Source organism: Rhinoderma darwinii, chromosome 11 (assembly GCF_050947455.1).
Source record: "Rhinoderma darwinii isolate aRhiDar2 chromosome 11, aRhiDar2.hap1, whole genome shotgun sequence".
NCBI lineage: Eukaryota > Metazoa > Chordata > Amphibia > Anura > Rhinodermatidae > Rhinoderma > Rhinoderma darwinii.
In genome coordinates this window covers 59,433,365-59,674,545 of record NC_134697.1, presented here as the reverse complement: position 1 = coordinate 59,674,545, position 241,181 = coordinate 59,433,365, and the positions used below count along the sequence as shown (strand labels likewise).

Here is a 241,181-nt window from a genome sequence, read left to right as displayed (position 1 = left end):
AAGTGAATGCACAGCTTCCGTTTCAGTCACCATTGATCTCAATGGTGATGGAAACATCGCTAATGGTTTCCGTTCGTCACCATTCCGGCAGGATTCCGCTTTTCCGACAGAATCAATAGCACATTCGACTCCGCTATTGATTCCGTCGGAAAACCGGAAACCTGACGGAATGGTGACGAACGGAAACCATTAGCGATGTTTCCGTCACCATTGCTATCAATGGTGACTGAAGCGGAAGCTGTGGTTTCAGTTTCACCTTCCGTTGCGGGGTTCACCCGACGGAAACCTCAGACGGAACCCCGGAACGGAAAGCGAACGGTGATGTGAACAGGCCCTCATTTTCATCCAATTCCAGTCCGTCTGTCCGTTTTTAATGGCTGTTTGTCACCCGTTTGCCATCCGTTATTCATGGCCGTTAAAACAAAGGATGGATTTCATTTGTCAGGGTTTTTTTTTTGTCTCAACCCCCTGAAATCACCACAGTGCCCATGTAGATATTGCTGCAATGTCCCTGTAGATAGTGCCACAGTGCCCACTGTAGATAATGCATGCCCAGATAGAGCCACAGTGCCCACTGTAGATAATGTCACACTGCCTACATATAAAGTGCCAGTGCCCACATAGTGCCACAGTGCCCATTGTAGATAGTGCCACAGAGCCCGCATAGGGCCACAGTGCCCATGTAGATAACACCACGGTGTCCCCTGTAGATAGTGCCACCCCCCCCCCATATAGCACCCCCTGTAGATAGCACCCCCCCCCCCGGTAGACAGCCCATCCCCCTGTAAATAGCACCCCCTCTTGTAGATACCACCCCCTCCCCTTTAGATAACGCCACTGTAGCTCACTCTAGGAGCGGAATCCCTCTGGCTGTGGATTCCTCATAGATGGAGCCCCTGACGTCTCTGTCTATATATGGACAGTGACGTCAGGAGAGTGGAATCCCCTGCCAGAGGGGGTCGGGGATTTTGCTCGTAGACGGAGCCCCTGATTTCTTTGCCCATATATGGACAGTGACGTTAGGAGAGTGGAATCCCCTGCCAGAGCGGACCGGGGATTCCACTTATAGACGGAGCCCCTGATGTCTCTGTCCATATATGGACAGTGACGTCAGGAGAGTGGAATCCCCTGCCAGAGCGGACCGGGGATTCCGCTGTAGGAGTGATTCTTTGACGTCACTGTCCATATATGGATAGTGACGCCGGGGGCATCTCCCGGAGCAGAATCCCCTGCCAGATCGGGGTCTGGCCACTGGGGATTCCGCTCCTACAGGGAGCTACGGTGGCGTGCTATCTACTGGGGATGGGCGGGGGGCTTGCTATCTTTAGGCAGGGAGTTGCTATCTACATGGAGGGGTGCTAGCTACAAGACTGAAGTCCCCGGCCAGAGATCTTGCGATGCTCTGGCTAGGGATTCAATTGTTGAAAGCCCGACATCACTGTCCTTCTATGGACAGTAATGTAAAGGGCTTCCCCAGGCTCAGCACTCAAAGTAGAGCCGTGTGTGGGGAGTCCTCGGCCAGGATCAGTTTTTACCGTCCGTTACAAGGATTGTTTCCTAAAAAATGGCCGGTAAAAACTGATCCATTGACTTCTATGGGAGCCATCTGGCCGTGAAAACGGCAAAAAATAGGGCATGTCCTATTTTTTGATGGCCAATATTCACGGGCCGTTAAAAAAACGGCCATGTGAATACACCCATAGAACTTCATAGTTCTTAAAACGGCCGTGGTTCTGAAAATGGCTGAAAAAGGCTACATTCACACGACAGTGAAAAAAAATGGCCATTAAAAACTGATCAACTGTCGGTTTTGCATGGCCGTTTTGCATCAGTGTGTCTCTAAATTTTCATCCATTTCCAGTCGGTCTGTCCATTTTTTTAGGGCCTGTTCACATCAGCGTTGGCTTCCCGTTGAGGGTTTCCGTCTGAGGTTTTTGTTGTGGAACCCTGAAACGGAAAGTCAAACGGAAACCTTAGCTTCCGTTTGCATCACCATTGATATCAATGGTGACGGAAACATTGCTAATGTTTTCCGCTTTTCACCGTTCTGGCAGCTTTCCGTTTTCCCGACTGAATCAATAGCGTAGTCGACTGCGCTATTGATTCCGTCGAAAAAGCGTAAACCTGCCGGAACGGTGACAAACGGAAACCATTAGCAATGTTTTCAAATGAAAGCTGTGGTTTCCATTTGACTTTCCGTTGCTGGGTTCCACTATGGAAACCTCCGACGGAACCCCTGAACGGAAAGCCAACGCTGGTGTGAACCGGCCCTAATGGCCGTTTGACATCCGTTTTGCATCTATTTTTCATGGCTGTTAAAAAAAAAAGATGAATTTCATTTGTCAGGCTTTTTTTGTCCCAACCTCCTGAAAACACCAAAGGAAGGTCACATGTTCACCTACACACTATTTACAGCCCCGATGTAGATGATGCCACACAGCCCCACTGTATATGATGCCACACAGCCTCCCTGTATATGATGCCACACAGCCTCCCTGTATATGATACCACACAGCCTTCCTGTATATGATGCCACACAGCCTTCCTGTATATGATGCCACAGAGCCCCCTGTATATGATGCCACACAGCTTCCCTGTATATGATGCCACACAGCCTCCCTGTACATGATACCACACAGTCTCCCTGTAGATGATGCCACACAGCCCCGATGTAGATGATGCCACACAGCCCCCCTGTATATGATGCCACACAGCCTCCCTGTATATGATACCACACAGCCTCCCTGTATATGATGCCAAACAGCCTTCCTGTATATGATGCCACAGAGCCCCCCTGTGTAAAGGATCTGCCAGACACAGCTTCTGTGTCGACGCCCGTGGTTAGTCCGTCTTCACCTGCTACTAAGTCTGATAGAGTGACTCCTTCGTCTACCACTCAGGCTGGGAGGCTGAGGAGTGGGAGAGCCTATCACAGCCTGGCCAGACGGAGCTAGCTCCCGCCCTCTGTCTATTTATACCTTCATTTCCTGCTTCTCCTTTGCCTGTTATTCTGCTTGTTTCCTGGTTCTGCTACTGCTACTTGTACTATTTGTCCTCTGATTCATATTGACCCTGGCTTTACTGACTACTCTCTTGCTCTGCGTTTGGTACCTCGTACACTCCTGGTTTGACTCGGCTCGTTCACTACTCTTGTTGCTCACGGTGTTGCCGTGGGCATCTGCCCCTTTTGCCTTAGCTTCTTTGTACCCTTGTCTGTCTGTCTGTCATGCACATAGTGAGAGTAGGGACCGTCGCCCAGTTGTACGCCGTCGCCTAGGATGGGCCATTGCAAGTAGGCAGGGACTGAGTGGCGGGTAGATTAGGGCTCACCTGTCTATCTCCCTACCCCGTCATTACACCCTGTATATGATGCCACACAGCCTCCCTGTATATGATGCCACACAGCCTCCCTGTATATGATGCCACACAGCCTCCCTATAGATGATGCTACACAGCCTCCCTGTAGATGATGCCACACAGCCTCCCTATAGATGATGCTACACAGCTTCCCTGTAGATGATGCCACACAGCCCCGATGTAGATGATGCTACACAGCCCCCTGTATTTGATGCCACACAGCCTCCCCATAAATGATGCCACACAGCCTCCCTGTATCTGATGCCACACAGCCTCCCTGTATATGATGCCACACAGCCCCGATGTAGATGATGCTACACAGCCTCCCTGTATATGATACCACACAGCCTCCCTATATATGATGCCACACAGCCTCCCTGTATATGATGCCACACAGCCTCTCTGCATATGATGCCATATAGCCTCCCTGTATAGGATGCCACAAAGCCTCCCTGTAGATGACGCCACACACACACCTCTCCGAAGAAACCGCGTTGCAAAACTCGTCAAAAATGGCCTGAAAATGCCTCCCATTGATTTCAATGGGAGGCGTCGGCGTCTTTTTCCCGCGAGCAGTAAAAGGGGGGCCCAGAAAATGTAGCTGTATGGGGCCCTGAAATTCCTGCTGGCAGCCCTGTCTTCCGGGCTAGAGAAGTGAATGATCTAATTTAAAGAATCCCTGAGGGCAGTGAAGGGGTTAATATTTGACACCTGTGGTCCAGTACTTTACTCCATCCAGGCTCCAGCGTTGTCCAGGCTGTAGCAGCAAGCTGAACACTGATCTTTTAGTTACCTGCTCTCTCCATGCACTGAACATAGAGAGGTTTCCAGGTATAAAGAGGAGAGAACAGCTGTAAGTGTACAGCTGCTCAGTCCTCTCTATGATCGGGCAAAGCGTTTTAGACTTTGCCTGACGGGGATAGCTTTTTAGCTGCACAGTCGCACTGCTGCGCAGCTTAAAGGGAACAGTGCTGCACAGCACTTTAAGGCAGGCCACCAGTTGGGCATCACTGTATTAGACCATTATTCACCCTACCATTAAAATAGCTCAAGCTATTTTTAGGCCTCATTCAGATGGACGTAATACAAGACACTGCATTCCGCCACTCCCACTGCGCAGTCCAACCAAACTTAAATCACCTCAGGATTGGATGCCAGTGGTCATCATTTTCTTTTACATTATAGTGTTAAGCATAAGTGATGCATAAGATTTAATAACTATTTATTAACACAAAAACAAGTTGAAATACTTTAGAAAAGTGAATGCATCTTTGGACTGTAAAGGTATGTTCACACGCAGTTGTTTCAGATGTAATTCGGGCGTTTTACACCTCGAATTACGCCTGAAAAAAACACCTCTAATACGCCTACAAACATCTGCCCATTGCTTTCAATGGGAATTACGATGTTCTGTTCCCACGAGCCTTTATTTTACGCGTCGCTGTCAAAATATGACGTGTAAAATGACGGCTCGTCAAAAGAAGTGCAGGACACTTCTTGGTGACGTTTTTGGAGGAGTTTTTCATTGACTTTATTGAAAACAGCTCCAAAAACGGCCTCAAAAAACGCTGCGAAAATCGCGAGTGGCTTAAAAAACGTCTGAAAATCAGGAGCTGTTTTCCCTTGAAAACAGCTCTGTATTTTCAGACGTTTTTGGTCACTGCGTGTGAACATACCCTAATACAGGCTTGAACAGTCTGCAGACTTTTGGCATTGTAGGGGGCGCTGGTGAAATGATCAGCCAAGTATTGAACTGACAGCAGCAAAACCGGTTTATCCTCTAGGTACAACGTGCTTCTGTGCCTGATGCACCCACGATAAGACAATCCATTCCTGAGTCTGCCAAGCTATGCCCGAAGTGTAACAAAGGGGGTACAGAGGCTGAAGTCACACCCGGGCACTGATGCCTGAGGGGGTGCAAATTGCATGACTCCACTTTCACATAAAAAGACATTAGTACTGTAGGTGGATAGCCCAGTTACTGATTTTTCATGGGGGCCCAGGAGCTTCAAGTTACGCTTTTGGCGCCCATTACTAAACTTTTTATATAGGTTACATCTATATATAAACTGTAAAATGGTGTTCACAGGTCGCCACACATTGGAACAAACATTCTTCTACCATTTCTTCTAGTCAACCACAGTACTGGTTTGCCACTGAACATAACTGATATTGTAATAGTGGTCCAGTACTATTCGTTTATCTATTTGGATCTGAAAAGTGATCTTTTGAACACATAAAGTAATAATGTAAAACTCAACCAAAGTGTTACTTTGCTCTCTTTAAGGTTTTGTGTATGGGACATTTAAATTAATCTTATTTGCTACAGACTGTGTAGTATGTTACTAGGAAGCAACGGAATTGATACCAGTATAGGAAGTCTGTGAAAAATGATATCAAATGTTGAATTTCAATTAACTAAATAATGTACACAATATGTAATACAATACATGAATTGAAAGACAGGAATGTTGTCACTTGTCAGAATTGCACAAATGACTGCAAATAACATTTATTTGCTATTTTTCCTATTTATTTATTTATTTATTTGAAATGTATCCATTCCTGTAAGGGTTTACAGATAACAGATACAATTTACATTGAAATAAAAAAGGAAACTATAATTGCTACACCCAAATACAATATTTGACATTTTTATTTGCTTTCACCAAGAAATAATTTTCTTTTTCACTGATTAGGCTTAACACAGAGGTTCTATCTCTTGGTATTGCATCTATATCAGTAGAAAGCTCTTAGCTACAAGTTCCAAAATATTTGTATTAAAAGTACAAACACAAACAAATAGGTAGAAACACGCCAGTAAACGTTGTGGTTTATTTAAAGCATCCTGGAATATTTAAGAAAATGTGTTCTATTTTTTTCTCAGAAAATTGAAATTGTGGTTTTGGTTAAAGGATACATACATTTGTTGTTTTTTATGTTCAGTATTATATAGATGCAGAGCCATGAGGAACCCGACAGAAATACAAAGTTTTACAATACAAGTTTTCCTGTAGCATTCTCTATCTGTACACACATTCACAATTTATAATATAATGCGGCTCCCTGAATATGCCTGCCCGAGCACTATTCTCCCTGAAGAAACACTCTGTCAAAGTCAATTGCTTTGCAGACTTCTTCCTGTGGCACAGCAGAAGGAAGTAACTTCATACTAAAGTAGGATAGAGAGGCATGGGAGCATATAGGAGGGAAGTATCAACTTATTTAGGCTGGATTCACACACAGCATTTTTTTTAATGTGTTGTTTAGTGTGGCCAAATGTTACATTAAAGTTTATAGTAAAATATCAAATGCTCTACACACAACTGTAATTTGGCTTGTGGCGTTTTTGAGGCAATTTTGTGGTCATTGGCGTTTTTTTCAAATGCAGCACGCTCTGGGTATGGCTTTTTCTCAGGCGTTTTCCCCATAGGCTTCTCTATAGGACTTCAGAAACGCCAGAAAAAAAAAGGCACGCACAAGATGACACCAAATGAAAATTGCCACAAAAGAAGAATTTTTTTCATGCATTTTAAAAAGCCTGAAAATTTCTGTATGTAACTATGTAACTATTTGTTGGAGGCCTTAAAGGGGTTAACGGTGCCAGACACATTTTAAAATAATTCAGCCATTTTTTAAAAAAAATGTTCAGCTCCATAAGGGATAACATAATGAAAAACCACCAATGCTCACCTTTTAAATCCCCTGCCACTCCGGCGCTGCTGGTCCATGGTCAACTGCTAATCTGTATTTTAATTTACCAACACGTAACCTCTCCAGTCAATCCCTAGTCGAAGTGGTCACATAATGACATCACCAATGAGAGCAGTGATTGGCTGGAGCAGTCATGTGTCAGTACTGCATGTCACAGTTCCAGTAATATAAACACAGACCAAAGGGGAACATTGGACCTGTGGTGCTGTAATGGCTGGGGTTATAAAAGGTGTATTTGGCCTTTTTTCATTATGTTATCCCATATGCAGCTGAAAGTTGTTTATTTGTTTTTATGTAAAGCCTGAAAAACTCCATTAACTGTGTCTGACACTGTTATTAGAGTGGCTAGCAATGTTATAGGGGCACTGTGGCTGGCTCTTATAAGTGACTGCGGCTGTCACTGTTATGGGGCCTTTGTGGCTGTCATTTTATGGGGACACTGTGCTCTGGCTTTGTAATGGGAGCATTGTGGCTAGCATTATCATAAAAGCACAATGGTCTGGTCTAGACAATGCTTTAACACACATATAGAACAATAAGCACAGCCATATTTACAATTAATGTTACCATTATACGTAATTTTTACCTTCACAACATTTTCCATGTCCCGCCATTAGTCCTATATTTACTTGCCTGTATTGACATTGCATTTTTTGTGATGTCACATGATTGCAGCCACCATTCACATCCCAATATAACATTAATCCCTCTAGTGACACTCTAAGTCTCATGAACACAGATGCCAGTCTTGGCATGCTGCGCTAATGCGCATAAGTGTCCCCCATGCAAGGGTGAAAAAAGGCATAGTTACTGAAGATGTATTGGCATTTTTTGGGGGTTGTTACTGTGGCCAGCATACGTGGATCAACATCTATAAATTTGTACATAAAGTAATGCATTTTGGGAATTACTGTTGAAATATGTATTTCATCGTGACTTTGTGATTTTTGTATTAAAGAGGCTCTGTCACCAGATTGTGCAACCCCTATCTGCTATTGCAGCAGATCGGCGCTGCAATGTAGATTACAGTAACGTTTTTATTTTTAAAAAACGAGCATTTTTGGCCAAGTTATGACCATTTTCGTATATTTATGCAAATGAGGCTTGCAAAAGTACAACTGGGCGTGTTGAAAAGTAAAAGTACAACTGGGCGTGTATTATGTGCGTACATCGGGGCGTGTTTACTACTTTTACTAGCTGGGCTTTCTGAAGAGAAGTATCATCCACTTCTCTTCAGAACGCCCAGCTTCTGGCAGTGCAGATCTGTGACGTCACTCACAGGTCCTGCATCGTGTCGGCACCAGAGGCTACAGATGATTCTGCAGCAGCATCGGCGTTTGCAGGTAAGTCGATGTAGCTACTTACCTGCAAACGCTGATGCTGCTGCAGAATCAACTGTAGCCTCTGGTGCCGACACGATGCAGGACCTGTGAGTGACGTCACAGATCTGCACTGCCAGAAGCTGGGCGTTCTGAAGAGAAGTGGATGATACTTCTCTTCAGAAAGCCCAGCTAGTAAAAGTAGTAAAAACGCCCGATGTACGCACATAATACACGCCCAGTTGTACTTTTACTTTTCAACACGCCCAGTTGTACTTTTGCAAGCCTCATTTGCATAAATACGAAAATTGTCATAACTTGGCCAAAAATGCTCGTTTTTTAAAAATAAAAACGTTACTGTAATCTACATTGCAGCGCCTATCTGCTGCAATAGCAGATAGGGGTTGCACAATCTGGTGACAGAGCCTCTTTAACTTTCCTTTTATTTGAGAATACATTTATTCTACTATATAATATATTGTGATGCTTACCTATCATTTATTAGTGAATAGTTATCATAATATATTATGATCATTTGATACCAAGCACTGATCTCTCAGACAATGACAAAGGGAGGGGGTAGTGAATATTTATATACACACTTCTGTATAGGCTTCATCATGGACAATTTCTATATAGCAGCTTATGACTGTAACGTATTTGTATGGATGGATTTGTGAATGTACATGTTAGGTTAGGCCGCGGACCCAGCTGGCCAACAGGACACGGGTCACAGTCTATAGTTCGTATAGTGTACCTGTCATAGCTCGGACAGTAGTAAGACAGGCTCGACTGGGACTAGTCAGTAGGCAGGCACCAGGCGTGGTATACAGCATAGCTTCAGCTCAACACGGCACTTGACCAGGATAGCACGGGGATACAGGTTACAGGTAGCAGGAACGGGAAACACTGGGAACTGGGAAACACTAGGAGGCCATTTGCTTAAGGTAAGACAACAAGGCTCAGGCAAGGCAGGAAGGGGCTGGGCCCCTCTTATAGTCCAGGGTGCTCATGGGCTAATTTTGACTTTAACTCAGGTGCGCGCTGGCCCTTTAAGAGAAGGCACGAGCGTGTGCGCGCGCAACCTACGGGAGCCAGCCGAGGTAAGCTCTCGCAGATCCATGGTTCCAGCCGTCAGGAGGTAAGTGAGCCTGACGGCCCGCGGCCATGGGCATGACAGTACATAAACACTGCTTCCCCTGTAGCTGTGGTTCTAAAGATCGGCGTTCATGGACAGAATTGTAACAACACTTTTAATGTAGATGATAGACCGGTGGTGCAAGTCTGAATTATCCATAAAAAATAATACATGAAGTATCTTTAAGGGGTTTTCCCATGAGAGACATTTGTCAGATAGATGCTGGTCCTGCCTCTGGGACCCGCACCTATCTCCAGAACAGGACCCCCTAAACCCTGTTTAGCCTCTCTGTTTTGCAGCTGAATCAGGTGAATTCCGACCATAAAAAGGTTATACGGTCATGAGTTAAGAAAACAGCGTAGCTCGCTGAGCTACGCTGTTTCCGTAACTGGCATTCACTACTATGGGAGATACGGAAACAGAGTAGCGCAGCGAGTTATGCTGTTTTTGTAACCCCCAACCATATAACCAGGAAGTGGCCGAGGAGTCAGCGAGATCAGACAAAGCTAGAACAGGGTTTAGGGGGCCCCGTTCTGGAGATCAGTGTGGGTCCCAAAGGTGGGGACATCCTGTGGATATGTCATAAATGTCCCTCATGGGAAAACCCCTTTAAACTCTCTTTTCTATTCAGCAGCATCCATCCTGACCATAGAAATCAATATACACGCTGTGGTACACATTCTAGAACTGTTTTTTCATGTCAAAACGTGCACGTCAGACGTAGAGCAAAAACTAGATGTGAAATTAGCCTAAGGTGTTATGCAAAATGGGGCTACATAGGCTTTGTTGAAGACCGGCGTCATATGCGTTCAAGGATAAAATATGCTGCCTTATTTCGCCTAGTATAAAACTGCCCCTAATCTCTCAGTAATAACAAACTTGCTGGCTCCTCCTGTCTCTGTATTGTTAGGAGGAAAGGTTAAAGGGTAATCCAAAAAGACAACACAGAATGGCATTTTGCCTATCCAGCCTTGAAAACATCTTTCAGATGCCCAATTCTTTCCACAACGTTGCTAATTTCTTAATTTTGACTGATACTTTGATTATTATTTGGATTTGACAATAGAGCCACATTTTTGCATTAACACTTTGTTTTGTCCGAGGAATACATTTCTATTGTCAGAAATAGCATCTTTGCCAAATAGTGAAGATAGAACTGAGGAGGGAGGGGGAGATGGGTGGAAAGGGAATATGAGAAAGAAGCTTACTAACGGTGGGGGGAGGGGGGGCTGGGTCCACAATCAATTCTCTATATAGGGTCACGTAAAAGTTACAGGGCCTGTGATGTAGCTGAGATGAATGTCCCTAAATAATGTGTGAACGTATTTCCCCTTCCAGAAATCCCCTATTATAACATGAATGGTTTATGATATTTAAATAAAATGTAATATTAGCCAAAGGGAACATGTGAAATCACATAACACAGATTTAGAATTGATATGGTATTTATGTAAGAAACAAAGTTATCTAACACCCATATTACTCATATGAAAAAGTGACAGTTCCCTTTAATTTTAAGGTCCTAGTATGATTTCAATTCGCTGTTGAATCTCAACTCCACTATATACTGTCAGGGGCCACTGCTATCTAAGGCCCTGCTCACACAGAGTTTTTTCGCAGGCAGAAAAATCTGGCTCAAAATTCCTTCAGGATTTCGACCTGCCTGCAATTTATAGCTGCGATTTTTGTGGTGTTTTTCGGCCACGGCCATTGAGCGCAAATCGGGCAAAAAAACGCTATGAAAAACGCTTTGTCTGCCTCCCACTGATTTTAATGGGAGGTTAGAGGCGGAACCGCGGCATGCCGCTTTTTTTTAGCGTGAGCGGCTAAAAGCCACCGCGGAAAAAACGCCTCCACCTCCCATTGAAGTCAATTGGTTTCCGTGTCAAAATCAGCGTAAAAAAACTCTGTTTGAACTGGGCCCAAGAGTAACATCAATACCTGACTCACATTTGAAAAACAAATGAAAACCCCCCAAAAAAACAGTGTTCTGACTGGGGTCGTTGCCAGCCTGGGAGTGGATCAGTCCGGTCAGGTGACTCAGGTCAGGTGACTGGACTGGTCCACTCCTGGGTCGGCACTGAACGCAGTCAGAGCGCCGCCGCAAGACCTCCTGGTTCCTTCTAACGGTGGGTCACGACAGGCAGAGCAGAGAGTGGTAGCGTTAGGCTACCGCTACCGGTCTCCACTCTGGCGGCAGTTTGGCACTAAATACAAGGGGGACGGGGGTTGTGTGTCACTAAGTACAAAGGGGAGGGGGATTGTGTGCCACTAAGTACAAGGGGGGCAGTGTGGCACTAAGTACAAAGGGGGTGGCACTTAGTACAGGGGGGCAGGGTGGCACTTTGTACAAGTGGGGTGTGGCACGAAGTACAAGAGAGAGCTGTGCACAATATCTACAAGGGGGCTGTGTGTGGCGCTATCTACAAGGGGGGGCTGCGTGTCGCTATCTACAAGAGAGTGTCTGTCTGTGGCGCTATCTACAACATGGGGCCTGTGTGGCGTTAACTACAAGAGAGGGACTGTGTGTGGCACTATCTACAAGGGGGGCTGTGTGTGGCGCTATATATAGGGGGCTCCACGGTTTTACTATCTTCAAGAGGGGGCTGTGTGTGTCGCTATCTACAGGGGGCTGTGTGTGGAGCTATCTACAAGGGGGGCTGTGTGTGAAGCTATCTACAGGGGGCTGTGTGGCGTTATATACAGGAGAGGGGCTGTGTGTGGTGCTATCTACAAGAGGGCTGTGTGTGGTGCTATCTACAAGAGGGCTGTGTGTGGTGCTATCTACAAGAGGGCTGTGTGTGGTGCTATCTACAAGAGGGCTGTGTGTGGCGCTATCTACAAGGGGGCTGTGTGTGGCGCTATCTACAAGAGGGCTGTGTGTGGCGCTATCTACAAGAGGGCTGTGTGTGGCACTATCTGCAAGGGAGCGATGTGTGGCATCTTTAATTAATTTTCTTACCTTATATTAACTACCTTATAGAACTATATCGCTTGTAAAAAGTAGAAATGGTTTTAAAGAGGCTCTGTCACCAGATTTTGCAACCCCTATCTCCTATTGCAGCAGATCGGCGCTGCACTGTAGATAAGAGTAACGTTTTGTTTTTTTTCAAAAACGAGCATTTTTGACCAATTTATGACCATTTTTATATTTATGCAAATGAGGCTTTCTTAAAGGACCAGTGTCACGAAAAAAAACATTTTTACATCAATTTTACTTTAGTGTGTTATTAAACATTTTTTAATTTATTTGTGTGTTTGTGTTTTACTTTTTTTTATTTTTTTACCTTTTTCTTCCCTATGGGGGCTGCCATTTTTTTTCCATTTCTGTATGTGTCGATTAACGACACATACAGACATGGAATACGGCAGCTACAGTCCCATAGTGAATGCGAACGGGGCCCGTTCCATCCACTATGCTGTACGCCGTCTGTGTTGGAACGGCGCATTCGTCGCTCCCACACAGTCCAAGTTGAACTGTGCGACGTCCGGTGCCATTTTCCTGTGGACCGGAAGTCGCGGCCGGACAGTAAGATTACTACTTCCAGTCGCGGCTTCCGGACTTGTGCACTTGGAGCGGCGGTAGCAGACGGAGCGGACGGAGCGGAGGGAGCGGCGGCGACTGGAGCAGGTAAGTTATTTCTATGTATGTTCGTGTTTTAGTGTGTGTTTACTACTGTATGTTAACCTACTACACTGTGTGTTAGCTCAAAAAATGGCGACACACAGTGTAGGAGGTTTGACCGTTCAATCCCCTCGTTTCTCCCGGCACTAGCCAGGATAAAGGAGGGGGGATTCTGAGAGCTCACTAGAGCGAGTGAGTTTTCTCAAATTTTGCAGCATAAAGCAATGTGGTTGCTTTACCACATGCAATGCTGCAATTTTGGGAATTGCTCCATCTAGTGACCAGCGCTGGGAAATGTTATAAAATAGAATCTAATTTATAATATTTCCTGACTCGTGAAAAAAATAAAAAAGTTAGAACAATGTCTAATCACCTATACACTAACTGTTTAACTAAAAAAAAAAAAAAATTTTTCTAGCGACACATTACCTTTAAGTACAACTGGGCGTGTTTAAAGTTATGTACAAGTGGGCGTGTATTGTGTATGTACATCTGGGCGTTTTTACTTGTTTTACTAGCTGGGCGTTGTGAATAGAAGTGTATGATGCTGACGAATCAGCATCATCCACTTCTCTTCGTTACCACCCAGCTTCTGGCAGTGCACAGACACAGCGTGTTCTCGAGAGATCACGCTGTGACGTCACTTCCTGCCCCAGGTCCTGCATCGTGTCGGACGAGCGAGGACACATCGGCACCAGGCGACAGAGGCTACAGTTGATTCTGCAGCAGCATCGGCGTTTGCAGGTAAGTCGATGTAGCCTCTGTCACCTGGTGCCGATGTGTCCTCGCTCGTCCGACACGATGCAGGGCCTGGGGCAGGAAGTGACGTCACAGCGTGATCTCTCGAGAACACGCTGTGTGTCTGTGCACTGCCAGAAGCTGGGTGTTAACGAAGTGGATGATGAGTGGCGGATTATCATATGGGCGATTCGGGCGGCCGCCCGGGGCCCGAGGCTCCCAGGGGGCCCATGGCAGCCCGAACCGCACATCATTTTACAAACCTATTCAGCGCGCTAGCGCTGCTACAAGCCGAAGATGAGGAGGGGAGGAGCAGGGAATTGGCCGGGAAAGGGGTAGGACACGCCTCCCTAACAAGTGCGGGCCGCCGCCATTGAGTAACAGAACAGCGACGGACGGCTGTTCTGTTACTCCAAAGCTGCAATAAGAGCCGGGCGGGCGGTCACCGGCGCTGAGGTTAGTTGGCTTATCCTCCTGCCCAACTGGTTCCCGACCGCTGGCTGTATTTTTACGGCTCGGGTTTTAACTTGCTGCCCGCGAGATCGGGCAGCTGAATGTCGGGTCTCCGGCTGTCAGTGACTGCCGGGGACCCTGAGGAGAAGACAGAAGCAGCTATTCTGCTTCTGTCTTCTCCGATGTCTTCTTACACAGCGCTCAATGCGCGCTGTGTACAGGAATAGACCCAGCACAGCCCTATTAGTGACAATCGTCACTATGAGAGGGCTGATTTCCCCTGTAACTGGGGCTGCTGTGCAGCTCCAGTTACAGTGGAAAAACATGGTGTAAAAGAAAGAAAAAATATATATAAAGTTCCCCAAAGGTCTTTTTTGACCTTTGAGGAACAGACCATAGTAATAAAAAAATAATAAAGTAAAGTGCAAAATAAAATTAAATAATAAATACACATAAAATACCCACCCCCAAAAAAACGTTCCCCCCCGCCAATCATTGTTGTAACGCTAGCGCTGACCCAATTACCCTAATATAGACATGTAATATATAAAAATTTCCGGTAGACAATGACGATCACAAATAAAAGGTCTATTTTAGGGTAAAACTATGTTATTACCAAAAAAAATAGCTGAAACGTAAAAAAGCTTATTTTTTTACTATTATTTTCAAACTTTATGAATAAAAATTCTAAAATAGCAAAAAAGGTGTGCATAAAAACGATAAAAAACGAAACCTGCATTGTCTACGGAAAAAACGTCGCAAAAATCACGTCGTTTTTATTTATTTTTTATAAAAATGTGTGTTTGGTGCAACTTTGTAATTACGTTTTATTAAAAAATATTTTCACTTTTTGAGATACAGCTGCTTTGTATCCTGTATCCGTCAGGTCAGCAGGACTGACGGGATCAGTGAAACGGGCCCTGTGCTAAATTATAATCTTAGATGTGATAGATTTGAGGTGGATCCTGCGTGTCACTGATCCTGTCAGTCCTGCTGACCTGACGGATACAGGATACAAAGCAGCTGTATCTCAAAAAGTGAAAATATTTAATAAAATCAATCAATCACACACATACTAATATATATACATATATATATATATATATATATATATATATAGCAAATTCCAATATACAGGTCAGCACTCCAAGTTCAGTGAAAAAAATTGATCTTTTTAATCAATACATGCAACGTTTCAGTCCTGCTCAATGGGACCTTTCTCAAGCAGGGACCTTGCTTGAGAAAGGTCCCATTGAGCAGGACTGAAACGTTGCATGTATTGATTAAAAAGATCCATTTTTTCACTGAACTTGGAGTGCTGACCTGTATATTGGAATTTGCTGTGTATTGGACGCTGGTCGTGTGTCTGAACAGGTACTTGCGCACCCTAAACTGGAAGAACGGTGCTGTTTTTATTTTTTGTTTTTTATATATATATATATATATATATATATATATATGTATATATATATATATATATATATATATATATAAAATTATGATATAAAGTTTTTAAATGTGTACATAACCTTGTGGCACTATATACAAGGGGGGGCGCTGTGTGCCACTATATACAAGGGGGAGCGCTGTGTGCCACTATATACAAGGGGGAGCGCTGTGTGCCACTATATACAAGGGGGAGCGCTGTGTGCCACTATATACAAGGGGAGTGCTGTGTGGCACTATATACAAGGGGGAGCGCTGTGTGGCACTATATACAAGGGGAGTGCTGTGTGGCACTATATACAAGGGGGGGCTGTGTAGTGCTATCCACAGTGGTATGTGTGTGGCGCTCTTTATAGGGGGGGCTTTTTGGTGCTATTTACAAGAGGGGGATAGCTGTGTGGCGCTCTCTACAGGGGGCTGTATGGCACTATCTATATGGGGCTGTGTGTAACGCTCTCTACGGGGGGGGGATGTGTGATATATAGAGGGGGCTGTGTATGGCGATATCTATGGGGGTGTGTAATATCTACAGGGGCTGTGTGTGGCACTATGTACAGGGGGCTGTGTGTATGTGGTGTTTTACAGTGTGTGGTATTATTATATTCAGGCACGCAGTGTTTGGTGCTATTATATTTAGGGGTACAGTATTTGGCACCATGATAACTTTATTTTCGTTTATAGGTGTGGAAATGTTGGAAAAGTGAGGAGACGTCTGAGTGGCAAATTCTGCAGAAATGAGTCATGGCCGGGAGAAGTCGTCATGAGCGCTGGACCAGATGGAGAAGAAAAGAGGAAAAAAACTACTAGAATCTGAGACGTCGTCACCTGTGAGTCACTAGATTTATAGAGAATCTGTCACCTCTCCTGACATGTTTATTATAGGAATCCTTGTATTTCACAAAAAGTCTTTCTGCAGTCCAGGACTGATAGACAATTCCCCTTGTCAGGAGGTTGTGTCCCTGCACAGTGTGATACCCTCAGTATGTATGGACACAGCCCTGTGACAAGGAAAATCGTAACACTGTTAATGCTTGCCCAAAAAAGTAGTGTTAAAAATAGTTACGGCAGGGCGGCGGTGAGGAAGGGGGGCCCAAGTTTGGGTAACAGCCCAGGGCCCATGGTCTACTTAATCCGCCACTGTGGATGATGCTGATTCGTCAGCATCATACACTTCTATTCACAACGCCCAGCTAGTAAAAGAAGTAAAAACACCAAGATGTACGCACATAATACACGCCCACTTGTACATAACTTTAAACACGCCCAGTTGTACTTAAGAAAGCCTCATTTGCATAAATATAAAAATGGTCATAACTTGGCCAAAAATGCTCGTTTTTGAAAAAAACAAAAACATTACTGTAATCTACATTGCAGCGCCGATCTGCTGCAATACGAGATAGGGGTTGCAAAATCTGGTGACAGAGCCTCTTTAAATGGAAAGAAGGGGAGGGGCAACATGAATCTTTGCCCCGGGTGCAGGAGAACTTAGCTACGTCTCTGCCTATATATATATAAAACTTTACTTATTTGTCTGGACTTAAAAACTGCAGAATTTAGAAAAACAAAAGCAGGACTTCTTGCCATTATTGGAGGAACCATAAATCCTACACTGTAACCTTGATCGTTTATGTAAAAGAATGAATCCACATAAAAAGAGCAGCATTTATAATGCTGCAGGCTTTAGAACTAAAATCGCCCAGCCTTCTCTGTCCTGTGCTGGGTTTGGTCATTTGCTCTCTGGGAAGAGAGCTCTGAACCATAATACAGATGCATAATACAATGTATTTTCCAAGTTATTTAACCTTTTTATGCTAATTAGTGCTGAAATGTAACAGAGTTATATATCGAGACAACGATCCAAAACAGAAATAACAAGTTTGTTTTGAATTTGGCTACTCCTGACTCAAATACAAAAGATTCTGTGGCAAGAACTGAATCAGCACCATAAAACTTCCAATGTATATAAATTAAAGAAGTTTTCTGCGACTTTGAATGGGACTAAACAGCAGTGAGCTGCAATACCAGGCACAGCCACTACCAAATGTATGGAGCTGTGCCTGGAAACGGACTGTGGCCCCTTCAATCAGCTGACCAGTGAGGGTGTCGCGAGTGGGAACCCCACTATTTTGATATTGATTTCCTATCCTAAAGATAGACCATTATTATCAAAGTCCCGAAGACCTCATTTAAAGCAGTTGCAAAGAAGAGTGGGCTACCTCAACGGCAATGTGAAAGACTGCAAAAAAAATAAAAGAGGTGTTTGGTTGCAACCAGTTATTAATGTTTAAAGACTGCAAGGACCCATTATCCACTTTACCTGCCCAGGACCTTAACCATCCTTCTTTGAATTAACACACCAACACCTTCTTTATGGAAATGTGGAAGTGGCCACAGCTTTATTCTTATTTACAAACATCGGCATGAAGACATAAATATATTTATTTTTCTCTCTCTCCTCCTGAAATGCCGATGCTCCCTGTCTCCATCAGGCATGTAGGGTGCTACCTCCGTCTTCATCTGCCGTCCTTTCCGCCAGCTGTGACATCTACGAAAAACCAGAAAAAACGCCAGAACAAGAATATAACCGTAGAAAAATCTTTTCAAAAACAAAAACCAAAACCACCAGGGGAGGGAGGGCGGGTGTTTCTTCCACTGCAGCTTGAAGGTAAGAGGGCTTCCCGCTCCAAACCCCTGCCTTATATCTTCTTAACCACGCCCCTCTTACCCCTTGTTGACCAATCCTGGTCCTGGGCATTATTTTAAACCGTTCCATCCTTTCTTAACCCCTTGCAGTCCCTGACACTCTCCCTAGGCGCTTCAGTGTCTACAAGGAGTGTTGTTACTTTTTTTTATCTTGGCAATATAGATTTTGGATAATTTTGTTTCTTAAAGGGCTATTCCAATGAAAGCTGACATCCTCACCAAAACTATTGACTGTTTCCATATTTCTTATAAACTACAATCAAGAGTACAGTTCACATTGGCTGCAGACTCTCCAAACCTCTTCTCCACTCCGCTGCCTATGAAAATGACATAAATAATTTGTGTAATCTGTTATTTCCTGATTGTATATATATTTTTTCATTATATTTTCTTTACAGGATTATGGGGGCAACCATCTTGTCTGAGCAGTAAACAGCAGAGATTTGCCTTACAGCAGGCACATAAGAAACGTTTAGAAAAGACATATTACCTTCTCTGAGAAAGTGTTGTGGGGATACTCTGTGACATGCTGGAAGGGGAATGAGGAGCTGAGGTGTCCCCATACCTATTAGCAAAGGTGTGATCTTGCGCTTTCTGACTCAACCATATTGAGAACAATATTTGACTGATGTAAGTGGATAAGTCGATTCAAAGATTATACTAAGATTTAGCTGTTCTATTCAAGGGTTGGCCTGATAGCTAATTTAAAGAGGCTCTGTCACCAGATTATAAGTGCCCTATCTCATATATAAGGAGATGGGCGCTATAATGTAGGTCACAGTAATGCTTTTTATTTAATAAAACGATCTGTTTTCACCACTTTATTAGTGATTTTAGATTTATGCTAATGAGTTGCTTAATGCCCAAGTGGGCGTACTTTTACTTTAGACCAAGTGGGCGTTGTACAGAGGAGTGTATGACGCTGACCAATCAGCATCATGCACTCCTCTCCATTCATTTACTCAGCGCATATGGATCCTGTTAGATCCTTATGTGCTGTCTTATACTAACACATTAACAATACTGAAGTGTTTAGACAGTGAATAGACATTCCACGGAATGTCTATTCACAATCTCTGCACTTCGTTACTGTTTTTGTGGTAGTTACAGCAGAGCAAAGCGTAATCTCGCTGTAACCTGTCATTTACCGTGTAATCTCGCGAGATTACGCTTGCTATGCTGTAACTACCACAGACAGAGTAACGAAGTGCACAGATTGTGAATAAACATCCCGTGGAATGTCTATTCACTGTCTAAACACTTCAGTATCGTTAATGTGTTAGTATAAGACAGCACATAGTGATCTAAAAGGATCCCTATGCGCTGACTGAATGGAGAGGAGTGCATGATGCTGATAGGTCAGCGTCATACACTCCTCTGTACAACGCCCACTTGGTCTAAAGTAAAAGTACGCCCACTTGGGCATTAAGCAACTCATTAGCATAAATCTAAAATCGCTAATAAAGTGGTGAAAACAGATCGTTTTATTAAATAAAAAGCATTACTGTCACCTACATTACAGCGCCGATCTCCTTATGTAGGAGATACGGCACTTATAATGTGGTGACAGCGCCTCTTTAAAAAGAAAAAAGTTAGACATAAAAAAAGGAAAAACAAATTAATAGCAATGTTTGGGTCCACAAGGGGATATGTCTGCCATATTCTCAATGATGCTGGTATGGCAGAGGTTGCCATTACATCCAGGGTCATGATGCCTAAGCTAACCCTATTAGGGATAATTATATATTATCAGGATCGGACTGGCCCACCAGAGTACCAGAGGATCCTCCGGTGGGCCCAGACTCTGCCCCTATAATGAGACCTAAAAGGTCCAGCAAAAGACAACCCCATTTGGAGATGACTTGGGAGCCAAGCACTTGCCACTAGGGTCTATTTCTTATGGCTGATTCACAAATAAGATTTATTAGATCTTTATTAGATCTTATTGACGATATGTTCTATGTGTATAATTATTACAACATAATTACAAGTGGATGTGCACATATTCTTCAGAGATGGTGGGTGGGCCCCTAGAATCATTCTCTCTGGTGAGCCCAAGGGACCCTAGTCCGACGCTGTCTATTATCTACAAGGATAGTCCACCAGGGATCTGATAGGCTGGATATTTTACTTGTTTGATATTCTTTTTCCCCAGACATAAGCAGCACCAAATGAGTCTGGCAGCTGCTTATCTCCCTCCCTCCATAGAAATAACATGACTGACCAAGGTGAATAGGCATGTTAATGGGTGAGTTGGTGAAGTTACCTGTGGGCTGATCAATCATTTGGCTTACAGCTATCTTTTGTCTATGGACAGCAACAGGCAGTAGTTAGAAAGAATACCAACATAATAAGAAAAGTAAGAGTATGAATCTAGGAAACTTTCATTGGAAAGTTGAAGTCTACCCATTGTAGACGACCTTCTAGACTACAATGACACTCTAAGCCTAGAGTTGTAGATATGTGTGGAGAGAGGACACATGAATACCATGTGACGGGTTTTTAACAGACTTCAATTAGATAAAATCTCAAGGTCCTAAGCGACTAAGACAACATTTCTAAGTAACTTGTTTGTAGACATCAGCAGTATTCATTGCTTGATCTTTGGTAGGCGGCATCTGACAGGACAGGTACAGTGTGATATTCATTGTATTAGATGTCTCAGGCTTCGTTCACATCTGCGTCAGGGCTCCGTTCTGACGTTCTGTCTGAGCTTTCCGTCGGAACGGAACCCTGACAGACACAAACGGAAACCACAGGTTTACGTTTGCATCACCTTTGATTTCAATGGTGACGGATCCGGTGCCAATGGTTTCCGTTTGTCTCCGTTGTGCAATGGCTCATTGTTTTGACGGACTGAATAGAGCAGTCAACTATGGTATTGATTCCATCAAAACGACGGAACCCTTGCACAACTGAGACAAATGGAAACCATTGGCACTGGATCCGTCACCATTGAAATCAATGGTGATGCAAACAAAAACCTATGGTTTCCGTTTGTGTCTGTCAGGGCTCCGTTCCGACGGAACATCTGAACGGAGCCCAGATGTGAATGAAGCCTTAGTCGCTTAGTGTTTTTATTTCCTGTATCTTTTTAGTTCACACAGATAGCACATTGGTAAATAGGGCCCTAAACTATGGAAGTTGTGTTGGATCAGTATTGCGCACGTGCGAGCACTAGGATGTACTGTCAGGTCCGTATATCAGGGAAGCTCCTTTCTCCCTGTCATTTCACACCGAATAACCACCTCTGTAAATTGAAAGCTGAAAGCATGCCTGGAAAGAAGTGAACGAGTCAGAAATGTTCGCTACACAACTTTCCCTTTATCAGAAAAGAGGAGAACTGAACTTTATTCAGAACAAAGAAACAGACAGAGGAGACACATGCCCCTCCCTCGAGATGTGGGACTTGCTTAAGTCCCATTGGCTCCTCTGCTGTAAGTTTTCCTGTACATTCTTCTGCACACTCCTCTTTGCATTCCAGGGGGCGGTGTCTTCCATAGGCGTGTTATGCAGGCTCTTTGTGCTCCATTAATCCAATCTCTTTGTGTAATATACTGAATATATATATATATATGTAAGGATAATATTTTTCAAACAATATACATGGTAATGATCCCTGACAGTCCCCCCTAAAAATATTATTCTATCCCTGAGTCTTGCCTATCGACCTACCACTGACCACTCGAACCAGGCGGGTAGGGGTTTTGGATTTCTTCACCAGCTTAAGACGAGCTACTCCTGATGAGTAACCCCCCCTTGTACCTGGACTTCCAAGGTGTCGGAGTGGTCCTAACTTTCCCTATTCTCCTCTGGATACAGGATGGTTGTCTTGATATAATCTACAAACCGCTGCTGGTTGTAATATATATATATATAATTAATCCGGTCTACATTTTATTAACAGTAATAATTGTCGCACTGTCACTTACTGTCCTAATGGGACTTTACCCCTGCAGATATGACAGGTCATGGGCAGCACAGTGACCTTCACCTCACACCTCCACATAAAACTCCTCAGATTGTAATTTGCAGCACCGTGGCATATTCACACACATTATAATTATAAACCTCAGACATTATAAACAATAGGGCCTCAACTAATAATCATAATCCTATCACCCTCAGGTTTCGGGTCCCATCAGTACAAGTACATTTGCATTCACCTCCCTGCGATCTAGCGGCGCTCCTCAGTTCGCTGCTGTCAGTGCACTGTTGCTGCTTCTTGGCTGTGTTACCATGGCAACTGGTGCAGCCATTCACCTCCTCATCGGCTATGTGCCAGGTTCTTGTGATGATGTTGCATCACTATGGCAAACTTCACGGCCCGAAGAGATCCCCAAGGGTGGACTATTTAAACCTCATCTAGGCCCCCAGATGTTGCCCGAAGCAAGGGGTAATTCATTGCTTCCAGTCTTGTTTTCTATATTGTCTTAAGTCCCGTTTTTTTTTTGTTATTGTGCGCTTTGTCCTGACCTCATTCCTGTCTCATCCCTTGGATTTGCGCCTGGTATCCCTCTCATCTAAATTCATGGTCCAGTCTTGACTTGTCTCCTGATTATGTCTCCGGATTCTTCTTTGTACTTGTGCTCAGCTCTGATTGTCTATCTGGTATTAATAATAATACCTTGAGCCATCCTGTAACCGCACTTCTGTATCACTTGCTCCTTCTTCAATGACATCTGCAGCAGACGCTACCACCGCCAGTCAGTGACTACTCTAGGGGCTGTGGCTTGGGGATAATACCTCTGTGAGCGGCCACTAGAGGTTACCTGTCTCCGATGAATTTTGGAATGTAATATCCAAATGTGGAAACTACCTCCTGTTTCAGGGTATGTGCACACGTAGTGACCAAAAACGTCTGAAAATCCAGAGCTGTATTCAAGGGAAAACAGACCCTGCTTTTCAGACGTTTTTTGACCAAGGGTATGTTCACACGAGGGCGTCCGTTACGGCTGAAATTACGGGGATGTTTCAGCCTGAAAACATCCCCGTAATTTCAGCCGTACCGGCATGTGCAGGCGCTTGAACGCCGCGTCAATTACGGCCGTAATTAGCGCTGCTATTCATTGGAGTCAATGAATAACGGCTCCAATTACGGCCAAAGAAGTGACAGGTCACTTCTTTGACGCGGGCGTCTATTTACGCGCCGTCATTTGACAGCGGCGCGTAAATTTACGCCTCGTGTGAACAGACAAACGTCTGCCCATTGCTTTCAATGGGCAGATGTTTGTCAGCGCTATTGAGGCGCTATTTTCAGACGTAATTCGTGGCAAAAACGCCCGAATTACGTCCGTAAATAGGCCGTGTGAACATACCCCAACTCGCATTTTTCGCGCCGTTTTTCGCGCCGTTTTCGCGGCGTTTTTTACGTCCGTTTTTGGAGCTGTTTTCATTGGAGTCTATGAGAAAACAGCTCCAAAAACGTCCAAAGAAGTGTCCTGCACTTCTTTTGACGAGGCTGTATTTTTACGCGTCGTCGTTTGACAGCTGTCAAACGACGACGCGTAAATAACAGGTCGTCTGCACAGTACGTCGGCAAACCCATTCAAATGAATGGGCAGATGTTTGCCGACGTATTGTAGCCCTATTTTCAGACGTAAAACGAAGCATAATACGCCTTGTTTACGTCTGAAAATAGGTCGTGTGAACCCAGCCTTAGGGTATGTTCACACGAGGGCGTCCGTTACGGCTGAAATTATGGGGATGTTTCAGCCTGAAAACATCCCCGTAATTTCAGCCGTACCGGCATGTGCAGGCGTTTGAACGCCGCGTCCATTACGGCCGTAATTAGCGCTGCTATTCATTGGAGTCAATGAATAACGGCTCCAATTACGGCCAAAGAAGTGACAGGTCACTTCTTTGACGCGGGCGTCTATTTACGCGCCGTCATTTGACAGCGGCGCGTAAATATACGCCTTGTGTGAACAGACAAACGTCTGCCCATTGCTTTCAATGGGCAGATGTTTGTCAGCGCTATTGAGGCGCTATTTTCAGACGTATTTCGGGGCAAAAACGCCCGAATTACGTCCGTAAATAGGCCGTGTGAACATACCCTTAGACTTACATGTATGTGCAAACAGGTTATGATGATTTTACAGTTTTACTAAATAAAACTTTTTTTAACTGAACACTAAAAGTGCAGCTGCAAGAGAAGGATGTGTTTAAATGACTTCCAAACAATAGTAGACTATGTGTATATGACACGTACATTCACCTCTGTATATCCACAGCAATATATACGTACGCATGTGAGTAGACAAATACAATCACCTCTGCAGCCACAAACCTACAGGTCTAGACTAGAGGACAAAATATCAAAATGACATGGGTCACAAATTGAAGGCACATTTAATGTTAAATGATATTAGTGTTATTTGTAAAAACGATATAACCCTCTTATATAACTATTGCAAAGTTGTTCATGTGTACCTATGTACTTGGAAAGACCATACTTATATTGAAAGCGGTATAAATAAAATATCAGATAAGTCTGAAATTAACTTTCATGACAGGGCTCACCTAAATCTTAATATTGCACATAATTTTACATAAACTTTAGAATGCAATCTAAGTAAGTCTGATGAACTTTACCTGCGCTACCTATTTCAACAAAGCATCACTTAGGCGCAAGGAAGCAATTTTTCTTGATAATGAGAGTCAGTCAATTAGAACATTTAATATAAAGGGGCAGACGCCGGCTTTGCATGTTTTGCAAATTACAAGTTCGGTGTTTGACTGATGTGCAATAACCGGACCCAATTAGTAATCTTGCACCTTCCTTCTTTCATTCAAGTAAACTGTGCTGTGAGATCTCAATAAACTAAGAATAATAAGCCTCTGTATACCTAACCCTTACTTATAATTAAAGGGGTTATGTGGCGACCGAAAAGTATTAGCTGGGTACTCACTGCAGTATATGAGAACACTCGCTAATATACATTCCGGTCCCCCGTTGCGCTGATTATGAGATTTTAATAGATTTTGAAGCGCTGGTGGGGGACCGGAAGTCTAGTGGCACAGACTAACATAACTTGTCGTCATGTGACTTCCCCCGTTTTACGCTATGTAATCGCTGTACTACTGCTACAGCGATTACATAACGTACAGCGGGGCCAGTCACATGATGATGAGTCGTGTCGTCATGAAGTTAGACTGTGACACTAGACTTCCGGTACCCCCGGCAGCGCTGTAAAAATCTATTAAAATCTCATATTCACATACTGCAGTGAGTACACTGCTAATAATTTACGGTCCCCACATAAGCCCTTTAAGGCATTGTCTACTGATAGAGCTATATTCTATATTTGCAAGGACCTCCACGCTACTAGTAATAAAACAAAATATAAATATGAACATTTACAGATCTATTTGTAATCAATAATTGGATCATTTTCATAAAATAAAGTCTATCTGTACAAGCCAAGTAGCAGGTCCTTCTAGATTTATCCCTTTCCCCCCACAGTCATTTTCGCTTTTTCCTCCTCATCTTACAAAAGCCATTACTTTTTTTATTTTTCCGTCGATAAAGCCGTATGAGAGCTTGTTTTTTGTGGGACGAGTTGTAGTTTTTCACGGCACCATTTATTGTACCATATAATGTATTGGGGAACTGGAAAACTGGAAAAAAAAAATCTGTGAGGGGTAGAATAGGAAAAAAACAGCGATTTCTCAATCTTTTTGGGGGCTTAGTTTTTTTACAACGTTTGACGTACGGTAAAAACGGCTTTACTTTATTCTGCGGGTTAATATGATTACGGTGATACCAAATTTATGGTTTTTATGTTTTACTACTTTTACAGAGAAGAAACTAATTAGTGTTTTGTCGCCATATTCTGAGAGCCATAACTTTTTTTTCCGTCAATTGAGCGTTATGAGGGCTTTTTTTTTTTTGAGGGGCGAGCTGTAGTTTATATTGCTACCATGAGGTACATAAGACTTTTTGATTACTTTTGATTTCATTTTTCTGTGAGAGATGGTGACAAAAAACAGAGATTCTGGCGGTATGGCGGTATTATTTTTTACGCCATTCACCGTACAGGTTAAATAATGCTATATTGTAATAATTCTGACTTTTACGGAAGTGGCTATACCAATTTTGTTTATTTTTTACATTACTTTAGAGAAAAAAATGGGTAAACGTTTTTTTCAAAACTTTTAATATATATATATATATATATATATATATTAAAAGTTTTGAAAAAAACGTTTTCAATTTTTTTTTACACATTTTATTAGTCTCCCTAGGGGCAGGGCTTAACAGAGGCAGAGTGAAGGCAGAGCTGGGGCCACCTCATGACAACCATCGACACCCTGCGATCGCAACGAGGGGGGGGGGCGATGAGCTGTCAGAGGGGGCTGTCCCCTCTTTCTAACGCCTTAGATGCCACGGTCGTGATTGACCATGACATTTAAGGGGTAAAACGACCAGAAACAGCGCGATCACTGTTCCTGGCCGTTAGACCCAGGAGTCAGCGCGTGAGCCAGCTTCATACATTACACCCCGCACCACGACGTGCTATTATGTCATGGTACAGGAAGGGGTTAAAGAGTAAGATATTTAACCTTTCAGTTTAAAAGTATACATTGGGGAGATTTATTAACACAAGTTTTATGCAAATATATTACGGTTTCAGAAATAGCTTTCCTGATATTACAAGATGGGATCTGATCACGTCTATGGCTCTATACATACGGCTCCTTAGCGGAGATGTAACACATTCACCACACCCCGAAAAAGAGGCTGTATTATGGCCACGAGAAGCTAGCCCTAAGCATAACTGTAAGCCAGCCCACCCCACTTGCCAAAAATATCAAAACATGTAAAGTAAAAACACCCCCCCCCCCTCAACTAACACACAAAGAAGCAAACGTGAATATTTCCTGGAACTTTTATTATTTTATTCCCAACAAAAATGGCAACATTTTCCTAAACTTTCCAGTATGTATTCCTATTTTAGTGATAAACTCTGAAGAAGAATATATTTATAAATGCAAGTTTGCAAAGAGACAATGTGTTCTTATTTGCATCTCCTGATAGTGACAAATGCGCTGCGGACTGAACTGGAAGCTTGTATCATAGGAAATTGTTTGTGTAGAAAACACAGGTGTAGGTCATGTGTCAAATGGACAGGTATTCACCCCTTCATTTAACTCTGAGGTCTATCACCTAGCTACAGTCCTAACTATGTATACAGTATAGGGAAATAGTGTAGAGTGAACGAAAAAAAATATCTTTAGTACTAAAGCACGGACAGTTTTGGGTACCCATGACCATCCTCCTTATAGAAATCTTGAGGCTGGAAGGGCAGGTGGAGCAGGACTTCTGAAGAGTGGCAGGTGACATGGGTGAGAGGAAGTAAATGAGGAACAAATAGAAAGGCATTCTATTAAAAGAAACTAGTTTGGTTGAATTAAATACATACAGTATTGTGCAATAGTCGGAGACCATACTTTTGTGTATTTCATTTCCAGTCTAAACGGCCATTAAGTGCAAATTATTTGCCCTCAACGTCAGAGAACAAACCCAAAAAACAAATATTTAACAGAAAACTACACAGAAGCTTCAAACTATAATATTTAATGTATTAGTATTTAATTTTGCCACTCTTTATTTATGTGCACCCTACTGATACTTTAATACTTCCATTATTTCAGGCTTAAAACCAAAGAGTGTCTTTTGTTGTCCATGACATTATGTTACCCTTTAAAGAGTAACTATTATTTCAGCATAGTGACGGCAGAAATTTTGATCGGTGGGGAACCAGGTGCTGTTATCCCCGCCAATCACTTGAAACGAAGGGGCAGAATTGCTCAGCCAAGTGCAGTACTCCTTCAGCTGTTGTAATGTCAGGGTAGGGAGACAGACAAGTGAGCCCTAATCTACCCGCCACTCAGTCCCTGCCTACTTCCAACGACCCGCCCTAGGCGACGGGGTACAACTGGGCGACGGTCCCTACACTCAATAGGTGCACTACAGACAAACAGACAAGGGTATAAGAAGACAGGGAAATGTTAAAGTTTCCCACGGGGACACCGTGAGCAACAAGCGAAGTGAACGAGCCGAGTCAAAACAGGAGATGAGCGAGGTACAAAAACGCAGAGCAGAAGAGTGGTCAGTAAAGCCAAGGTCAAACACAAGCAGAGGATCAGTAGTTCAAGAAGCTGCAGCAGGGCCAGGAAACCAAGAGAGAAGAATCACAAGCAAAGGAGGAACAGGAAAGGCAGGTATAAATAGACAGAGGGCGGGAGCTAGCTCCGTCTGGCCAGGCTGTGATAGGCTCTCCCACTCCTAAGCCTGCCATCCTGAGTGGTGGAAGATGGAGTCAGTCTCACAGACATAGAAGCAGGTGCAGACTGATTACCTATGGGCGTCAACACAGAAGTTGTGTCTGGCAGATCCTTTACAGTACCCCCCCTTTTATGAGGGGCCACCGGACCCTTTCTAGGTGGACCTGGTTTATTGGAGAAACGCAGGTGGAACCTCCTGAGCAATACCCCAGCGTGAACATCCCGGGCGGGTACCCAAGTCCTCTCCTCAGGCCCGTATCCCCTCCAATGGACCAGGTACTGGAGGGAGCCTTGGACCATCCTGCTGTCCACAATCTTGGCCACCTCGAATTCTACCCCCTCAGGGGTGAGAACAGGGACTGGAGGTTTCCTCGAGGGAGCCAAGGACGGGGAGCAGCGTTTAAGGAGGGAGGCATGAAACACGTTGTGTACTCGAAAAGACGGGGGCAACTCCAGTCGGAAGGAGACAGGGTTAAGGACTTCAATGACCTTGTATGGCCCTATAAACCGGGGAGCAAACTTCTTGGACGGGACTTTAAGGCGCAAATATTTTGACGATAGCCACACCAGATCCCCGACCACAAACAAGGGGTTAGCAGAACGTCTTCTATCTGCCTGAGTCTTTTGTATGCTCTGGGACGCCTCTAGGTTCTTCTGAACCTGGGCCCAGACTGTGCACAGTTCCCGATGAACGACATCTACCTCGGGATTGTTGGAACTACCAGGTGAAACGGAGGAGAACCGTGGATTAAACCCAAAATTACAGAAAAAGGGGGAGACCCCTGATGAGTTACTGACCCGGTTATTAAGGGAAAATTCGGCGAGGGGAATGAATGAGACCCAATCATATTGACAGTCAGAGATAAAACACCTTAAATATTGTTCTAGAGATTGATTAGTCCTCTCAGTTTGGCCATTAGTTTCAGGATGGAAGGCAGAGGAGAAGGACAGAACAATCTCCAACTTTTTACAGAAGGCTCTCCAAAACAATGAAACAAATTGTACCCCTCTGTCAGAAACAATATTGACAGGAACCCCATGGAGACGCAGGATGTGTTTGACAAACAAGGTAGCTAACGTCTTAGCATTGGGTAGTTTCTTGAGGGGCACAAAGTGGCACATCTTACTGAAGTGGTCTACTACAACCCACACCACTGACTTGCCATGGAGATATGGGTCCAAGGTCTCTGGGGAATGGGCAAAGAACATAGTAAGCCCGCTGGTCGGGACCTGGGAGTCTTGGACCTAGCACAAATTTCACAAGCGGTGACGTAGGCCATAACGTCTTTAGGCAACCCAGGCCACCGATAGTTTCTGGCAATGAGGTGCTTGGTACCCAGGATGCCTGGATGGCCAGATAGTGCAGAGTCATGATTTTCCCTAAGTACCCTTAGCCGGAATTGCAGGGGAACAAACAGCTTGTTCTCAGGAAGGTTCCCGGGAGCTGAACCTTGATCAGCTGCAATTTCAGAGACTAAATCAGAATCAATAGAGGAAATGATTATACCTGGAGGCAAAATACAAGCAGGATCTTCCTCCGAAGGAGGGCTGGCCATGAAGCTACGCGACAGTGCATCAGCCTTAATATTTTTAGACCCAGCCCTATAGGTGACCAAAAAGTTGAATCTGGTAAAAAATAACGCCCATCGAGCTTGTCTCGGGTTTAGCCTCCGGGCAGATTCTAGGAAAACCAGATTCTTGTGGTCGGTAAGGACCGTTACCTGGTGCCTAGCCCCCTCCAGGAAGTGGCGCCACTCTTCAAATGCCCATTTAATAGCTAAAAGTTCGCGGTTGCCAATATCATAGTTACTCTCAGTGGGCGAAAACTTCCTGGAGAAGTAGGCACAGGGGCGGAGATGGGTGAGGGACCTGGTACCCTGGGACAAGACAGCCCCCACTCCCACCTCGGACGCGTCAACCTCCACGATAAATGGCTCCATTTGGTTGGGCTGAACTAGTACTGGGGCTGAGATAAAGATAAAGATAAAGTGAGATAAAGATAAAGTGATATCCGTAAGAGGCTTAGCGATGACCGAGAAGTTAGCAATAAATCTCCTGTAATAATTAGCGAACCCCAGGAAGCACTGTAACGCCTTCAGGGAGGCAGGTTGGACCCATTCCGCCACAGCCTGGACCTTGGCGGGGTCCATGCGGAATTCATGAGGAGTGAGGATTTGACCCAAAAACGGTATCTCCTGCACCCCAAACACACTTTTTTCGGTCTTAGCAAACAGTTTGTTTTCCCGAAGGGCCTGGAGCACATTCCTGACATGCTCAATGTGGGAGGACCAAGCCTTGGAAAACACAAGTATGTCATCAAGGTACACTACAAGAAATACCCCTAGGTAGTCTCTTAAAGAGGCTCTGTCACCAGATTTTGCAACCCCTATCTGCTATTGCAGCAGATAGGCGCTGCAATGTAGATTACAGTAACGTTTTTATTTTTAAAAAACGAGCATTTTTGGCCAAGTTATGACCATTTTTGTAATTATGCAAATGAGGCTCGTTTTTTAAAAATAAAAACGTTACTGTAATCTACATTGCAGCGCCTATCTGCTGCAATAGCAGATAGGGGTTGCAAAATCTGGTGACAGAGCCTCTTTAAAACCTCATCTATGAAATTCTGGAAAACCGCGGGAGCATTACACAACCCAAATGACCTTCGGGCGTGTTAAACGCAGTCCTCCACTCATCCCCCTCTTTGATGCGGATAAGGTTATACGCCCCCCGTAGATCAAACTTAGAGAACCATTGGGCCCCCTGAACCTGATTGAAGAGATCAGGAGTCAAAGGAAGGGGATACTGGTTCCTTACAGTGACCTTATTCAAGTTTCGGTAGTCAATGCATGGCCTAAGACCACCATCCTTCTTCCCTACGAAGAAGAAGCCAGCACCTACCGGAGAAGTAGAGGGGCGAATGTAACCCTTGGCCAGGCATTCCTGGATATACTCTCTCATGGCTTCACGTTCGGGACAAGAGAGATTAAATATCCTACCCTTAGGGAGCTTAGCTCCTGGTACCAAATCGATAGCGCAATCGTATTCTCTATGAGGAGGTAACACTTCGGAGGCCTCCTTAGAGAAAACAAGTCCTAAACAAACTCAGGTAGAGTGTTCACCTCCTCAGGGAGAGAAATAGAATTAACAGAAAAACATGACGTCAAGCATTCATTACCCCATTTGGTAAGATCCCCAGTAATCCAGTCAAACGTGGGATTATGCAACTGCAACCAGGGAAGGCCTAAAACCAAATCGGACGATAATCCCTGCATCACCAGTACAGAGCACTGCTCCAAATGCATGGAGCCAACAAGGAGTTCAAAAACAGGGGTATGCAGTGTAAAATAACCATTAGCAAGAGGAGTGGAGTTGATACCCACTACCGGGACAGGTTTAGGCAAATCAATCAAAGGCATAGCTAGAGACATAGCAAATTCCACAGACATAATATTAGCAGAAGACCCTGAATCCACGAAGGCACTGCCGGTAGCAGACCTACCACCAAAAGAGACCTGAAAGGGAAGCAAGATTTTATTACGTTTCATATTTACGGGAAATACCTGTGCGCCCAAGCGACCTCCCCGATGGTCACTTAGGCGCGGAAGTTCTTCCGGCTGCTTATTCTTACGCCTAGGACAGTTGTTCACTTGATGCTTGTCATCCCCACAGTAGAAGCAGAGACCATTCTTCCTGCGGAACTCTCTACATTGTTGGGGGGACACGGAGGCCCCGAGTTGCATAGGTACCTTCGAGTTTTCCGTGGAAGAATGAAGCAACGGAACCTCGGGAGGCATCATGGGGGAGTCAGAGGAGAAAACACACATAAAAGTATAATAAGCACTAGTTCATCATGTAGTATCTGTTATAATCTATACATTAAGGACATAGTAATCAGAAGAACTGAGGTTAAAGAGGCTCTGTCACCAGATTTTGCAACCCCTATCTGCTATTGCAGCAGATCGGCGCTGCAATGTAGATAACAGTAACGTTTTTATTTTTAAAAAACGAGCATTTTTGGCCAAGTTATAAGCATTTTTGTAGTTATGCAAATGAGGCTTGCAAAAGTCCAAGTGGGTGTGTTTAAAAGTAAAAGTCCAAGTGGGCGTGTATTAGGTGCGTACATCGGGGCGTTTTTAATACTTTTACTAGCTGGGCGCTCTGATGAGAAGTATCATCCACTTCTCTTCAGAACGCCCAGCTTCTGCCAGTGCACAGACACAGCGTGTTCTCGAGAGATCACGCTGTGACGTCACTCACAGGTCCTGCATCGTGTCAGACGAGCGAGGACACCGGCACCAGAGGCTACAGATGATTCTGCAGCAGCATCAGCGTTTGCAGGTAAGTAGCTACATCGACTTACCTGCTAACGCCGATGCTGCTGCAGAATCAACTGAAGCCTCTGGTGCCGACACGATGCAGGACCTGTGAGTGACGACACAGCGTGATCTCTCGAGAACACGCTGTGTGTCTGCACTGTCAGAAGCTGGGCGTTCTGAAGAGAAGTGGATGATACTTCTCATCAGAGCGCCCAGCTAGTAAAAGTATTAAAAACGCCCCGATGTACGCATATAATACACGCCCACTTGGACTTTTACTTTTAAACACACCCACTTGGACTTTTGCAAGCCTCATTTGCATAACTACAAAAATGGTCATAACTTGGCCAAAAATGCTCGTTTTTTAAAAATAAAAACGTTACTGTAATCTACATTGCAGCGCCTATCTGCTGCAATAGCAGATAGGGGCTGCAAAATCTGGTGACAGAGCCTCTTTAAGTTTAAAACAAGTAACAATCGGTCAAAGACAGATAAATCCACCCTTCCCCCTTCCTTCAAAAAACCTTACCCATATTGATGTTAACGGAGAGTCTGGCAAACAAGCGAAGAACCCCTAGGATTAAGTACTTAACCTCAGTTCTTCTGATTACTATGTCCTTAATGTATAGATTATAACAGATACTACATGATGAACTAGTGCTTATTATACTGTTTACCACCTATCCCACACACTCATTTCCGAGAATCTATCATACATTCCCCTATATGCTGTAGGGAGTCTGCCCTTCATGTTTACACTGGAACACTATAGAGTCTCCTTGTCCTTTTTTGCAACCTTTTTAAATAATGTTGTGTCTGTAATTATGTGATTAATAAAGTTGTTTATTTTTACTAAATGGCTTCTATGCTCCATAATTTTGCATTGTTTTCCATATGAACAGGCAGCGCATTCAGTTTTATAAGGGGTCTATCAGGGAAGTCCATTGGAAATGGTCTGGTATTTCTGAAGTGTCAGCAGATTTAGATGGATTTTCTCTTTAAAGTGACTCTTCGGTCACAGGACAAAATTATAAATATGATGGGGTATGTAAAGTAATATTATCAGGTTCTCTCCAGTAGCCCCCCTCTGCTGTGGATCTGCTGTTTTAGGGTCCCCTCTGTGTTATCTCAAAATGGCCACAGTGCTTCTCAGATTCAGACACTCCCTCTGTTCACGGATTGAACAGAACTAGTCACGTGAGCAGCTCTGACCAATCCCAGAGCAGTGGGAGCGTCTCAGACTCGTGGTCTAAAAAGTGCTGCAGCCATTTTGGGACAGCACAGAGGGGACCCTAAAACGGCAAATCCATGACAAAGGGGCACAGCTGTAGGGCACCAGGTAATATTATGCCATATACACCATCATATTTAAAATGTTGTTCCGGGACCGGAGGGTCACTTTAAGGCAACCAATATTAATTAGCAAGTATGCCTCCTAGGTAAAAAAAACACTATTGCACACCGAAATACCTCAATAATAGTAATAAATGAAAATCAAATATAATAAACTGGGAATGATCTCTGTATGAGTTATGTATACATCACACCTATACATATACTCGTATACATAACTCATATACTTGGTTGTTCGCATGATAGGAGCATTGGTTTTAATATTTGATCTGATACTGAGATCATTCCCAGTTTATTATATTTGGTTTTTATTTCATATTTATTATTATTGAGAGGTACACTACCGTTCAAAAGTTTGGGGTCACCCAGACAATTTTGTGTTTTCCATGAAAACTCACACTTCTATTTATCAAATGAGTTGCAAAATGACTAGAAAATATAGTCAAGACATTGACAAGGTTAGAAATAATGATTTTTATTTGAAATAATAATTTTCTCCTTCAAACTTTGCTTTCGTCAAAGAATGCTCCATTTGCAGCAATTACAGCATTGCAGACCTTTGGCATTTTAGCTGTTACTTTGCTGAGGTAATCGGGAGAAATTTCACCCCATGCTTCCAGAAGGCCCTCCCACAAGTTGGATTGGCTTGATGGGCACTTCTTGCGTACCATACGGTCAAGCTGCTCCCCAAACAGCTCTATGGGGTTGAGATCTGGTGACTGCGCTGGCCACTTCATTACAGATAGAATACCAGCTGCCTGCTTCTTCCCTAAATAGTTCTTGCATAATTTGGAGGTGTGCTTTGGGTCATTGTCCTGTTGTAGGATGAAATTGGCTCCAATCAAGCGCTGTCCACAGGGTATGGCATGGCGTTGCAAAATGGAGTGATAGCCTTCCTTATTCAAAATCCCTTTTACCTTGTACAAATCTCGCACTTTACCAGCACCAAAGCAACCCCAGACCATCACATTACCTCCCCCATGCTTGACAGATGGCGTCAGGCACGCTTCCAGCATCTTTTCAGTTGTTCTGCGTCTCCCAAATGTTCTTCTGTGTGATCCAAACACCTCAAACTTCGATTCGTCTGTCCATAACACTTTTTTCCAATCTTCCCCTGTCCAATGTCTGTGTGCTTCTGCCCATATTAATCTTTTCCTTTTATTAGCCAGTCTCAGATATGGCTTTTTCTTTGCCACTCTGCCCTGAAGGCCAGCATCCCGGAGTCGCCTCTTCACTGTAGACATTGACACTGGCGTTTTGCGGGTACTATTTAATGAAGCTGCCATTTGAGGACCTGTGAGGCGTCTATTTCTCAAACTAGAGACTCTAATGTACTTGTCTTGTTGCTCAGTTGTGCAGCGGGGCCTTCCACTTCTCTTTCTACTCTGGTTAGAGCCTGTTTGTGCTGTCCTATGAAGGGAGTAGTACACACCGTTGTAGGAAATCTTCAGTTTCTTGGCAATTTCTCGCATGGAATAGCCTTCATTTCTAAGAACAAGAATAGACTGTCGAGTTTCACATGAAAGCTCTCTTTTTCTAGCCATTTTGAGAGTTTAATCGAACCCACAAATGTAATGCTCCAGATTCTCAACTAGCTCAAAGGAAGGTCAGTTTTATAGCTCCTCTAAACAGCAAAACTGTTTACAGCGGTGCTAACATAATTGCACAAGGGTTTTCAAGTGTTTTCTAATCATCCATTAGCCTTCTAACACAGTTAGCAAACACAATGTACCATTAGAACACTGGAGTGATGGTTGCTGGAAATGGGCCTCTATACACCTATGTAAATATTGCATTAAAAACCAGACGTTTGCAGCTAGAATAGTCATTTAGCACATTAACAATGTATAGAGTGTATTTCTGATTAATTTAATGTTATCTAAATACATATACTGTTTATTATGTAGGTACATTGGTGTTATGTTCACGTAAAAACAGAGAATGAATCTTTGGCTGTACCTACTCCTGTATAACTCCATAGGCGCAGGTGACCCTATCTTTTAAAATATTTTGAAGTATGCCTTTTAATTTATACATGAAAACTATAATAAGTCTTGGCAAACACGGAATAATTTCTGGACTTTAGACGCAAATTGCTTTCTGTGTGATGCCACGCCCATAAAACCACACCCCAATTTTACCCATGTAAACATGGCCTGTATTTTTGGGTGAAAAAGGTGGCAACCCTGGTCCTTGAGGTACCTCAGCGATGGTATTGCCAAACATGCTGGCTGCATCTCCCGCCGTCTCTTCAACCACTGAAATTAAAGATGGCAGATAAATGGCAGGCGATGTAACATCTATTTTAGGATTCTGTTTTTTGTAAAACATAATTACATAACACAGAATTTTATTTTGTGTCACAGATTATTTTTTTTGTGACACAAAATACTTTATTTTCGTACACAAATTACTGTGCCAGTGATTTTTTTTTTATTATAAAAACGTAACGTCTGTTCACACAGCATTTTTATTACATAGACTGTTTACAGACGGCATCTCATCGCAATTGCAAGTCAACCAAACCTTAGTATCAAACTTGTACTATACATTATACGTCCTCCAAGTCCTGACCTTTGACATCACTTCATATGCTAATCATCGATTAACTTAAACACTGATTGGTGGTTCTTCAATAAAGTCACGCCCCGATACACCCGCCGTCCCAATACTGCCAGCGTCGCTACAGCAAACACTTGTTCCGCCTTTCCGAGATATCCATTACCTGATTGGACAAAGCGTCTGCTTGTTATCTGTTAGTCGCCAGGGATTGGTGGAGAGCTGTGGTTTCCAGGTGTCGCGGTAGGCTGCGTTACCACGTCAGTGAAGTTTACAGGGAAGACTAGCCGGCTTCTCGCCCGGCCTGTGCTTTAGACGTGCCCCTTGTCACTTTCTTGTATGTGTTTATACCCTGTACCTGGTGCCAACTTACTGTCCTGGGGAGCACATGGTGATTTATTCATGTAGTCTGGGCTTTAGCGCTGAATGTGAAGCCAACGTCACCGCCGCTGCCTAGACCGCCATTTTGGATCCAGGGTCAATCCCACTGACAGGTAAGAAGCTGTTTGCAGTCATCATATGGGATGTAAATGTTGTGAATTGAGGACGGAGCGTCCAGTGTATTCTTTGTAATAATCGCTATTAGTAGTGCTGTGTACCTTCACTTACGGCAGCTGTAAATGACAACATGTCCAGAGAAGGTCTATCAATATACTAAGTATAGAGGTGTAAAGCCTTGTATTGTATGTTTCTCTAATACATTTCCTGTCAGGCATCTTACCAGTCTCTCTATATTCCAATTTTCTACTTCCATTGGGTCCCTGGCGATGATGAGTTTACGCTGTGCGCCCAATTGTAAGTTGCGTCCATTTTATTAAAGGGAACCCGTCACTAGATTTGAAGAGACTGAACCGCCAGCATGTTTATGCTGCTGGGGTTTAGCATCCTAAATCTTCCCCCTCCCCCTATCAAAAGTGTACGTTTCAGCGTTTTGTCTATAAAGAAGTTATAAATGAGCGGAGACGAGTCCGGCGGCATCCTGCGCAGTTGGAGCAGAGGTTGGTGCACCTTACCTTGCGAAGCTGCTGGACTTCTCTCCGGACTCTTCTCCGCTCATTTATAACTTCTTTATAGAAAAAAACGGCCAGTTTTGAGAGGGGCTTGTTTAGGAGGCTAAACCCCAGCAGTATAACAACATGCTGGCACTTCAGTGCCCTAAAATCTAGTGACCGCTTCCCTATAAAGGAAACTTCCATCTTTTTCCATTGACTCTTCAGAAGATAACACCTGTAGGGGTCCCAAGGAACGAGCGGCTGTGAACGCGCCTGATCCCATTGTTACTGACTGGAGGTTTTCATTACTCAGATTCTCTGACATGATGGGGATTTATCAATAGTGCAGTAAGGCTATGTTCACACGCTTAACCCCTAGGCGCACCACCACGCAACTCTACGTCCGGGTGACCAGTGTCTTAGCGCACAGGGACGTACAGTTACTGCGCAGTTCCTGGTGCACACTGTCAGCTACAGTGTGCACCGGGAGGCCAGCTGTCCCTGACAGCAGACACTCCACTGTATGCGGATCAGCGGCTTATTTCCGCTGATTTCGGCAATTAACCCCTTAAATGCGGTGATCGATTGCAATCGCCGCATTTTAGGGGTTTCTAGCACATCAGCAGACCTCACAATGAAATCGTGGGGCTTGCAGATGGCTAGCATGGTGACCGGAGGCCAAGTAATGGCCTCCGTGTCTGCCATGTGCGGAAGCCTATCAGGATCAGCCTCCTGATAGACTTCCTGTCAGTGACAGGACGTCACTGCTGTTTGCGATGCACACTGTCGATGACAGTGTCTGTGACAGTGTGCATCAGGAATCATGAAGTAAGCTGTCCCTGACAGCTGACATTCCACTGTTGCCGATCAGCGGCTCATCGCCGCTGATTTTGGCAATTAACCCTTTACATGCGGGGCTCGATTGCGATCTCCGCATGTAGGGGGTTTGTAGCACATCAGCAGCTCCCATGCAATTATGGGGGCTGCTGATGCTTGTGATGGCACCTGGGTGCCAGACAACGGCCCCCGGGTCTGCCATGTATGTCAGCCTATGAGGATCAGCCTCTGGCTGGTCCTCGTAGACCAACTGTCAGTGACTGTGACGTCACACTGACAGTTGGAATACATTACACTCCCTAGGTAGTGTAATGTATTCTAGCAGCGATCAAAGCTGCAGGTCAAAAAAAGAAAGTGTAAAAAAAAAAGTTAATAAAAATGTTTTACAAAAGTGTCAAAATAAAAGATTTTTTTTTTCCTATAATAAGTCTCGTATTATAGGAAAAAAATGAAACCGTTAAACAGTACACATATTTGGTATCACCGCGTTCGTAACGACTCAATCTATAAAACTATAATGTTATTTTTACTGCACGGTGAACGCCGCAAAAAACAAAAAACAAAAACAACGCCAGAATCACAGTTTTTTGGTCACCACCCCTCCCAAAATATAGAATAAAAAGTGATCAAAAAGTCGCATGTACCCGAAAATAGTACCAATAAAAACTACAACCCGTCCCGCAAAAAACAAGCCATAATACAGCTTTTTTGACTGAAAAATAAAAAAGTTACGGCTCTCAGAATATGGTGACACAGAAAATACATTATTTTATAAAGAAGTGATTTTATTGTGCAAACGCTGCAAAACATAAAAAAACCTATATACATAGTATATATATATATATATGGTATCGCCGTAATCGTACCGACCCACAGAATAAAGTACAATTGTCATTTATAGCGCATTCTGAACGCCGTAAGAAATAAAGAATTTAAAACGCCAAAATCACTGTTTTTGGTCACCAAAGCTCTAAATAAAAAGTGATCAAAAAGTTGTATGTACCAAAAAATGCTACCAATATAAACTACAGCTCGTCCTGCCAAAAATAAGCCCTTACACCGCTCAATCGACCAAAAAATAAAAAGTTATGCCTCTCAGAATGTGCTGATACAAAACAATTTTTTTTTTAACATCGTTTTTTCGTTGTATAAGTAGTAATATATTTAAAAAATATATATACATTTGGTATCACTGTAATTGTAGTGATCCGCAGCATAAAGTTAAGTTGTCGTTTTTACCGCACGGTGAAAGTGGTAAGAACGAAACCCAAAAAGCAATGGAGGAATCGTTTTTTTCCAATTTCACACCGCAAAGAATTTTATTTTCGCTTTCCCAGTACATTATATGGTACTTTAAATCTGTCAATCGAAACTACAAGTCTTCCCGCAAAAAAATAAGCCCTCACACCGCTCTATTAATGGAAAAATAGAAAAGTTATGGCGTTTGGAAGGCGGGGAGTGAAAAACTAAAATGGAAAATCAAAAAAGGATCAGTCCTGCAAAGGTTAATTTCTATTAAAAAAAAAAATTTATTACCACATGTGGGGTGTTGTCGTACTCGGGAGAGATTGCGTTACAAATTTAGGGCGACTTTTTCTCCTTTTATCCCTTGTGAAAATGAGAAATTCAACATTTTAGTGGACAAAAATGTTGATATTCATTTTCACAACCTAATTCTACTAAATTCTGCAAAAACCTGTGTGGTGTAAATGCTGACTATACCCCTAGAAAATTCCTTGAGGGGTGTAGTTTGCCACGGGGTCACTTTTGGGGGGTTTCCACTATTTTGTTCCCTCCAGGGCGTTGCAATTGCGACATGGCACTGAAAACCAATCCATCAAAATCTGTGCTCCAAAATCCAAATGGCGCTCCTTCCCTTCTGAGCCCTGCCGTGGGTCCAAACATCAGTTTATTACCACACATGGGGTATTTCCGTAATCGGGAGAAGATGCTTTACAAATGTTGGGGTGCATTTTCTTCTTTATTCCTTGTAAATATTACAAATTTCTATGTTTTCTCGGAAAAAAAGTAGATTTTCATTTTCACAGACTCAAATAAATATAGCAAAATACCTGTGCGGTCAAAGTGCTAACTATACCCTTAGATAAATTCCTTGAGGGGTCTAGTTTCCAAAATGGGGTCACTTTTGGGGAGTTTCCACTATTTTGGTACCACAAGACCTCTTCAAACCTGACAAGGTGCCTAAAAATAAGCAGGCCCCAAAATCCTGTAGGTGCTCTTTTGCTTCTGAGGCCGGTGTTTCGGTCCATTAGCACGCTAGGGTCACATGTGGGATATTTCTAAAAACTGCAGGACCTGGGCAATAAATATTTGAGTTGCGTTTCTCTGGTAAAACCTTCACTGTAAGGGTATGTTCACACGCACTGTTTTCAGATGTAATTCGGGCGTTTTACGCCTCGAATTACGCCTGAAAAAACGGCTCCATTACACCTACAAACATCTGCCCATTGCTTTCAATGGGTTTTACGACGTTCTGCTCCCACGAGGTGTAATTTTACGCGTCGCTGTCAAAAGACGGCGCGTAAAAAGACGCCCGTGTCAAAGAAGTGCAGGACACTTCTTGGGCCGTTTTTGGAGCCGTTTTTCATTGACTCCATTGAAAAACAGCTCCAATAACGTCCGTAAAATACGCCGCGAAAAACGCGAGTTGTTAAAAAAAGTCTTACAATCAGGAGCTGTTTTCGCCTGTATTTTCAGACGTATTTTGCTAAGCCGTGTGAACATACCCTTACAGAATTTTTTTTATTACAAATGAATTTCTGCAAAAAAAAAGAAATTTGTAAATTTCCCCTCTACATTGCTTTATTTCCTGTGAAACACCTAAAGGGTTAAGACACTTTCTGAATGCTATTTTGAATACTTTGAGGGGTGCAGTTTTTAAAATGGGGTGATTTATTGGGGGATTCTAATATATAAGGCCCTCAAAACCACTTCAGGCTGGGTTCACACGAGCATGTTCGGTCCGTAAAGGACGGAACGTATTTCGGCCGCAAGTCCCGGAGCGAACACAGTGCAGGGAGCCGGGCTCCTAGCATCATAGTTATGTACGACGCTAGGAGTCCCTGCCTCGCTGCAGGACAACTGTCCTGTACTGTAATCATGTTTTCAGTACGGGACAGTAGTTCCACGGAGAGGCAAGGACTCCTAGCGTCGTACATAACTATGATGCTAGCAGACCGGCTCCCTGCACTGTGTTCGGTCCGGGATTAGCGGCCGAAATACGTTCTGTCCTTTACGGACGTAACATGCTCGTGTGAACCCAGCCTCAGAACTGAACTGGCCCCTGTAAAAATGGCCTTTTGACATTTTCTTGAAAATGTGAGAAATTGCTGCTAAAGTTCTAAGCCTTGTAACGTCCTAGAAAAATAAAAGGACGTTCAAGAAATGATGCAAACTTAAAGTAGTCCTATGGCAAATGGTAACTAGTGACTATTTTGTGTGGTATTACTATCTGTTTTGCAAGCAGATACATTTAAATTTAGAAAAATGCTAATTTTTTGCTAATTTTCTCTAAATTTTGGTGTTTTTAACAAATAAATATTGAATTTATCGACCCAAATTTTTCCACTATCATAAAGTACAATATGTAACGAGAAAACAGTCTCAGAATCGCTTGGATAGGCAAAAGCATTCCAGAGTTATTACCACATAAAGTGACACATGTCAGATTTGAAAAAATCGGCTGAACCACAAGGCCAAAATAGGCTGTGTCCTAAAGGGGTTAATAAAAAACAACTGTAAATACAAGGGAAAACAGCCCTCGATTTTTCAGCCGTTTTTTCAGCAGCTAGTGTTTTTTGCGGCCGTTTTTGGAGCTGTTTTTTCTATTGAGTCAATGAAAAACGATTCTAGGAGGTGTTTCTACGCGGCTGTTTTTTAAAAAAACGGCCGTGATAAAAACTCCCCGTGGGAACAGCACAGTTTTTCCCATTGAGATTGATGGACAGATGTTTGGAGGCGTTCAGCCCCCGCATTTTTAATGGCTGAAAATAGGTAGTGTGAACATACCCCAAGAATCATGTTGTTCAAAGTGATGTTTGTGGCATAATAAATTTGACTCGATACACTTCGCACGGCACATTAGGGATTATGCCTAGATGTGGCAACAAAGGGGTTGGGTACACCTGTTCTCAAGAAAGGTGCATGTCCCACACCGATCAGACATCATGTGGATATGCCATAAATGTCTAAGATGAGAATACTACTTTAAAAACCAAGTGAGAGATATATATATTTATTTATTTATTTTTCCCATTGTCGTATTCCAAGAGTCATAACTTTTTTTTTTTTTTTTTCGTCGAGTTTTTCCAGGATATTATTAGGATATTTGTATTTAGTCTTTTTTTTTTAGTTGGTGGCACGGTTTTGGGGTACATATAAGTTCTTGATTTAGCTTTTATAAATGTGTTTCTTTTTGTTTTTTTTAAAAATAAAAACCGCAGTTTATTCTATTGCCCCCCCCAGCTACTTATCGTGCAGTAAAAACACGGTGATGCCAAATATGTATAGTCTATGCTTCAGTATGTGCATCATAAATCATGTTTTATTCGAAAGTCATTTTTTTATACCATTTTGGGGTACCAATAAAAACTGACTTTTTCATAATATATTTTGGGGGATGGAAAGAAACCATAAAAATCCACTATCCCCCCCCCCCCCTTATCACACCAAGCACCATGCGGTATAAACATACATTTATCATTATTCTATGGATTGTTACGATTGCGGACGTATATGTTTCCTTTTTTTTTTTTTATGGTGAACTTTTTGGAAAAACATGAGTGAATTATTTTTTGGGAAGACTTTCTTTTGTTAAAATGTAATTAAACTTAATTTTTATGTCTCTCTATGGGACTTGAAGCAGCGATCGCTTTTATGTTTTGGAATACATAGTAAAACTGACAAGCAAACTATTAGGCCATGCCATAGGCACTTTGCTGGGCCTTCGGCTGCCCTAACCCATCACTGGGGTGCCGATGGGCTGGCAGAGAGAGCCCCCTCCCTCTGTCAATCACCTTAGATGCCATGGTTGCTATTTCCCGCGAGATCTAAGAGGTTAAACGGTGTGAGATCGGAGGTTCCTCTGATCTCTGCTGTCAGACCTGGGCTTTGGCTCTGTATTACAGCTTTTACCCCGCTCCTGATTGCGCTGGCAAAGCAAGTGTGCCCGTGCAATCAGCAGGATGCTGATGTGGTCACTGCCTGCCATGTGGGATGAGCATAGTCGTCCTGCGTTGCCAAAAGGTTAATGGTTCTTCTTAGACTCTGTTCACATCTGCATCAGATGAGGCTCCATTAGGAGCCTTAGTTGCAGGTCTGGTGAGAAATGCTGAACAAAATATCGCAGCATGCTCCGCCGTCTTCTGACCTGTGAAAATGTCAGGAGAGAACTAGAAGTTGTTACCGGGACCCTTCGTGGGAGTCTCTAATTATTACTGGCTGTTCCTCAAACTTTCAGAAAATACCTTTGATCGTGTATGTAATGAAGTCATTGAGAGATGGACCCAAATTTATGGCATACCTTTTGGTTGGTAACATTTTGGATCCATTTGGGGAGAATAAAAGACAATTTTATTACAAAGTATATGTGCATAAATACGTAGACTCTGTGTCTATGATCCGATGTAGTGTATTTGCGGTGCGGATTCCGAACCACAAATCTGCGGAAATGTGTAGTACAATAAATGTGGATGTGGTTTTCAAGACGCCATCTACATGTAGCGGAAAAGTTCTACACAGAAATACGAGCATGCTGCGGATTTTCAACTGATTTTCATTATGTTGCGGAAAATCTGCAAATTTCACTCTTTTACAATTCATGTCAAAATCAGCATTTAGATTTGCAGCAGATTTCTTCTGCCACATTTGGATGTAGTCTATGGTTTTGTTCACATCTGTGTTCTGGTTTCCGTGTATAATGACAGACCCTGTTGTCTAATAATGTTTCCATCCTGGTGTCCGTTGAGCACAGCATTCAGCACTCTTCTTCCTGTCAAATCTGACGAAATCTGTAACTGAGGCTTCTGAACAGGAGACGCAGCAGATAGGCCTAACATGGCTAATATCTACATGGAATATACAAAGTCTACACACCCCTGTTAAAACGTCAGGTTTTAGTGATGTCGATAAAATCAGTCCAAGATGAATAATTTCAGAACTTTTCCCACCTTTTAGGGCTGATTCAGACGAACGTTGCGTTTTTGCGCGCGCAAAAAACGCGGCGTTTTGCGCGCGCAAAAACCACTTGACAGCTGCGTGTGTCATCCGTATATGATGCGCGGCTGCGTGATTTTCGCGCAGCCGCCATCATAGAGATGAGTCTAGTCGACGTCAGTCACTGTCCAGGGTGCTGAAAGAGTTAACTGATCGGCAGTAACTCTTTCAGCACCCTCGACAGTGAATGCCGATCACAATATCGAGAAACCTGTTAAAAAAAAAAAAAAGAAAAAGTTCGTACTTATCGAGAACTTCCCGGCCGTTGCCTTGGTGACGCGTCCTTGGTGACGCGCCTCTCTTGACATCTGGCCCCACCTCCCTGGATGACGCGGCAGTCCATGTGACCGCTGCAGCCTGTGATTGGCTGCAGCCTGTGCTTGGCCTGTGATTGGCTGCAGCTGTCACTTGGACTGAATTGTCATCCCGGGAGGTCAGACTGGAGGAAGAAGCCGGGAGTTATCGGTAAGTCAGAACTTCTTTTTTTTTTTTTTTTTTTTTTTTTTTTTTTTTACACGTTCATGTATATTGGGATCGGAAGTCACTGTCCAGGGTGCTGAAAGAGTTTAACTCTTTCAGCACCCTGGACAGTGACTATCTCCTGACGTCGCGTACCGGAAATTTTTTTGCCGGGTTCGGCCAAAACGAGTTCGGCCGAACCCGGTGAAGTTCGGTTCGGTTGTCCGGGTTCGCTCATCTCAAAGACACTCCGTTTGGATGTTTGGAAACAGAAAAGCACATGGTGCTTTTCTGTTTACATTCATCCTTTTGCCAGCTGGTGCGCTGTTTCAGTCGGTTCGCACGGAAGTGCTTCCGTGCGACCTGCGTGGTTTTCACGCACCCATTGACTTCTATGGGTGCGTGATGCGCGAAATACGCGGAGATATTGAGCATGTCGCTCTTTTTGCGCAGCGGACAAACGCTGCACAAAAAGCACGGAGTGTCTGTACTGCCCCATAGACTTGTATTGGTCTGTGCGTGGCGCGTGAAAACCACGCGGCCCGCACGGACCCAATACACGTTCGTGTGAATCCCCCCTTAGTGTCACCTATATAATCTGTACAATTGTATTAAAAAAACAAATTGAAATCTTTTAGGGTGGAAAAATAAAGAACAAAAATAATGTGGTTGCGTAAATCTGCACCCCCTTAAACTAATACTTTGTGGAATTCCCCTTTGACTTTATGACAGCATTCAGTCTTTTTGGCTAGAAGTCTATCAGCATGGCACATCTTGACTTGGCAATTGTTGCCCACTCTTCCTTGCAAAAGTGCTCCAAATCTGTCTGATTGCGAGGGCATCTCCTGTGTACAGCCCTCTTCAGGTCACCCCACAGATTTTCAATGGGATTCAGGTCTGGGCTTTGGCTGGGCCATTCCAAAACTTTGATCATCTTCTGGTGAAGCCATTCTTTTGTTTTGTTTGGAGGTTTTGCTTTGGTACGTTGTCGCGCTGAAAGGTGAAATTCCTCTTCATCTTCAGCTTTTTAGCAGAGGCCTGCAGGTTTTGTGGCAATATTGCCTGATATTTGGAACTGTTCATAATTCCCTTCACCTTGACTAAAGTTCCAGCTGCAGAAAAACAGCCCCAAAGCATAATGCTGCCTCCACCATGCTTCACTGTGGGTATGGTGTTCTTTTGGTGATGTGCAGTGTGGTCTTTGCAGCAAACATACCTTTTGGAATTAAGGCCAAAAGGTTCAACCTTGGTCTCATCAGACCATAACACGTTTTCCCACATGCTTTTGGCAGACTTGATGTAGGTCTTTGCAAAACATAGCCGGGCTTGGATGTTTTTCTTTGTTAGAAAAGGCTTTTGTCTTGCCACCCTACCCCACAACCCAGACATATGAAGAATACTGGAGATTGTTGTCACATGCACTACACAACCAGTACCTGCCAGAAAGTCCTGCAGCTCCTTTAATCTTGCTTCAGGCCTCTTGGTAGCCTCCCGGACCAATTTTCGTTGTGTCCTTTCATCAAGTTTTGAAGGACGTCCAGTTCTTGGTAATGTCACTGTTGTGCCAAATGTAATCCACTTCTTGATGACCGTCTTCACGGTGTTCCATGGCATATCTAATGCCTTGGAAATTCTTTGGTACCCTTCTCCTGACTGATGGCTTTCAACAGCCAGATCCTTTTGATGTGTTGTAAGCTCTTTACGGACCATGGCTTTTGCTGTCACATACAACAACAAAAAATGTAAGGAAAATTCTAATAGAACAGCTGAACTTTATATGGGGTTACCCAGAATCACTTTAAATAATGGAAGCTGTGTACTGACTACTATTTAACATGAGTTTGAATGTGATTGGTTAAGGGTATGTTCACATGGGCTATTTGCAGCCGCTTTTGGGGCTGTAAACGTCCCGAAAAATGGCTGAAAAATCGGAAGCAGAACGCCTACAAACATCTGCCCATTGATTTCAATGGGACATACGGAGTTCTGTTCCGACGGAGCGTTTTTTTACACCTCATTTTCAAAGAAACGGCGTGCAAGAAAACGCCCATGAAAAATAAGTGCATGTCTCTTCTTGAGGCGTTTTTGGAGCCGTTTTTCATTGACTATAGAAAGACGGCTGTAAAAAAATGCAGCAAAAAACGTCTGAAAATCAGGAGCTGTTTTCCTTTGAAAGCAGCTCTCTATTTTCAGACGTTCTTTGCTAAGCGTGTGAACATTCCCTAATTCTGAACACAACCATATCCCCAATTATAAGAGGGTGTTCTCACTTATGCAACCACATTATTGTAGTTTTGTTGTTTTTTATTTTTCCCGTTTAAATGATTGTTGTTTTTCAATGGAATTGTACAGATTATGGGTCACATTAAGGGCTCATTTACACGAGCGTGTTATACGTCCGTGCAACGCGCGTGATTTTCACGCGTGTCGCAGGGACCTATATTAGTCTATGGGGCCGTGCAGAAAGGTGCGCGATTTTTACGCAGCGTGAGTCCGCTGCGAAAAGCTCACGACATGTCCTATATTTGTGCGTTGTTCGCGCATCACAAAGTCAATGGGTGCGTGAAAACCACGCGCACCACACGGAAGCACTTCCGTGGGAAGCGCGTGATTCGCGCAACAGCAGTGAAAAGGATGAATGAAAATAGAAAAGCACCACGTGCTTTTCTGTTGACAGACATCCAAACGGAGTGTCCTAATGATGGCGGCTGCGCAAAAATCACGCAGCCACTCATCATACGGGGATGACACACGGAGCTGTTAAGTGCCTTTTGCGCACACGCAAAAGGCGCGTTTTTTGCGTGCGCAAAACGCACACGCTCATGTAAATCTGGCCTCAAGGTGGAAAAAGTTCTGAAATGATTCACCTTGTACTGATTTTTTGACATAACAAAAACCTGGCATTTTAACAGGGGTGTGTAGACTTTTTGTTTATATCCACTGTATGTTAAAAATAAAACTTATGTAACTGTGGGCCAAATGTAATGTGAATAACAAGATTATGAAAATATTTTCTGGTTCGTGTGGTAGGAAACCATTATTAACTTTACAAATACCGTGATTTACCTTATACTGACCCTGAGCACTTGCGCATATGAAAATACGTTACATTTCAGGGCTGTATGGTTGCGTACAACTTCAGATTTTAGTTTTGCTCTGTATAGCTTTCACAGGACTTCCAACAGAATTTTTTTTTTTTGTTGCTAGCTGCCTGCACTTGAAAATATGACCCTCACATAAATTTCGTAGGTGATGTCTTATACAGATCCAATTGTTCAGGTCTCTATTGACCTATATGGGGATAACATGTCTTGCTTTTATTTATCGCTTCACGTCCTTTTTTTTTTTTCTTTTTAAATACGTTAAAGGTATTGTCCGGTGAAATAAATTTGGTGGGCTATCCTCCGGACAGGCCATCAATATCTGATGGGTAGAAGTCTGACTCTTGGCACCCCCGCCAATCAGCTGTTTACAGGTGCCTGTTTCGTCTTATTTTTTTACACCGCTCCATACTGTACAGCGCCAAGACATTTGTAGCGGCAGTATAATAACTTTCTCCAATTTAATTTTTCCGTACAACCTCTTTAATGACACCTATAGAGGCATCATTGTGATTTCTACTGTGGAGATTTGCATAATGGGAAGGGTCATCTTTAGGCTTCATGTAGATAATGGTATTTTTGCTCCATGCAATATGACACCTGTAGGCTTCTATGTGGCCCTACTGCACCTCCCTGTGCCTCTGATTTTCATACAGAGACCTACAGAGGATTTTATCTGTCTGCCTTTTTTGCTAAGATCTATTGTAGTGTCTGTTCTTTGGCCGAAAGGCCATTGTGCAGAATTTATCTACGTATGGTTGTAGGTCAGAAGTCCACAGTATGGAGACGCAGGGGACTCCTTATCACAATGTACAGCGTCCTGCACATGGATTTGCCCAATCATACATGCTGTTACTCCGTACCAATACAAAATAGGTAAACTAATGCATTTACAAAGATGAATACAATGAAACAACCTATAACGTGATATTTAAAGCAACAGTCCTGACATTTTCTTTTCTATAAGATGGCATTGTAACCGATACATGAACTAGCAAATATATTAACACATATTGATACACCAGTACACATATATACATAAAAAAAATAACAAATGTAGAAAGATACACACATACATAAACCATAAACCTAAAACAAGCACATACTTTTACACAGATGTACAAGAATACATGTATACTCCATCAAAATCACGTTACCCTCTCCCTCCTCCCCATAATATCAGTTCATCACTACCTCCACTTATACCTAAATGAAAGTTAGATGAAGTTTCAGCTGACAGACTGCACGGGTTCAGTCAGTCAGTCAGTCAGTCAGTGCTGTGCTCGACTCCTTCCATTCCTACACAGTTAATAGACTGCAATTCAGAACCCATAAAAACTTCCCTGTTTAGGGAATGTGCTGATTGGTAGAGCAACAGCAGATCAGTGACTGACAGGCTACTCTACCAGTTAACACTTTCCCTTCACAAACAAGGAAAATCTGATAAGTAATCAGGGAGAGTATGGGTGCTCCTAGCCCACGGGCCCCACAGTAGTGGGGTCATCTACCTCTATTGGTAGTACGCCACTGGTGGTTGGAGATTGAGCCGAACTCTAAGCATAAAAAATGCACAAAAACATAAAAAAAATATCATAGCAATTCCTCACTTAAATTTCTCTTCTCCCTTGATCCTATTTTGTGTTGTATTTCAATTAAAACAAAGAAATTTATATATATATATATATATATATATATATATATATAAAAATATGCGCTTCAGGAGATAAGCCATTTTCCCCTCCTCATAATCCTGTGTCTGGCTGTAAGACTACTGGCTGTAGTAGGGTCCTTCTATATCTGCCCTGTCTGCAGTAGGACATACAGTAAAGCCCCGTCCACTTTGCCGCTCACCAGTCGGAAGTAGAAGAGCTCAGGAGGGAATTAACTCCTGTATTCTCTAAAGGATTTCTACAAGACTGCTCTGAAGTGGCCATACAGAGGCTGGTGACATCACTCACTAGCGTCAGCCCCCTCCAGAGCAGCGATGGCCAGAAAGGAGAGCCGTAAGCATAATAAATGGGGTTCCAGAAGAGCCCCCGACTGAAGAGTCGTTTTAAATGTAATCATTCATTTTCAACAAAAAATATCTCCAGTAATGAAATGTCAAACCAATGTGGAATTGTGTGTTTGTGTTTCTTTATCAATAAACGTCTTCATTATTTTCTCCGTTCTTAGAGAGTGTGCTTTAAATATATGAAACATTTATGACAAATTTAGTTTTAGTTCTCTTCTCTAAATGTCTGAAATAATTCTGTGATTTCTCTTGTGTTTAAATCGGTTGTGTTTGTCCTGCTATGAAAGTAAGTTTGGGCAGATGGTTTCCCCATGTGGGTGCCACCTGCGTTTTATAACGGAAATCCTTATCTTATTGCCTCTTGTTTGTTCTTTTTTTTGCCACAATTTTAATGGTTTTCTGTGTTTTCTCATGGCTAGGTAAATATTTGCATGGAATTATTGAGCATCAGGTGTAGCGCTATGCTGGCGATGGGTTTGATTACTCTAGCATCTGCTCTAGTGTGAATTCATGTTCTCAGGTTGTTGACGTTATGTTGCTTTCTTTTATCTCATTTTTTAGGACCGTTAAAATGGTGGATAAGAATATCTACATCGTTCAAGGGGAAATCGGTATCATTGTCGGAGCTATAAAGCGTAACGCACGATGGAGCATTCATACTCCTTTGGTAAGGTCTTAAGGATTGTTGCTACTGATCAAATTTTTCTACTGTAACCTGTAGTTGTGGTGCAAAGAATAAGTCTTAGGCGGAGTTCCTACATCGTGGATTTGATGTGGATCTTATTCTAATACAAAGGGTATAATTCACTTTTATAGTCTGCCACAAGTCTGTAACTTTTTTTTTTTTTGTTTAACATTTAATATTTTTATTTATTGTGTGGTAACAAACTTTATTTCTATAAGCACTCAAGCACTCGGGTGAATTTTTTTTTTTTTTTTTTTTTTTTTACATCTTCTCATTCCATAGGAGGTGTAATGTTATGTATCAACTTACCTGGTGCTGTACTTCATGGGTAGCCGTATCGGGCAGCAGCTGGGTCACGGGAGTGTCTGCTGTAGAACCCGAACAGGCTCTCCATGCATATCTATGAGACTCTCACATTGAGGCTTTCATGAACTTGCATTGAGACGCTGACTTGTGGTCCCAACAGCAGATGCTGTAGGATTCAGAGAGCCAGTGAAGATCACGTGTCCCCAAGGCGGCCTGTTACGGAGCAGCTACCCGTGAAATACAGCACCCGGTAAGTTAATACATAACGTTACACTACGTGTGACCATATATTCAAACGGGGAGTGGAGATACACCGGAGGGCTTCTTTTATTGTTTTATACAATTTATAAATTTTTATTTTAGTTCCCCTAAGGGACTTTAACAAGTGATTGTTTGATTGCGGATACCTATGTATTGCAGTGTATTGTAACTTTTACCAACTCCTATTAAGCCAGGCCTCAGGGCTTAATAGGAGTATAAAGAGGGCAGACCTGGGAGCTTTCATTGTGCACTCAGGCTGGCATGACAACCATCGTCATTCTGCGATTGCGACATGTGGGGCCAATGTTGACAGAGGGGCCCCCTATTGCTAATGGCTTAGATGCCACGGTCGCTATTGTCTATCATTTAAACGGTTCAATAACCCAGATCGCCGTTATCACACAGACAAGAAACACTCGTGTTAATTAGGGAATGTTCACATGGCTTATTTTCAGGCGTATTTTGGAGTGTAAAACTCTCGTATTACTCTCCAAAATACATGAGAAATACGCCTGCAAACAGTTTCCCAATGATATCAATGGGAAATACACTTTGTAGTTTATATGAGGCACATTTTTATGCTGCTGAATTAAAAAAATGGCTCTTAAAAATACACCTCGTAAAAAGAAGTGGCATGTCTGTTCTTGAGGCGTTTTTGGAGTTGATTTTCCATTGACCACAAATAACGCCTGAAAATATGCTGGCAAACACCAAAAATGGTGACACTTGTGAACACCAATACTTGTAAACGTACCCGTAGGCCTAAGGGTATGTTCACACGCTTAACAAAAAACGTCTGAAAATACGTAGCTGTTTTCAAGGGAAAACAGCCCCTGAATTTCAGATGTTTTTTGAGCAACTCGCGTTTTTCACGGCCGTTTTTGGAGCTGTTTTCAATAGTCTATGAGAAAACCGTTCCAAAAACGTCCCAAGAAGTGTCCTGCACTTCTTTTGATGAGCCGTCATTTTACGCGCCGTATTTTGACAGCGACGCGTAAAATGACAGGTCGTCGGCACAGAACATCGTAAGACCCATTGCTAGTAATGGGCAGATGTTTGCCGATGTATTGGAGCCGTCTTTTCAGGCGTAATTCGAGGCGTAAAACGCCTCCATTACGTCTGAAAAGAGGTCGTGTTCAGATACCCTAACGGTTTTGCTGAGCTCTTATAATGTAGGAGATCATTAGTTTTCTCTTTATTACCTTATGGTACAGTTTATATTAATAGGACTGTGTTCCAGAATATAAATCACAAGTTTTATACACTCACGTAGCCAGAAAGGAATACTGGGAGACTTCAGCTGTGAAGCTTGCAGAAGTGTGAATGCAGCTCTGCTATAATACAGGTTGTAATTCGCTATCATTACTAGATATGTAAAGTTAAGCACTGCTGTATTTGCAGTCTTTGTGAGGTCTGTCTATTTTGGAAAATCTGGTTTGGTTCCCATTATAGAGAAGCATGGAAACCTTTCCCAGAGGAAAAAACTTTTCATGTATGTGAATTAGAGCTGGGCGATTAATCAAATTAATTCCTCCTCAAGGGCTCTCACAATTCTGTTTTTTAATAGAATCGTAGCATCGAGTCTTTAGTGGCGCCGTCGCGTCGTGCTGCAGGAGGAAGCTCCGCCCCCGCCGTCTCGTCACTTCCTGGTCTGCCCCGTTCTGCCTCCCATACGGAACTGCTGTTCTGTACTGAACAAAATGATACAGCACGCAACAGCAGTTCCACGGGGAAGCAGGGACTTCTAGTATATAACCACACCGCCCTGTAGATGCCGCCCCGCTGTAGATAGCAGCCCCTTGCAGATCGCGCCACCCCCCCTTGTACCTTCTAGATCGCACCACAACTCCCCCTTATAGATCGGGCTGCTGTGGACAGAACCCCCTCTTTGCAGATAGCTCCCCCCCCCTTGTTCCTTGTAGATCGCATCAAAACCCCCCTTATAGATCGCGCCACAACCCCCCTTAAAGATCGTGCCGCTGTAGCTCCCCGGCCAAAGCATTGGCAACATCTGGCTGGGGTAACCGCTACGGTGGCATGATCTACAAGGAAGGTGGGTGCAATCTACAAGGGAGGGGGTGGTGGTGCTGCGGTTTACAAGGGGGTGGGGTGCGCTCTACAAAGGTGGGAGTGGTGCTGTGATCTACAAGGGGGTGCTATCTGCAAGGGGGGGTTTGGCACTGTCTACATGGGCACTGTGGCACTATATTGGGGGTTGGCACTATGGGCACTGTCACTACATGTGGGCACTGTCACTACATGTGGGCGCTGTGGCACTCACTACATGTGGGCGCTGTGGCACTCACTATATGTGGGCGCTGTGGCACTCACTATATGTGGGCGCTGTGGCACTATCTACCCTGACATAGAAATCCATCCTTTTTTATGGCCATGAAAGACAGGCTGGAAATGGATGAGAATTTGGGGACACTGATGCAAAATGGATGTGAAAAACTGATAATTTTTAAATGTACATTTTTCTTTCACTGTAGTGTGAGGCTGGGTTCACACGAGCATATTACGTCTGTAAAGGACGGAGCGTATTTCGGCCGCAAGTCCCGGACCGAACGCACTGCAGGGAGCCGGGCTCCTAGCATCATAGTTATGTACAATGCTAGGAGTCCCTGCCTCTCCGTGGAACTACTGTCCTGTATTGTGATCATGTTTTCAGTACGGGACAGTTGTCCGGCAGCGAGGCTGGGACTCCTAGCATCGTACATAACTATGATGCTAGGAGCCCGGCTCCCTGCACTGTGTTCGGTCCGGGACTTGCGGCCGAAATACGTTCCGTCCATTACGGACCGAACATGCTCGTGTGAATCCAGTGTGACTGTAGCCTAAATGACTGATGCCAGGAGTCCGGTTCACATGTACTGTGATTGGGATGCGAAATACGTCTGACACACGGATCATTTTTCACGGTACAATCACGGTCGTGTGAATCCGGAAATGTCGCAGATCTGCTGAGGTGGTGATAGGCAGAGGGGGATGTTAGTGCACTCAGTGCATCATTGATTATAGATTCTGTTAACATGTTCCGAGCCGGGGAACACAGAGGTTATAATCCATTACATATAAATTTTTCAAATTGTATTTACGATAAAATAAAGTATTTGCAAAGGTTAAAAGTTGTGAAGTTACGTACAATAATTATAGCAATATATGTTAAAAAGTTATTTATATAAAGAAAATGTATTAAATTATCTCTTGGTATTCCTGTTAAATAGAAAAAAAAAAAAGAAAATCGAGATTCAAATCGAAAATCGCCCAAAGTGTTGTTATTTTTGGGTAAAATCGTCCAGCCCTAATGTGAATTATATATTTCAATTGTAAGATAATGTTTGAAGGATAACATATGCTGTAAGTATTGAAGTTTTAAAATCTTTCCCAAATTTTAGACTTTTGCTATGGTCCTAGCTTTACTTTGACCAGGCTAATTTTCATTTGTTAAAGGGGTTGTCCCAAGTTGACTCAAATTTTTTTTTTTATACATTCTAAGCAGGAAATGAATTTTAAAACATTTGGTGTTAAAAAAAAATTAAAATTCATTTCCTAAGTGCCTTTTTTTTACACTTGATAACTCAGCAAGTGCTGGTTATCTTTTCTAAAAAGGGGCGTGAGCGGCTCGATGTCAATCAAGCCGCTCCGCTCTGCAGTGTGCGCGCTCCCGATGTTGCTAGATACTGTAGTTCTAGCAACATCGGGAGAATGTTCGTCTCAAGCGGGCATGGTAAGCCCGATTGAGACGAACTTACCGTGAATGTACTGTACACTACACTACACTACATTCACCCCGTTTCGGCAAGCCACTTTTCCCTCCCCCACCCTGTCACTACATTTTTGTACCCGCTGCATCGGTGCTGCATCAGCACCCGGCGAACAACTAAAAATATATAAAATAAAATAATAATCACCTAAGACGTTCTAACGGCGCTCTGAACGGTCCCGTCACTTGCCATCTTCCTTCTTCTTGGCGCCGCTCGCATTCATAGTAACAATGCGTTGTGGCGCAGATGACGTAATCATATCAGGCCCACGTGATTACTTCATCTGCGCCCACCGCTCTGTTATTGTGAATGGGAGAAGAAAAGTGACGGGACCGTTCAGCTCTTCGTGGGAACGTCTTAGGTGAGTTTATTTTTGTATGTATGTTGTTATGTATGTTGGTATGTATGTATGTATGTGTGTATGTATGTATATGTTTTCTTGTATGTATGTTGTCATGTTTGTATGTGTATATGTGCATGTATGTGTATATGTGCATGTATGTTTGCATGTATGTATGTTTTCATGTATGTATGTTTGCATGTATGTATGTTTGCTTGTATGTATGTTTGCTTGTATGTATGTTTGCATATTTGTATGTGTATATGTGCATGTATGTGTATATGTGCATGTATTTTTGCTTGTATGTATGTTTGCTTGTATGTATGTGTGTATGCTTGCTTGCATGTATGTATGTTTGCTTGTATGTTTGCATGTATGTATGTTTGCTTGTATGTATGTTTGCTTGTATGTATGTTTGCTTGTATGTATGTTTGCTTGTATGTATGTTTGCTTGTAGGTATGTTTGCTTGTAGGTATGTTTGCTTGTAGGTATGTTTGCTTGTAGGTATGTTTGCTTGTAGGTATGTTTGCTTGTAGGTATGTATGTTCGCTTGTAGGTATGTATGTTTGCATATATGTATGTTTGCTTGTATGTATGTTTGCTTGTATGTATGTTTGCTTGTATGTATGTTTGCTTGTATGTATGTTTGCTTGTATGTATGTTTGCTTGTATGTATGTTTGCTTGTATGTATGTTTGCATATACGTATGTTTGCTTGTATGTATGTTTGCATGTATGTATGTATGTTTGCATGTTTGTATGTGTATATGTGCATGTATGTGTATATGTGCTTGTATGTATGTTTGCTTGTATGTATGCTTGCTTGCTTGCATGTATGTTTGCTTGTATGTATGTTTGCTTGTATGTATGTTTGCTTGTATGTATGTTTGCTTGTATGTATGTTTGCTTGTATGTATGTTTGCTTGTATGTATGTTTGCTTGTATGTATGTTTGCTTGTATGTATGTTTGCTTGTATGTATGTTTGCTTGTATGTATGTTTATGTGCATGTATGTGTATATGTGCATGTATGTTTTCATGTATGTATGTTTTCATGTATGTATGTTTGCATGTATGTATGTTTTCTTGTATGTGTTTTCATGTTTGTATGTGTATATGTGCATGTATGTTTGCATGTATGTATGTTTTCATGTATGTTTGCATGTATGTATGTATGTTGTCATGTTTGTATGTGTGAGTTTTCATGTAGGTATGTTTGCATGTATGTATGTTTGTATGTATGTTTTCATGTATGTATGTTGTCATGTTTGTATGTGTATGTTTGCATGTATGTATGTATGTTTGTTTGTATAAATGTCTGTATGGCCATGTATGATACTGTCTGCTGGCACCCTGTATCTAAGCCAACTTTGCCGCAGGCTTCTATACATGGTATAATAGTCAGTATCACACATTAATCTGAATCTAAGCCTACGACATGTTTTATTTCATTTTTTTTTTTATATTTTTGATTTTTTACAGGTTTGGTGTTTGGACTACGTCGGTTTCGAGGACTACTTAGATGACGCTTTTTTTTTCATCAATAAAATGGTTAATGAGGGTTGTGTTGGGGGTGCTTTATTTCAATAAAATATTTTATCTATATCTTTGTCTTTTCTTTTCAAGTTTTATTACTATCACTTTAGTAATGGCCGCTGTCTGAGTGACAAGGTCCATTACTAAGGGGAGGCTTAGTGTTAGCCGGTACAGAGGCTAACACTAAACACCATTATTACCCCGGTACCCACCACCACCAGGGGTGCCGGGAAGAGCTGGGTACGATCCAGTACCCGACCATCTGTTGTGATGGTCGGGTACTGGGGCGGCCGCAGGCTGGTATTATGAGGCTGGGAAGGGCCAAAAACAGTGGACCTTCCCACCCTTGTAATGCTAGGCTGCTGCTGCTGTGTTGTATCTGGCTGGTTATAAAAATGGGGGGGACCCCACGTCATTTTTTTTTATTATTTATTATTTTTATTAAAAAGACATGGGGTTCCACCCAATTTATCATAACCAGCCACATGCAACACAGTGTTATTAGCCTGGGAATGGACAAAACCAGTGGCCCTTCCCACCCATGTAATGCCAGGCTGCTGCGGCCTTGTATATGGCTGGTTATTAAAAATGTGGGGGACCCAACGTCTATTGTTAAATTTTACAAAAAAACGACGTGGGGGTCCCCCCCATTTTTATAACCAGCCCGATACAACACAGCAGCAGCAGCCTAGCATTACAAGGGTGGGAAGGTCCACTGTTTTTGGCCCTTCCCAGCCTCATAATACCAGCCTACGGCCGCCCCAGTACCCGACCATCACAACAGATGGTCGGGTACTGGATCGTACCAAGCTCTTCCCGGCACCCCTGGTGGTGGTGGGTACCGGGGTAATAATGGGTGGTTAGTGCTAGCCTCTGCACCGGCTAACACTAAGTACCGCCTTAATAATGGACGCTGTCAATCAGCCAACTGCCATTATCTAGGCACTAATAAAGTTTGAAAAAAAAACACAAAGACAATTTTTTTTTATTGAAATAAGAAATCCCCAACAAAACCCTCGTTAACCATTTTATTAAAATGTGAAAAAACGTAGATCTACGCAGTAGTCCAACGAATCGAAGATGTAGTCCAATCGGTACATCAAAATCTGCAACAACATAAAAAAAAGTTAGCAATGTGAACAATACCGATACTTATACTCACCTACACACACACAAACAACCACACACAAACATATACACAAACACATATAAACACACACCCATATATTACACAAACACACACATAAACACATATACACACACACATATACACACACACATATACACACACACATGTACACAAACACACCCATATATACACAAACATATATACACACACACACATATACACAAACACACACGTATACAAAAACACACACAAACATATACACACAAACCTATACACATATGCACAAACACACCCATATATACACAAACACACACACACATATACACACACACATATGCATACATATACACATATGCACAAACACACCCATATATACACAAACACACACATATACACACACATATACATATACAAAAACACACAAACATATACACACAAACATATGCACAAACACACCCACATACACAAACACACACACATAAACACACACACATATACACAAACACACATATACACACAAACACATGTACACAAACAAACCCATATATACACAAACACACCCATATATACACACACACACATATACACAAACACACCCATATATACACAAACACACACACATAAACACACCAAAAAAGCACACACACATATACACACAAACATATGTACACAAACACACCCATATATACACAAACACATACACAAACCCACACATATACAAAAACACACACACACACAAACATATACACAAACACACCCATATATACACACACACAAATATACACAAACACAAAAATATACACAAACATATACACACAAATACACCCATATATACACTCACACATAAACACACACACATATTCACAAACACACCCATATATACACAGACACACACACACACACTTACCTTTAGCGGAGCGCAGACTTCTCGCGACGGGTGCCTTCCACTTCATCTCCTTGCATCTCCTGCGCATGCGCCGAGATGCGCGTTCATGAGTAAATGACATCCTCTGCTCCGGACGCAGAGGATGTCATTACGCATGCGCGGCCACCGCTAAAGGTAAATAGCGGTGGCCGGGAACCTAGGCAACGAGCAGGATACAAAGAGGGACCGACCGCAACTTCAATCAACGATATCAAGAAAACGACATCGCTGGACGACGGACAGGTAATTAGAATTCTTCTTATTTTTACATGGGGGAGCTAACTAGCACCATTTATCAACTTGGGACAACCCCTTTAATAGCTGGTAGTTAAAGGTGTTGTGCAGGCATTCTATATTGACAGCTTAACCTTAGGATAGGCCATCAATATCCGATCAGTAATTATCCAACTCCCGGAACCCCCGCCGACCAGCTGACTGAAGGTGCTACGGTGTTCCCCTTAAAGGGGTTGTCCACTATCGGACAACTGATGATCTATCCACTGGATAGGTCATCGGTGCAGGTCCAACACGAACCCCGCAACGATCAGCTGCTCCGGTGGCCTGTGGGCACCGGATATTATGGCACATTATTCAGTGTACGGAAGTGGCTGGCTCCGTACATTGCACAGCGTCTGTGCTGCCGAACTGCAGCTCTGCTCCTATTCACTTGAATAGGAGCAGAGCAGCAGCTCGGCTGCTATTCCATGACCGGAGCTATCTGCTTCCAGCATTGACGTCCGGTGCCCAGAGGCAGCCGGTGCGGCTTAACGGTGTGGGGGCCGGGTGTCACACCACCACAGATCATATACTGATGACCTATCCGGCGGATGGGTCATGAGTTGTCCGGTAGTGGACAACCCCTTTAAGTGTTTACCAAGCACAGCGCCGTGCACATCCGTAGCAGCTGTGCCTGGGATTGCGGCTCTGTCCCATTCACTTGAATGGGACCGGAACTGGAATCCCAGGCACAGCTGCTACGGGAGTGTACGGCGCTACCGGAATGTACCGGAGCAGCTGATCGTTGCAGGGTTCGAGTGTTGGACCCGCACCGATGATATACTGATGACCTATCCAGTGGATAGGTAGTCAGTTGTCTGATAGTGGACAACCCCCTTAAGAGGCCACGGCGGTGAATGCCGTGGCACCTTTAGTCATCTGATCGGCGGGGGTTCTGGGAGATGGACTATTACTGATCTGATATTGAAAAGGGAAAAGGCTGCGAAGATTAATGCTGCGTCCCCATCAATCCGCTGATCGGTTCAGGTGCCGGTAGTCAGACCCCATCGATCTTATGTTGATGTCTTATGCTAAAGATAGGCAATCAATATAAAATGCCTGCACAACACCTTTAATGCACCAGAAAATGTGATTTTATACTATGGATTTATTTAGGAGGAAAATACTACTAACATGCACACAAGATTGCCTCTGATATTAAAGAAAGGTGTGCAGCTGTAGGAAGGAAGTCAATGGCAGCAGAAGCCAACTGTCTACACCTCCTTGAGCCGCAGGCTCCTCTTCATTTTGATTTAAAAATTCATACAAGAGAACAGATCTCCCATACATTATGTGAATGAAGACTTGATAGAAGTAAATGAGAGAGCTCCTGTATTTTTCCACTGTCCGACTCCTTCATAAATGATCATTTATAATAATTAGTAATAATAAAATGTATTGTAGTAAAATATTACCATCAGGCTCTTCATCACCATTCTGTAAATAATCGCGCTACTAAGATAGGACAAAAAATATATTTATTGGAACACATTTTCTGAACAAATCTTATCTGAATTGCTGTGAGTAAATATGCAACACGCTATGAATTTAATAAATGAATACAATTAATAATATACAATCTTTAATTTTATTTTGAAGCTGGAGTCAGTACATTTCTACCAACTACGACTCCACAGCCCTGTGTATAACTTCTCTCTATTTACTTCTATAGCCGGAAATCGGAAATAGTTTGTGATGTCCTCCCATAGGTTCTATTAAAATTGCATGCCTTATTGTACAACCTTGCATGCCATGGTGCTCAGCCCAAGTCCAGGGGATAGCGAACACCTGAGCTGATCAATGTTTGGGTGATTGAGTGCTGCTAATGTAGGTGCAGGTTTTGGGCAAAAACAATTCAACAAAATTGGCATGACTAAATACACCCTAGTGGTGGTATTTATACATTACGATGACTTGTTTGTTGTAGCTTTGTCTTCATTAAAGGGACACTCCTGCCAAAACTAATCTTTCCCATGTGTACCATTATGGTATTCCATGTGTCCGTTTCTCACCTGTTCTTTTTCTTTCTGCTTGTAGCTATATATCAGACTGGGATGGTTGCTTTCCAGCAGTGTAAATCCGGCTCCGTGACACGCTTTCTCTACTTGTGTCTATGGCGATCTATGTGTCGCCTATCACAGGCTTCAGCAGTTCCTGTACCAAACTAGTTATACACAGGGGGGACAGAAACGTCTATCATCAGCTACCACTGATACTTACACAGGTTCCTGTCACACAGTTATAATGTAGAAGAATATAGTGCAGCCTCCCGGTCTGTATACTTATGGTTTCTCAGTTTATTTAGGAGAATATAGAGAGAATAAGAATCATAATGTCCCCCATAATCAGAAATGGTATGTTCTTTAGCTGGTCATGTGATGCTGTGCTGAAGCATCATGGAATTGGTAGCAAAGCAGAGAGGAAGAGAAAGCTGGAGAAATCGAAGAATCACGGTGGAGGATTTTTTTTTAAACCACAGACAAGGCGGCAGTTCATAAAGTATACATAAGAAGTGTAGCGTGTGGTATAGTCAGGTGGGGGGTGCAGACATGGAAAGTTGTGTTCCCACTGGAGGTCTTCTTTAACCTGTTCAGACCTGCACAGACTGCACACTATTGTGGCTGCGCTGACTCTCTCTGTTTTATAGGGTGATGGTTGTTTTTAAATTAATTTTGCTTCACTCTTTTAAATCTCTTTAACTTTAGGATGAAGAGCAGGACCCCTTGCTGCACAGTTTCAGCCAGCTTAAAGACATACTGAATAATCTAAAACGTGAGTATTACAGCAGTTTGAGGAGCAGAACATATAAAGTATTTCTAACTACTGCAACATCTCATCGTGTCTGAGGAGCAGCTCTTATATTCTTCCCCCAGTCTCCTCGTTGTGGTGGTTTCTTTCTTTTTTAAGTAAACTTTATTACCAACAGATCCCCTAGAGACAGGCAGCCATGTTATACAAGTAAATACAGGCACCATGAAGTAGTTGTTCATCATTATTTCACCATTCGACCTTTCACTTTGCTCACAGATGTGTCCTCTGAGTTGCCTAAACCCTGTTCGTAACTGAATGTTAGGGATCATGTGGGGGGGGTAACATGTGTAGTTCTTTTTAGTTAGCTCATGGATGCATTACATAGGACTAATCTGTGGGTTATACAATTCTACTGTGAAGAGACGGAGGCTACTACACTGATACAAGAAAGGTATGTGAGCAGAATTTCTAATACGTGTATATTAGTGAACTGTAAGATCTCTTAATCTATAATAAAATTAAAAACCGTAATAACTTTAATTACTTGTTATATATGTGTGGTGTAGAAACCTATACTGTCATATTAGAGCATGTGTTATGTGATCATAATCACAGTGCTAGTCTTTTTCTGTTTCTTCTTCATGTCCTAAGAGGATAATACATATTTCCAGTAGCAGGTGGGCTTAGAAAGGTCAGCGTATTCCTTGTGGCATTTGCACCTGCCATACTGCCGTGTGGAAGCATGACCTGATCTGGCAATGGGCTCTGGTGACGTTGCTGCAAATTTAGTTGAGTTTTATTATGTGCTTTGCAAACAAGGCCGCACATGGCGTCAGGATATACAAACACCACGTTCACTAGGTTCTTCATCGCACTGAAAAACTTCCTTTGTCATTTAAAGGGGATGTTCAGGCTGGGGGCTGTTTTTTATTTTATTTTTTTATACCGGCTACCTATTTACAGGATAGGTCGACAGTATATGATCGATGGGGGTCTGACACACAGACCCTGCACCAATCAGCTGGGGTCGGTGCTGGAAGCAGATGGCTCCAACCGCTGTATAGTGGCTGTACTGCAACTCTGCTCTTATTCAACTGAATAGGAGCTGAGCATGGTCGCTATGAAGTCGTCAGAGCCATCTGCTTTTTGCACGGACCCTGCATAGCTTCCGGCTGATCGTTGCCGGGTCCAGGTGTCGCACCCCCACCGATCACATACTTACGACCTGTCCTGTGGAAAGGTCATCCATATAAAAAAAACAGCCCCCAGCCTGGACAACTCCTTTTAACGTACAATCCGTATCTAGTGTATTTGTCAGAAGTATGTTTGGGAATACTTTAAACAATACTTTTGAAAATGGCATAAATAGCAATTTTGTAATCTAGTATTTTAGTTTTAGGATGCTTAGCCATTCACGCATAGGTCTTTCAGACCCATTAACAGGCTATAAGTTGTCTGGTAAAGCAGTCCATCTGCTGACAGGTCTGCAGGACAAATGTAGAGAATTATAATGTCCTGCATACTGCTATCAGAACTGCCTTTCCTAAATGTTAGAACATAGACTACTGGAGCAGAATTTCTTTGCGCTGAATCATTTCTGCTATAACCTATGGTGTGTCAATTTGATCTGAAGCTGTAAGGGAACATCCCAAAGTTAATATCTGATCAGCACCCTCGTTGATAAGCTGTTTTGAAGGGGAAGCAGTGCTCACACGAGCACACGGCCCCTTCAAAAGAGCTGATCGGGCGGAGTGCTGAGAGTCTGGCCCTCGGACCCTCACTATTCTGGGGATAGGCCATCAATTGTCTTTCTCCAGGAAAACCCCTTTTAAGTTCACATTTCATCATTTCAAAATCCTGTTCACAAAATGAGGCCATAAACTGTTCGTTTTTAGGGACTACTTACCTACTATTCTGCTGTTTTGCTGTTCTTTCCCTTTTAGCTTCAACAGATATAACATTGAAAACCATCAGGTGGAAACCGTAGACTGTTTTCCATAGTAGCTGCCACGTGTCAGATGAGCAGTCATTCATGGATGTATTTTTCCTCCAGGCTTTTCTCTAGTATTACTAGTGGTTATTAATGCAAGATTTCATCAATTATAATCAGGGTTTTCCTATTTTTTTTTTCTAGTGGTCCGCTCCCTAAAGGTTCCATTATATTCTATATGGATGAAATTTACGAGGCTCTGATTGCCTCTGCTCAGTAGGAGCTTCTCCCACCCCTAGCGTGGTGCATATTTGATCAGGTGTAACAAGAATAGCCACAGTCAAACTGTGCCCTTTAGAATTGTCAATATTATCCTTCTTTCTGTTTTCTCTCCTTTGGGCTTTTCGGGTTGTTTTATAATTTTGGGATTCTCTTCAGCGTCTGTAATACATTTTGTTCATTGTTTAACCAAAAGCCTGCATAATGAGTACAGAGAAGCAATGTAAATGTTAGGTGTTGTTCCAGTGGATTACAGCCCTGTTCTATTACTACTCCCTATTGTGTTAACTCGTACTGTGCTCCTTGTTTTGCCAATCGAATTTATAAAAATAAATTAATGTAACTTCTTTAGTTCTGGTGACATCATGCGTTTTTTATGCCGTGAGCTCTGTGATTGGTTAAGATTTTCTGTTTACATATATTAATAAATGACACAATAATAAGAGTCCTCCAGTATGTTTCATTGTAAGCAGAAGTTTTACTTAAGTGGCTGTTTCAGCAAGTGTTAGGCTGCTCAGAGGCATAAACCAGCTGCCAACCAGATATCACCTCTGAAGCCCCACATTAAAAGGCACGTTCATTTGTATAGAGCAGAGGGTGATGAATTGGTGCCAAACACTTTTGGTGTTCTTCTCTCAAGGGACAAAACAAATAAAACTGTAAAAAATCTCTCAGCCTATTATTATTTAATATTATTATTTTTAATTGTACCCTGATAGCGGAGCCCAAATCAGTCTGGTATATGCTATACACATTAAAGGCTATGTACTCCTTTTTAAGTTGTTTTTTTTTTTTTTTAAATAAAAATCTATCTGTGTGTTTGCATTTTTCTAAATACTTTTTATTAAAAATAATTTTAACTTTTTGAGATACAGCGGCTTTGTATCTTGTATATAGAGCAGCTGTATCTAGCACTAAAACCTGTATCAGTCAGGTCAGTGGCACTGACGGGTTCAGTGTCAGCGGGTCCGCGCAGGATGGAGCTGTTACCGATCACATCTAAGTTCACAACTTAGATGTGATCGATAACGACTCAAACCTGCAGTGCTGCTGACCTGACGAATTCAGGTCTCCACGCAGGATACAGCTGCTCTATATACAAGATACAAAGCCGCTGTATCTCAAAAAGTAAAGTATTTAGAAAGTTGCACCAAACACCCTGGTCTCCATTATTTTTACGGACATAATAGCGCAGTATATACTCCTGTTTAACATGCTGCCTGCCGATAGAATAGCATGCCACATTTGTCAAGTTCCCTATTAAAATGAGTTTTCTGACACCTGAACTAAATGTAATTGTAAACAGAATGATACATACTTCTCCTCTTCCTCTGAATTTTTCCTTATCGTGGGTGTATAGGAGCTAGCATGACTACTATTCTCCTGAACAGGCTACAATTTCCAGCACTCATTGTGTGACACTGCGTGCTACAGGTGCTTCTTGGTCTTTTTGTAGCACAGGCTGTAGTAGAAAGGGCAAAGACACTGAGCGTACGCATAATATTAGCCCCGTGTACCCCTGAGGACGCTACTCTGTAGCGAAACATGTCGGGGGGGCTCTTAATTGCATTTTAAATCCTATCTGTGTCCGGACTTACTATCTACCTAGTTGATACATTATAATCAAATTGTTGAACCTATTCATATATGCCTGTTCGGCATCTACCTACTGCCTGTACACACAGGCAAACCATTGCTGTCCGGATTTATGATAGTGGGAATTTTAAAATTATCTGTGTGGTTGTCTTGCTACAAGTAGCGAATAAAGATTTATTATTTTATATTAAAGAAGTATTTGGGTAGTTGGGAAATTTGGCTGTCGCCTGAGGGCGTTCCTCTTTCTCCTGTCAATTAATAGTGTGCCTGCCAACTACCTGGGGTCTCCTCATTCCTTTTTGTGTACGCATAATATTATGCCCCACCGCATTGGGGGTAAGGATGCATAATCGTTCAATATGCATGTGTCCACTGTAAATATTGAAGGGAGCATGGCATATTTACATGGTGCTTTTGTGACCAGGGCAGCATGTGTGGTGTATTATAGGCCAGCAGCCCTGCTCATTCCCTATGGAAAAAAGCACTCTGTCTAAATAATATTTTTATATAATATTACCTATTTTAGCTCCACTTGGTATCCCTGGAATATACCCCTTTAAAGATGACCTGTCTCCTCCCCTGACATGTCTGGTTTTAGTAAATAATTGTATTCCCCATGAAATAACAAGTCTGGAACATCTTTTTGTTTCTAGGACTTTGTTGTGCTGTTCCTTCTAGAAATATATGAATAAATTGACAACTGGGTGTTACTAGTTGTGGGTGTCCTTACACAGTCTTAGAATGTCCAATCTGCGCTGACCGTGAGACTGTGTAGGGACGCGCCCCTTTGACGAGGGATGGTAAAACCCATTTGTCAATTTATTCATACATTTCTAGGAGGAATAACAGAGGAATGACACAACACAAAGTTCTAAGAAAAGATGCTCCAGAATTGTTATTTAATGGGGAATACACGTATTTACTAAAATAGACTTGTCATCAGAGGTGACGGGTCCTCTTTAAGCTGAAGTCCTCAGTAATCTGAGACGGCCTGGTTGCTAGGGATGTTCTATCAGACATGACAAAGCTGTATTGACATGGTTAAAGGCGCAGTGAAGGAGAAAGGCATCTTGACACCAGTCATATCAAGTCCTTGTGTATTTCAGGCTACGGTTTTAATGTCCTTTTACGTTTAGGTAGAGAACCTAATGTCTGTAGGCTTCTTTATTAACCCCTTCCCTCTTTAGCCACTTTTGACCTTCCTTACGGTCTCCTTTTTAAAATCTGAAAGGTTTCACTTTATGTGGTAATAACGTCGGAATGCTTTCACCTATCCAAGCGATTCTGAGATTTTTTTTCTTGTGACACATTGGACTTTATGCTACTGGCAAAATTTGCTCGATACGTTCAGTATTTAATTGTGAAAAACACCAAATTTTAGTGAAAAATTGCAAAAATTAGTATCTTTCTCAATTTAAATTCATCTGCTTGGAAGACAGGCCGTTATGCCACACAAAATTGTTGCAAATGAACATCCCCCATATGTCTACATTTAGATTGACATAGTTTTTTGAACATCCTTTTATTTTTCTAGGACGTTACAAGGCTATTTTTGCAGGGGCGAGTCCAGTTGTGAAGCGGCCTTTATATATTAAAAACCCCCAAAGTATTCAAAACCGCATTTCGAAAGTTTCTTAACCCTTTAGACGTTTCACAGGAATTAAGCCAAAGTAGAGGTGAAATTTACAAATTAAATTTTTTGTTGTTGCAGAAATTCATTTTTAATCAATTTTTTTTTGTAACACAAAGTTTTACCAGAGAAATGCAACTCTATATTTATTGCCAAGGTTCTACAGTTTTAGGAAACATCCCACATGTGGCCCTAGTGTGCTACTGGACTGAAGCACCGGCCTCAGAAGCAAAGAAGCACCTAGTGGATTTTGGGCCTCCTTTTTGTTAGAATATATTTTAGGCCCCATGTCGGGTTTGAAGGGCTCTTGCGGTGCCAAAACAGTAGAAATCCCCCAAAAGTGACCCCATTTGGGAAACTACACCCTTAAGGAAATTATCTAGGTGTATAGTGAGCATTTTGACCTCACAGCTTTATTGCGGAAATTATTGGAAGTAGGCCGTGAAAATGGAAATCTACATTCTTTCAAAGAAAATGTAGGTTTATCTAATTTTTTTTCTCATTTCCACAAGGACTAAAGGAGAAAAAGCACCACAAAATTTTGTAAAGCAATTTCTACCGAGTAAAATACCCCATATGTGGTAATAAGCGGCTGTTTGGACACACAGCAGGGCTCAGAAGAGATGGAGCGCCATTTGGCTTTTGGAGCTTAAATTTAGCAGGAATGGTTTTCAGGTGCCATGTCACATTTGCAAAGCCCCTGAGGGGACGACAAAATGAAAACGCCCAAAAAGTGACTCCATTTAGGAAACTACACCCCTTGAGGAATTCATCTAGGGGTGTAGTGAGCATTTTGACCCCACAGGTGTTTCATAGAATTTATTAGAATTGTGCAGTAAAAATAAAAACGATCCTTTTTCTTCAATAAGACGTAGCTTTAGCAGAAAATTTTTAATTTTCCCAACAAATAAAGGAAAAAAAGAACCCAACATTTGTAAAGCAATTTCTCCGGAGTACGGCAATACCCCATATGTGGTCATAAACTGCTGTTTGAGCGCACGGCAGGGCTCAGAAGGGAAGGAGTGCCATTTGGAGTGCAGATTTTGCTGGATTGGTTTCTGCGCGCCTGTGGGACCAAAACGGTGGAAACCCCCCAGAAGTGACCACATTATGGAAACTACACCCCTCAATGCATTCACCTAGGGGTGTCCTGAGCACGTTAACCCTGCAGGTGTTTTGTAGAAATTCGTGTTAACTCGATGTTGCAGAGAGAAAATGGGATTTTTTTCCATAGATATGCCAATATGTGGTGCCCAGCTTGTGCCACCATAACAAGACTGCTCTCTAATTATTAAGCAGTGTTTCCCGGTTTTAGAAACACCCTACATGTGACCCTAATCTTTTGCCTGGACATTCGACCAGGCTCAGGAGTGAAAGAGTACCATGCGAAATTAAGGCCTAATTTGGCGATTTACTAAGTATTTGTTCACAATTGCAGGGGCTCAGATGTGAAATAATAAAAAGAAAGTGACCCCATTTTAGAAACTACACCCCTCAAGGCATTTATTAAGGGGTGTAGTGAGCATTTTCACCCCACAGGTCTTTTCCATAAATTAATGCGCTGCAGATGGTGCAAATTAAAAAATTATATTTTTCCCTAGATATGCCATTTCAGTGGCAAATATGTTGTGCCCAGCTTATGCCACTGCAGACACACACCCCAAAAATTGTTAAAAGGGTTCTCCCGGGTATGGCGATGCCATATATGTGGAAGGAAACTGCTGTTTGGGCACGCTGTGGGGTTCAGAGGGGAGTGAGCGCGATTTGGCTTTTGGAGAGCGGATTTTGCTTGGTAGTAGATTTGTTTGGAGTATTGCTGGCGTTTCTGTTTATAATGTGGGGGTACATGTAAGCTGGGCAGAGTACATCAGGGGCATAGTCAGGTGGTCTAATAATGGGGTAAAAAAAACAATAAAATCTATACGCTGTGAAGCAATCCTTTCTGCACAGGCCGGTGTCGCACTGATATATGGCGTCCTTCCTTATCCCCCTTTTGGTCCACACTCCGCACTTTTGCAGTTTGGGGAATTTTGCTGGGAAGTGTTGTGCTGGTATAATACGGGCACCGTCGCTTCCAGCAGATATGTTTGGGCCCTCCCCTTCCTGGTTCCCTAATTTTAGGGCCTTGATAATTCGCCTATTGAAACAGAAGAAATGTTCCCCTCGGGCACAACTGCATATTTTTATTTCCTGACTTATTGGAGCCTTAACTAATTTTATTTTTTCATAGACGTAGTGGTATGAGGGCTGTTTTTTTTGCGGGACGATCTGTAGTTCTCTTTGGTACCATTTTGGGGTACATGTGACTTTTTGATCACCTTTTATCCTATTTTTTTTTTTTTTAGAGGCAAGGTAACAAAAAAAACGCATTTCTGGCTTTGTTTTTTTTTTTTAATACAGCGTTCACCATGCGTTATAAATTACATGTTAACTTTATTCTGCGGGTCAGTATGATTCCGGCGATACCAAATTTATAGAACTTTTTTATGTTTTACGACGTTTTGCACAATAAAATTACTTTTGTAAAAGGAATGTATATTTTCTGTCGTCAAGTTGTGAGAACCATAACTTATTAACTTTTTTTGTCGACGGAGCTGTATGAGGGCTTGTACCATTTTTGGATACGTGCGACCTTTTGATCACATTTTATTCCAATATTTGTAGGGCAAAGTAACCGTAAAAAACTATACCAGAGTTTGTTTTTTTTTGCGCTGTTCACCGCGTGCAATAAATAATATAATATTTTTATACCTCAGGTCGTTAAGGTCGTGGCGATGGTAAATTATTATTTTTCAATAATAAAGGACTTGATAAGGGAACAGGGCGATTCTGTTTTATTTTATTACTTTTAAACGTTTGTTTTCAAACTTTTTATTTTCTTTCACTTTTTATTTTTTTTTTATTTTTTTTTATACTTTTTTTTTTTCAAGTCCCACTAGGGGACTTGAAGGTCCAACTGTCTGATTTTTTTTTTCTAATACATTGTGCTACCTACGTAGTGCAATGTATTCGATCTGTCAGTTATTCACTGACAGCAAGCCGATTAGGTTTCGCCTCCCGGCGGGGCTTAATCGGCTTCCGTAATGGCAGAGCATGAGGCCATTGCAACTCCTGTTGCCATAGCAGCAGTCGTCAGTCCGGATTGCCTGTCAGGGCTGGCGATCTGCTATCAACCGCTAAGATACAGCGATCGCTTTCGATCACTGCATCGGAGAGGTTAATGGCAGGGATCGTAGCTAGCTCCGGTTCCTGCCGTTACAGGTGGATGTCCGCTGTAACATACAGCTGACTTCCACTGCTGATGACGCCGTATCAGCTCCTCATTGCTGGGGTTCCGATCCGCTACAAACACCTTAAATGCAGCGATCGCGTTTGAGCGCTGCATTTAAGGGGTTAATGGTGGGGATCGAAGCTAATTTCGGTCCCTGCCATTACAGCCGGATGTCAGCTGTAAGATACCGCTGACATCCGGCGATGATGGCACCAGCTCAGCCTCTGAGCAGATGCCAAGCATTTGGCGTATGGATACGGCAAAAAGGTGGGAAGCACTAACTTTCCATGACATACCCATACGGCAAATGTCGGGAAGGGGTTAAATGTAGCCCTGTTTGGAACAGCTGGCTGACAGTAGAAAAACTATTTGCGGATCTCCTGCACCTTTTAGCCACAGTTGAAGATTTTTTTCCAATTTGAAAAATGCAGTTTTATTTCTTAACACAAATAATAAAATATATACATTAGTTTATGTGTTTGTAACCTCTTTGTTATTCTAAGAAATACACAATCGAGAAGGAAAAATATTTTTGAATAATTGCCTGCAGTGGGACAGCAACTCTTGCACACTGCTTGTGAGCGGCTGCTGCGCTAGTCATCGTAAGCCGCTTGCTAGGCTTGTTTTCGCCTTTTGGCTGCTTCTTGCCACGTAATGGTGAGGATTTCTGCAAGAAAGATGATGGCAGCTACTGGATTTGAATTATAAAAAAAAAAAAATTAATCAAATTTAGACAGGGAAAGAAAAAAATCTCAAGATTATGACTACAGAATAGAGTTGTTAGTCTTTCTTTAAAATCACGGGAGAATAGAACGTGCTGAAAAAGTTATGATTTCTCTCCAAACAAAAATAGGAAATTTGGGCTGTAGTACTGACTGGCGTCCAGGCATATCACGTATTTAAGAATCTTTCTCAAACAGGACTGCCTTCATGAAATGTGTATGAAATACAGTGCAATAGATATTTGCGCCTAGTCTTTTCCAGTCATGTGTAAAAGGTGATGTCTTGGCATTTTGAATTCCTGTATCTTGGCAAACAGTGTTATGGTAAACGACATAGTTGCCTTTCATCACTGAAAATGACAGCTGTTTTCTGACTGTAGCCGGTAGTATCAGCAACAGTCATTTGAGATGGATGACCTGAACGAGTATGAATAGTAGGTAAGTTTTAGAGTGTATTTATGGTTCATGGAGTAAGGAATCCTCTAAGTATGACCGTATAACCACTCACTGTGCATCTCACAAATGGTCAAATCACTAACCTTTCTGTGATTTACAGAACTCCCTACCGATGTCTTAGAGGGCTGACGTCTTTAATGTTATTTGCCTCTTTTCAGGTGTCTCCTGTTGAATGTTTCTTATACTGGTGTTTGTTGTTTTTTTTTTTAAAATCTTCATGTAATATTAGACCAAGTGAGCTGAAGCGATGACATAAAAGTAGGTGGCCAATTTGCACATACTCGGTTTTCTCTACTTCTCTTTAGGTCAGGATCACACTCAATTTTGATGGAGTTTTTTGCTCGTGTTTTTTTTTTTTTTTTTGGACCGAAAGCAAGAAGTGGATCAAAATGGAAGAAAGGGTATAAAGAAAAGACTGATCTTCCTTCTTTTTGTGTCCACTCCTGTATTTGGCTTTAAAAAAAAATTGAGCCCAAAACAGCGTGTGTGATCCTGGCCTTACAGAGGATCGTTATTATAGCAATTAGGCAAGGATCACACGCAGTTTTTGGCTTTTTTTTAATATATTTTTTTTAAGTCAAGACCAGAAATGAATCCAAAAGGAGGGAAACGTGTAAAGAAAATACTGAAACATCTCCTGTGTTTGGCTTAAAAAAACGGAGGCAACTGCATCAAAATGACGTGTGTGATCCTGGCCTTAATAATTAGTTAATCCAACTGATAGGATTGTTTTGTGTGTGTGCGTGCGTGCGTGCGTGCGTGTGTGTAGGTAGGTATAGATGTTAAGACAGGTTTTGGTCTTTTCACTTTTAACAAAAAGGTAAACAAAACAGACGAGCTTGGCTTGAATGACGTAGAGAAAAGGAACATTCTGGAGTAACTATTGATAGGGCTTTCATTTAATATTAATATTACTTTTTATGGATAAACACCAACTAGTAGACTGATCTTCTATGGTTAAAAAGTTTGTCCAGGATATGGAAAACCTGACTTTCTTCCAGAAATAGTACCAAACCTGTCCATGGATTGTGTCTGGTATTGTAACTAAGCTCTATTGAAGTGGATTGTGCTGTCCTTCAATTCCATACACAACCTGTGGACAGATGGGGCACTGTCTTTAGTAAGGCCCCATGCACACGACCATAAAATCTCCCGTAACTATAGACTGTAATTACGGGCCCATTCATTTGTATGGCCGACGGACCCCTTCCTGTATGTCTATGGGAGGGTGTCCGTGCCGTAGAAACATGCCAAAAAAATAGGACATGTCCAATTTTTTTATTTTACGGACCGTGCTCCTATAATTTATAATGGGAGCACGGCCCGTAAAAAACGTCTGGCTGCCCACGGCCGGCCATGCCCGTAATTATGGGTCGTAATTGCAGGCACGGTTGTGTGCATGAAGCCTAAGAAAGGAGCAATGTTTTTCTTCAAATCCTGGGCAACCCTTTTTAAGGCTTCATTCACACGGCAGTATTTTGGTCAGTATTTTGCATCGGTATTTGGAAACAAAAACAAGGAGTGGGATCTACAACGAAAAGTGTAATGGAAAGATTTATACCTCTTCTATGTTATGGAGCCACTCCTGGTTTTAGCTTACAAATACCGAAGCAAAATACTGCCGTGTGAATGAGGACTAAGGCCTGTTTCACTCTTGCATATTTGGTCAGTATTCCCATACACGGGATACGCTGTGGATTTTCTGAAACAGAAAATCTGCTGCGGAATCTAAAAAAACACTTGTAAATCTATCAAAAAAATCTGCACCAAATGAGTGCGTTTTTGCTGAGCATATTGCTGCGGAAATGCTGCGGTTTTACCAGCGGATTTAGTTTTAAAGTATATGTGCGCGCCTGTGGTTTCCAGCGGTTTTACTGCGTTCCCGCTGTAAAAACCACAACCAGAACTTCTACACCCCATTGAAGTCTATGGGCCAAACACGTAGCATCTCCGCACAGAACACGCAGCATAAATTGACATGCTGCGGAAATGAAACTCCTACCGCAGAACACTTTCCGCACGATTTTTGTGCTTTTGTTTCCCCCCCGCAGTGTGGGCATACTTTGTTGCTACCATAAATGCTGCAAAATTTCCACACGGAAATCCGTTGCAGATATTCCACAGCATTTACACTAGGTGGGAACCTGGCCTAATTCTCTTTTTTTGCCTCCACTTGTGATTGAGGCCTTAGGCCTTCTGCACACGACCGTAGCTATGTGCACGGCCTCGATTTTTGGGTCGGCCGGCCGCGGAGTGTCACCCGCGAGACGCCTGCAAATCGCGGGCCTTGCACATGGCCGTGTGCATTATTTGCTATGAGCCTGGACCGCAGAACACGGCCGTAATAAGACATGTCCGTTCTTTCTGCAGTCCAGGCTCCTGGGCCATGCACGGACTGTGGAAACCACGGTCGTGTGCATGGCCCATAGAAATGAATGGGGCCGCAATTCTCCAGTGGATTTTCGTGGGAGATGTGGCCGCAAAAGCACGTTCGTGTGCATAGGGCCTTAGGCCTCTTTCACATGGCAGTATTTTTGTCAATACTTTGCAATCCGTATTTGTAAGCCAAAACCAGCTGTGGAACCATTTAAAAAGAAAAGTGTATCGTGAATAGATTTGCACATCGTCCATGTTTTTGAACCACTGGGTTGGCTGACAAATACTGATGCAAAATACTGACAAATACTGCCGTGTGAAAAAGACATAAGGTGTGTTGAGTCCCTTTGCAGGAGAAATCCTGTCCTTGTATCATTATGAAGAACACCACATTGGGGCAGATTTAGTAAGCTGCCCAGAGAAAACTTTGGCCAGGCAGTCTGAAGATGTGCCAAATTGATCACCGTCACACACGCTGTATGATAAATTTGCCACGTCTTTCTAGACATTGTTCCATACGTATACCAAAACTCTGTTGGTTTAGTTTTTGTTTGGCCATTCCTTATCTAGACACTTACTTTTTTTAAAAATGTTTAGAGAGGCACAAATATCTCCTCTTAAATTTAATCTAAATTGGAATGCGGCACATTCTTCTAGACACGGTAGTAAATCTGCCCATTCTACCTCTTTATTCTCACACTCTCTATGGCAGTGTTCTGGACGGACTACCACATGTGACTTACGGAGTACGCTTCCTTTACTGTTCACTTTAAACAGCCATCACATTTACACATCACATTTACACTCCATGACTTCCTCTTACGTTCTGTGTGTGGGAACAAGGAAGAAATATTATAATGTAAACTTTGGTCACTGTAATAGATTGCCCTTTTGACAATGCCCAGTGCCAGATGTTGACTTCATTCTATCTTCTTTTCACGTCTCTTTGTGTTCGTCAAAATTTCAACATTTTTACATATATCAAATTCACTCCAATAAATGATTGGATTATTGGACTTTTATTATACTGTATGCCATGTTACCCTTAAGTACTTCTGACTTGTAGAATCTTCCTTTAAATTACCTTTTTTTCCTTTTGACATATTTTCATATTCCATTTATCTAGAGCTTGCTGCTTCTAGAAATGACTATAGAAATGAAATAGGCCATCTGTTTCCTGCTTCCAAAATGCATGATAAATGAGTAGATGCAGACTCTTTATATCGGTATCGGATACTGTACATTGTCCAGAATGGTTTCCCTCTTCTGGAGCACCTTTCTGACAATTTTTGAGGACCGTAAAAAAGTCATTTTTGGAGTGGCTGTTTGTTACTGCATGCCAGGCACTGAAACTTTTCAAATCTAGGTATATAATTTAATGTTTTTCTGTACACTTTGAAGGTAAAGATGACTTTATTTGTTTTTTGCACATGGACTAAAAACCCGAATGTATACAGAAAGATAATGGTATTCCTTTTAGAAGTGTCCTCAGTCAAAGGGGTTGTCTCATCATAGACCATACTGTCTCATATGGGGGCCGGTACAACAATAAGGTGGTTGTTGTGGGTCCATATCAATTCAGGCTTAACCCCTTCCCGCTCAGCTAAGTAATATTACGTCGGGCTGAGCGCATCGTTCACGCTCGGCTCAGTAAATGTACTTACCTGAGTTAACACGGCGCCATCTTTCCCCAGCGCGTGTTTGAGCTGTGATACCTGCTCAGTGTGCTGGGAACAATTGCAGTGTGATTGCGCAGTGAAAGAAGCTGGGCTGGAACAATGAGAAGTGCAGGACACTGATTGGTCACTGATTGGTCAGCGTCATACACTCCTCTGTACAACGCCCAGTTGGTAAAAAGTAAAAACACGCCCAGTTGTCCATTGAGAAACTCATTAGCATAAATCTAAACTAGCTCATAACTTGCTCAAAAATGATCGTTTTTCAAAATAAAAACCACTGTTATCCACATTACAGCGCCAATCAGATTATGTAGGAGATAGTCAAGTTCTAATCTGGTGACAGAGCCTCTTTAAAGAGGCTCTGTCACCAGATTGTGCAACCCCTATCTGCTATTGCAGCAGATAGGCGCTGCAATGTAGATTACAGTAACGTTTTTATTTTTAAAAAACGAGCATTTTTGGCCAAGTTATGACCATTTTCGTATTTATGCAAATGAGGCTTGCAAAAGTACAACTGGGCGTGTTGAAAAGTAAAAGTCCAACTGGGCGTGTATTATGTGCGTACATCGGGGCGTGTTTACTACTTTTACTAGCTGGGCTTTCTGAAGAGAAGTATCATCCACTTCTCTTCAGAACGCCCAGCTTCTGGCAGTGCAGATCTGTGACGTCACTCACAGGTCCTGCATCGTGTCGGCACCAGAGGCTACAGATGATTCTGCAGCTGCATCAGCATTTGCAGGTAAGTAGCTACATCGACTTACCTGCAAACACCGATGCTGCTGCAGAATCATCTGTATCCTCTGGTGCCGACACGATGCAGGACCTGTGAGTGACGTCACAGCGTGATCTCTCGAGAACACGGCTGTGTCTGCACTGCCAGAAGCTGGGCGTTGTGAAGAGAAGTGGATGATACTTCTCTTCAGAAAGCCCAGCTAGTAATAGTAGTAAACACGCCCCGATGTACGCACATAATACACGCCCAGTTGTACTTTTACTTTTCAACACGCCCAGTTGTACTTTTGCAAGCCTCATTTGCATAAATACGAAAATGGTCATAACTTGGCCAAAAATGCTCGTTTTTTAAAAATAAAAACGTTACTGTAATCTACATTGCAGCGCCTATCTGCTGCAATAGCAGATAGGGGTTGCACAATCTGGTGACAGAGCCTCTTTAAGGCCCAAACTAGGCTGCGTCCGGGGTTAGAGACTCTGCCATCATTTTTTTTTTAATTCCCTATCTCCTAACTAATCTAATAGGCGCTTTGCTACTGATCACTACAGTGTGATTTATTTTAAACATTTATTATTTGCAGTTATGAGCATTTTTCTAGATATATTAATGTGGCTCTAATAGCCAAATAGGAGGTGACTCTTTAGTTTCACTCTGGGCGGTGTCATGTTTTCTGTATGACGCTGTCCAATCGGCTTACAGCTTCTCCCTCTTCCCAGCAACACAGTGTGATCATATAGTATACAGCTTCCATATTTGACTGTGTTTTCAACTGGTGATATCTCCGGTTGTCACAGCTAGAACTATGATGACACCGTACACACTCCGTGGCTTAGAAGAGCACATGAACAATAAATATCTAAATATTTTTTTTTTATATATATGTCTCGTAAACCCCTTTTAGGATCTCTGAAGCAAATGAACCTTCTAAACTGCATGATCAGATATTGGTCGTGTGCTTTAAATCCTCTGATGTATTCTTATCTACCTGGTTTATGATGTGTAAGCAAGTCAGCGGATTAGACGATGCTTGTGCCAGGTCATTACAGAAATAATTAGACTGAAGCGGTGGTAAATTATTGTTCTTGGGTTTCCATTTTCCTAGGTTATTATACGTGTGACATTTCTGTGTTCTCCTCATGTACACATGGCCTTTTTTCTTTTGGGGTCTCCGGTTTCCCCACACAATCTTAAGTCACATTGGTATGTTGATCGGCTTCCAGTTGAAGTTTTCATAGTACGTTTGTTTGCGTGTTGCAGGGAAATTAGATTGTAAAATGCAGAGGGGCAGCGAGTGATGCAGATTATAAACATTCTCTGTGCACTAGTGCATTATAAATTGGTGCTATACAAAGACCAATACTAATGTTTATATTCAAATTACTTCTTGATTTTTTTCTTTTACTGTACCCTAAGACCTCTATATGGGAGAAGAGAAGTGACGACACCTCCCTGGCGTGGCTGTGGCACCAACTAAACTAAATAATGGAGTAAATTAAATATAGGTGATGTTTCTGGCATGGGGGAAAAAGATTTGGGCATTCTAGTAGAGTAAAAACACCACTGCATTTAGAGCCAGGTAGCTTATACCGCAATACTTTTTTTGCGGCTTACTAATGTATACTGGCCAGAATGAGGCCAAAAGGCCCCTTTTTTGGCCTCCGTCTGACAATGGAGCCCTATGGACACAACATACAGGCTCAACGTATGGCTAAAACGTGATGTGATCCGAGCCCAAGTCTTCTATGGATATTCATGAGGCCCCATGCACACAACCGTATTATTGGTCCTCAATTACAGACCGTAATTGCGGATATAAATTCGGTCGCATTTGTTTCTCAGGCGGACGGCCACCTTTCTGTATATATACGGGACGGTGTCCGGGCCGTATAAATCATCCGTAAAAATAGGACATGTCCTATACTCTATAATGGGAGCACGGCCCGCAAATGCGGATGACTGTTGCCGGCCGTGCCCGTGATTACGGACATAGTCGTGTGCATGGGGCCTTAGAGAAATCCCGGTGGTAGATTTGCTGATGACCGTTTTTTTTTATCCACTACTACTTAATACATTACTGTTAGTCAACAGCCTAAACTGAGTGGGGCGCTGTCTATCATAGCACATAAACCATTCATTAGGAAATCTGAAGAACGCCCTAATTAAGAATTACAATGGGGAAAGTATATATGCTGGAGTATCCCCTTAGAGAGGAGCGGTCACCTCTCCTGACATGACTGTATTAGTAAGTAATTGAATTCCCCATCAAATAACAATTCTGGAGCATCTTTTCTTAGAGCTCCGTGTGGTGCCGTTCCGCTGTTATTTCTTCTAGAAATATAAGAAGTAAAACGTGAAAATGGAGGCTCCAGAAATATATGAATAAATTGACAACTGGTTCATACTAGTTGGGGGTGTGTCCTTACACAAAATAACAAGGTCCAATCAGCGCAGACAGAGTGGGACTGTATAGACACGCCTCTTTGAGAAGAGGAATGATAACACCCAGAAGTAACAGGGGAGATGCACAACACAATATTCTAAGAAAATAATTTTTATTTCATGGGTAATACAAGTATTTATTATTTAAAGTGAACCTGCCAGCAGTTTTGAGGCCTTTAACCCCTTCACGACCAAGGACGAAAATGCACGTCCTGGTCGGCTGCTAGTTCCCGCACCAGGACGTGCATTTTCGTCCGCATTTCAAACTGTCACTCTGTGTAAACACAGAGTGACAGACCCGCGCTGACAGCTGTCCTAGACAGCTGAGACATCAGTCTCGCCGGACAGCGGACCATCGCCGCTGCTTTCGGCAGTTAACCCCTTAAGTGCGGCGACGGATTGCCGTCGCCGCATTTAAGTGGTTTGAAGCACATCAGCAGCCCCCACGAAGTGATCGTGGGGGCTACCGATGCTTGTCACGGCAATCGGAGGTCAGATAATGACCTCCGGGTTGCCATGCACGGAAGCCTCGGAGGAACAGCGTCCGGCCGTTCCTCCTCTGCTTCCTGTCAGTGTGACAGTCACGTCACAATGACAGAGTACATTACACTACGTGTGTAGTGTAATGTACTCTAGCAGCGATCAAAGCTAAGTGTCCCCTAGTGGGACAAGTAAAAAAAGTTAAAAAAAAGTAATAAAAATGTTTTTAAAAAAGTGTAAAAATAAAAGTTATAAGTTATATAAACACAAAATGCTTTTTTTCCTATAATAAGACTTTTATTATAGAAAAAAAATGAACACGTTAAAAAAGTACACATATTTAGTATCACCGCGTTCGTAACGACCCCAACTATAAAACTGTAATGTTATTTTCCCCGCACGATGAACACCCCAAAAAAAATCAATAAAAAACGACGACAATCACAATTTTTTTGGTCACCACCGCTCCCTAAATAAAGAATAAAAAGTGATCAAAAAGTCGCATGTTCCCAAAAATAGTACCAATAAAAACTTCTATCCGTCCCGCAAAAACAAGCCCTTACACAGCTTTTTTGACTAAAAAATAAAAAAATTATGGCTCTCAGAATATGGTGACACCGAAATTTTTTTTGTTTATAAATAAGTCATTTTATTGTGCAAAAGCTAAAAAAAAGGACCAAACCTATAAACATATGGTATCGCCGTAACCGTACAAACACGCAGAATAAAGTAAAAATGTCATTTATAGCGTACGGTGAGCGCCGCAAAAAGAAAACCTAAAAAACGGTGTCAGATTTCCTGTTTTTTGCTCAGGATTGCAAAAAAATTTAACAAAAGGTGATTAAAAAAAAAATGGCATGTACCCCAAAATGGTACCAATGAAAACTACAGATTGTCCCGCAACAAATAAGCCCTCACCCAGCTCCGGTGGAGAAAAAATAAAAAAGTTCTGGCTTTCAGAATATGGCGATGCAAAATGTGCAGAGTGTCCAAAAGCGGATAAGATCGGGCACCATTTATCAGTGCGACACTGGCCACATATCTGCGGATTATTATTTATTTACCCCATTATTATACCCTCTTATTATGCCCTGATGTACCATGCACAGCTTACACATGCCCCCCACATTATAAACTGAAATACCAGCGAAACCCAAATCAGAAAAACTACCAAGCAAAATCTGCGCTCCAAAAGCAAAATGGCGTCCCTCCCTTCTGAGGTCTGCAGCGTGCCCAAGCAGCAGTTTGCGCCCACATATATGGATATGGCGTCGCCATACCTGAGAGAACCCGCTTAACGTTTTATGAGGTATTTGTCTTCTGTGGCACAAACTGGGCACAACATATTATGCACTAAAATGGCATATCAGTGGAAAATTGCAATTTTCACTTTGAACCATCCGCTGCGCATTAACCCCTTTGCGCACTATGACTTAATTGCCGGTCATGGTGCGGGGGTTGATGTATGGAGCGGGCTCATGTGCTGTGCCCGCTCCATACGCTGCGGGTGTCGGCTGTGTATTACAGCAGGTCCCCTCGGTACTAACGGACAGGTATAGCGATCGCTCTGTTACAGAAGCCTGTAAGAATAACTGTATTGTACCAGTGATCCAATGATCGCTGGATCAAGTCCCCTGAGGGGATTGATTAATAAAATGTGTAGAAGAATTATAGTTATTAGTAGTGAGAATTTTTTTTTTTAAAGTTAAAAAAACAAAACACCTTTTCGCATTTTTCTTCTAAAGTAATGTAAAAAAATGAACAAAATTGGTATCGCTACGTCCGTAAAAGTCAGAACTATTACAATATACCATTATTTAATTTGCACAGTGCACACCTTAAAAAAATGTAATAATTGAAACCGCCAAAATCGCATTTATTTTTTTTTGTCACCTTCGCTCTAAAAAAAAAAATGTAATACAACTTTTGAATCTCTTTTTATGTACCAAAAAATGGTACCAATAAAAACTGCAGCTCCTCCCGCAAGAAATAAGCCCTCCCACCGCTCTATTGATGGAAAAATAAAAAAGTTATGGCTCTTGGAAAGCGGGGAGTGAAAATCTAAAATATGAAAGCAAAAAATGGATCAGTCCTGAAAGGGTTAATTCATTTCTAATGAAAAACCGTATGACAACATGTGGGGTATTTCCGTACTCGGGAGAAATTGCTTTATAAAAAATGGTTGTTTTTTTTCCTTCTTTAACCCTTGTGAAAATGAGAAAATGCAACATTTTAGTGGAAAAAAATTTGATATTAATTTTCGCGCCCTAATTCTAATAAACTCTGCAAAAGACCCGTGGGGTGTAAATGCTCACTATACCCCTAGAAAAATTCCTTGAACGTTATTCCAAAATGGGGTCACTTTTGGGGGGTTTCCACTGTTTTGGTCCCTCCAGTGCATTGCAAATGCGACATGGCACCGAAAACCATTCCAGCAAAATCATAAATCCAAATGGCGCTCCTTCCCTTCTGAGCCCTGCTGTGGGTCCAAACAGCAGTTTATTACCACATATGGGGTATTGTCGTAATCGGGAGACATTGCTTTACAAATGTTGGGGTGCATTTTCTTCGTTATTCCTTGTAAATAATAAAAATTTATATGTTGCTTCAGAAAAAAAGTACATTTTAATTTTTACAGACTAATTCCAATATATTTAGCGAAAAACCTGTGTGGTCAAAATGCTAACTATACCCCTAGATAAATACCTTAAGGGGTCTAGTTTTAGAAATGGGGTCGTTTATGGGGAGTTTCTATCGTTCTGGCAGCTCAAAGCTTCTCCAAATGTACAGTGGGGCCTAAAACATTTTCAAGCAAAATATGAGTCCTGAAAGCCTCCGGGTGCTCCCTTCCTTTGGGGCCCTGCCGTGTGTCCAAACAACGCATTAGGGCCACTATGTGGGTATTTTTGAAAACAGGAGAAAGAGGGTGATAGATTTTGGGGTGTGTTTCTTCATTTTCATGTTCGCTTTACAAAGAAATCGGTCTTCAAACAAATACTTTTATGAAAAAAGTGTTTTTTGTTTTTTTTTCACCTGCTATGCATTAAATTTAGCAAAAAACTGTGGGGTCAAAGTACGCACTACACCCCTAGATAAATACCTTAAGGGGTCTAGTTTTCTAAATGGGGTCATTTATGGGGAGATTCTATCGCTCTGGTAGCTCAAAACCTCTCCAAATGTACAGTGGGGCCTAAAACATTTTCAAGCAAAATATGAGTCCTGAAAGCCTCCGGGTGTTCCCTCCCTTTCGGGCCCTGTCGTGTGTCCAAGCAATGCATTTGGGTCACAATGGGGGCATTTTTGAAAACAGGAGAAACAGGGTGATATATTTTGGGGTGTGTTTCTTCATTCTCATGGTCGCTTTACACAGAAATCGGTCTTCAAAGTGATACTTTTATGAAAAAAGTGAAATTATATTTTTTTACGCCTGCTTTGCATGAATTCTTACAAAAAAACTGTGGGGTCAAAATACTTACAACACCCCTTAATAAATACCTTAAGGGGTGTAGTTTTCAAAATGGTGTCACTTGTGGGGGTTTCCACCATTCTGACACCTATGAGCCTCTGAAAACCTGGCTTGGTGCAGGAAAACAAAATGTACTTCAAAATGTATAAAATGATTACTAAATTTGTAAGTCTTCCAAATTGCTCAAAAAAAAAATTTTTTTTCCCCAAAAGTGCTGCCAAAATAGAGTAAAGAGATGGAAATATATATTTAATTTAAAAAATTGTGCAGTATGTGTGTACATATGTCACATATTGCAGTTAAAAATAGGGAAAAATGATAATTTTTACAAAATTTCTTCAATTTCTCTATTTTTTAATTTAATTTCCGCAAATCGTATCAGTCTACTTTTACCACTAAAATAAAGTACAACATGTGACGAAAAAACAATGTCAGAATTACTTGGATATTCAAAACTTTCACAGAGTTATTCTCTGATAAAGTCAGACATACCAGATTTGACAAATCTGGCTTGGTCATTAAGGTACAAACATGCCCGGTCATTAAGGAGTTAAAATGCCCTCGCCCTCTCCTATATCACCCTGTCAGCAGTTTTGACTGAACTTTTTTCTCGGTCATGCATGATCTTGCATAATTGAGAAACTGATGTTTAATTCCCCTGGCGCAGCGGTCGCATGTGTCCCTCTCTGCGTGAGTGATGGCTCTAGCGGTCAATCAGGAGACCACCAGAGCAGTTACTCAGAGTAGGGGACGGGGCTTGCAGTGCATGAACATTTGCACATCAAGACCTATCTCAGTGGCACTTGCAATTGGTGCATCGGGGGAATTTAACATGATTTTCTCGGTCATTCAACATTCATGACCGAGAAAAGAAAATATCTAAGTTTAAAATGACCTTCCCCTTCACTATGTAACCCTGTCTGCAGCCAAAAATCGCCATATAATTGGACCATGTTCCATAGTTACATAATTCGTACGGTTGAAAAAAGACTCATGTCCATCAAGTTCAACCAAGGGATGGGAAAAGGGAAGGTAAAAATGTCTACACATAGGAGCTAATATTTTTTTGTTCTAGGAAATTATCTAAGCCTTTTTTGCAGCCATCTACTGTCCCTGCTGTGACCAGCTCCTGCGGTGACTATTAGATAGATTCACAGTTCTCACATTAAAGAAGGCTTGTCGTCTCTGCAGGTTGAACCTTTTTTTTCTTCAGACGGAGGGAGTGCCCCCTTGTTTTTTGAGGGGGTTTTACATGGAACAGGATATCACCATATTTTTTGTATGTGCCATTAATATATTTATATAAGTTAATCATGTCCCCCCTTAGTCGTCTTTTTTCAAGGCTAAATAGGTTTAGTTCTTTTAATCTTTCCTCATAACTTAGATTCTCCATGCCCCTTATTAGCTTCGTTGCTCTTCTTTGTATTTTTTCCAACTCCAGGGCATCCTTTCTATGAACTGGAGCCCAGAACTGAACTGCATATTCTAGATGAGGCCTCACTAATGCTTTGTAAAGTGGTAATATTACATCCCTGTCCATGCCTCTTTTAATACATGACAATATCTTGCTGAATTTTAAAGCAGCTGATTGACACTGCATGCTGTTATTTAGTTTACGATTTACAAGTACACCCAGATCCTTCTCAACAAGTGAATCCCCCAGTGTAGCTCCCCCTAGGACATATGATGCATGCAGGTTGTTGGTACCCAGATGCGTAACTTTACATTTATCTAAATTAAACCTCATTTGCCAAGTGGACGCCCAAACACTTAGTTTGTTTAAATCTGCTTCGTTTATACTTTGTTACCTATAGGAATAAATTTTGCACTATAATTACCCAAAGTAGATTTGAAAATCTCCAATTTATCATTTGTACCATTATTTGACATTAGTTCTTCCCAGTCTATATCCTGAATTGCAGCCTTCATCCTGGGGAAACTGGCCTTCTTAAAATTAAGTGTTTTTGCCCTCCCAGCCTGTGTTTGTTTTTTTACAGTATAGGTAAAATGTAACTATATTGGGATCACTGTTACCGAGGTCTTACATTGGCGTTCCCAACAAGCTCTGCATTATTAGAAATGACCAGATCCAACAGAGCTTCACCTCTAGTCGGGTCTTCCCCAAACTGGCCCATAGAATTTTCCTTCAACAGGTTGAGGAAATGTCTCCCCTTTGCAGTTGAAGCCGAACCATGACACCAATTAATATCCCGGTAATTAAAATCTCCCATTGTCACTACAGTACCCGCCTGTGCAGGCTGCTCCATCTGTTTATATAGCTGATCTTCCATCTCCGTTATATTGGGGGGTCTATAGATTATACCAAAAGTAATTTTTTTCAGTGTTTACCTCTCTTTGTAATTCCACCCACAAGGTTTCAACCGCCTCACAATCTTCACCCTCTAATGTCTCTTTCCCACTCACCTTCATATCACTTCTCATATACAGACCTACACCACCGCCTTCCTATCACTTCTCACATACAGACATACACCACTGTCTTTCCTATTCGCTCTGTCTTTCCGAAACCGTGTAAAACCCTGTAGATTTACAGCACAGCCATGTGAAGAGTCCAGCCATGTTTCAGCAACACCAACTATATCTATATTTTCTCCCAGTATCAAGGCCTCCAGCTCCCCATTTTGCTTGCTAGACTTCTGCCATTTGTGAACATTCACTTTAACTTGCCTTTTAAATGTTTCACTTTCAGTATCAGAAATGTGATTTATTTGGGCATTTTTTTTTTTTCATTGCTGTTTTGTAACGAAAGGATCTCCTTATCCTGTTGTCTAGTCCTCTCCCCACAGTCTGTTTCCCCCCCCCCCACCAATATAGTCTGACCCCTCTCTAACCTAACTACCCCTTTTGTTTTTTTACATTGGCCTCCCTCCTCAGCCCTAGTTTAAATACTCCACCACCCCAGCTAGAATTCTCTCCCCCACCACAGCAGACCCCCTTCCATTTAGGTGCAAATTATCTGCAGAATACAGTTTATACCCCAATGAAAAGTCAACCCAATGCTCTATGAACCCAAAGCCTTCTCCTCTACACCAAGACTTAGGCCATGCATTTAACTCCCTGAGCTCCCGCTGTCTTTCCTGTGATGCGCATGGCACAGGCAGTATTCCTGAGAATACAACCTTGGAGGTCCTTCCCTTCAGCTTGTAGCCTAGTTCTTTAAAATTATTCTTAAGGCTCCTCCACCTACCATTTATTCTGTCGTTGGTACCCACATGGACCACGACAGCTGGATCATCACCAACCCCTCCCAGTAATTTATCCACCCGTTCCACCACATGCCGAACCCTGGCAACAGGGAGACCACAAACCATTCGGTTGAGGCGGTCTTGGCGACAAATTATTCTATCAGTCTTCCTGATTATAGAATCCCCTACAACTACCAATTGTCTTGCCTTATTTGCATTACCATCCCGCCAACTACTAGCTGGGCTGTTCTCCAGGCTGTTAGGGAGATCAGTATTCACTAGGGCTGCCATTTCTGAGACTGACACCCTCGCATCATCACCCAACTTGGCAATTTTGTTTGGCATTTCAGAAACCGGATTGGCCTTCCTTTTCTTGGACCCTTTTCTACTGCCTCTAACTACATTAACCCAGCTACTTGCCTGATCCTGCTGACCCATGTCTTCACCCTCCACTTCTACCCCACTAACTGCTTGCTCAGTCAGCAGCAATCTCCGCTCAAGATTGTCTATCGCTCTCAATGTTGCATTCTGCTCCTCCAGATCTCTAATGCGAGCTTCCAGGTGAAAAACATGCTCACATCGGCCACAGAGGTATTCACCCTGGAACTCCGGCTCCAGTCGTGCATACATATGGCAAACTGTGCACTGAAGAAAACCTCCAATCTTGCTGTCCATTATCCCAGTTACAAAAAACAGTGAACAATTTTTAAAGTAAAGGAAAAGTATTTACAGGGGCTTTAACTCCTCTCTTTAACTCCGGTTTTATAACTCCACTTATATCACAAGCCACTTTATTCAGCTAGCTAGAGTGAGTGCTGCTGTAAATATTTCTTTATGCTTTCTCTATGATTTTTCACTACCGAGCACACGTGAACTACATTGGAGTTTTTAGTTGATCTTGAGCTGCTTCCATAGTTTGAACAGTTGCTATATATTTAGTGATCTTTTATTCCCAGGTTCAGCATGCTACAGAACACATTAATTGAAGAGATGTGTTCTCGGAGTTGCACTTTGTTGGAATTCTTGCCTCCCTAAGATGATTGACAGGGACATGTGCGGAGTAGCCTTTGCAGCTGGAGTTCTGTCATGGACAGGGATGTGATGTGTAAATATAGCAGGAGCCAGTAGATAGAGGAGGAGATGGATTGTCCTGGGAAAGGAAGCATTGGCTTTTATTTGATGAATATTCTGGGTTGCCCTCTTCTCCCCATCCCCCATTGGTAGCACAGTAGTCATATACATTTGTATGCGTCTGTTTTCTGATTTATAACGAAGGTTACATTTTTGCTCTGCTTGATTTTCCACGACTTTAGTATGATAGTATCATATATGGTGTTAACTCAGGTTAAACTGAACATAATGTATCAAATATTATATATATATATATATATATAGCAAAAGAAAACAGCAGCACTCACTAGAAAAAATGTATAGGTGCCAAGCAAGCCGTCCAGCTCCAAGGAATAGGTAGTATATAAAAAAAAGAAATCTTGCAGCACTCAAAATTGTGAAAATAAAGTGGCTTATTCAACCAACAAACAGCGACTTTTCTGTCATACAATAGGACCTTTATCAAGCATGGTAACATACTGAGTGATCACGGTATATAAAGAGTGAAAAGGCATTTGCATAATTAATCTCATTAAAATACACATAACGTGCAAAGTGCAGGAAAAACAAAACATAGTGTGTATGAATGGAATCAGATATGATCAAGACATCAATACATAAACAAGTGCAAATACATACATAATATATAACAATATTGCATGAAAAAGCTTATGAATATAAAATTACGACATAATCATATATACAACAGTTGTGTTGAAACAAATCACGTTGGTTCTCCTCACCAATCAGAGCTTCAGGACCTTCATAATCCAAAGCGCGTACAGGTTATCCATATGACGACAATCAGTACACAAAGCATGGTCTTACAAAGTATGTGGGTGTGTGCATATATGTTGCCGACTTCCGGTTAGAAGACCGGAAGTTTACCGTCACCACGCAACAGGACGCTTCAGGAGCACAGCGGCGAACACGTACTCTCACCGAGGGCAACCCTCTCGCAAAGCGTCCATCGTTACCAGGCAACCCCCAATCACACGGCTCCTTGTGATTAGAAAGGTAAATATTGTGGCACAATCGCTGCTGTTGTCGTGTGCAGTCCCAACCAGAAAAGGATCAAAACTTGATCTCAAATGTGCTCGTAGGGGTAGTCAGTAATAATGCGGCAATGTTTCTAATAGTACATATATATCTATCAACGGATAAGATGCATCAAAGATCCACACGCGGGTATGCCCGATCACTGGCCACACTTCCGTGGTCAAAAGGGAACTAGTCCCCAGGAACTTAAGGATTCATCCAACCACAACTTAATGTATATGGGGAATCCAAAGAGTTCACAAACGTGTATCGGACCTATTTTGTCGATGCAGTATCAAATCCGCAAAAATGATGTTTATGATTAAGTGGTATGAATCTGGGTAATCAGCCCAGTATTGCTTACTGACAATCCCCATAAGAGACAAGAAATAAAAAATATGTATTAAGAACTATCTTTATGTAAATAGGATGGGACTAAGCAAAACAACAGAAATAAATTTTTGCGAATACATATAAATCAATAAGGGTAAATACAGAGGAGGATGGTCCCGAAGTTCTGTTGGGATCTAAAGTGATACAAAACAAAATATTTTAATAACAAAAAAATAACAAAAAAATATCTCAATACAGCATAATATAATAAAATCGTGTCACCAAAAATAATGTCCGATGAGGATCATAACGGGAACACAAATAGGAGAAAGGGAGACAAGACGTTACACAGTGATCCTATCCACATTAAATTCTACATGGAGTCCGTTAGGTCTCAATGTATTCAGTGAGAATATCCATTTCAATTCCCTCTTGTGCAGAACCAAATGTCTATCACCACCATTATGTAATGGGGGAACATGGTCCAGGATCATAAATTTTAGATCTCTCTCTGTGTGTCCCTTCTCAACAAAATGTTTAGCAACAGGTAGATCAAATTTTTTCTTCCTAATTGAAAATCTGTGATTATTAAAACGGGTTTTGAACATGCAGGTAGTTTCACCTACGTATATTAATTGGCAAGGACACCATAACGCATAAACAACCCAATCAGAGTCACAGGTAAGTGTGTGTCTGATGTTGTAATTTCTACCAGTTTGAGGGTGTATAAAAACGTTACCTCTGCACATATATGTACAATTTACACAATGATGGCAAGGAAAGTTACCCACTTTCAGTGGTTGTAATAAAGACTGTGTAGCACTTTTACATTCTTTGACTTTTGTCTTGACAAGTCTATCTCTAAAGTTTTGTGTACGTCTATAAGACATCAGTGGTCCATTATTTAATTCATCAATATGTACAAAACTATCTCTCAAAATGGGCCAGTGTTTGTTCATTATCCTAGAGATGTCCCTGCTCGCTTCACGGTATGTGGAGATAAAAGGGATTCTTTTGGGTCTATGTACTTTAGAAGTTTTAAACAGTTTCTCTCTCGGTATGTCACAAATTTTGTCTCTATGCATTGAAATTAATGATCTAGGATATCCTCTCTCCAAGAAATTGGAGGTCATAATATTCAAAGATTTAGTCAGATCATCATGATCAGCTGTGATCTTCTTAACCCTGACCATTTGGCTGTAAGGTAACGAATTAATCATATTTTTAGGATGACAACTTTCATATCTTAAGAGTGTATTACGATCAGTGTCTTTCACATGCAATTTAGTTTTCAAAACATTATCCATGGCCATCACTGTAACATCCAAAAATTGAATGGATTCTGTAGAATATACAATGGTAAATTGAATGTCGAGGTCTAGGGAGTTAAGAAATTGATGAAACTCTTTTAGTGAGGCTTCTGTATCTGTCCAGATGAGGAAGATGTCATCTATGTATCGCCACCACCTCAGAACCCATTGGAAATGGTGGGACACATAGATAGACACCTCCTCCATCATGTCCATAAAAATATTGGCGTATGTCGGAGCCATATTAGACCCCATAGCTGTTCCTTTAAGCTGAATATAATATCTGTCATTAAACAAAAAATAGATGTCAAAATAAGCTCAACAAGTGTCACAATAAATTCGCAAGATGTGGCATCATAATCAGAGCCAGCTAACTTGCGTCTCACTGCATCTAGCCCTCTATTATGATCAATTGACGTGTACAGTGATGTTACATCAAACGAAACCAATATTGAACCTACCGGTAAAGTAATTGACCTCAGTTTTTGCAAAAAATCTGAGGTGTCCCTCACATATGATTTAGCACTGATCGCAAAATCTCTCAGAACTTTATCCACAAAGATAGAGATATTGTTCAACAATGACCCTCTGCTAGACACTATGGGACGGCCGGGTGGATTTGACAAATTTTTGTGTATCTTAGGTAACAAATATAAACAAGGGGTAGTTGGATGTTCAATAATTTTTTTTTTTTTTAGATGTTGATCTATAGTGCCCTCATCTACTGCATGAGTGATTAGTGATCCAATTTTTTTCTCAATGTCAAATCTAGGGTCTCCCTTTAATAACCTGTAAATATTGGTATCGAGCAACTGTCTGTTACATTCATTAATGTACATAGTTGTATCCATAACCACGATCGCACCCCCTTTGTCAGCGGGTTTGATCGTGAGATCGTGGTTATGGATAAGTTCTTCAAGAGCTGTGATTTCAGAAGAGGTCATATTAGGGTGTTTAAACAATTCATTATTCGTCTGCATTTTTAATATATTCAAATCTTTTTGAACCAACTCTCAAAGTCTCGATAGCATGTGACATATTCGGGGGCTGGAACGAACCTTTATTAAACAATCCTACTCTCTCTCCCCAAAGATAATTTAGGCGGTGTATCGTGCTCCACCACTTCATTAGACTGCATATTAAACCAGATTTTTAATTTGATAGTTCTAATAAACCTATACAAATCTAACATTGCATTACATTTTTGCTCTGCTTGATTTTCCACGACTTTAGTATGATAGTATCATATATGGTGTTAACTCAGGTTAAACTGAACATAATGTATCAAATATTATATATATATATATATATATAGATATATATATATATATATATATAGATATATATATATAATTAAAACAATTTTTATTACTATTGTTTATTTTAGTTATTTTCTAAAGTTAGGTCTTATCAGAGTTATTTTGGCGTGAAAAAAGAGGCATGTTGAGATGGCCCCACTGGATCTGTGGAATAATCTTTCTTGGACAACAGCTTAGTCTAGGGGGTTTAATTTGACTGAATATGCACCAGGGTTGTACAGTACATAGGGTGGTCTCCACATAATACCAATTGCAGATTTCTTGTTGAAACACATGAGAATTCAGGTTTCCGAACATCACATTTTCCCCCTTCCTTTTATGAAGTACACTTTAAGCTCAGCACACATACATACATACATACATACATACATACATACATACATACATACATACATACATACATACATACATACATACATACACACATACACACATACATACACACATACATATACACATACATATACACATACATACATACATACATACATACATACATATGTGCATATGTGCGTGTACAATGTATGTGTAGAAAAGCAACAGAATATTTTAAATCCCTTCATTTATATTCACTGCTATACAGATAACCCATGCAACTCAAGGGAAAGGGCGATTTGTAGTGGGAACTAAGCCATAGGCTTTTCATCTTAACATGAAGCTTTCAGACTCCTTTTTCAATTGTTTTCTTGTTTTTTTTTAAATACATGAATCGGTCTCATGCTTAGCACACACCTCTTATGTTCCCCCTCCAAGCTCCACATTGGTTTCTAACCATCGACAGCTGGAATATTTACACTTTATATTTTATTAGATGACTAATGTTTTGTCAGATTGCTTCATGTTACATGTGTGTAATGGATGCCCATGACTGGAGCTTAGCCTGATTATTACAACTGTCTGTGAATGTTACGTCTATACTTTTACTGATGCTGAGATGGGAGGTAGAACTATTCCAGGGCAACGATACATTTCTCTCTTGCTGTATTTTAACACTAACACTGTACAAAACTAGGATTGCATTAAAGTATATAAAATATATCACACTTCTGCAAAATCCTGTTTTGCAGTTTGTGTTCTTTAAGGTCTTAAGTATTTAGCCATAGTAGTCTAATAAGGGTATGTTCACACGGCAGCGTCCGTTACTTCTGAAATTACGGAGCTGTTTTCAGGAGAAAACAGCGCCGTAATGGCATGTGCAGGCGTCTTTCGCTGTGTCCAATACGGAATTAATTGGAGCTCTTTTTCCATGGAGTCCATGGAAAACAGCTCCATTTACGTCTGAAGAAGTGACAGGCACTTCTTTGACGCGGGCGTCTTTTTTACGCGCCGCCTTTTGACAGCGGCGCGTAAAAAAAATGACCGTCGGCACAGGACATCGTAAATCCCATTCAAATGAATGGGCAAATGTTTGGCGACGCTCTTGAGCCGCATTTTCGGACGTAATTCGGGGCTTAAACGCCCGAATTACGTCCGTAAATAGTGTGTGTGAACCCAGCCTAATAATAAAATACACACACGTGGTACACTTGTACAATACCAGTCACACGACCGTGCATTTGCGCCTGCTATTTATCTGCATGTTTGTGGACAAATTAGGGACCCATTTATTTAAATGGCCCCATGCACATGACTGTAGTTTTCACGGGGTCACGGATCCGGCCTGCAAAAACTCAGGACAGGTCAAGTCTTTTTACGGTCCGGATTTGCGGCTTCACTAAACTGTTGAAATTCTAGTGGAATCCTGAATCCTGATGACACGTGAATTCACAACAAAGGTTTTTTACGGTCAAATGGACCGCAACAGGTCCATGGTTATGCAGACCGCCAAACCGATACGGTCGTGTGCATTAGGCCTTAATAGCTCATATAGTTGATTTTTAGAAGTTTTTGTTTTATTCACTATGCGGCACCCATACACACCCGTTTTGTTTTTCCTCCAGACCAAGAAGAGATGGGAGATATGCCAATAGTATAGTGATTGCTGTAAATATGTTTTTTCCTTAATGACATATTGCAAATCTGAGGAGGCTAGTAGATAATGCGCCTAGAAAACTACCAAGGGTACCTAACAGCATATTAGGATTTTTTTATTTATTGTTCTACTATAAAAGTTTTATTGCCTGCCTTCTAAAGTCTTACGTGTTTTGTTCTATCTCTAGTTTATTTTTTATCAAAGTAGTTTTCCCACTATATTAAGTTACGGCAAATCACTATGATATGCCATAATCTACTTATTGATGACGGTCAGACTGTTGGAGTCTCCACTATCCATCGATCAGAAGGCCATGCCAATTAGAAATTTTCGCTGCCTGTTAATGCTTCAGATCAGGCAGCCACATTTGGGTCCAATCCCGTTTTCTGCTGCAGTTTTGCTGAAAATGCAGCCTAAGACCTTATTCACACGAGCGTAGTTCACGTCCGTGAAAAGCACGCGCGTCGCACGGACCTATGTAACTCAATGGGGCCGTTCAGACAGTCCGTGATTTTCACGCAGCATATGTCCGCTGCATAAAACACACGACATGTCCTATACTTGGCCGTTTTTCGCACATCACGCACCGATTGAAGTTAATGGGTGCGTGAAAATCGCGCACGCACACAGAAGCACTTCCGTGTGCCGCGCGTGATTTGCGCTACAGTTGTTAAATAAATGAAGGTAAAAATAAAATCACCTCTTTTCTGTTTCCAAACATAAAAACAGAGTGTCATAACGATGCCATATGCGTGAAAATCACGCAGCCACGCACCACATACTGATGACGCACGCAACTGCAATGCACAAAAAAACGCTGCGTTTTTTGCGCGCGCAAAACGCACACGTTCGTTTGAATAAGGCCTAAAACTGTGATTTGACCGCACGGTGTGAATAGCCTCTTTTAGGCCTGCGTTGTGTCATTCCGTCGTTCTGCTCCATCCGAGGAGCAGAACAAGGAAATCACAGAAGCAACATTTCTGTCGCACGATGGACACAACCGGCAGCTGACGGTACCCGTTGACGTTAATGGGTTCCGTCAGCTTTCCGTCAAGGTGTTCATTGTTTTACCGGAGCTAAAAGCACAGCATGCTGTGCTATTGTCTCCGGTACTCTCGACCAGATCTGTAACGGAGGCCCTTAACGGCTCCTTTATTTCACTGCAGCCTCTTTAATATAGAGATCGGCAGAGATAGTCACAGGATCCCAGCAATTAATAATGTCATATAACGATGATATATTACCATGTTCATATTCATTTTTTTTGTTTTACTCTTTTTGCTGTTTTATAAGATCTGTAAAAACCTGTTCCCTATTAACTCACACACTATATTCTATGTTTGATATCTGTTGCATGATGACACATAATGATTTCAGACATATCAGTATCATACTTACATAGTGAATGTCCATAAAGGGCTAAATGGGCTTTAGGTTTCACTCCTCCCAAGTTCTTTGGGATGGTTTGTCTTCTAAGAAACCTGTGTGTCTGTTTAGCAAATTGATATTCCAAAAGTGGAGCCAGTAAATTATATTTAGGTCGTCTTTTAGCTTGCACTGAGAAGTCTTGGTGAAAACATAATATGACTATGGTGAACACTTGGGCTCAAACATTACTCAACACCTTCCTCTTGAGCTAGAACTAGAATCCGTTTGGATGGGTGAAGTATTGGTGTAAATCCATACGAGACCGCTCTATTTGTAGTATAGTATTTGTAGTAGAAGTATGGAAGACATTTTTTATTAAATTTTTTATTTGAGTAGTAATTCCATTGGTAGCTACCCAGTTTAATTCTGAGTTTTCTAGATTTAATAAGAATTTGAAATTTGGTGAGGGTTAAAATAAATGTGACCAATAACTCCCAAAGATGTTGCGGCTCGATCTCTTATGGCATTCTTGTTAAACATGTTTAAGGTATTAGGCAGGGTGCTGATTTAGAAGCCCTTCCGCTAATCCTATTACTGCTTCTGGTCACAGGAGCAATGAAGGGGGTTAAGTTAGACGGATGTTATGAGAATGTTATACACTTCCCCTAAGAATCTTGAAAACAACTGGTTTAGGTTTACTTTGTGTATTCGAGGGTGGCCTGTTGATTTCTTTTAGGTTGAAATTTTGTGGAAGCCTCATTATATTGTATTCATAATTAAACTGGGCACCATTTTTACCCATTTTATGTATTTTACTGGCTGCTAAAAGTAGGAAATTATATAAGGCAAGGTTCACATATCAACTGTAGCTTTCTGACTACCAGAAATATGATGTGGACATAACCGTTCTTCTGATTTATACATTTGCCATATATGTGCAGTATACATTTTTTTTGTTTTGCTGCATAGAGCAATTTTGTAAGCACAGTGTAATTATTAAAAAAAAGATCCCAAAGGAATCCACGAAAGAGTGCCCCTTTGTCAGTTCTGCTCAACGCTAGGTGTTGTGTGCAGGGCACAACATCTATTACATTTAAGGGGTATTTCCATAGTCTTATTAAAGTCTCAAATAATATTGTTAAATACATTTTAAATACCAAAAATAAAAGGTACTCCATAATTTCACCCCCTAAGGTACCCTAAGATATCAGTTTGTTTTTACTTGTTGCTATAAGTTACGTCCTCCAGTAGTTTTGTCATGCTCGGGACGAGCATGCGCAGTCTTGATCCACTTGTCTTCTATGGACTATATCTTCTACACTGCAGGCTATTGTAGTATGAGGGGATTATCATTCCATGCTATTGTGTGGTCAAAAACTTCCTAAACTATGTAAATTGATTGAGAAGATATTACATGTCTTTAAATTCTGTTTTTGCGGCTATACCAAGTTCTATAACTAGAATATCTTTATAAAGGCCTCCCTTCCAAAGGAGATTTCCGTCAATAGGAAACTCTTATAAAGCTACCCACATTAAAAAAAAAGAACAACCATAAACTCTTTTTTAATATGGTATTTTCTGTGAGAATTGGGCCGTGATGACATTCACAGTGGCATCTTGTCCAATGACTGTGGTCTTAAGTCTCTAGATAAAACTTAAACGCAGACAGACCTATATTGTCCGCTCATCGGGTAGCCAGGATTTACATAAGTAATTAAAATTAACTACTGCAGAGTTTGGAATAAATGAAATAGCGATTTCATAAAGGGCTGAATGTGAGCCTGGTTGTTCACGTCTAGGATCATTGGGGTGCGTTTCCTCGCTGTAGGACCAAAGGACCTGACCTTTCCCTTTTTTTCTTTTTCGACAAGCCCTTTTGATTTGTTGCGTTTTCAAAATATGTAAGAATTGTAAATACCTGTGGAAAAATAAATCCTGTCGCTTTGGAGATTGCTTCCACTTCTATTTGCCCACAGAATGTCATCCGTTAAAATTCCAAACTGAGAATTATTTTACTAGTGGTGGTGCGGCCCTATATACATTTTATGTGAGTACATTATTAGGATGCTTGAAGTTTTTCTGTTGGCTGCCGCATGCTATGCAAAAAGTGAACGTTTCCATGTTTTTTGGTCAAATACGGCACAGCCTTGGAGTCTCCCGTGTTGCGAAGTCTTGGATAATGATGTTTTACGACTTCTCGAGACTTTTTTTTTAAATTGTTAACCTGTTTAGTGTAGATAAGCAGCAACATGATGTTTACTGCCTGGTGGTCAGTAGTTGTAAATCTGGTTATTTAATGGCACTTTAAAAGGGACTGACAGCTCAGACTTAGACCTGGTTTGAAGAGGAGAGGGTACAACTGCTGTTCCGCTTCACTAGGTTTCAATGTGCTGAGTGGCTGGAGGGTCCCAGACGAGTGTCATTAATCAGCTCTGGGTCTCTGAAGTGCTGACAGAAACATTGTGTAAGACATTCACAAAACAAACTTCTGGACTACAGCTACCACATCACTACAATAAACCAAACCCTGCAGGAGAAGGATCACCGATTAGACAAAGAACAAGCTCATTTGTTTTCAGAGCTAACGCAGTCATTAGGGAGAGCATCTTTCTTTAGTAACGGTGTAATTGGTGTCCTCCGTGCAGCACAGAGCCACACGTGTATACAGATGGGGCGGCACCTAAACACCTAATTGTAGAGGGATGATGGGTCCATTACATGATTACACTGTCACTCAGACTGCATTTTCAAGAGAATAGTCTTTTAAAGTGTTTTGTGTTGTTTTAGACCGTACAATCTTTACTATTTTTGCCCCTTTCCGTTCTTATCTTGCATGTTGTTATCCAGAAGCTGCATGATTTTTAATTCTATTCTGATGCTTGCTGTTACTTCACCATGACACTCTAAAACCGGTCCATATCGCATTTAGAAGAAAATTAAGAGAAAAGCACGGCGCCACATAGTGTGAGTAAGCCCAGGAAAATACAAACTATGTTTGACAGATGGAGGCTTACCACAGGTGGAACGGTCAATAGCGTGTAGTAGGTAGATAAGTATTAGGTGAGTGCTGCTGCCGAGATCCCAGCCGGTCAGCCCTGGAAGACCACCGCAATAGATACTGTGTAAATTCTTTGGAAAAACGGGACCCCGTGAGGCGCTGCTACTCAGGAAGGATACCGTGGTAGTAATAAATAATACTTTATTGTTGAAGCCTACAACAATAAAGTATTATTTATTGCTACCACTGTATCCTTCCTGAGTAGCAGCGCCTCACGGGGTCCCGTTTTTCCAAAGAATTTACACAGCATTTAGAAGAAGGCTTTGTATGGTTATAGGGGTTAGGTACCATCCTAAATATACCTTAATGAACTATGGCTTCTATAACTTCGGGAAGGACTGTATATTTTTTTTATTGCTGGTTGACACTGCCAGCAACCAATTATTGGGGTCCCAGCAACGGGAGTGCTATGTAGCATGTCATTTTAGGATAACCCCATTAAATTGTGCAGCCACAGGTCGGATCCCCGGCTGAAACCCAAGAGAGAATGGGGAAACTTTCATATATACCGGCAGTCATGTGATTACCAGGACAGCTGTCATGTGACAGATTCTGGTTCTAACTAGTCCCATTACATCCGTGATTATGGTATCTATCACATTATTTGTGCTGCTTTCACAGTTTCAGGGGAAAGGTGTAGCGTAAAAATCCCTCAAATTTCTATTTCTGATCTTGGGGAACAAGTAGCACTACAAAAAAAACAAATCCACAGGGGTTTGGGTGTCACATGTGGAACACGGCCTGAACACTGATACAGTATGCATGTCCAAATGAGGACTTAAAGGCTACGTACACCAGTTATGAACTAAAGATGTGATCGCTAACAGCTCAATCCTGTGTCTCAGACATGCAGGACCCGCTGACACCGAATTCGCGGGTCCCGCTGACCTGATGGATACAAGTTTCAGCGCTAGGTACAGCTGCACTGTATGGAGGATACAAAGAAGCTGTATCTCAAAAAGTTCAAATATTTTTAAAAAAAATGGCATTCCAAAGCTGCACAAATAACACTGATACACATTTTTATTTAAAAAATTTTTTTTTCAAAGGTGTAATTAGCCTTTAAGGTTTATTCATACGGAGTTCGGAGTGTACGTCGGAACTAACAGTAGTGTGCAAAAGTTTTAGGCAATTGTGGAAATATGCTGCAAAGTAAGGCTACATTCACACAAGCGTATCAGATTCACGCGCGTGAATCTAGTCCGTGTGTGTTGCATTATGCATCATTGTTGTTTGCGAGTGGCCTGCGTTTTTCATGCACTTGATAAGCAAATTTTATTTTTTCAATGGAATTGATGCGCATATCACGCACAGCACACTGATGTGCATCCGTGTGTTGTGCGTGATTTTCACGCACCCATTGACTTCAATGGGCGCGTAGGTGCGTGAAAAACGCACCAATCTAGGACATGCAGGGAGTTTTACGCAATGGACACACGCTACATGAAAACTCCTGCATGTGTGAATGGCCCCATTGAAATCAATGGGTCAGTGTGCTGTGCGAGTTTTACGCTAGTCTGAATGAGCCCTAAGAATGCTTTAGAAAATAGGTGTTTTGTGTTTTTTTTTTTGTTTTTTTTATATCCATTAACAAAATGCAAAGTGAGTGAACAGAAGAGAAATCTAAATCAAATCGATATTTGGTGTGACCACCCTTTTGCTTCAAAACCGCATCAATGCTTCTAGGTACGCTTGCACACCGTTTTTGAAGAACTCAGCAGGGAAGTTGTTCCAAATGTCTTGGAGAATGGAGCACAGATCTTCTGTGAATGTAGGCTTCCTCAAATCCTTTCTGGTCTCTCCATGTAATCCCAGACAGTCTCAATGATGTTGAGATCCAGGCTCTGTGGGGACCATATCATCACTTACAAGGCTCCGTGTTCTTCTTTATGCTGAAGATAGTTCTTAATGACATTGTGTTTGTTTTCCTGCTGCAGAATAAATCTGGAGCCAAACACCCAACCAATCAGACGCCTCCCTGATGGTATTGCATGATTGAAATAATATATATGCACTACGTGCTGTCCTATTATTTATTTAAAAAAATGACGTGGGGTCCCCCCCCATTTTTCATAACCAGCCAGATACAACACAGCAGCAGCAGGCTAGCATTACCAGGATGGGAAGGGCCACTGTTTTTGGCCTTTCCCAGCCTCCTAATACCAGCCTGCGGTCACCCCAGTGCCCGACCATCACTACAGATGGTCGGGTACTGGATCGTACCCGGCTCTTACTGGCACCCCTGGTGGCGGTGGGTACCAGGGTAATAATGGGCGTTAGTGTTTAGCCTTTTCACCAGCTAACACTAAGCCCCGCCTTAGTAATGGACGCTGTCAATCTGTCAGCGGCCATTAGTAAGTTGGTAGAGATAAAGTTAAAAAAAAAAATACAAAGACATAGAAAAAATAGATTTATGGAAATAAAACACCCCCACACAACCCTCATTAACTATTTTATTGAGAATAAAAAAGCTGTCATCGAAGTAGTCCTCGAATCCGACGTAGTCCAACGACCAAACCTGTAAAAAAAAAAAAAACACAAAAAAAAACCATTAGTAATGGCCTGTTCACATCACCGCTACCCTTCCGTTGATGGGTTCCGTCGGGTTAACCCCTCAACAGAAAGGCAAACTGAAACCTCCGCTTCAGTTTCCCTCACCATTGTTCTCAATGGTGACGGAAACGTTGCTAAAGATTTCCGTTTGTCACCGTTGTGACAGGATTCAGTTGTTTTGCATTGTCGACTGCGCTATTCCGCCAAAACAACGGAACCCGTTCACAACGGTGACAAACGGAAACCATTAGCAAAGTTTCCATCACCATTGAGATCAATGGTGAATCAAACGGAAGCTAAGGTTTCCATTTGCCTTTACGTTGAGGGGTTAACCAGACGGAACCCCTCAACGGAAGGGCAGCGGTGATGGGAACAGGGCCCATGTGCATGTCTGATACTGTTTGTTGGACCCTGTATCTAAACCTAATGTAAGCTTAGATACAGGGTCCAGCAGACCGTATTCTTATGCAGTATAAGCTGGGGCCCTGTATCTAAGCCTTACGCCTCATTCACACGACAGGGTCCGAGTGTCGGCCGATAAAATCGGCCGTTTTTCCCGGCCAGTTTGCATCCGAATCCGTTCCGGGCCGTGTTGCCGTTTTTAACGGCTGATTTTGACCCGTTTTGCATCCGTTTTTTTCCCTGTCCGTTTTAAAATCGGATGAATTTCATTTAAATTTGTTGCCCCCTGTTGGTAATGCCACCCGGCCCCCTGTTGGTAATGCCACCCGGCCCCCTGCAGGCAATGCCACCCGGCCCCCTGCAGGCAATGCCACCCGGCCCCCTGCAGGCAATGCCACCCGGCCCCCTGCAGGCAATGCCACCCGGCCCCCTGCAGGCAATGCCACCCGGCCCCCTGCAGGCAATGCCACCCATCCCCCCTCCTTCCAGGAGAAGTCACTGACTTCAATGTCCATATATGGACAGTTTAGTCACTGACTTCTCCTGGAGAGGAATCCCCGGCCACAGGGTCGGGGATTCCGCTTCTGAAGTGAGTGACGTCACTGTGTCCATATATGGACTGTGTAGTCACTCACTTCTCCTGTAGCGGAATCCCCGGCCACGGGGTCGGGGATTCCGCTTCAGAAGTGAGTGACGTCGCTGTGTCCATTTATGGACAGCGTAGTCACTCACTTCTCCTGTAGCGGAATCCCCGGCCAAGGTGTCGGGGATTCCGCTTCAGAAGTGAGTGACGTCGCTGTGTCCATATATGGACCGTGTAGTCACTCACTTCTGCTGTAGCGGAATCCCCAGTCCCCGGCCGGGGACTGGAGATTCCGACTTCTACAGCGGGCGTAAAAAGACCCCCCTCCTCCTCACATGCACTCAGCACTGTGAAGAGGAGGAGGAGAGAGAGCGTGAGCGACGGAATACATGGCCATCACTCGGGACACATTCCGTTGATGGCAGTGTATTACCCGGCCCCATAGACTTCTATGGGAGCCGGGCGGCCGGGTAAACGGCCGAAAATAGGGCAGGTTTTCCGGATGTAAAAAAATCGGTCGTGTGATTAGCCCCATTAGGGGTCTATTGTACCTACTGCAGCCGGGTGACGGCCGATTTATGAATGGCCGTCACCCGGCCGGGAAACCCTGTCGTGTTAATAAGGGCTAACACACGGTAGGCTTTAAAGGTTGTCCAGTCCCTAAACACTGATGGTCTATCTTCAGTATAGGCCATAAATAGCTGATGAGTTGGGGTCAGACACCCGGGACCCCCACCAATCAGCTGTCTTGTAGGGGGTGCAGAGCTCGTATGAGTGCTGCTTCCCCTTCATTCCGGTCACTTTCTCACACTGAATCGCCGGAATGAAGGGGAAGTAGCACTCATACGAGCAGCTGCAACCCCTTCAAAACAGCTGATTGGCGGGGGTCCCGGGTGTCTGACCCCAACCCATCAGCAAGACACTAAAATGAAACTTGCCTCCTCTTCGGCCGCAGCTCCTCACTCCATCAACTGTCGGGATGCTGTGCGCAGCACATAGCATTGTGACGTTATGCGCTGCGCATAGCGCTGTGATGTCAGAACCTCTGATGCGCTCCAGGAAGAGGAGGGTAAGTACTGTCATAGGCCCCAGTTACTATAGTAACTTTTCATTGATGTGGTGCGGGGGGCTGCGGACCCCCCTGGCTTCTGGGCCCGGTCGCAATTGCGACCGCTGTGACCCCTATAGCTACGCCACTGTCTCCTGCTGTAAAATGTTTTTAAAAATCTTCCCCAAAGGGGAAAGTAATAGTTCTGTGCCCCTTTGGAGGCACAATGCTGAGTTTGGTTTTAAAACAGTCATGCGTAAAATGTCCTAGTGTACCATGGCTAGTGCCCTTGTCGTTCTTGGTTTTCTTTTCTGCGTGTTGACTGCCTGATGCAATTACACTTGAGTTTTTTTCCTGTTTTTTTTTAAGCTCTAATCCTTTTACTACTCATGTGTATATGTGTTGCACTTATAGTGTATGTGCAGATACTGGGTAAAATCTATGAGAAGCATGTGCACCTATGCAAGTTTTATTTTATTTAATGGACTACATTCAGTTCTACGCAGCTGGCTTGTGCTTATAGACATCTACAATTAGATGTCTCTACCGACTACTATGGTATTTGAGAAATGTATCCCTCTTCTGACCCCCTACACACTGCCTGGAATATAAGACCACCAGAGATACCTTCTAAAACACCAGATAAATGGCCTGAAATTTGGATCTTAATGGCATAGTATGGGAAATAATTGGGGGGGGGGGGGATGAAACCAGCACACTGGCATAGGCATTAAAGGGGTTATCCGAGTTCTTTAACATTTTTAAGTAATGGCTTCAAGTGACTTGGATTAAAATAAATAAATAAAATAACAGTACTTACCTATCCAACGCTGACCCACCTGGTGATTGTTTACATGCAGGCAGCATGTGACCATCGCAGTCAATCAGAGAGCTCAGCGTTCATTATATTGTATTTCAAGCATTATGCCAGTAATATGATTCGTCACTGCTCAGCCCGATGATTGGCCGCGGTGGTCACATGCTGCCGGCATGTAAACTATCACCGGGAGGGCCGCCGGATCTTCAGCGCTGGATAGGTGAGTACTGCTTTTTGTTTTTTCGTTCTTAAATTCTGGTCTTTTGCAGCCATTACAAAAACATGTTAAGATCCCGGATAACCCTTAGTCTTGGGTTCTCTAAAGCTACCTATAGGTTTACATTTACTGGTGTGACCATCCCTAAAATACCAGGTTTGATTTATAAGTAAGTATAGGACACTACTTTACCATGAAATGGTGTTGGAACATTCTATACCTAGATAGCTTTCAGTATTCTATTATATACAAAATTTAGAGCACGCTGGAAGACTAACAATTTTAAAGAATTTCCATTAGCGATCAGCGTTTTTGTAATATAAATATTTTAGAGTTTTAAATTCCATTAACAAACTTTGCTTTTATCTTTTTTTTTCCAATACGGTTGTGTTATGTGATACAAATGTTTAGCACGTCCTCTTCTGCGCTGGTTTTATGACGATCTATGGCTTTTAGTGTGGTTAACATCCAGATAACACCAGAGTAAGTGTCCCATCTTATGTAAGTGATCCATCTTGTATGTACCTTCTCCAACATAGTGTACATAATCCACACTTTAAAATAATATTTCTTGGCCTCAGCCAGAGACCTGAGGACTGTTATCGTTTCCTTCAGAAAGACGTCTAAAAGAAATATTGCTTTCCAACACATTACATTAGTGCTAAAAAAAGTCCAGAGCCGCTGTTTAAATGGAGTAGAATGCTTATATTTGTGCCTAAATATAGAAGTCCGTATGCAGTGTGTTTTTATTACTTGCAATTTCCTCGAGATTAAGTAGTTTGATTGGAGCAAGTCGGCCCTCTCCACTCTGCAGTTATGTCTGAGGTCGCGGCTCTCATCAGTTTAGCTCTGGCCTGTTCGCTCTTTGTTTAGGTTTCTCACAACTGTTGCTACAGAGTGAAGTTCTCTTTGCCGATGCAATGTTATAGATGGTGCACTCAACACTTGTGGAGTTACAACAGCCGGGTTTCCTTTGGCTGACCCTGATATGTCACTCTCTCAGGTTCTGGGTTTTAAATTCTTTCTAGACAGGAGGTTAGTGTTGAGTCTCATTTCTACACCTTATGTGTCACAGGACCTTTTGACAGTCCATGTGCTCGGAGCGCAGGGCAGCAGGTAAGTGGTGACATTTTGATTGGGTCAGCCACATTTTGGAGATTGACAACAATGTCTGCAATGCTCTCCTACTACAGGCCAAGAATTTACTTGGACAAATGGAATCGGCCACTAAATGGAATTGGCCACTAAATTTAGCTGACATTAAAACTAAGAATGAGCTGAAAAGTGGTTGAGGTTCCTGTTGCAGTCCCCATATGCTTTTAGCTTCGGAAGCTTGCCGAAGACCAATGTGAAAGTGTATGTCAATATTGTTCATGGTTTTGTATTCTGTATTCTGTGTCCTGTAGAGGCTTAATACTATACATTGTAATGTAATACGGAGCATTATTTCTTTTTTATATAGCACAGGTAGGTAGTATTACTAAGCCCTGAAAGCATTGTAGTACGCAAAATGTTTGGATAATTTGCTGTAATACAAAATGTGGTTACGAGGTTATGTACCTGTCATGCAACTTGTGGGATGAATCCTGCTACTGATGCAAATGGGTCAAGTTTTGGAATTTTGACAGCACCAATCTCCGATCAAAGTTATTTATGTTTATCGCACCACCAGCGCTTAGTGCTTTACGTATCACAAAATCGGGGTAACACGGAACATTTTCAAAAGACATTGTCTGGATGTTGGTAGGAATTTCATCTGGTAACGCTACAGATATCCTGTTGGTATATAAAATTGTATACCTAGATTAAAAATTTTATTTTAGCTTACGTGGAGCAATTCATAAAATGTACTCTTGTGTTTTAAAATAGTTAAACCACTAACTCCATTGAGTTAATTTGTATAAACATTGCATTACCCTTTTCGTTGTGTTCCGGATTTACAGCCTGTATCATACTCCTGAGTTTTACTCCTAATTCTTCAGGCTTTAAGAGCTGAAATCTCGCAGCTGTGCTTGCTCACTCCATATCTTTACAAGTTGCTCCAGTAATTCTCATTGTGAGAAGTCTTATTTTTATACCAGATTATTGAAGTTTGTGTCTGTTGAAAAGCATGCTGATCTTTTCTATTGACAAGAAGCAGAATTGTGAATGCAGCTCTGGACTATAAATTAGAATCAGTAGAAGACCTGCATCTGATCTGAAAAAAGGGATTATTTAAGGTTTTATTTAAATAATATCTAAACTGTAAATTTGTGTTTTTGATTTGTGAACCTAAAGTTTGATTTTGAGCAAAACTTACCTACCATGTGATCGAAACTTTTTTTTAGGGTTGTCTTTTTTTTTTTTTTTATCTTCATCCAAGATGTTAATGATTTCTGAACCCACCTTAGAGGATAAGGCCCTGTTCACAGAGTTTTTTTTATGCGTAAACCGCGTCGGAAAACGCGCCAAAAAACTTACGAAAATTCCTCCCATTGATTTCAATGGGAGGCGGATGCGCTTTTTTTACCGCGAGCGGTAAAAAGAAGCGACATGCCCTATCTTCGGGCGTTTACGCCTCTGACCTCCTATTGACATCAATGGGAGGCAGAGAAAGCGTATTTCGCAGAGTTTTTGCCCGTGGTACTCAATGGTCGCGAGCAAAAAAACGCGGCAAATGGCGTGCAGGCAGGTGAAAATCTGCCTCAAAATTCCAAACTCTAAATATTTTTAGGTGGAATTGGCTTTTATTTTGATACTAGACTAGATTGATCAGCCCTAAAGGTCCAGATAGTTGGCAGTGCACACAGCTGTGATATCCCTTCTGATTTCTCTTTTTTCCCCTATTGCTGTGGTGCATTTCTGTAATATTTTATTGTAACATCATAGATCGGAGTAACTAGATCAAAAGTTGGTGTGGAGACAGATCTGTTCCAATGCAGAAAGCTAGCGGGGGGTATGGGAACTTAATCTAAACCAAAAGGTTATCTATTTGTGGGAGACCTCTATTTGCTGGCTGGAATGCAGTGCTGTCTACTTGTACTTGCTACCTTTGAGTCTTTTCTGTTGTGGTAGTTCATGAAGTAAATATGTGTATATAACATTTATCCCGTTAAACTATTTGCTCACAGTTTAAAATGGATCCAGTGGCAAAATTTGTATTGAGAAACTGAGACCTGTTTCCTTACCTCTCGTGTAGCTTTTCATAGTCACTGAATATGTCACGTTTTGATTGTGATCCCTAATGTTCTCATGAATTGTATGACCGCTGTTGGGCCATGAGGGTTTTTTTGCGTTCAGAGGACACCTTACCAACCCCAGTTTCCACATAGCCAACCATCAAGGCAGGTATTCCAGTGTTCATAAGCAGTTTCATTGTAAAATACCTTCTTCAGAACATTAAACACATTTTATTGATGGAAATTCTTCACTTTAATAAGCTAAGTTTTGACTTGATTTTCAGTGACTGTCTACAGACTGTGTTTTAAAGTACTTTAAATTTGGAAAAATTCCATTTCTGAATTTGAGAAAAGAATTCCTTTAGTTTTATACGTTTTATAAAGCAATTAGAGATGAGCAACTCGGTAAGTTTACATAGTCTTGTGGACTTGAACATATCCAAATCAACTGGCGGGAACGCTCTCTGTCCAGATGTTTTATGTAGACCGTTCTGCTACTGAATTGTACAGGCCTTTTGATTCTTGGATTTAAAGCCTTGTGGTTGCTTTAGAAAAAAAATGGATATCTTTCAAATATTCCCTTAACTAGCATGAGGACTATTTTGAGATTAAATTAAGTTGCTTTAGTATTTACTCAATAGTTTGACTACTTACAGGCTCTTAAAGAAGATTTGTCACCTCTCCCAACATGTCTATTTTAGTAAATACTTGTATTCCCCATGAAATAACCATTCTGGAACCTCTTTTCTTCAGACTCATCGTTGTGCGGTTTGTCTGTTACTCCTCCTAGAAACTTATGAATAAATTGACAACTGGATGTCACCATTCCCCTTGTCAAAGGGGCATGTCCATACAGTTTGACTGTCGGCACTGATTGGACATGGTCAGTCTGTGTAAGGACACCCCCCCAACTAATAACACCCAGTTGTCATTTATTCATAAATTTGTAGGAGGAATAAAAAAGGAACGGCACGAGTTTGAAGACAAGATTCTACAGAATTGTTGTTTCATGGGGAATACAATTTAGTAAAACAGACCTATCCGGAGAGATGACAGGTCCTGTTTTAAGGGATATTCTAGCATCTTTATAGTGTATGTGATGATTTATGGTATATCGATTTTTATTTATTTATTTTTTGGAATTTATTTTCCAGTTGTATAACCGTTATTTATGAAGTTTATCAATTTTACTTCCTAATTGGCACCACTTTGTAGTGACAACTTAATTTCTAAAAGTTTTGGGGGGAATTCAACAGTTAATGTTTTAAGGGGAATTCTGTTCCCCCTTCTTGGTGTCAATCACAGGTCCGCTCCTGTGTATGTGTGATGGGCAGCCAGACACTATCAGGAAGTCCGCCTTGTGTGAACCTTGCTACAGCATATACATTGGAAAGTGTCTATTTTGTTAAAGCGTACTGGTCCGCTCTCTCTCTGACATGTCTGTTTTAGTAAATACTTGTATTTCCCATTAAATAACCTTTCTAAAGCACCTTTTTATTTTACAACTCTGTGCTGTGCTGTTCCTCTATTATTCCTACTGACAATTTTTGAGCACATTAACAACTGGGTGTTACCGTACACCTTGTCAAAGGGGCGTGTCCCTATACATTCTCACTGTCAGCACTGATTGGGCATTGTCAGTCTGTGTAGGGGCACACCCCCAACTGGTGTCAATTTATTCCTACATTTCTAGTAGGAATAACCGAAGAACAGCTGAATGTAGTTATAAGAAAAGATACCTAAGAATTGTTAGATTATGGGGAATGCAAGTATTAACTAAAACAGTCATGCCAGGAGAGGTGACAGGTCCTCTTTAAAGCAAGACCTCACTGGATTTACTTAGGCCCCATGCACATGACCGTAAAAAACCTCAGTTTTTGCGGACCGCAATTGCGGTCCGCAAAAACGGACCCATTCACTTTCATTGAACACGGACACCTTTCCGTAGCACTACGGAAGGGTGTCCGTGCCGTGGATATGTAATGTTCCGGGAATTATGGAACATGTCCGTTCTTTTTCATTTTGCGGGCCGTGCTCCCATACTTTGTATGGGAGCACGGCCTGAAAATGCGTCTGTCAGTCGGCGGCCGGCCGTGCCCGCAATCGCGGGCCGTGATTGCGGGCACGGTCGTGTGCATGGGGCCTTAGGCCTCATGCACACGACCGTATCCGCAAATACGGACCGTAAATACGGTTCCGTATTGCTTTATAGTCGTCAGCAACGTACCCATTTCTACTGAATGGTATCTGCAAATACGGTCCGTAGTGCATCCGTATATATACGGATCCGCAAAAAAAAGATGCCTGGTTGATGGGAAATCCCCTTTGTGTTGATTAGCAACACTTCTGTATTTGCGGATGGCAATCAGTATTTGCGGACGCACCTCCGTAGCCATCCGCAATTTTGGCTTCCCCCATAGACTTCTATGGAAGAGTCCGTGCCGCAATTGCGGACCAAGACCGGACATGCTCCATAAATCACGGCACAGTTCTGCGGCATTGACATTCAGGCCCCATGCACACGACCGTAAAAACCCTCCGTTTTTGCGGACAGCAATTGCGGTCCGCAAAAACTGAACCATTCACTTTCATTGAACGCGGACACCTTTCCGTATCACTACAGATGAGTGTCCGTGCCGCAGGACTGTGCCGGGAATTATGGACCATGTCCTTTCTTGGTCCGCAATTGCGGCACGGACTCCTCCATAGAAGTCTATGGGGGAAGGCAAAATTGCGATGTCCATTTGGGCGGAAGAGTACCGCTAGAGCTACAATTTAAGCAATGTAAAATTCTTGTAAAACACCCTTTTTAAAATGGATTTTTATCCTAGAGACAACTATTTTTCAGACTGAAATCAACACCGAACCAGATGATCACTGCCAGTCCAGCATCAGAAACCCTCAGCGATCAGCCGTTATCGCCAGTGGATTCGGCAGCCAGCCATTAATTTCCCCAGCTTTGGTTTGCAAGAGCTGTTAGCGGCTCTCCGCACTGGCTAATAGATGTCACCCATATGCCCTAATAAGGCATATGGAAAGGGGTTATCTTAATGATATAACCCCTTTAGATTAGATGGATTCAGCGATTGTCCGATACAATAGTTTATAGGACGTCGTTTTACAGCGCTATGTTTGGCAATATAGGGAATTGAATCCGTAATGTTTACTATTGTAAACTATCTATGGTAAGCTAAATATACAGCTCCTATTGTTTAACTGGCAAGGAAAACGTGCATATACAGAAATAAAATTATGCTGGCACCAATAACTCTGTAAATAAAACATTTTTTGTTTATATGCTTCTTATAGAAGAGTGATTATCTAGCACATGTAATTTCCTTTATAAATAATCGCTTGAATAAGTTTGCGAAATCTCTGGCCATGAAACACGTGATGGCTTCATGGTCCTGACTATTGCTGTAAATAGGATCATCACATCCATTTTTTTTTTTCTTCTCAAAAGGCATAAAGCAGCAAGGAGTTATGTAAGACTGAAAAAAGTTGTATGTATGGTAGGTGATCAAATCAGGACTTGTCTCTTAGACCATGTTCACATGCAGCACTGTGTGTGTGTAATGTATACTGAAATCTGCCGCAAAATCTGCTTGTGTACAGGCCCTTTTACACAGGCCAATGATTGGGCAAACGAGCGTTTATATGAAAGCTTGTTTCCAATCCTTGCCCTGTGTAAACAGCAACGATCAGCCGATGAACGAGCAAACGGATCTTTTATGCAGAAAATAAAATGGTTGCTAGTCGGCAGCCCATCTCCCTGTGCGAACAGGTAGATGTGCACCGACTTGATGCAAATGTATGGGGACAAACGACTGGTAATGTTCGTCCTTCCCCAAACATTACCCATCATTCCTTCTTGTGACTGGAGCAAACAAGCGCCGTTCGACGCGCTGTATAGTCTATCGGCATTAATTTTCACAGCCAATATCGAGTAAGCTCCCTCTCACCCATCGACGGCCCGCAAATGCAATCGCGGGTCTCCGATGGGGTGTCATGGCAGCCGGGGGCCTGATAAAAGCCCCCAGGTCTGCCCTGGGCATATGCCTATTAGGACGTGACAGAGGCACGTCCTAATAGATTGCCTGCCAGATTTACACTGACAGGCAATAATTCTTTGGTATACGAAGTAATATGTAATTTAAACTGTGAGGTGAACGCCATAAAAAAAAAACGCAAAAAACAATGGCGAAATTGCTATTTTTTTCCATTGCCCCTCATAAAAGCCATAATAAAAGTTAATCAATACGTCCCATGTACCCCAAAACAATACCAAACAAAACTGCCTGGTCCTGCAAAAGACAAGCCCAAAAAATCACTACATTGACGGAAAGCAACGATGCAAAAACAAATAAATAATTTTAGTTTGAAAGTGGTTTTTATTGTGCAAAAGTCGTAAAACAAAAAACCTCCACATACGTGGTATCGTCGTAATCGTACCGACCGATAGAATAAAGTTAACTTGTTATTTACGCCGCACAATGAACGGCGTGAATTTAAAACGTGTACAACAATGTCGGGATTTCAGGGTTTTTTTTTCTATCCCCCCCCCCCAAAAAAAAGAAGTTAATAAAAGTTAATCAAAAAATATGTACCCCAAAATGGTGCCCTTAAAAAGTACAACTTATCCCGTCCTCCTACAGCTATGTAGACTGAAAAATAAAAAAGTTATAGCTCTTTGAATGCGACTATAGAAAACTAAGGGTAGCAAGAATGTTGAATCCAGCGCTTTAAGTGGAAATAAAATGGAAAGGTTTTCCAAGTTTAATGGTTTTCGTTAAAAAGTCCAATGGAGTGTAGTCCTGGTGTGTAGAAAATGGGGGAATGTAATCCTTTCGAGCCTACGCGTTTCGGACGGCTCCGACGTCCTTAGACTTGGCTGTAGTATAGTTTGAATCTAGCGCGCTGGCGAATTTATGCTATGTCCGGTATGACAGCTGGGTCTTGATTGCGTTCCAGGACTCAAAGTCACTTGGAACGCAGACCGGAAGTGGGGTGGTATTTGCGGTAGAAACATTCACTCACGTGTCTAGTAAGTAATACTCAACAAAATTGAATCTCATGTGTCACTTGTTTTGTAATATTGGAAAGGGCAAATTGTGAAAGCTAAAAAATGGTAGTGTGAGGGCATTGTGCATGTCAATTAGCATATGTTATGCATGCACCGGAAAGGGATATTTTAAAAGAACATTGGTGACTTGGAGAGGCTCTGTTATAGGACAAGATATTAGATATTATCTAATATCTTGTCCTATAATAGAGCCTCTCCAAGTCACCAATGTTCTTTTAAAATATCCCTTTCCGGTGCATGCATAACATATGCTAATTGACATGCACAATGCCCTCACACTACCATTTTTTAGCTTTCACAATTTGCCCTTTCCTTATTTTTGCACCTTCCTTTGATCCTTCAATTCAAGCTAGTGTAATTGAATTTTCAGATACGCACACTATCATCTAAACTGGCCTTTTCATTCCACTATCCAGCTAACATTATGCTTTGTCTCTTCAGATGGTAACCAGCTATTACAACACGTCTAGTCTATATTATCAATAAATACATTATTTATCTCAAAGTCCTATAGCAATTTCTGAAAAATCATCACCAACTTACCATGGATAGTTGAATCCGGATGGTACTTTTCTCCGGAGGGATATGTCATGACCCGGCTTGCCCATTGTTCGTCTGCGGTCCATATGACCATGAGACCTGGAACACATACATGAAGATATATAGAAGTCGACCACAAATAACGATCTATACCATAAGTCTCCATTATCATCAATTACTTATCTAACTATCTAAACTCCAATATTACAAAACAAGTGACACATGAGATTCAATTTTGTTGAGTATTACTTACTAGACACGTGAGTGAATGTTTCTACCGCAAATACCACCCCACTTCCGGTCTGCGTTCCAAGTGACTTTTCGAGTCCTGGAACGCAATCAAGACCCAGCTGTCATACCGGACATAGCATAAATTCGCCAGCGATCTAGATTCAAACTACACTACAGCCAAGTCTAAGGACGTCGGAGCCGTCCGAAACGCATAGGCTCGAAAGGATTACATTCCCCCATTTTCTACACACCAGGACTACACTCCATTGGACTTTTTAACGAAAACCATTAAACTTGGAAAACCTTTCCATTTTATTTCCACTTAAAGCGCTGGATTCAACTTTCTTGCTACCCCCTATTTCCGCAACGTGTGCCGACACGAGGATCCGGGCGCTGTCAGCGACACCCATTATTGTGTCAGGTGAGCTGGAGGATTCCTTCTCTTCTCCCCGTTCTTTATAGAAAACTAACCTGTCATTAGGGCCTAAAATATGCTGGTCACAAAGGGGTTAAAGGACCTTTAGATATAACCAGTTAGGACATTTCTCCAATTAAGAAACCAGTAGAATATGATCACAAAATCTGAAACTATATGTTGGGCTTGTTTTCTTAAAAAATGTGCACAACCTTACAACCAATTTTTATTTTTTTTGGCAAAGCTCCAATGCGTTTAAATAAAAAAAACAAAAAAACGTTTTGCAAATAGTCCTGATTTCAAGATATTCAACTGTTTTGTGCCATCAGCTCCTATGTCAATGTATGTGCCTCCATGGTAACAAACCCTGTGTAGTCTGATCCGCCAGTCATACTCCTTTCTAGCTGTCCCCTGTTCCCGCTAAGCTACCAAATGTACTTTTAGCAGGAAGTGGGGGACGGATGGTAGGGAGTACGACTGAAAGATCACTGTCCTTACAAATAGTTTCTATGACTATCCAGTAATCTAGACTATCTGATAATCCAGCACTTATCAAAGCATTTTACCGTGGTGGTATTTTCCCTCCAGGCCTCTGATTCTAACAATACCATATGAAGTGTGTCATTACTTTTAGGTTTTGTTTCTGAAGTCAATACTTTCAGAATAAAATACTGAACGTTTCCACTGTACCATTGTAGATCTGGCTATTTCACATTATTTACATCATTTTCCTCCGAGCTCGTCACGGATTGTGTTGACATCAGTTTCTGTCCCAAGTGGGATTTACAATCTAACTTCTCTATCTAGCGGTTACATGATAAATTAAAATTGATGTAGGTGCGTAATGAAGAGGAATAACTTGGCATAAACTTGTTGCTATTGACAAAGTCCTCTTGAAATCACTTTTATATATAAGGGTTACCCTGCTATATTATTTGTAATATTACACTTGGAGCTCAGTGCTCTGACCGTGACTTTTAGGGGTAACTGCCCAGCCCTGAGATTGCCTTTCTGATTATTGGAGGTGACATGGGCAGTGGTGCAGCTGTAAAGAGGCCATGTTGCCATTGCTAAATATACATCCCTGACAGCCTGATAATAGGTTCCAGGAAGTTCAGTGGAAAATTAAAACAAAGCAACATTTATAGCTGATTGAACTTGAAAAGCCGTTTTCGTGTTGAATGGCAAATATGTGTACTTCAGCATTCCATGACACTGATGCAGTCAGATTGGATGGGCTTGACCTTGTGTGTGCAGAATGGAGTGTGGACACAGCAGCATGCTGAATGTTTTCATCCACAGAACACTTTACCCGGGGAGGGATTTTCTGCCACCGTTTGCAAAAGTGTACCGTATGACTATATTTATGATAACTGGTCGGGGCCCTGACATTTCTGCGGCATGCCTGCGCTGTATGTGAAGTAAGAATGCAATCCACAAAGGCAGCGTTAAAAATAAATACACTTAACCGTAGCCTAAACCTTCCCAGCTGCCTCTACTGTTTTGTATATACATGATTTCAGCGCGGTTACATTTCTGATTAATGCGGATGTAATGCACATATAGGAATCTGCCGCTCATTCAGGGGATTAAAACTGTTGTTTCAACAGAGAGGGGTAACAGCTATTAGGGCTGTCCGCTGAGAGGCCAAACACTGCTCATCACTGTGTTAAACTATTTCCTTTACCATTTTTTTTCCCTTCTGTCCCATTAGGTAATATGATTTTATTCTCTTGCTTTTCCATGCATTGAGTTTAGACGATATCCTACTCATAAAGGCAGTTTAATTTTAAAATTCTATTTAACCCCTTAACGCTCCAGGACATACTATTATGTCATGGTAAGTGCATCGTTCGCGCTCCATGACATAATAGTATGTCATGGAGTAAACACGGTGCCGTTCGCGCGGGGCGCGTTCATGAGCTGTGATAGCTGCTGTTTCCGACAGCAGACTATCACTGCTCAATGTGCCGGGACCGATCGCGGTGGTCCCCGCAGATTTAACCCCTCAGAAGCCGCGTTCAATAGCGATCGCGGCTTCTTAGGGGTTAATCCGCCATCGCCGGCCTGCTACACGATAGCGGCCGGCGATGGTGACTATGGCAACCGGACACCAAAAAATGGCGTCCGGCTATGCCATAGACGGAAGCCTAGTGGGTCCTGACAGAGTCAGGACCCACTATGCTTGCTGTCAGTGAGTAGCTGACAGTTCTAATACACTGCACTACGCATGTAGTGCAGTGTATTAGAATAGCGATCAGGACCTCCTGCCCTCAAGTCCCCTAATGGGACAAAGTAAAAAAGTTAAAAAAAAGTTAAAAAAAGTTGTGTAAAAATAAGAAAATAAAAGTAATAAAAGTAAAAATCCCCCTTTTTCCCTTGTCAGTCTTTATTATTAAAATAAATAAATAAACTATACATAATTGGTATCGCCGCGTCCGTAACGGCCTGAACTACAAAATTATTTCGTTATTTATCCCGCGCGGTGAACGCCGTAAAAAAAATAAATAATAAACCGCACCACAATCACAATTGTTTGGTCACTTCACCTCCCAAAAAATGGAATAAAAAGAGATCAAAAAGTCGCATGTACCGAAAAATGGTACTGATCGAAACTACAGTTCGTTACGCAAAAAATAAGTCCTCGCACGGCTTTTTTGAAGGAAAAATAAAAACGTTCTGGCTCTTAGAATAAGGTAACACAAAAAGTGAATGATTGTTTACAAAACGTATTTTATTGTGCAAACGCCATAAGACATAAAAAAACTATAAACATCTGGTATCGCCGTAATCGTATCGCCCCGCAGAATGAAGTGAATGTGTCATTTATAGCGCACGGTGAACGCTGTGAAAAAAATAGAACAAAAAAACAATAGTAGAATTGCGGTTTTTTAGTCACCACGCCACCTAAAAATGGAATAAAGACTGATCAAAAAGTCGCATGCATGACATGAAAACTGCAATGGATTCCTCAAGGTCTTTAGTTTCCAAATTGGGGTCACTTTTGGGGGTTTTCCACTGTTTTGGCACCACAAGACCTCTTCAAACCGGACATGGTGCCTAATAAAAAAGAGGGCTCAAAATCCACTAGGTGTTCTTTTGCTTCGGAGGCCGGTGCTTCAGTCCATTACCGGCCCGAGGGCCACGTGTGGGATATTTCTCTAAACTGCAGAATCTGGGCAATACGTATTAAGTTGCGTTTCTCTGATAAATCCTTTTGTGTTATAAAAAAAATGGTATAAAGAGGATTTTCTGACAAAAAAATAAAAATAAATGTCACCTCTACTTTGCTCTAAATTTCTGTGAAACACCTAAAGGGTTCATAAACTTTCTATATGCTGTTGTGAATACTTTGAGGGGTCTAGTTTCTAAAATGGGGTGTTTGATAGGGGTTTCTAATATATGGGCCCCTCAAAGCAACTTCAGAACTGAACTGGAACCTAAAAAAATAAATAAATGAGGCAATACTTCGCTTCTCACATTATACTGATAATGAGTCGTGCCCACCCCGAGATGACCCCATTTTGACCGTTTGTATAAACGGAGACCCCTATTAGACCGTTTCAGTGCCCGGTTTTCCCAAGCATACACCCCCGAGAAGTGTATTTCTATTGATGAGTCCCTGGTACATTTTAAAGCGAGGGTTCAATTCCGCCAGTACCTGCCGGCAAAGAGGGCAAGGTATGGCGTGAAGATGTATAAGCTGTGCGAGAGTGCATCAGGGTATACCTACAGGTTTAGGATATATGAAGGAAAGGCCACCCCCAAACCAGACTGCATCCTGGACTACAATAGGTACATGGGAGGGATGGACTTGTAAGATCAAATCCTGAAGCCCTACAGCGCCATGCAGTGTGGTATAAGAAGCTGGCCGGGCACATCATACAGATGGCATTGTACAATGCGCACGTGCTACGTCAATGTGCAGGCCAGACGGGAACTTTCCTGGAATTTCAAGATCTAATCTTTAGGGACCAGGAAGGGGGGGCACCCAGTACTTCTGGAAGCGAGGCCACACGCATCGTACCAGGGCAACCCTTTCCAAGAGAAGTTCCCCAAACCGGTGGAAAGGGAAAGAGTCAAAAGAGGTGCAGAGTCTGCTATAAGAGGGGGATAAGGAAGAACACAATATACCAATGTGACACGTGTCCCGAAAAACCAGGGCTCTGTATAAAAGATTGTTTTAAAATGTATCATACATCCCTTGATTTTTAATTTACCCTGATGCACTCCGCACAGCTTACCCCCCTCATCTTTCCCTTCTGAGCCCTGCTGTGTGCCCAGGCAGCTGATAACAGCCACATGTAGGGTATTGCCGTACCCAGGAGAACACACACTACAATTTAAGGGGTGTATATCTCCGGTGGCGCATGCTGGGCACACTATATCGGACACTGACATGCCATATATATATATATATAAAATTGCAAATCTCACTCTGCACCATCTGCTGCGCATTATCTTTTACACAGTACCTGTGGGGTCAAAATGCTCACTACACCTCTAGATGAATGTCTTAAGGGTGTAGTTTTTAAAATGGGGTCACTTCTCGGGGGTTTCAACTCTACTGGTACCTCAGGGGCTTCTGCATACATGACTTAGCACCAGAAAAGCTCCAGTAGGCCAAATGGTGGTCCTTTCCTTCTGAGCCCTCCCATGGGCCCAAACGGCAGTTTATCACCACAAATGGGGTATTGCCGCACTAAGGACAAATTGGGCAACAAAATGGGGTATGTTGTTCCCTGTGAAAATAAGAAATTTTGATCAAAAATTACATCTTATTGGAAAAAATATCTTTTTTTTCATTTCACAGCCCAATTCAAATAGGTGCTGTGAAAAAACTGTGCGGTCAAAATGATAACAAAAACCATAAATGAATTCCTTGAGGGGTGTAATTTCCAAAATGGGGTCACTTCTGGTGGGTTTCCATTGTTTTGATACCTCAACACCTCTTCAAACCTGGCATGCTGCCTAAAATATATTCTAATAAAAAAGAGGCCTTAAAATGCACTAGGTGCTTCTTTGCTTCTAGGGCTTGTGTTTTAGTCCACGAGCGCAGTAGGGCCACATGTGGGACATTTATAAAAACTGCAGAATTTGGACAATACATATTTAGTAGTATTTCTCTGGTAAAACCTTCTGTGTTACAGAAAAAAAATTAATAAATTTGAAATTCAGCAGAAAAAATGAAATTTGCAAATTTCATTTCCACTTTGCTTTAATTCCTGTGAAATGCCTGAAGGGTTAAAAAACTTTCTATATGCTGTTTTGAATACTTTGAGGGGTCTAGTTTTTAAAATGGGGTGTTTTATGGGGGTTTCTAATACATAGGCCCCTCAAATCCACTTCAGAACTGAACCGGTACCTTCAAAAAAAGGCTTTTGAAATTTTCTTAAGAATATGAGAAATTTCTGTTTATGTTCTAAGCCTTGCAACGTCCAAGAAAAATAAAATAATGTTCAAAAAACGATGCCAATCTTAAGTAGACATATGGGAAATGTGAACTAGTAACTATTTTGGGTGGTATAACCGTCTGTTTTTCAAGCAGATGCATTTAAATTCTGAAAAATGCTATTTTTTGTAAATTTTCTCTAAATTTTGCAATTTTTCACAAATAAAGACTGAATATATCGACCAAATTTTACCACGAACATGAAGCCCAAAGTGTCACGAGAAAACAATCTCAGAATCGCTTGGATAGGTTTAAGCATTCCGACGTTATTACCACATAAAGTGAAATATGTCAGATTTGAAAAATGGGCTCTGAGCCTTAAGGCCCAAACTAGGCTGCGTCCTTAAGGGGTTAAAGAGGCTCTGTCACCAGATTATAAGTGCCCTATCTCCTACATAATCTGATTGGTGCTGTAATATAGATAACAGCAGTGGTTTTTATTTTGAAAAACGATCATTTTTGACGGAGTTATGACCGATTGTTAGATTTATGCTAATGACTTTCTTAATAGACGACTGGGCGTGTTTTACTATATGGCCAAGTGGGCGTTGTACAGAGGAGTGTATGAGGCTGACCAATCAGTGACCAATCAGCGTCATACGCTTCTCATTGTTCCCGCCCAGCTTCTTTCACTGCACACACAGCGCGATCTCACATTATGTAGGAGATAGGGAATTTATAATCTGGTGACAGAGCCTCTTTAATGTAATACGTTTAGATACATTTCAGTAGTTTTATTATTTATCCAACATTTTATGTTCATTTTACCTGTGGCGCAGCCATAGAGCAATGTCACTACACGTGGCTTTATCTTGCCCGATTGCTTGTGATTTATTATCTTGGTTGCAGAGCACAGCGTTTCTTTCTTTTAATGAAGTTTCTGAGATTTCTATAAATGCGTAGAGTGTTGGCATTCTGTAATATGAACCTTGTTGAAAGTTTGCCCTTAAGCCTCATACACATGACTCACCATCTATCGGGCAGTAAACTACAAATCCTAGTGTACGTATTTGGGTTTGTAATATCCTGTTCCATATGTCCCTTATATTACTACGGTTTCCATGTATCATATGTATTTTGCATTCCGCACTCTTAGGAAGGTCACGTGATCGGATTGCCCAGGCGTTTCCTAGCAACCTATCCGCAAAATGTGGACAGCTCACGGATGACTTCCATGTGCGGTCTGCTATTTTTGCAGACTTGAATGGTGACACGGGGCTGCAAAAACGGACAAGGATAGGACATGTTCTATAATTTTGTAGAATGGAACAACGGAGCCACAAAAAACACTGTGTGCATGGCGCCATAGAAATTATTGGGTCAGTGTGCTATCCACGAAAAATGTGGATAACACGCTGAAGAAAAACACGGTCATGTCCATGAGCCCTAATGGATACATTACATTTATAGAGTCTCTTCAATTGTCTCCTATAAGGAACAATAGCAAGCCACGCTGTGCCGCGTCATGACATGGATTGACATTAGATCGTGCGAGACTTCATGACACCATGTAGCTGAAGACTTTTATTAGAGGATGCCTTCAGTCTTGGTGCTCTTTTTTTATTTTTGGTGCCTCTATGTTCTGGTATTTGACAAGGCTAATCTGCTTGAGCAGGCAGTGTTGTCATTGGGACACTGGATTAGATGAATTGCTGACATTGGGTCTGTAGCATTAAGACTTTGTGTTGAAGAAACAAGAGCACAGGACCTTTTTATATCTTCTGAAAGTTTAAATGTCTAGTTTTGACACTTGCATGTAGGAGAAGCCAAAAAGTTTCATGAAGACCCATGCCAAGTATATTGCTTCTCTAGTACAAAGTGTAGTTGTTGTTTTTTTTTTTATTATTATTTGTTTTTTTTGTGTGTTTATTGTGGGTTTTTTGTGTTTTTTTTTTTTTTTCTTAAAGTAAGTGAAGACCTACAAGTCTGACCTGGGACTCCTAGGACGTCGTCTTGTGTAGTATTTCTCACTGTGTCTGCCGCTGCTTCTCCTGTTAAAGCGGTGACTGGCCTTTCATCAAAACGGCCAAGATTAATATTAATCCCCTTAATGCTGCTGCTCATGATATAGTCATTAGGTGACTTGAAACTAATCCTGCCCACCTAACTGGTGTGATTTATTAAATACACATGGATTTAGTCTGAATGCTGCTGGGTAGAGTGGGCATCAAATAAATACCGCTCTGTGTCTGTGTTAATGCTGGCAGATTGGGACACAATGGCTGACAAATAGTAGGTGGAAGTTCTGACCAACACCACAATCAAACGGGGCAGCATTACAAAACAACCTTTCTAAAATGTAGCTCGACCAATGAAATTGCTCGCTGGCTCATCTTGCATCTTAAATTCCAAATGTCGGTTTGGCCCTTTTGGCTGTCAAGAAGTCTGAGTCACTGATCCATAATTATCTGCTGCTGCAAACTAGAATTGAATTCCATAACTTCACTCCCGGATCCTTCTGCCTCTCACATATCCCACTCTCTTTCATCCTTTCTGATGAGGTAAAGCTAATGAGACTGTGATCAGTGTTGTTTTACTTGTGGCTTTTGATCTTTAAAAGCCAATGATTATTATTATTATTATTATTATTATTATTATTTTCCTTCTGATAAGATTGTGTTTGTATATAACTAGTATTCACACAATATGTTCAATTTCTAAAAACGAACAAATGTGTATCTGAATATACAGCTTATAAACACGTTACACACAAGATGTATTTGGCACATGGCTTCTATGAGCATTACTGCCACTTTTATCATACTTGTTAGGTTGAGACTGCGATATATACATGCCAAAAACACTCCTTTTTGGCTTGCTTTTAGAGTCTATTGGTATGTAAGCGTGTACACCGAATATGCTTCGTTACTAAGAAATAAAAAATCCACTTTTCCCCTTATGAAATGCTGTATTATTATAAAAAAATATATAATAATAATAAAGCTACACATAATTTGTATATTCACTTCGGAACAACCCAAACTATAAAAATATTACGTTATTTAACCCGCACGGTGAACATCATACAGCATAAAATAAGACCATGCCAGAATTGCTGTTTTCTGTAAATCCCGCCTTCAAAAAAATCCAATAAAAAGCGATAAAGTCCTATGTACCCCAAAATGGTACCAATAGAAACTACAAGTCGTCCTGCAAAGAAAAAAAACAACTTTTATAGCTATATTGGCGAAACGTTAGGGCTCTTCGAATATGGCAACGCAAAAACAAATGCTTTTTATTTTAAAAAGTGTTTTTATTGTGCAAAAGCAGTAAAATATAAGAGAAAAAAAATACATAAATTTGGTATCGCTGCAATCGTAACGACCCACAAAATCACATTTTTTATACCACATGGTAAGCGGCATAAAAAAACAAAAGAAAATGGCGAAAAAAGAATGGTGAAATTCCTGTGTTTTTTTTTTTTTTTCATTACTCAAATAAAGTTCATAAATGTTAATCAATACATTTATATGTACCCCAAAATGGTGCAATTAAAAAGATACAACTTGTCCCACAAAAATAAGCCCTCACACTACTGGGTTTATGGAAAAATAAAGTTATGGTGGTTGAAATGTGACAAAAAAAACTGAAAAAAAAAAAATACCATGTAGTATATGTTACTTGAACGCGGTAGCCTATAGGTGACAGATGCTACTGTATGGCATTCCTCACGGGCATCCGTACATGTCATGAGCTTTTCATGACTTCTACGCTAAACAGATGCCGTATTAGGGTGATTGAGGCCGCTGTATGGCATATGTCACAGGCAGCTGTTTAACTTATATGTCGGGAGCTTTTCCTGGTGTATGTGCAAAACCTGCGCCAAAAAAAACCCATGATGTGAACAGGGTCGAAGTTTCTTTTTCCCTTTTGGCAGCTTGAAAGCTTCTAACCCAAGCGAAAGGGGAATTTTTTCAGATTTTCTCTGGATTTTTACATTTCATTATTGCAAAATATAATTGTTTACATTTTTTTTATTTTGGACAAAAATAAAAGTGGGAGAAAGAATTGTTAAACTGTTAACGGTTTTCATGGTTATAGTATGGGTATGTTCACACAGCTTTTTTTTGGGCCGAAATATCGGAAGCTGAACGCCTTCAAACATCTGCCTATTGATTTCAATAGGAGATACGGCGTTCTGTTCCGACGGGGCGTTTTTTTACGTCTGTTTTGAAAAAACGGCATGTAAAATGAAGTACATGTCACTTCTTGAGCCGTTCTTCATGAACTCTATAGAAAAACCGCTCCAAAAACGGCTGTAAAAAAACGCGAGTTTGCTTAAAAAAACAGGAGCTGTTTTTTTCCTTGAAAATTGCTCCGTATTTTCAGACGTTTTTTTGCTAAGCGTGTGACCATAACCGAACAGTTTTTTTGTCCTGAAATTAGACTTTGTCTACAAATGGAATATCAAATGACGGCAGCAATATTGTATTGAATTCTTGCTCTTTGTATAGAATAGGCATACAACATGTGTGGTGGCCATTAAGCTGTACTCACTGTACATAATCACATTATCACTCTACAAAAAAAATGCCAACTGCCTGGCACAGCCCAATGTGGAATTAATCTCATATCCTTTTGTCTCTTTAATTTACTTTGCCTACTGAACGATATAGGAGTAGTTAGTGACAAAGCGAGAATTTGTTAAGTAAGCTCACACTGAACATAAGTGTCTTGTCAACAGTGTTCCTTCCAACCAGTTACTTGAGCACTGTTAAGACCATAAGGATACAAGCTAATGGACCAAAGCATAGAGGATATATGAGAATTTAGCTGGCAGTACAGGAGTGCAAATCCTCCTGGCTTCTAGTCATTGTGCTGTAAGATGTCATTGATCTAGACAAGTTCCCAAACACGAAGGCAGCCAAGACCCTCTAAGCTAGCTTCTCAAGAATCAAAGTTTGTAGCCTAGAATAAGCATTTTCAACCTGTTGCTAAAAATGTTAGTTTCAAGATTAATTTAGCATTTGTTATGGCACTTGAATTGTGGCTCTCCTCCAGTACTCGCTATGTATTGTGTAACTTTGGGTAGTGATTGTAACAAAAAAATTATTTGTTTACATTTTTATGCAATTTCCAAAACCAATAAATTTTCTGTTTTATTTTCACACAATTTAGTACTAAAAAACAAAAACTAATCACACTTCTTAAAGAGGACCTGTCACTAGCTCCTATAAAGTGAGTTATTAGAGTCAAGCGATTGTCGCTGTGTCTGTGACTTCTGTGTCCCTCCATTGATGAGATATTGCTCTCTCACGCGATGACGGTGGCCTAGGAGTGTCTGGAGGAAACAGCCTCATGCCCTAGGAATGTCTAAAGGAGACAGCCCCACGCTGATAGGTCAGCTTCAGAGGCTGTCTGCTAGCTCCGCCCACTGAGAATCGCTGGCGGCCAAACCCACTTGACTAGGCAGCTGTTAGTTTACATATTGATTAATAAATAAAGGGGCAATATCTCAACTGGGGAACACCGCAACCACCACCGCTGATGTCGCAGACACAGTGGCAATCACGTGAGCCTAATGGGTGAGTCTCACTTTATAGGATCTTGTGACTGATTCTCTTTAAAGGGACACTCCAGACAAAACTAAACTTTCCCATGTGTACCATTATGGTATTCCATGTGTCCGTTTCCCACCTGTTATTTTTCTTGTTGCTTCTATCTCTATATATCAGACTGGGATGGTTGCTTTGCAGCAGTGTGAACCAGGCCCAGTGCCACGCTTTCTCTACTTGAGTCTATGGTGATCTTTGTGTCACCCATCACAGGCTTCAGCAGTTCCTGTACCACATCAGTTTTGCACAGGGGGTGGGACAGAAACTTCTATCATCAGCCACCACTGATCCTTACACAGGTTCCTGTCACACAGGTATAATGTAGAAGAATATAGTGCAGCCTCCCTGTCTGTATACTTATGGTTTCTCAGCTTATATGGGAGACTATGGAGAGAATGATAATCAGTGTCCCCCAGCATGCAGAAATGGTATGGTTTTTAGCTGGTCATGTGATGCTGTGCTGAAGCATCATGGAATTGATAGCAAAGCAGAGAGGAAGAGAAAGCTGGAGGAATCTTAAAATCAAGATGGAGGCTTTTTTTAAACCACAGACTAGGCAGCAGATCATAAACTACAATTCTTTAATGTATATTTTACTTAGTGTTGGGTATAGAGTCAGGCGTGGGGTACAGATATGGAAAGTTGTGTTACCACTGGAGGTCTTCTTTAAAAGCTTTGTCTACCTTTTGCAACTAATATACTTTTTACTGTCCCAGTGCAGCTAAGGCCCTGTTCACATCACGTTTGTGACGTACGGCAGGAAAGCTCCCAGCACACATGCTAAACCTGAATATAAGGCCACATTAGCCCAACAGATGTCAAGTGTCCTTTTTGGCCTCCTTCTGGCTGGTATACGTTGGAATACTTTTTTTTTTCGGTATTGAATAACTTAGTAGACTGCGCTTTTCTATACAACTACATCCTGGAAAAAAGTGGACCACGACCAGTCACTGGCATGCAGTAAACGTATACGTCATGAGTCATTTTCTAAGGGTAACAGTTGTTTTATCCTGCCTTTACCATATACATAGTTAAACATAGGCCAAAAATATGTGAATGGGGCCTAAAAATTAATCCGCTATGAAATAGGTCTTTCATTGGTAATAAATAGGTAATTAATACTATAGGAAATGTTTTATTAAGACCTATTGCAATGTTGCTTCGTTTTTTATTTTAGATGTGTATGGACAATAAAAATTAAAAAGATAACATTGCTTCTAACACCTTCCCACATTTGGACATACTATTATGTCCTAATTGCAGGATTCTGACCACAATAGAATGTAACGGTATGTTCCGTGGATCATATGCAACCGACATCCTGCTGCAATGGCTGGATCGGAAATAACTGTCCGGCCATTTAACCCCTTAGATGCCGAAGTCACTATTGACTATGGCATCTAAGTGTTTAGCGGGAGGGGGCTTCCTTTTGTCACCCCATCGACAAGATTGCTGGGAGCCGATAGTTGTCATGGCAGCCAGGGGGGGGGGCTAATAAAGGCCCCGAGTCCTACCATGCCTAATAGATTGCCTGTCTGTTTATTATGGACATGCAATACTACTAAGTAAATCAAAGAATTGTAGATTGCACTGTTAAGTCAGCTATTGGGACAAAAAAAAAAATTTCTAACCTCAGACAGCGCAATGCTATGAGAGATTAGTGGGACATGGCCGCAAGAAGAATGGAAGGTTCTTTCATGTGTGGTATCATTTGATCCTGAATATGCATTCCATCCCCTAAAGTAGCACTCTGCAGTATACAATGTTTAGATGTTTGTGTATATACTCCATGTCTATGTGGTGAGATTCTTGTATAAATGGTCCAGTGACTTCACTTTAGAGTATTTCTGCAGACTGAGCCTTGCTTTCCCACCAAGTCATACAAAGCCCATTGTGTGCCATTGTTGTTTTCACTGGTATCAGCAGAGCTTTTATTTTAACATGTGCAATAGATATGCATATTCCCTAAAGCATGTCGCTAGCTGTCTGAAGGAATACAGCAGGTGAAAAAACAAGCGGAGGGAATGATGGTTTTATTTCTGTATTGCGTATCTTTGGTCGACGTTGCTGAAGAATACTGGTGGGAAATTTTAGTCAAGAGCTGAAGCATGTGTTGTAATTTTCCAGGACTACTTTCTTCCAGCTGTGAATTAACCAGCTCCTTACCTTACTCACATAGTTGTATGTTTCAAACGAGAACTTGAAAATTATTTGTGTATATGTATGTATGTATGTATATATATATATATATATATATATATACACACATATAATCTTTTTTATTAACACTAGTCTGCTGTTCACGTGTTTTTGTTTTTTTTCTCTACTTCTAGTGGCATTCTTGATAACTTGGCCACATGTCTTGCTTTGAGTTAATATTCCATTCTATTCAGCGGATGCCAACACGTTACCCTTTTTAGAAAGTTGTTCAGAAAGTATGACTTCCAAGTGTTTATGTACAAGGCTGACACGGCCTTGCATCATCTTGTAAAGATTATTCATGGCTTCGGAGATAATGCAGGTATTTATTTATCTACTTATCTATCCATGTATATCCCTGCCATGTGTTCTCCCTCTCTACACTCCGGTACAGTGTACTCTGCTGTGTACAACCTCCTTGCTCCATGCTGACCTTTAACAATGTGCTGCACTATGAGGAGGCTGGGGAAGAGCAGGCTCTCAGTAAAGCAGATAGATGGTGTCAACCATGAGCCGACAGCAGCTCTGACCAGAATCCGTCTCCTTCCCCCTCTGGCAGATGACAGAATTGCTCATTTATTACTTCACTGCCAGAGCCTACTCGGCTATCCTGCAATGCTACTATAGAGACTCTGCTCCTTCCCTGACTAGCAGGGCAGAAAGCTATTTTTATTGGCTGCAGTGTACAGAGGATTACTATGCAGAGACCTGACCTGTAGGGAGAGTGACGGAGCATACCCGCATGTCCACAAGCACTCTGCTCATTAGGGGGACGTGCACATTGCTATATACGCTGAACACCAGATGGTGCCATACAATTTAAGTAAATATAAGTCTTCACTGGATGGCTTTTTTAACAGTATGTTAATGGTAAACATTGTTCCGTTTTTGTGATCTATATTATGAATATTATATTAAATGGTGGGACAGCATCTTTTGAAATTGCTTAGTTTTTCATTAAGGAAGCAAATAAAACAGAAAGAAATCCTTGAAAAAGTGTACATAGCCTTTAAGGCCGCTCCCACCTAAAATACCAAAAGAAAAGAATATAAGCTTTTGGGTACTTTTTTTCCTGAATTTCTTTAGTTTCTTGGTTATAACCAGTTTCTTGGTGTAAGTTTTCTGGTGCCAGCAGGAATGGCAAACATTGCTAATTCTTTTGGGGGTTACCCACTTTTTATATACTCCTGAGTGGTTAATCTTAAATTAATTTAAAGAATATTTACTGACTTGAGGAAAAACTCAAGGTCTTATATTTAGGCCTCATGCACACGACCGTAGAAGTGTACACGGCCCCGTGATTGCGGCACGTAGATTTTAATGAGCCCGGAAACCTGGACCGTATCCTGATTTGTCCCATCTTTTTGCGGTCCGGTTTCCTTGCCAATGCACAGGCCATGGAAACCACGGTCGTGGGCATGAGCCCATAGAAATAAATAGGTCCGCAATTCACGCGCAAATTTGCGGGTTAATTGCGGACGCAAAAACACGTTCGTGTGCATGGGGCCTTACTGTTGAACATAAGTGGTAACATGACAATGAACACCATGAACCTTTCACCTGCCCATACATGTGCAGCATGTAATAGGCACTGCTGCACAAACCCTGGGGCACTTGACATTTTTTTTTCCTAATCTCTTCCATTATTTAGATATTGGTGCCGTTATATTTGGCGCCCGATACTTAAATAAACCCCTGAACGGTCAATGGGATGTGTAATGGCAAGGGGGCGTGTAACATCGCTGTGACACTGTCCAATCCGCTACGGACCGTGTCGCAGCAAGAGCTGGGGAGAGGAGAGCGTTGTGCGCAAGAGATTACACAGTTTCGTCCTTGTCTGCCGAGAGCTGAAGAGTGAGTGAAAGCATGCGCACCGCTCCAAGCTGCGTGCGCGCACACGCTCTCCTCTCTCCAGCTCTTTCTGTGGCACTGTCTGTAGCTGATTGGACCGTGTCCCAGCAATGTTCCATGCCCTGCCTATTACATGCTGCACGTGTCTGGGGAGGTGAAAGCTTCTCTTAAATGTATTTTATTATTTAAGGAATAAAGTACACCATTATTTGATGTCTGCCTTTTCTTCAAAAACATCTCCACAATTGTCTTGTGGTGTGCTGTAGCGCTAGATTAATGCAGCTTTTGTGTAAAGTATGTTAAAATATAAATAGTCTGTTCAAGGAAAACAGATACTGAATTGGCCAATGTATCCTGTACCACAAAATGTAGAAGCTACTGAAAACTTGTCAGCCTTGCTTGCTTAGGAAATTAGAGAATTTTAAGTGTGCTTTTTAAGGAGATTTTTTTTACCTAAAACACAAGCGTTGCCATGTAGTAGTAAACCAGACGTTGGAGGAGTAGCCAGACTTTAATCGTTATGTCCTCTCTACTTACAGATAGATCGTCATTTTAATTTTTCATTTGGGTGGCCATTTTGTAACAGGAAGTGCAGCTTTATTGCTTTTCACAGTTTAGTTTTTCTGCAAACTGTCTGTTTGTTAGGCCCTGTTTACATCTGCTTTGGAGGCTCAATTAGGGGCCTCCATCGCAGATCTGGCAGAGATTAACGGAAACCATAGCGTAGCATGCTGCGCTATTTCCAGTAGTACCACGGACACTCAGACGGTTCCCATTAAAGTCAATGGTTCCGTCGGGCATCGGTGGTGTCCATGGTTCAACAGAACCGTTGCTTCCAGTATTCCCTTGTTCTACTCCTCTGACAGACCGGAATTACCCGACACAGATGTGAACAGGTTCTTAGGCCTCATGCACACGGCGGGACATGCACATGGCTGCGCCCATTATTTTCAATGAGCCCGACCCGCAGAACACGGCCGTAATAAGACATGTCTGTTCTTTCTGCGGTCCGGGCTCCCGGGCCATGCACGGACCGTAAAAATTACGTTAGTGTGCATGGCCCCTTAGAAATGAATGGGGCCGCAATTCTCCCGTGGATTTTCGGGGGAATTGCGGCCGCAAAAGCACGTTCGTGTGCATGAGGCCTTACTGTAAGAATGTGCGGATCCTCCACAGTGACAGACTCTGTATCCACTAGATCTTTTAGGTCTAGCTTGCTGGTGTAGAATGATGATCTGTAATATAGCTCCAACATATTCTGCAGCGCTTTAAAATTCGGAAAGTAACAAGTAAAATGACAAGTAATCAAAGCAAATGAACAAACCATGAGACTAAAAAAAGGTGTGAGGTCCCTGCTCACGAGAGCTGCCAATCTATGGATACAGTTTTGTGGTCTTCTCAATCATCCTAGTGAAGTGTCTCTCCAGAATCGGTGTCTTGTAGATGACTCTCTTGGACCCATCTCTCATAGGCGCTTGTTTTTGGTGCTCTCTTGGCATCGGACCGAACCACCTTTTTGTCCATATGTCATTTTTAACCCATTACGTTCCTTTCCTCCACTTCTTGGTTTGCACTTTTTCACATTTTAAGCGGTTATTAAACAATAGTTTGTGTCCGGTTAATCTCTTGCTAGCACTGGTAGGCAAGACTTTATGCAGATTGATTAACCTCCATATCTGAAGTTTTACATATTTACATACATTTCTCTTTAACCCTTTCCCGCGATTGGGCGTAACTGTACGTCCGAAATCAAAGTGATTTCCCGCAGACGGGCGTACAGTTACGCCCTGCAGATAAAGCGAGCACAGGAGCTGTGCGCGCTTTATCTTCAGCGGCTGTCAGCTGTTATACACAGCTGACATGCCGCTGCGATGGCTGTTACCGCCGATCGCAGCCATTTAACCCCTTCAATGCGGCTGTCAATGACGTCCGCCGCATTGAAGTGGTTTATAGAGGGAGGGAGCTCCCTCTGTAACCCCCGGGCCCCCCTGCGGTGGATCGCGGGTGGCGATTGTTGCTATGGCAACCAGGAAGCCGTTACTAGGCTTCCTGGTTGCACAGGGACGGTAGCCTATTAGGTCCTGCCCGAGGCAGGACCTAATACGCTAACTGTCAAATGAAAAATGACAGTTACGATGCACTGCGCTACATAAGTACATACATAAGTAGTGCAATGCATCGTACCGGGGATCAGAAGACCAGATCTTCAAGTCACCAGGTCAGTGTAAAAGAAAAAGTAAAAAATGTAAAAAAAAAAAAGTGAAAGAAAAGTAAATAAATAAAAGTTAATAAATAATAAATAAATAATAAAAACAACACTTGTCCTGTTTCCCTGATCAACTCCTTTATTATTAAAAAAAACATGAAAATATGGAAAAAAAACTATACGTAATAGGTATCGCCACGTTCGGAACGGCCTGATCTATAAAAATATCACATTATTTTTACCGCACGGTGAAAACGGTAAAAAAAAAATTATAAAAAACAATGACCGCATTTTATTTTTTGGTCGTCTTGTCTCAAAAAAATTGTAATAAAAAGTGATCAAAAAGTTGCAAGTAACGCAAAATGGTACCAATAGAAACTACAGTTCGCCACGCATAAAACAAGCCGTCCCGCAGCGATATCAACGAAAAAATAAAAAAGTTACGGGTCTCAGAAAATGGCGACACTAAAACATGATTTTTTTAGAAAAGAGTATTATTATTGTGGGATCGTAGTGAAACGTAAAAAAAAACATATAAATTTGGTGTCGCTGTAATCGTATCGCCCCGCAGAATAAAGTTAACATGTTGTTTATACTGCACGGTGAACTCTGTCAAAAAAAAACAAAAAAGAAACGTGCTGGAATGGCTGTTTTTTTGGTTTCCTCATCTCCCAAAAAATGTAATAAATCGAGATAATAAAAAAAATCGCATCTACCCCAAAATGGAACCAATAAAAATGACAGCTCGTTCCACAAAAAAGGCGCCCTCACACACGCCCTAACAGAAAAATAACACGTTATGACTCTCAAAACGCAATGGTGCAAAATGATTCTAAATGACGGCCCAGACTCATTTTTAGGTCCAGTAGAATTTCACTAAATACCCGACATCGTCATTTGCTGGACCCCACAGGTGGACCCCGTAGACTCAGCAGAGATGAGGAAACTTTAGGGCCTTGTGCGGCTTATAGGGCTAGTGAAGAAGTCAAATATAAGGCAACGTTGGAGTGTAGATATTTTGTATAATACCCAATAAACCCGGCCTGTGTATAAAGGAATGGTTCACAGCGTACCACACCAATCCATGGATTATTCATTCTCCCCATTACATCATCCTATTATATTATGACCTGATGTACTCCGCCCAGCTTACATATATCCTGATGTACTCCGCACAGATTACATATACCCTGATGTACTCCGCACAGATTACATATACCCTGATGTACTCCGCCCAGCTTACATATATCCTGATGTACTCCGCACAGTTTACATATACCCTGATGTACTCCGCCCAGCTTACATATACCCTGATGTACTCCGCCCAGTTTACATATACCCTGATGTACTCCGCCCAGCTTACATATGCCCCCACATTATAAGCTGAAATACCACTAATACACCAAACAAAATCTGCGCTTCAAAAGCCAAATGGTGGTCCAACTGAGCCTGGCAGTGTGCCCAAACAGCAATTTATGACCACATATGGGGTATTCTGGAGAACCCGCTTAACAATTTATGGTATGCGTGTCTACGGTGGTACAAGCTGGGCACAACACATTGGGCACTGAAATGGCATATTTGTGGAAAACAGCAATTTTCAATCTGCAACATCTATTGTTTACTCCTTTTTGCAAAACACTTGTGCGGTCAAAATGCTCACTACACCCCTAGATCAATTCTTTGAGGGATCTAGTTTCCAAAATGGGGTAATTTTTTGGGGGGTACCACTGTACTGGTACTATAGCTCAATGCAACATGGTGTCAAAAAACGAATCTTATAAAATCTCCACTCCAAATACTAAATGGCGCTCCTTCCCTTTAGAGCCTTACTGTGTGTCCGCCCAGCTTACATATACCCTGATGTACTCCGCACAGCTTACATATACCCTGATGTACTCCGCACAGCTTACATATAGCCTGATGTACCCGCACATATTACATATACCCTGATGTACTCCACAGATTACATATATCCTGATGTACTACGCACAGCTTACATATATCCTGATGTACTCCGCGCATATTACATATACCGTGATGTACTCCGCACAGCTTACATATACCCTGATGTACTCCGCCCAGCTCACATTTGCCCCCACATTATAAAAGCTGAAATACCACTAATACACCAAGCAAAATCTGCGCTTCAAAAGCCAAATGGTGGTCCAACTGAGCCTGGCAGTGTACCCAAACGGCAATTTATGACCACATATGGGGTATTACTGTATTCTGGAGAACCCGCTTAACAATTTATGGCATGTGTGTCTACGGTGGTGCAAGCTGGGCACAACACATTGGGCACTGAAATGGCATATTTGTGGAAAACAGCAATTTTCAATCTGCAACATCTATTGTTTACTCATTTTTGCAAAACACTTGTGCGGTCAAAATGCTCACTACACCCCTAGATCAATTCTTTGAGGGATCTAGTTTCCAAAATGAGGTAATTTTTTGGGGGGTACCACTGTACTGGTACTATAGCTCAATGCAACATGGTGTAAAAAAACGAATCTTATAAAATCTCCACTCCAAATACTAAATGGCGCTCCTTCCCTTTAGAGCCTTGCTGTGTGTCCAAATAGCAGTTTATGACCACGTGTGGGGTATTTCCGTACTCTGAAGAAGTTGCTTTACAAATGTTACGGTGCTTTTTCTCCTTTATTTGTTGAGAAAATGAAAATTTTTTAACTAATGCTGCGTCTTATTGGAAAATAATGTAATTTTTCATTTTCACTGCCCATTTCTAATAAAATATATGACACACCTGTGGGGTCAAAATACTCACTACACCCCTAGATGAATTCCTCAATGGGTGTAGTTTGCCAAATGGAGTCACTTTTGGGGAGTTTCCACTGTACTGGTACCTAAGGGGCTTTGCAAAAGCGACATGGCGCAGAAAAACCAATCTAGCAAAATCTGCTCTCCAAAAGCCAAATGGCGCTCCTTCCCTTCTGAGCCCGGATGTGTATTCATACAGTACTTTATTACCACATATGGGGTATTTCCGTACTCTGGAGAAGTTGCTTTACAAATGTTACGGTGATTTTTCTCCTTTATTTGATGAGAAAATAAAACATTTTTACCTAAAGCTACGTCTTAGTGGAAAAAAAATAATTTTTTCATGTTTACTGCCCAATTCTAATGAAATCTATGAAACACCTTGGGGGTCAAAATGCTCACTACACCCCTAGATTAATTCCTCTAGGGGTGTAGTTTCCCAAATGGAGTCACTTTTGGGGGGTTTCCACTGTACTGGTACCTTAGGAGCTTTACAAATGCGACATGGTGCCGAGAAATCAAACCAGCAAAATTTGTACTTCAAAAGCTAAATGGCGTGCCTTCCCTTCTGAGTCCTGCCGCTTCCTCAAACAGCCGTTCATGACCACATGTTGGGTATTTCTGTACTCTGGAGAAGTTGCTTTACAAATGTTGGGGTGCTTTTCATCATTTATTTGTTGAAAAAAATCAAAATTTTGAGGTAAAGCTACATCTTATTGGAAAATAATGTAATTTTTCATTTTCACTGCCCAATTCTAATGAAATCTATGAAACACCTGTGAGGTCAAAATGCTCACTACACCCCTAGATGAATTCCTCAAGGAGTTTAGTTTCCAAAATGGGGTATTTTTTGGGGTGTTTCCTTTTGTTTCGGCACCACAAGACCTCTTCTAACCTGACATGGTGCCTGAAATATAATCTAAGAAAAGGAAGGCCCTAAAAGGCTCTAGATGCTCCTTTGCTTCTGAGGCCGGTATTTCAGTCCAGTAGCGCACTAGGGCCACATGTGGGATATTTCTAAAAACTGCAGAATCAGGGCAATAAATATTCAGTTGTGCTTCTCCGGTAAAAACCTTCAGTATTACAGGAAAAATGGATTAAAATGGAATTTCTTCCCAAAAAATGAAATTTGTAGATTTCCCCGCTACATTGCTTTAATTCCTCTGAAACGCCTAAAGGGTTAAAAAAAACTTTCTGAATGCTGTTTTGAATACTTTGAGGGGTGAAGTTTTTAAAGTGGGGTGATTTGTGGGGGTTTCTAATATATAAGGCCCTCAAAGCCACTTAACAACTGAACTGTTCCCTAAAAAAATGGGCTTTTGAAATTTTCTTGAAAATGTGAGAAATTGCTGCTAAATTTATAAGCCTTGTACCGTCCTAGAAAAATAAAAGGATGTTCAAAAAACGATGCAAACATAAAGTAGACATATGGGAAATGTTAACTAGTCACTATTTTGTGTGGTATTACTATCTGTCTTACAAGCAGATACATTTGAATTTTGAAAATGCAAATTTTTTGCACATTTTCTCTAAATTTTCACACAAAAATATTGAATATATCGACCAAATTTTTTCACTAACGTAAAGTACAATATGTCATGAGAAAACAATCTCCGAATCGCTTGGATAGGTAAAAGCATTCCCGAGTTATTACCACATAAAGTAACACACGTCCGATTTAAAAAAATGAGGCTCTGTCATTTGGTCCAAAAGTGGCTCAGTCCTGAAGGGGTTAAGGATTATCTTGCTCCCTAGGGGAGATATTTATTTCAGAATATTAAAAAAATTGGAAATAAACATTTCAGACAGCGTAGAAATCTATGATAACGTTTTCTCTTTAATTTTACCATTCAGATATCGAACAATGCTTCTAACCTGAAAGGTCATACAAGAGAAAACATATTAACAGAGGTCACAGGTTAGACATAGGAGAAGAAGACGGATTGTGTACATTTGGCAGTGTTTTGGGTGTTCTTCTACATTTCATACAGAGACTAGCATGCATGTGCCCGCTGGGACTGGCAGACTGATTGAGCGAGTCCACATAAGAGCATGTGTATTGTGGAAAGTCCTCGGCAAACAGGCCTTGTTTATCTTGGTGAATTAAAGTTTGTGTGTTCCTGTCATTTTGAGGTCATTTTGATTGCGTTTCGTCCGCTCTGTAAAAGCAGTAATAAACAGAACTACATTGTTCATTCTGAAGATTGAGGATATATGCAGTAATATGGGGGAGCCAGTTGTGGACATAAGTTCTCAATGCCAGATATTAACCAGGACAGTTACCTAGTTGTTGGTTTAAAAAAAAAACACTCGTGTACATTGAGTTCAGCCTTTCACATATGGAAAGCCTGGTTGATCCAGAGGAAGGTCAAAGCATTGATGTAAGGCATAGTGGGGCAGATTTACTAATGCAGTCTAAGATTTGGACAGCATGAACTTAGATCAGACAGGTAGAAGATGCGCCAAATTTATTACCGTGGCGCAATTTGCTAGACCTGTAAAGGCCTGTTCACATCAGCGTCTGCCGTCCGCTCATGGGTTCCGTTCAACCTTTCTGTTGGATGAACCAATGAATGGAAAGCCAAACGGAAACCATAGCTTCCGTTTGCATTACCGTTGCTTCCATTGCAATTGGTCTCTGTTTGATTCCGTTTCGTAAGGTTTCCGGAAACAAACGGAAACTATTTGCAACGGAAGCATTACTATTGAAATCAATGGTAATGTAAATGGAAGCTATGGTTTCCATTCATCGGTTCCTTTGACTCAAATCAACGCTGATGTGAACAGGCCCTTAGACCCTTTTCTCTGAGGGTATGTTCGCAAGCTAAAGTAAAAATAGCCTCTGATTTTCAGCCTTTTTTTAATCTCCAAACGTTTTTTGATTCGTTTTTTTGGACCTGTTTTTCTAAAACTGCTCCAAAAATGGCTCAAGAAGTGGCATGCACTTCTTTTTATGGGGCTTTTTTTACGCACTGCTTTTTCAAACAGCCGCGTAAAAAACAAACCTGCCCCGTCTGATTTTTATGGGAAAAACGGGGTTTTGTTCAATGGGCAGATGTTTGGAATGCGTTCAGCTTCCGTTAAATTCCTCGAAAAACGGCAATATACACTGCGTGAGAACATGCCCTCATACCACCTCTTGGATGCCTTAGTTTACAGAATTTTCTGCTTTTTATGCCACGCCCGCTTTTGCTGTAAGGCACACCCCCTTTTCGAGACGCTATTGAAAAGTGTCTAATGAGGCACAAACCTCTACTTTTTGGTGCATTTGCTTCATAAATAGATCTATGTTATGCTATATAATACATAAAACAATGCTATTTTGGTGTTGTGAATTAATAAATGTTTATGTTTTGGTCTCTAGAAACAAATAAATATTTTGGGTTTATATTTTGAGTCTTTTTCCATATTCCTAGTAGATATACAGCATAGACATGATGCTCGTGGTGATTGTAAGTGGGCCCTAAAAGCAGATTTAATATATTTTTTTTCCTCCTCTCTCCTATGGATAGTTCTAAAGCAACAGCTGTGGTGCAGTATAAAAGGGTATGAGGCAGATCACTTTGTATCCACTATCCCCATATCTGAACAGCTGTACACTTTGTGTTTCGCCTGAACATGAAATGGAAGCAGCTGAAATTTGACACAAATCTCCTGTCCCCTTTTTTTAGTGGAAGTTTCTTTCCCCCTCACATTGATACTCGTCTTGTGTTCATGAGCCTTTTTTTATGTGTTGCAGTTGGTAAAATAGCAAAGGATCATGTAGTGTAACAAAATGCTCTCGCCAACATTTGGTCTTAAAAATGAATTGGTTTTCCTATTTTAAGCAATGAGTCTTTATTGAAATCCCTTTATTGTAGATGCGCGGTGTTTGTACCATGTTAGGTAGTAGGTAAAGGGACATCAAGCTGGAGTCATATTTATCAACAAAAACGAATCTATTTTATGACTGATGTGGTCCCCGGAGGAGTCACTTAAAATGTCAAATGAAAAACAATTGTAAAGGAAAAAAAAAAAAAAGTTTTACTGTAGAAAATACGTTTTTGCCATCGCCTGTTTCTTGAATTCGCTCCTCATGATGTGCGTACAGATGCAATATTTTTTATTAAGCAAAATATTTTTCTGGCTATTAACTGTTTTCTCACCGTTTGTATGAAGCATTGATTTAATAATGTTCTGTGAAAAGTCTGATTTAGTGACCGAGGGAGAAGCACATGACATGGCAAGTTGACAAATAGAAGTATTTGTTCTATTGTTCCTGAATTAGGCAAATAGAAAGGACATGACAGCTTTCCTTGCCCTCTGTCAAAATGTGTTTGCGTACAAATGAATACTTCCCACTTCCAGATGAGTAAGTGGTCAGTGGGAGCCTCTGGAATACAATTCTGCCCTAGGTATAGGACTACTCAACAGTTGAAGACCCAGGTACAGGTAATATAGGGTCTTCACAGACCAGTAAAAATTATATAGTTCAAGTAATTTCCGCCAAATGTCCATGTTACTTATAGGTTATGAGGAAATCTGAGCTGTAGGATAAAAGAGTAGACACAGAAGTTAGGCACACGTGCCCTCCAAGCTCCTGCCCAAGATATATGGGGTGTTTAAATAGAGGGATGCTTTATGGCCGCTTGTTCTTTGAAGATTTAAAGTATTAGAAGATCTTGTGGGGCAGCGCTCCATGGTATGTACGAGCATTGCTCCTTTCTTTTGTGGTTCCCTTCTATCAAACAGTTGTAAAAACATTCTTTAATGGCTTTACAATTCTGTCATCTTTTCTCCTATACTTAGGCATAGGGTTAGTAGATCTGTCATTTTAATACAGACAAGACAATACGTTGCATATGATTCTTTTAAACCGTAAATATATAATGGCGATTTAAGTCTCTTTAGCTCTATGAACAATGTACTTGTACTTTTCTGTTGTGGTGTCATGACGTCATCTTGGATGCATGGGATGTCCATCTCTTTATAAATAAATACCTAAACCCTCTACACCTCGTTTCTGCCCTACATTTGTGTCCCGACCGTATGCAATAAACATGTCCATAGGGCACCATTAGCCCAACAGAGGCCAGAAGAGTGTCCTTTTGGCCTCCACTAGGCTGGTAAAAGTCATAATACTGCTTTTTAAGAAGTATGACCTAGCGTGGTAGAGTACGCTATTCCATTCTGATGGATCACTCAGAAAACGGATACCGAGCGATGAGTTATTTAAAAAAATGTGGGAGCCTATAAGTGATGGATGCCACTGCCTCCTCTGCCCGCGGACTTCTCTCCTGGGAAAGCGCCTAACAGAATCCCTGGGCAGTGTGTTCCACTGTATGTAGCCTAGAATACCGCCGACGGAAGGCTAAACAGTTATGTGGAGAGGACCGAAGTACAATCCAAACAAAGTTGCCTGTTTTTTAACAATTGTCACCAAAATATAGGGCTCTGTTCAGAGTTGTGTTGTGTACCTCTGCCAGGGGTTATGGCAAACCTTCTTCTAATTTTGTCATCTTTATTCATGAAGTAAAAAATACCGGAACCTCAACGGACACCATTAAAGTCGATGGGATCTATCAGTGACCGCTTGGGATGCAAAACCCCCAACAGAAAGACAAGTGTTGCGACATTTGCGGTGGGATCACAGCGATTCCTCGCAAAAATTGCAAATCAGCGAAAAATATATAAATCATACTTGCCCAGAACTCTCTCCTTCTTCCTGCAGTCCGGCCTCCTGGGATGACGTTTCATCCCATGTGACCGCTGCAGCCAATCACGGGCTGCAGCGTCACATGGCCTGCAACGGCAGAAAAGAGGGAGCGGGGTAAGTATGGAAGTTTTTTTTGTGTTTTTGTTGTTTGTTTCCCAATGCTGCATTCCGCAGTGAATATTCCGGCCAAAAACCCTGCGTCGTTTCTGACGGGATGCCCTGCGGGTTCCAAGACGGATATATTGCGGAGATTTTAGGCTGCGGATCTGACCCCTGGCCTAGGGGTAAGTTCACATGTAACGTAAATACTGTGGATTTTCTGCAACAGAATGAGCGTAAAAGGCGCTCGGAAATTGACCTGCGGTACGTTTTTTTTTTAATCTGCAGCAGGTCAACTGTATTCTCTGCTTTTTTGTTGTGGGTTTTCTTCATTGAATTCAAAGGGGAGTTAAAACCTGCAACAAATAGCAGATGTTGCATTTTTGTGCGCCGGAAAAGCTGTGAGTCCGCTGCAAAAAAACGCAACTCTGAATAAAATCACAGGCTGCAGCGGTCGCATGGGATAAAACGGCATCCCAGGAGGCTGGTCTGCAGGACGTTCGAGAATAAGTATGTGTATTTTTATATGCACAGTTTTCCACAGCGGACATTCCAGTCGAAAAACTGCACCACAAGTTCCCTGCGGCGACCAGGGTGGATACGCTTTGGGCTTTTACGCAGCATATCTTCCCTGTGTGAACATATCCTAAAAGAAGAAATAGTCTGGTATTATGGGCATTAAACATTGCACGTTTCTAAATGTTCTTTTTTTTTTTTTCCTTACTAGGATTATAGCGGACCTGTCTGCTCTTCTGACCGGTCTATTTAATTCCCTATAAAATAACTATTCGGGAGTTTCTTTTCTTATAACTCTGCGTTGTGCCATTCCTCTGTTATTCCTCCTAGAAATTTATAAATTGACAACTGGGTGTTACCAGTTGAGCATGTGTCCCTACACAGTCTGACACTGTCCAATCAGTGCATAGCATAGTTTTGGAAGAGAAAACGTCATGATTTAATGCATTATTTCTGTCGGTCAGAGGCCAGTTATTTAAATATGCGTTTGAAGCTAATGTTGTTTCTGTAATGACAGCCACAGGACACATGATTTGTTGCAGCTTTCATTGATATCTCAAGTTAAAAGTGTGTGAACCCTCCGGGAATGTGCTGCGTCATAGGCTAGTGGCTTAACAGCAGTAGTTGCCAACCAACTTAGTAACTGCCCTTAGTCACAGAAGAGGTTGTAGTGGTATTCTAAGCTAGTACGGTATGTGTGTGTATGTATGTATGTGTATATATATATATATATATATATATATATATGTGTGTGTGTGTATGTATAAGTGTATATCTGTATGTGTGTAAGGTCTTAGTGCATAGCGGATCTGTAGACAGGATACAAAGCAGGTATTTTGAAAGTTGCACCAATCACACTGATAGATATAATTATGCTTATTTAAAAAATGTCAAAGGTGCACATAGCCTTTAATGGCGGATCTGGCAATTCTGGTGTTTTATGGCGAATGGCAGTTGAGCTGTTGGTGCTTCACTGTGGGCACAGGTCCCACTAAAGGATGTCGAGCCCTCATGCCACCCTTATGGAATATGTTTCAACAGTTTAGTCAGAGATATGCACACCAGTAGCGCGCTAGAGGTAATTTTCAGGGCTCTGGCAGTTTGCCGCCTGTTCCTCCTTGCACAAAGAAGCCGATATCGGTACTGCTGATGGGTTGATGCCCTTCAATGCTTTTGAGACTGTGCTGGGAGACACCGCAAACCTTCTTGCGATGGCACGTATAGATGTGCCGTCCTGGAGGAGCTGGACTACCAGTGTAACCTGAATCGGATGCAAGTACCGCCTCATGTTACCAGTAGTGACCAGGACATTAGCAAAATGCAAACCTACCGAAGAATCAGTCAGGAAGGATAAGGAGAGCGGAATTGTCTGTGGCCACCACCTGCAAAACCATTCCATTTTTGGGGGTCGTCTTGCTGATGCCTCTTCAGGGAATCTGTGGTCACTTTTTTATTTGCACCAAAGCAGGTGAAACTGATTCACAATCGCTTATGCTTCATAACTTGTACTAATTGTACATTTTTTTAAAAGAAATTGTAGCTCAGCAGATTTAAAAACATCCGTTAATAACATAAACCATGTTTCGTTCTCTCTCAAACTACCTAACTGCTGTCAATTTTGTGCTTGCTCTGGGGTTTTAATAGTAACCTCAACAGACCAAAGCCTCGTTCACATCAGCATCGGGTTTCCGTTCATTGGTTCCGTTAGACCTTTCCGTCGGAGGAACCCATGAATGGAAAGCCAAACGGAAACCATAGCTTCTGTTTGCATTACCATTGGTTTCAATGGTAATGCTTCCATGGCAAATGGTTTCCATTTGTCTCCGTTCCGTTAGGTTTCCGTTTTTTTTTAGCGGAAACAATAGCGTAGTCGACTGCCCTATTGTATATGAAAAAAATCGTAAACCTTAAGAAACGGAAACCAATTGCAACGGAAGTATTGCCATTTAAATCAATGGTAATGCAAACTGAAGCTATTGTTTCCGTTTGGCTTTCCGTTTATCTGTTCCTCTGACGGAATGGAAACCCCAAATGGAACCCGACGCTGATGTGAACGATTCCCAATTTGCATTGACCTGTCATGTGAACTCCACTTTAGGAATGTTCATGCAGACTTCGACTACATTCACACGAGCGTATCAAATTCACGCACGTGAAAAACGCGTGTTATTCTGGTCCGTTATGCATCAGTGGGCTTTGCGAGTGGCATGCGTTATTCACGCACTCGCAAAGCACATTTTTTTAATATATTTGTAACATTTTTTTTTATTTTCAATTGAATTGATGCATAAATCACGCACCTGTGCATCCGTGTGCTGTGTGATTTTCACGCACCTATTGACTTCAATGGGCGAGAAGTGCGTGAAAAACGCACCAATATAGGACATGCAGTGAGTTTTACGCAACGGACTCTCGCTGCGTGAAGACTCCTGCATGTGTGAACGGCCCCATTGAAATCAATAAGTCCATGTAATGCGCGTGATTTCCCTGCGCAGCACACGCACATTATTCACGTTCGTCTGAATGAGCCCTAATGGTGTTGATGCTTCCAAAGCAACCCCAGAGCAAGCGGCAATTTCATTATTTTTTCAATGTAGGACAACACGTTTTAATGTTCAGTAATGTAGACGTGAATCTCTTGGAAATGTCTGCCATGATGATAACCTTTTTAACTAAAAAAATAAGGGGTTTATTCTGCCTTTGCGTTCTATAGCCTGTTGTACTAGAAACCAGACATTTTGCATCATACGACTTCCCATGGCAGCGTATTCGACCTGGAACATGCAGCACTTTCCTTCCTAAAAATCGCACCACATTGTGGTGCGGTTTTTCGGACGGAATTTCCACTGCGGAAAGCAGCGCTTGGGGAAAAATAAAAAAAAAGTCGATACCCCTTCCCTCATCTCTGCGCGTAGTCCGACCTCCTCCGATGACGTTGCAGGCCATGTGATGCTGCAGCCTGTGATTGGCTGCAGCGGTCACATGGGATGAAACATCATCCCAGGAGGCCGGACTGCAGGAAGGAGGAGGGTGTTCTGGGTAAGTGGTTTTTTTTTCCCCTGAGTTGCGATTTTTGTGGCGTAATCGCTGCGATTACGCTGTGAAAGGCGCAACACTTGTCTTTTTGTTGCAGGTTTTGCATCCCCATTGAATTCAATGGGGAAAACCCGCAACAGAAAATCAACAAAAATTGACATTCTGCGGATGTAAACTCCGCACCGCAGGTCAATTTATTAGCGTTTACGCTGCATTATTTTTCAGCTGCATGGGCGTGAGATTTTGCTGCTACTGTTAATGCTGCGGAGTTTCCGCACAGGATTCTGTTGCGGAAATTCCGTAGCATTTACCCTACGTGGGAACCTGGCCTACATCTACTTTTCTATAAGCACATATTTGTATGTCTCATTTATATATTTACGTACCTGTGTGTGTGTGTGTGTGTGATTTTAAGTTAATAATTTAATTCACTGTCTTTTAGGGCGTTCATATTATGTTTTCCCACTATGTGCGACGTATGTGCCTTGAAAGTCTTATTGACCCAGAGTATGCCTAGGCTATGTTCACACAGAGTTTTTTGCAGGCGGAATTTCTGCCTCAAAATTCCTCTCCCTGCACGCCGATTTTCGCAGCGTTTTTTCGCCCACGGCAATTGATCGCCGGGGGCATAAAACGCAGCGAAATACGCTTTCTCTGCCTCCCATTGATGTCAATGGGAGGTCAGAGGCGTAAATGCCCGAAGATAGGGCATGTCCCTTCTTTCTCCCGCGAGACTGTTTTACCGCTCGCGGGAATAAGACTCATCCGCCTCCCATTGAAATCAATGGGAGGTATTTTCGGGCAGTGTTTGACAAGTTTTGCGACGCGGTTTCCTCGTCAAAAAACTCAATGTGAATATAGCCCAAGAGTGTCCTATGGTACATTCTGGTCCAGTATGGTATAGACTGTTCTATGGGGCAACTTGGCTGCTATTCTGTTGTCCGGGCCAACTGCTTCCAGCATAGACGTCCAGTGCCCGAAAGCAACGGACCAGCTGATCGGTGCGGAGTCCGAGTGTTGAACCCCCCGGCCCCCCCCACAGATCATATACTGATGACCTATCCAGTGGATAGGTCATCAGTTGTCCGGTAGTGGACAACCCCTTTAATGTGTTCTTTGGTCTTCCTCTTAATTTAAAGGGCAACTTTGTTTTCTATACACAACTTTAATTTGTATCACTTAGATTATATGGATAATTAGATGAAAAGGTCTGAACTAGGACATGGTTTAGACAGCTGATTGAGATTGGGTTACAGAAATGAGGCATTTCAGTACTGAAAACATGCCTAAGAGCATGCCTAGTAGTGAAAACATTACAGCTAGCAACATTTTCTCTTCCGTGTTTACATAATGGTATTGCTTTAGAAGTTTTGTTGTATGTGTTCTATGAACAGTGTATAAGATGGCACATAAGTGAACGGAGTCTGAAATCTGCACGTCTACTGGGGTGGAAATAATGAATTGAAGCAATATGTAGCTTAACAAAGTCATTGAAATATATGCTATATAAGCCATGTATTGTATTGACACACAGGAGAGGGAAACCGAATTGGCGGAGTTCATAAAGCTGGATGTTTTGTTGGATATATTCGAGATTTACCTTAAAACGGACCGGTCAGATATTTATTCTGCGCTGCTTGTGGGAGGTCTAAAGAAGGGAGACATGCTGAATTCTGCATGCTGTCACTTATTAGTTAATGTTCAGGAGTCCAAATAAGTGTATGCCACAAATGTCTGATAGGTGCAGGTCTCAGAGGTGGCATTCAAATCTATCTCCCAAATGGGGGGTCCCCTGACACCAACAGCCCATCCCCCCCCCCATCCCACCTTAAATCGGCCCCTATCTGCTGCATCCAGGCGGAGCATAGATGCAGGATAGGAATCTGGAAACCGCGTAGCTAAACTGCATGGTTTCTGTAACTCCCATAGAAGTGAATGGGATTATGCATTGTCAGGTTTTGTTTTTTTTCTCTTTTTGTTAGGACCCCGCTATAATCAGTGACTGTGGTTTAGCTACATTGTACATTGTCTAAGGAAGTCTGATTTCCAACTTGAGCTGCAGTGCTGTTAACCTCCCATGCTTTACACTGCAGCTGTGCTTGTTCATATTGGGTGCTTTGTCTAAACGCAATCCCACACCATACAGTATACAGCAAGTCAGTGATTCGGGAGCGGATTTCCATTGCCTTTTTGCATATGTAGCACATCATGTTAATGTCGGTTTTCCTTTTGTTACAGATCTTTCTGAAATTGAGCCCAATATATTTCTTCGGCCTTTCTTGGAGGTTATTCGTTCTGAAGATACCACTGGCCCCATTACAGGACTTGCCCTGACCTCTGTGAACAAGTTTCTGTCCTATGCACTAGTAGGTAAGGATCTACGTTATGACATCTAGATGTTGTGGAAATCCATTGCTCCGGACCGTGTTGTGGTTGAAGGAAAGTCATTTACATAAGGTTCGTTCGTTCGTTCGTTCGTTCGTTCGTTCGTTCGCTCGTTCGTTCGCTCGTTCGTTCGTTCGTTCGTTCGTTCGTTCTTTGCACATAGTCAAACTATTTGTTCATTTCAGTTTTACTTTTGACTTGCAATATGTAGGAATAAAATTCTAACCAACTTCCCATAGCATACACTTACTGCCCTCTGCTGGACAATATGCTAAAAATGGTGTCACTAGAATTGTATTTCTAAGTGACAAGTCCTATAGAAAATAATAAGCTGATCTCATACTATGTATGCATACGAAGAACTTGCCAGGTGGGCATTTCTGAAAATGGCGTAGGTACGATGGGTAACCTTGATAAAGAAAAGCGTAAATGGTCAAGTTTTCAATCACTTCCTTAACTGATATTGGGTCTGAATTACGGTTGTGAGTACCAAGCGATTGTATCTTTCTAGGTAGGCGATAACAATATGTTCCGGATTGTGTTTGATTCCGTTTATCTAGATACTGGATCAAAATGTTAGATTAAAAAGTTCGCAAGGCTTTTCCAATATGTTTTAAAAGATTTTCCTGCTTAATCAGACAACGCTGCTGTTGTATGATGTCTCTGTTCTGTAGATCCAGTCCACGATGGTACAGCTGAAGGAATTGAGAACATGGCAGATGCAGTTACCCACGCCCGCTTTGTTGGCACTGACCCAGCCAGCGACGAGGTTGTGCTGATGAAAATCCTGCAGGTAACTCGAGAGAGGGGACAGCATCCCCTCTGTCCTTATCCAAGGGGCAATTAGATGAATTGCTTTAAGCTCTTTGTATCCTGTTACACGGAGACACGGGGCATGTTTTGACTCTGGAAGAGATTTGCGCCTAATGTTATTTTTAAACAGGGGTCTCATGTACCTGAAGTAAAAGCTTTTTCAAATAAAAGATAATTAAACGCTTCAATTAATTGATTTTCAAGCATTTGTCAAGCTGCATCAGAAAAAGTCCTGGAAGGGGGGGGGGGGGCAGGGAATGCTGAAAATGATCAGTGTAATTGAAAGAGAAGGAAGCGCAGGCGATCTGTTTACTATGAGGAACGCACTGACTGGTCTGATCACAATATAACACAACACTCTCCTCATGCACTGTGTATTTGTCTCTGGTTTCCTCTTACTTTTGGGAATCGTGTGTAACCAGCCCCCTGTATGTTCTGCTAATCGTAATCACATCATTATTCTTTGTGTACAAACTTATTTGATTTCCTAAACTATTTTCAGGTTTTGCGCACCTTGCTGCTTACTCCCGTAGGAGCTCATTTGACCAATGAGTCGGTGTGTGAGATTATGCAGTCCTGCTTCCGTATATGTTTTGAAATGAGACTGAGCGGTAAGTACTTTGTAAACAGTAGGACATATTAAAGTGATGGCATGAATGGTGGGGTTGGGTAGACATTAAACAGGATGCCTAATTTCAATATCTCGCCTCAAATGAAAGTCCCCAGGGATTAGCTCATTGCTGTGATTCTGGCTTCTGAAACCATGAAATGCCATAATTGTCTGATAGGTGTGGGTTCCACCTCCGTGACACTCTCCTATTTAGAGAATTTGGGTTCCCCAACCCCCAGGCGAGAAGGCCAGATCCAGACTAAATGAGGGAGGTAATCGGGCACGTGCGGCGGGATGTGGCCTCTGACGGGGAACCAGGGGTGGACATACCTACTGGGCCCCTGTGCAACTGCATAGGTAGCACATATGGTAAGGGGGCCCACTGCCACTTTAAAAACCGCTAGCAGAATCCTACTGTCTATTAGAATATACGTAAGGGACTTGTGGGTTGTTAGAGAGACATAAGACAGGTGCTCTATGCTTAGACAGCAGAGGAGCCCCATGCAAAAAACAGTATATGTTCCCCTTGTTTTTCAAAATCTGAGTCTGCCACTGCAGGGAACTCTTAATTTTCCCTGATAGGTGGGGGCTTCACCTCTGGGACCTTCAACTATCAGACATTTATGGCTTATCCTGTGGATATGCCTTAAATGTTGGAAGTGGGAATACCCCTTTAAGAAATATTCTATTTAAAGTTTCAAGATATGGTTCAAAAATAAATCCTGCACATGAGTTTTCTGCATGTTCTAGTTCTGTGTTTCTTGTCGTTGAATGTGCTAGAGATAATTAAATGGCAGAATCTTTGCAGCAGCAGACCCCAAAATCTTCTCCAAGGGTCTTTTTACACGAGCATATTTCCTGGCTGTTGATCAGCGCTCTTTTGCTCCATTTACGTGGAGCAAGGATCGGGAGTATGGGGACGAACGATTGTTAATAAGTTAGTTTGTCCGTATTCAGATGCACCAAATCCCCAGTTTACATGGGAAGATGTTTTGCCGACAAACAATGCATTTTAGGCAGCAGAGAAGATCCAGTCCATCGACGAATAAGCTTTTTGTCTAATCGCTGCCATGTTTAAACTCATTCGCTGATCATAATGTTTTAAACTTTCGGTGGGCCTTGTCGTAGGATACAAATCAGATTAGTTAACACTGGACCCTGCCAGCCTTTCAGGTTGTTTTTTTTTTTCTGGCATTATAAAATTCATGGAAAAAAAAGCATTTTAAGGCTATGTTCAAACGGAGTATTTTGCCGAGTTTTTTGATGCGGAAACCGCGTCGCAAAACTCGGCAAAAACGGCCCGAGAACGCCTCTGACCTCCCATTGACTTCAATGGGAGGCAGAGAAAGCGTATTTCGCGCTGTTTTATGCCCACGGCGCTCAATGGCCGCGGGCGAAAATCGGCGTGCAGGGGGAGGAAAATCTGCCTCAAAGTTCCAAACGGAATTTTGAGGCAGATATTCCTCCCCCAAAATACTCCGTGTTAACATAGCCTTAAAGGCCAGTGTTTATGGTCTTTTTTTTGGTGTGGTTTATTAAGTGTCATTTTGTACAGGCTTTTTTTTCTGGCGTTTTTGAAGTTCTATAAGGGCATTTGGGAAAACACCCAAAGCATGCTGCGTTTATAAAAAAAAAACCACAAACTAAAATGCAGTGTATGAAGTGCATTTTATGTTTCACTATAGACTATAATGTAGCATTCGGCTGCACAAAAGAAAATTGTAAAAAAAACGCACTTAAAAAATGCTGTCAGAAAACTGCTGCAAAAACTGCATGTGTGATTCCAGTCTGAGCCAAGCACAGGAGTAGATAAGACCTATCCGTCTTTCCTTTACACTTTTCCTTCTCTTTGGATCCACTCCTGTGTTTGATTAAAGAGGATCTGTCACTAGCTTAGTAATGTCCTATCTCCCAGCTAATCTAATAGGCGCGGTCACACTGATAATGCTAGTGAAAATTGTCCCAAAAAGTTTATTTTAAATTATGAGCTTTTTTCTAAATATGTAAATGAGCCTTTATTAGACGACTGGGTGTCAACACCAGTGATTCTCCTGAGGTGGCGCTACCTCACAGCCTCTGACGCCGTCCTATCAGCATGAAGGTGTTTCACACAGTGTGAGAGACTGAGGCTGGAGGGAAGGGGGATCACTTCAAACAGCCATATCTTGGGCTGTGGACCACCTAGAACTTTTTGGTTCTGGTGGCATATGAAAGAGGAGATTCTAATCTTTCATATGATCGCAGATTTAGCTGTGATACAACCGGAGATATCGCCAGTTGAAAACGCAGTTGGGAATGAAAGCTGTATACTATATGATCAGGGGGAGAAGCTGTAAGCTGATTGGACAGCGTCATACAGAAAACATTACACCGCCCAGAGTAAAAAGAAAGAGTCACCTCCTATTTGGCTATTCGAGCCACATTTATAAATCTAGAAGAATGCTCATAACTTTGAAAATAAGTTTTTTTTTAAACTAATCCTTACTGTCGTGATCAGCAGCATAGCGCCTATTAGATTAGTAAAGGGATAGGGAATTAATAAACTAGTGACAGATCCTCCTTTTTTTCTTTTTTTTTTTTTTTTTTTTTTTAAAACTACCACAAAAATTACATATGTGATTCAAGCTTTAAGAACACCACAAGGAAGCGCAGCAAAACGCTGTTTGTGAATCCAGCCTCAGGTCTCCTTCACACAGATTTATTTTCCTGTTTTAAATTGCATGAAAGAGATGCATGAAAGAGATGCATGTTAAAATGCGTGTGTTTTTTTGTGTAGTTTTTGGTGATTTATTTAATGTGATTTTATACATTCTTTTTTTTGTCTGCTGTTTTTGATGTCCAATAGCGAAAGATGGCAGAAAAAATGCCAAACGCCACTGCAGTTGTATGTGGTGCATCTTCTATTTCACCATAGACTTTTTAATGTAACATTTGGCCGCATCAAAAAACACTGCTACAAACGCCATGCAAAACACCTAAAGGAAACAAAAATCTGTATGTGTGAATCCAGCCTAAAGGAGAAACCCCAGAAATGTTATACAATAAATATTATTAAAGTATTCATCAATGTCCACGTCGTAACTTGGAATACTGGCGATAGTATGTGTGTGTGTTTATTTATGTGGACATAGAAGTGGATGGGGATTTATATCCATTTAATGGCTCTGCAGTAGCGCTGACCTGGCAGAGCACAGTACAAGAAGCGTTATTATAAGGACAAGAGGCGAGCAGCAGGCTTGAGGATGAAAGTGAGACGTTCAGTTTTTCATGTACAGTAAAAGGGCCTTTTTATATAACACTTTTGGTAGTTTTTCTTTAACGGTTGAGATTTAGGATAATGCCCCCAGGCAGTGCCTAAGTGTCTGTATTGCTATATCGGCTCCACAGCACCATCTGGTGTTCCACTCATGGCACGCAATGAGTCAAGGGCCGAACACTGGCCTGGTTTTAATAAATTTGCCGTAATCCTCTGTAAACAAAGAATGGAGGGGAGACCGCTTGCAGAAGCCTCTTGATAATATCACACAACGTAATGACACCTGTGTTATTTGTTTTTGTCTTCGCAGAGTTATTGAGAAAATCTGCAGAGCACACTCTTGTCGACATGGTGCAGCTGCTCTTCTCAAGGTAAACCCTCTTGTGTTTGCCTGTGCCTTGCTGACACGGCCCCCTGAGGACTGGCATATTCTACACTTATATGGGGTCCACAGGGCAAGATATGCCGATAGTCATCTGTCTTCTTAGAATGTGGACAAAAGGAAATAAAAGTAATTGTAGGACCTTGAGCACATGCTGCTAAACCCAAGTTCAAGGTTCACTTGCTGACCTCCAGATGAGTCTATTATAGGGATCAGCTCTTGGTTTTGGGCCACCCTTTTTAATCTGTAATATATATTTTTTAAATGGTTATTTTTCTTCAAACACTTGTATGTATTTATACTGACATATTTGCCTGCCTTGCCTTGGCATTATATTTTATTGATACATTTTAACAACTGATAAGAAATGTAATAGAGCTGAAAATGAGAGAGGATGGGTTTGGGCTATGGGGACAGCGAGGAAAATAAATACAATGAATAGGTCATGAAAGGGTATTTTGGTTGCTTTGGACTTTTTACATCACATTGCTTTACACACTACCATGTGGTTTAATATGTCATGACTCTGTTACAAACTGAAGCCGTGACGCTGGTGTAAACCGTGCCTAATTCTTCAAATGTGAAACAAAATAACATCAAATTAGCAATTGTCCCACAATGCTTTACCGGTTTCATTGTTTTTGAGTTTTACCCAAAAATAAACTTCTACACTAATTTAGTAAGGAATGATTACATTGTTTTCCTAGGTACAAATCAGCTTTTTTATTGCTCTGTCGTGAAACGATGCAAATGTAAATTTTGTTTTTCAAGAAAGAATATGAAATATACAGTGCTTTGCGAAAGTACCTTGGTGGTGGTCGCGTTTTTATTGCATTACGAACTGGAATTAAAATGGATTTAAAATTTTGAATTTATTTAATGGATCTGAAAAAATAATCCAAATTGTCCAGTGGAATTAAAAAACAAAGAAAAAAACCCCAGTAAATGTAATGTCCTTTAAACGAGGTCTGGTCAAACCAATTGCCTTCAGAAGTCACAAAATTTGTTTGCACGCAGAGGACCTTATTCAACAAAGTGTCACGTGATGTCAGTATGAATACACCTGTTCTGACAGGCCCCTGAATCTACAACGCCACTAAGCAACATGAAGACCAAGGAGCTTTCCAAACAGGCTAGAGACAAAGTTGTAGAGAAGTATAGATCAGGGTTGGGTTATACAACAATATTCTTAACTTTGTGTCATCATTTTTCCATTTTGTTATAATGGTTTTAATGGGGCTCCGTGGGATGTTCGACTATAAACCTGACAAGAGAAGGCCGCCCACCCAAACTTACAAACCGGGCAAGGAGGGCATTATCCAGATATTCAACAAAGAATCAATCGATAACACCTGAAGGAGCTCCAAAGACACACAGTAGAGATGGAAGTATATATGTCCATAGGAGTATATATTCCATATACTACACAGAGTGGGGTTTTATGGTTGAGTGGCCAGAAAAAACGTCACTGCTTAAAGAAAAACATAAGGAAACACAGTTTGAGTTCGCCAAACAGCACGTGGGAGACTCTCCAGACACGTGGAAGAAGATTTTCTGCTTAGATGAGACTCAAATTAAACTTTTTAGTCGTCATGGGAAACGCTATGTGTGGCGCAAACCCAACACTTCCTATCACCCCAAGAACACCATTCCTACAGTAAAATATGGTGGTGGCAGCATTATGGGTGGGGATGCTTTTCATTGGCAGGGACTGGAAAACTGGTTAGGATAGAAAGAATGATGGATGGCAGTTAATAAATTCTTGAGGAAAACCTGTCAGTCTGTCCGAGATTCGACACTGGGGCAGAGGTTCATCTTCCAGCAGGACAATGGCCATAAACATACTGCTAAAGTTACACTGGAGTGGTATAATGGGGAACATTCAAGTCTTGGAATGGCCGTCAAAGTCCAGACCTCAATCCAATTGAGAATTTGTGGCATGACTTAAAGACTTCTCCAACACAACCATCTAACTTGAAGGAGTTGGAGCAGTTTTTTCCTGGAAGACTGGTCAAATATCTGTGTCTAGATGTACTAAACTATTAGAGACATACCCCAAGAGACTTGTATCTGTAATTGCAGAAAACGGCGGCTCCGCAAAGTATAGACTTTTAGGGGGTGAATACTTATTCACATTAATGTTCTATGTTTTTTGTGTTCTTGGCATAGTAAAAAATATTTTGCACTTTCAAAGTGGTTGGCATGTTGTGTAAATCAAATGATTCAAACCCACAACGATCTATTTGAATTCAAGGTCGTAATTTAACAAAACAGGAAAAACACCAAGCGGGTAAATAGTTTTGCAAGGCACTGTAGGTTCACCAAGTCGATATTGGTAATATAGTATGCTTGAAGAATTTGCGTGGCTGTCAACCGTTCACTAGAAATTTGTTAGGCAAAGTTTAAGTGGCATCTTGCGTGACCCAGCAAACTAAACAGTCACCAGCTGCATCACCTTGGCCTTCTGTACTGTAAAGGTGAAAAGTCATGTTTAGTCTGAATGTTACGAAACTAAGAACAACAACATCACTTATGCATTCATTCATTCATTCATTCACTACGAACGTCAAGGGGAAACAAATCTGTAGATGGTTAATAATTTCTACAGAATGTGGCCTGAATGGTTAAAGGGTTCATCTTGGAGCAACAATATTAAGGTGTTAAAAGTTTAGCAGAAAAAAAAGGACCTGCATAGATATTTTCCCGCCATATCGATCATCAGGATGATATACTTTGTTACAAAGATACTGCAGGTCGGCCTTTTGTGATCCGTTCTGCATGCTGTCTTATAAATGCATGAATCTTCATTGAGAACCCGTATACAGTACGAGAGACTTCCTGCATGGTTCATATTCACATTGCCGCAAAGCTCTCATACAGAATACAGGATCCTTGGGGACCAGAATCACCATGAAGATGGAAACCGGGTATATGGGGAGGATGTAGCAGGAGTCTTGAAGTCCACATTTGTAGCAAAGAAGAAATGTTGATCTATGAGTTTTATTCTCTTCTAAACTGGTGTTAGAAGGTAGATAAGTGGGTTCTGTCTCAGGACGAGGGTGTAAATTAGTTACAAGGTTCGCATAGCACTAGGTAATGGTGTGGGTGCATTAGTTGGGGCCCAACCCGATCCAATAGAGAAAAAAAGTACTATGCACACCAATATGGAGTTATTTATCCAAACAAATAATTTATTTACAGTGCGACGTTTCGGTCAATACCATGACCTTCCTCAGGCACTTTAGTCAATGCTTTTCCTGCGTGGGTGGCGCTGTAAGCTTGGCGGGTAGCCGCTATAGTGTGGCTGAAGGTGTAAATTCTTCATTTTTGTAATTCGAACTGAAGATATTAGTAACTCAAATGTTCATTTAGAATATAATTAAATATTGTCCATTATATGCTGGGTGCTATGTATTGTATGTGGAAAGATGTCCCTCACTGAGTTTTCAACCAGTGCTTAGAGAATATAGGTAATTCTTGACTTTGTATGAATCGTGCGGCAGCACCGGACAGCAACGTTCTACATTTCTGGCGTTGAAATTAGTTCAATTACAGATTCTATTCCAAGTTTTCATTCATCTTTCTGTTTGATGTTTTATAATCGTTTTGTGCAAAGAGTCCTAAAGGTTCCCATACACATTAGATGAAGGCCGGCTTAACCTGAATATTTTGGGCGTCTAATGTGTTTGGCGGTGACCCCACTCTCTCCCTGACAGCAGATGTCGGGGCATCGGGCATGTTGGATTGTTGAGGGCATGTTCAGGTGTCTGGCAGCGGCTTATTCCCCTCTCCCCATTGAGTACACGTGCGTGCTTAGCCAAGCATTCATGCATGTGTATTGAGGGTTGGGAGGACTAGCTGTCAACTGACAGCTTTCTAAGGTGTAGAGCCACCTTTTATGAAGACCGTTTCTTCTTCTAGATTCTTCAGAATTCATTCAAAGTTTTTATTGCTTTCTTATGTGTTTACTCTTGTTACATTGTGGTTAACAAGATATTCTCTCCTTGAAGCCTCTTGGTTGGGCAGTTACCCATCCTGCTATAACTCCACTCCTATTTCTTAGTCTAGTAGGACTTGTGGATTTTCTGGAATCCGACAAGGGTTGCTTATAGGAATAAAACCCTGGATGGGAACTATATACGGTGTTGCCAAACAGCAAATCGGTAGTTTTCTTGTGCATGGTTTAGTTTTTCATAAACCATTTGTATGGTTTGTTACCTTTTAAATTTTCTCAATGTATTTTCAAGACAAATCCTTATATTGCGATTGCAGCCAAAGGACAAAAATAAGTCAGACCTGGCATTCAAAAAATCATGTTTTCCATTAATGATATGCCATTACAAATCAGGCAGGTAAAAACGTGAAATTGCAACTGCAAAACACTGACCTTCAAAACTCAATTATCTCTGTGTGTCACGACCACGAGCTCCAAATCATAATATAAGTGACGTTCTCACTGGTGCAAAATGCCAGACTGATACCGCTAGAAGCTGATATTTCACTTTGTTGTCCTTATTCCCTTAAACTGATTTTTAATTAGCATTGAAGGACAAACCTATCTAAAGAAAGACCTAATAATGACATTTCTCATTAATGCTCATATGTGTATTAACTATGTAATATACGAATGTATTTGTGTGTACCTCTGAATGTTGCAGATATAACCGCATATATTACATTACAACCTCTTCCAGATTACCTCAATTTAAGGAAGAACCGAAAAGTTACATGGGAACGAATATGAAAAAGGTATTTAAACCTTGTTTTTCTTAGCCTTTTGGTCTGGTTGTCTAGTTTGCATGCCTTCCATGGTGTACTTTGTAGTACTTAGTTTTCATGTTGTATTTTTAAACCTTTCTTTGCCCCTTCATTGAAGTGTTATTTTTTTGTGATTACACAGAAAAAAAATCAAAATAATATTTTATGTAAACTACAGTGGTTTGCCCAGGAACCTCGATGATACAATTCTACTACCCATGAGTTTCTAAGTTTTAGCCACTTATTTTTATCTTGCTTGCCCTCTGTCAGGTCCTCTGTGCTTCAGATACTTTTCCCGGTAGATCTCTGTTCTGAAGACGGGCATCGAGCGAGCGGTCACGTGATCACAATAACACTTTTCCGATTGCATTCCCATTATTCTTCTATATGCGGAGCGCTCTCTGTACCCAGATTGTTGCAGTGTGCAGAATCCCGTTCCCCAGTGTAAGAGGGTACATATTTTTTAGTTATCTCATGTTCTAGCTCCTGCTCCCTGATTTTGCCCACTACTACCAATATTACTGTATGGACACTTTTTGTATCCTACCAGGCCAGTTACACGTTATTTGCTGCGGTAGCATGTGTGTGGCTGTTATTATTGATGTCCTCTATTTGTTGCGGGTTTTACCTCCCCATTGAATTCAATGGGGAAAACCTGCAACAAAAAAGCAGCGATTACACAAATACAATTTACATGCTGCGGATTAAAGAACCGCACCGCGCAGGTTTATTTCTGAGTTTATTTACGCTGCGTGTGGATAAGATTTGTTCAAATCTCATCCTCTCCTCTGCTACTGCATTATGCTGCAGATTTTCTGCAACTAAATCCATTGCGGAATCATCTGCAGTATTTGCGCTACGTGTGAACCCGACCTAAGGCTACATTCACACGAACTTGTCCGATTCACGCGTGTGAAATACGCGCGTAAGTCTGGTCCATGTGCGTTGCGTTATTGCATCCGTGCTTTGCGAGTGGCGTATGTTTTTCACGCACCCATTGATTTCAATGAGCGCATAGGTCCGTGAAAAACGCACCAATATAGGACATGCAGTGAGATTCACGCAACGGACACACGCAGCGTGAAAACTCCTGCATGCGTGAATGGCCCCATTGAAATCAGTGGGTCCGTGTGCTGTGCGTGATTTTCACGCACTGCACACGGACAAGTTTTATGCTAGTCTGAATGAGCCCTAAATGTATATATGTTATTGTTGGGCGTGTAGATTCTCCGGTTTTATAAACAGAGAATCAAGATATATTAGAGAAAATATTATAAAAGTGATCTAATTCTACACAAGACGACCAGCCAGGTGGCCTTGGTGACCTGACGCTTCTAAACGGAAGAATTTAGATTAGATTTACTGGTCTTCTAGCTAATCCATGGTTATATTATTTGCATCGTCAATGTATTTAGTATCTCTATAATTGTCAGTTCCTCTCTTCTATTTAACATATCATCATATAGCTTATGGGTGATGGATGCCAGGATGGATTTCATCTGTCAGGTTTTTTTGTTTGTCCCAACCCCCTTAAAACACCACAGAGCCCATGTGGGTGGTGCTGGAATGTCCCTGTAGATAGTGCCTCAGTGGCCCCTGTAGATAATGCCCACATAGGGCCAGTGTCCAAAAAAGTGCCACAGTGCCCACTAGTGATAGTGCCACCCTGCCCACATAGTACCACAGTGCCCAGATATAACCTGACCGTGTCCACATATGAAGTGCCAGTGCCCACATACGGCAGTTTTTTACTGTCGTGTGAATGTAGCCTTAGGCATCTGTCACTGGCATCCATTACCCTTAGGCTATTATGGCATCAGTTTTAATGTATACGTCATGAAAAGCCACTGTAAAGCTCATTACTTATACGCTGGAACGTACTCCATGCAGTGGAAGTCTGTAGACAGTCCTGGTTTTAGTTAACAATAAAACCGCATCAAATCTGCCCTATGTAAATGTGACGTTACTGTTTTTTTTTTTTCCATGAACGTTTCTAATATATTTTTCAATATTTGGTCTCGTGTAAGTTTAGATGCCGCAGATATTTTCCACCATGGATTTTGACACGAGTATGTTGCAAAATCTTCATGTGTTACAGATTAAGCAGCAGATTTGCATTGGTTATAACCCGTTGCATTGAATAATAGGCATGCTGTGGATTTGGCATACTACGATACGACCCCAAATCTGCAGTGTAAAAAAATTCCTACGTGTAAATGGGTTTGGTTTTGAAGCCCTTTTTACTAGCATTGTACTGTAAAGATGTTGCAGACTTTTGTTGGGGAGTCTGCAACAAGTTTACAATGTCTGCACGTACCCTAACAGATGTATGGATGCGTGGATAACCTTTATATGTGGACTATGCCCCAGACTGCTCATAAATCATAACATTTTGTTTTGGGTGCTCAAAATGTACTTTTGTTTTAACTTCACTTTTCACAATTTATCTCTGGACAGGTGATTATTTTCTTTTACATTGTTCTTGGCTTTCAGCCTACATTAACCATTTACCGGGACTATTTATACCTTCATCGGTCATTGCCAGGATATCTTCAGACAATATATTGTTGCTGTAATAAAGCTACTCCAATTACCGATCGTATTACTTGCCACCATATTTCCTACATTCCTCCGTCTACTATTTAGAACTTTCTGTGTTTACCTTTTTGTGTGTTTTTTATTTTTTTCATTCATACATTTACCTGTTTTCTGCAGATCTCCTCATGTCTTCTCTGCAAACTGGACACTAGTAGTGGTGAACAGTCCAAAAACGTGAACCAGTTAGAGAGGGTACTACTTTTTAAGAGCTTAAAGGTCTCTCTTCCGTTCTTATCTGTATGGTGTGCAACTAAGACACAGGAAACTATTTTTTTTCTTGCAGCCTGTTTGCTTTCCTTCCATCCTCATTGTAACCCGTTAGCATGGCTATTTTGGTGGATGCATGAGGCAAAGGGGGCTTTGCTGTGTTTTGACTTACACACTTGAGATCTAGATGGTCACTTTGTAACTGTTACATTTGGAATGTGGTTGCCAAATTGACATTGATGAATCGGTCCTGCTTCCATATGTATTGGATCCTATCTTTTATAAAGGGGGGGGGGGGCATGTGCATTGTCATCAATGCTGTACATGTAATCTTTCTTTGGCCAGATTGATTGATTTCTCCGCAAGTTGTTCTGGTTTGTAGCTACGTAAAGTAAAAGCAAATCCGATCAAATCAGCAACTCGCCAATATAATGTTATACACTATTCTGTGGCAGCACAAGCAATAGCAAAAGAGAGCAGAGCAGCGGAAGACTTTTCAAGTCTGTCATAATTTGGGGTCCACGCGTTTTTTAGGGAAAGCTGTAAATGACGTCCGTCTATAGTCTACAAATAAGACATGGACTTCAGTTTATCTCATGAAGAAGTGTATGTTCTATGTTTGTTATGTGGATTTCTAAATAATTCCTCTATTGTTGCATCCTCACAACCCATTTCAGTTTAAGGGAAACATAAGATGTATGTACTACAATAAGTATGTCCCTTTCACCCTGTAAGGAAAAGTTGCTTGGATTTGTCTGTTGCAATATTTCAATAAAATTCAGTGGGCCCAGCGATATCCGCTAATCACGTGGGGTTTCTGCGTATGTAGGTTGTGAGTCATTGCACTGCTGTAATATTACATGGTGCCCATTTTTGTGTGTCAAGCCCTCCAGGTGGGAGCCACTCTTTAGCGGCTCTGGATAATAGAGGTTGTCCCAATCGGGGCAACATTTGTCCCCCTCGGTCCTCTGATATTTTTTATGCCGTTAATTAATTGCTTAATTAAGCATTTAGATAGTGATTGTCCTAATAGGGCAACCCCTTTAAGAGTTCTACAGGTACTCGTATACAGCTGTTTAAAAATTGCTTTCATTTGCTACTTTCTAGTGTATATGGGGATACTAGATCTGAAGTAAAGCAGGACTAGCTCCTAAACCAGCTGTTGGCTTCTTTGTGACTTTTGCAGCCTGTGTCCAATTTTGAAACTATAGGCTGTCATTTTTATAATGACAATATATGAGAAAATTGCTGATAATGCAGTTTAATCTGCTATTTGTTCACAAGTAGTATATCAAGATGCATCTTTTGTTTTCATTGGTCAGAATTTAAAGAGGCTCTGTCACCACATTATAAGTGCCCTATCTCCTACATAAGGAGATAGGTACTATAATGTAGGTGACAGCAGTGCCTTTTATTTAGAAAAACAATCTATTTTCACCTAGTTATGAGCGATTTTAGCTTTATGCTAATTACTTTCTTAATGCCCAACTGGGCGTGTTTTTACTTTTGACCATGTGGGCGTTGTAAAGAGGAGTGTTTGACTCTGACCAATCAGCGTCATACACTTCTCTCCATTAATTTACACAGCACATAGGGATCTAGCTAGATTAGTACCTGCAGTCACTTACTTACATATTAACGTTACTGAAGCGTCTTGACCGTGAATAGACATCACCTCCAGCCAGGACGGGATGTCTATTCACAATCCCGTCACTTTGGTAACGTTTGTGTGGGACTTATAGCACAGCAAAGCGTAATCTCGCTGTAAACTGTCATTTACAGCGTGATCTCGCGAGATTACGCTTGCTTTGCTGTAAGTACCACACAAACGTTACCGAAGTGTCGGGATTGTGAATAGACATCCCGTCCTGGCTGGAGGTGATGTCTATTCACTGTCAAGACACTTCAGTAACGTTAATGAGTGAGTATGTGACAGCACATAGTAAACAAATCAGGATCACTATGTGCTGATTACATGAATGGAGAGAAGTGTATGACACTGATTGGTCAGCGTCATACACTCCTCTGTACAACACCGTTGGTCAAAAGTAAAAACACACCCAGTTGGGCATTAAGAAAGTCATTAGCATAAAGCTAAAATCGCTCATAACTTGGTGAAAATAGATCGTTTTTCTAAATAAAAAGCACTGCTGTAATCTACATTACAGAGCCGATCACCTTATGTAGGAGATAGGGCACTTATAATGTGGTGACAGAGCCTCTTTCAGGGAAATGATAGTTAATGGCATCCGAAATCTCTGTATGTCTATCCTTTTTTTTATAATTGACAAGTATCAGATTCATTTTTTTCCCCACATTAGATACTAAACTTCACATACTGAGGCAACTTTGCAGATTCATTGGCCCACAATTGGGAGCAGAATATCTGTTCATCCTACCTAAGCTCTGTATGTCAGAGAGGATGGTGAAAATGAACGAGGGACAGCTCTGGCATGTATGGATTGAGTAGGCTTGATGTATATTAGGCACGAAATTAAAGATTGTTCAGCAGGTTTATTTTTCTGCTCCAGTTCTTGGGTAGGGCGTTAAAATTTGAAGATATCCTGTGTATTAAAGAGGCTCTGTCACCAGATTCTCAAATCCCTAACTCCTATTGCATGTGATCGGCGCTGCAATGTAGAGAACAGTAACGTGTTTTTTTTTTAAAAAAACGTTCATTTTTGGCCAAGTTATGAGCTATTTTATATATATGCAAATGAGCTTTGAAATGGACAACTGGGCGTGTTTTTTTTTCGTATGTCCAACTGGGCGTGTATTGTGTTTTTAACTGGGCGTGTTTACGTGTATGACGCTGACCAATCAGTGACCAGTCAGCGTCATACACTCCTCTCCATTCATTTACGCAGCACATAGTGTTCTTACTAGAACGATGTGCAGCCACATACACAAGTGTCCTGATAATGAATACACATGACCTCCAGCCTGGAAGTCATGTGTATTCAGAATCCTGACACTTCTGAATCTTTTCTGTGAGATTACAGCAAGCCACGCGTAATCTCGCGAGATTACGAGGTAAACGAGATTTCGTTTCCCTTGCTGGAAATCTCACAGGATTCAGAAGTGTCAGGATTCTGAATACACATGACTTCCAGGCTGGAGGTCATGTGTATTCATTATCAGGACACTTGTGTATGTGGCTGCACATCGTTCTAGTAAGAAAACTATGTGCTGTGTAAATGAATGGAGAGGAGTGTATGACGCTGACTGGTCACTGATTGGTCAGCGTCATACACGTAAACACGCCCAGTTAAAAACACAATACACGCCCAGTTGGACATACGAAAAAAAACACGCCCAGTTGTCCATTTCAAAGCTCATTTGCATATATATATATATATATATATATATATATGTAAAATAGCTCATAACTTGGCCAAAAATGAAAGTTTAAAAAAAAAACAAAACGTTACTGTTCTCTACATTGCAGCGCCGATCACATGCAATAGGAGATAGGGATTTGAGAATCTGGTGACAGAGCCTCTTTAAAGAGACCTGTTTGATGTGTTATATATATACCTCCCATTCTCACAAAAGGAAATACTATAGTTTGTGGTCAGCATAGAAGAACATAGTAAGGAATACGGCATTTACATACATTGATCCTAAAATGGAAGATTTGGGGTAGGGCTTAGGAAAACTTTTGTTACCACACAATTGAATACATTTGGAACCATGGCGTGCCCTTCTAAAGTGTGCATGTTGTTGTGCCCTAACCTACACGTCTTGGTGTGTCAACTAGTCCCCTGTCTGCAATCCGAATGTTTAGATATAGGCTCTTTACATCAATTACTAATTATGGCTCGTGCCATTTTTTCTTGAGGCTTACAATATCTTTTGGAAAAACAAACGAGTACAGGTAAGGAGGCTTGTAAACTACCATCTCCCCTCCCTCATAACAGTGCGTTTCTGTGAATTCCTAAACACTTATTACTGTATACAGTATATTTAAGGTTTCCTTTTATTGACCTGCAACTGTAATAATCATTTCAATCCGCAAATACGTTTAAATACTGTATGGCATGAGTTGGGGTGAAATATTACATGCTGATTGTTAAATGTGGTTCAATGTTCGATTGGGTGCTCTTGAGTGTGTCTGACATATGGAAATAACTATTTTAGACAAAATTGTACTACTTGAAATGGTAGAACGGTTAAAGGGTTTGTCTCACAAAGAGATCAGCTGATCGTTTTTGGATCGGCTACACTAACCTCGGCTGATCCGCTGTTATTGCCGGAGGAAGCCACATTCACTATACATTTCCCCTACGGTCCAAGCTGCAAGTGAAATATAGTATTACATGACGATGCATGGATAAGCCAGGTCTCATAGATGAAGAGTCACGAGTAGGACACACCCCAGTTTGAAGTCCATATGTCCTAATAGGCCTTTTAATTCACTTTGATAGTGTTGTGGATTTAAAGGCCTTTGTGATATATAGGTGGTTTATTAGCTATACAGTCCAACAAATTGTAATGATAAATGCATTTTAAATTTTGGCATAGTCCAGTTTATTCTATTTAGCATGGGACCAAAACCCTTTATTATAGCCTATGTATAAAGTAAAGCCCTACTGCCATTAGCCGAACATGATAGATGCCGGATTATTATAATATATTTTGGATGACCACAGGAAAGTGTATTAAAGGGTTGTCCGGGCTGGCGTCCGGTTTTTATACGGATGACCTATCCATCAATAAATGATCTGCGGGGGTCCAACAGAAGGACTATTCACTGTTCAGCTGTTCAAGTTGCCTTTGGGCTCCAGAAGTTATGCAGTGGTCCGTGCCGGAAGCAGATCGCTTCAGTCATAGTATAGCGCCGTGCTGCAGTAACCCAGCATGGCTGCTATACAGTGACTGGAGCCATTTGCTTCCGGCACCAACCACTGCATAACTGCTGGTGTCCAGAGGCAGCCAGAACAGCTCATCGGTGCGATGTCTGAGTGTTGGACCGCCACCGATCATATACTGATGACCTATCCTGTGGATAGGTCATCAGTATGAAAAACCGCCTCCTTTCTGGTCAACCCCTTTAAGAAAAGAATACCTATGTATTAAGTACTGCAGCACGGCCGCTATACAGTGGTCAGAGCCATCTGCTTCCGGCACCGACTCCTGCATAGCTTCCGGAGGCTGCCGGACCATCTGATTTTTGGGGGTCCAGGTGTCGGACCCCACCGATCATATGCTATTGGATTGGTCATTAGTATAAAAAATATCCGCCAGCCTGGACAACCCCTTTAAGTTGATTTTGTAAGGGTACCGTTCCTCAAGAAAGACAGGCTACTTACACAAAATATGCCACTCTTTAACATTGCATGGTTCTCTCAGTTTAGTGTAAGGCCCCATTCACATCACGTTTTTTGCCGGGTGAAAAGCTCCCATTGTATACTTTAATGTAGACTGTGATGGATGCCTAACAGTAGTATCCTTAACCCACAGTCTATAAAAATAAACGTTATGAACTCTTATGACCCTTTATATGATGTATACATCAAACGGATACCATTATAGCCGATGCCCCAGTCACCTATGGACTATTATGGTATCCATTTAACATATGTCAGGAAAAGTTTTTGAAAAGCTCATGATGTATATGTTAAACAGATGCCTATGACATATGCCATACAGAGGCATAAGTCACCCATAGGCATCCAGGCTAAAAGAAAAAAAAAAGTATACTGTGCAGTATAAATTTTTTTGCGGGATCCCGTTGTATGCAATAGTTTGACCTACTTCACTATTCCACTCCTCAAAACGAAAAAAATAAATAAAAAATAACGCTGACGTATAACAGCTCGACAGATGCCAAAAGGACACACCGTAAACATAGGGCAATAGTGATGTGAACAGGGCCTAATAGTGAAATTCATGATTACAACACCGTTCTTTGCCAGAAATAAATGTTAGATGATCAGAATTTCTGGATTGTCTGATGGTATTAAAGCGACTTTCCAGGCTACCCCTTATTAAGGGTATATGTGTAAAGTACATGATCATCTTTTTCTCACTGAGTAGTATGTACTAGATAATCGTGCCTTTGCTAAATATTTGACTCACCATGCACTGACTTCCTGGTGATCATGTGATAAACAGCAGCAAATCTGAAGAGACAGAGCTGTAGTGGGGAGGCAGAGAACAGCAGTCTGAGCCAATGATGATGCAGGAGGTGGATTGCAGACTCCATGTAAGCACTGTAGCTAAACAGTAGTCACAGATCACATCTGTGCCCTATTGGAGCTGGGTTCTGCCCTGTCAAGCCCACTAGGAATAAAAAATTTTGGCTTGTAGAAGATTGGGCTGTCATGTCACATTTACTGCTGTTGGTTCCAATGTAAATGTTTGCAAACTTACAATTACAATTTTTTATTTAGTTCTTGTATTACATATGACTTTTTTTGTTGGTTTTAATTCATACATAAGGCTCTGTTGACAACTGCAATGTGATTTCCATTACTCTATTCAGTCAGTGGAAAAGAATAATGGGAAAAACGGCAGCAACAGATGCGTCGCATGACTAAAACCCACCAAGCCCGACGGAACCCCTCCTCTTTAATTGGTTCCGTCTGGTTTTCGTAATTTTGCCGGACAGAATAGTGAACCATGCTGTGCTATTTTGTCCAGCATAAATGACGGAAAGGGATCCTTTTGGAGCCTCTGACGCAGATGTGAGTAGGTTCTTTGTCGTTTTTGTTGTAAAATATGCGGCTTGTAGCGGTTATGCGTTTTTGCTTTCCTAAAGGGTAACTAAACATTTAAAAAACTTTTGACATCTCATAGTGACGTGTCAGAAGCTTTGTTTGGTGGGGGTCCGAGCACTGAGACCTCCACCGACTGCTAAAATGAAGCGACAAACGCTCGTATGGGCGCTGTAGCTTTTCGTTTCTGATGGGCTTTCCACGGAAAGCTGAGCAAGCAGTGTACGGACTCATAGACTGTCTATTGAGCACGTACACCGCTCGCTCGGCTATTCGAGGAAAGCCGATCGGAAAACAAGCGGCAAAGCGCTCACCCAATCGCTTCTGCCACTTTGTTTTAGCGATCTGTGGACATCTCCGTGCTCGGATCCCCACCAATCAAAGCTTCTGATGTGTCACTATGACATGTCAAGAGTTTAAAAGTTTAGTTACACTTTAATTCAAAAATTACCTTTTTAGTGTTGCTCGCCTCATTGTTTACCAACAGAAGTTTCAGTCTTATGGCTGGAGATGACGAAAGCTTCTCCTGCATAGGAGCTTTACAAGTGAAACTTCAGGCATCACCCAGTTGCCTCAGCATCAGTACTGCCCGATCTGCTGGCTGTATCTAACACTGTCAGATTAAAAGAGGATTTGTCACAATACATTTCACAATGCAAACTGCGTACATTATTAAATGGCTGTATAATCCTTTCTTAAAGTTTTTCTGCCTGATTTTAAAATGAGCATTTTATAATTCTAAGTGTATTCATGAGCTAAACTTATTCTCCTCCCACCTAGCGCTGACCATCTCCTATCCGTGTCCCTCTCGCACATACTCCATAAAGCTGCAGTCTCCCTGGCTCTGCAGTAAATCAAAGACCGGCTCTCACTGCAGAAGCAGGGAAACTGCAGCTTGTACTGAGCATGTGCGGGGTTTGACCACGGTGCAGGGACACTGATAGGAACTTGTCAGCTGCAGGTGAGATGAGATTAAGATTATATCCTGCATATACGTGGTCTCATAAAATGCTCATTTGAATATCAGGCAGGAAAACTTTGAAAAGAATTATACAGCTATATGGATGTTCAAAGTAAGTACACCAGCTTTATTGGGTTTGACAGATCTATTTGATAATATAGGCAGTTTGTTATGTGAAATCTGGTAACCGATCCTCTAGACGAGAATATAAAACACAAAAATGCACTTTAAGGGTGTTTTGCAGAGGTACGTAGTGTTCAACTAGAGCCCATAGCACATAATATAAAGTCCCACAAATTGGATTGCTGGTTAAACCCCGTCTATCGGTTGGCCTTGGCAAAAGCGCATACTAACCTGTCTTGATCTCCGAACCTGGCGCTCTTTTACCCGGCACTGTAGCTCAGACCCAGGTAAATAATGTCACTAGGTCCTGCCCTGTTCAATAGAATACTATTAAAATTAATATAGTTATTTCTATATACATAGATAAAATTAGTTTAATTAGCTCATAAGGCCTCATGCACACCTCCGTTGGGCGTCGTACGGCCGTTAATGACGGATCTGTGAAACACGGACCTCACACGGGTGGCTTCTGTGTGCAGTCCGTTGTTCCACTGACCAAATGAATGAAAAGGCCGAGACTATTCCGGCAAAAACTAACAGGAGTAGGACCTGTCCTATTTTTGACGTAACGGCCACACGTTTCCGTTAAAACAGAAATGTGCATGGTCCCATTGAAATGAATGTGCCAGGGTGCTATTCGTTAAAACGGATCGCATCATGAAGAAAAAAACCCTGAAGTGGGCATGATGCCTTACTGTTTTCTACAGTGTTAGATCTACAAATAGAAAATAAGATCTGGTTTTCTATTTTCTTAAAGTGTTTGTTTATATGTGCACCTACTGTAATGCCTCATGCAGACGACCGTTGGGCCACTCGGGCTGTTTTTGACGGCATCAGAGTGGCACCCGATAGTCTTCACGGACCCATTCACTTTAGAGGGTGAATCGGGTCCGTGAAAAATGATCCGATCTGAGGAAAGATGGGACATGTTCTATCATTCCTCGGATCACGGATGGGACTAGGCCGGCGCACACGATCATGTTTGTGAGGCGCCTGTCAAAGACATACGCCGTTCGGACCTCAGTCTGCCTCTAGTTGATAGATTTACAGTATTTGCTATTGGACCCAAAAGGACCAAGTGCACAGCTTTGATGTATTTGCAAACTTTTCCTTTAATTGCTGTACTGTTTTTGGTTTGCCAGTCCAATATAGTTCTTAAATCCTTTGTTTTCTTTATCTTGGCGCTCTTTAATGTGACCCATTTCTTCGGTTGTGCTTACAGGTGAAAGTCAGCTGTAAAGCATGTCTGGAAAGCCATGCAATGATTAATACAAAGCATGGTGATACAATGTTAACATTTATATGGTGTCATCTTTACAGTTGAAAATGAGAGCTGGTGGCGCTAGTGACTCCTCAAAATGGAAAAAACAGAAGAGATCTCCAAGGCCCCCACGTCACATAACCAAGGCTGGCGCAGAATCTTCGCACCAGCCTTTATCAAATGGCTCTTCAGCAGGTAGTCTTTGTATTCTAAATTTGAACATGTGCCACGTTAGTCATTTCCATCATGAAACCGTTTGCCTTTCCACGTTGTAGCCCTTGGAAGTTACTGACTCTCCTTGCTGAAATCCTGCCGGTAGGGAATCTTAAGGGCAATCGTCACTGGGCTCTTATAGGCTCAGACATTGACGTACATGGTAGTCACTTACAGGTGGCACTACAGAGACATTTTTCATCTTTCTGGTGGAGAGCTATTTTTCTACTTGTTATTCATTTTTACCTTCATTTATGAGAAGCATTGCCACAAATATACATACAAAATGCAGCTCTGATGTTGTTGCGCATTATACCACAAATTAAATCGTCCCTTGTATTCTGCAAAATTCCTTATTTTAGCATATATGCTTTTCCTTTTCAGGGGGTATTCTTTTCATGGAGCCTACCTCTCCAGATGCTACATCTCCCATCTCAGGTGGTAGCTCTGGGGCCACCTCATCTGTTGTCACTCCAACCGCCGACAGTGGAATTGGGTTGTCGTCGCAAGCTACGTCAAAGGAAGATCTGTCCGAAATGGATAATGCAAACCCTGTTGCTGCTGCTCTTCAGTCACCTGGAGATCTCTATCCATCAGAACCACAAAACCGGGATGAACAGAAGGTAGGGATATATTCATTTTATTTGATCTCCTCCTTATTGGATCTCAAAGGGCCACCACACACACATAGTGTTGAATGCGCCTGAGCAGTAGGTATATGGCCCAGAAACTCTAAGTGTTTGTTCACAGCCGTCATAGGAGCAGAACAACCGGGAACAGCAGGCCCGTCGCATGACCGACACCAGTGGCACCCGACGACACATATTAACCTTAATGGGTTCCACCAGGTTTCCGTCGTGGTGTCTGTCGTTTTGCCGTACAAAATAGCACAGCGTTCTGTGCTTTTTTGTCCAGCAATTTTTTGTCTAACGGAGCCGCAGTTGTGAACACAGCCTTAAAGAGCCCTATTAAAAAGATTCTGCTTAAAGAGGCTCTGTCACCAGATTTTGCAACCCCTATCTGCTATTGCAGCAGATCGGCGCTGCAATGTAGATTACAGTAACGTTTTTATTTTTAAAAAACGAGCATTTTTGGCCAAGTTATGACCATTTTCGTATTTATGCAAATGAGGCTTGCAAAAGTACAACTGGGCGTGTTGAAAAGTAAAAGTACAACTGGGCGTGTATTATGTGCGTACATCGGGGCGTGTTTACTACTTTTACTAGCTGGGCGTTGTGTATAGAAGTGTCATCCACTTCTCTTCACAACGCCCAGCTTCTGGCAGTGCAGCACTGTGACGTCACTCACAGGTCCTGCATCGTGTCGGCACCAGAGGCTACAGTTGATTCTGCAGCAGCATCAGCATTTGCAGGTAAGTAGCTACATCGACTTACCTGCAAACGCCGATGCTGCTGCAGAATCAACTGTAGCCTCTGGTGCCGACACGATGCAGGACCTGTGAGTGACATCACAGTGCTGCACTGCCAGAAGCTGGGCGTTGTGAAGAGAAGTGGATGACACTTCTATACACAACGCCCAGCTAGTAAAAGTAGTAAACACGCCCCGATGTACGCACATAATACACGCCCAGTTGTACTTTTACTTTTCAACACGCCCAGTTGTACTTTTGCAAGCCTCATTTGCATAAATACGAAAATGGTCATAACTTGGCCAAAAATGCTCGTTTTTTAAAAATAAAAACGTTACTGTAATCTACATTGCAGCGCCGATCTGCTGCAATAGCAGATAGGGGTTGCAAAATCTGGTGACAGAGCCTCTTTAATACCTCGGTTTACGATTTCTGTATAGCACTGTGGAATATGTTGGCGCCATGTATAAGTAACAGAAATAAAAATGTACATATACTTTTCTTACACAAGCATGGCATTATTTCTGATGCCACCTGCTAATTCTAATACATGGATCTATTTTCTGTACCCCATTTGAAGAATGAAGAATTCTTGGGAAGAAAAACGCAATCTGCCTCCGTTGAATCCATCCCTGAAGTTCTAGAAGACCACTCCTCAATAGCTGACCATTCAGACTCTGCCTCTGTACATGACATGGACTATGTCAATCCTCGGGGAGTAAGATTTACACAGTCGTCACAGAAAGAAGGTGAGAGTTAAAATGCTAAGGTCAGATTGCCTTAGATGGTGCATCCTATAAACATAGACCTTGCATTTCAGCCGATCGGCCACAGTCCCGTCAGTCCCGTGCAACACGAAAGTACCGTTTTGTTATTAGATGATTGAAACAGAAAACGTTCTAATAGCCGAAGGTTAAAATGTATAGAACAGGAATGTCTAACTGATCTTAACCCAACCAGATGTCGCAGAGCTTGTTCTCTAACCCTTATGTATTTCTCTTTTTTAGGAGCGATCTTGGTCCCTTACGGCCTTCCTTGTATTCGTGAATTGTACCGCTTTCTCATTTCACTTACCAATCCCCATGACCGTCATAATTCTGAAGTGATGATACACATGGGTTTACAGCTTATTACAGTAGCTTTGGAGTGTGCACCAATCGCAAACTACATTTCCCTCCTGGGACTTGTGAGGGATGAGCTTTGCCGGCACTTGTTTCAGGTAGTAAAGGAGTTTTTTTCATCGTATTCACTAAGGACCTTGTCAAATTAGACCGCATGTCTTTAACACAAAAATTGCCCATGTTCCCCTTTAGCAACCAGTTACAGTTTTTCTGTTAGACAGTTTTTATAAATAATGCGCAGTCTATTTGGTGTGTAAATCAAGAAGTTCTATACCCCTGTCATTCTGATGGAAAACCTCTATCACTGGCAACCAGACGGTCCGACACGACACAACTATTAACCGATGCCATTTTCTAATGACCTAGATGTATTCTGTATGACATTTTATGTCCGTTTTTAGTATTTTAGTCTGCCTATATCTATATATTTTAATTCCTTATTTACTTTTATTGCTGGATAGGGATGGGAAAATGTTGTGTTTTTTTTTTTGTTTTTTTGTTTTTTCAAGGCTTTGTTCACATCTGCATTGGTCGTTTCCGTTCTGTTTTGTCATAGGAGCAGAACAGCAAACCTAACAGCAGTGACCAATCCGTCACATGACACACCAACAGCGACCGCCAAAAATCATAGACGTTAATGGGTTCTATTGGGATTCTGTCAGCACGCTGCGCTATTTTGTCTGATTTTTGCCGAAATCTGAGATACAGATGTGAACACAGCATAACTTTCAGGCTTCATGCATACGAACACATTGGTTTTGCAGTGCGCAAACCATGGGTCTGCCGCGGTCCATCGGACTGCAAAAAACCTTTGTTGTGTGTCCCGCAAATCTAAACCATAAAGTGACATGTCCTGAGTTTTTGCGGATCCGGATTGGCGACCCCAGCACTGATCCGTGAAATCCACAATCGTGTGCACGGGATCACAGAAATGGGTCCGCAGAAATGAGAATAAATTGCGGACGCAGATGCAAGGTCGTGTGTATGAGGCCTTACACTTTGTTCTCCTCCTCTCGCCTACTGTAATACTTGTCCTTTGTTTGGGGAGTAGATTGTTGTATTTATTACATTCAGTTAGGCTCTGTGATCACCTCTGATCTTTCTGTCAATAGTATATGTCGGGAGTATTGCATGATGTATATCTCTGACATATGTCACTGAATAGGCATACAGTGGCATATGTCGCTTTTTTATACTGCAAAAAAAAAAAAAGGAAAGACGTATTCCTGCCCGATGGGTGAATGGAGCCCTATGGATATGTTTGGTGTACACGCCAGGAGCTTTTCCCGGCATATATGTCAAATGTGATGTAAACGGAGCCATAGTAATTTTTACAGATTGTCAGCATTCCCTATTAATCACAAATGTTTCTTTGACCCCTTCAGCTCTTAAGTGGAGAACGTTTAAATCTGTACGCAGCCTCCTTGCGGGCATGTTTCCTTCTATTTGAAAGTATGAGAGGGCAACTGAAGTTTCAACTGGAGGTAAATACATATGTATTCATTGTGTGGTTTTTTTTTTTTTAACTCTCCTAGAAGCCCAGTATTCTGTCATGTATTATGGGATTTCAAAATCAATGTGGTCAACCCCTTTCTTCTCTCAACCCACCTCAATGCTGAGCTGATTTCTGGGGGTCTGGCTGCTGAAACCCCGGCTATCTTCTAGGACTGAGAGAAGTGCTTGGACATTTTCCCTGCAGCAATGCTTTCCAGATTGTTGGGCCGCATATGAGCCCCAAATGTCTGGGGAAAAATGTAGTGGTAATGTTAGAACTGTTTATATGTATGGGATTTTATTGTTTTTTGTTTTTTTTGCTACTTAAATAGATTATAGGTAAAGATTAGTTTAGGATAATATAGAAAAAAAGTTAACTTTTTTTCTCTCTCTCCGTCTTATAGATGTTCATAAAGAAGATGATGGATATTATTACCATAGAAAATCCAAAGATGCCATATGAGATGAAAGAAATGGCGCTGGAAGCCATTGTACAGCTCTGGAGGATACCCAGCTTTGTTACTGAGCTCTACATTAACTATGACTGTGATTACTATTGCTCCAACCTCTTTGAGGATCTTACCAAACTTCTCTCCAAGGTCTGTTGACTTACATTGTTACTATTTATCACCTATCCACTGCTTAGATAATAAATAATAGATTGGTGGGAGTCCGATGGCTGGGACCCCCTCTGGTCGCCAGAATGGGGGAACCCGGTCCCGCGTTCCTCCCCAGCTTCAAGGCTGTGGCTATAAGTTTGAATGGAGTTGTGGTCGATCGTGTGCGCTGCCGCTGCATTCAAAGTCTATGCCACTGATGAAAACAGCAGAGCACCCCACCGATGTAGGATTTATCACCTATCCATGTTCACACGGCTTATTTTTGTCCGTTTTTCGTGCTGTAAACCGCCAAAAAACGGGCAAAAAATCGGAAGCAGAACGCCTCCAAACATCTGCCCATTGATTTCAATGGGAAAAACGGCGTTCAGTTTCGACAGGCCGTTTTTTTACGCAAAAAAGAAGTGCAGGTCTCCTTGTGACGTTTTTGGAGTCGTTTTTCATAGGCTCCAAAAACAGCCGTAAAAAACGCTGCAAAAATAGGGAGTGGCTTAAACGTCTGAAAATCCGGAACTCTTTTCCCTTGAAAACCGCTCCGTATTTTCAGACGTTTTTTGCTAAGCGTGTGAACATACTCGTACCGGAATACTCCTTTTTTTTTTTTTTTTTTTCCCTTTTAAATTTCTGTTATTTATTTATAACATAGAAACCTAGAATAGTGACAACAAAAAAAAACTAAGTAGGCCTTCTAGCCTGCCCCTATATAATTATTCGAGCGGATTGTAAATCAGCATCTCTGGGGATAGATCGGTTTTCATCCCAGGTATGTATAAAGGCTCATGCATGGGACCGGCGAAGAAATCTATAGGCCCATATTGTACCTCCATGTGCCCCCAATTTTAATCATTCTGTGAGGATCTATGACTGAAATAATTTGGCTTGCTCAAATACATTCCTTATTATATAGGTATTATTTTCTATAAGCATTGCTTGTAGAGAAGAATATGGTGCCTATGTGTAGTCCAGGTTTGAGACATCACTGAATTGTTGTAATCCAAATGATCATGGGTCTTTTTGTTTGTTGGAGGCCACTTGTGATTGAGAAAGTAATCAAAATTAAATGAAATGTTTCTTTCATTGCAGTATCATGCTTGATTCTTAGCAGGTGGCCAATATATATTTTTTTTTTGTGATCGCGATTTACTTTTAAACGTGGCCAAATCAACATAAGAGATATACATTTACAGTACTTGCATGTGTATTTATTGAAAAATTACTCTGGCCCATTTGCTCCTCCATCCCTCTCTGTTGTGGCTTCTTTGTGCTTCTTGACTGGTGGTCGGGCATTCAACCCCCCCCCCCCCCCCCCACGTGACTGCGAAGTGTTAGCTGCATGAACGTTTTTCTTTCCTGGAGTTGAGCCCCCACTTTATTATATCACTTTATTATATATACTTTCTATCATATTATGTAAAATCCCATATGGGAACTCCTATGATATATAGTTGGGTGCCTTCTGCTCTCTATCTTTGTATGGGAATGGAGGGGGGACAGCATGCACATCCACTATATAACTGTACAGCTGGTGGACGTAGCCCAGGACAACCAATTTAAACACGGAGTGTCCCATTGACTTTTTTTTATTGACAAATAACTTGTGACCTGTGCTTTTTTTTTTTTTTTTTTTTAAATGTAGTTAAGAATATTAAAGGGTAACTAAACTTTCAAAAAACGTTTGACATGCCGGACGAGCGCTGTGCCTCTTTGTTTCTGATCAGCTTTCCTTGGAAAGCCGAGGGAGTGGTGTACAGACTCCTAGACTTACTATAGAGTCCAGACTCCAGACACCACTTGTTCAGCTTTCCGAGAAAAGCCGATCAGAAACGAAGCGGCTCAGTTCTCACCCAATCACTTCTGCTGCTTTGTATTCGTGATTGGTGGGATCTCAGTTCTAGGAGCCCCACCGATCAAAACTTCTGACATATCTGATATGTCGTTTTTTTTAAAGTTTAGTTACCCTTTAAGAGTTTCATTTATGGAGGCGAATTACAGGAAATGTCTGTGGTGAGAAGTTTTATGGGCTTTTATGCTAATGCTTAGAATATCTAATAAAGTATCAAGTTCAATCTTTTATGAGTTTGGGTTTATTTCCCCACCAGAACGCGTTCCCAGTGTCTGGACAGCTGTACACCACTCACTTGCTTTCCCTTGAAGCCCTGCTGACTGTTATTGACAGCACTGAAGCGCACTGTCAGGCCAAGATTTTAAGTAACACATTACAACAGGACAAAAAAGAAGTTGCTGAAAGCACAGAATTACCTGAAGATCCTGGAGATAGTAAGTTCTGCAGTTCTCGTTGTTCGTCTACTTCTATATATGTTGTACTTGTTCGAAGTGTTCACTTTGACAATGGAAGCCTGGACAAATGGTACATTTTCATTGAATGTTATTTAGCATCTACACTTTGACTACCCCTAATATTGCACATATGTTTCAACTGGAAAACCTTTCTTTTTTAGGCCCTGAATGCCCAATGGAAAACGCTTCCCCAAACATCAGTACAGAATCCCAGGGAGCACGGCCCCCAACTAGTGGTCATCTTATGGCTGATGAGATGAACCTGGGCATTCAGGAGACTGAGGATGGCAGTGACAGTGGTAAGTAGTTGATATCAGTAATATATTTTGCGTTTAAGAATATGCTGTCATTTTGGTTGCTCTAGGTGCTTTTATTGTGCCCTTGACTTAATGAAAGAGCAAGATAGGGAATTTTCAGGTAATTCCAGCTCCTTTGTGGCTTTCCTCACCATTACATACGTACTTAGCTGCTGGTATGTTTTCAGCTGACAAGAAAACCCAGAAGAAACCGCCACGCTTCTCTACGTTCCTCCCCGCCGCACAGGAACTGAATGATATAAAGAACAAGAAAAAGGTATTAAACTGGCAAGCCATTCTATATGGACATATTTCAGGTCTATTATAACAAACAAATCACATTTGATTATTTTATGTGTGTGTTTCCCCAGCTCCTTATAACTGGAACTGAACAATTTAATCAAAAATCTAAGAAAGGAATACAGTTTCTTCAAGAAAAGAATCTCTTGGCAACACCAATGGATAACAAGGAGGTGGCTCAGTGGCTCCGAGAAAACCCAAGACTGGATAAAAAAATGATTGGAGAATTTGTAAGTGATCGTAAGAGCCTTGATCTACTTGAGAGCTTTGTGGGGTGAGTCGTCGGAGCTGGATTATCAGCTATGTTACAATTGATTTCAAATGACAGAATCATTATTTATATTCTTTATTAAAAGGTGGTCCCACAATTAAATATTCATTTACTTTGATAGATCACACAAAACATCCGCTATTTATTGGATTTATTTAAATGTAATGCTTCTGTGTCTATATACTTGTGTGTCTGCTCTTCGCTATTCTTGAATAACATAAACTTCTACAATTAGTCTGGAAGTAAGCAATAATCCGTTCACTTACTGAATGCAGTTCAAATGCAAAACATATTAGACATTTCCATAACTTTTGATTATGCAATGTTTACAGTCTATGTACATAAAACCCTTTAGTCACCCTTCCACAGGTCATCGGATCATCTACAATAACATGGGTTTCAGTGCCTGCCAAACAGCTTTTTACATCAAAATTTATCTGAAAATCTTATATGTGAGAGGAGCCATTGAACATCTGATTTTTCTTGGTGCAATCTTCAGCACTTTTGTAAAAGAACTCTTCTTTTAATTTGCTATACACCATGTATTTTATGTGTTTCTCATATTTTTTCACTATTGTCATTTTCTATGCTAAACGTTTTCCATATATTTTAGTATAGCTTCAATGAACCTAGAGCTTCGTTCACATCTGCGCCGAGACTCAGTTCATGGGTTCCACCGGAGCTTTCCGTCCGTTACCCATGAACGGAATCCAAACTGAAACAAACCTATGGTTTCCGTTTGCATCACAGGTTTTTTTTTTTTTCAATGGTGACGGATCCGGTGCAAATGGTTTCTGTTTGTCACTGTTGTGCAAGGGTTCCGTCGTTTTGACGGAATGAATAGCGCAGCCGACTACGGTATTGATTCAGTCAAAACAACGAAACCCTTACACAACCGTGACAAACGGAAACCATTTGCACCGGATTCGGTGATACAAACGGAAACCTATGGTTTCAGTTTGGATTCAGTTCGTGGGTTCCGCTGATGGAAATCTCCGACGGAACCCATGAATGGAGTCCCAAAGCAGGTGTGAACTAAGCCCCAGGCTGCATGCACACTTCCGTCAGCCGTTGTACGGCCGTTAATGACGGTTCCGTGAAACACGGGCCGCACACTGATGGCTTCCATGTGCAGTCCGTTGTTTCACGGACCAAATCAATGAAAAGGCCGAGACTGTTCCGTCAAAAACGTATGGCCGTACGGTTCCCTTAAAACAACGGGAGTGTGCATGGCCCCATTGAAATGAATGTGTCCGGGTGTTATCGGTTAAAACGACGGATAGCACCGTGACGAAAAAAACTGAAGTGGGCATGAGGCCTTATTGTTGTTTTCCTTGCATATTCTCCCTTGTGAGTTGACATTGCAAATGTATGTTTTTGAAACGCTTGGAAAAGACGTACATATTTTGTTTGTCCTGTTACAAGTTTGAAATGGTTAACACAATGGATTTACCTTATTCCCTTCAGAACGTTTCAGTTTCAAGGCTTGAGAGTCGATGAAGCATTAAGACTTTACCTTGAAGCCTTCCGCTTACCAGGGGAAGCACCCATAATTCAAAGGTTACTGGAGGCCTTCACAGAACATTGGAGGGTAAGGGAAATGAATAGTCTAAGGTTTTTTTTTTATAGTACTTTGTTAGTGGCTTGTAACCCAATGAGAAACATTTTACAAGTGTAAAATATAAGATGGTTGTTGTACATTGTGTCTTACCATACAGCAGTTTACAAGTTCCACATATTCTCTTTATTTTAACCTCAGAATTCCAATGGAACTCCTTTTGTGAATAGCGATGGCTGTTTTGCGTTGGCATATGCAGTCATCATGCTGAATACTGACCAGCACAATCACAACGTCCGCAAGCAGAATGTGCCAATGACCCTCGAGGTGAGATCAGACTGTGTGTGCATTTTATTTTGCCTCCATGTGATATCCGGCTAGGCAATGTGAATCCGTAGTCACAAATGACTCGTGGCAGACAAAAGCTTATGTCGTCTTTGTTTCTAGAAGACTATGTCCTCTCCTAGCCCTTGCACAGTTATTGTCTGTACCTCTGACTCTCTCTGTTAAATTCAGGATTGTTGGTACTTAATATTCCCCAACACAGCTCAAGTTTTTATCTGTAAGGATTTTCTCCTATCCTTTTTCTGTATGGTTTAAGAGCAGCTATAGAGTAATCATAAGTTATTAATAATCATATAATAATCATACTTTAAAAGGTGATTTGTAATGGTTAATGTCTGACTGCAACCAAAGGGGATTTGTTCAGTTAGAACAAACCTCGTTGTTGATTATTTTTTTTTTTTGTGTTTTTGTTTTTTTTATTCTCCCTGGTTATTTATTAACCAGCAATTAGATTAAAAAAAATTTGTAGTAATGCACATTAAAAATATTTCCATCTTTAGAAAGATCTTTCATTGTATATCCGTTTTAATGATCTGTGACATTATAATAATATCAGATTGCTGGTTGAATCGGGGGCAAATCTTCCTGTCATGGCCAACTATAATCTAATAAATTCAATTGGAAAATATATAAAGCGGCCAGATTTGGTCATATAGGTGCTTTTCATGCTCTGTAATACCCCTATGATTCCTCTATATAGAAACAATTACTGTATTACTTTGATGTGAAGGTGCATTACGCTTTCAGCAAATAGGGTATTCATTGTGTATATATATCTATCTATCCTGGTCATGTGGTTGACACACAAGTACATGGCTGGTTACAGTACAGTTACCACAGCTCTGTCTTGTAGGCGAAGTTCACACCTGCATCTCCATGGCAGGTCTGGTCAGAAATGGCGGAAGAATGGGTTCCATTGTGTGCAGTTAGTTTCCATCACATAATGGCTCCAGCACTACCGTTTTTTATGGTTTTCTATTTGAAAGACGGGAACAGCATAATGGAAAAAAGGAATGCAGATGTGAACCAAGCCTTACCTGTGTGTACATGACATGACCATGACGGGTTTTATCCATTGGAAATAAAGGATGAAAGTTCCTGTTGAATGAGGGCAAGGCCAAGAGATCTTGAAAACCTTTGGAATTGATACCAAAAGAATATTATTCAATTGTATAACTTTAATTATTATTTGCTGAAAACGTAATACCACTTTAAAGCAATTTTTAAAGAGGTTTATCATAACCTGTTACTACCCCTTTCATATCCCTCACGCAGCAGTGGTTTATGCAGCTTTTTTTAAGTTTTAGTTGTCAACACAAGGGGCTGGACCTTTGGAAAAAATTAGCTCCCTGTACTTATTGGGGGGATTTTATCAACCGTTCTACGCCAGTTTTCTGGCACAGAAAAGTCGCAAAAGGGACTTGCGTTGCTTAATGGGTCACATGTTTCTCCAACAAATTTATCAAGATTGGCATATGAAACGCCAGTCTTAATAAATGTCCCCCATTGTGTCACTCCTCCCATTCCATTTAGATTGTAAGCTCTTATGGGCAGGGACCTCTCTTCCTTTTGTCATTGTTTGTACATTTCTTTTCATTTTACTTGAATGTTACTTTCCCAATCGTAAAGCGTTGCGGAATATGTTGGCACTTTATTTTATTTTTTTATCTTCCCAGGAGTTCCGAAAAAATTTGAAAGGTGTCAATGGTGGGAAAGATTTTGACCAAGATATGCTTGAAGATATTTACCATGCCATCAAGTAAGTTGGCAATCATGTCTTTCACCTACAATAAAGCCTATAGATGTGCCAGTGTCCTCTGCGAGAATGTCCATTGCTGTACAAGTGTTATATTCTGTTTTTACAGGTGTATTCAGCAACTAGTGAACCATAAGTTCATTTTTGTGTGGCTTCTCAGGGCATATAGAACAAAAGCAGAGAGAAAATGATGAAATTCAAAACACAGAAAGCTTTGTAGAAGGGGATTCAGCAGAAATGCATCTTTCTGTGCAAGATTGGAAAAGCCTGTTCTCTTTCATGTTACTTTGTTGTTACTGATAAAGGGATTGCACTGCGAAAAGCAAGGGAGTGTAAGTTCAGGGTATTACTAGCATATTGTAATATTTGATATTCTGTTTATTTCCTTTTTCATTTGGACTCTGTAGTCCACATAAGCAGTTGATCAGGTTTCTGTTAGTTCTGTTGTGTCGTCACTGTGCCTTGTCTAGCTGTTGAGAAGCCAGGCTCTTTCAATGCTCACAGCTGTTTATAGGCAGCGAGGGCTTAAGAAGTGCTCAGAAATCCAGTCTGCTCAGTAAATCCAACACCAGAGATTTCAAAGCTCTGGGGATTACCATGCTCAGGAGACAGGATGTGATCTCTGGCACTCCCTTGCTTTCATTTCTTGCTTTCATGCTAGAAGCTTTAAGGAGGTCAGTCTTGGAATGTCTTGGGTGATGCCCACACTTCTGCTCTCTAGTACAGCCAGTGTCTATAGGTAGTACTGCCTTCAGGGGCGGATTAAGGGTACCATGGGCTCCAGGCAATTCACAAAGTGTGCCCCCCGAACTCTGAAGACACCATACCATACATAGGTTATGTCTTCTCAGGTTAAAGTCGTTCTTTTTCTATTTTCTCCATCCAGTACAGGCCTCTATGATGACTTCTCCCAGGCACGGTCCATTTCTGCAGTTTACCGCTCAGATGCCTTCAGCTTCTTACTTTTCAAACATTGGCGCACCACACCTATAAATGAAAATTAAATTCTCATGGTGCCACACACTATGCCCCCTAAATATAATCGCGCCATACACGGCACCTCTGATTATAATAGCACCATACACTGTCCCCCCATTATAATCGCACCATACACTGTGCGCCCTATAGATAGTGCCCCTCACAGAGCCTCCTGTAGATACTGCTCCCCATAGAGCCCCCCTCACCCAGAGCCCTCCTGGAGATAATGCCTCACACACTGTTAACTGGAAAAAAAAAAAAAACCTTTGCTCACCAGATCCGCTCTTGCGCCTTACTTTAGCAACGCAGACCTAGTCTGACCAAGTCTGCTGGAGCTGAACGATGCAAGTGACGCGATGACGTCATCGCGCCGCTTGCATCATTTAAAACCACTTAATTGCATTAGTTCCTTGCTCTGCTATTCAGCGCCTTTCAATGATGCAAGCACGTCATCGCGCCACTTGCATCGCTGAATAGCAGGGCAAGGATAATCTTTGCCCTGCCATTTAGTGCTTTTCAATGAAGAAAGCGGCGCAATGATGTCATCGCGCTGCTTGTGTTATTGAGAGGCGCTGAATGGCAGGGCAAGCAACTAATGTTCCTGCCTGGTTATCCGTTTCACGCAGTCAATTATAGTGCTGTTGGGCCCCCTTTGCAGCCTTGGGCCCTAGGCACTTGCCCAGATTGCCCTCATTATAATCTGCCCCTGATTGCCTTACTACGCTTGGTGCAAATAGTCGATTCTTCGCGAGCAGCTAGAGACTACTGTCTTGCGTACGTAGGCATAATGCCACTAAAGTGCCACCTTTTTCATAGTCTCTCTCTTGATTGTATTGAGGAAGTGCTGCCAGAAAGAAATCTGCTTTGTTCTTTGGAGGCTGCGTGAAGTCCTGTGAATATTTTTATTCAGCCTAATTTTAATTAAATAGATTAATGTATGTCGTGTACTGTTTGGAATTAATTGTAGCAGGAAACCTCAAGGGTAAGTTCAGGCACAGTGGGTTTTTAAAGCTGTATTTTACAGAACTTCGTAAGAAATATTTGGTGCAGAATCCGCACCGAAAAAAAAATGCTAAAGATCGTCCATATCTGAACGGAGCCTAAACGTCCATACTGCATAACTTTGTTTACATAGTTCTGCTTGCTTATTATAGACTGTTGTTATCTAAGATGAATGGATGTGAGCACTAGAAAGAAATGTCCTCAGTTACTTTAATAGAATTTCCTCTTAAGAATAAAAAAGTTGTCGGATTGGTATAATAATATGTTTACAAATGTTATTCAAGCTATATTTGTTACTGGAAAAACCTGCAAAGTTGCTCTCCTCCAGAACGAAGAAAACGGTCTCTCTCGTGCCGCCTAAAGTCAATGTCTGACCCTTTTATGGAGCCTGGAAAGATAACTTGGGTTAATCGCCAACGGTCACCTATAGGTGGCATTATAGAGACCGATTTCCTCCTTCTGGAGGAGAGCTATTTTGCATACAGTAAACATTGCCCTTAAGACTCCCTACAATCTTCCACGTGCATTACCAGTCCTAAATCTCTCGAATTTCACCCATTTCAATGCAAAGATTGAAATCTTTCATAAAATGGAAATTTTCACTTGTAAATATGGTCTACCGGTGGCCATATTAGTTGTTAGCCAACTTTCCATGAATCCGATCTAACCAAGAACCCGTTGATTCGAACATTACAGGGGTTGTCCAGGATTAGAAAAACGTGGCTTCTTTCTTCCAAAAACAGGTTGTGTGCGGTATTGCAGCTCAGGCCCATTCACTTCAATGGAGCTGAGCTGCAATACCAGACACAACCCAGGTGTGGCGCTTCTTGTACACGGTTTCTACACAAACAAAAACTGGTAACATCTGTTTAGAAGTGTTTATTTTTCACCTGTTCTCTTCAGGAATGATGAAATAGTAATGCCTGAGGAACAAACGGGTCTGGTCAAGGAGAATTACATGTGGAATGTGCTGCTGCATAGAGGTGCAACACCTGAAGGGATCTTCCTGCATGTAACGCCTGGAAGCTATGACCATGATTTGTTCACTATGACCTGGGGGCCAACTATTGCTGCTTTGTCATATGTGTTTGACAAGAGTATGGAAGAGACGATCATTCAAAAAGCCATATCTGGATTCAGGTAATTATTTAGGTTAGAGAGACATAACTTTATTTTTCTGTCAACGTAGGCGTATGATGGCTTGTTTGTTGTGGGGTGAGTTGTAGTTTTTATTGCCACCATTTTGGGGTACATATTACTTTTTGATTACTTGTAGGCTATGTTCAAAGGGTGTAATTTGGAGACTGAAAATAAACAATAGATAATACACATTTTATAAGCTGTTGTTCAATTAAAGACGCCCTGTCACCACATTATAAGTGTCCTATCTCCTACATAATCGGATTGGCGCTGTAATGTAGATAACGGCAGTGGTTTTTATTTTGAAAAACGATAATTTTTGGACAAGTTATGAGCTTGTTTGGATTTATGCTAATTAGTTCTTAATAGACAACTGGGCGTGTTTTTACTTTTTACCAACTGGGCGTTGTACAAAGGAGTGTATGACGCTGACCAAACAGTGACCAATCAGCGTCATACACTTCTCATTGTTCCAGCCCAGCATGATTGTGCAGTGAAAGAAACTGGGCTGGAACAATGAGAAGTGTATGACGCTGATTGGTCACTGATTGGTCAGCGTCATACACTCCTCTGTACAACGGCCAGTTGGTAAAAAGTAAAAACACGCCCAGTTGTCTATTAAGAAACTAATTAGCATAAATCTAAAATTCTTCATAACGTGCTAAAAAAATGATCGTTTTTCAAAATAAAAACCACTGCCGTTATCTACATTACAGCACCAATCAGATTATGTAGGAGATAGGGCACTTATAATCTGGTGACAGAGCCTCTTTAATTTGAGATGTGTATTTAGACGTTTTTTTCATGTGTTTTTTGCCTTTTATTGAATTCAATTAAATACAGGACGCGTAAAATGCGGCAAGAGGGGACATGACACTTTTTTTGCACGACATGTAATTTATAATACAAGTGTAAAAGAAAGCTGTAATAGACTTGAGCCTATGGAGGGATCTTTGAAAACCAAAGATAATAGGACAGGTTCCATTTTTCAACGGACCCTTTACATGGTCCGATAAATCAACGGCTGTGTCAACGGCCCCATTGAAAATCATGCGTCTGTGTGACGGCCATTGTTCTAACGGCCATCACACGGACGTATTCAACACTTGTGTGAATAAGGCCTTAGAGAGAGAGAGCCTGCAGTGGGAGAAAACTGCCGATAAATGACATATACAAGTCCTATTATGTCTAGTTATAGTGCTATTCCTCATGTACACACATAACCGCTTAATACTGAAAAGTAACCTAAAAGGTTTAGGTATGCTTTAACATACCAGGTACTTATAATTTTTTTTATTATGGTCTGTTAAATGCAAGTTTCCTAGGTCTCTGTACACTATAGGTCCCTAACGTAACAGGAAACAAGAAAATGGCTGCATGTTACGGGACTGTACAGGAGAACTTACTAAAACAGTGCCCCATTCGCTGACATTCAGTGTTCTGATGCTATTGGTTGAAGCTGCACCACACACGCTTCCTGCTCTTCCCTCCCCCTGCATTCAGTTAGTAAATAATACTGATATAATGGTGCATTTAGAGACTGATTTAGGTTGATTTGCCTACATTAGCCTAAAAGCTGGTATGAGTGGTTTTTGTGGCCATTGGTGTCCTATTTTTTATGTTTTTCTATGATTTGTGCGCTCAATTCCTTTCTCTCACATTCTTTTGTTTTAGGAAATGTGCAATGATATCTGCACACTATGGGTTGAGTGACGTTTTTGACAATCTCATCATTTCTCTCTGCAAGTTTACAACTCTGAGTAGTGAGGTAAGATAGTTGTTGTTTTTTTTTCACTTCTGTAGTTTTTGGCGAGCAACTGATGTGTTTTGTTAACATTACATATACAGACAAAGTAACAATTAGATGATCAGAGGTTCATTTAATAGTGACGGCCAATATGGTAGATGCTCTTAACGCTTTTGTAAAAATACCAGGGGCAGTAGATTAAAATCCGAGTATCAAATCTGCATGTACTATGCATCATGTGAATTTGTCCTAAGAAGACCTGATAGTTTTGCATGGTGTTGAGTGGTTTCTGTGAATGTTTATATACAGTGAGGAGTTTTTGTTTTTACAACCCATTTAGATTGAATTATTTTAGTGGGACCACAATATATTTATCATAAGGTTTTTATCATTAGTGCCAGACTACATAATGTGATGGTCTTTGTTACTTACAATATAACTGCATAATTAGCTTTGAATTCTTTTGACTCATTTAGTTGTTTTTTTTTGGGTTTTTTTCAGGCTGTAGAGAATCTGCCCACTGTTTTTGGGAGCAACCCTAAGGCTCAGATTGCAGCCAAGACTGTTTTCCATCTTGCCCACCGGCATGGAGATATTCTGCGCGAGGGCTGGAAAAACATAATGGATTCAATGTTGCAATTGTTCCGCGCTGAGCTGTTGCCTAAGGCTATGGTTGAGGTGAGCAGTTTGTATATATGTATTACTGTATTAATCGCTCCCCACAACTTAACGCACATGTATGTCATAAGCAGGAGGTAATTGCCATTGTGCTGCCTCTGTTGTCATCGTGAGGACCGCTGTGATTGACATCTGCCCTCCGTATTAATGGCTTGGGTCTAAAATCTCATGTTCCAGCCACTTAACTCGTAAAGCACTTTTGATCTAGCACAGTCGCATGGGTGCCCAAGGGACCCGTCATCCTGGGATCACCGATGCTGACCGGTTTATACAGACAGCCTGACCTAGTTAGGCACCCAGGACTGCCCAGTATTAAAGTCTGTTAGGATATATCTTGCACAGGCAATAATAATGTACTATAATATAGACATTTGATGAAACATTATAAAAAATGTTTAAACGTAAGTGTCCCCTAATAGGACTAAAAAGCGTAAAAAATAATTGAAATAAAGTTAACAAACTAAATAAATAACATTGCAAATTAAAACATTATATTTAACAAATACACCATTACTTTTGTGTTTTTAAACAAATATATAGTTGGAAATCAACTTTGTGCTAATTTTTTAACCTCCGTTTTCTTTAGGTTGAAGACTTTGTTGACCCCAATGGAAAGATTTCTCTTCAGCGGGAAGAAATTCCTGCAAACCGGTACGTGAAGTTTAATAAAAGGATGTAGATTCATATACTTTTCTACAAATTAATATGTGGAATATGATAATAATTTTGTTTTTTTTTCTGGAATAATTGTCTAATAAGGTCTGTACCGTTTGTTTGGTAAACTGTTTTCAATGGTACCATTTTGCAGTTTTCTAGAACATCTGTTTATTTTCTTGCACTGCTTAAATAAGAAAACAATGGACAGCCCCTTATCAAAATGATGCTGCTAGTCTGCTGCCTTAACCCCTGCCGATTGTCTCATATTCCCGGGGGAAGCTGCAGACGGCCGACGCAGGGGAAATATAGAATTACATGGCACCCATTCAGAGGCGTAGCTAGGGGTTTAGCACGGGGAGGGGGGGGACCTGAGTGTGCCCTAACCCAGTGGGCTCCCCCAATGCATGTTTACAACAGCAGAGGCGCATCCTATATTATTCATGGTGAATAAAAGTTTGAGAACAGTATAAAAGGCTGGCTTAAGTACATTACACATGTATAGCCTAGTTTAAATACTATCTACTACATTATGCAAAACAGTAGAAAAGAAGGGGATTATTACATTAAGAATGATTAGCAGGAGAAGAAGCGGCAGCCATCTCAATATCAGAGACGCATGCTAATCTATAGAAATTTAGCGCACACTGTAATACCAGCTCAGCGGTATATCAAAAGGAGATACACATCCAAACCAACTTGATATTTGAAAGCCGTAGATTAGCCAAATATAAGCAAGGAGAACATCGGCTCTAAATCATCACACAAACCTCATCAAATACAAATCCCAGAAGCAGAGCAGGTGAGCGGCTAGAAGTACATTCACAGTCAGGCCTACAGCATGCAAGTATTATAATGCAGATCGAAAAACAGTTTAAAGGGAACCGGTCATCAGCATTTCACCGATTAAACCAGCAATATCTGGTGGTAGTGGGTGAAAAATCATTTTTATCTTCTAAGTCGGCTCTGTACCTTTTTAGTATTCAGGTTTTTTTAGTGATCCTGCACCGTATGCTAAAGAGTCATATCTTCATTTAAAAAGAGTCCTATCTTCATTCTTCAAGCCTTTCCGACAACCCCGCCTCCTTCCTTATAATTGACAGCTCCTCGCCTCCCCCAGCACACACACAATCACTAGCTGGCGCATCGATGTCCTGTTCTGATGTGTGCGCACAAAAGGACACCGGATTATTACCATGAAATGCTCAAAATGTTTGCAGATCGTTATTTACGGTCGTAGGAGGAGTTTAGGAGAGGGGGTAATGGGAATTAACTTTTAACAGCAGCGGCCAGCGAGGGGTGAGTAGAGTTTAATAAGTGAAATGCTGGTGACAAGTTCCCTTTAATAAACTAATAGAAAATACATTTAAAAAACATTTACTCACAAAATCGATGTCCACGTTAGCTCAAACTCAAATCATGTGATCTATTTTATCAAACTGTATAAACGAACCAATCCTAAAATCAGGTGAACTTTATACAAGCAAAACTCACTTCTTACAGTGCCATTTTCCTCTCCTTCACTTTGGCAAATCTGCCAACCACCTTGTCTTTGTCAATTTCAATGTCCCTCTCAATGCGTAGTAAGGTTAAATTGGACATTGTGGCCTCGTGCATGCATGCTCGTAGATGTGTTTGTAACTTAGATGTGATCAATAACCGCTCGATCCTGCGTGTCCGACACGCAGGGCCCGCTGACACTGAACTAGTCAGACCCACGGACCTGACGGATTCAGGTCTTCGCGCACGATATAGCTCTGAATACAGGATACAAAGCAGCTGTTCTCAAAAAGTAAAAATAATTTTTAATAAAAAAGTAATTACAAAGTTGCACCAATCACACTAAGACATTTTTAAAAAAATAAAAAAACCCGCTTTGAAGGTGTACATAGCCTTTAATATTTTATCTGACAGAGGAGTTTGCATTAGAAAGTATTGCAGACCTCTTTGAAAGTAAATGAAAGCGTATATAACCGCCATCATCCCTGGCATATACATGGATGATGGCTGGCATATACATGGATGATGGCTTGCATATACAGTGAAGGAAATAAGTATTTGATCCCTTGCTGATTTTGTAAGTTTGCCCACTGTCAAAGTCATGAACAGTCTATTATTTTTACGCTAGGTTAATTTTACCAGTGAGAGATAGATTATATAAAAAAAAAAAAAACTGAAAATCACATAGTCAAAATTATATATATATATATATTTGCATTGTGCACAGAGAAATAAGTATTTGATCCCCTACCAACCATTAAGAGTTCAGCCTCCTCCAGACCAGTTACACGCTCCAAATCAACTTGGTGCCTGCATTAAAGACAGCTGTCTTATATGGTCACCTGTATAAAAGACTCCTGTCCACAGACTCAATTAATCAGTCTGACTCTAACCTCTACAACATGGGCAAGACCAAAGAGCTTTCTAAGGATGTCAGGGACAAGATTATAGACGTGCACAAGGCTGGAATGGGCTACAAAACCATAAGTAAGACGCTGGGTGAGAAGGAGACAACTGTTGGTGCAATAGTAAGAAAATGGAAGATATACAAAATGACTGTCAATCGACATCGATCTGGGGCTCCATGCAAAATCTCACCTCGTGGGGTATCCTTGATCCTGAGGAAGGTGAGAGCTCAGCCGAAAACTACACGGGGGGAACTTGTTTATGATCTCAAGGCAGCTGGGACCACAGTCGCCAAGAAAACCATTGGTAACACATTACGCCGTAATGGATTAAAATCCTGCAGTGCCCGCAAGGTCCCCCTGCTCAAGAAGGCACATGTACAGGCCTGTCTGAAGTTTGCAAATGAACATCTGGATGATTCTGAGAGTGATTTGGAGAAGGTGCTGTGGTCAGATGAGACTAAAATTGAGCTCTTTGGCATTAACTCAACTCGCCGTGTTTGGAGGAAGAGAAATGCTGCCTATGACCCAAAGAACACCGTCCCCACTGTCAAGCATGGAGGTGGAAACATTATGTTTTGGGGGTGTTTCTCTGCTAAGGGCACAGGACTACTTCACCGCATCAATGGGAGAATGGATGGAGCCATGTACCGTCAAATCCTGAGTGACAACCTCCTTCCCTCCACCAGGACATTAAAAATGGCTCGTGGCTGGGTCTTCCAGCACGACAATGACCCGAAACATACAGCCAAGGCAACGAAGAAGTGGCTAAAAAAGAAGCACATTAAGGTCATGGAGTGGCCTAGCCAGTCTCCAGACCTTAATCCCATCGAAAACTTATGGAGGGAGCTGAAGATCCGAGTTGCCAAGCGACAGCCTCGAAATCTTAATGATTTACAGATGATCTGCAAAGAGGAGTGGGCCAAAATTCCATCTAACATGTGTGCAAACCTCATCATCAACTACAAAAAACGTCTGACTGCTGTGCTTGCCAACAAGGGTTTTGCCACCAAGTATTGTTTGCCAAAAGGGATCAAATACTTATTTCTCTGTGCACAATGCAAATAAATATATATAATTTTGACAATGTGATTTTCTGCTTTTTTTTTTAATATAATCTATCTCTCACTGGTAAAATTAACCTAGCCTAAAAATTCTAGACTGTTCATGTCTTTGACAGTGGGCAAACTTACAAAATCAGCAAGGGATCAAATACTTATTTCCTTCACTGTACATGGATGATGGCTGGCATATACATGGATGATGGCTGGCATATACATGGATGATGGCTGGCATATACATGGATGATGGCTGGCATATAATGGGATGATGGCTGGCATGTGAAGGGGGTTATGCAGGGATGATGGTTGGTATGTACAGGGATGATGACTGTTGTATACAGGGATGATGGGGGTTGTATGCAGGGCTGAGGGCGGTTTTATGCAGGGATGATGGCTGCTTCAGCCATCATCCCTGTATATACCTGCCGTTGTTCCTGTTTGTACCTGAAGTCATTCCTATACGTACCTGCCGGTTTGTTTTTTTCTTTAGTGGGGAATCTACAGTCCTGAGTTTTGTCAGCTGGCTGACCCTCAGTGGCACAGAGCAGTCCAGTCTAAGAGGACCTTCTACCGAAAACCAGGAAGCAAAGAAGATGGCTTTAGAATGTATTAAGGTAATTTACTCTGTAGCAATAAATAAAGGGGCTCTAGCAACAAGTCCTAGGTTTGGTTACTCAATTCTGAATAGCAGTCAAAGTATAAGATCACTTAGTTTCAGGTATAATTTAATAATCTATCCTACCTACCTGTGCTTGGCTTGGAGAAATGACCGCTATTGACTGCCGGTTGACGTATTTCAGACACCAATTTGGTGTTCTTTGCCTTCCATGGTACACTCTTTGATTTTCATTCATAGGCCCCATTCACACCACATTTTTGCTATAAAATAAACATGAACTCCAGGAAATTCTCCCAACACATACGTTAAACGGAGTCTGTGACTGATTCAGTGGCATCCATTAACCATAGGCTATTATGGCATCCGTTTAATGTATAGGTCATGAAAATCTCATGATGTATACAGCTAATTGATCTTTTAACCCCTTAGTGACCAGCCTATTTTAGGCCTTAATGACCAAGCTATTTTTTATGTTTTTCCGTCTCATTGAAAGAGCTATAACTTTAATTTTTGCGTCAACATAGTTGTATAAGGACTTTTTTTTTTTTTTTTGCGGAATATGTTGTGTTTTTGTATAGCACCATTTTTGGAGTACATATAATTTATTGATTTAACTTTTATTAAAGTGTAGCTAAACCTTTTGAAGTTTGGATTGGTGGGGGTCCGAGCCCTGAGACCCCCACCAATCACACGAGCGCTTCAGCTGCTTCGTTCTAGCGATTGGTGGGGGTCTCCGTGCTCGGACCCCCACCAATCCAAACTTCTGACATGGCACTATGACATGTCAGAAGTTTGTCAAACGTTTAGCTACAGTTTAACACTTTTTGGGGCGAATCGAACACATCCCAGTGATTTCACCACTCTTTTTTTGCGTCCTAAATTGACACCGTTTACCATGTGGTAAAAATCACGTAATAACTTTATTCGGCGGATCGTTCCGATTGTGACGATACCAAATTTATATTATTTTTTTTATGTTTTGCTACTTTTACACAGATATACTTTTTCAAAATGATTTGGTTTTTGTATCTCCATATTTGAAGAGCCATCATTTCTTTTTATTTTTCTGCCGATGAAGTTGTATGAGGGCTTTTCTTTTGCGGGACGACTTGTAGTCTTTATTGGTAACACTCTGGAGTAAATGCGACTTTTTGATCACTTTTTATCACATTTTTTTTTATAGGGCAGGATGAACAGAAAACAGCAATTCTTGCATTGTTTTTTATTTTTATTTTTTACGACGTTCGCCATGGGCGTTAAATAGCGTAATATCTTGATAGTTCGGGTCGTTATGGACGTGGGGACACCAAATATGTGGAACTTTTTTTTTTTTTTTTTCCATAATAAAGCATTTTGTAAGGGGGAGAAATTGATTATTTTACTTTACATTTATTTATTTATTAATTATAAACTTTATTAAATTCTTTTTTAAACTTTTTTTTTTGCGATTATTTGATCGATTTTATAATACACTGCAACACTTCTGTATTGCAATGTATTATTGTCTGTCAGTGTAAAACGGACAGGCGCGTGTTAGGCCTAACGGGCATCCACTACAGGCAGACCTGTGGCCTTTGTTACAAGAAGACACCAGCACTCTGCGATCGCATTGCTGGCGTGCCGGTGGGGTATGAGGGAGCCCCCTCCCTCCAAAACCACTTAGATGCGGCGATCGCTGATGAGCGCCACATCTAAGGGGTTAAACGGGCGGATTTCAATCCGCAAGCTCGAGCAGCGCTGCCCAAAGTCCTCAGCTACCTCTGGTATCTGAGAATAGGAAGTTTTAACTGCTCCTGGCGTCGATGCTTTATTCTAATGCAGAGCTAGTAAAAGGCATATGCATCAGAATAAGGCCGCCGTGAAAATATGTATTGTCGGTCACCAATAGGTTAAAGTGGCACCCGTCACCCTAAGGCTATGTTCACACGGGGTATTTTGCCGAGTTTTTTGACGCGGAAACCGCGTCGCAAAACTCGTCAGAAACGGCCCGAGAACGCCTCCCATTGATTTCAATGGGAGGCGTCGGCGTCTTTTTCCCGCGAGCAGTAAAACGTGGGAAAAAGAAGCGACATGCCCTATCTTCGGGCGCTTCCGCCTCCGACCTCCCATTGACTTCAATGGGAGGCAGGAGAAAGCGTATATCTCGCTGTTTTATGCCCGCGGCGCTCAATGGCCGCGGGCGAAAAACGGCACGATAATTGCCGCGAAAATCGGCGTGCAGGGAGAGGAATATCTGCCTCAAAGTTCCAAACGGAATTTTGAGGCAGATATTCCTCCCCCAAAATACTCAGTGTGAACATAGCCAAAGGCTCCCATGTTAAAAAAAGTATACTGCAAGGTATACATTTATTTTATTTTTTCCTGGATTCTAGTGTATGGAATAACATATTCTAATATGCTATTCATTGCCTTTTTATTGCGGTATACTGGCATATAGCAGCCACAGGGACACTCTTGACTTTTTCACCAAATACTTTTTCTTCTGGACTGCTGCTTATTCCGATTGCTTTGTCTTTATTATAGCTGTGTGATCCAGAAAAACTTATCACTGAGAGCAAGTTCCTCCAATTAGAGTCTCTGCAGGAGCTTATGAAGGTAAGGAAAGAAGTCCTGCATCCCCTACGTATTTGCTGAGTGTTTGTCATGCTAGCTATAGCTGGGTTTTTTTTGTTTGTTTTTTTGTTTTTTTAAACGGATATGACATCACTCTGTTTTATATCTTAATCTTAACCACAAAAAAATTTTCCTTGTTGAAGATCATCCTTTTTGTAACTGAAATTTTGCATGAAAACGACTACTGTTGCCAGAGGGTTTCTGCCATGTATTCCCATGTTACAGTACACATGGAGATAAATCAGTTTGACAAGGAATGGGACCACTACATTGACAACATTTCTTGTTGAGAAGTAGTTGTCATTTTTCTAGTATGTTTAGAAGCTGGCCTAAAAATCTAGCTTCAATACTATAATACTGCTGCACCCCAGAGACCAAAAATGGATCTGAACTGCTAGGAGACATTCCTCGTGTCACCCCAATAATACATTTATTTATATATATATCTCCTTCTTTTACTTGACCCAGCTTTGCACCTCTTACCAGCTTGTCCGTAGAAAGTTGCAAGGCAAGCCACAATCATTTGCTGCCGATCCAACAGGGTTTGATCCTTCCATTCTCTATTAACACTGCTTGTGAAATGTACATCATATTGTATTTCTGTTTATCAGTGGCGCTCATCACACACGCCAAAAACGGTTGATCAAAGGAGCGGGCAGTAATATCCGAACATGTGTGGCTAATGTTGCGGTGTTCGCTCAGCAAAGATGGATCACTACTGCCCTGGGCTTGCGAAAAGCAGATCCTTATTGTAATTGAAATCTAATCATTTGTATTCACCTTATAAATAAGAGGATTAGACTGGTTACATCTCAGGTGGGTTCTCATGTGGAATTTGCTCTTTATTTAGGCACTGATATCTGTGACCCCTGATGAAGAGACATATGATGAGGAAGATGCCGCCTTCTGCCTTGAAATGCTGCTCCGAATTGTCCTTGAAAACAGGTGATAAAAACCGTTGATGTAAACAAGTGATTTTCTGATTGTATGCTTACAGATATTCTTAACCTCCGCATTATTGTCACTGGCAAGTGTAGTGCTAAAACATGACGTACAATAAATTGTTATCTAAAAAGTCCAACTTGTCACAATAATTATAATAGAATAAACAAAATATTCGGTTTCTACCGTCATTTCAGCGAACTTTGGATATATACTGTAAACCGTGGTTCACGCATTCTACATGGAAGGAAAACACTCCTGTGGGAGCAAAGATGACCAAAAAATAAACCTATTCAGTTTCCTAATGTTACCCGTCTCGAGAAATAGAGCAATTTCCCTGAAAAGAGCGGCCCTATACCTGTCCCTAATTTGCCCCTGTCCTCCTGATGTGTTTGCTCCTCGATTCACCCAGGATTTTTCAGGGGAGAGATTGACAAGCAAGTACATATGACATTTTGATCACTTATTCTAAAAAAAAAAAATTAGGGAGGGGAGTTGACCAAAAAAAACGATACTTTAACTTTAAAAAAAATAATTACGCCGTTAACCGTGTGTGTTAAATGCTATATTTTAATAGTTTGAAACATTAAGGATGTGGCAATGCTAATTATGTTTACATTCTTTTTATTGTTTATATTTTACATAATAAATGGGAAAAGAGATTTTTTGACTTTTAATATTTGTTTGAAATATATTCTTGAAGTCTTTTTTTTTTTTGTTTTTTGTTTTTTTTTGTAGTCCTAGTAGGTGATGTGAACTTGATTGCTTGTACAATACACTGCAATACTTCTGTATTGCAGTGTATTGTGCTGTCAACTATATTCGCTGCGGATGTCGGCAAGGGATTGAAAGGGTTGTCCAATATTAGAAAAATACGGCTGCCGCCTTTCAAGATTATTGCCACTCCTGTCTACAGGTTGTGTGTGGTGGTGCAGCTCATCCTCATTCATTTCTATGGAGCGGAGCTGCAATACCAGACATAACCCATGGATAGGTGTGGTGCTGTTTTTGAAAGAAAGCAGCCAAGTTTTTTTCTTCTGGACAGCCCTTAGCTTATTTTGAGATTGATTTTAGTTAAAATAATATAGTCAAAATGGAATGGCTTTGCTAGCTGATCAGAAGGGGGGACACATTGCTGGAATCCACTGCTGAATCGTCATTTCTGCTGCAGAAAAATGATTACACTGCATAATTAATTTCAGTGGACACGAGGGGTCATCCAGTCCTAATCGTGGGACCTCCCCCATTACCTCAAAATGTCTTAATGGGGTGCTTCACAAGGTTTTGTGTTTTTTTTTGTTTTTGGTGGTTATGTGTACTCACTATTTTTGGATACCTGAATAATCTGACATCTACATAGACTGTTGTATAGAGTTAATCAGTAGTACCTAAACCAAGACTAGGCTGTTTCAGAGAAACGGGAAAATATGTTTAATTCAGAAACAGTCTATCCCGGGATCAATTGTATAAAATGTGTCTATGGGGGAGACACTTTGGCTGGCTTCACACTGTGCGTTTTTTTTAATGTTTTGGTTGTTAAACTCCCATTGAGAGACATTTAACCCCTTAATGTCCGTTGATACGCCTTTTCATGGCGTTCATTAAGTGGCTTTATTCTAGGGTGTCCCGTGCAGACTGGAGCTGGTGCTCGGCTGTCTTATGACAGCCGGGCTCCTGCTCCAACGGTAGCGTACGATCGCGGCCGTTTAACCTTTCAAATGCTGCAGTCAAAAGTGACCGCTGCATCTGAGTAGTTTACAGAGGGAGGGAGCTCCCTCTGTCACCGATCGGCAGCCCGCCAATGCGATCGGCCTGCCAATGCGGTGCCATGGCAGCCAGGGGCCTAAGAAGGGCCCCCAGGCCTGCCCCGCCTATATGCCTATTAGGCCGCGCCAGAGACACCTCCTAATAGATTGCCTGTCTGTTTTATACTGATATAATAGTTCTTTGGTATATTAAGTATAATAGATCGCACGGTGAAATCCCTAGTGGGACTGAAAAAATAATTAATGTGAAATAAGAATTATTAATAAAGGTATACAGAAAAAAAACAAAACCAATCAAAAAATTCGACATACCCCAAAATGGTGCCATTGAAAAATACAACTCATCTCGCAAAAAACAAGTCCAAATACAACCATGTAGATGGGAAAATAAAAAATGTATAGCACTTTGAATGTGACGATGGAAAAATAAAAAAAATATTGATTGGTCGTTAACCCCTTAACGGACCTTGACGTACACTTACGTCAAGGTGCAGGGGGAGAAGTATGGAGCGCGCTCACTCGATGAGTGCTCTCCATACCCTGCGGGTGTTGGCTGTGTTCTACAGCCAACAGCCAGGAACAGCGATCGCGCTGTTCCTGGCAGTTTAACCCCTCAAATGCTGCGATCAATCGCGACCGCACCATCTGAGTCATTATAGAGAGGGGGGCGCCGCCCCTCCGACAGCTCATCAGCGGCCCCATAGCGCAATCGATGGTCGCCAATAGTTGTAATGGCACCCCAGGGGCCTAAAGAAGGCCCCCAGGTCTGCCTTCATTCTGCCTCTGTTAAGCCCTGCCTAAATGACAATATACTGCAATACATTAGTATTGATCGCTGGTTCTACTCCTCTAGGGGGACTAAAACAATGTGTAAAAAAAAATTTTTTGTGGTGACAAATTAAGTTAAATTCCCTCCCCCTTTTCCCATTTTTCCTTTTAAGTAATGTCAAAAATAAACAAAATTGGCATCAATAAAAGTCAGAACTATTACAATATACCATTATTTAATGTGCACGTTAAACGCTGTAAAGAAAAAATATATAAACCGCCAGGATCGCTGTTTTTTTTTTTGTCAACTTAGCTGTGAAAAAAATTTAATAAGTGATCAAAAAGTCGTATGTACCAAAAGTGGTACCGAAAAAAACACAGCTTGTGCCACAAAAAATAAGCTTGAGAAAGGAGGCAATTCCCCGATACATCGCACAGGCGTTGTCAGACGCCAATCCCCCACGTGCGTTGTCTCTGCTGTCTGCTAAAGCCCTGGATCTAACGGAGAAGACTACGAAGGAACTCCAACCAGGACATTTCCAGCACTCTAACCTTCAGATGGGTGATATAGATTTGAATTACATTTAGCAATTTTATTGCATTTGTTTTCTGTCAATTGACAGTGAAAAGATATAAAGCACAATTTTCTACTTTTTGACATTTCTGTCTGAACTAGTGCTTATTTCCTTATACGCAAAACATAAGCCCCCACAGCGCTCAATCCACGGAAAAATTAAAGTTGTCTTTCAGAATGTGTAAAAAAAAATTTTTTTTTTCTAACAAATAGTAAAACATTAAAAAACCTATATAAATATGATCTCGCCATAATTCTATTTACCAGCAGAATAAAGTAAATTTGTCGGTTTTTACCGCTCGATGAAAGACGTAAAAACTAAACCCAAAAGAAAATGGAGGAATCGCAGATTTTTCCAATTACACACCACTTTGATTTATTTTATTTTTTTCATTTTCCCAGTACATTATATGGTACTTTTAAATGGTGCCAATAGAAACTACAACTGCTTCCGCAAAAAACAAGCACTCACGCCACTTCATTGAACAAAAATATAAAAGTTATGGTTCATAGAAGGCGGTGGATTGTTAAAATAAAAAAATTGGCTTGGACGTTAAGGCCCAGAATGCATGCAGAGGGAAGGGGTTAAGTTTATCTACCAAAACATGGGCCTAAAAGGCTTGCTATTAGGGCCAACAAGATGGCGTCCATTACAGCTGACGCCGTATTGTAACAGCCAGGACCGGAGCTAGCCTCCGATCCACCCGATTAACCGCTTAGATCGCACACGATGGTTGCTATGGCAACAATCGGCAGCTGCGGGGTTGCCGATGGTTGCTATTAGACCCGGAGGCCCCTGGTCTGCCTAGTACGGAAGCCTATCAGGCGCCGCCCGCAGGCGAAGCCTAATAGTCTTGCTGTCAATGAATAACGGACAGCTGTAATACACTGCACTATGTAGGTAGTGCAGTGTATTAGAATAGCGATCATGGCTTCATGCTTTTAAGTCCCCTACTGGGACAAAAAAATTATTAAGTCTTTTATTATAGGAGAAAAATGACAACATTAAAAAAAAAAATACACCTATTTGGTATCACCGCGTCCGTAATGACCCAAACCGTGTGTCCAAACAGCAGTTTATGACCACATATGGGGTATTGCCGTACTCGGGAGAAATTGCTTTACAAATCTTGAGGTGCTTTTTCTCCTTTGTTCCTTGTAAAAATGTGAAAATTCTATGTATTTTCAGAAAAAAGTAGATTTTCATCCTCAGACTAATTCCAATACATTCAGAAAATAACCTGTGGGGTCAAATGCTAACTATACCGCTAGAAAAATTCCTTGAGGGGTGTAGTTTCCGAAATGGGGTCACTTTTGGGGAGTTTCCACTGTTTTCGTCCCTCCAGTGCGTTGCAAACACGACATGGCACCGAAAACCATTCCAGCAAAATCTGCTCTCCGAAATCCAAATGGTGCTCCTTCCCTTCTGAGCCCTGCTGTGGGTCTAAACAGCAGTTTACCACATATGGGGTATTGCTGTAATCAGGAGAAATAGCTTTACAAATGTTGGGATGATTTCTCCTTTATTCCTTGTAACAATTAGAAAATTCTATGTTTTAAAAAAATAAACTGGGGGGGTTTCCACTATTTTGGCACCACAAGACCTGTTCAAACCTGACATGGTGCCTTAAAATATATATATTTTTTTAAAAAGGAGGCCCCAAAATCCACTTGGTGCTCCTTTGCTTCTGAGGCCGGGTTTTCAGTCCATTATCACACTAGAGCCACATGTGGGATATTTTCTGAGTTACAGAAAAAAATGTATTACAAAGGAATTTCGGCACAAAAAATGACATTTGTAAGTTTCACCTCTACTTTGCTCTAATTCCTATGAAACACGTGAGAGGTTAAAACACTTCCGGAATACGGTTTTGAATACTTTGAGGGGTGCAGTTTTTAAAATTGGGTGTTTTTATAAGGCCTCATGCACACGTCCGTAGCCATGTGCATGGCTGTGATTTTCGAGTCGGCCGGCCGCGGAGTGACACCTGCGAGCCGCCCGCAACTCACAGGCCGTGCATATGGCCACGTGCATTATTTCCTATAAGCCTGGACCGCAGAACACAGCCGTAATAAGACCTGTCCGTTCTTTCTGCGGGACAGGCTCCTGGGCCATGCAAAGACCGTGGAAACCACGAACGTGTGCATGGGCCCATAGGAATGAATGAGGCCGCAATTCTCCCGTGGATTTTTGGGGGAATAGTGGCCGCAAAAGCATGTTCATATGCATGGGGCCTAAATCTATGGGCCCCTCAAAGCCACTTCACAACTGAACTGGTCCCTGAAAAAATAGCCTTTTGAAATTTTCTTGAAAATGTGAGAAATTGCTACTAAAGCCTTGTAACGTCCTAGAAAAATTAAAGCACATTCAAAAAACGATTATAGTAAATAGTAACTATTTTGGGTGGTGGTACTATTATCGGTTTTACAAGCAGATACATTTAAATTTAGAAAAATCATAATTTTTGCAAATTTTCTTGACATTTTGGTGTTTTTCTCAAATAAGCAATGAATTTATCGACCACATTTTCCCACTAACATAAAGTCCAATATATCACGAGAAAACCGTCTCAGAATCGCTTGGATAGGTAAAAGCATTCCAAAGTTATTACCACATAAATTAACACGTCCGATTTGAAAAAATGGGGCTGATCCTCAAGGCCAAAATGAGCTTGGTCCTGAAGGGGTTAATGGAATGTAAAATAGACAGTGTGTAATGTGTGTTCATAAATTCTGTTACCATTTGTAGCTACTTTTTTTGCTATTCTGTTTTGTTTCACTAAAATGTAATTTTTTTTTTCTTCCCCTTTAAAAAGAGACCGTGTTGGCTGTGTGTGGCAAGTAGTGCGAGAACATTTCTACCATCTTTGTGCACATGCTGTGGAGTACTGTTTCCTTGTTGAGCGTTCAGTAGTAGGACTGCTGCGACTTGCTATACGACTGTTGCGTCGTGAGGATATCAGTTCACAGGTACACTATTATAATAGACCTGGACTTGGCTCTCAATTGTGCAGTCACGGGTGGTAATGTAATTTATGTTGGGAAAAAACCCATAATCAGAACCAGCAGTCATGAGGTAATGACTATGATCCTAACATTGTCCTTTAGCTTTTGACATTCATCTCTTATTATTTCGTATATGAATATCTAGTAGAATCCTTTTGTCAAGCCTAGGACATAGAATCATCATTAATAAATACTGGGGAAGACTTATTATGTGATTTGATCCAGGTGGGAAAAAGTTGAAGTCTTTGGCGCACACAACTTTTTTTATTTTATGCCTCTCTTGCCACTTTTCTTGGGAGGTGGGGGCCATCTGTGCCCTGACAAGTTTACTATAATTTATAGCGGAATTCTATGCCAGTTCATAGCTGAGGTAGGTTTGTTTGTTGTGCACAGACAGCTCAAGATGCGCCAAATTTATTAGGAGGTTTGCGTCTCCTATTAAAATGTAGCACGTCTTACTCCAGCGTATTTCAGTAGCCAAAAACTTATCGGATACGTCCTTGCTACTAATGGCTCTAGGTGAGGATAGGTTGCGGCTAGAGCTGCAATCTAGGTCTTGTATTAAAGCTAAAAAAATATGTCAAATATGTCGCACAAAACACGCGCGCACACACAAACATTTAATAAAGTTTATACAATTTACTCACTATCTTGTGCGTACACGACATTTAACTTAAAATCCGCAGACCACATCTTTAGCGATCCCCCGTCGCACGCTACATTTATAGTGATAACGATTATGACTAGAGAGAAATGTCTAAAAAAAGATTTTCACCCACCGACGGTCCCCATAAATAATAGTTCCAACCAGTTACACTAAAAAAAATCAGTCTACGTTATCGCATTGGATTAGGCGTTTGAGATTTGGGTGTATCTATTAGGGTTAGGCTGTCTTCACAAGCCAGCTACTTTCACAGAATCGTTACGAAATTAAGCAGTTTGAACGTGATGTGTTAACGCAACTTTAGAGTTTGAATCGGGGATGGAAATTGATATCCTCCCCAATTTGATTTAGATGCAAAAATGTGTTGGTGCATTCCTGTGGTATTGACGCGTCTTTAACACACGCTCCGGTGAACCAGGACGTGTAGTATGAAACACACTCCTTACAACTTAGTTTTTTGCAGAGTACATTTTTGTTGCATAAGCGGTCTGATTGAATGCACGTTTTAGTCACAAAGTTGAATCTTAATGCAATTTTTTCTTACAATAACTGTTGGAACCAAAGTTGGTTGTATTTTTATACATGTATGCTATGCTGTTGCCATGTGCAGCGTATATGTTTTTAACACATTTGCGTCTGATGTCCAAATATTGCATGGCCTCTAATTCAGCATTTTTGAGAGCACAAAAGTAAAACGTGCAAAAAGAAAGCGCATATACCTTGATAGTTATGGGCCTATATGTATTTGAAGTCATCAGAAATCTAAACCTAATCTCCGGCTATGATCAAGGACATGGCACAAGCCCCGGTGTATTTCTAGATTACTTTATTAGCTGTCACTCAAAAAAAATTAAAGACCATAAGCTAGTTTAACAAATATGCAAAACCTTGCTGGAGAAACTAGATGTTTGTGTGTTTATTAATACAGGGTGATGATCCTACATATATGTAACATGTGACCAAGGTCGCTATTGGCTGTGGAAAAATTACAGATTTTAAAAGCCAGTTGTGGTTGTTCCGCAGGTTCTCCTATCACTCCGTATTCTTTTAATGATGAAGCCGAGTGTCCTGTCCAGGGTGAGTCGTCAAGTCGCCTTTGGCCTTCACGACCTACTGAAGACCAATGCTGCCAACATCCATTCCAGCAATGACTGGTACACGCTGTTCTGCCTGCTGGAGTGCATTGGAGCAGGAGTGAAGCCGCCAGCTGCCCTGCAGGTGACAACCAGAAGCGATAATGATGCAGGTACGTGGAGGATGTGCTTTAATGAAATTCAATGCTCGGAGAGATAAGCAGCTGTTTTCTGCCGGCTCTGAATTAAGTGAAGGCCAGATGAAGAAAATAAATATGCTGCTTAAGTCCATTAATAAAATTAAATGGGTTCAGCTGTTCTCCATGTTTACAGCCTGTAATGTTCATGCTGGGTTTTAATATCATAGGTTGTGGTGTGACTGAGAGGTAACGAGCATTTCATTAAGTAGATATTTATCACCACTCCACAAAATTTTGTTTTCTAAAAGTATATAATGTGCGCCTATCTGAGCAGTGGTCCTAAGCCGGCTTAGACGAGAGTCCTAATTAACGATGGCAATCCGCTTAAGAGATCATGTATTCGGTCTGCACAATGTTTTCCCTATTAATCACTATAATGTCTAGAGGATATCGATTCATGTTTGAGACATATAGACATGGAAACATTATGTACTTCTACAAAATATGACATTTTAATGAATGCATTCTTCTAACGTGATGGTAACTAGGAAATGACCGTTCTGACTTTTTTGTTTTCTTTTTTTTATGACAACCACTGTTTCTCCCTCTTCTTTCTGGGACAGTACCTCTGTTAAGGTGAATAGGGAGAGGTCTTAACAGATAGTCCTGTAGCTGTAGTTACATTATTGTTGACCTGGCAATCATTCTTCAGTACTTGAGAAACAGAAACACAAGTTGATTTCTCATGATTAATATGTTAGTGAACGTTTCTCTACTAAGCCTGCTGATGAAACTTCCCATACATATTTCCATTCATGTATAATTTTAGAGCTGTGCCCACCTTTTGTTGCACTTTTGAGTGGGCGACCTTAAATAAGCAACCATTTCTGAAGTGAATTTCACATAATTTTATTCCTTTTTTTTTTACAAAATGTTCTTGCCTACCTGATCTCTTTAAAGTATGCCTATGTGTGTTTGTATGTATTGCTGCAAGTCAAGGTGGTGGCAAACTGGACTGTTGCCCAGGGCTCCCATGTCCTAGAACATAGGGCTCTACTTCCAGGAGTAACCTAAGTTTTAACATTGACCCTTTCACTACCCTAGACTACCTTGAATTTTAAAATTGAGAAAAACTGTAAAAATGGTAATGAAGAACGGCTACTTTGATTGTTGCCAATGGCCCCATTTTCTTTGTAACCTGCCATGTGTATGGCCTGTATGTTTGAAGAATTGTAAATTATATACCTAGTTGTATAGCCCTTTTGAAAATAAATAAAATGTATTTTGGCGTTATGAACTGTTGCATGCATTAAAAAAGTGCTATGTATTTATGACATTTGGTTAGACATTATCTTCATCTTCTCATAGGACTTAAAGAGATCCTGTCACTACGTTATATAAGTGAAACTTGTTTACTGACCTGAATAGTGCGGTCACCGTGATCCCAGCGCTGGTTTTTCTTTTCCCTGTACACCCCCTCTATTCTTTCCAGAGATATGGCCCTCAATCTATGCTAATTCACTGTAGTTCGCCAACAGGGCATGAACTACCCTTAACTGACTTGCGCTGATTGGTCAGCTTCAGAGGCAGGAAAGCTAGCTCCACCCCGTTGGCTAACTGCAGAAACTTCACATATAGGGAGCCAACACAACAGTGGGCCATATCTCTGGAATCAAGGAGACTGCGCTATTCTGGTCAGTAAACCAGTTCAACTTATATGACATAGTGACCGGTCCCCTAAGCTGGCCATACACATTAGATGTATGTTGGCTGATGTCATCGGGACTGGCCTACCATCTTATGTGTATGGCGGCATCGCAATGCTCTCTTGACGGCGCGTTTCAGGGGAGAGAATGATTGAAGAACTGTAATTAAACTCCTGTCACAGTATTAGGTGTTTAGGCAGATATGAGAAATTTTGCAGTTACAAATGTATGTTCATTACTAGGTGCTCAGTCTGACAGTGAAGTCTCTTCTTATCACTCCACTGATGTAAGCCTGGATCGTGGATACACCTCAGATTCTGAGGTTTACACAGAGCACAGCAAGCAATCCAAGATGCACAGATCAGTGACTGACGTTGATATGGTTAACAGCGGCTGGCTTGTGGTAAGCAGAATAACTTTTTTTCCATCATAAAACCGTTTAGGACCAGAATCCTAACACCTTTCTGAAATATCATGTACTGTACAGTTTATCACTGCATCTCCACATACGTGATAGTGAGCTCATGGGAACAGGAGCTGTGATTTACAGCCTATCTGCTGCAGGAATCAGAGATCACTTTGCCCCCACCCATTAAAACCCCTTCCTTTGAACAACAATCACCACCCTGGAATTCCACTTGCCGGGGCGGGCGACTGTACACGGGTAGACCAGTGCTGATCCTGTTCGAGCAAATCTAGGAATGCCTGACCAACATAAAAAAAGACCATACATGCCATTTGTTTTAAAATTAAATAACATTTAATAAAAGTCAGCAAAAATAATAAATATATATAGATTTGTTATACCCATAGGTCCTGTTCACACAGTTTTTTGCAGGCAGAAAAATCTGCCTCAAAATTCCATCTGCAAAAAGCGCTGCGAAAAGACGGTCTGTCTGCCTCCCATTGATGTCAAGATGCCCGAATATAGGGCATGTCGCTTCTTTTTCACGCAAGCAGTTTTTACCGCTCGCTGCAAAAAAAATGCCTCCACCACCCATTGAAATCAATGGGAGGCGATTTTGGTAGTTTTTTTACGCGGTTTCAAATAACTCTGTGTGAACTCCCCCTTAAACGTAAAAACGTATACTGTGTAATAGGGCCTTTATACTGCCCTATACACCGCTCCAGCCTACCGAACACTATATAGTAATATGATTTTCTTGCTAAAGTAGAAGAATGTAGAGATAATGAAATAATGCACAACTTTTGAGTCTTAACATGCCTTTTTCTTGTTTGATGTGAGAGTATGTGTTTCGTTTCTGTGCAGGTTGGAAAGGAAGATGTTGATACTTCTAAAATGACAGTAGCCATGAACAAGCCAGCAACGAACACTCCAATAAACCAGTACAGTTTAACAATTGGTCTGGACTTTGGCCCACATGACACTAAATCCCTCATGAAAAGTGTGGAATCCTTGTCTTTCATTGTCCGTGATGCTGCACACGTCACACCGGAAAACTTTGAGTTGTGTGTGAAGACAATTCGGGTCTTCGTAGAGGCGAGCCTTAATGGAGGTGTGTGTAAGTGTTACTTAGGCTTCTTTCTTCTAACTGACCAAATAGCTGTGATTTGTTGGGGATTGTGCTCTGTCCCACATACACAATTCTTCAATCTAGCATCCAAATATAGATTCTATTTGGTCAAGGTTCTCTACATTTTTCGTAAGCGTAGATCTCCTTTAAATACAACAAAATCCATCCAAACTACTGGTTGCTGGAACCATATAGTTAATTATGTGGTTAGTTTTATTAAATACCTAACTTTTCTATGTGTTCTTCATTAGGATGCATATATCTGCAACAGCAAAGGGGACATGCAGCTCGGGCAGAGGCTCCACTGAGACTTTTTCTTGTGGGACTTTCCAATTTTATCATCTTCCGTCTACAGAAGAGCACCAAGTTGCACGCAGCTCAACGAATTCCTCCGGACCACAGCGGTAGCCCAATCGTTAAAATTGGAAAGTCTTGCCACAAACCGTAGCCGTGGAGCACCAGCCTTCCTTACTGGGATAACTAGAGCTGCATTAGTATAGTGTGGGCATCTGAGGGCCTAAAAACGCAGCTGCATTTATACTACATACATCATCGTATTGTTTTACATATGAATGCATTTGAGCTTACAAGACCTCACACTAGATGCAGAGGGCATAGTAAAAATGGAAGTTCGCAGATGGTTAAGAAAGGAACTGGAAAGAGGAGAGAGTTCATAGGCAGAAAGAAAAAAGGAGGATAATAAAATAGACACTACAATCAATTACAAATGGTTATTTTGTAACCTGTGTTTGAGAATGTGCATTTTGCATGTTTGATTCTTAGTATGAAGGTAAAATATTTCAATTATTATAGACAGCACTGCGTTAAAAGGTATCTATATCTGCATATATATTTCTCGTTCGTACCATTGGGGACAGAGGAACCATTGGTATAGACTCTGTCACTAGGATGCTAAAACTAAAACTAAAATGTAGGCTCCTCCTCTGCAGACTGTACCCGTTCTACAGGAACTGAACTAATACGTTTTAGCTTGGGGTCAGTAGAGGCAGACACAGATCTGGGTTCTCCAGGTCTGTTGCTACCCATTATGTTGGGTCTAATTTTTTTGTTTCAACTCTGGGGAAACAGGGAGGGTTGGGCCTCCCTGTCTCCTCTCCCAATGCGAGTACAGGGAACAGTGCTGAAGAAAGTACACGGTCTCACCGTGCTCGCTGACGGCCAGATTGGACCGGAATAGGACAGTTCTGGCTGTCCTGCTTCCCCTAGCAGTGGTATCACTCTGCAGCAAGCACCCCTGCCTCCCTACCAGAGTGTGGAGCATCGCAGCGAGGCAACAGAGACCAGCTCTGCGCAGACAGAAGCATCAGAGTGGTTAGGTATGGATCCCCCTCCCTACTGCCTTTTCATAGCAATCCCGAGAGGAGCAGCCCCCCTCCATCTGCTTGTAGGGTATTTACTGTATGTTGTATTCTACCACTGTTAGGTTTTTGCACTGCTCACAAGCCCTGCTTTATGGGTGCTCTCAAATCCAAGCTGTTGTGGAGTTTCTTGCCTTAGAGATGGATGCTCTCCTCTTTTGCAAAGCCTCCCCCTCTGCTTGCTCTGCCCCTGTGCTTCTGATGGCGTTCTCGTTTGGGCAGACTCCACTAATTTAGGCCCAGGCTTCCGCGGTCTATCTCTGGAGGCTACAGAAAAGCTCTGCCCCTCGTCTTGTTAAAGTGTAGCTAAACATTTGACAAACTTCTGACATGTCATAGAGACATGTCAGAAGTTTGGATTGGTGGGGATCCGAGCACTGAGACCCCCACCAATCTCTAGAATGAAGCAGCTGAACTGCTCGTGTGAGCACTCAGCTGCTTCGTGTCTGTTCGGCTTTTTCCGGAAAGCCGATGTATCAGAGTACGGGATCTGAGGTTTATGTTGCACTTTTTTTGGCGTTCTTGTACTTCTGTTTTTCTGGTTTATCTGACATATGTTCTTTTTGGATCTCCTACCTCTGGGAATGAACAGATTACCTCAGCGCCTGTAGACTGGGTATAGCCTGCATAAGAGGAGCCAACTTTTTTGTTTCTTAAGCTTCATTCACACGAGCGTGTCCAATTTACGTACGCAAAAAATGGACTGTATTTCCTGCATTTCATGTCCGTGTGCCATCAGTGTGCTTTCCGTTCCTCATCAGTGTGCTTTACGTGTGGCATCCGGTTTTCACGTCCGTGATTCTCCTCTGCGAGCACTTACTTTTTTTTTTCTTTTTAATTTCTCTGCGTTTCTTTAGCAACTGATGCGTGAAACACGGACAGTGCACGGTCGTCGTCTGTGTGCTTTCCGTTTTTTTCACGTACCTGTAGACTTCAATGGGCGGCAAGGTCTACAAATACGGACCAAAATAAGACATCCAGTGAGTTTCACGCAACGGACACTCGCTGCGTGAGAAGTCGCACATGTCTGAATAGCCCTATTGACTTGCATGGGTCCGTGTGCTGTCCGTTATTTCAACGGACAGCACACGAATGCAGAACACGCTGGTCTGAATGAGCCCTTAGTGTTAGCCTCGTGGTGGCAGAGTTTATATCCCTTGGCTTCTGTGTCCCCCAATAAACTCTACAAGAAATAGATTTTATAGTGAGTATTTATTCGCTTCAGTTTGGTCACATCCATTTGTTAAGTCATTTAGTTCTCTGGCGTGAAAAATTTTCTTGCTGCTTTTAAAGGGTATAAATCACAGGAGAAGAGAGCAAAGAGTCACAAGTATGATAGCAAAGCTAATCGCTTCAAGAAGAAAAGTAAAGAAAAGGAAAATCCTGTGCGTCGCTCCAGGATCTCGAATCAACGGCAGTACCGTTCACATAGCGATGATGAGGAGGATGAGAGCGTGCCCGCCAGCTACCACACTGTGTCATTACAGGTTAGTCATGATGTAAGTATGGCAGGCCTTTCCTCCTCCTTCATATTTTCCCGTTTTGCCCTGAATTATTGGGAAGAAAACTTGATTTCTTCAAGAAATTATTTTCCATATTCTGGTGTGAAATCATTTGTTTTTCCATCACTTATATGATTGACTAAACACTTGCATTCAAGAACCCCATATGATGAATTTCATGATTTCCATTAACGATAAATTATGAAAACTGCAGAATAATAGACTTTCAGGCCAAATCCATATTCTGTGTCCTGTGGTCTGAAATGATGTTTTGCGTAAAAAAATCTGCCATCTTTTGACCGGTGCAAATTGGCATCTTTTCTTAAGCTTCTTTCATAGCACATCTGTGGTGCACAGTATCTATTTGGCAATCGAGTATATTTCCACTTTGACCAGTATACATCAGGGACCTGCAGCTTCCACTGTATTGAAAGCGCAGTTTTCCACTACACTTTTCAAAACCACTGTATACAAAAAATATGTTAATGAGAGTCAATGGCCGATGTATGCACTTGTATTGGCATACAGTTGCATACTTCTGGGGCATAGCTTCGGTGGGGGTCCTGGTGAAGGATACCTGTTTTCTTAGCATCCTACCATTATATCTGCCATTCAGTGGTGGTCAACTATTTCTATATTTTGGGACTAGTTCTGTACCTCTTCAATGTACGCGTGCTTTTCTCCTCTGGTGTGTGTTCTGTGATCCTTTTCTTCCTTTACATGGAGGAGGACATGGCCTGCATTAGAGAGGCAGATGTGAATGTCCATATTTACTTATCCGCCACTACAGTAAAGTTATGTAGAAAGTAGGAATAGTTGTGGAAGAAATGACTGTATTTTCCTTATTTGTTAACTGTAAAACACGTTCAAATGTTTTTGGATCGAATAGCCTGAATGAGACTGTGGAATGTGCATATTTTTTTGTAGGCCAAATTAAATTTGTTTAGTAAGATTTTCATCAAGCACGCCACAAGTGTGTACAGTGCACACGAGTATTTGAGTTCTTAAAGAGGATTCTCCATAATCCATATTTCCACCGACCACGAGACCAGGCTTACCTTGCCGTTCCTGGGAGCCGCATGTGGAGGGAGTGGTACCGCACATGCTCTGCCACCGCTCCATTAACTTCTATTGGGTTGGTGAAGATAGCCCTTGGCAGCTTCAAAGAAATGAATAGAGCGGTGGCCAAGCATGTGCAGTAAAACTCCATTCATATGGGGCTCCCAGGAGAGGCAAAGTAGGCTCGTGATCACTGGGGGTCCCAGCAGTCGGATCCCCACCAATCAGGTATTTATCATTTATCACATAAATATTGATTATGGGAATTCCCCTTTAAATTTTAGGAAATACTGTTTTATTTATTGTATAGATGATGCAAACTTTACCTTGACACGGATAACTTGCTGCAGCATGATAACTTATTATTTAACACAAAAAAAAGCCATTGAAAAAGTCTAATTAAAGTTTCTTGCCACAGTGTTGCGTTAAGTGTCAAGTTAAAGATTTTTACATCTTTTTGTGTCGCATTAACTTACTAAATGTTTGTAGACAGGAACAGGGTATGGTTGTGCGTTGTGCTACACAATATTTAAGTATTTTTATGACCTCCATCTAACGACTTCTTTCAGAGATGGCATCACCTCATTGTGTTTATTTTAGCTTCTTGATCTAATGCACACACTTCACACAAGGGCTGCCACAATTTACAGTTCTTGGGCAGAGGAACAGCGCCATCTAGAGACTGCAGGAGAGAAGATCACAGCCGATTCAAGGACACTGTGGTCTAATTGCTGGTGTCCATTGCTGCAAGGTGAGCAACCTCCCTCCAGATCACCTATAGCTCCTTAAAGTCAAGTTTTGGCAAATCTTGTACAGATTATTTGGCATGTTACAGTATCTGTAGCCACTCTGAGTGCTTTCAATTAATACCGGACACAAACCTGAATTGTCATAAGAGTTCTATTATTAGAGAGTTGCTGATTGGGGATGGTTTACCTATGTTCTAACTGGGCTCTGTGACATTGTTTTATGAGTGGTTTATGTACATTATTTTTAAATTAAAATGATTGTGTGTTTTGTGAATTATTTCTTATTTTAATGTAACCACTATATACATGTTTAAGGCATTGTTCACATCTGCGTCAGAGGCTCGGTTAGTAGCCGCTGTTGTAGGGTCTCTCGTTTTTGCCGTGCAGCATGTTGCACTATTTTGTCCAGCAAAATGACGGAAACAAGACGCAGCCTGTTAAAGTCAATGGTCTCTGTCATGCGAAGGATACAGTAGCTCTGGTTTTTCCTTTTTCCGCTCCTGTGATGGAGCAAAGCAACGGAAAGCCTTGACGCAGATGTGAACAGAGCCTAAGCTGTAGGCTTGCTACTGAGTTATAAAAAAACTGGAGCATACTAGTACTTATAATGATTTGGAATTCTGCAAACAGTAGTTCATTCACTATGTGAAACATTTTCTTTTACATATTTAGAAAGTTATAGATTGTCTGGTGACTTCTGGCTTCTTTTTCTTATAAATCCCACCAATCCAGTGAACATGCCCATGTGCCCCTTGCCCCTCTGCTAACATTGGTTTCTTGTATTTGTTAAGAATAGGTCAGTCTGCGGTGCTATTTTTGCTCACGAAAATACCCAAAACCCCAAAGGAAACATGACTGGCTCCTTAAGGCTATGTTCACATGGGGTATTTTGCCGAGTTTTTTGACGCGGAAACCGCGTCGCAAAACTCGGCAGAAACGGCCCGAGAACGCCTCCCATTGATTTCAATGGGAGGCGTCGGCGTCTTTTTCCCGCGAGCAGTAAAACTGCCTCGCGGGAAAAAGAAGCGACATGCCCTATCTTCGGGCGCTTCCGCCTCCGACCTCCCATTGACTTCAATGGGAGGCAGGAGAAAGCGTATATCTCGCTGTTTTATGCCCGCGGCGCTCAATGGCCGCGGGCGAAAAACGGCGCGATAATTGCTGCGAAAATCGGCGTGCAGGGAGAGGAATATCTGCCTCAAAGTTCCAAACGGAATTTTGAGGCAGATATTCCTCCCCCAAAATACTCCGTGTGAACATAGCCTAAAGGAAGAAAAAATACAGTTTTGCGGTTAAGCAAAAAGAAGTGCCTTTATTACCAGCCAAGCTATAATGATATGTATAGGTTAAAACATAACTTTTATTAATTAGGGTTAAATATAGTTAGGACACACAAGAATGGATTTAAAATTTAACCAAAGTTCACTGACAGTTGTGAATTTTGCATCAGTCAGATGCAATCAGTATATGATATAATCTGTCTATGTATGTGTCACCTACGGCGTCTGCAGAACGCCGGGTGACACAGATGAGTAGCGTCTGTATCTATGTCAGTGAAAACTCTGAAGTTTTAAAATTAATGACGAAGCCCCCCCGACATGTTTCGCTGCATCCGCAGCGTCTTCAGGGGTAAATGGGGCAACTGAACGGCGCGTGGAGGGTCCGTCCCTCTTAAGACCTCAGGCCGCCATAACAGTGGGCGTAATAGATAAGGGACCAATCAGAAGGGTTGATACTATCCAGTCATGATACGCATGACGACCGGCTTGGTCAGCCATACAGAGACTAGAAGAGAAAGTGCCAATCACGCAGGAGCGGGGGCGCCTGCGCGGTCGGCATTGAACTGCGGTACGGTGAAATTAAACTAAGTGTGAGGGGGCAAAGGCTGCGCATGTCACCACACTTAGAGAATCAGAGGTGAAAAAAGAGAGAGAGTGAGTAAATATTATCGGCAACAAGCTTAAGAAAAACTGTATAGTGATGTGTGTTGACAGTATCTCTGCACAATATATGGAAGAGACCATATAATAGTTTAGGATGATGCTAAATATAATAATAATGTTGAGATAATAAAAGAAACGCTCAATTATAATAAGGGTGTATATTAGGTCACTTCCAATAGATATAGGAATGTGAAAAGATAAATTATATAGAGTGAAAGAGGAGGGAAAAGGGGGGGGGGGAGGGGGTGAGGGGGGAATGTAATGTAGTGTGATGCTGAGAAAAATGATAATGAATGTAAAAATAAAATGTGATGCTAATGAGTGAAATTGACTAATGTGAAAAAAAAGTTATATTATAAGGATTGTATTAATTAATAAAGGAGAGGTATAGGGATAGATATCCTACATTGTGAATATAAGGTCCTCAAAAAGAAAAAATCTAATAAAGATATTAATGGCATGGACAGGAGAACATTATAGATATAAGAGTAATAGTAACAAAGATTGAGAAGACGGACATTGTAAATAATCCATAAGGCTAGAGTAGCATATAGGATACGCCGTATTAATAAAAATTCTGGAGTAGTGTCCATATTTGAGTATTAATTCATAAATATCAATAATCATTAGCTGTAGAGTCACAGATTTACGGAAATGTATATAGATGGCGATCAGAGGGGAATTTTCCCAAAACAAAGGGGGAAAATAAAGAGAAGAAGAAAGGTAAGGGTTAGATTGAGGATATAGAGCCTATCAGAGAAAAGCTGTATAGTTAAAGCCTTCATTTAGACCAAGGGGGCTCAATGAGCTCAACCTGTGAATCCATCGGGCTTCTTCTTGAAGTAATTTCTTATCCAAGTTACCAGCTCTAGGTCCCAATTGTAATTGGGTAATTCCCCAAATTTGAAGGTTCTTAGTATTTCCATTATGTATGGATCTGATGTGTCTGGAGAGTGGAGTGTCCTCACCAATGACAACTGTGCTGAGATGTTTTGAGATCCGTCTACGTAGTTGCTGTATGGTTTTACCTATGTACAATTTGGGACAAGGGCATTGTATCGCATAAACAACACCACTGCTTTGGCAGTTGATGAATTGTTTGATGGTATAAGATTTACCATCAACAGGATTAATGAAGGACTTAGTGGTTGGCATCATGTATGCGATACAATGCCCTTGTCCCAAATTGTACATGGGTAAAACCATACAGCAACTACGTAGACGGATCTCAAAACATCTCAGCACAGTTGTCATTGGTGAGGACACTCCACTCTCCAGACACATCAGATCCATACATAATGGAAATACTAAGAACCTTCAAATTTGGGGAATTACCCAATTACAATTGGGACCTAGAGCTGGTAACTTGGATAAGAAATTACTTCAAGAAGAAGCCCGATGGATTCACAGGTTGAGCTCATTGAGCCCCCTTGGTCTAAATGAAGGCTTTAACTATACAGCTTTTCTCTGATAGGCTCTATATCCTCAATCTAACCCTTACCTTTCTTCTTCTCTTTATTTTCCCCCTTTGTTTTGGGAAAATTCCCCTCTGATCGCCATCTATATACATTTCCGTAAATCTGTGACTCTACAGCTAATGATTATTGATATTTATGAATTAATACTCAGACAATATGGACACTACTCCAGAATTTTTATTAATACGGCGTATCCTATATGCTACTCTAGCCTTATGGATTATTTACAATGTCCGTCTTCTCAATCTTTGTTACTATTACTCTTATATCTATAATGTTCTCCTGTCCATGCCATTAATATCTTTATTAGATTTTTTCTTTTTGAGGACCTTATATTCACAATGTAGGATATCTATCCCTATACCTCTCCTTTATTAATTAATACAATCCTTATAATATAACTTTTTTTTCACATTAGTCAATTTCACTCATTAGCATCACATTTTATTTTTACATTCATTATCATTTTTCTCAGCATCACACTACATTACATTCCCCCCTCACCCCCTCCCCCCCCCCTTTTCCCTCCTCTTTCACTCTATATAATTTATCTTTTCACATTCCTATATCTATTGGAAGTGACCTAATATACACCCTTATTATAATTGAGCGTTTCTTTTATTATCTCAACATTATTATTATATTTAGCATCATCCTAAACTATTATATGGTCTCTTCCATATATTGTGCAGAGATACTGTCAACACACATCACTATACAGTTTTTCTTAAGCTTGTTGCCGATAATATTTACTCACTCTCTCTCTTTTTTCACCTCTGATTCTCTAAGTGTGGTGACATGCGCAGCCTTTGCCCCCTCACACTTAGTTTAATTTCACCGTACCGCAGTTCAATGCCGACCGCGCAGGCGCCCCCGCTCCTGCGTGATTGGCACTTTCTCTTCTAGTCTCTGTATGGCTGACCAAGCCGGTCGTCATGCGTATCATGACTGGATAGTATCAACCCTTCTGATTGGTCCCTTATCTACTACGCCCACTGTTATGGCGGCCCGAGGTCTTAAGAGGGACGGACCCTCCACGCGCCGTTCAGTTGCCCCATTTACCCCTGAAGACGCTGCGGATGCAGCGAAACATGTCGGGGGGGCTTCGTCATTAATTTTAAAACTTCAGAGTTTTCACTGACATAGATACAGACGCTACTCATCTGTGTCACCCGGCGTTCTGCAGACGCCGTAGGTGACACATACATAGACAGATTATATCATATACTGATTGCATCTGACTGATGCAAAATTCACAACTGTCAGTGAACTTTGGTTAAATTTTAAATCCATTCTTGTGTGTCCTAACTATATTTAACCCTAATTAATAAAAGTTATGTTTTAACCTATACATATCATTATAGCTTGGCTGGTAATAAAGGCACTTCTTTTTGCTTAACCGCAAAACTGTATTTTTTCTTGCTATTTCAATGCCCGCCAGCCTGCTGGGTCTTCTCCTACCTATTACCTGTTAAAACATAGCCTAAAGGGACTCTTTCACTAGTTTAGTAATACCCAATCTCCCAGCTAATCTAATAGGCGCTGTCACACTGATAATGCCAGTGACAATTGTGTCCCAAGACGTTTATTATTTTAGAAGTTATGAGCTTTTTTCTAAATATGCTAATGAGTCTTTATTAAACAAGTGGGCATCAACACCAGCGATTGTCCTGAGGTGGAGCCTCCTCACAGCCTCTGACGCTGTCCTATCAGCATGAAGCTGCTTCACACAGTGTGAGAGACTGAGGCTGGAGGGAAGGGGGATCACTTCAAACAGCCATATCTTGGGCTGTACTTTACCTAAAACAGCGGTTCTGGTGGCATATGAAAGATGAGAGTCTAACTGGATGGCAGTTCTAGCTGTGACACAACCGGAGATATCACCAGTTGAATACACAGTCGGGAATTGAAGCTGTATACTATATGATCACACTGTGTTGCTGGGCAGTGAAGGGGGAGAAGCTGTAAGCCGATTGGACAGCGTCATACAGAAAACATTACATCCCCCCAGAGTGAAAGAAGAGTCACCTCCTATTTGGCTATTAGAGCACATTAGCATATTTAGAAAAATGCTCATAACTTTCAAAATAATAAACGTTATTTAAAACAAATCCCACTGCACTGATCAGCCTATTAGAACCAGTGACAGATCCTCTTTAATGTCAATGGAGTCCCTCAGGATTCGCTAGTATCTGTTTTGAAAAGGATACAGCATAGCTGTCCGTTAGAGCCATGATGCTAGTGTGAACAGAGATTGAGGTTCTCCACGTTTACAATAATGTGGTTAATGTGTCAGTAACGTAGAAACAGCGTGGTTTCTTTCCCCTCAATTTATTAACAAATGTACATTGAGCTCAAGACCTGAGTGATCTGCAGCCTGAAAACCCATTTAAGCGACTGGTCACTAGGAATAAAATGTGCCTAGAATCCGGACTGTCAGGCATGTACTAGCCATTCAGCTTGAAGTTGGACTGGCAATGTGTGGTATTAATAATAATTATATGTGGTACTACAGTCGGGCATAATTGTGTTGGGGGTTTTTTTGTGACATATGTTTCTCATTTGTATTTTAGGTGTGTTTTCTTCTCTGGTCCTAAAGTCTGTTGTTTTTATAATTCTTCATAGGAATTGCATGGCTCTGTTGTGATGCCAGACGACAGGTCCGAATGCAAGCTCTCACTTACCTGCAGAGAGCACTTTTAGTCCATGATCTACAGACCTTAGATGCACTGGAATGGGAAGCTTGCTTTAACAAGGTGAGAAGAAAACTGTACTATGACCTCTAATGTGCGATTCATCGGTAATGAAAATGGTCACCACTGTTACTCCTGTGGCTTCACTCAGAATGCGGAATAATGGAGACTAAAAGACATTTAATAGCAGGTATTGGGCAGTTGACTCGATATTGGGTGCTGTAGGTGAGTAATCTGTGACGTGGTTGTAGCCTGTTACCAAGGAGGACCTGTATACACGAAACGGTAAGAGAATAATTAAAGCAGACCTCCATTTCTAAAAGCCTGGTGCAGGAGGTTGCAATATAATAGTTTTTCTAAATCATTGTATTAAAGTTTATTGCTGTTAAACTGCTACAGGGATCCTACAGCTTCCAATGGTCTCGTGTGACAGTAATATTACATAATACAATGTTTTAGAAAAGTGATTTTATTGCACACTCCTGCATTATAATTGTTTTTCTTTTATAACTGGAGGTTCACGTTAAGAGGTTTGCAAAGTTGCATCGTTTTTCATTTTAAAGCCATAAAAAAAAATTGGTTGCAACGGTTGACATAGCCTTTAACTTGCCTTTATACTGCCGCCCAGCCTTTACATTTCTTTATACCACCCTGTTGTGTAATATTCTTTTGTTTGTTACTTGTGTTAAATAGTAGAATTTTATATGCATTTTTTTAACTTCCAATCCATTGACTCTAGGTCTGATAAAAAGACAGGGACTCACACTGTCCTCTGTTGTACCCCTCTATCAACTGACATAGTATTGGGGTCTGTAAGTTTCCACTCTTTGGAACAATATATGACCCACATTTTGTTGTTGTCACTTCTTGAAAATGCAGAATGCTTTTGAAAACAAATACACACAAACATGTAATGGTAGTGTCTTTAACACCGTTAATAAAGGTTTGTTTCTTCTCATCCATTTCTTCTCCGATCTAAAATAGGTGCTGTTTCCACTGTTAACCAAGCTTTTAGAGAATATTAGCCCTGCTGATGTGGGAGGCATGGAGGAGACCAGAATGAGAGCCTCTACCTTACTCTCTAAAGTATGTTGAGCTGTAAAAGATTAAGCGTGCTGATAGGGAATGCATTGATATATTTCATGTAACCGTCTGCATATATTGCAATACCGAACTTAAGTGTACAATAAAATAAAACGGGGATACCCAGTGTGAGCAATTGGAGTGGTCATACTTTGTAATGTAAACTCCGTAAGACCACTTCTTTTTGGAATGGCTTGTAAGGAGAAGGAATGTGCAAGCATAACATTTATAGCCACGTGTGCTGGTGGCTCTATTAGACATGCATTATATGGCCAAAAATATGTGCACACCTGACCAACACACCTGTATGAGCTTGTTGGACATCTTATTCCAAAACCAGGGCAGTTAATATTGTATTCGGCACTTTTTTGCAACTATGACCGCTTCGACTCTTCTGGTATGGGTTACCACAAGATTTTGGAGTGTCTGTGTGAATTTGTGCCCATTCAGCCAAAAGCGCATTTCTGAGGTCAGGCACTGATGCTGGATGTGAAGATCTGGCTCACAATCAGCATTTCTATTCATCCCAAAGGCAATTGATGTGGTTGAGGTCAGGGCTGGGTGCAGGCTACTCTAGTTCCTTCACACCATGTCTTTATCAACCTTGCTATGTGCAATGGGGCACAGTGCTTCTGGAACAGGAAATAGCCTTCCCCAAATTGTTACCCCGAAGTTGAAAACCTACAGTTTAGGTACCGGCAAGCAATGTTTTCCTAGCATCCACCAGATCGAGTTTTGTCCATAAAAAAAAAAGTGATTCATCACTCCAGAGAACACTGGCAATGTACATCTTAGGCTTGTGTGCAGCTGCTCGACCATGAGAAGTCGTTCCATGAGAAGTCGTTCCATGAGAAGTCGTTCCATGAGAAGTCGTTCCATGAGAAGTCGTTCCATGAGAAGTCGTTCCATGAAGCTCCCATCGCACAGTCCTTGTGCTGCTGTCACGAGGTAGATTAGAACGGTGTATTGAATGGTACAACAGAGGAAAGGCGATTTTCAATAGAAGCCGGTCACTAGGTTTAGAGCCACAAAACCACCAGCTTGTCAATATACAGCTGGTGTTTAGTGTTCCAAACCTGCCCACATCAAAACAGTCCGTTTAGGCAACAGTAAAGTCATTTACAATTTACTGGGATTAGTTCAGGACCAGCATTGGAGGCATGCGAGGAGTGCTCGGCTTCATTTACACATGCGCCCGTTGCCGCAGGACTCCTCTCGGTAACTTGTAAGTTATTTTGCTAACTATTGCCTAAACGACCGGATATGATGTGGGCAGGTTTTGAACACTAAACCCCAGCTGGTCGTCTAGTGGCTCCAAAGTTAAAGGTTCCCGTTAAGCGCCACGTGCTTCAGCATGCAGCACCTCTGCTCTGAGAGTTGTATGTTCTACCGCTTGGTGGCTGAGCTGCTGTTACTGCTGAATGCATTCACGTTACATTAATAGCACCTTTAGTTGACAAGAGCAGATCAGTCGTTTCACAAACTGCCCTCTTTGCCACAAATCATATTATGACAGTGCCACGTTTAAAGTCCACAGAGCACTTCACTCTGACCCATACTATTCGTAGCTGTGTGCTTGATTTTATGCACCCGTTTGCAACGGTGTGCCTAACCCAACTGAACTCAATATTTAGGGTGGGTGTCCACATACTTTTGCCCATATAGTGTAGATATAGACGCTGTGCCTGCCCCATCCTCACCCCTATTCTTCACACTATGTAACACTGTTTAATTTAATGTAGAACCTCTATAATCCAACAGACCTACCAAATATATGTATATTACTGCAGTATAATTATAATCTTTCTGTAATTTTTATTCTTAATTCAATCTTAAAAGGATTCTAGTACCACCAAGCTACTTGTTGCTTCTCTTTGATGTATTTGTGGTTACATTTGCAGGTAATTGCCAATCAATTTAGATCAGTGTAATAAATACATTCTGCATCTGAGGGTTATATTTATTCTATAACCATATTCGATCGTGTTATATTCTAGATCTTGCGTTGTGTTCATCCTGATTTTCATCTGGGATCTTAAAGTATTAAATCGGTGGGGGTCCCGACTCTCGGCACCCCCACCGATCAGCTGTTTATAGGGGCCACGGCGCTCCTCCGAAGGATAGGCAATAAATGTTTAAATCCTGGGATACCCCTTTAATCCGAATGAATGCTCATTTAATCATTCGTAGTTCCACCCCTTTCCGGCCCTCTTAGAATACATAATTTAGCAATTTCCCCTACTTGCTAACAGATGACTGGCCTGTCATGTGACCCAAGTCTACTTGAACATAACTTCTTTTAGGATAAGTACACACGTAGCGGCCACCATGCAGCCGAGCCGACGGCCAAACACTGAGCTGACGTTGAGGTTTTACCACAAATCTGCTTGCTGCTTAAATGCTTGTTAGTGTCTGCACGTACTTGCAGGTAAACAGCAGATTAACCTTTAAAAAATGTGCAGACATTAACAATCATTTATACACCATATTGATTTGCATTAGAAGCACATGCCGGCATGGATACGTGTGTGTCCTTATCCTTTAGTCCTCCCTGACGTCTACAAACTCCACCCCAACCAAAGTTCTTTAGGACTCGTTCACACTGCATAAAAATACATAAATTTGTATACAGGTGTGCAAAAAGCCCTGATTCAGTCCCAGGTGGCCGGCAGGATTTGTTCTGTCTGTCTTTTGTGTGCATTCCATGTAACCTCATTCAGGAAAAAGAAGCTTTAGTGCAGTTTCAATAGAGCACACCACACTGTATGGATCCGATTTTCTTCTGGGGGAGATCTTTGCTTGCATTAAGGCATCTGATAATCATCAGCGCATGCTGTGATTCCATGTGGACTCCATATAGAAATAGCACTTTATAAATATATGGCAGCGTGCTTAGACCTATAGACTAACATTAGTTGTGCGTTCGGTTGTCATGGATTCCAAATACACTTAGACTGATGTTGTTTGTACCGTTACTTTTCTGCCTTGTAGTCACCATTGTTTTCTTCCCCTTAGGTCTTCCTGCAGCATCTGTCTCCTTTGCTGTCTCTTACCACATTTGCAGCACTGTGGTTAACTATATTGGAATTTATGGACAAGTACATGCATGCCGGCTCAAGTGACCTACTGGTATGTGTAGGAATGCGTTTTTTAGGTTGTACATTTATTTGTTTTTTTTTGCAGTTTGCAAATTGTCTGTAGTGCTGAAGGGGGAGGGTTAAATCTGGAAGGAGGAAGTGACGTTTACATGTTTTTAGAGAAGAAAAGAATCTTAATGTACTTTTCCAATTTTCTTTTTAAATGGATCATTTTGAGCAGCAGATTTTTAAGTGTATGTTCAGATGCGGAGTATTTGTTGCAGATTTTGTAATGCAGATTCCGCACTAAAAATACACCGAAAATGACAGTACAATGCAGAGGAATTGGGTTTTACAAAACCTGATTCACACGCTGTGGCAAAGATCAGCGTAAATTTTCTAACCCACTTCATGTTTAATATTATATCAGAGACTTGCTTAACTTTCCACATGTTTACTCGCTTTAAGAATAGTCTGCGACTAGAATGGGGCGAAGTAAAGTATATAGTAGGGGTAGACCGTGAACTCCCTTTTGGGAGCCACAATGATGGAACAAATCGTGTTGCGCCACATCAAGTTTTTGTCCGTTTACCTACCCTAACCCCACTTTCAGAACCAGCCATACTTAAAACCAAATGACAATCCTGCGTTCTCAGCCTAAGTGCCCTGAGCTAGTGACGCAAAGGACATCCAGAATTGTTTTAAATAGTAGCGCTCACTGCAGACTGTACCATATTAGGGTCACACATTACCTACACAATGGTGCCCCTTTGTAGCTATTCCCCGCCTCTGTGCCCATCAGGGAGTGTGGACCAGGTGGTTGTGCCAGTTTAGTGGTAAAATCAGAATAGAATTGCACATGTCTTTACGTTTTGATTAATTTCCCTGTCATGCAAAAACTTGAGAGGTCATTTTTTTATCAATCAAAACAATTCCCCCAAAAAAACAATGGAATTCCTTTTTAGATGACTGTTTTCCAGCAAACAAACGGAGGAAAGTGACTGTAACGACATAGAAGTGTAAAATAAGACTACCACATAGAAATACCCATAATATAATGCTTGCCACATAGCAGTATCCATAAAATATTTCCTAACATTGCCCACTCAGTAGTTAATACTATTGCAGTGCCCATTAAAACATGCCAGTCAGAGAATTGCCCATACAAATATGCGGGCCGGAGAAGGAACTTGCATGCGATCAGCCAGTTGGCTGCCACTTCAATGCAGTTCGCGCTGAAACAGTCTGGAAAGTATTAGGGTATGTTCACACGGCCTATTTACGGACGTAAATCGGGCGTTTTTGCCCCGAATTACGCCCGAAAATAGCGCCTCAATAGCGCTGACAAACATCTGCCCATTGAAAGCAATGGGCAGACGTTTGTCTGTTCACACGAGGCGTATATTTACGCGCCGCTGTCAAATGACGGCGCGTAAATAGACGCCCGCGTCAAAGAAGTGACCTGTCACTTCTTTGGCCGTAATTGGAGCCGTTATTCATTGACTCCAATGAATAGCAGCGCTAATTACGGCCGTAATGGACGCGGCGTTCAAGCGCCTGCACATGCCGGTACGGCTGAAATTACGGGGATGTTTTCAGGCTGAAACATCCCCGTAATTTCAGCCGTAACGGACGCCCTCGTGTGAACATACCCTTACTGATGTTTTGTGTTCCAGGAATCCAGTGCCCGGAATCCAGCACCGGCTCACGGAGTCCTGGACTCTGGTTTGAGATTGGACACAGAGGAGTCCCACAAAGTGCAGGTGGCTCCTGAGCCATATTCTACCCACCCAGGCTATATAGTGCAGTACACCTCCAGGTTCTTGCTACTTTCACTGAGTTGTTAACTACATTATGAGCGCTTTCCTAGCATATTGCCAGTCGCTGATTTTCCATGAGCGTGTTGTGAGCATAAAGCCATTCAGCTAAAAAGAGAGAGTGGGGGGCTAAAGTTGCTAAAAATACAATGGCCAATATGGCAACGACTTTATCCACAGAATCCTTTGGAAACATTGGTCTGTAACTACACTGCACCGTTTCATTTTCAGATGGAGGCAATACCTGAATCCTTGAAGAATATGCTGCTAGTAATGGACACCGCTGGAATTTTTCACTGCGCAGATTCCCGAACTGGATATTCAGATCTTTGGGAAATCACATGGGAGAGGATAGACTGCTTCCTACCTCGGCTAAGAGAGGAGCTTTTCAAACAGACCGTAATACAGGGTATATATCTTTTCTTTATATGATAGTAGAACTATATGAAGGGTGGTTTTTAGCTGTCTGCTTAATACACATTAGGCCTAAGGAATGTCATCCGGACAAGGATGACCTGCAGTAGGGAAATACTATCTCCCATGCTGCTATATTTATATACATTTAACTAATAATGCCTATCATTATGTGATATAAGCCCTTCTGTACAGCAGTCCGTGACATTAATGGATCTCAGCGTGACATTGATGGATCTCCGCAGGACATCATGTTTGGGTGTCTAGCTGTGCTTAGTGCGAATAGCTGCAGGATTAGGGGAATGTCAGCAGGTTAAAGAAAATCTTCAGCAGGAAAATACTATCCCCTGCTTGGGTGAAGGCTGTGTTCACACGTTGCAGTAGTAGAGGGACTTCTTAACAAAACATGTGAGTTTTTTGGCCGTGCAGCACACTACTGCAATGTGTGAACCCGGCCGAATTGTGCTTGGGAGCTTCATAGCAAGTGCAGTGTGAAGGACTCCCAATTGCAGAATTACAGTGGAACACTCTGGGCTTTACTGGAGTTTCCCTTTAAAGAGGCTCTGTCACCACATTATAAGTGCCCTATCTCCTACATAAGGAGATCGGTTCTATAATGTAGGTGACAGCAGTGCTTTTTATTTTAAAAAAAACGAACTATTTTCACCACTTTATTAGCGATTTTAGATTTATGCTAATGAGTTTCTCAATGGACAACTGGGCGTGTTTTACTATTGACCAAGTGGGCGTTGTACAGGGGAGTGTATGACACTGACCAATCAGTGACCTATCAGCATCATGCACTCCTCTCCATTCATTTCCTCAGCACATAGGGATCCTGCTAGATCCTTATGTGCTTTCTTATACTAACACATTAACGATACTGAAGTGTTTAGACAGTGAATAGACATTCCACAGGATGGCTATTCACAATCTCTGCACTTCGTTAATGTTTCTGTGGTAGTTACAGCAGAGCAAGAGATTATGCTCTAAATGACTGGTTACAACGAGATTACGCTTGCTCTGCTGTAACTACCACAGAAACATTAACAAAGTGCAGGGATTGTGAATAGACATCCCGTGGAATGTCTATTCACTGTCTAAACACTTCAGTATTGTTAATGTGTTAGTATAAGACAGCACATAAGGATCTAGCAGGATCCCTATGCGCAGTGTAAATGAATGGATAGGAGTGCATGATGCTGATCGGTCACTGATTGGTCAGCGTCATACACTCCTCTGTACAACACCCACTTGGTCAACAGTAAAACACGGCCAGTTGTCCATTGAGAAACTCATTAGCATAAATCTAAAATCGCTAAGAAAGTGGTGAAAGTCGTTTTTTTTTTAGTAAAAAGCACTGCTGTCACCTACATTATAGCGCCCATCTCCTTATGTAGGAGACAGGGCACTTATAATGTGGTGACAGAGCCTCTTTAAGTAGACAATCGGTATTTCTTATAATCTGTTATAATTGCAGACTGCAACTAGGATTCATTAGTTCTTATTGGTAATTTAATCCGTGTACCCAAAAGAGACAATTTCACGTAGACGGTTAAGGCTTCGTTCACATCTGCGTCAGTGCTCCGATCATGTCTGAGCTTCCCATCAGGGGAACCCATGAACGGAATACTGACTGAAACAAACGGAAACCTTAGGTTTCCGTTTGCATGACCGTTGATTTCAATGATGATGGATGCGGTGCAAATAGTTACCGTTTGTCTCCGTTGTGCAAGGGATCCGTTGTTTTGACGGAATCAATACTGTAGTTGACTGAGCTATTCATTCCGTCCAAACGACGGATGTAAAGGAAGCCTACATGGGAATCGGCTTCATGTCTTTCATTTTACTACTGCTACTGTTACATTCATGTGCTTTTGTTTTTACTTATTCAGATCCGCCTCATGTAGCTGCAACTGAACCACATTGTCAGAAAACTCTAACGGCACCCACTATAGTTTCTGCTGCCTCCGAGTCCAAATCTGTCACCCAGACAGTGCAGCCACAGAGGCCAACAGAGCAAGCACATTCTGGTATTGTTATAAAGCACATCTGACTATAGCTACCTACTCCATTATGTTTACTAGTTAGTACTTGGACTTGCATGAAATGTCTTAATCCATCCATTGACCCTGCTAAAAGCCATACCCTACATAGTACAGGCATCATACACGATGTTGAACAACGATCACTATTGCCATCTTTATCTATAATTTGTATGAGGCTAGCAATCTATGCATTACTATACAAATGTATGGGCATTGCAATAGCAGGCTGTACAGTTATGTGATAAACCCCTAGGAGGAGGAGATGATCCTTCATATACAGATAATAATTGTAGGAAACAGATGATGAATATAAATTCAGGTGGTGTAAATCAAAAAGATGTTATTAAAGATGACCTATCAGCTTATCCGAATTTCCTGTTATAGTAAATACTAGAATTCACCATTTAATAACTATTCTGTGTCTGTGCCATTCCTCTGCTATTCCTCCTGGAAATGTATCAATAAATTGACAACTAGGTATTACTATTCCCCTTGTCACTGTGGAGTGTTTCCTAACACCTTGACATTGTCCAATCAGTGCTGACATTGAGACTGTGTAGGACACCATATTGACAAGGGGAATGGTAATACCCAATTGTCAATTTATGTATATAGTGCCATGAGGAGAAACCGAGGATTGGCATAACAACAGAGAGTTCTAAGAAAAGTTGCTCCAGCATGGTCATCTCATGGCGAATATGAGTATTTACTAAAACTGACAGTCAGGAGAGGTGTCAGGTTCTTTTTATATGACTTCTACTAGAGTGCAGGACAAACATCAGACCTGAGCCCGAAAACTCAATCATGTTGTGGATTCTGTTCATACTCATTCCTGTCCTACAAATGTAGATTATGTATTTTGAGCAATTTCCTCATTTTGAATATATCGGAATGTCAAATAAAACCGGAGTATGATAAAGTTATCAGGAAAATAAAGTTGTGCTGATCGAATAAACAGGTTAATAGATTCATATAACACAAAAGAAGAGATAAATGACATTAGCGCTCCCACGTAGTCAAGTATAGCGCATGACGAGAAACTCCGGAGTCACTTGCTGTGTTGGGTATAATGCACATAGATGTATATACTGTATATAATACCAGCAGCAGCAGCAGCGTGATGTTCATACCGCCAGACTGACCAGTATGGAAGTCAATGTATTTAATGCTGGAATGTATTGCTGAGCACATTCTGTGCATAGCCTGGTATGTCCATTACAAGCTATAGTGTAAGTTACTATGAAAACCTGTAAGTACTGTAAAGTAAAACTAGTGAGCCGAGCTAGACCATGGGTAATATGTTTAACATGTTCCTGACCTCCAAATCCTGTTTGTTTGTGATACAATACAGATTATGCTAAACTTTTCTAATCCGATGATCTAAAGCTGTTATCATTTTTCTCAATAATTATCATAGTTACAATTTCCCTTCTCACAGATTCGGACTCTACAATCCCAGGACTATCTACAGTACCAGGATCCAGTGCTTCCTGTACTACAATTAGGCTGAGCCCTGTGTCCGATGTACCTCACCAAATATCTCAGTCTCCTCTCATCTTGCACCCCTTGACTTCCCCGTTACAGGTGGGAGTTCCACCAATGTCGCTGCCAATCATCCTTAATCCTGCTTTAATAGAAGCGACCTCTCCTGTGCCCCTCCTGTCCACTCCTCGGCCCGCTGAAGCATCACCAGTCTCAGAAGTCAAGTGATCCCTCCGTGATAAACTCTGCTTGATTTACACATGAACTTGCAGTGGCACTGGCATGGAAAGCCACTGCCACTTTTATTTAAGAGACCTATATTAATTCTTCTACAATAAATAGACATTGATAAAACACAATCACAGTGGATGAAATCTAGAATAAGCAAGCTTCTCCCCATTTCCTCCTGATGGACTGTCTAGCCATGGCGATCATCAGTCCAACAAGTCAGCAATTCTAATGAACCCTCTACACTGTAAAGACATTTTATAACGCAAAGAAAAGAATGGCTTGTTAAGACGTGTAATGTAGTGTTACGTTGTGGGGGGATCCGGTGGGTTCCTGTCCCTTGTTGTTTCAGATGAATGTGTGAGAGCCATTATTTGTGCTTAGACATTCCTTCAATATACATTTGTGTCCTCGTGTTGTCTAGAAGCCCTGGCCCCTTTCTCCATAGTGTTTAGATCAGGACTGGAAAGATCCGAGGGTTCTGGGAGTTGTGCTAGTGGTGCCTAACTTTTTGGGTTATTTTCTAGTGGCCTAGCCATAAGATCTTTTACAGACCCAGGTAGAAAAGATTGGTTCCCGGAGTCTGCAAAGTTTTGTCCACCCTTGGTTTAGGCTGCCCCTTTAGCATGTTGCTTTAATGACAATGTCAGAACCATCAAAGGATGTTCAGGTGCTATTTTACTTCATCACAAAATAACCTATAACATAATATCGGCAATGTTGTTACCAATGAGTGCAGCGGAATCAAACATAGCCCATGCAGCTGCTGGCAACGTTGGGGGTTGTAGTTAAAGAGGCTCTGTCACCAGATTTTGCAACCCCTATCTGCTATTGCAGCAGATCGGCGCTGCAATGTAGATTACAGTAACTTTTTTATTTTTAGAAAATGAGCATTTTTGGCCAAGTTATGACCATTTTTGTAGTTATGCAAATGAGGCTTGCAAAAGTCCAAGTGGGTGTGTTTAAAAGTAAAAGTACAACTGGGCGTGTATTAGGTGCGTACATCGGGGCGTTTTTAATACTTTTACTAGCTGGGCGCTCTGACTAGAAGTATCATCCACTTCTCTTCAGAACGCCCAGCTTCTGCCTGATCACGCTGTGACGTCACTCACAGGTCCTGCATCGTGTCAGACGAGCGAGGACACATCGGCACCAGAGGCTACAGATGATTCTGCAGCAGCATCAGCGTTTGCATGTAAGTCGATGTAGCTACTTACCTGCTAACGCCGATGCTGCTGCAGAATCAACTGAAGCCTCTGGTGCCGATGTGTCCTCGCTCGTCTGACACGATGCAGGACCTGTGAGTGACGTCACAGCGTGATCTGCCAGAAGCTGGGCGTTCTGAAGAGAAGTGGATGATACTTCTCGTCAGAGCGCCCAGCTAGTAAAAGTATTAAAAACGCCCCGATGTACGCACATAATACACACCCACTTGGACTTTTACTTTTAAACACACCCACTTGTACTTTTGCAAGCCTCATTTGCATAACTACAAAAATGGTCATAACTTGGCCAAAAATGCTCGTTTTTTAAAAATAAAAACGTTACTGTAATCTACATTGCAGCGCCGATCTGCTGCAATAGCAGATAGGGGCTGCAAAATCTGGTGACAGAGCCTCTTTAAGTGTAAAATCTGCGGCTGTGACTATTGGAGGATGGAGATGAATAAAAGGGGTAATAAACACTTTGATTGAAGCGCATTAAACATTACGTATAGATTTGCCAGAATGCTGCAACTAAAATGGCAAAATCGGCAAACTGCTAAATTATTCAGGTTGTTTGCACAGACAGACATTTAACTTTATTTTAAACTGTATGTAAAAGACGTCCCCGGATTGCTTAAAATCCCCCATTTATGTTTTTGTTTCTTTTTATCCCGTTGAATTGTTAGTGATCCTATGTAATCACTTACAAAATGATGGATCAGCAAATATGAAAACGTTTACATCTGCGTTGAGTTGTGTATCAGGTTTGATATTTGTCATTTTTAGATTTTACCATGCATTTTCTTTTGCCATCTTTGTAGAGGAAAGTTCATTTTAATGGCTAAATAAAAAAAATTATATTTTATTTCTCCCATTTTTTTGTTTTCTGTATCATTGCAAAGTTTAAAATGATGAAAGCTGCACGTAATCTCACCGTCCGTCAGGTATTTTGTGTTCTATGGCTGCTCGTACTGAAGTCTGAAGACCATGTAATTCATTGTTCTAAAAAGCAGATAAGTAAATATATACAGAAATGATGTACATAACAAATACAGGAATAAATTGTACTTTTTATGATGTAATAAAGTTATGGGATGTTTAACCTAGTGCTCTGTTATATTATAAATGGCATGGAGGTGGCATGGTGGGGATGGTGGTTTCCGTTTCACATATCTAGAATATTCTTAGAAAATCCCGTTATGTCATGCTTTGTTATGTTCTGGTCTATTAAGCTGCTTTACAACCAACTATTTTACACCCATCACTGGTTATAGCCCAGTTTCCCACATTCTTTAAAATGGCAAAAGCACCTTATCATGGAACCATATGGGGAGCAGAGGTTGTTCCAGTGCTAGGCCAGACTTTAGGGAAGCTGGGTTACAACCCATTTGAGATCTTTTAGGCCAGGATCACACATGCCATTTTGATGCCGTTTTTTGAGCCAAACTCAGAAGTGGATCCAAAAGGGAATGTATAAAGAAAAGACTGATGCATCTCCTTTCTTTTGTGTCCACTTCTAGGTTTGGCTCAAATCATTGAGCCAAAAACTACATCAAAACGGTGTGTGTGATCTTGGCCTTATAGCAGTCATGATGTCATTTAAGCAGCAGGAGACACTGACCGCAGAGGGTAGAGGGACAAAATTAAAAATTGAAGGTTAATATTACTCTGAAGGTTAATATTAAAAAGGTAGAGCGTCGGCAATCCTTGCAAGAATTGTCTATGTGACTCTTGGTCTCCAACAACTCATGACTTTCCCACACAAATAAACCGATTGCTCTGGGGCGTTGCAATCCACAAGTAATTGTGAGCCATAAAATTCATTAGATTAGTCTAACCTCTCAGAATAAGCGGTACATGAGGGATAACACGATTTCTGGTCATTACATGATTTGTATTCTGCGTTTTCCCCCCTGCAGACTCTAGCTCTAATTCTCAGTGTTCTCTGAGCGGAACTGCTGTCATGTCTTCTATACACTGCACACATAGAGGAGAATCCTGCTCTCCTAGCTCTATCTATCTATCATATATATATATATATATATATATATATATATATATATATATAACTGCAGCAGCATGGAGGACATTAACACCTTACTGACATGGCCAATCTTTTTTTCCTCCCCTTCAAAAAGCCATAACTTTTATTTATTTTTTCGACATAGCCGTAGGAGGGCTTGTTTTTTTGCGGGACAAATTGAAGTTTTTCATGGCACCATTTATTGTACTGCAGAATGTACTTTGAAGCTGAAAAAAAATGTGGGGTGAAATGGCCAAAAAAAACAGTGATTCCACAGTTTTTGGTGGGTTTTGTTTTTACGGCGTCAACCAGGCAGTAAAACCTACATGTTCACCTTATTCTACGGGTTCTATGCAATTACAGCGATAGCAAATGTTTAATTTTTTTTAAATGTTTTACCACTTTACTCTTGACGGCTGCCATGTACGTGGCATGTAGTTAAGCTGTTAAACAGCAGTGTAGCTGTGAAACAAGCACTGGGGTGAGATAGAACACTTACCAGGAAGCTGCTGGAGCATCTCTCTCTCTCTTCCCTCTCTCTCTTCCCTCTCTCTTCCCTCTCTCTCTCTTCCCTCTCTCTCTCTCTTCCCTCTCTCTCTCTCTTCCCTCTCTCTCTCTCTTCCCTCTCTCTCTCTCTTTCCCTCTCTCTCTTTCCCTCTCTCTCTTTCCCTCTCTCTCTTTCCCTCTCTCTCTTTCCCTCTCTCTTTCTCCCTCTCTCCTTTTCCCTCTCTCCTTTTCCCTCTCTCCTTTTCCCTCTCTCCTTTTCCCTCTCTCCTTTTCCCTCTCTCCTTTTCCCTCTCTCCTTTTCTCTCTCTCCTTTTCCCTCTCTCCTTTTCCCTCTCTCCTTTTCCCTCTCTCCTTTTCCCTCTCTCCTTTTCCCTCTCTCCTTTTCCCTCTCTCCTTTTCCCTCTCTCCTTTTCCCTCTCTCCCTTTCCCCCTCTCCCTGCTCATAGTCCGTCTTGTCTATAGGAGTCGGAAAAAGCAGTAAATTAAGAATGAGTGAACAGTTATAGGAATGGGGGGGCTTTAGTGACCATATAAATATAATATAATAGACAGTTAAAAGCACTATTCGATTTCTTGAAACATGGCAGTGGGCATCCTTACCTACATGGCCCCTGTGCAGTTGCACTTATGGAATGTCTGCCCATGCATTTAGGTTTATTCTGTTAGAACGGTAAAGCAACTAAATAGAATTAAACTTTATTGATCTTCTCATAGGAATTGAGAACTTACACCGATCAGCCATGACATTAAAACGACCTAGCTAATATTGTGTAGGTCCCCCTCGTGCCACCAAAACAGTTCAGATGGATTCCTTAAGACCTCTGAAGGTGTCCTGTGGTATCTGGCACCAAGACGTTAGCAGTAGATCCTTTAAGTCCTGTAAGTTGTGAGGTGCGGCCTCCATGGATTGTTTTTCCAGTACATCTTACAAATGCTCGGTCGTATTGAGATCTAGGGAATTTGGAGGCCAAGTAAACACCTTTGAACTTTGTCATGTTCCTCAAACCAATCCTGAACAATTTTTGCAGTGTGGCAGGGCGCATTATCCTGCTGGAAGAGGCCACTGCCTTAAGTGAATACTTTTGCCGTGAAGGGGTATCCTTGGTCTGCAACATTGTTTAGGTAGGTGTACATGTCAAAGTAACATCCACATGAATCGCAGGACACAAGGTTTCCCTGCAGAACGTTTACCAAAATGTGATGCATCAGACCAGGCTACCTTCTTCCATTACTATATAGTCCAGTTCTGATGCTCATATGCCCATTGTAGGTTCTTTTGGTAATGGACAGGGGTCAGCACTCAGCGCTCTGCGGGGATGCAGCAAATTGTGATGCACTGTTTTTTTTTTGTTTTTTTTTATCCATTTTATTTTTTTTAGACGTTATATGAACATGCATTGTGGCTGATTTGCTGAGTAAGTCAAATTGTGCTTGAATTGTAATATAAAAAGCAAAAAATGTATAAAGTATGACCACTAATCTTGACATCAATGTAAAAAAGGCTTATGAGCGCTCCAGTGAGCGCTTATGCTCAGAGCAAGGACGGTTACTAAGAGCTCCTGCACTTAGGCCTCGTGTACACTAACGTGTTTTTGCATCCGCAATTCATCCTCAAAGATGTGGACGAATTGCAGACCCATTCATTTCTATGGGCCCATACACATGACCGTGCCCGGACCGCAAAAAAATAGGACAAGTCATTTTACGGGCCGCATTTGCGGTCCAGGCTACTAAAAGTCAATGCACATCATCTTGTATGTAAACGGTCCGTGATTGCGGACGGCGTGTGGATGAAACACAAGTCCTCTAGTGGGACAAAAAAAAATTAAATAGTTAGTTTATGAAAAAAATAAAAAGATTACAGTAAAAATAAAATAAAACCACTTTTTTCCCCAAAAAGTAATTTATTTAGTAAGTGTAAAAAAACAAACAAACAAACACCTATATGGTATCGCCGCGATCGTAACAACTTGAACAACAAAAAGTTAACACATTAATTAAACCGCCGGGTAAGCAACGTAAAAAAAAACAAAAAACGACACCTTGTCCAGCAAAAAAGCGAGCCCAATTACGGCTACATCGATGGAAAAATAAAAAATGCGGCGATGCAAAAAGTAATTCTTTTTTTTAAATGTGTTTTTATTTTGCAAACATAGGTAAACGACTTGTGACGTGCCCTGCCGCGCATGTGTGGTCCCTGCTGTTATGTCGAACAGCAGGGACCGCACATGCGCATTTCGGGCTGTGGAGCAGCACAGCCCATACAGGGCATGTCACAAGTGATGTGTCGTGTACTCGGAAAAGAATTGAAGATTAACGCAGTGGCCAGAGCCAGTGCAGAGAGTGACGTCACCCGTCAAGTTCCCCATGGCAGGATCTGGAAAATGTAAGTATATTACAAATGTATTTACATTTATAAATTACAAGCATTAACACATAGGCTTTTTCAGGTTTGGTCATTAAGAAGTTAATTGTGTTATTGGATAACATACATGCAGACTATGTCCACCAGAGGGTGCTAGGACATCTCTCCACTTCTGCCCTTTTCTATCAGTGGTATTTCTTATTTTTATATATTCTTTAGTTTTATTTTATTTCCTGTTGCTTTTCTGTGAATCACTTCCAACAGTCCCTGTCCCCAATTTCCCCAGTCAAGAGTTTGCTATGGGGCCCAGTCCTTCTTAGTTACACCCCTGCATGGACACCTTCCCATTTATTTACGGGAAGGTGTCCGGGCCGTAGAAGTGTACCGCAAAAGATACTTTGTATGGGAGCACAGGCCGAGAATGTGGGTCGCTGTCCGCTGCAGTCTGTGGCTGGCCGTGCCCGCAATCGCAGCCCATGATTACGGGCACAGCCGTTTGCATGGGGCCTTAGGCTGCGTTCCCATCGGCGTTGATTTCCGTTGAGGGGTTCCGTTTGAGCTTTGTCAGGGGAAACCCTCAACGGAAACCATAGCTTCCGCTTGCATCACCATTGATCTCAATAGTGACAGATACTTTGCTAATGGTCAATAGCACAGTTGAATTCCGTTGAAACCTTACACAACGGTGACAAACGGAAACCATAAGCAACGGAAGCATTACCAATGAAATCAAAGGAAATGCAAATGGAATTGATGGTATCCGTTTGCCTATCCGCTGAGGGGTTCCCCCGACCGACAGTTCCGACGGAACTCCTCAATGGAAACCAACGCTGATGTGAACACACCCTAATACGATTGCAGTCCCCATCAGTTCAGTCCCCATCAGTTTGTATTATTGTCTGCAGCACATCCTTTGTCTGATCAGCCAACAATCGAACGTTTGCTTGTTTGTCAGCTGATCACTGCCCTGTTTACGTAAATACCGAGGGGAAAAAACGCTCAGAAATTGACCTGGGGTGCGAAATTTTACTCTGCAGCATGTCAATTGTATTTGCGTAAATGCTGCTTAATTGTTGCGTGTTTTCCCCATTAAATTCAATGGGGAGGTAAAACCTGCAACAAGTAGCAGATGTTGCTTTTTTTTGCAGCTCAGAAGAAAAAAAAAATCATCTCACCCAGAAGTCTCTTTCTCCCTCCAGGCTGGCCTCCTGGGATGACATTTCATCCCATGTGACCGCTGCAGCCAATCGCAGCGTGTATCGGTGGTCACATGGGATGAAACATCATCCCAGGATGCTGACCTGGATGATGTCAGGGGGACGGCCTCCTGGGATGACGCTTTATCACACGTGACTGCTGCTGCAGCGGTATTCTGGGGTGAGACGTCATCGCAGGAGGCCGGCCTGCTAGCAGGCGGCCTCAGTGCTACAGTTTTTCGCAGCGGACAGTCAGGGTGTGATAAACTGCACCACAGTTTATGGCTTTCCCTGCGGCGCTCAGGGCAGATATGCTGTGTGCTTTTACGCAGCCTTAGAATCGTTTTGTTCCCAATTTTTGGCCCGTGTTTATGGGCTGTTGGAGAGAGAAATGAAAAGCTATGATTTTTAAAAATGCAACATGAACATACTTTATACATACAACTCGTGTAACCCGAGTGCTTCTGAGAGAACCATACACCCAATCGTCTTCTGACCACAGACCAGCAGTATTCACAGACCATCATAAACCGAGGAGCAGATTTGGTCCTTGTTACTGGAAGAACATATATCAATTAGCTGTAGGCTCTTCCAACACATATAAAATATTCAGTAACGTTTCAGCTAACAAATGTAATTGACTTCAGAATTTCAAGAGCCCTTTTCGGGAGAGACCCGTATCCAGCAACAAGCTCAGTTCTCAGCTTGTGGGTTTCCAAAGACTCTCAGGGCAGAATGTGCATTATCATGGATATGTCTTCTTTGGGTAAGGGCTCATGCACACTGATATGTTACACATGTGTAATTTGGCACCCATAGAAGTCTGGGGGCCCCATACTGTACTGTGGTATATCTCCACTTTCATTAAGACTAGCAAATCATACGCCAGTTGGAGTAAATTTTTTAAGAGGCACATCTCTTGCTGTCCGTGCGCCTGACAGGGAAGTTGAGGTAGACTTCCAATATAATTTACGCCAGTTTATGGCGTAAATTATAGTACATTTGACAGGCCATGCCCCTCTCACCAAGGCCTGCCCACTTTTTGGAAAAGTGGTGTAAATATGTCAAAAGTCTAGATGTTTAGTTAATGTATTTGCACCTTTTCTACCACAGAAAACTGGCGTAGGAAAGCTCATAATTCCCCCTTTTGCCTCTTGGTCAAAAAATGGTGGCACGTTCCATCACATGCTGCGTCACAGCGATAATACAGTGCCATACGTATGCACTACACAGTGTTTACTGCCTCATAATATGGAATCCTATGGACTCCATGTCCCACCATTCAGGCACCATGTACATGGCTTTGCATGTCCCTATACTCTTTCTTTGGTCGTCCTCTTTCCTCACCAGCCGCCAGCTGTCTTCTCACATTCTCCTGACAATTCTCGGCTCCAGTTGGTTGGCATAGTGTAAGGTATCTACCCTGCTTCACCGATGTCCTCCTTTCATGTTGGGATTTTGTTATTCTCTATGCCTTGACGTGCGTCTGATCTGATTCTTTTCCCATTTCATTCTTTGCCCCAGTGACTTTGTGATGTGCTGCAATCCAAACAATAGCGCCCACTCTTGAAATGCTGCAATAGAAGTGCTTGAATTACCCACATCTGGAGTTATTGTTTGATTTACGCTCGACAATATGACAATATAATCTGCAGAGAAATGAAAATACTTCCAACACGTTTACTCTAAATGTCTAATGGATCAGAGGATCATAGTTTAGCCTTTTGTTATGGTACGTGCTAAGACGATCACTCCCAATGACTTGTATCGGCTGTGTTATGTCTGACTATAAGCTGCAGGTGAGCGACAAAGCTTATTCCTGTAATGATGGATCACCGCTGAGATTACCTGAGGGGTAGGTTGGAGATGTGGGCCTTGATGCAAAATGTACAACTGTGTGTCATTTATGGTAGGGTTATCCTCTTATATTAGAGCTGGATCATTAGGCACAGGTCACAAAATAAAGTGAGACTGCAACCCATTACATCTGCTCCACTCCGGGGCCATAGATTGACCTAGAATACTTATAAGGTATCTGATCCTTGGGCACAATGTTGCGGAAACATTCACCTCCATATAGTATTATGGTTAAAGGAGTTGTAGAAAATGAGAAGACTCTGTGTTTTGTTTCCAGAGACTACGTCATTCTTGTCCATGATATTGCCGATGATCGTATTGCTACTTAGCCACTTAATGAGACTGAGCTGCACTAACAGACCATTATTTTAACTTGGTTCCCATGGAATTTTCCCTAGTGTAAGCATAGCTGAGAAATTAGATTGTAAGCTCAACTGTGGACAGGGACTATTGTAAAGCGCTATACAGTGAATGGGAAAGTCAACTATCATGTACTATCATTGTACCATTCCTGCTATATTGGCCATTCTGTAATACCAAAAGACAATGCCAACTTCAACGCTATTTTAAGTTCAAATCCTTTTTTTTAAGTTTTATGACCCTGCACTAATTTTCAGTGCATGTTGAATGACCCAAATATCTCAGATCAAGCCTCAACATGTAAAGGACCACCAACTAAAAAGAAAAACTCAAAAATGTGTGTCTGCTTTGTAGGCCAGAGGAAGCGATATGTTTACACATATGAACACGAGAGGCGCTATAGCAGCACTTCTCCCTATGGACAAAGTGTATGGCAGGTCATTATATCTTCCAAAAGTACAAATCATATTTACTCTTTTATTCTGGGGCGTACACAGAGTTCTCAGGGCCCCAATACCCACTGACCGTAGTAATATGTAAAGGGGTTGCAGCACCATCTTTCTACAGAGCCCCAAATCCCTTTTTCGCTTCGCACATGTTACATGATAACATTCTGGCTGCATGTGGTCGCCACTGGGGATGGAGACGGGAATAACTGCATGTCATGGATTTATACAATAAGTATTGAATGGGAGCTGTAACAATCTAAATGAAGAGCTCCCCTCATGTGGTGGATACCTGAAATGTTCTAAGAATGTGTGAAGGGTAGCAGGAAAAGCAGTTCAGTGCAGCCCCTTCTCTCCTCCATTGCAGTTGGGTGATCTGCTTTGGTAGAAGAAAACCTATGTGGATAGATCTATAGTATTGGCCCATGCAAGTCGATAGGGGCTGTACAAAATGGATCCAGAATAAGGCCGTGTGCATGAGGCCTAATACAGGCGAGTTTCTCTTCTCTCATGCAAAATATATTTGCAACTATTTTGCTTTACTATTTTTGTGCTGATTTTGAGTTATTTCATGTTGTTTCCAGACATGTGACCTAACCGCTTAGCCCTGACTGTGTAATTGTCACTTTGATCCGTAACAATGGACTGTACTATGGTATCAGGAAAACAACAGAATTCTCAATTTGCTTTTAGGAATAAACAGAGAAGTAGACATGTAATGCTAAATGGGCCATAAATGTAAAGATTTGGCCAAGATGCAGTAAGAATTCCTAATTTGTGAAGGAGACATGCACAACAATATTTCCTACATTGCAAAGATTTCTCCCATGGAAAATCATGGCCTTGTCAGCAGAGGGAAGCATGAAGTGCTCTGAAATTTCCTGGTAGGCGGCTGCGCTGACTCTGGACTTGATATAACACAGTGGACCAACACTGCTGCTCAGTGGTACAAAGTCCTGTTTTCAGATGAAAGTAAATTTTGCATTTCATTAGGGCACTATCTACAGGGATGGGCTATATGTAGGGTCCTATTTACAGGGGTGGGCTATATGTGGGGCACTATATACAGGGGGAGCTATATGTGAGGCACTATCTACAGAGGTGGGCTATATGTGGAGCACAATCTATAGGGGGAGCTATATGTAGGGCAGCTCTGGAGTCCATATGCGGGCACTAGCTACAGGGGCTTCTATGTAGGGCACTATCTACAGAGGCTCTATGGAAGATAACACTGATCCCGGACGTTTAACCACTTAGGCGGAATTCACACGACAGGGTTTCCCGGCCGGGTGACGGCCGTTCATAAATCGGCCGTCACCCGGCTGCATTAGGAACAATAGACCCCTAATGGGGCTATTCACACGACCGATTTTTTGACGGCCGGGAAAACCGTCCGTCAAAAAATGGGACATGCCCTATTTTCGGCCAGGTGCCTGGCTCCCATAGAAGTCTATGGGGCCGGGAAATACACGGCCATCACCGGAATTTGTCCCGAGTGATGGCCGGGTCTACCGTCGCTCGCGCTCTCTTTCCTCCTCCTCACAGTGCAGAGTGCATGTGAGGAGGAGGGTCTTTTTTTGCTCCCTGTAGGAGTCGAAATCCCCAATACCCGACCGGGGATTCCGCTACAGGAGAAGTGCGTGACTACACTGTCCATGTATGGACACAGCGAAGTCACTCACTTATGCAGCGGAATCCCCGACTCTATGGCCGGGGATCCTGCTACAGGAGAAGTGAGTGACTACACTGTCCATATATGGACACAGCGAAGTCACTCACTTCTGCAGCGGAATTCCCGACCTGTGGCAGGGAATTCCTCTCCAGGAGAAGTCAGTGACTACACTGTCCATATAAGGACATTGAAGTCAGTGACTTCTCCTGGAAGGGGGGGGGGAATGGGTGCAACCTACAGGGGGCTGTGTGGCATCACCTACAGGGGACTTGGTGGCATCACCTACAGGGGGCAGGGTGGCATCACCTACAGGGGGCTGTGTGGCAACACCTACAGGGGGCTGTGTGGCAACACCTACAGGGGGCTGTGTGGCATTACCTACAGGGGGCTGGGTGGCATCACCTACAGGGGGCTGTGTGGCATCACCTACAGGGGGCAGGGTGGCATTACCTACCAGGGGGGCTGTGGCATTATCTACAAAGGGCTGTGTGTGGCAACAAATTTAAATGAAATTCATCCGATTTTAAAACTGACAGGGAAAAAAACGGATGCAAATCGACCGGTAAAAAGGGCAACACGGAACGGAATCAGAACGGATGCAAACCGGCCGGGAAAATCGGCCAAAAACGGCCGATTTTCCCGGCCGACACTCGGACCCTGTCGTGTGAATGAGGCCTTAGATGTCAGGATCAATAGCGACTGCAGCATCTAAGCCATTAGAAAGAGGGGGGCTTCCGCTGTCAGCCCATTGCCCCCGCTGCATAGCGCAATTGCAGCCTACTGAAGGCCCCCAGGTCTGCCATCTTTGTTGTCCTATTAAGCCCTGCCAGAAGCAGGGCTTAATCCGTTTGTGACCGCCCATTAGTGGTTTTACGGTGGCAACTAACGGGCTTTATCTCGCTGTTAGCAGCAGCCCGGGCTTCAGGAGCACCCTGCCCGATGCGGGAAAAGTTCTTCTGAAGTGCCGACATGAAAAGGCGGCACTTCAGAAGAACTACCCTGAACGGCTGCCGTAAAAAACACTATACGGCGGTCGTTAAGGGGTTAATGCCTGCTAGGCCATGCCTGTCCGTTTTACGACAGACAGTAATACAGAAGTATTGCAGTGTATTATAAAAGCGATCAGATGATCGCATAGTGAAGTCCCCAAGTGGGACTAATAAAAAAGTTCAAAAAAAGTTTAACAAAAGTTTATAATAAATAAATAATTCTAAGTAAAAAAATAAATGAAAAACACACTTTTTCCTCTTACAAAATGCTTTATTATGAAAAAAGAAAAAAGTTAAGTTACATATATTTGGTATCGCCGTGTCCACAACTACCCCAACTCTAAAGTTATTACATTATTTAACCCATTCGGCAAACGCCGTAAAAAACAATGGGAAATTGCTGTAGACTGTGCATCCTGCCCTAAAAAAAATGTGATAAAAAGTGATCAAAAAGTCGCATCTACTCCAAATTGTTACCAATAAAAACTACAAGTCTTCCCGCAAAAAAAAAGCCCTCATACAACTGCATCGGCTGAAAAATAAAAAGTTATGGCTCTTCAAATATGGAGACACAAAAACAAATAATTTTGAAAAAAAAAAAGTTTTTGCTGTGTAAGAGTATGTGCACACGATAACGGCATTTACGTCTGAAATTACGGAGCTGTTTTCAGGAGAAAACAGCTCCTGCATTTCAGACGTAATTGCTCGTACTCGCGTTTTGCGAGGCGTCAATTACGGCCGTAATTTGGAGCTGTTCTTCATTGAAGTCAATACAAAACGGCTCAAATTACGTCCCAAGAAGTGTCCTTCACTTCTTTGACGAGGCTGTTATTTTACGCGCCGTCTTTTGACAGTGACGCGTAAAGTTACATGTCGTCGGCACAGTACGTCGGCAAACCCATTCAAATGAATGGGCAGATGTTTGCCAACGTATATGAGCCGTGTTTTCAGGCGTAAAACGCCTCGTTTACGCCTGAAAATAGGTTGTGTGAATCCAGCCTAAAAGTAGTAAAACATAAAACGATATAAACTTGGTATCATTGCAATCGTAACAACCCGCTGAATAAAGTTATTGTGTTGTTTATACCACACGGTAAACAGCGTAAATTTAGGACGCAAAAAAGTGTGGTGAAATTGTTTTTTTTCTATTGCCCCCCCAAAAAAAAGTTAATTCATTAATTATATGTACTACAAAATTGTGCTATTAAAAATACAACTTGTCCCGCAAAAAACAAGACCTTATACAGCTATGTCCACGCAAAAATAAAAAAGTTATAGCCCTTTGAATGAGACGATGGAAAAACGTAAAAAATACCTTGGTCATTAAGTTTTCAAATAGGCTGGTCATTAAGGGGTTAATAGATGCCGTTAGAAACCACAATACACTGCAATACAGAAGTATTTCAGTATATTGAGCAAGCGATTCAACGATCGTTTGGGGACTAATAAACAAAGTAAAAAACAATAAATATTTTTTTTTTTTTATATGTTTGCAAAGAATTATTAAGGCTGGGTTCACACTGAGTTTTTTTGCAGGTGGAAAATTTGCCTCAAATTGCGTTTGGAATTTTGAGGCAGATTTTACTCTGCCTGCACGCCATGAAAATTGAGCGCCGCGGGCATAAAACGCAGCAAAATACGCTTTCTCTTCCTCCTATTGTTGTCAATGGGAGGTCAGAGGCCGTTTTTTTTTCGCGTTTTGCGGTGCGGTTTCCACGTCAAAATACTCAGTGTGAACTCCCCCTTAAAGTTAAAAAAAAAGCTTTTCTAATTTTTCCCCTAAAGTAATGTAAATAAATAAACAAAATTAGTATTCTTGTGATGTTCACACAGGGCGGATACGTTGCGTAAAAGTATACAGCGTATCCATCCTGTGTGCTGCAGGGAATTCTGTCCGAAGAACTGCACCAAATTGTGGTCCAGTTTTTCGGCCAGAATATCCAAAGTAGAAAAATGCACATAGATACTTACGTAGCCATGGCGACACGTCCCCCTGCCGTCCTGCAGCCCGGCCTCCTGGGATTACTTTTCATCCCATGTGACCGCTTCAGCCTGTGATTGGCTGCAGCTATCACCCGGGATGAAACTTCATCCCAGGAAGCCGACCTGGGCCAAGAAGAACAGGATTCTGGGTAAGTATAAGATTTTTTTTTTTTTTTTAGATCTGAGTTTTGTATTTTGCGGCAGAATTGCAGCTTGTGTGCTGCAAAAACCGCAACATCTGCTATTTGTTGTGGGTTTTACCTCCCCATTGAATTCAGTGGGAAAAACCCCACAACAAATAGCCAGCGATTACACAAATACAATTGACCTGCCGCGGATTCAAAATCTGTACCCTATGTCAATTTTTGAGCTTTTTTTTCCGCTCAGTATTTTTATGTAGCGTGTGGATGAGATTTGTTTTATTGCATCCACTTTGCTACTGTATTATGCTGCAGATCTTCTGCAATGAAATCCGTTGCGGAAAATCCACAGTATTTACGCTACGTGTGAACGTACTCTAAGGGCATGACCACACATGGCGGAATTCCTCCGCAACTGTCCGCATCAATGCCGCACCTAATCCGGGTTGCGGATTACGGCTGCGGATCTGCACAAAATGTGCAGAAAATTGATGCGGACTGGCCGCTGCGGACTGCAGGAAAAGTGCTTCCCTTCTCCCTATTCAGTGCAGGATAGAGAGAAGGGACAGCACTTTCCCTAGTGAAAGTAAACGATTTTCATACTTACCGGCCGTTGTCTTGGTGACGCGTCCCTCTTTCGGCATCCAGCCCGACCTCCCTGGATGACGCGCCAGTCCATGTGACCGCTGCAGCCTGTGCTTGGCCTGTGATTGGCTGCAGCCGTCACTTACACTGAAACGTCATCCTGGGAGGCCGGACTGGAGACAGACGCAGGGAGTTCTCGGTAAGTATGAACTTATATTTTTTTTTACAGATACATGTATATTGAGATCGGTAGTCACTGTCCCGGGTGCAGAAACAGTTACTGCCGATCGCGTAACTCTTTCAGCACCCTGGACAGTGACTATTTACAGACGTCTCCTAGCAACGCTCCCGTCATTACGGGAGCCCCATTGACTTCCTCAGTCTGGCTGTAGACCTAGAAATACATAGGTCCAGCCAGAATGAAGAAATGTCATGGTAGTAAAAACAATACGCTCCGCAGCACACATAAGATCTGCGGACTTCATTGCGGAATTTTGACTCTCCATTGAAGTCAATGGAGAAATTCCGCCATGAGTCCGCAACCAGTCCGCCACTGCTCCGCAACAGACAGAGCATGCTGCGGACACCAAATTCCGCTCCGCAGCCTATGCGCCGCAGCGGAATTGTACGCATCGTGTAAACGAACACTGCTAAATTAAAGTGAAAGTCAATGGAGAAACGGCTCCGCTGCGGATTAACGCTGCGGAGTGTCCGCAGCGGAATTTAAGTGAAATTCCGCCATGTGTGAACCTGCCCTAAAAGTCCAAGCTATTACAATATGGTGAAAACGGTAAAACATTTATTTGAAAAAAAATGCCAGAATCGCTGTTTTTTGGTCCCCTTGCCTCTCACAATTGATGAAATGAAAAGTGATCAAAAAGTCGCGTGTACCCCAAAATGGCACCAATAAAACTACAGCTCACCCCACAAAAAATAAGTTATCACGCCGCTCAATTGACAGAAAAGTAAAAAAGTTCTGGCGCTCAGAATTTGGCGACACAAAACATGTTTTTTTAGCAATTCGTTTTTCCTTGTAAAAATAGTAAATCATAAAAAAAACATATAAATTTGGTATCGCCGTAATCGCATTGAGCCGCAGAATAAAGTTAACATGTCATTTTTCCTCCATGATAAACGCCGTAACAAACAAAACCCAAATAGTGGAGGAATCTGTTTTTTTTTTTTTTTTTTTTTTTTTTTTTTTTCCCCCCTCATGCCACCCCACAAAGAATTTTTTTTCCCGTTTCCCACTACATTATATGGTACATTAAATCGTCCCGTGAAGAAC

At 41.7% G+C, this 241,181-nt stretch overlaps 1 protein-coding gene across 8 annotated transcripts; it reads left to right on the top strand.

Moving 5' to 3' along the window:
* The first annotated feature begins 37,220 nt into the window (after positions 1-37,220).
* GBF1 (golgi brefeldin A resistant guanine nucleotide exchange factor 1) lies at positions 37,221-224,732 on the top strand. 8 transcript variants are annotated; one of them, XM_075841621.1, is made up of 42 exons: positions 37,221-37,505; positions 51,210-51,315; positions 62,578-62,644; positions 145,070-145,201; positions 145,891-146,009; positions 146,532-146,640; positions 150,206-150,266; positions 154,972-155,026; positions 157,751-157,825; positions 161,682-161,717; positions 166,964-167,099; positions 167,502-167,740; positions 169,067-169,235; positions 169,494-169,705; positions 170,993-171,091; positions 171,506-171,700; positions 173,818-173,995; positions 174,178-174,315; positions 174,501-174,589; positions 174,684-174,886; positions 176,351-176,474; positions 176,643-176,768; positions 178,463-178,545; positions 181,426-181,662; positions 183,337-183,430; positions 183,911-184,087; positions 184,674-184,738; positions 188,698-188,821; positions 191,350-191,421; positions 192,290-192,384; positions 198,306-198,459; positions 200,183-200,405; positions 202,321-202,481; positions 203,349-203,595; positions 206,286-206,491; positions 208,154-208,304; positions 214,349-214,479; positions 215,401-215,502; positions 218,515-218,628; positions 220,625-220,802; positions 222,703-222,840; positions 224,294-224,732. In XM_075841621.1, the coding sequence occupies exons 2-42, from the start codon at positions 51,220-51,222 to the stop codon at positions 224,563-224,565; spliced, it is 5,682 nt and encodes a 1,893-aa protein (XP_075697736.1). In that variant the 5' UTR covers positions 37,221-37,505; positions 51,210-51,219; the 3' UTR covers positions 224,566-224,732. The 8 variants fall into 8 exon arrangements, with proteins under 8 accessions (XP_075697736.1, XP_075697731.1, XP_075697729.1 ...); XM_075841616.1 differs by lacking the exon at positions 157,751-157,825 and having other exon boundaries at positions 206,286-206,479; XM_075841614.1 differs by lacking the exon at positions 157,751-157,825.
* Positions 224,733-241,181: the final 16,449 nt, after the last annotated feature.

Coding starts and splice junctions, on each gene's coding strand:
- GBF1 (XM_075841621.1), top strand. CDS start 51,220: ATGGTGGATAAGAATATCTACATCGTTCAAGGGGAAATCGGTATCATT. Junction 173,996..174,177: donor ACCTGAAGATCCTGGAGATA/GTAAGTTCTGCA, acceptor TTTCTTTTTTAG/GCCCTGAATGCCCAATGGAA. Junction 198,460..200,182: donor GTGAGGATATCAGTTCACAG/GTACACTATTAT, acceptor GTTGTTCCGCAG/GTTCTCCTATCACTCCGTAT.